Source organism: Vulpes lagopus, chromosome 13, assembly GCF_018345385.1.
Source record: "Vulpes lagopus strain Blue_001 chromosome 13, ASM1834538v1, whole genome shotgun sequence".
Classification (NCBI taxonomy): Eukaryota; Metazoa; Chordata; class Mammalia; order Carnivora; family Canidae; genus Vulpes; species Vulpes lagopus.
Window position 1 is genome coordinate 52,822,836 of NC_054836.1, and position 278,407 is coordinate 53,101,242.

The 278,407-nt window shown below is 35.3% G+C and overlaps 1 protein-coding gene, 2 long non-coding RNA genes and 2 pseudogenes across 10 annotated transcripts; 3 read left to right on the top strand and 2 right to left on the bottom strand.

The window, feature by feature from the left end:
- The first annotated feature begins 69,411 nt into the window (after window positions 1-69,411).
- On the top strand, window positions 69,412-132,228 carry LOC121474716. Of its 2 annotated transcripts, XR_005983491.1 has the most exons (4): window positions 69,412-69,472; window positions 91,684-91,765; window positions 129,351-129,555; window positions 131,872-132,228. It is a non-coding gene; the product is annotated as an uncharacterized LOC121474716 (long non-coding RNA). The 2 variants fall into 2 exon arrangements; XR_005983492.1 differs by lacking the exons at window positions 129,351-129,555; window positions 131,872-132,228 and adding an exon at window positions 93,348-93,574.
- LOC121474715 lies at window positions 101,354-187,360 on the bottom strand. Of its 2 annotated transcripts, XR_005983490.1 has the most exons (4): window positions 183,418-187,360; window positions 181,192-181,321; window positions 104,088-104,180; window positions 101,354-103,470 (listed from the first exon to the last, which is right to left on the bottom strand). It is a non-coding gene; the product is annotated as an uncharacterized LOC121474715 (long non-coding RNA). The 2 variants fall into 2 exon arrangements; XR_005983488.1 differs by lacking the exon at window positions 183,418-187,360 and having other exon boundaries at window positions 181,192-181,706.
- A 632-nt stretch (window positions 187,361-187,992) lies between these two features.
- On the bottom strand, window positions 187,993-235,412 carry PPP1R3A (protein phosphatase 1 regulatory subunit 3A). Of its 6 annotated transcripts, none has more exons than XM_041727852.1 (6): window positions 234,591-235,412; window positions 202,649-202,707; window positions 202,416-202,540; window positions 198,235-200,490; window positions 196,233-196,255; window positions 187,993-189,527 (listed from the first exon to the last, which is right to left on the bottom strand). In XM_041727852.1, the coding sequence occupies exons 1-5, from the start codon at window positions 235,376-235,378 to the stop codon at window positions 196,250-196,252; spliced, it is 3,234 nt and encodes a 1,077-aa protein (XP_041583786.1). In that variant the 5' UTR covers window positions 235,379-235,412; the 3' UTR covers window positions 187,993-189,527; window positions 196,233-196,249. The 6 variants fall into 6 exon arrangements, with proteins under 6 accessions (XP_041583786.1, XP_041583783.1, XP_041583784.1 ...); XM_041727849.1 differs by having other exon boundaries at window positions 198,230-200,490; window positions 234,591-235,411; XM_041727850.1 differs by lacking the exon at window positions 187,993-189,527 and adding an exon at window positions 192,470-194,429 and having other exon boundaries at window positions 198,230-200,490.
- Window positions 235,413-240,475: 5,063 nt separating this feature from the next.
- LOC121474582 lies at window positions 240,476-241,773 on the top strand (annotated as a pseudogene).
- A 21,772-nt stretch (window positions 241,774-263,545) lies between these two features.
- On the top strand, window positions 263,546-263,774 carry LOC121474532 (annotated as a pseudogene).
- Window positions 263,775-278,407: the final 14,633 nt, after the last annotated feature.

Consider the following 278,407-nt stretch of genomic DNA (forward strand, 5'->3'; position numbering starts at 1 on the left):
TAGATATTTATTTCCTTATATTAATCCATTTCTTTAAAATCCATCCTCTGTCAAATCCATTTATTGAGTATTAATTTTAGTTATTTTTAAATAAATTTTCCATTTGATTATATTTCAGATATTTCAGTCAGTTATCAGATGAAATTCTCCACCTTGTTCACTAGTTTATCAGATGTATTATTTCAATATATCATTTATGTTATATTTGGTATCTAATTAAATCCAGTATCTGAATCAAATGAGTTTTTTTTTTTTTTTTACATTATGCTTTTGTTTGTTTGCTTGTTTTGGTCATTTGGTCTTGTCATCTAGTATGCCAAAATTGTTTGCTGGAATGAAAAATACTGATTATGAATCCCTGTAAAGATAATTTGAGATTTGATGATGTCATAATTCTCCACATAAGATTTCCTTTTTGTTGGCAGAAAGTTAATAAAGGAATTGATACTCTTAAGGCAATGGGGTACTGACCTAATTCAAACAAAAACCTCAATATTTGTGAAGGCTGTTTTATTTCTGATTTGCCCTTACTCTCTCTATGGTGCAAATTCCCAGTGATGCCAGTGGAATCCAGAGCTGTGTACCATTGTCCCTCTTCCTTGTGATTTCCTATCTCTAATTTTTGTTCTTGTGCCCTCATAATATTTCTGAAAGCTTTCTTCAGCTTTTCAGCCTGTTAGCTACTCTTTTCTGCTCAACTTCTCCATTTCTCAGCTATGTTTATAGATTAGAAAATCCTACAAGGAGTAGAATATTGATTTTTTTGATCTGCATGTTCATTCTCTCTGGAACATTTAATTCTCTGGTCCTTGCTGGTTTCTTTTCTTTTCTAATGGCTTCAAACAGATTTCCAAATGTTTTACATAGATTTAGCAGTTATTCTTGGTGAGAGGGGTGGCTTAATATAACCCAGTCCACAAAAATGGCCAAAAACTTGAATAATAAATATATAGTAAAAAGTAGAAAAAAATTATTTTTTAATTAATTAATTTATTTTAGAGAGAGAGAAGGAGAGCTGAGTGGTGGGAGAAGGGACAGAGGGAGAGGGAGAGGAGAGAGTCGCAAGCAGACTCCCCACTGAGCACAGAGACAAAATCAAAAGTTGTTGCTTAACCAACTGAGCCACCTCGGTGCCCCAAAAGAATTATATTTTTAAAAATCTAAAGTGAATCACAAAATGAGAGATGCAAATATAAAATAATTAAAATAAAAATGAGAATTATAAGATTATAATCCAGCAAATTTTCTGGAGTTTCTAAAAATCTAAGAGAGCCAGTCCCATTTCCCAGTTTGGGCAGGAATACCTATTTTATCCCCAAGAGACCTATCTTGACTTTTTCTTTTTACTCTCCCATAGGATCTCTCAGCAGTTAAAGCTCAGATGGAACCCCCTTATGAAATATCCACAAGATGCTGCTGAGGTGCTCAAGAACTTGTCTGCAGTCCTTGCCTAAGCAGATAGGCCTCTTTTGTCACCAGAAGGCACTTTGAAGGAAAATAAATGATTCCAGGTTTGGGTCATGTAGGATACAAATAAATCTGGAGCATCTTATTGTGTTAGAAGGATAAAAGTCTTAAACGAATGATGGAGAGATGATCAAAGGCAAAGAAGCCAGCTTAAATATATCCCTTTGGACAAATCGGGGATTATTTAAGGATAAATTGAAATATTGATGCAAATGATTATAAAATAAAAATCCATTTGTCTATGCTTGTATAGGAATTCAAATAGGTAAATAAAGAGGTGGTGAAAGGAAGCTCTTCCTTTAACAGAGTGGCAACTAATAAATATAAAAGAAATAAGGCAATTAGAAAAATCACTAAAACTAGTGGCTGAAAGCTTGGTGAGAAACAGGATATTTATATAATATGTCCCCCCAAATAACTTATTAATAATATAAGAAGAAAGTAATCTTACAGTGAAGAAACCTAGTGGACACTTCTTAAGTATGTAAAATAACAACTTCAATATTAGAGCAAACCAACCTCATATTTCTCCTGTTGCTGAGGATGCATATTTTCTGTGGTATTCTTGCTAAACATACAGATGAATCTATAAAGGAAATGTCAGATACATTAAATAGAGGAAGATTGTATAAGGTAAATTGGCCTCCACTCTTCAAAAAACATTAAGATCAAGAAAAACAAAGAAAGACTGAAAAGCTGTACAAGACTACATGAGACTAAAGAGACATGACATCTAGCTGCCATTCACGATTCTGGACTAGATTCTGTAATGGGGGAAAAAGTATTAGGACAGTTGACAATGTTACATTTTCTGATTTTTTATAGCTGTAGTTACACAGAACAATGTCCTTGTTCTTAAGAAATATATGCTGAAGTGTGTGTATTTGTGTTTGTGTGTAGTTAGATATATGATGAGAAAGAGAGAGTGAACATGTCTATGGGTCAAAATATACCAGTTGATTATCTAGGTAAAGGTATATGGGAATTCATTGTGTTATTTTAGCAACTTTTCTATAAATATGAAATTATATCAAAATAAAAAGTTTACAAGCAAACAAATTAGATGACAAATCCCCAAAACTATAAGGTATAGCTATAAGGTATAGCTAGATGGAATCCAGCTACTGAGAGGGGCAAGAAGACAGTGATATTTATAACTATGTATGAGGACTCAGAGGGCAAGAAAATAAAGACAACATCCTGATAGAAAAATAGGCAACTAACAGTTCATAAGGAAAAGATACAAATGAACTTTGAACATATTAAAGTGAGTTCATTGGCACTCATAAGAGTGCCAAATACCCTGAGGTATTTGGTATATTTTACAATACTTGCCCAAAATATATGAAAACAAGTTTATCTCATATGTTGTTGGTAGAAACGTGATAGGCAATATCCAGAACAATAATATATGAGTTTACCTATTGACCTGCCAATCCCATTTCCAGGAATCTATCAAAATGACACACTATATAATATTGAAAGACAAAGCCAACTACTGCCAAAGGTACATGAACAAAAAAAATGGTTGAATAAATTAGAAAACACATAATGGAGTCTTAGACTCCTCTATGAGAGAGAGAGAGAGAGAGAGAGAGAGAGAGAGAGATCTTTACACACTGTATCCTACATAGTGGTATCCAGGACAGCTTTTTTAGGTGAAAAAAAATGCAAGTTGTAGAAAAGCATGTACAATATACTACAATCCATCCAAGAGAAGAGGGGAGGAAATAACAGTAAATTAATATATTTATTTATAGCTTAAAGGGGGAAGGAGAACAAAACTTGTTGCCTAAGTGGGGTGGAGGGAAGAAGAGACAAGAGAATTCTTTGAATATCCCTTTTTTTTTTAATATTTGACAAAATGTTCAATCCTTTTGTGTGCTGATATTCAGAGTTGGGGAAAAGTACAGAAATCAGTAAAGGAATTTTTGAGATAGAGGGAAAACCGGGAAATTAGGGTTTTCTTAAAAGAAGAAATGTTTCAGAAAATAGAAATAGTCTAAGTCAGAAAGATTGAGAACTGATCACCAGATTTATAAATATAGAGGTCACTGATAAGAAAGACTAGTTTCAGGTCGCTTATAAGAAAGACTAGTTTTATGGGGTGAAATTCATGTAGTTGAATTTGAGAGAGTAGGAGAGAATAGGAGAGGACTTGCAGATAGGCTGGAGAACTTTTGGGGGAGTTTTCGATAAAAAGGAGCAGTGAAATAGGGAAATAGCTAAAGGATGTTTGTGTCAAGAGAGCTTTTCTTTCTTTTTTTTTGAGAGCTTTTCTTTTAAGATGGGAAAAGATTGTATATACGTTAATGAAACTTTATTACTAGTAAGGGGAAAATTAATAATAAAAAGGTGAAGAAATTGCTGTAAAGTAGATGATTTCAAGAAGAGCCTAAATCAGTACATCTTGATAGAAAAAAATACAGGAGGATAATAGAGAAATAAGTGCTCATTTAGTGAAAACTTGCCAATAAACTTTCTGGTTTCAAAGTTAAGGACAAAGTCTATCTATGTAGCTACTTTGCAAGAGAAATTGGTAGCATGTGCATTCCAAGTCAAACAGTTGAAATACATTCTGGCCCTTGGTGTTTTGAGCTTTATTCTGTGTGTGTGTGTGTGTGTGTGTGTGTGTGTGTGTGTGTGTATTTGGTTTGATCTGGTTTTAATCACTACCTTTTTTCCCCTCATTTTTTTTTTTGTATTTCTCTCTATCTCTCTCTCCCTTTTTTTTTTTTGGTATTTTTTTAATTCTTTTTTTTTCCCCAAGGAAATAGAGCAGCATAACCAACCTGGTCAAATTTATTTGAGTGGAGAAGTTTTATTTGGCATCTTCTTTCTCTCTTGGTGATGTCATATCTCCTTTTGGCAGTATGAACAATACCTAGACTACCCAGGCTCTTCATTTTTGCAAGAGAATAAGTCAATCTGTTCTAATATCTTTCATGATCATTTATTAGTATTTCATAAGCATGATGCCTTATCTCAATAAAATAGAAATTTCAGGCTCTGTGACAGGAAATGGTTTTAGACCAAATCCAAATGTTACTATGTGACAGTTGTCTATTTCTCCTATTGGGCCTATTAAGGGTCTATTGGTGGGTCCTATTAAAAGCAATTTCACTTTTTGACTTTTTTTGTTTGGCAAAAGAAAGTGTATAATTTTCCCAAGCTCTAGAATGTAGTACTCTCTTTACAGAGGTTATCCATTTTCAGAGTTTTCATATTCTTAGAGTTCCATTAAAAAATACTTAGTGTTTTGATGCAGCAATGCTGCATTCTCTTCACCTAACCAGTGTAAAAGTTTCCTGCAAATGTTTGATGGAAGACATTCTTGAGTTAGCATAACTTTATTTATTCCCTGGTGCGTGGGATTTCATTGCTTTGGTCCATGTGGGATAGTCCTCAGAGTGATGGATGACTCATTGTGAAACAGCTGTGACCTGCCAGAGTTCTTGCTGGCAATGCATTTTATGTGTAAATTTGATTTTTAAAAAATCACCATTATGTCATTGCATTCTTCTGCTTCATTGTTGGTGGCTGTGCTCCATGGGGATGGAGTAACACCCTTGGATGGGGGGTGATGGAACAGATGGGCTGGTGTGGAGAGCATGAAGATGAGGGAAGAAAGATGACAATATATATAAGCATTTGCAGAACAAGCTGGCCTATTTACTATTAATGCTAGGACAGTCCCATATTGTGATGTTTTAAAATTCTTAGAAATGGTCCGCTGGGATTAGTAATCATCAGTGGATGCTGTGTAAGGCAGATCCCAGGCAAAACTACTTGATACTTCACCAGTGGCATCTCCTTCCTCTTATAGTGCTCTTCTGCCTCATAGTATATTCATCTATACTTTTCTGTCTTTCTAGAAAGCAGATCCTGAGCACATCTTCATCTGGTTTTATGTTTACCAGTAAAAAGAGATCAAAATAGTACCCATCTCTCAGGGTAGCTTTAAGTATTAATATGTGTAACACTTTTAGAACAGAAACTGGCATATATATATATATATAATTTTTATTAAGAAAAACCAAACAGAATGATTTGATATATAGCTCAAAACCTTGGCTCTGTTTTCCTTGAACAAAATTAGATGATCCAAATCTCTTACTAGCTCATATCCTCATCAAAATTTATTGGTCTTGTATACTCCCTCTTCCATAATAGTAAAAGTCTCAAACTAGCGACAACTGCTGAATCTGGCATATGGATGAGTTCTGTACCTGTACATTTAAAAATTTAATTAAATGCCAGTATTTATAATTTCAGATTCAGATATTTTTAATAAAAGTATGATTTCTGACTTCCTTGGAAAAAAATAAAATATCTGATAACTGCCCAACATGGAAACACTCAGTTGGAATTAAATAGTTGTAATCCCCTTTTGATTCTACATGTATCTTCCGACTTTCCAGTCTCCACTGTCCCTTATTTTTCCTTACAACCCAACCAGTTCATTTTTCATTGCTGCTGTGGGCCCTATGAATATGTGAGTTTGTAACCTAGGTACCACAGTTATCTTTCATGGTTGGGTTATTTGTAACTTTGACAGAAAATTCTAGAAAAGAAAAAAGAGTCGATCCAGACATGGAGAAAAATGCCATGTCCTATTTGTGTAGGAAGACATTTAATTCACATTCTCTGAGTCCTGCACATATGTCAAGCTCTGCTCTTTAGTGGCCAATATCTGTTAATTCATTTTACCTTTAACCCAGTCACATAAGGTGTTAGAATTTATTCAAACACAATTGGAAGTCACTTAGGGATTTTAAGTAGAAGAGAGACAATACACATACAGTGTGTATTTAAATCACTGTAGTTGCCATGCAGAGCTTAGAAAGGAATGAAAGTGAGGAAACAGGCGGACCAGATAAGTAATTATTATGGTAGTTAACAAAGAGAGAATAATGGTGATTTGGACTAGGTGATAGGAGTGATAAGAAAAGAAGCTATTAGGGCTACATTCCAATGTACTTTAAAAAAATATTGTTTCCTGTGGAAAATAAAGACATAATCTGGCCCCTTATCAGCCTGTGGCCACTCGCCTCCATTTGCTTATTCTATTCTATTTCCACCCACATTCCCCTTTCCTTAAAAGCCAAGATTATTTCAATCTCAGGACCTTTGCAATTACTGTAACACTGTCATCCTGGTATGTCACACTGTTGTCACTCCTACCATAGTTCAATGCCACTTTCTATTTCACACTGTATTATCACATCACTATGTTTTAAGTGGTGTCATTTATTGCCATTTAATATTTTCTTGTTTATTTGTTTTCTTCATTACTTGTACTTGATTTTGTACTGTTTCTCCTGATTATAAAGTTGTAAGTGCTGGGGACAGCTTGCCTTATTTCCTGCTGCCTAGAATAGTGTCTGGCACATTCAGTTGCTCAACTATTTGTTGTATGAATGAGAATATGTCACAGATCTTAGTTAAAATATGAATATGAGAGAGAAAGCAACATCAAGGATGAGTCTTATCGTGTTTAGTAAAGATAACTGGATGGTAGTAATGAACTGGGATTATGGAGAGTAACTGAGTTTTTGGAGTGGGAGATCTGTTTTGTATGTTCTATAAGTTTCCTAGGCCTATGATAGCAAGGTACAACAAACTGGGTAGCTTAAAACAACAGAATTTTTTTTTCTCTCACAGTTCTGCAGGCTAGAAGTCTGAAATCAAGTTGTTGACAGGATTGTTTAAATGGCTAGAGCTGGTGGGGGAGCGACATATCACGTCATTACTTGGACTATGAGATAGAGGGACTGGCCTCTTAGTACTCCAAGCCTTGGTGATGATTTAGATCAGGCCCAAATAATCAAGGTAAGAGGCAAACGAAGGTAGAAATGGGATCAAACAGATAAGTTGAGTAAACTTAAAGAAATATAGAAAGGAAAAAAAAAAGAAATATAGAAAGGAAAGATGGAACTAGATATGTGATCTAAAGAAAGGAAGAGAAAGGCATTAATTTCATCACTTCGAAGAATCAGATTGTCTTGGTATTTCAGAATAATGCAAACTGAATTCAATATGGCCCATTTTCCTTGGCATTAGTACATCAACTTTCCAATGTTCCAATATAGGGGTTGGCAACATTTCTTTCTTTTTTTTTTTTTTTTTTACTTTATTTTTATTGAGAGGGACAGAGAGAGAGGGAGAGAAAATCTCAAGTAGACTCCCCACTGAGCAAGGAACGTGACACGCAGCTCAGTCTCATCACCCTGGGATCATGACCTTAGTCAAAACCCAGAGTCGGATCCTCAGCCGACTGAGCCATCCACATGCTCCTGTTTGCCATAATTTCTCGTTACTGGTCTTAGAAGGATCTTGTGGGTATGATAAACAATGAGTTCTATATTTCATATCACACATAGGAGAGAACTTAGATGTTGAAAATATGTCTATAACCATAAGGGGAAATTTCACAGTAGTATTTCCACTCCAGATTCTCTCAGCAGGAAGACCTTATGGTCAACTAAATTAGGATGATTATACTGTTTCAGAATGTTCACCATTGCCATATAGACAAATAGATAAAAGCACTGACAGTCACAAAACCAAATGTTAATGCTAATGTTAATTTTTTTAAGCTGACCTCAGCAGGGAAAATGAATAAATTACTTCTTTTTATAAATGAATTTCAAGATGTTCTTTAAAAAATATTATGGAGAATTGTACAATGAAATGGGCCTAAATGTCCCATTTTAAAAAACTTATTTCTTAGCAATTAGGAACAAAAATTTAAAAAAGCCTGGTTGCATATATTTCCATTATAGTAGGGATAAGATATTTCCATTTTTTAAAGATTTTATTTATTTATTCATGAGACACAGAGAGAGAGAGTCAGAGACACAGGCAGAGGGAGAAGCAGGCTCCACGCAGGGAGCCCGATGTGGGACTCGATCCCAGGTCTCCAGGATCAGGCCCTGGACTAAACCACTGTGCTAAACCACTGAGCCACCTGGGCTGCCCAAGATATTTCCATTTTAACTACAAGTACCATATTTCTTCTTGTGGAATTGTGTAGAATTGTGATGAGAACAAATGGGAACATCCTGTTTGAAGCTTTGTACCTATATCATCTATGTGTAAAGAATATGTTCTTAACAGATGAAGATCACACTATTCAGTCACTAATACTTTGGGATTTTCTGTGTGTTGATAATTGATCAGCTAGTTGATTTACATATTCTCGCGGGATTCTCTACCTATATGAGTGATTCTCAAAATTTATCATGCATCAGTTTCACTTATGGGAGTTTATTCAAAGATTCTTGGGCATCCCTACTCCTGTGCTGAGGCCTGAGAATTTCATTTGTACTAAATTACTGGGTGATATTTAGGTTGTTGCTGTGGAGACCACATTTTGAACACTACTGCCCAATATAATTGATTCTTAAACTTTCCAACAAGAATATATCAACTATTTATTTTCATAATAAGAAAAAAATGAATGCAGACAATTTGGTTGCTGTGAATCAGCAGTTCTCTACATTTAGGCTGATTTCACATATCAATGAATCTTGATACAGCAGTCTAGATAAGCATTTTCCCTTATTGTTATAATCCTTGTGAATATTCTTATTTTTTTCCTTGTGAATATTTTTGAAAGAAGAAAAGGGAGATAATTAAACATTTATAATTGTCAGTTTAGAGATTTTGCTGAGATGGGCAAGCATATGGTGCTGAAGGTATCTGGCAAATCAAGAGCTACACTGTCCATTCTGAGCTCAGCCCAGGAAGATGGATCCACATTCTGGTATTGGGAGAAAGGAAACTGCCAATCAGTTTAAGCCATTCTCATTTTTGTTATTATCAGCCTAGAAAACAGGTCTTCAAAAATGGTCTCTGTACTCCAGATACACCATAATGTCTCTGACATCTCTCCCTGCCTTCTTTTGAAGTGATCTAGAGTAGGATGCTTTCAGTAACCTGTGGGAGTGAGGAATCTACTAGGTCAGAGACCTCCCAGACAGCCAGTCAGTTATTTGTTTGTTTATGTGTTTATTTTTATAATTTATTTTTAATTTTTAGATTAGAGGAGAAGCCACTTTCGTACTCAAGGACCAGTTATCATATAAGGAAAATGTTGTATCATAGTTGCCTACTACTACCTTCCATTTCTTACTACATTATGAAGCCTACAAGTTTCAGTATAGCAGACCTACATATAGCTAATCATACCTTCAACTTACATAATGTATTTTGAGACCCATTCTTTCATCCCATCATTAGCATAAGTTGCTTTCTTATATCAAATTTGGGCATTCATACATCAGCTAATGAACAGATATTTACACTATCCTTTAGTGGTTTTCATCTCTAAACAGTATAACAGTGATTTTAAAAAATACTTTTTAGAGAATGATGGACAAATTACTTAACCCTCAGGGCTTTGATTCAATAGCTAGAACACAAGGAAAATAACAGTACCCCATAGTAGGATTATAATGGCAATTAAATAAAGTAGTATTGAAGAGTAATTAGTCTGTGTCCTACACATCAAGAGTACTAAAATTGGTGCCCTCGACTACCTAGGTATGTGATTTATTAAGAAGAATTCACAACTTGGATTTCTTAAGGAATTTGTGCTATTTTCTCTAATACTTTATTGTATTTTGTCTTCTGTTTTCTAAAAATAAATGCAATACAGAAAAATTAAAGACCTGCTAGATCTATATTATATATTTACTTGTAGAGAAACAGTACCAAGAAAGTATACCAAATCCTAAATATATCTTCAAATATTTTGACTAAAAGGTGAGAACACTAAGGAGTAAGAACCAGTATCAAAATATTTAAGTGACACAAATCCAATTGCAATGAATATCCCTAGTATCCAGATTGTATTCATCCAATATATTTTTCTCATATAAGAAACTAGAGGTCCTTGGGGGAAATGACTAATTCTAGATTGAGGGCAAGAAGTATACAAGCTTCTTACAGTGGAACTTCTGGAACATCTTACTATGCCAAAAAACAAAGAAGTGAGATTGGTAGGTTTATGTCAAAGGATTCAAAAACCAACTTCAGGAGGCTCTGATTGGTTAAATATGGTTATCTTTGAACATCAGCAAGAATATCGATTACAATGTATTAAAACCCTTCCAATTAATCTTAAATCTATAAGTTTAAAATAATAGCAAAAAAGAAAATAAAAACTAGAAATTCATTGATCACCTTTGGAACATGGTGAAGAGTCAAATAATTATACTAGAAAATAAAACATGTAATCAATGCTTAATTTCTTATATGAACTGTATATTAGTATAATCAAATAATTGATAAAGTTTCTTTTTATAGAAATCTTCTAGGTAAAACATGAAAGCAGAAATTCTAGAATTAGAATAGCATAACTTTTAAACTTCTAGTGAATTAAATGATCTAGATAATGATCACCAATGGCTCCTGACATCACACACACTTGCACATACACACATATACACTCACACACACACCAGACATTATGTATCTCCTCATGGAAGTATAGAATGCCCTAAAACATCAAACCGGAGTCTCAACAATCTGCTAGATCTAACTCCATAAATATAGGCTATGCAGGAGCAGAGTGGCATGTTAATTTGATAGGATAAGGATGCATCAGCAAAATCTAGGGTATAGAAAAAAGTCCACAGAAAATGAACTGGATTCTTCGACAAATAAACATTAAGGGAAGAAAAATGGCGGGGAGACTGCAGATAAAAAGTGATTTAAAAGACATACCAACCAAATAAAATATGTGGGCTTTATATAGATTCCAATGTGAACACATTTTTAAAAATTAGAAAAGATAGCCAGTGAGATATTAATTACATTAAGAAATTACTTTTAATATTACAGGATATGAAAATAATAATATAGTAAAATGGAAATATGATTATACTGTTAAAAGATTTAGAGAACTTTTAGAATTATATGCTGGAATATTTATAAGTGAATAAACTACTCTTGGGGTGGTTAATGGGTAGGGTGTAATAAGAGTGTAATGGGTAGGTGAAATAAGAGAAGCTGAGTACATGAGAATCCATTAAACTGTTGTCTCTACTTTTGATTATGATTGACTTTTCTATAATAAAGTCATAAGAATTAATAGCCCTCTGTAAGATGAAAATGCATAGTTTCCTACCATTTTTGTGTGAATACTGGTTATGGCAGCACTTTTAGCTAGAATTTAATTAAATCTTCACTTGAAAAGTTTTGGGAAAAGTGATAAAATAGCATCAAAATCAGCATTATAATCTCCTTATTTATTCTTTTGTAAGAATTACCATCAGCCCACCCTTCTACTATGCTAAGGGTCTGTCTACTAAGGGTCTACTACGGGTCTACTAAGGGTCACTTTGAGGAAACCAGAAGGGTAGAATGTAAGGTAAAAATTATTTCAGAAAAATGAAACTTTTGAGATTTAATATTTAATCTACTTAATATTTTTGTAGCTATGTACTTATTTTTTTTAATTTTTAGGAATAAGAAAGTAAGCATTTACAAAAAATAGGAATATTATCTTTTTCTAATTATCTGAGAACATTATCTCCATTATACCATGTAAATTTATTGCTTGATTTTTGTGTGTTTTACTTCTGTATATATTTTCAGGAACATATAGTAAATGAGACTATTATACATATATAAAGAGCTGAATAAATGTAATCTTTGACAATTTCTTTTTAGGAAGCTGTTTGAAGAAACTAGAAATTCGGATGAATATGAGTGTTATATTTTATCATGATGTTATTACTAGTGAAATTTTGAAAGTAACATTGATTTCAGATAAAACAAAATCATTTAATTTGTAGCATTTTGTGGGGGAGTATTTTGTAGTGTTGGAGAAATCTAATTAAAAACAAATCTCCCAACCCACAAAACCACTCCACAAGGGTAGGAGAGAGAGAGAGAATACTTTTATTATTGTGTAAGCATTAGATCAGAATATGATGCATATCTCAGAAATCTACTGAGATTACGAAAACAGAAAGAAATCTCAACCTTTTATATAACCAGTTTCAATGCATTAACGTACATGTTGTCAAGATAAATGATACTCTTCAAGTAAGAAAACACCACTTATCACACATAGTTAATTTAGATTTACCTGGTAATTGAGATTAGCTAATTGGCTTTATCCAAAGGAGAAACAAAATTCTCATATCTTTATGATAGAAGGTAGTTTTATAACATAAAGCAAGGTGCCCACATATTTAAGCACCAACCATTTCACAGAAATCCAGAAATAGTGTCACTATCTCCTTGCTGCTTCCATTTCATAGAAAAGGTTCCCAAGTACTTAAGAAGAACATTCCTAGTTATAAAGCTGACAGAAGGCCTATTTGGTTTTCAAAAGTATTTATATACATTTAAAAGAGAGGAGAAAGTACTTACAATTACAAGTTTTCTAAAGTAAATGTTCTAAGAGAAAAGAGGGAAGGGAAACCCATTCTCTTATTTTTAAAAATGTATTAAAAACCTATTTTTTAAGATCAGTTTTAGGTTTATAACAAAATGAGAAGATACAGAGATTTCCAATATACTTCTTGGTCCCACACATTCACACCCTTCCCAGTTATCAACATCAATAACCACAATGGTACATTGTTTTTACCAAGGATGAATCTACATTGACATATCATCATCACCCCAAATCTAGAGTTTACATTAGGTTTCACTCTTGGTGTTGTACATTCTATGGGTTTGGACAAATGTATAATGAGTTACATCTATCATTATAACATCTTGTAGAGCATTTACAATGTCTTAAAAATCTTATGTTCACTGCCTTTTCACCTTCTCTCTCCTACCACAGTCAACCACTGATCTTTTTGTTGTCTCCATAATTTTGTGTTTTCCTGAATGTCATGTAGTTTGAATCATACAGTATGTAGCTTTTCCAGATTAGCTTCTTTCACTTAGTAATATGCATTTAAGGTTCTACTATGTCTTTTCATGGTTTGATAGTTCATTTCTTTTAAATACTTTCATTGTCTAGATGTACCATAGCTTATTCATCCATTGACCTACTGAAGGACATCTTGGTTGCTTTCAAGTTTTGGCAATTGTGAATAGAACTACTTTAAAAAGCCATATGCAGATTTTTGTTCAGATATTACATTTTCAGCTCCTGTAGGTAAATATCAAGGAGAAAGAATGTTACATCATATGATGAGAGTATGTTTAGTATTGTAAGAAATGACCAAACTGTCTTCCAAAGGGGCTGCAACATTTGCATTTCTACCAGCAGTGAATAAGAGCTCCTGTTGCTCTACATCCTTGCCAATATTTGGTGTTGACAGTGTTCTGGGTGATGGCCATTCTAATAGGTATGTAGTAGTATCTCATTGTTGTTTTAATTTGCATTTCCTTGATGACATAGGCTATGGAACATTTTTTCATGTGTTTATTTGCTATCTTTATATCTTTTTTGATGAGGTGTCTGCTAAAGTCTTTGACCCATTTTTAATTGTGTTGTTTGTTTTCTTATTGTTGAGTTTTAAGAGTTCTATTGTAATTTCTCCACAACCTACCTGGTCTAATTTCTCCACAACCTGGTCAATAATAACAATATTATTGCTTATTATTTATATTATACATTTTATATATATATATATCCCTACTGGCTATTCTTATTTCTTTTTTGGAGAAATGTCTACTGAGTCCTTTGCCCATTTTCATTTTATTTTTAAATTTATTTATTTATTTATTTACTTATTTATTCATGAGAGACATAGAGAGAGGCAGAGACATAGGTAGAGGGAGAAGCAGGCTCCTTGGAGGTAGCCTGATGAAGGACTCCATCTCAGGACCCTGGGATCATGACCCAGCCAAAGGCAGATGCTCAACCACAGAGTCACCTAGGTGCCTCCTTTTGCCCATTTTTTTAAATTGCTTTTGAAAAAAAATAAATAAATTGCTTTTGGACTATGGAATTATAGAAAAGTTCCCTATGTACTTTGGAAATTAACCTTTTATCAGATCTATGGTTTACTAATATTTTTGTCCCATTCCACTGGTTGCATTTTCATTATGTTGAGTGTTTACCTTGCTATGAAAAAGATTTTGAATTTGATGTGATTCCACTTGTTTTTTGCTTTTAGTGCCTGTTCTTTAGAAGTCATATCCATGAACTCATTGCCAAAACCAAGATCGTGAAGCTTTCCCCCTATGTTTACTTCTAGGAGTTTTGTAGTTTCAGGTCTTAATGTTATTTTTTTTTTAATTTTTTTTTTTTTTTTTATGATAGTCACAGAGAGAGAGAGAGAGGCAGAGACACAGGCAGAGGGAGAAGCAGGCTCCATGCACTGGGAGCCTGATGTGGGATTCGATCCCGGGTCTCCAGGATTGCGCCCCGGGCCAAAGGCAGGCGCCAAACCGCTGCGCCACCCAGGGATCCCCAGGTCTTAATGTTAAATTTTTAATCCATTTTGAGTTGACTTTTGTGTATGGTGTAATATAGGCATTCAGTTTCATTGTTTTGGGCGTAGATATCCAGTTTTCCCATCAGTACATGTTGAAAAAACTATTCTTTTTCCATTGTTTATGTTTGGCTCACTTGTTGATTTGTATATGTGTAGGTTTATTTCTGGACTTTATTCTGTTTTACTGTTCCATATGTCTGTCTGTATTAACCAAGTTTTAATTACTGTACCTTTGTAATATATTTTGAAATAAGAAAGGGTAATACCTCTAACTTTGTCACTGTGGCTCTTCTGGGCTTTTTTATAATCATAGAGAGGTCAAATGTTACAAATATAATATGTAAAAAATGTGCACAAAAATAAAGCCTCCATCCAATCCTGGTTTTAAAATGTCTCTGGTAAGAATTCAGACTACTTAAAATTTAAACTCCCTGTCAGTCCCGTTTAAATCTTTTCCCTGCCTCCATCTCAAGGGTCTTCTGAGGTCAGAAACAAGCTATATCAGATGGGTTTATCACTAGGAAACGAGGAGGCAAACTTTACATGCTTTACTGTCTGTTCATGAACTAATATTTGCATGGTAATTGATCATTGATGAACTTTGAAAAAAGTTATGTGATTGGTCATTGATCACAATGCACATCTGCTACAAGTGATGTGTGGACTGAAGAGCTAGTGGTTAAAGTATTTATTTTATGCCCTTACTCACAGTTAATATACCATGATCATCGAAAGTTAAACCATGTTGGTTTAGGTGCTGGTATTATTTAACTAAACTATGGTAACTGGAATTCCATCATATCAGAACTTGCCTGTGCTTATGCTTCCTGGGTGGCACTAGCTCTCCCATTTCCTGAGGTTGAAGGGGTGCACGGAAAGAAACTTGGCTACAGAGAAGGGGAAATTTTTAGGAGATAGTTAAAAATATTGACTTTATTATAGGAAATTTGCCATAGAAAACCATGTCTATATACAAGGATTCCTGTACCAAAACAGTAAAAAATGTAAAAGTCTACATATTCAACAAAAGGTACAGAGTGAATAAATAATATTGTAGTAGACTTCATTGTAGGAAATTATTCCTATAGTGTAGTAGAGCCTTCACTAGAGGAAATTATTCTGTCACTATAGGAAATTATTAGGAGGTAGTTCAAAGATACTGACTTATTATACTGAAATATTATATCACGTGTATTTATTTACTTAATATTCATAATTTTCACATTACTAATACTTAACAACATGATTTTATGACTTCATAATATTTCATCAGACAGAAATAGATAAATTTTACTGAGTGCTTCTATATGGTAGACACTGTTCAAAATGCTTATAGTATTATCTCATTAACCACCCTCTTAATATTTTGAGAAGGTACTATTATTCACATTTCATAGGTAAGAAATCCAAGGTAAAGAGAGATTAAATTAAAACTCAAAGATGAACAGTTCATAAGTGATAAACTGGGATTTGAATTTAAGCATTCTGATTCTAGTGCCCTTTCCTCTTTCCATAGGCTCTACCACAATATTATTTATTCATTCTGCACTTTTGGTTGAGTATTTAGAATTTTACATTTTTCTATTGTTTTTCTACAGAAATACTTGTATATAGTCATAGTTTTCTATAGCAAAGAAATCCATAAATTTGAATGTTTTATCAAATTTATGGATCTTTTTGAGATTTGTGTTGTATTTTGTAAATCACCTCTGAAAATATTTTTAAATTTATTTTCATAAACAATGCATTAGATTGCCCATTAAAAAAACCCTCACCAAGGGTTCATGGTTTAAGACATTTTTAGTGGCTTTATATTTTTCATCAATTAACTTTTATGATTCTTTGCCTATTTTTAGTTGGGCTTTTCAAATTATGAGTATTCTTTTTATATTTTAATGATAACCTATTATTTATATGGTGGTATATTTTAACCTTTTACATTTATATTTTAATTAGCTCTTCTGTTGCTTATAGGAAAATTGTGGATTTTGCATATTTATTTTATAACTGTCCTCTTTACTAGATGAGATAGAGATATTGTGAAAATAGCATAGAATTGAGAGAGTCTAAAGGGACAGCTATGATAATAAGGTTAGAATTTATGACAGTACTATATGGATTTTTAAAAATTCAATACACAAAATAGCACTGGATATATAATGCAAAAGTAGAATGATGCAAAATAGTTTCAAGATCCAAAGTTCTGAGCATATATGCAAAGAATAGGATGAAGAATCTATCATGGCAACCAAGGAAAAAAGAATAAAACTTGCAACAGAGCTGTGATTTAATGCTGGATAATAAAACTAGAAATATTTAGATTTCTCCTATTTAGGGGTCAGAGACTGAGGCAAATGTGGACTGGCAGGCTATGAGGGCCAGGGAACTGATGATTAAGCTGAATCCTACTTAATTTAATTACATCATATCCAAACAAATAGGTAGAAAAAGTAATAATAGCATTTATTTAGATTTTGCATGTTAGAAAACAAAATAAAGAAGTAGCACACTTATGGGACTTATTTATGTAATGCAAAGTAAGCCTTTAGACTAAAAATCTTGGAATTCATTATCTTTTGAGGACTTTGACATATCTACCTTCATGACAGAACCTCACTTGTATAAAACTAACCTTAGAAGCATTAATACTTGCTATCTGATTATGCAAATGTATTAACATGACCCTAACATTGCTTCAACTTTTTAAATTCTTGACTCTCTGTTAATGAATCATTTCAGACTTCAAATTTTGTTTTATATTAATGAGAACATGACTTTTTAAAATAATATTTATCGATATGGATAATATTTGAAATGTGTGAATGTCAGAAAAATTTAACTACTGACACAGAGAAATTAACAGAGAAGATAATTCCAACTTGGGAAGCAGTCAGTGATAGACTTGGTGGCCTTTATGGTTCCAAGAACCGATTGTGAATTTTTTAAAAAGATTTTATTTATTTATTAGTGAGACACACACACACACAGAGAGAGAGAGAGAGAGAGAGGCAGAGACACAGGCAGAGAGAGAAGCAGGCTCCATGCAGGGACCCTGATGTGGGACCCGATCCCAGGACCCCAGGATCATGACCTGAGCCAAAGGGAGGTGCTAAACCGCTGAGCCACCCAGGGATCCCCCCGATTATGAATTTCTAAAGTAATGCGTCACTTTTGATGGGTATAGGATAAAGGTAATGACCTGCACCCAAATAGGTGACTTCTACGCCAAATTATCACAGAATATATTTAGCTACTTCTTTCTCACCATAAAAGACATAGTTATAGAACTTAGATTAATTTTAGGATATTTTATGCATCAATTTTCTTTTCCTTCTCTGTCTTCCTAAATGGAATTCTCCTTCTTAAAAATTTTTCTTTGTTCCTTGTCTGCACATCTAAGATGACCAATATGACTAGAAAAGGAATTTCCAAAGTACTCTAAATTTCCTCATTGCACTATGCTATAAAGTTCACTTACCCACTTCCTTTAAGATCTATAACAGTGTCAGATTAAATGGTCCTTTTGTCAACCATTAAATGATATTTCATCTTTTACAAATTCTTGCCTACAAAATATCCTGAAGAGTGCTAACAAAAATTACTTTCATTTTGCAGTATCCAGTTGTCATAACTAATCTATAATAGCCAATGCAAGTGGTACCAATTTACATAGTTTATTCATGTAGTTACCAAAAGCTGAAGAGGCTTTTTAAAGCAAGTGTGTTGTCTTTAGACATTTCACTTTACCAGTTTTTAAGAAGTTTACCAGAACATCTCTCAGTTGGGGCACCTGGGTGGCTCAGTGGGTTAAGCATCTGTCTTCAGCTCAGATTGTGGTCCCAGGGTCCTGGGATTGAGCCCCATGTGAGGCTCTCTGCTCAGCAGGGAGCCTGCTTCTCCCTCTCCTCCTCATCATGCTTTCTCTCACTATCTCCATCTCTCAAATAAATAAATTAATTAAACCTCAGGAAAAAAGAACATCTCTCAATCAAATTGGAAATTATAATCAAATCAGCATAATCTGGGGGATTTTATAGCCTCTAAAAATGTGTTATTTACCATTAACTCCATTGAGCCATCCCTAATTCTCACTTTATACAGAAGAAAACATCTGGTCATTCATTCATTGCTGAAGATAATTAGCCTCCAATTTTCACAAATTGTATTTTCACCTATGCCCCCTGCAAAGCCCAGGGACTGAAGACTTGTCCAGTTACTCTGACCCGTCTCCCTAGGTGAATGAAAATGGGAAGCACTTCTTTCCTATAAGAAATTAACCCATCACCTGCTAACCTCTAAGGTTTTATCTCCATAGCTATTAGGCTGTCATTTGCAATTTATTTGCTTATAATAAACCCACAAATGCCCAGTTGGTCACTATTAATCTCAAGAAATATTGATACCTGTTATATAGTGTATTTGCATTGTTGAAGAATGTCAGAGCAAATTCCTTCTGAAATTGTACCTTACACTACTTTCATCTAAAACATGGGCAATGGCATAACTCCACTACTTCTGTAATTTATAGTTTCATTCCTAGTTTTATTCACAGGAAAAGAAAACGATTTTAACAAGTATAATTGAAGAAGGATTGGACTGTTACTTTATATTTTATGCATTCCAAGTACTTCTGCTTGACTGTGTATATATATATATTTGCTAACCCCTTCCACCTTCTCCTCATCCTCACACCCACTGACAGTGGAAAATACATTTATTTACATTATGTTTTGGTTTTGAAAGGCTTCATAATATAAAAAAAGCATCATTCCTGAACATAACAGAAACTTACAGTTTGGTCAGTGATAGAGAATGCTTCTCTATTTTTTGAGAAAATGTAAATTAGAGAATAGAAGATATGACAGCTGAACAATTGAAGATTAAGAAATTGGCCAGGAAGACTTCCCTAGAAGAAAAGTAATATATATTTGTGAGTATAACTCACACCATACAAATCAGCAAGTGAGAGCAGTCTGAGAGCAGCATTGATGATTCAGAAGTGTGAATAAATTGTTAGAGAACCTGCTTATGGTCTAAAAATCATCCTGATTAGTACAGCGCATGATTTTAGACTCTAAAATGTTTTTTTTCCCTTCTAGAAACTTCCTATATGTGACTTTTTAATAAATATCTATTTTCTGTAGCCTGATGTTGGAATAACTCTTCTACATGCCATTTTGATTCTGCCAAACAAACTACTTACCATTTCCCTCGCATTATCTCACACATATTCCCCGTGGCCTAACCACATTGTCCTGCCATGTAGGTACATTAGTGTCTATTGAAATGAATGATGGAAAGAATGTATAGAGTCCTGTTTTTCAGAGCTAGCAACAATATGAACATGTGACCTCATTTTTCTACATGTTATTTCCCACCATGCCTAAAACTGGCATTCCCTAAATATGCATGGACTGGTTTCTCTACCTCTCCACAAAAACACCTTTTTTGCACCTGTTTGATTTCTTGCTTGATAAACCATTGTTACTCTGCTTGCATAAATTCTATCCATTCCTTAAAGCCAATTTTAAGCCTTGCTTTCTTAATGAAGCCCTCTGGGATTTCTCTTGCCCTCACTAATTGTTCTTTTCAGTGTCTACACCTGTAATGCATAACATTCAACCTAAATATTGATATAGGGGTATCTGGCACTGTACACAGTTGTCCTTGTGTATTAGTTTTTACAAAATATTAAACAACTGAAGGATCAATGTCATTTCTTTAATTTTCTATGCACATACATATTACCTAGTGAACCACTGATAATATAATAATGTTAATTACATTAACATGTAGACAGAAAGGGATATGAAATCAGACATAAAACATATTTAGCAGTTACCATTTTTCTCAAAATTCTACATGTTTTTCTATAATTGGCAGGTGCTCATGGACACTTTCAACAATAAATTTAAACATTGCAGAAGGCACTGGAGGGAGACCAAGAGTTAGAGTGAAAATATCAGCAAGGTGCCCCTCAACCAACTGGCAGCATGTGATATTATCTTTTGGTGTTTTAAGGTTTTATACAGTGCAGTTAGAAGATGCTAGAATTTTGGATCATGAGTCATGAATCACAAATCATTTCAGTATGGCTCATGTTAAAGTTCAAAATGACTCTTTCTTGAACTAAGTAATGTGATATCCCAAAGAAAAGAATATGTACAGTGTGAAGAACAGAGTTCAGAGACTTTAAAACTATTCATATTTGAAGAAATATAGCTATAATGTAACTATAATGACTAAAGATTTTATTGACAGAGGTGATGATTAGAAAAGTCATAAACCAAGACCTATAAGATAATTTACTTCAGAAATATTGAAATCTTATTTCACGCTTGTTTGTTGTTATTGTTTGCTTGTTCATGCATGTTTTGCTTAGTCACTGTATTTTCCAAGATCTGCAAATTGCACCTAAAAATAATTCCAGAACCTGTTTCCTTTTAGTTGCCAAAGAAATAAAAAGAATAGGAGCTTCAGTGTGAGCTGTTTCCTTGCAAATAATAAAATTATAAATTTAATATCAAGCTTATATAATCACATTTGAAAAATAAAAAGATTTTGATTCCTTCTTTAATCAAATTTAAAATTCACAGTAAAAAATACTTATCTATGCTTGTATAAGTACATAATTCTAAATATTAATTTAAAGCTAGAGTGAAATAGTTAAGTTCATTGTTCACATTCATTGAAAATGAGCCATAGACATATCTTAACTTTTTTTTATATTGTCCCTAGAAGTCAAAAGGATCCTGAGCAACTAATGCGTGTAATCTGATCATATAACCTCTACAGTCTCTCTACAGACTAAGGAAATAACCTAAGTATCTCCAGCCTGAACTTGATCCCTCAATTTAACATAAGCTGAAGCATCTAGAGCTGAGGTGACAGGACCAGAGCCTGATTTTTTCATGAATGAAAGCATTCAGGCTCTAAGGGCCCTGAACTAAGGTCCACAATCTTTGTTTATTTAACTCATGGAGTCTCTAAAATGATACAGAGTGGCTACTGGTATTAAAGTCAAAACTTCAATAAAACATATTCTAGTGCCAGTGTTTGGATCAGAGTACAAACCTCTCTTCTCAGTGCCTCTTATCATCTTCCTTCCTTACATATCACAGACTTTCAGAGCATCATAGATCCTTTCTAGTAGATAACAAAACCTCAGACTACTGTGACCTGTCTCTGAGGTCTCTTCTGACAACATGACCATACCATATCTACAGTATGTAGAGCCCTGCCCACTCCCTTTCCCAGAAATATCTTGTTGTGCTGAAGAAAATCTAGTAGAGAATTTCATAAAAACTTGGTCATGACATAACTCTAGGTTTCATATCCTGGAAACTGGTTTAAACTTGATTACTTGATAGGTAATGGAAAGGACTAACAGAGAATCCACAGGGAAAATAATGCTCCCAAACAACTCCCTCTCAATTATACTTCCTTCCCAAATTATACTCTTTTTTTTTTCTCCAAGATCTTTTTTTTCTTCTTCTTAATCCTCTCAACAGAAGGATACTATTCTGTTGTGTCAAATTCTAGAGCACCATATGGCTGTATTTACAAGTGGAAGAAGTTACTATTTTAAAAATTTATGTGTGGCTTTCTCCTGATTTTTGTTGACTATGTGCTGTGGGATTAGTAAGGTAGAGCAGGGCCCCCTTAGCACCCTGCCTCCAAGCATTCTCTTATTTTCTCTAACTCCAGCTTGCCACTTTAGTTTTGGGTATTATTCTTCCAGCTATATGCCCAATTATATCCTTACTGCTTAATACTTAGATCAGATTCTCTTAATTTCTCAGCCAAATTATTGCTATGACCTCCTAAGTGGTCAATCTGCATCTGATATTTTCCCCAATTTTTTCATTGCAATCAGAGCAGCTCCCCTGCTGACAATCAATCTTTAAATGGCTCCTGTTGTCTTCGAGATAAAATCTGCATTCTTTAAATATGGGTTCCAATGCCTTCAGCTTCCAGTTGCTGTTCACTCATCTAGCCTTTTTTTTTTCTTTTCTTTTCTTTTTTTTGTAAATCCTTGCTCATATTCTTTTTACCACACTAGGAGGAAGGAGAAGCAGGTGGCTTACGATGCATTTATTCATTTTACTGTAGGAACACTGTCAGGGTAACAAAGAAGGTAGGTGGCCTAGTCTGTTCCTGTTAACTGGGCCCAAGTATCTGGAAATTCTCGAAAGTGAGATATTACATTGAAGAAGTACGTTTCCTACTCTTGCTTTTGCTGGTTGCTTCCCAGAAAAAAAAGAAGACGCTCGTTCACTGCCTGCTCTAACAGTAGCCAGTTTGTACAGTTAGGCTTTTCAATTGCATTTTCAATTTTCAATTAAATTGCAAAATTACATTTCACGGGAAGCCTTCATGGGGCTTTGAAGTCTAGGTTAGTACCCTTTGTGTATAACTGATTATGTAGAGCTGACATAGCTGACTTTACTTCAATAGCAGTTGCTGATCTTATTATAATTGGCCATTTAACCAGTTTATTGCATAGAGCAAACCTGTAAAGTACAATTATAAAATAGCTTTATTTCTACCTGTTTACTGCCTTCGGATGTCTTCTGCTAGATCCCTTTCACCACCCTTTGGCTATATCTCAGGCAGATCCTGTAGCTTTGCATTCATTCCCAGCTATAGGAATCACCCCAACTTCAGGTAACAAAAATTTTAGCCTCAACTAAATTAAAAGTTTAAACTTCATTTAATTCAGATCTGTTTTCCTCATGTCTCTCAGGTTGGAGGACATGGAGTGAAGAGTGGGGGCACATTCATCTTTTCACTTCTCCCCTCATTGTTCTTCCAGCTTTAGAGAGGGGGAGATTAATAAAGAAAAGAGACATGAGACTGGTGCTGTTGTCACTCGGCTGGTGGTACCTTCTGTTACGTCAGACACCCATATGCCAACTCTCTCTCTCAAGGGATGTTACTGTGTGGTCTGAGATTCCTTTTGCCAACTTCATGCTGTTCTGTGCCATTCCCTGACACACACGGATCACTCTTCTGACTTCGTACAACTCCTGTTCCCATCCCAGCTTTGTTCCAGTAGTTTGCCTTCAGTCTTTTTTTGTTAGGCTCCTCTCATCCATGCAGGCAGTCCTGAAGACAGCTCTTGGCCTTCTTCAGTGTCTACATGGCTCCCAGGAAATATCAAACACCCTGTGATAACCAGGGTTAGAAGTGCCAGCTACTCGCTGTGTGGCTCTCTCCTTCTCCTGCTTTTATAGGCAGTTCTAGTCAGACCTTTCCAGACTTCACTGAGTGACATGGAGCCATCATACTCTAAGAGCACACATTAACCTCTTCCAACTTCTCCTCACCATGATTCATAAAGACTGGGGCTGTGTAAGTCATAAACATGACTATTAGTACCTGACACATAATAGGCATTGAGTAAATCTATGTTGAATTAATAAATGAACGAATTGAACTTCATCTGGCAGAGGGAAGTCAAAAAGCCAATACTCAGGTGACACAGTCTCTGGAGAGTACTATGATCATTTTTATTGGAAACCTTTTTTAAAAAATTCCTATGTGGTGCTTGAGAGTCTCAGTCAGTTAAGCACCTGCCTTCAGCTCAGGTCATGACCTCAGGGTCCTGGGATAGAGCGCATCAGGCCCCCTGCTCAGCGGGGAGTCTGCTTCACCCTCTCTCAATAACTGGGCAAATGTTCATTTATATATGTACAAGGATAAGTAATGCCTAACATTAACAAAATGAAAATCATCTTCGTGCTCAATAATAGTGCCTGGTTAAATAAGTTTTGGTTTATTCAGACATTAAGAATATCATTCTCTCATTAACTTTTGTGAGTGTGTAGATGTATATTTATTGATATGGAAATGAGACTTGAAGAAGAAAATGACAACCTGTGAAAGAAAAACTGTGACTTGCAAACAGATAAACTGTAGTTAACCATTACCTGCAACACAATCTAAGTGCAAATACAATGTTGCGACATTTTAGGACTTACATACCAAGCTAAGGCAATAGCAGCACTAATAGCACACAGATCCTTATGTTTCAAAGACCACTGGCTATTCCAGCAAGTTACTTATTTATAAATCTGACAAATCTCTGCCTAGACAGTGCCTGCTAATTTCTGCCATAAAACCATCCATAACTAACTCCAGTTCCAGAAATCCTGTGAGTACCCTTCCCCCTAACTTCCCCATTTCAGACAGAAACTGTCAATTTTATGTTCTTTGTCCAGCTTTATAGTAAACCCAGTTTTGCATATTCAATGATTTAACTTGTAGGATCAACAAATAACTTAATTTGCTAATTCTTCCTCTTTTTTTTTACTATAATATAGAAAAATTTTAGCTTGAGTATTTTCATGTTTTTTTTTTGTCTCTGAATGGAGTATCTGTATAATAAATAGTCTTTAAATTATGAAATAAAAAATTATGAAATAAGTTGTATCAACTTGTGAATATTCTGAAATTTTCAGCAAATTTAGATTTGCAGAATTATAGACCTTATCAATTTTATTTCATTCCCAGAGAATATAGACATATCTGATTTTTTGTTTGTTTTTAAAATATATCTAATATTTTAAAAAGATTCTTTATCAAAATATTCTTCCCACAAATCAGAATAATTAATTATATTTCAAACATAAATCTTGTGTGCCATTAATGGTCACATTTCTTTAGGTACTGTATTGGTTTTACAAAGATGAGCTTGTTTGCAAGCTATGTTTTTACAAATTTTATTTGCCATAAATCATCAGAACCTGAGGTTTAGCATTCCCTTTGTGGAATACTTTGATTAAATATTTCCAAAGAATTCTGAATAAAATACAACCAAACTTTACAACACAATTTCATATTAAAGTTGAATGTATTTTTAAAACATCTAGTTTGATTTAAAAGTAGACATTCAAAGGCTCTAATACCTGTAAGATTCATTTTATGGTGGTTAACAAAGAGAAGCTATGTATTCACAGTCTGAAGTATCATTTATTTTTTAAAAAATATTTTATTTATTTGTTTTGGAGAGACAGAGACTGGGTGGAGCAGGAAGTGGGTAGGCAAGGAGGAGCAGAGGGAGGAGAGGGAAAGAATCTCAGACTCTGTGCTGAGCATGGAGCCCATCGCCAGGCTTCATCTCATGACCCCGAGATCATGACCTGAGACAAAATCAAGAGTTGGACGCTTAACCAAATGAGCCACCCATGCACCCCTGAAGCATCATTTTATTTCAATATTAATATCATCACATTTTTTGGTTCACTTACTCTTGTACTACAACTATAAATGTATTTTAATGTACTTTTATAAGCTTTTTTATTGTGGTAAGAACATTTATTATGGTATCTACCCAACCAATTTTTAAGTGCACAATTGGTATTGTTAAATATAGGCACTATGTTAAGATCTCTAGAATTTATTCATCTTGTGTACCTGAAACTTTATACCAGTTACACAGAACCTTCCCTTTTCCCCTTCCCTTTAGTCATTGGTAACCAGCATTCTGCTGTCTATGAGTTTGACTAATTTAGATACTTTATGTAAGTGGAAAGTGGAATCATGCAGTTTTGGTTTTGGGGTGTTTTGTTTTGTTTTTTGTTTGTTTTTCTTTTGTGTTGTTGTTTTTCTTTTGTGACTTTTGTGACTGGCTTATTTCACTTAGCATAGCGTCCTCCATGATCATCCATGCTATTGCATATGGCAGGATTTCTTTCCTTTTTAACCCTGAATGATATTACATTGTATGTACATATGACATTTTCTTCACCCATTCATCTGTTAATGGACATTTCAGTTGTTTCCATATCTTAGCTATTGTGACTAATGCTAAAGTGAACATAGGGCTGTGGATATTTTTTTGTTTGTATATCCATTACTTTCAGATAAATACTCAGAAACAGAATTGCTGAATCATATGGTAGCTTTATTTTTAATGTTTGAAGAACCTCCATACTGGTTTCCATAGAGGCTCACCCTTTTACATTCCCATTAACAATGTGCTTAATTTAGTAATGGCATTTTTTAACACTATTCTATGCTCCAGAAAAATTTGTATTCACATTATTATCACAAAATAAATACTGTTATATTAGCTGTTTATTATTTTAACTGAATTCATAATAGGAATAAAAATAAGATCTAATGCTTTGCATCAGGTAGAATGAATTTCTGAAAACTTCACTTTGATTTCACTAACAAGATGAAAAATTAAGATGTGACTCATACTGAATTTAGTGATCTTCTACTTAAAGCATTTGATAACACTGGAAGGAAAAAACTATCATTTAATTCTATAAAATCTTACGTCTGCCAATTAAAATAACACATCAACAGCTATTGATATACTTTTCAAACATAAGTGAAAAAACTTGGCTTAAAAATGAGTGAAATTAATTTAGATGAGTAGTCATTTGATCTAAGTGAAAAGTCAGTATTCACAGAGTAGACATCATCCACCTTCTGCATCTATGTATCTTAAATTATCATCTTTAGTCTTCTCTAATAAACCACTAGTTTTAAAGTAGGTACTGATACTTCTTCAGTAGATTATTTTCTGTTTTTCTTGTGGTTGATGTTATTAACTAGGAGCTCCATAGGGAATGGTGAATATTAACACATGATAACCTGCAAATTACATATGTCTTCATCAACTTTATTGAGAAATAGAAATTAATACTTTTTATTAAATAGGCACTTTTTATACTGAGCTCATTGATGAAAAAATGAGTTGTTCGAAAATTAAAAAGCATGGCCAAACAATAAACAAATATTTGTAGATTTATAGCATGCAACATATTATAAGGCCACTTAAACAAGGTAATTCAGACTATTCTCTATATACACCAAAGCAGGATTGCTCAACCTCTGTCTTCCATATGTATATTTTATAAGTTCCTATTATATAACATCCTGGAGACACTGCATCTCACAGGCCATGGCATAACTGGCTGCTATACCAAGGAGCTGGCAAAGATGTTAGAGTATAAATACTTCTACAGAACACCAGAAGGAATTAGTTGTTCCTGGTTCCTCATGTCTGAGAGCACTCATTGCATGTCATCCTTCAGAAGAAGTTGGTAAAATTGTACCTGGAAAAGGTTGGGAAAAGAGAGAAGAGTTATCATTGGTCATATCTTGGATTTAATTATGACTTAAAGTTTGAACTCCGTCAGTACACTAGAAGAGGCTTACCAGATAAGACACTGGCAGAAACTGGACATTTAAAGAGGAGGTCTGCCAAAGAAGTAATAGGTTATTGTAATGCAACTATTAACCACAATACTTCATTATACAGTGAAACATCTGGGATAAATTCTAAAACACTTGAGACCCTGGTTAGCAGAATGGGAAACATGGTTTCCCTAATTAAAGCACAAATTAAAAATTGTAGAAGAAAATGTAGAAAAATATTTATGACTTTTAGAACATGGACACATTTATTAAACAAGAGAGGGAAGCATGAGTTGCAAAGAGAATTCAGTAATAAATAAAACAGACACAAAAGAAATGGTAAAAATGTGGCACAGTGAGCAGAAAGATATTTTTAAAATATGTAACAGATAAATTTGGGATATTCATATAAAACATAGTTTTATAGTTTTATAGAACATATAAAAACTACTAAAAGCTATATTTGAAAAACAACAAAAAAATACCACTTTAAAATGTCTAATAATATATATAATAAAATAATAAAGATAATATATTATGTATATATAATAAAATAATAAAATATATAATAAAATAATAAATATACATATTATGTATATATAATAAAATAAAGAAGACATCTCAAACATATATAACAAAATCTTTTAATCAGGCTGGTAGGTACATGGATGTTTTGCTACCCTCTATGCTTTTCTGAATATTTGAAATAATTGTTTTTAAAATTCTTAAATATGAATATATATATTCTACATATGAATTATAGAAGAATGAACATCACTATAAACTAAACAGGTAAACATATGGAAAGATGTTTATCTTCACTAGAAGCGAGGGGGATGCAGTTTTTAAAATTCTGACAATGCAGAGTGTTAAGAGAATATGAGTAAATTCATACATAGGATTTCTCATATATAACTGGTGTAAACTAGAGCAGCATAATTTGAAAATACATATAAAAGTTGAAAATGTACATGATCAGTGTTTGAACATTTCTTTTATTAGCTATATACTCTAAAGAATCTTTCACATAATCACACAAAGATATATGTACAAAGATGTCCATTATATAATTACCTGTAATAGGAACTAGCTGGAAACAAGCTAAATATTCTTTAATAAAAAAAAAAACAGATGAATACATTGTGGTCTATTTATATATCAGAAAGACACACAGCTGCAAGAGTTATTAAATTTGATTTATATGTATCAACACTAGATTATTACAAAACCCAGCTTTTATACTGTATAATATGTTTTTAAGATTCATTTATGTTAGTACATATAAATCAAGTTCATTCATTTTAACTGCTGTAGGATTTCCATAATCCTGCAGTTTGCATTTTTCACTCAATATTGTTTTAAAATGATACGTAAATCATGATACATTCTGTAGAATTTTAAAACACATAAATCAGTTTTCCACTTTGGTGAAGGATGAAAACATGTTTGGTAACCATAGAAACAAAACAGGCAGGATACCCTTCAGGATTGTGGTGGAAACTAGAGATTGAATGGAGGGAGAGAGATATGAAGTGCCATGAGCCATTTCATGGTATTTTTTATTTAAAAATATAATAAAGAAGAGATCTGAAACATATGCAATAAAGTATTTTAATCAGGCTGGTAGGTACATGGATGTTTTGCTACCTTCTATGCTTTTCTGAATGTTTGAAATAATTGTTTTAAAATGCTTTGATATGAAAAAAATTAATTACCCAAATAAAAATAAAACTTTATCTTCTAATATTTCCTTATGTAGCAGGATATTAGTAGCCTTTTAAAATAAAATATCTGCACTCCCTCCATTTTCAATTTTAGTCTTTGTTATATAAAAACTGAATATTAGACTGGAATTACTCTTATTAAATGATACTTTTACATATTGAGATTTCCTTTCAAAAAAAAACTTTTTTAACATTTGCAATCTTGCATAAATGTTTAAATGGTTTTTAGTGACTGCTCTTAGCTGTTTGTACCACAAATCCCCATTGAATCTTCAGTTCTTAATCTTTGTATACTTCATGAATGGCTGGTAATTTTTTTTTTAATTTTTTTATTTATTTATGATAGTCACAGAGAGAGAGAGAGGGGCAGAGACACAGGCAGAGGAAGAAGCAGGCTCCATGCACCGGGAGCCCGATGTGGGATTCGATCCCGGGTCTCCAGGATCGCGCCCTGGGCCAAAGGCAGGCGCCAAACCGCTGCGCCACCCAGGGATCCCTGGCTGGTAATTTTTTGATGACATTATTTTCTGAAGGAATTTATGGCTGGTATATTTTTTAAGCCCTTACATTTTTGACAGTGTCTTACTCTGTTTTACATAGATGGCAGTTTGGCTAAAAATACCATTCATGGGTTAAGATTCTTTTGCTTCAAAATGCTATACATGTTGACTGTTGTTTACTAACAGGGTTAGAGAAAAGTAAGCCTGTCTGATTTTTGTTTCTTAGTCAGATCTCTTAGTTTATTTGCTCTCTGCAAACTTATAGTTTATGTTCTTTTATTTTACAATTAACTTTTTCTTTCAGAATTGTCATTAGTTACTATATTAATTTTGCCTAAACCATGGTGAACCTTTTTCATTGGTGCAATTCGCTCTGTTTCATTTCCAGGATGATTTCTTCAATTATATTTTAAATATTTATTCCATTTAAGTGTTTTGGCTTCTTCCTGAAGAACATAAATAATTAAGTTTGTGTTATATTACTATTCTATTGCCCTCCTATTACACTATTTTTTTATTACTGTTTAAAACTATTATCTTCTTCCCTCCATCTCCTGGTTAAGTTTCTTTTGTTTATATTCTACAACATTTGATTCTTTTTTTCCTATGTCAGACTGTTATTTATTACCTCCAAAGCAGGTTTTAATTTTGCCTATTTCAGTATGCTTCATATTCATCTTGGCCTTTGCATCTCAGCTCTGGTGTTTCCCAATAAACCTGTTTTATGTCAGTAAAACTCTTATTCCAGCTTTGTCTCCATTTGGTAGTTATTAACATCATTCTGCTAGATTCCCCACTTCAAAGATGGAATGAAGAGTGATTATTATTGTTAGATAGTAATCAAATTTTTTAGTGTCTAGTGGCATTCACTGCTATAACCTTACTAACTGGATGGAATCCTCTGGTGTCCACATGACAAGGTTCTTGGGCATTTTGAAGCAGTATAGTAAGTGATAATCTACCATTCTCATCATACTGTGTTGCTACCATATTTCTGTCTCTTCCCTCACTTAAGGTAACTACTCATATAAAAGTGTAGCATGCCATTTCTGGCAAATTCCCTCACCATTCATTCACAAACACAGCATCTGAGTAGAAATATGATGGTATAGTAATAATAAAGAGTAGGTGAGTGTAAGGGTAAATCCTTTCTTTCTGGAACCAGTATTCATGCAGTTTTAAGTAGGTGGCCCAATAATCTCCTTGGTATAAATCAGCCAAATGTATCTATTATAAGATGAAATCCAGAGAAAAAAGAAGGTCTGAAATTTCCATCTACCTACTTCTTGGCTAGCAGGTTGCTGCTATGTTTCAAAAAATTATATAAGCCAAATTTGTACTTTTAAATGAACTCTTTGGTATTTGTTAAATACAAGTTGCTTCTGGATTTTAGTACCAGATTGCTTTTCAAATCTTAGTTTTTGGTACATTTTAGTTTCACTTTTTTTTCTATAAATTCACAGGAAATATTGGGAGAGTCAGTGTCAGAAATTGCCAATTTGACTCCTTCTTAGACAAGGAAAAATTGTTAAATATTTAAGTAATTTTTGCAAGTTACTGGTCTGAAAATAGCATCTTAAAATAATTCCTACAAAGCAATCATCTCTTCTCTGCTTGTATATTTGAATCACGGTCAAACTATGCTTTTGTTACCATAATTATAGATATTCAAAATTGTAGAAAAAATCATTGGTGAAAATCAGTGAAAGGTGAAATTCACTACTTCATTAAGAAAAGGTCAAATTCACTTCTTCATTAAGATTATGTGTTTAAGAATGTTAGTAATAGGTATCGTCATAGTAATAGGTATGATGATATAATTCATATAGATATATGATATCAATATGGAAATATCTATACCATCTATACTCATATTCTCTATTAATTTCATATCCGTAAGCATTGTGCAATTCAACTCAACTTGCTAAATATGTTACACAATCACCTAATGTACTCCATCCAAGTACTAACCAGGCCCAACCCTGCTTAGCTTCCAAGATCAGATGAGATCGGGCACATTCAGGGTGGTATGGCCATAGACTCACCTAATGTACTCCAGATGCTCTGAGAGATAGAAAGATGAATGAGATAAAGTAAAAAAAAAACTAGATATTTTTATCTTTTTACTATTAAGAAAACAGTTAAAGAGGAGAAATGTAGCTTTCATTTACTGAATCATTCATTCACAAGTATTTAATGTCTATCCTGTGCCAAGTAATGTGCTAGGGCCTGGATTTACAAGAGGAAAAAAAATAGTCAATGTCATGACAAGTAAGGAGTGGACTGGAAAGGGGGAAAAGCAAATATTGAGAGTGGTCTGAGAGGAGTCACTTTTTTTTTTATTTTGAGAGGAATCACTTACAAGATGATATATAAAAGATGCAAAAATCTTGAAGAAGAGAAAGACTTGATTTAAAGAAAAGATTAGGGCAGCTACAGAGTCATATGCAGCATAAAGAGCAGGAGTTAGGGAGTGTCTTAATAGATGCAATTGAAGAATCTAACAGGAGTCAGACCACATATGGCCATCTAAGCCACGGGAAGAATACTGTTTTTTGTTTTGTTTTTAGTGTAATAGGAATCCATGAAGGATTTTAAGCGAGTAATGATTCAGAGATATATACTTCAAAATAACTATAGTTAATGCTTCCATTAACAAAAGTAAAAGGAAAGATGGAAGTTTGCACAAAAAAATTGGGAATTATAAAAAAACAGCCAGAAGATTCTAGAAGTGAAAAACATAAGAATTAAAAACCAATAGATATGTTCACCAGCAGATTATACAAATCACAAAGGGAAGTAGTGAACATAGGACAGGTCAGAAGAAAATACTTAGATGGAAACAGAGACAAAAGGATGAAAAATTGAGAAAGGGCATGTGATACACATAAGATATATTTGGAGTCTAGATAGAAGAAGGAGTTGGGAAAGTCCTTAAGAAGAAGCAATATTCGAAAAGATTAATGCAAGTAATTTTCCAAAAACATTAAGGACATCAAATACAGATACTAAAGCATCAAAGCTTTGTGAATATAAAGAATATCATACCTAGGCACATCACTGTGAATCTACTAAAAATAAAAGAAAAAAATCTATAAAGCAGCCAAATCTGGCAATAATGAATCATATTACTTGTAAATATGCAATGATAAGACTGACAGGCTATTTATCAATAGAAGAACCCAAATGAAGTCAATGGTAATACGATGGTATCTTTAAAGGTTGAAAAAAATAGCTAACCTAAAATTCAGTATTTAGGGAGAATAGCCTTTCAAATGAGAAAGAAGCAAAGACATTTTCAAAAATTAAAACTCAGACTATTCCCCATCAACAGATCCACAGAAAAAGATCTAAATGACATTTTTCAAGTAGAAGGAAAAGGACACCGGAAGGAAGCTCAGAGATATACAAAGGAATGAATGAAGAGGCATGAAAAGTATTAATTGGTAGGTATACACATAATAAATATGAATATCTAGGTAGTTGGAAAAATATTAATCATAGTGACTTCAATATATCCAGCATATGTAGGATAGTTTCTAGATAACCTATCATTAAGACTTTTTAAATGTAAGACTAGCAAACCAATAGAAGGGAAACTTGGAGTAATAAAAAGTGCTTAATTTATCCAAAAAAGGAAGTAAAGAAAAATGAAACAAACAACAAGGATTAATTGGAAAAATAGTAAAATGGTAAATGTAAAAATCAAAAGAATAGTAATAAGAAGATTGTAATATTGGATTAAAAGGAAGCCAATTATATTTTGGTTATAAGACACAATCTTAAATGTCAGAACATAGATTAAAGGAATAACTGTGGCATACAATAGAATATTATTCAGCTACAAAAAGATAATTATTGATACACAGATGAGTCTCAAAATAAGTATTCTGTGTGAAATAACCCAGACCAAAAAGACAACAACACAAAAGAAAACAACCATTCTGTATTATTTGATTTATATAATATTTAGAAAATGCAAGTAAATCTATATTAACAGAAACTAGAACAGTGGTTGCATGGGAGGGGGATGGAGGAAGAGATGGATCTTACAAAGGGCCCTGAGGAAACTTGAGATGAAGAAATGGTTATCTTGAATGTGGCAATTGTTTTATAGATGTATACATATACGAAAACTGATCAAATTGTACATTTTAAGTATGTTCGGTTTAGTGTACTTCAGTTGTATTTCATTACATTTGTAATAAAAAACAAAATAGAAAACAAATATGTAATAGAAAATTAACAAAGCCAAAATTTTCTCTTAGAAAAACTGGTACAATTTATAAATGCCGAGAAGGTAAAAGAAAAAATATATGAGAAGATGGTACAAATTCTTGGCATTGGAAATAAAAAAAGAGGATACCACTGTAGATATTATGTATATTTAAATGCTAATAAGAAGATATTATGAACCATTTCATGAAACTAAATTTGAGGTTTTAGAGGAAATGTATAAAAATCTTACTAGAACTGTGATGAGAAGAAATGCATAACTATACCCATGATTGGAGAAGCTACGGTCAACTCAATTTCACCAACACAAATGGGGAATCTAGAAAGAGTGCTGAGAAAACATTTTCTTTGGAGTTCTAAAATCTTTAGAAATGAAAGGAAAAAATGTGTGATAGACATAGCATTTCTGTATAAAAAATTTAATATCCAAAATTTTTATCTTAAGACAAACTGAGACCCTCATAAATAAGATACTGCTACTTGTAGTTTTGAAAATACCATTTAGCGACACATGGTTAAATATGTCTGATGAAATAACCTTAATTCACCTGAACAAATATTATTTGTTCATCAAATGGCTTTTAAGAGATGCATAAAACATTTTCTCCTTAATTTTATGATTTCCATTGTGATGATGAACATAAATTAAGACATAATTCAAGGTGAAGTTAGCTGATGTTCTTTCAACTTTATGGAGCAATATTTTAATTCATTTTTGTATAATTTATGTGAATAGAAAAATTTAGTAGCTTTATTGTTTATTGTTAATTTCTCTGTGGGTATTTGAAAACCACTTATACTTGTGATTTAAATTATAGTATGGTGTAAAACAAGTATAAGTAATTCATTTTTATTTTAAATATGCTTATGTCCTACAGATTTTGAATGGCAAACAAGAGAAATGAGAATGAGTAGCTTGGAGTCAGAGTATTTGTTCTATTTAGGTGGCACAGATATTGAATGTTCCTGAAGGACTTGGATGTAAGAATATAAAGTATATTCATCAGCAGATTGCTTCTTAGTTATTCTTAGAAGAAGCATATGTGCTACCAAAGCCTGCCAGGAAATAATTTACATAGTCCTCTATAGCACTGGGAGCTGCTGATTCTCAATTGCAAATCAATACAGTAAAAGAGAAAAATTAAATTAAAATGAACACAAATGTTTTAAAAAATGTTTTCTTTTGAAAATATATTGGTCAATATTTTCAACTTATGGTTGACACTTAGAAATGCAACAGAAAAAAAATAAAAAGAGAAAAAAAAAGAAATGCAACAGAAATTTAAAAATAAATGAACCTCCTTTGAATATTTTTGTAGTAGATTGTTAACCAAATAAATAAATATAAACTATGCCTTAACTAAAAAGTTAAAAATACTATAAGACATTTGCATATTTAATATAGAAAATTATAATAACTAGAAAAAATGAAAATTTTAATATTAACTTTTTAGCTTAAAATAATTGAAAATATTATTAAAAACTCCAATTTTTCAATAATTGTATATGGAAATTAGTTTGGTTATGACATTATTAAGTATTGTTGTGCTTGGGATTCACCTAATCCAAATGTGGTTAATACTAATGAGCACTTACCATGTAAGAAATAACACTACAAAGTACTTTTCCTCACAACAACTCTAAGAAATGAATAAAATGTCTAATTTTAGCAACGAGGAATCTGAAGTTCTGCCTGGCTAAATGACTTGACAAGGCAAAATGACTTCTCGTGACTCTGAAGTCAGAGCAAGAACTAGAACCACATTTTCAGATTTTAGTATACAATGCCTTCTGAAAGTTTAGTAAGTAACTAAAATTTTAATATTTTGATGAAACTATAAATGAAGATACATGCATGAGCAATTTTTGTAAACTTATACCTCTCCATCTTTAACACTTGGACAGATCCAACTGGCATTAATTAATTGAAATGAATAAACTTAACTACCAAAATGAGCTTTGTAAGCCAAATTAGGGTAAGTGTTCCAAAATCGTAGTACCTTGTACTTAAGAGAAAAATCAGTTAATAAAATAGAAAAATAAAGTAAAGAAAGTCAGAGTTTAGAAATAACAAAGAGTTTAAAACTGCCATTAGAACTATATTTAATTAATTAATAGAAAAGGTGGATGGGATGAAGAAACAGATATGTAGCACTGCTATACACAATAACCTCAATCATGGATGACACTTAAAGACAATGGTGACAAAAACACTCTCCTAATAAGCATAGTTTCAAGCAATGTATTTAGTCATCATCTTTATATGAATGTAGAAGTAGACTAAGGTAAGAAAAATGACTTGATATGTCTGTTTGGGTCTGGAAAGAAAAAGATTGAATGAGCTTAAAAAGCTTTTCAATAGAGCTGTGGGAGTAACAACAAAGTGTGTGGATTGTTGGGACTCCAGGCAAATAATGAACAACCAGTTGGATGGGATGACTCAAGGTTCATTAAGTAGAGGTCAGCTGGCCTCTGTCCTCAACCACCTAGTGTTTATGCAGTGATGTTGAGGATGGATACTGTGTGTAAAGCCCTGCAGCATGGGGTTATTTTCAGCAAGGCTGACCTAACTACATGATTACTAAACATCCAATTTATCTTCATTAGAGACCAAACTGTCCATAGGATACCATTTTTCAGTGAGATCATCCAGCCACTGGCTGATTATTCTGGACCCTGTCTATTCTTGAGAAGGCGGCAATTCACCCTTAGTGGTTTTTTATGTTTTCTGAGAATTGCTGTACCTTTCTTTCCCTAGCTATCACCACTGCCCAAGGTGTCTAATTTATCAGCATACAAACCCATATTACATAGCCTAGTACTAAGGGACCTCTTTTAAGGCAAAAGAGGTACAACAGTGGGCATATGATATTCATGATTTCTTTCATATAATATGTTGCCTTGAAACTGCTGGCTTAATAAGTATTTAAGTGATTTAAGTATCAGCCTAGAAATAATACTTTTGGGATGGAAAGGAAACTTCAGAAGGTAGTACATACTTTGAACCATTGCTGGTACTATGTCCCTAACTGATAAAATATACAGATCTGGAAACAAAAGGGTTGAAATGACAGTGGAATCTCCTATTATATTGCTCAGTGACCCACTTGAGGAATTTATACTTTCATCCCCTCAGATTTATGCTCTGCTGAGATAGATGTTCTGGTTTTCAGAGGAAGAACTGGGGAAAACTTCTACCAAGGGAAGAAATAAATTCCACCAAATCTAAAGTTACAGATGCCACTGGTCATTTTAGGCTCCTTATCCAAAAAGACTAACAGACAAAGAAAGAATTTATGATGCTGGAAAGAGGAGTTGACTCTGACTATTGTGAGTAGATAGGGTTACTACCGCATAATACGGGCAGGTAGGAGTATGTTTGGAACTCAGGGGATCCACCATTGGGCCTCTTGTTATGTCCATACCCAGTAATAACAGTAAATGGTCACCTATAGCAACCATGGCTCTGTTGGAGCATGAACTTTAAGGACCCCAAAACCTCAGAGATGAAGATTTTGGTTAACTTCCTGGATCAGTAGAAGTGCTAGGCAAGAATGAACAGGTTGTGAAATGGGTAGTTGAGGACAGAGATAATGAATATCAATTGTGGTCTCAGGTCCAATTGTAGTGGTGAGGGCTATAGATTGTGCTACTAACCTTCCCATTCATTCCTTATTCAAGAATAGTGACTGGTCACCAAATTAGAGAATCTGTGACAGGGTAGAATGAAATGAATGTGGCACATGAGTGGATCTAATATAGTGTGAGAAGTCGACTGTCACAGATGCTTTTGATACTCCACTTGTACCTTCTCACTGTTACCATTTAAGTACCCTCTGGCCTGACTTACTCATGCAGGACTACATTTCTTTGCCTCAGATCTTGCTTTGCTATGGAAGCCGTGATGTAGTTTGGAAAGGCCATGGAATTAATGAGTTACTCTTTCTGGGAATAGTCCTTCAGAGATGACCATCTGGATTTGGTATATGGATTCCTCTGCTCCCTCGGGTTAGATATCATTCTGGCCTGTTTCTACACTAACTTTCCAAGTGGAGAGGAATAGATTTTAGTTCCAGTGGACTATAGTAGTATTTAGTTTGCTACATGCCATTTATTAGGGCTCTTTTAAAAAAATATTTTATTTATTTATTCATGAGAGACAGAGAGAGAGAGAGAGAAAGAGAGAGGTAGAGACACAGGCAGAGGGAGAAGCAGGCTCCATGCAGGGAGCCCGACGGGGGACTCGATCCCAGGACTCCAGGATCATGACCTGGCCAAAGGCAGGCACTAAACCGCTGAGTCACCCAGGGATCCCAAGGGCTCTTACTTCCTGACTAAATTCCCACTGTGCTGCAATTCCCAGATGAATTAATTGCCCTCAGATCCAGAGTTTGCTTCTAGAGAAAACCAAAAGACATAACATATGGGGTATGGGATTTAGAAACAATCTAAATATCCCACATCAGTAATAAATTATCATCCAGTCATACAATTAAATGGCATACAAATGCCATTTTAAAGAAACAAAACATTAATGCTTATCTAAGTTGTATGTGTGTGTGTGTGTGTGTATTATATAACAAAATAACAAAATGTTAAGGGCAGTTATGAAGATTTTAGTTGATTTTTTTCCTTACCTAGAATTTTTTATTTTGCACAACAAATATGCGTCACCTGTGTTATGAGAAAACATTTAATGAAAATTTAGAAATTGGGCTTGTTAATCTGTTCATTTTTGTGTGTTTCTCCTTGTTTTAACCAGGGTATTAAGGAAATGAACTTTGATAGAGTAGTGCTTTAGGAGAGAATCTCCAAAATAAACTTTACATCCTCTTAATAATATATATAACCTGCAAAGGTATATATATCAGTTTACATGTGTTCATTACATGCCAATCTATCTCAAGAGTTCAGTGACTTGAGGGAATAATTCTGAGGAGACCTACTGGCAATCCTGAATTATCAGATTTGGCTAGCTAGAGAATAGTTGACTGATTACCAAGACCCCAGAATCCACCTAGAGGTGAGACTCTCTCCCTTGTTATCCTATTTCATTAGATTTACACTTCTGATGGGAAAAAACAAGTTCCTGACTTATCTTTTAGATTATCTGAAGATTTACTTAAATAATAGCTGTTTCTGACATCGCTTAAAAATACCTACATCAGTCTTGCTTTAGGGCCCTTTTCATTATACTTTTTAAAATTCACAAACAAAATTACACAATCTTGGAAAATATTTCTATTTTGAGTAAAAAGTCTTCACTGAAATCTCTTAACAAGGGAGAAACAAGAGGGAGTATAACCCAAAAATATAGCCCAAACTCCATGAAATACACTATACACATTTCTTTCCATCCAAATTCCAATTCCCTTGGCAGCTCAAGTTTCTTTTTTGCCGTCTTCCTTTCATGCTTGGAGTCATGTATACTATCTCTATTCCACCCATTCTTTGATGCCTGTCCTCCCACTGTCTTACTCCCCTCTCTCCTAAGTGGTACCTCTATGCCTTTTCTATTATAAAGCAATATCAGCTCTAGAATTCTTACAGTTTTCTTTCTACTGTATCCATGAAATCAGCAAAAGTAAGGCTTAACACTTGAGGGAGATGGTGCATTGGTGGCTCAGTCAGTTAAGTGTCTACCTTTGGCTCAGATCATGATCTCAGGGTCCTGGGATCCACCAGCTTAGGGCTCCCTTTTTGGTGGGGAGTCATCTTCTCCCTTTCCTTCTGCCTCTCCCTACTGCCCATGCTTGGTTGAGCATTCTTTCTCTCTCTCAAATAAATAAAAAAAATCTTTTTTTTTCTTTTTTATAAAGGACTTGAGCAGTGGGGTTCAAGGGGCTGGGAGTAGCAATGAGTTCTTGTGCTTTTTTTTTTTCTGTAGCTCTGTTATAGTTATTGATTTCCATGAGCTCTGTAATGCTGTATGTGTGGAATTTTATATTTCTAGGTACATGAATAATGATGTGTTGAATTCTCTTATGCATATTCTTGACACTCCTCCTTGTCTGCTTTTCAGGCAGTGGGAGGGCAGATGCTTGGTTACAGTGTAATTACATTGTGCACCCATCAGCAAGTCTCCTCTTGCAACCTTGGAACAACCCCAAGGAGTTTGGAAGCAATGGAGCAAACATGAATTGGGACTAAATATAAAAAGGAGAAAAGTGTTTGTTTTATTTATTTATGTTTTAAGGATAGAGTTATTTACATTCCACTGCACCATAAGAATTGTTAATTTCTTTAATAACTATGAATTGTTAGGTTGAAAAAAATTTAAGATTTAATTCTGATCCAAAGTAAGAATATTGTCACATAAAACTTTTGGGGAAAGATAAAAATATTAATTGCCAAGAACATTATACTTCTGTCTGGTTCAACTGTAATGTAGCTATTGTCAGAGATCATGGCCTTCAGGATAGATATTAAGGAAAATTTATTGAAACTCAGAGGGGAACGCCCGGGTGGCTCAGTGATTGAACATCTCCCTTCGGCTCACAGGTGATCCTGGGATCTGAGATCGAGTCCCACCCTGGGCTCCTTGCGGGGAGCCTGCTTCTCCCTCTGCCTGTGTCTCTGCCTCTGTCTCTCTGTGTCTCTCATGCAAGAGTAAATAAAATATTTTAAAAAAGAAACTCAGAGAGATGCTTAATGATTATGGTGTGAATACATGTAGTGGAATAGATTAAGGCAAATGTATTTCAGAATATATTATGGAAGATTGTTAAAATGGTAAAAACCTTACCCAGTGTTATGACTCTGTTAGATTAACACTTGTTGGGTGGAGCATAGGATGCTTCAAAGGGCCAATGGCGAAATCAAGGCAGAGTGCAGACTATGAATAGGACCTGGGGCACATGCCTTTACCAGGGTCTGTGGATAGAGTACTTGGTGTTACCAGTCTAAAAGAGAATTGGTCCGTTCAAAAGAGGGGTTTTGGTAACCCCACAGAGGTCTTATGCACAAGGGGAAGGCCCTGGGAGACAAAGAAGGCTGCTGATCACAATGGCTATTGAGAAAGTCAATCAAGAATTTACCTTTGCTTATGACTCTGGGGCTGTTACCTAGGGCATAGGGAGCTGGAATCAGTTTAAGTCCCCTGCAGGTCATTTGGCCAAACAAAATGGATACCAAGGCAGCAAACACCATGGAGTAGCTTGTTAAACTCTGAATACTTTGTTTAATACAATTTGTCTCAATTTCCAATCCTTCCTGCTCTTTAAACTTATGAAAAGTAAAGCTTATCACCAGTCACCTATTAAACACTACACTTAATTCTTTTAACATCTTCTCTTCACCATCAGTTCTTTCCTGGCTTCCCTATTTCTGTCAATTGCACTGTCGTTATCAGAATAAACCAATCAGGGATTTTTTATGTTGACCTCTCACTTGCTTTTGGACTCATAAACGAATTAGACCTTGTTAATAACAGCCCAAATATAAACATCCACAATTACAAGCCCTTCTCCCATATTCACGAAGAAAAGACTCAATAAATTTGTTTAAAATATTTTGTTAATTATGCAATACATACATTTTAAAAGTTATGTTAAGATTCATTATTTTAGCCTTAATCTTAAAATTTAACTCAGCAATATTTGTTCTTTCAATCCATAAGCATGGAATGTTTTTCCATTTGTGTCTTCAATTTCTTTCATAAGTGTTCTGCAGTTTTCAGACTACAGATCCTTTATCTCCTTGTTTAGGTTTATTCCTAGGTATCTTATGGTTTTTGGTGCAATTGTAAATGGGAGCAATTCCTTAATTTCTCTTTCTTCTCTCTCATTGTTAGTGGATAGAAATGCAACTTATTTCTATGCATTAGTTTTATATCCTGACACTTTACTGAATTCCTGAATGATATTTAGCAATTGTTAAAATATCTATGCTACCCAGAGAAATCCACACATTCAATGTATCAAAATACCATACTATACCTAACCAAAGAGGTAAAGGATCTGTACTCAGAAAACTGTGGAACACTCATGAAAGAAATTGAGGAAGACACAAAAAAATAGAAAAACATTCCATGCCAATGGATTGGAAGAACAAATATGTTAAAATGTCTATGCTTCTCAGAGCAATCTATACATTCAGTGCAATCCCTATCAAAATACCATCAACATTTTTCACAGAGCTGGAGCAAATAATCCTAAAAATTTGTATGGGACTAGAAAAGACCCCAAATAGAGGAATGTTGAAAGAGAAAACCAAAGCTGGTGACATCACAATTCCAGACATCAAGCTCTATTGCAAAGCTGTAATCTTCAAGACATCATGGGACTGGCACAAAAACACACGTAGATCAATGGAACAGAATAGACAACCCAGAAATGGGCCCTCAACTCTATGGTCAACTAATCTTCAACAAAGCAGGAAAGAATATCCAGTGGAAAAAAAAGACAGTCTCTTCAACAAATGGTGTTGGGAAAACTGGACAGTCACAGGTAGAAGAATGAACCTGGACCATTTTCTTAACACCTTACACAAAAATAAACTCAAATAGATGAAAGACATAAATGTAAGACAGAAATCCCTCAAATCATGGAGGGGAACACGAGCAGCAACCTCTTCAACCTTGGCCACAGCAACTTCTGGCTAGACATGTCTCCAAAGGCAGGGGAAACAAAAGCAAAAATGAACTTATTGGGGCTTCATCAAGATAAAAAGCTTCTTCACAGCAAAGGAAGCAATCGACAAAACTAAAAGGCAATCTATGGAATGGGAGAAGATATGACATATCTGATATAGGGTTAGTATCCAAAACTTATAAAGAACTTATCAAACTCAGCATCCAAAAAACAATTAATTCAGTCAAGAAATGGGCAGAAGGCATGAACAGACATTTCCCCAAAGAAGACATACAAATGGCCAACAGACATGTGAAAAAGTGCTCAACATCACTTGGCATCAGGGAAATACAAATCAAAACCGCAATGAGATACTACCTCACACCAGTCAGAATGGCTAAAACTAACAAGTCAGGAAACAACCAAAGTTGGCAAGTATGTGGAGAAAGGGGAACCCTCTTACACTGTTGATGGGAATGCAAGCTAGTAGAGTTACTCTGGAAAACAGTATGGAGGTTCCTCCAAAAGTTGAAAATCGAGCTACCCTGTGACCCAGCAATTGCAGTACTAGGTATTTACTTAAAGGATACAAATGAAGTGATGTGATCCCAAGGGGCACCTGCACCCCAGTGCTTATAGCAGCAATGTCTACAATAGCCAAAGTTTGGAAAGAGCCCAGATGTCCATAGACAGAGGAATGGATAAAGAAGATGTGATATCACACACACACACACACACACACACACACACACACACAGTACATATACACACACACAGTGGAATACTACTCAGCCATCAAAAATGAAATCTTGCCATTTGCAATGATGTAGATGGAAGATGGGACTAGAGGGTATAATGTTAAGTGAAATGTCAGTCAGAGAAAGACAATTATCATATGATTTCACTCATCTGTAAAATTTAAGAAACAAAACAGGAGCATAGAGGAAAATAAAAGAAGACATAATCAGTGAGAGACAAACCATAAGAGACTCTTAGCCATAGGGAACAAACTGAGGGTTGATGGAGGGGAGGTTGGCAGGGGACGGGGTAACTGGGTGATGGGCATTAAGGAGAGCACGTGGTGAAATGAGCACCGGGTGTTATATGCAACTGATGAATCACTGAAATCTACCTCTGAAGCTAATCATATGCTATATGTTAAGTAAATGAAAATAAAACAAAAGAATGTAACTGAGCAGATACAGAGTTTATCAATCAATTTTTCAATTTCCATTTTTATTTTATCAAGGCAAGAATTCAAAAATCTATATAGCATTAGTGTTACTATAAGATACTTGGAAATGCTCATCTCGAGAATTCTTGAAGGAGGAAAAAATATTGAAAATATCACATTGCTTAAGCTTTTTAAAGAACATTGAAAATATAATTTCTAAGATTAAGAGCCTCCCTCTTTGTTGTTTGCTTCAGTTTGATTTCCTGTGAACTTTTTTTAACCCCAACAATAATCATAGAGCAAAAAGTTGCTGTTTGAAGTTAACTGTGTTTGAAGTTAACTCTGATCTCAAACTTAGATTTTTTTGGAAAACATTCAGTGTTTTCTACAGCAGCAATTAGATATTTCCCCTAGAAGGTAAATAGTGCTGTTTTTTTTTTTTTCCGGTCTTCCAAAGCACTTCAGTTGTTTATTTAGAAACGGATCTTTAATGTACTATCTGGAACAAAATATTTTGTATTAGACATTTCAAATATTTACTTAATCAATACTTTTGTTTAAAAACTAATAGTGCCGCAGTCCTAGAAAATGTAATGGATTCAGTTGAGAAATGGATCTTGTTAAATTTTTTTAAACATACAAAATGAAAACAAAAGCAACAGAAAGTGAAAGAGACTAAAAGAGAGAAAGTGAAAAAGAACTAGATTCAGTCTTCAATATTGCAAATATGGAGCAAATATTTACAGCACAAACGGAACATTAAAGGTTTTCAGGAGGACAAAAATAGTTGGCAAAAAAAGTTTTAGTATTACAAACTTAAGTTTTGATAAAACGTTTTTATTTTTTTTAAAGATTTATGTATTTATTTTAGAAAGAAAGAGCATGAGTGGGAGTGGTAGAAGGAAAGTGGGAGAGAATCTCAAGTCAACTTTGCACTGCGGCCAGAGCCCAACATGGGGCTTGATCCCAGGACCCTGATCATGACCTGAGCCAAAACCAAGTGTTGGACACTGAACCAACTACACCACCCAGGCACCCCTGATAAAACTTTTAAAAAAATATAAAGCATGTTGCTGGGGTGCCTGAATGGCTCAGTCGGTTGTGCATCTGACTCTTGATTTCAGCTCAGGTCATGACCATAGGGTTATGGAATCGAGCCCTATGTGGTGCTTAGTGGAGAGTCTGCTTGAGATTCTCTCTCCATCTCCCTCTGCCCCTCACCCCTGTGCTTCCTCTCTAAAATAAATAAATCTTAAAAAAAAGGTTTTATCAAAACCTAAGTTTGTAATACTAAACCTTTTTTATAGTATATGTAATATATATTTATATGTATTATATATATAATAGTAGAAACCGACAGGACTGTCATGAGCAATATTTTCAAGGTCTTCCAACATTTGAATGTCTTTACTACTTGTACACTTACGTACCTCAAAAATAAATGTGTAGAAAAAAAAAATAAAAAAAAAAATAAATGTGTAGAAATAGAGAGCTATTGGGTGGGGGGGGGTGAGTGAAATAGGTGAAGGGGATTAAGAGTTCACTTATCTTGAGAACTGAGTAATGCATAGAATTGTTGAATCATTACAGTGTACACCTGAAACTAATATAACACTGTATGTTAACTGTACTGGAACTAAAAGTTCAAAAAATTAGAAGAAGAAATAGATTTCCATTAAGCAGTGTTACATTTGGGAAACAGCAAACACCTGTACTGTCCTTAATAGGAATCTAATATGAGAGCTTAAATAATTATATACAACAGTTCCCAATAGTTATCTCCCAAAACATTGATATTGGCTTGGAATTAGTGGTCTTTCAATTCTGTCTCTTAAGAAATGAGGACAAAGCTTTTATTTATAAACTACCTGATTTCCCCTGCTATATAAAAGTGATGTTATCAAACAAAACTAGCCCTCAGAAATTACTTCTTGCATTTTAATCAGGGCATACTATATCCATCAGTCAGAAATCTGAATAATTTATTTAAGACTCCATGTTATTAAATGCAAATCGGTTAGAAGTTTAATATAGTGGTTCAGCACAGAGAAATTAACACCCTAAGTTAGGTTAATGCTAAACTAAACTGATGAACCCAGGGGCAATGAACTTATTTTGATGCTGTGCCATTTTTCACAGTGACACAATTCAATGCACATGTCAAGATTTCTCTTTTAAAGACTGTACTTTAGAAGTCTGTTCATGTCTCAACTCATTAATCCACTTTGTGCTGACCCTCTTGAAATCTCAGAATAATTTTCCAGGGACTGAACACATTTCCTCTAGAAAAGACTACAGTCCTATTATCCTGGCATTTAAAAACACAAAATATTCTGTGAACACTAAAAGTAATAATAGTCAACATAGTAACAGTAACAATAGTACCTACTATGAGCCACATGCGTTACTTCATTTTTCTCATAGCTCAACAACCTTATGAGGTAGGTAATATTTTTCCAGTTTTACAGCTAAAGTAATGGAGAGTCTAAAATATTAATTGATAACTGATTTCATATTCATGTTCTAAAAATTATATTTATTACATGCAGGAGAATAAGAAAAAGAAACTATAGCAGCCAAGTGTAATGTCTATTCTATATGTTAAAATTTTTCTTTTTCTTCTATATTATAGGCAAGGACATTTTATTTATTATAGATTCTAACATAGCACCTTGCACATAGAAGGGGCTCAATTAATGCCTGATGAATAAATATGGAAACCTGATATTGATGCAGAACTGGGAACATAAAGTTTTAAATATAATTTTGAATAAAATAGTGTAATTTACTCTTTTAATTGACAAAATTAACAATATTGGGCTTATTTATTACATTAGTGAATAAAAAGATAAAATTCTTAACATCTTTTTTTTAGAACACACACCTTTCAATGTTAAAAAAATTTCATTGCTCAGAACACACTATATATGTTAATGACGGTATCTTTATGCATTAAACATGACCTGGGAACTTTGAAAAGTCAATTGACAATGTTTTAGTTATATAATGATAATAATTACAGAATTTCCACTGAACACTAAATTTAGTTATATGACCAAGATTGATGTTCTGTCTACATATACTTTCAATAACTGACATTTTCCCAAGTAATGCAATTAAATTATTATACTAAGATTTTTTTTCTCTCTGAAGATCACTAAATATTAATAAATAATTTGTCCATTATGCCTAAATTGTTTTTAATTATTTTTTATCATAAATCTGCTAATTGTTGGACTATGTATTCAGCTATGCAGGCGAATTAATCATACCATTTGTGGCATGCTATTATTAACATGTTACCGGATTTTTTTCCTTATTTGAGACATAGGTTTTATAGCAGGGTTTTTTTTCCCTTTTAATGTAATACCTTGAACTATTTGCATCAGAATCACCTGATATTCTTGTAAGCAAAATATGCAAATTTCCAGACCTTCTGTGGACCTACTAACTCAAAATAATTATGGAGTAGGATCTAGTACTCTAGTTTTTACCAAGTTCCTTGGGTGAAGCCTATATCGCTAAACCTTGATACACTGAAGTTTGACAACTGCTGCTTTGTAGCTCATATTTTTTCATTTACAGTATTTATCAATCATGTTGAATAATTTTGATTTATTTCACAGTACTAACCAACCTTGATTTATTTCATTCTGAAGACTTTGGAAACAGATTTGTGTTTAAGTCTCACCAATTCCCTTTTATAAGTCTGTTTCATGCACTTGCATTTTCAGAAGATATCAGTATCTCTTAACATCCATCCATTTGTGTGATTTAGCTTTTAGTGAAAATATATTATCAAAGTCAAGTCATCAGGTTTCTAAATTTTTTTTTCCTCTGGTAATGTTTTCTTCCAGAGAATTTTTTATGTATCAGGAACATAGCAGCACATAGAACAAGCTGCTATTTTAACAAGCTGCCTCATATTTTTCTCTCTTGTTTTAGTAGAAGCAGAATTTTATCTCTAGGACAATAATGTTCTTTCATTTTGGAAAGCACACACCTCACATTTTAATAGGATTTTTAGTCATGAAAAAGAAAAACAAATATTCTAGAAGGGAGAAATTTTAGCCAATAAGCAAATTAATTACTCCCCATAATAATGTGATATAGGCTACCCTTATTTTGAACTCAACAAGTTTTTTAAGCATTAATGAGGTTTCAATAATGGCTAAACATATTTAGTGAAGCAAGCTGTTTCTTGCAACAAAGGAAAGAAGGAAGATCTCATAAGATATTTAGGAAGGACCTCTCTATAGAGAATCAGGGCAAGTGACTCTAAACACAATGCTATCAAATACTCCAGATTGAAATTTCTTGTATGGCATTACATTTTTCCTCATATTCACAAGATTCCAATAAAAGTTTTTAATGCCATGGCTAGACATCAACACTGTTTTTGGTGTCCCATAAGACAAAGTGTCATTAGAGGAGGCACAGTCCTTGAGAAGCAGCCCTATGATGTATGTGAGGGCTAACACCATTAGGAAGATGGCAGGTGAGGTCCCTGGGTGGCACAGTTGGTTAAGCATCCAACTCTTGGCTCTTGGTTTCTGCTCAGGTCCTGATATCAGGTAGTGAAATTGAGCCCCTTGTAAGGTGGTTCCTGCTTGGGGCTGTCTCTCCCTCTCCCTCTATCCCACCTGCCGCCCCCCTCAAATCAATCAATCAATCAATCTTTAGAAAAGAAAAGAAAGATGACAAAGAATAGTCAGTACTAATTGACAGAGCATGTAATAACTCCCTGTGAATTTCTAAAAATAGTATATGTCTTTGAATTTAAGATGTCCACATTTTAAGGTACATCATTATTTTTTGTGCCACAAAGAAGAAGATACTGCCAATTAAACTACCCTATGATGTTTTCTTATAACTTAGATTTTTATTTTATACTTAAGGAAAAAGCCCTTCTAGATTGGCTTAAACATAGATTTTTATTACATATCACTCTTGCACCTGTGTAAAGATATGAGAACAAAATTAGTAAGGTAGTAATAAAGCTTCTTTATATCTTTATTTCTTTTCTTTGTAAGTTTGACTCTTCTGAGTCAGTTTTTTGAACTTAGAGTCATCTAACCTTGTTTTTTCCACTATCTTGGTGATGCAGCATATCTTCAAAGAGGACTCTACTATTGATTCTGGGATTTTATTTCCAGCCAATGATTATAGTTTTGAAGCTGGTGCTTTCTTCATCTTGTTATGGAACTCTTGAGAAAGATTTTGTATCAAAACAAAACTTCTATTGCCTCTTCAAAGTGTTCTTACATTGACATGTTCAGAATGTTAAGATGTTACATTGGCCAGTTTTGCCATTAGGAATATCTACCAAAGTCACATGGGTGATGACAATGACAGTGATCATTAACTGCTGTCTGGCTGATTGCAAGATTCCATTGACTGTAGGACACATCCTACTTCAATGATGTTAAAATGTGAACAAATAATAAAATATAGCACTGAGAAAGAGCATTGGACTTCTGGCAATCACACAGATGGAAACTTGGGGGTTTTAGTTGAGTACTAAAAGAAGAGTAACCCTTCCCTAATGCTACAGGGTTCGGGAATATACAAGTTATAACAGTATTCATTTGCAATTTTAAAAATTGCACTACTAATACATATATTTTTAAAATGTGGGTTATCCTTTCCCAAAAGATTTCATCATGATAAATGAAACATCTGCTTGTCACATTAAATTATAAATTATAAATTATAAATTACTGTATCCTTAGTCCTCTAAGTGTCCTTCACTCTCATTATGACACTGTCCTGCAGAAATAAGGAGCAGGACGATTTTAAACAGAACTTCAACTAAATAATTAGAGAAGGATGAGTTAATAAAAAATATGCAAAGACTGATTAAAATTATTCTTGTGCTTAAATTGTATGGGTTAAATGGAGGATGAAAACTTAAAAAAAAAAAAACTTAATCTAGAGGTGCCTGCGTGGTTTGGTTGGTTAAGCATCTGACTCTTGATATCAGCTCAGGTCTTGATCTCAGAGTTTTGAGTTAAAGCTCCACGTTGGGCTCCACACTGGGCACGGAGCCTATTTACAACAAACAAAAACCTTAATCTATTCTACTAATTTTAAGACATTAAATACTGAAGATTATGCAAAAATTATATTGTGATATATTTATTTTCTTGTATTTAGAACTGAAAATTAGAACACACTTCATAAATGGAGAGACCGTGGTGATGTGCTTTACAGTCCAACCAGAACACTCTTATTAGCATGCACACACACTTCTCTAACAAATATCTTACATGATTGTTGTTCAAAACATTGATGTAATATATTTGTCCTGGTTTGCCAGCTGGAATGGCTACAGAGATAATACATGTTGCTGACAATGACAGCTACTTCAAAACTGTTGCCTGGCTGACCTATTATAAATACTGTGATATACACAATCTAAATATATTTTCCTAAGGTAATTGGGAAGAAATAATAATGGTAACTTCAGGAAGTCTGACTTCCAAGGCACTGCCTGAATTCTTATATTCTTAGAGTATTCAGTGTAGTGAATGAGATGTCTAAGTGGTAAGTTTCTTATTCTTTGATCTACACAAAAATGGCTGACTCAGAGTTTTCTTCATTTCTGGTTGCATGCTGTCATTATATTCTCCTCCTTTGTTCTTCAATGTCCCTACAAAGCTCAAAGTATTAAATAATGTGTACATTAAGTAGTCCTCAGGATTGGGTTATATTTGGGTAGAGGGGAAAAAATACATGCGACATTTCTCTTTTTTACTGCTTGAAGTCTTAGACTGGATTGACTTTGCAAGAAAAATAACAGAACTAGAAATAAAGAATGCAAGCAATACGATCTTGTTTAGCAAATAAGTGATAAATAATAAAATATAATCACTTGGTGTTTATATGTCATTTAAGGAAAGTGAGAATTGCTAAAAATGTTTTTTATAAATCTTAAATTTTATCTGTACATAGCATTATTAAAGACTGAGTTTTAATAATTGAATATTCTTAGATTTAAAACTCTCAATCCAGTGAGTTTGCAACTAAAATAATTATTCCTTTCACTCCATTACTTATAAAGCCTGAGTATCATGAAAGGAAAAATTGAGAATCCAAAATAGTAAAACAAAGATCAATGGTGTTTTTCTCTAATCTTAAGTAACTTTCCAGTCATACTGGAAAATAATGGCAAGTGCAACTGTTGAAAAGGTATCCATATTTAATTACTTACAAATGCAAAGAGAATATTTATACACCTACACATATGTACTTTGAGTAACTAGACCACAGATGACACAGAAATTAGTATTCTTTAGATGGAAATATCAATATATAGTCAATATTTTATACTTGTGTCTTGATGTAATAAATACAAATCTGTTTAACTTCATGTTTATGCCACATTCAATTAAGAGTTATTTCTGAAAAAGTATTACTGAACCATTTACAACTAAACATTTCTCAGTATTTTCTAGCTAAAGCATAAAATGATTTCAAGACTATAACTGTAGAGTCCCTCATCTTAAGCCCTAATTTTTACATCCTGAATCATAGTGAAAATATATACTACTATATTTGCATTATTAGGCACCTTGGGAAAATAGATATTTGAATATACCAATGGCAAAGAGATTTTCAAGGATCTGTTATCATATCCCAAAATAAATATTGGGAAATTGCACACAAAAACCAGGACCAATGGGAGAGACTGGTTAAGGACACCAAAACAATGCAAACTGTGGATTTAAGTGGCATAACTTTGCAAATATTTAAAATCAAAGAAAACAAAAAAACAGTGCCAATGGAAGAGATTAATGCCACTAGGTTCAGACAAAGCAATTGTATAAACCAGAGGAAGTTGATTTTGGAGATTTCCCTCCTACCCTTCTTAGAGCCTTCCTTACCTTAATAGCCTAAGACATTCATCTTGTCAACGGACATTGAAAGACTTGGCTTCAGGTGACAGCTTAGGTTTCCCTTCCCCATGCCACATTTGAGGAACAGGGAGTTTAAGAGTTCTTGAGGCCCACTTTGCTACAAGATAGAGGTTTTTTTGTTTTTGATTTTTTTGCACTTATCTTTTTTTTTCTGGCTTCTCCTCATCTTTAACTTTCAGATCTAGTTGATTTTCTTTAGATTTTTAAAAACCTTATCGAGATATATATAAATTAATATGCCCTTTTTAATTTATACAGTTTGATAAATTTTGGCATTTGTGTGTATCTATGTAACCATTGTGTCATTCAAGATATGGAATATTTTTATCAACCCAAGTTTCCTTGTGTCCTTCCCAGTCATCCCTCCATTTCCACCACATGCTTTCTGCCTCAGGCATTCAGTGATATGGTGATATGCTTTTTGTTAACTCTAGATTAGTTCTGACTATCCTTTGTCTTTTTTAAAAGATCTTATTTATTTGAGAGAGAGAGAAAGAGAGAGAGGGAGGAGCAGAGGGAGAAGGACAAGCAGACTCCATGCTGGGTCTCAGTCCCCCAACCCCAAGATCATGCCCTGAGCTGAAATCAAGAGTAAGACACTTAACGGACTGAACCACTGAAGTGCCCCAGTTCTGACTATTCTAAAGCTTTAAAAATATGGAATCATGTACTGTGTATCCTTTTGTGTCTGGGTTCTTTCACATAGCAGAATGTTTTTTAGATATATCCATGTTGTTTTGTTTCCATAGATTATTTCCTTTTGTTGCTGATTAGTAGTCATTATATTAATACACAAAATGTGTTTAACCAGTCATCTGTTGCCAAATATCACTTAATATAACAAATGTTATTGAAGATGTAGAGTAATTGGAACACTGCACTGATGATGGGGTTAATTAAATGGTGCGAATGGTGTTTAGAAAACAGTTTGGCAGTATATTTTGAAGTTAAATGTATACTTACCATATCATCCAGCATCACCATTTCTAGATATTTATCTTAACAGGTTAAAATGTATATCCACAAAATTATTTGTACACAAATGTTCATTACATTTTCTTTACACTCACTTGCTAAGGTAGGTGAAATTAGAAATTAGACTAGAGCTACTTCCTATTTGGGAAGGGCTTCCTGTTTTGAGAAAACTATTCAAGATTCAGATTATCACTCAAGGAAAAGAAATCACCATCCAGGTCTTTTAGGCAAGAGTAAATGAACTGTGAGGTGGTATCTTGTGGTTTTGATTTGCTTTTCCTGATGCCAAGTGATGTGCTGCATTTTTTCATGTGTCTCTGGCCACTTGTATGCCTTCTTTGGAGAAATATCTGTTCATGTCTTCTGCAAAATAAGTCAGAGAAAGACAATTATCACATGGTTTCACTTATATGTAGAATATAAGAAACAGTGCAGAGTATCATAGGGGAAGGGAGGGAAAACTGAATGGGAAGTCATCAGAGAGAAAGAAAAACCATGAGACTCTTAACTATAGGGAAAAAACTGAGGATTGCTGGAGGGGTGGTGGGAGGTTGAATAGGGTAATTGAATGATGAGCATTAAGGAGGTCACGTGATGTGCTGAGTACTGGGTATTCTATGCGTCTGATAAATTATTGAATACTACATCTTAAATTAATGATGTACTATATGTTGGTTAATTGAAATTTTAAAAAAAGGAATAAATGAACTAAAACAAACATATCATTCAGTGTAAGCCAGGTATCTCTCACGTGATCTAACTCAGTTGTGGGAGGGTTCAGTAAAGCCTTTGTTAATAATAAAAAGATTTTCACTCACTCTTCTCTCTTCTGATTTTTCACAAAAACTTAGGTTTTGGCTTCAAGATCTTGGCCAAATATCTGGGCTGTCTCATTTTATCTATGAAGAATCTCTCCTTGTCTTCTAAGTAATCTCTTCCCTTGTCATTAAACTCCTGAAATGCTGAAGTAGCACCTTGATATAGCAGTAGAAAAACTACTATTGAACTGGTAGAAACTTGAGAAACCTTTCAAATCAAGTATGTGCAGACACACATTTGCATAAAGAGAGCTGGCTGTTAAACCTACTAGGGATCCTCTTGAGAGAAAATAAGGACATCTGCAATTCCTGAATTATCAAGATTGTAGCTCACAAGTATTCTTAATATAAAATTATTAGATCATAATGGAAATCTTCATTGCTGATCCACACTTGTTCTATTTTATCTGTTTGTGAAATCAGGTCATTTGCTGAAGGAGGAGGGAAGCATTTTATTGCATTTATTGAGTACATGAACAAATAGATTTTATATTGATTTGTTCTGCTTTCTGATAACAATTTATTGTAAAGAACCCTTATCTCCTTTAGTGAGTCCAACAACTTGACAGAGCATCTCTCTACAACATAAATTAGTCATTTAATGTGAAAATTATGCTCTTTTCAGGAATTACTTGTTTTATAAAATGATTAATAAAGATTGAAACAACAGCAAGCAAACACAGGTAGATGAGGGAAATTCTACCAATCTCAGACTTTTTCTTCTACATTCCTGAGAACAAAAAGAAGACTACTCAGGAAGCCTAATTTAATAAGTCTAATTATTTTGAGTTTTTTTCACCTATGAAGACATACTTTTTGGGGAGCGTTTGTTTGCTTGCTTGCTTGCTTCCCACCACCTCCAGTCTTTCTTCTGTTATGCCTTGCTTCTCATTATTACTGTTCATCCTTATTTTTATACTAAGATGTCCAGGATTCGTTGATTAAAGTGAGAACCAAATGAAGTAGAATTCTTTGTGCCATGGTTTTAAGTGGGCCAATATAAACATAGGAAGTTTGGCCCACAGGGTCCTCCTAATATACACAGCTGAAAGAAAACCAAAGAGCAGAATGTTTTCAAACTTAACCAGATAAGAATGGTTTCAAACTTAACCAATAGCAGCAAGTCTCTGCATACAATCTCAAGCATCTCTTCTCTCACTAAAGGCTTGAGCTTAACTTTCCCTAGTCTACCTATAATTGTCTTTATTTCCCTGAACACTCACTCTTTCCTCTTCAAAGTATTCTGTCCAGATCAGTAAGTTATAGGACTGGAAGATTCTAACTAGCCAATTGGCAATTTGAAAAGAGTGACTAATGGATTATCTTTTCAGCATATTAGTAGGAAACAAGATTATGTTGGCTTTTTAATCTGGATAATTTCAGTAGAGATGGGAAATACATAATATGACTTTCTAAGTTCCTTGTGATTCGATGGTTAGTAAAAGTATTTTTCCTTAGGCATATATTATTACATGGGCTATTTAAATTAATTATGTCAGGGCAGCCCAGGTGGCTCAGCAGTTTAGCACCGACTTTGGCCTGGGGTGTGGTCCTGGAGACCCTGGATCGAGTCCCACGTCGGGCTCCCTGCATGGAGCCTGCTTCTCCCTCTGCCTGTGTCTGTTCCTCTCTCTCTCTCTCTCTCTCTCTCTCTCTCTCTCTCTCTGTGTGTGTGTGTATGTGTGTATGTGTGAATAAAGAAATAAAATCTTTAAATTAAAAAAAGTTTATAAAAAATAAAAATAATAATGTCAGGTCATTAAGGCCCAATTTAAGGAAACTGGAATGTCTCTAAGAGATTATGGAACAGTTAAATGTCTACATACTTCTAAAGTAAAAGAAGAATGAAAAGAGTCCCACTTTTTGCTCATATTGTTTTGTTTTATTTTGGTGTGTTGCTTTTTTTTTTTCTGTTTGTTTTTGCATGGGATTAGAGGCCATACTGATAAACAATGTGCAACATCAAAACGTAATTAAGAGTTTTCCAGAGAGCTATGTCAGTACTGAAATACTGAATTAAAAAAAAATCATGCCTGATCTGTTTTAGGAAAATGGATATTTTGAATTGACAGCGGAATGGTATTTCCTAGTTGAATTTAATGAGATAGTAATTGGGAGCAGAAACAGAAGTGGCATACATTCTGTTAGTATCAAGGAATTAGGACTATGTTCATTCGTCAAGCTCTCCTAAATTATAATAATAGCCCTATTATTTGGAACAAGAATGAATCCCCTATTTTAAATTTAAATTATTTTTCATGAAGTCCCTTATAATTATAATAACTAGAAAAATACTAAGAAAAGCAAAGCTTTGAAATGGAGAAATCAGTTTTTTTGGTCCAAGATAGCAGGAGGGTGGGAGACTTTAGTTTTTTCTGGTCCCAGGAATTCATCTAGGTAGCTATCAAATCATTCTGAACACCTGCTAACTTAACCGAGGATCTAAGAAAAGAATAGCAGCAACTCTACAAATAGAAAAGTGAGTTACCATTATCCGCAAGAATGACAAGATGGAAAAACTCACATCAAAAAAGAGAACAAGTAGCAGTACTGATTGCCAGGAACCTAATCAGTATGGATATAGGTAAGATGTCAGAACTCGAGTTCAAAATAATAATTATCTTCTAATTGGGCTTGAAAAAAAAAAAGCATAAAAGACATTAGAGAATCCTTTTTCTGGAGAAATAAAGAATTAATGTCAATCAAGTCAAAATTTTAAAAAAGCTATTAATAAGATGCAATTACAAAATGCAGGCTCTAACTGCTAGGATAAATGAGGCAGAAGAGAAAATTAGTGATATAGAAGACAAAATTATGGACAACAAAAATGTTGAGAAAAAAAAGATAACTACTGGATCAAGAGGGGAGAATTTGAGAGATAAGTGATACCATAAGATAAAACAATATTAGAATAATTGGGATCCCAGTAGAGAAAAGAGAGAGACAGAGAGGGGCAGAAGATATATTGAAGCAAATTATAGTGGAGAACTTCCTAATATGGGAAAGGAAACAGGCATTCAAGTCCAGGAGGCACAGAGAATGCCCCTCACAGTCAATAGAAATAGGCCAACACCTTGGTATATAATAGTGAAACTTGCAAATCTCAAGACAAAGAGAAAATCCTCAAAGCAGCCCAGGACAAAAGGTCTGTAACCTACAAGGGTAGAAACATTAGACTAGCAGCAGACCTATCTTGTCAGGCCAGAAAGGACTGGCATCATATATTCAGGGTACTAAATGAGAAAATGCAGCCAACAATACTTTATCCAGTTAGGCTGTCACTCAAAATAGGAGAGATAAAAAGCTCCCAGGAAAAACAGAAAGTAAAAGAATTTGTGATCACTAAACCAGCCCTGCAAGAAATATTAAAGGGGATCCTTTAAGCAAAGAGAGAGTCGAAAATAACAGAGACAATATACAGAAATAGTGACTTTACAGGTAATACAATGGCACTAAATTCATGTTTCAGTAGTTACTCTGAATGTAAATGGGATAAATGCCCACAATGAAAAGACACAGGGTATCAACTTGAATAAAAGAACAAGATTCATCAATATGCTATCTGCAAAACATTCATTTTAGACCCAAAGACACCTCCAGATTGAAAATGAGTGAGTGGAAAGCCATTTATCATGCTAATGGACATCCAAAGAAAGCTGGGGTAGCAATCCTTATATCAGACAAGCTAGATTTTAAACCAAAGTCTATAATAAAAGACAAGGAAGGACACTATCTCATAATTAAAGGGCCTATCCAACAAAAACATCTAACAATTGTAAATACTTGTGTCCTAACATGGGAGTGGTCAATTATATAAACCAATTAATTATAAAATTTAAAAAACACATTGATAATAATATAATAATAGCAGGAGACTTTAACACCCCACTCATTGCAATGGACAGATCATCTAAGCAGAAGATGAACAAGGAAACAAGGCTTTGAATGACACACTGAACCAGATGGACTTCACAGATATATTCAGAGCATTCCATCCTCAAGCAACAGAATACACACTCTTCTCAAGGGCACATGGAAAATTCCTCATAATAGATCACATACTGGGTCACACAAATCAGTTCTCACCTGGTACAAAAAGATTGGGATCATTCCCTGCATACTTTTGGATCACAATGCTTTGAAACTTGAACTCAATCACAAGAGGAAATTTGGAAAGAACTCAAATACATGGAGGCTAAAGTGCATCCTACTCAACCAGGAGATTAAAGTTTATTAAAAAAATTCATGGAAAAAATGAAAATGAAAACATAACTGTTCAAAATCTTTTGGATGCAGCAAAGGCAGCCCTATGAGGGAATTATATAGCAATATAATCCTTTCTCATGAAGCAAGAAAGGTCTCAAATACACAACTAAACCTTAGAACTAAAGGAGCTGGAGAAAGAACAGCAAATAAAGCATAAGCCCAGCAGGAGAACAGAATTAATAAAGATTAGAGCAGAAATCAATGAAATAGAAACCAAAAGAACAGTAGAACAGATCAATGAAACTAGGAGCTGGTTCATTGAAAGAATTAATAAGATCGATAAACCCCTGGTCAGACTTATAAAAAGAAAAGAGAAAGGACCCAAATAAATAAAATCATAAATGAAAGAGGAGAAATCACAAACAACACCAAAGAAATACAAACAATTGTAAGAACATATTATGAGCAACTATATGCCAACAAATTAGGCAATCTGGAAGAAATGGATGCATTCCTAGAGACGTATAGACTACCCAAAACTGAAACAGGAAGAAATAAAAAACCTAAACAGACCCATAACCAGCAAGGAAATTAAAGCAGTAAGCAAAAATCTCCCAACAAACAGAAGTCCAGGGCTGGATGGCTTCCAGGGGAATTCTACCAAATGTTTAAAGAAGACCTAAAACCCATTCTCCCGAAGCTATTTCTAAAAAAAAAAAAAAAGAAAAGAAAAGAAATGGAAGGAAAACTTCCAAACTCTTTCTATGAAGCCAGAAACCTTGATCCTAAAACCAAAGACCTCACCAAAAAGGATGATTACAGACCAGTATCCCTGATGAACATGGATTCCAAAATTCGCACCAAGATACTAACCAATAGGATCCAATAGTACATTAAAATGATTATTCACCAGGACCAAATGGGATTTATTCCTGTGCTGCAAGAGTGTTTTAACATCCACAAATCAATCATTGTGATACACTACATTAATAAAAGAAAGGGCAAGAACCATAGGATCCTCTTAATAGATGCAGAAAAAGCATTTGACAAAATACAGCATTCTTTCTTGTTTAAAACTTTGCATAGTGAAGGGATAGAAGGAACATACCTCAATATCATAAAAGCCATAAACAAAAAAAATCCACAGCAAATATCATTCTCAAGGGGAAAGAACAGAGCTTTTTTTCCTAAGGTCAGGAACATAGCAGAGATGTCCACTCTCACCACTGTTGTTCAACATAATACTAGAAGTCCTAGCCTCAGTAATCAGACAACAAAAAAGGAAAAAAGGGCATCCAAATAGGCAAAGAAGAAGTCAATTCTCACTTGTCACAGATGACATGATACTCTATGTTGAATACCCAAAAGACTCCACCCCAAAATTGCTAGAACCCATATAGGAATTTAGCAAAGTGGAAGGATATAAAGTCAATGCACAGAAATCAGTTGCATTTCTACCCACTAACAGTGAGACAGAGGAAAGGGAAATTAAGGAGTGAATCCCATTTACAATTGCACCAAAATCCATAGGATACCTAGGAATCATAGGATACCTAGGAATGAACCTAACCAAAGAGGCAAAAGATCTATACTCAGAAAACTGTAGAACACCCATGAAAGAAATTAAGGAAGACACAAAGAAATAGAAAAACATTCCATGCTCATGGATTGGAAGAACAAATATTGTAAAAATGTCTATGCTTCCCAGAGTAATCTATACATTCAGTGCAATCCCTATCAAAATACCATTGACATTTTTCACAGAGCTGGAACAAATAATCCTAAAATTTGTATGGAACTAGAAAAGACCCAAATAGACAGAGGAATGTTGAAAAAGAAACCAAAGCCGGTGGCATCACAATTCCAGACTTCAAGCTCTATTACAAAGCTGTAATCTTCAAGACAGCATGGGACTGGTACAAAAACACATGTAGATCAATGGAACAGAATGGAGAACCCAGAAATGGACCCTCAACTCTATGGTCAACTAATCTTCCACAAAGCAGGAAAGAATATCCAGTGGAAAAAAAAGTATCTTCAAATGGTGTTGGGAAAACTGGACAGTCACAGGTAGAAGAATGAACCTGGACCATTTTCTTAACACCTTACACAAAAATAAACTCAAATAGATGAAAGACATAAATGTAAGACAGAAATCCCTCAAATTGTAGAGGGAAACACAAGCAGGAACCTCTTCAACCTTGGCCACAGCAACTTCTGGCTAGACATGTCTCCAAAGGCAGGAGAAACAAAAGCAAAAATGAACTTATTGGGGCTTCATCAAGATAAAAAGCTTCTTCACAGCAAAGGAAGCAATCGACAAAACTAAAAGGCAATCTATGGAATGGGAGAAGATATGACGTATCTGATATAGGGTTAGTATCCAAAACTTATAAAGAACTTATCAAACTCAGCATCCAAAAAACAATTAATTCAGTCAAGAAATGGGCAGAAGGCATGAACAGACATTTCCCCAAAGAAGACATACAAATGGCCAACAGACATGTGAAAAAGTGCTCAACATCACTTGGCATCAGGGAAATACAAATCAAAACCACAATGAGATACTACCTCACACCAGTCAGAATGGCTAAAACTAACAAGTCAGGAAACAACCGATGTTGGCAACTATGTGGAGAAAGGGGAACCCTCTTACACTGCTGATGGGAATGCAAGCTAGTAGAGTTACTCTGGAAAACAGTATGGAGGTTCCTCCAAAAGTTGAAAATTGAGCTACCCTGTGACCCAGCAATTGCAGTACTAGGTATTTACTTAATACCTAGTAGTGACATGATCCCAAGGGGCACCTGCACCCCAGTGCTTATAGCAGCAATGCCTATAATAGCCAAAGTATGGAAAGAGCCCAGATGTCCATAGACAGAGGAATGGATAAAGAAGATATGATATCACACACACACACAGTACATATACACACACACAGTGGTACATATACACACACACAGTGGAATACTACTCAGCCATCAAAAATGAAATCTTGCCATTTGCAATGATGTAGATGGAAGATGGGACTAGAGGGTATAATGTTAAGTGAAATAACTCAATCAGAGAAAGACAATTATCATATGGTTTCAGTCATGCGTAAAATTTAAGAAACAAAACAGTGGAGCATAGAGGAAAATAAAAGAAGACATAATCAGTGAGAGACAAACCATAAGAGACTCTTAACCATAGGAAGCAAACTGAGGATTACTAGAGGGGAGGATGGCAGGGGATGGGGTAACTGGGTGGTGGGCATTAAGGAGGGCATGTGATGTAATGAACACTGGGTATTTTTTTTTAAGATTTTATTTATTCATGAGAGATGGGTGTGGGGGGTCGGCAGAGTCATAGGCAGAGGGAGAAGCAGGCTCCATGCAAGGGAGCCCGACGTGGGACTCGATCCTGAGCTCCAGGATCATGCCCTGAGCTGAAGGCAGATGCTCAACCACTGAGCCACCCTGGTGTCCCAAGCACTGGGTATTATATAAGACTGATGAATCACTGACCTCTATCTCTGAGACTAATAATACATTATATGTTAATTAATTGAATTTAAATTTTAAAATATCTATATCTGAAGGAAAAAAGAAATGAAATAATCAAATGAGAAAAGTGAATGTGGCATTATTAGAGCAGTAGTTAAGTGTCTTAAAATTTTAATGAATAAATAAATTCCAATTTGATTTAATTTAAAAATGACTTGAGACTTATTTTTTTTTTTTTATAAATTCATGAATGCCAAGAATCAGGGAGGGAGGGATATGGTTGTGTATACTTAAAGCATAGATATTTTTGTTACATTTTATGTTTAAGAACTGAAGTTTTTTACATGTAGGGACTTGTATACTTTATTATGGATATGATTGAATTATAACATATAACCTCAAATATTTTAGAGGAAAAACTCTTTCTATTAAGAGCATAATAATCGTCTAAATTTTTCTATGTCTCAATTAAAAGAAATATTCCTTCAGAGCAAAGGAGGGTTAAAAATGTCCCTTTGACACATTACTTTTTGTTAACGTTAATGGAATAATATAGATCCTTGCTACTCAAAGTAGGGTCTATAGACCAGCAGCATCAGTGTCATCCAGTAGCTTGTTAGCAATTCAGAATCTCAGGTCCCACCCCAGACCTTCTTAATTAGAATTAACATTTGTACAAGATACCCAGGTAATTCTTATGCACATTAGAGTCTAAGATTATAAATCTTTGCACTGTAAATTAGTGCAGTCCACTAGAACTTTGTACAATGATGGTAATGCCCTTTGCCCTTCAATACAGTAACCAGTAAACACATAGAGCTATTAAGGACTTCAAATAGAGCAAGTGCCAATAAGAAACTGATCTTTTAAATGTAATTTTAATTAATTGAAATTTAAGTAAACACATGGCCAGTGGCTACCATATTATACATTACAGCTGTAACTTTTTATTCAAATGTATTTATGGAAATAACGTATGCCTTCTTAAGCTTTGGGATGTTTGTTATTTTTACCTCATTTGTCAAAGGCCATAGGGCCCTCATCATGCACTGATACTTCTAAGTGTTGTTTATTTACTTATTATCTGCACTATTCCTGGGATGTACTTATTGTATTCCACTACAGTTATTTATTTATGTTGGGGCTCAGGGCAAGCAGTCCCCAAATATGCCAACTTGGCATATTTAATCTTATATATTTTTAATCTCGATATTTTAATCTTATTTTGAATTAAGATTACTTAAGAAACAGCCAATGCAAAATAGACACTCTGATCCTCCTTTGTCCCCAGAAAGCAAGAAATCAATCTTACCTGTGAAAATTACCCACCCTGTACCGGGAGGTAGACAGTCATCCTTATCCTCAGAGGTAGGAAAACAGGGCCAAAGAAGCCTATAAAAGCAAACCTTGTTACTTTTCCTGATGTACTATGCCGGTCCAAATTCTGTTGAGAATTCCTTACTAATTGAAGCTCCTTTTAGGAGCTTCAAAAAGTTGTATTTGTCCTTGTTAATACCTCATAGAATTATTTTCTTTCTCTAATGTGTCTAAAAACTTCATGCTTTAGTAATTTTGGGGGTCTCAATTTTTTTATTGGGCCTCCATACACACATAAATAAGCTTCCTTTTCTCTGTTAATCTGTTTCATGCCAATTGAGTCTTAGACCAGTGAGAGAACATTGAAGGGGAGAGTAAAATTTTTCTTCCCCCACATTTACAGGGCTATTTTCTAACATGTCCCAGCATCAATCTGATCCCAAGAAGATGAATTATAAGTTTCTCAAGGGAGAGATTATATCTTAATGATCTTTGTATTTCTATTCACCTCGTACCATGTTTGGCATGTATGAGGTACTCAGTGCAGTACCACTGAATTGAATTGGCAAAGAAATAAACCTATGGGTTTTTATTTTATTTTAATTTAATTTAATTTTTATTTTATTTTCCAGAGCAGCCATTTTTAAAAGCAGTTTTATTGAGGTATAATTGATGTATTAAAAACTGCACAAATTTAACATGCAGACAATGATGAGTTTGGACATAGGCAAACTCCCGTGATACCAGTATACTCAAATTAATAAACATATCCAGCATGTTCCAAAGAATGTTTTGCTTGTGTTTTTTTGTCAATGGTAAGAATACTTAAGATGAGAACTAACCTCTTAACAAATTTTGAAGTATTTAATATTATATTGTTAACTATAGTCATTATGTAGTACAGAGACCTCTAGAAATTTTTCATCTACCATAATTGAAAATTTATTCCATTGAACAACTTCCTAACTTCTCCCACCCCATCTCTAGAGATGTCTTGCATTGCCATGTTCACTGCAGCATAGCCACAGTAGCCACTTATGGAAACTAACCATTCATTTACCAACAGAAGAATGGAAAAATAACATGGGATATATACTTGGAATGCAACATTGTTCAGACTTAAAATAGAAATAAATCTTGCCACTTGCAGTATGGATGATCCTGGAGGACACTATGTTAAGTGAAATAAGCCAGCCACAGAAGAGTAAATACTGCATGATTCCATGGCTATGATATATCTATAGTAGTTAAATTCATAGAAGCAATGCACATGGATATTTATTTTAAAAAGGCTTAGTAAAGCATGGAATCAAATTTAAAATAACACTATCTTGGACAATATCTATTAGCATTCATCCCACCAAAAGCAACTGTCAAGCAAACAGAAACAATAATAATTTTTAAAAAATATTTTATTTATTTATTTATTTATTTATTTATTTATTTATTTATTTATTTATGAGAGACACAGCGAGAGAGAGAGGCAGAGACACAGGCAGAGGGAGAAGCAGGCTCCATGCAGGGAGCCTGACGTGGCTGACCAGAAACAATAAAGAACAATAATTTTTGGGTACCTAGAATTAGTTTCAAATCTTTAAAGTCTGGCTTATATAAGGAAGCTGAAGCAGATCAGTAAACATATTAATGTCTTAGCTAAGTTATTTATGATAACATGCAAATCAACCTTTTGTACTCTCAGTTCTGAATTGGAAGAGGGTATGTCCCCATAAGGGGCTAGATGGATGAGACACTGAGACTGGATATTCTGGCTTCTCCAAGTTCCAAGTTGATAAAAGCTAAAAAGATATTAGCTATAGAAGACCAATAACCAGGGGGCTACTGTCACTAGCACCAGGTGGGTAGCCTGCCCCTCATGCCATGGTGGAAATATACAAATGCTCTTCTGACAAGCAAGGCAAACAGCCAGGTAAATGGCTTGGGACATGAACAGATCCCTTTATAATGCCATTTTTTTCCTTTTTTCTCCTCTTCTTCTTTTTCTTCTTCTTCAGAGAAGAAGCAGACTGCCTGTGATAATAATAGCTTCTAACTTTGAACTCAATAGTCTTTCTCATCAAGATTCTCAAATAGTGTGACTTGGAATAAACTATTACTAAAGCCAACTCCATGTATTTTGGTCATTTCCATTGTCTTGTGAACAAAGATGAGTTTGCTTTAAGTTTTGAATCAACAGCACCTTCATATTATTTGAATTCACTAGACATTAGGAATGGTATGTTATACTGAAAACATTTTGTTGATGAATTTCATACATATAGCACATTCTTCAGTAAGTCTGCAGTGTTAACAAAGAGTTCTGACAAGCAGAGGTCTTTGTTTATTTCTTTGGTTTAATCTTTAATTATGGAAATTTTCAAACATTCAAAAATAGATAATAAAAATCCACATACTTATCACTCAGCCTCAAAAATGATCAACATCCTTATTTTATCTCTCTTTATAGTTTGAATAGAGTATTTTAAGCCAAATCCCGTATACTATTATTTCATTTATAAGTACTTCAGTATGAATCTTTAACAGATAAAGATTTAAAAATTTAAAAAAAGAACAATTGGGATGCCTGGGTGGCTCAGCGGTTGAGCGTCTGCCTTTGGCTCAGGGCATGATCCCAGCGTCCTGGGATCGAGTTCTGCATCAGGCTCCCTACGAGGAGCCTGCTTCTCCCTCTGCCTATTTCTCTGCCTCTCTCTCTGTGTCTCTCATGAATACATAAAATCTTTAAAAATAGAACAATAATATCATTATCATAGTAATAATTTCTTATTATTTAATATTCAGTCCCTTTTCAATCTTTCCTGGTAATCTCCAAATTATCTTCTCAAGTAGGCTAGTTTGAATCAAAATTCAAGCAAGGTACAAACTGCATTTATTTGATGTGGCTATATATTTTTTTGTATTTTTAAAAGATTGAGTTGTGGACGCCTGGGTGGCTCAGAGGTTGAGCGTCTGCTTCAGCTCAGGTCATGATTCCGGAGTCCTGGGATTGAGTCTCGCATCGGGCTCCATGTAGGGAGCCTGCTTCTCTCTCTGCCTATGTCTCTGTCTCTGTCTCTCATGAATAAAATAAATAAAATCTTTTTTTAAAAAATTGAGTTGTGGTAAGAACACTTAAAATGAGATCTACCCATTTAACAAAATTTTAAGTGTATAATACAGTACTGTTAACTATAGGTACAGTGAACAGATCTCTACAATGTAATCATCTTGCATTACTGAAACTTTATATTTATTGAATAGTAACCCCCCCACCCCCCCACCCCCAGGTTCTGGTATTCACTATTTTACTCTCAGTATTTGACAATTTTAGTGTATGGAGAGGGAAAATAATTTTCCCTTTATCCTTCTGATTTCTTAGCTTACCCCTGTAATAAAAAGTTTAGCAATAAGAAAAATGATCATATATTTATTAACATGTGTACCTCATGTACACATGGGAGATACCCAGGGGGAAAAAAGTAACTTTCAGAGGTAGTCTAATCCATCATCTTAAATACTATCTTCAGCTAGACAAAAAGGAATACTTTGGGAAAGGAAGAACAGGAAGGCTGGAGGTTACCAGGAAAATTATATATACAAAACCTGGAGGTTACCAGGAAAATTATATATACAAAAGTAAGGTTTGTTATACAGATCTAAATTGATGTCTTCTCCATTAATAAGACTTTCTTGTAATTTAGAGTCTTTCTTTTCTTCCTGGTGAAGAAATGAGGCATGAGAAACTGTCTTTCTAATGAGTTCCCAGGATGCTGTGATCTGGGATGACACTTGGAGAAACACTGTTAAACACAAATTTCTCTGAACACAAATTGGTACGGTACATGTGACTCAATTACCTTCTGAGTGACATATCTTCATTAAACTTTATCTGAGTGGACTTACAAAAATTGGCTAGAGCATAGTATTAGTCATACCGTAATACTAGTCACTCCAAACTCAAGAGACAAAATAAAATAATGGTTAAAAACACAATATTTATTTGAAAAGATATATGCACCCCTATGTTTATTGCAGCATTATTTACAATATTGGAGATTTGGAGGCATGCTAAGTGTCCATCCATAGATGAATGGATAAAATACACACACACATGCACATACACACACACAGTGGAATATTACACAGCCATCCAAAAAAAGAATGAGATCTTGCCATTTGTGATAATATGGATAAACCGATGGTATTATGCTTAGTGAAATAAGTCAGACTGAGAAAGACAAATATCATATGATTTCACTCATATGTGGAATCTGAAAAGCAAAAGAAATGAATAAATAAATAAAAAGCAGAATCAGTCCTATGAATATAGGGACCAAACCTGATGGTTGCCAGAGGGAAGGAGGGTGAGGGTGGGGGTGGGCAAAATGGGTGAAGGGGAGTGAGAGATACAGGTTTCCAGTTATGGAATGAATAAGTCACTGATATAAAAGGCACAGCGTAGGGAATATTAGCCAATGATATTGTAATAGGGTTGTATGATGATAGATTGTACCTACACTTTGGTGAACATAGTATGATATACAGAGGAGTTGAATCACTATGTTGTACACCTGAAACTAATGTAACATAGTGTGTCAGCTAGACAAACAAAAACTGCTTGGCATTAGAAAGATCAGGATTTCCTTTCTAATTCTCCAGGAAATAGCTATGAAACATCAGCCATGTTGCTTAATTTTATGACTCATTTCCCTCACCTATAAAATGGGAACGTACTAGTACCCAATCATGGGATGTTTAAATGATTAAATAAAATAACATAATATAAGGCATATGGCAAGTATTTTAATTCTTTAGCATGGTATTAGAGCTTGGTTAATGTCCTTAGCTTGGATGGCTAGAGTTTGAAGTTTAAAATTACCTGGCATTTGTTAAATAGTACCCAACAGGAGTGCAAAGGTTTTAGGAGTTTTGCAAGAACTATCCTTGAGGGTATAAAAATTATGTTTGATTTTATAATTTGCAGTAAGTAGATTTAATTTTTAGTTTTGAAAAGGATTTTGGAGAGCCATAAGGAGGGAAAAGATAAATTCATAAAATAGAGTATGTGTATTCTATTGTGTGTGGGAATATAGAGAAGTAATGCTTTTTTAAGGAGCTCATACAAACTGAAACAAAGCCTTGCAGAGTCCCAGAACAATTTCTGTCAACAGTCTTCTTAAATAAAACCTAATGCCCTGTATCCTATCAATAGAAGATCAATTTATAAATAAATCTATTTTTTTTAAAACAATTTCCATTAAGGAAATTGAATTGATTGACAAAATAATTTGATAATTGGCAATATTTTCTATCTTCAGCCAGGAGTTTTGGCATTATAGAAAACCTAAGAATTTTGCCAAGTTGTCCTTACCACTAGAATAAAGTGAAATTGGTTAACATTGGAGTTTTAGGTTTAGTTTTGATTTTGGGTTTTTTCAATTCTGTATCCTCTGAGTTTGTACTGCACTGCCCTCTGGAGGACAGAATGCGTCATAACACATGCATTTTAATTTTAGGAAAGCCTGTATTCCTCCATAAAGACAAATTGTGCCTCAAGAATATGTGATTCATGATAATAGCACCAGGACATAATAGCAAAATTAAAAATATTATAATTTATGCTAATATTCCAATTGGCATTGATGAGTTGTGTTGCTTTTCATTCTAAGTATTAAATTTCAATTTCTATAAAAATGATTAATTTTTAAATCAATATTCCTTTAAAAAATTATGTATCCCTCTTAGCCGTCTTTTAAAATAAAGGCCCAAAAGTTTTCATATTTTAAATATTAATAGTTGAAATTTTAAGTGCATCAAATTTATTTTCCTGATAATCAGTTTGCTCTTTTTATTTTGAATATAGATAAAATTTCCTATTTGAAAAATAAATATGTCTTTTTATTAACTTACCATAGATTTTGGCATATAGTCAAAGTCTAATTCTTTAAAATGTATAAGTGCATGAAAACTGACTAGTTGAGTTATAAAAATAAGCTATTAAGATATTTCTGTGGAAAATAAGTCTGTTGAACTTGACTAATTAATAAAATCAATGAAACCAGGAAAGAAAGAGAATTATTTTAAGCAGATCTAAGTGATAACAAGATATTTCTTGAACTTTTAAAATCATTGCTTTAAAAAAATTACTATCACAGAAAGAAATTCCAGATGAACTTCATGGAACAAAATTTATGCAAATTGTCCATGATTATCCTGTATTATCGTCCATGATTATCCTGTATTATTTTCTAATTTTATTTGGTTTATATAAACTTAGTATAACAAGATAAGTTGCTTTGTGTTTTTCTTTTATACCTCAGACTAGAAATCCAGGATGTTTTTGGCTGTGATCTTTAGGCTGAGAACTGGACTAATTTTAGGATGAAAGAGGAAAAAAGAAAGTGGGAAACTTGAGGATATATTCTATTTTCATTTCTTATTCTTGTCTAGGTTTTCCAACCAAACAAAAACATCTGCATGCTGACTTCGAACTTAGTAAAGTCTCATATAGGTAAGTTCTTGCTTAAAACTGGCTAAGCTGCCAGTCCAAATTAGGATGGGTAACCAAAAAATGGAGCTATACAGTAAATATTACTTGTCTCTCGCAGCTATTTTCCAATTCTTGTCACCATAAGACTCTTCCACATTGTTCAGTGTCAGGATCTAAAAGCAAATAGGTTACTTTCTATTTGCTTTTTAACTGTAACGTTAGTCTAGGTCAAATAGTTAACAACAATTAATCAAAACATGAGAATCAATTTCCAAATGGCATCAGATGCAGGGGTTAAGATCTCAGAAAAAGAAGGGACTGAGGGAAGAAAAACTAAGAGGAGATATTAACTTTTTTTTTTCTTTTTGAAAAAGAGAGAGTAAGGGCAGAGAGAATCTTAAGCAGGTTCCATCACCAGCAAGGAGCCCAAAACACGGCTCGATCTCGCAACACTAAGATCATGACCTGAGTGAAAACCAAGAGTTGGGTGCTTAAGCGACCAAGCCACCCTGAGTTCATCTTTTTAATAATAATCTTACTGGGATAGCCAGATATTAAAAATTCATGTTAACTTTTCTGCCTTTAAATCCCTATTCATTGCTCCTATCTCTACTTCAAATGTTAATATACACTTAAAATGTGTATTTTAACATTTTAGTGGAAGTAACAAACTTAAATAAGCTAGAATCTGATGCAAGATTGCACCTCATTTTCATTTTTTTTACTTGTTATACAATTATTATTTATTTAGCAAACTATTGGAGTATGCTTACCTCTTTTCTTCTGGATGCAAGCCTTTTATAATAAACGCTCACTGTGCCTGACAGATTTCACTTCAATTGATTTATGATGTCAGGGAGTCCCTGTGTCACTATTTTATTATAATACATTTCCTTTCTAGTGCCTATAGCTTTTTCATGCTCATGATAAAGCTGATTCTGAACTCATTACTACCAATTGCATATTAGTTTGTATCCCAATCTGAATATAGAAATATTTTAATGTTTATGCCAATAATTTTATAACCTATTATTCATGTACTTTATCTGTTAATCACCACAACCTGCATTAATGTGGCTATGTATCTGATTTATTTGCTACTGTTTCATGATCCCAGAAGAGCTGCAGCATATTTCAGTCTTAAATATGTACATATTAAGCTTTCATGTTACTTAAAATTTTAGACTAAAATTTTGGCTCTCTGTGTTGTTTTAAAATCAAATTTAGGAGAAAAGTTTTGGGGTTTCTAAACATTTGCTTGGCATATAGTAATGCTGAATTCTAAATACATGCACACATGATTTATTTGCTGATTTCTCTCTATAATAGAAATTTTGTAAATATGGTCACTCTTAGCCCCAAAATGTATTTCAATCTTCATCCATGAGGAGTTTGACATACAAGTTTCAACTCTAATTTGCACTGTATAATTTTGAGTTTCTTCCTATATAAGATAGATTTTAAAAACCAGAATAGGTGAACTTTGCCCCATTTCTAACTATGGAACTTCTCATTTAATTGCAGAGTTAGATTCACACATATATCTGCCCCTCAGACTTCTTGCCTAAATGTATGTTTTATTAACTGTTTAAAGGATGATAGATTACTCTGAAATCATAAGCACAGGCCGATTGTATCAAAATGAACTTTGAGGATTTCTATGTAGGAACTTAGTGGATATGTTTTGAAAAAACGAAACAGCTGAAATAATGTGCACAATTTTAGGTCTCCATTTTTTTCACTTTCATTTCAAATACATTAGCATCAATAAGCATAAGAAAAGCAAAATACCTGTGATATCATTTATTTTCTTAACTATCATGGGACTCCATTTTTAACGGTATGGTAAGTCATTTTGTTCAGTGAGGATAAAATTATGGGTACAATCAAGCACATTTCAGTGTCTTTGAGCAGTTAAACCTGGTAATAAGACTAGCTGGGGGGGAAGAAAAACTAGATGAACTCCATATCCTAAAGTGATATTGAGATACAAATGTCTAAGGAATAAACTTAATTAATCTTAAGAAATCCTACACCTCTCCAATCCTCACATCTGGGGCGACTTCAACTTTTGACCAGTGGCTTTAATAAGCTTTTTACTAGAAGTAGTTATCATCAACATTAGAGAGCTTTTGTACATCTATCATTCATTGGAATTATCCATCTCCTAAGCTAATGATCTTTAGCATCTTCCTTACCTGCTCTGGGGAGGGAGTATAGCCCATTAATTCATTTTTGTAGATAATCTAAAGGTAAGTGTTTCAGTGTATGGCAGTTACATGAGAAAACGATTCTAATTGACCTTGAGAGGTTAAAAGAATGTTTTTGATGGAAAAAAAGATTAATGGGAAAAATAAGGTAGAAAAATATGACCATCTGAAACAACAAAAAGAACAGTTAGGAGTATTCACCTTGAGTACAAAATACAACAATAATTTAGGAAAACATACACAATATTATCTATAACTATTTTAGAACAAAACAAAAGTATAACATTCAGTATAAAATTGGTACTAATTTAAACTATAGATGTGATTGTTTTTGACTGAAGAAAGTAATTAAAAGCAAGTTTGTTTTCTGATATAATTGAGAAGTGGTATATTTTATCTATTAAAAATCGGTTCAACTTAGCCTCAGGTTAATTTTCTTGGTAAATTTTCTTCCTAAAACCTAAACCTGGGAAAGGAGAGTCTTCAAAAAATGGTACTGGGGAAACTGGATATCCACATAAAAAAGAATGAGTTTGAACCCTTAACTTATACCATATACAAAAATTAACTCAACGTGGATCAAAGATATCAACATATGACCCCAAAATACAAAACTCTGAGAAGGGTAAAGCATAAGGGAGAAGCTTCATGGAATTTTTAGATAAAAATGCCAAAGCACAGGTGACAAAAGAAAAACTAGGTAAAATTTAGACTTCATCAAAAAATAAAAACTTTCTGGGCTGAAGAACACTATCAAGAGAACAAGAAGACCCTCCACAAAACAGGAGAACATTTTAAATCATATATCTGATAAGGGATTAATATTCAGAATATTAAAGAACTACAGCTGAACAACAACAAAAGATAATCTGGTTAAAACATGGACAAAGAACTTGAATAGGCTTTTTTAAAAAAGATTTTATTTATTCATGAGAGACACAGAGAGAGAGGCAGAGACATAGGCAGAGGGAGAAGCAGGCTCCCCTGAGGGACCCTGAAGTGGAACTCAATTCCTGAACTCCAGGATCACGGCCTGAGCCGACAGCAGAGCTTAACCGCTGAACCATCCAGGCATCCCTGAGTAGACATTTCTCCAAAGATAAACAAATGGATAATAAGCAGAAAAAAGTTGCTCACCACCACTAACATTAGGAAAATGAAAATCAAAACCACAGTAAGATATTCCTGTGAAAGATGGCTATTAGAATGGCTATAGTAAAAAAAAAAAAAAAGGCAGAAAATGGCAAGTGTTGATGAAGATGCGTAGAAATTGGAACCCCTTTGTACTGCTGGTAGGAATATAAATTGGTGTAGCTGCTATGGAAAACAGTATGCCAGTTACTCAAAAACTTAAACAGAATTACTATATGATCCAGTTAATCCACTCCTGGGTTTACATCCAAAAATAATTGAAAGCAGGGATTCAAACAGGTATTTGTACACCTATGTTCATGGCAGCATTATTCACAACAGCCAAAAGGTTGAAAGCAAACAAATGTCCATCCACAGATGAGTGGGTGAACAAAATGTGGTACCTACTGTGATGGTTAATGTATCAACCTGGAGGAGGTATTTGGATGAGATTAATATTTAAATTGCTAAACGCTAAGTAAGCACAATACCCTCTTTAATGAGTGGGCCTCATCCAATCAGTTGAAGGCCCACTAGAACAAAAAGATTGGTTTCTCTGTGCATGAGGGAATTCTCCAACAGATTGCCTTTTGTCTTCACCTGCACCATCAACTCTGCTGAGTCTCTGCCTGCTGGCCTTTGGACTGGAACTGCACCACGGATTATCCCGTGTCCCGGCTGCTAGCATTCAGACTGTATTCACACCATTGTTTCTCCTGGGTCCCAAGCATGCTGACCGAAATGATGGATTTTGGACTTCCCAACCTCTATTAATCATTGACAGTCAATTCCTTATAGCAAATCTCTTTACGTAGAGATTGGTTCTACTTACCTGGAGAACCCTGCCTAGTGTATTTTGTTAAGTTTTATATTTACAATTGATATGTGTAAGTATCTATGTTTCCTTTTGCACTTATTTTTAGTTGTAAGATTTCTCACCCATAGAGTTCAGTTTCTGTTGCTAGTGTCTTATACTTCCAGATAAAGGCCTAATAGCTTCATCATACTGATAACTAATATTGATCTTCATCTAATTTATTTGCCTTTTTCAAATGTTTAACTGAATGATATTTTACTCCCAGATTTCTTTTCAAGCCTTATTACTTCATTCTATTTTGAAAGATAACACCAATGAATTTTCCTTGTCCCTTTCATTTTTGAGCTCCTCTGAGGGTTAATTGAGTAGTCCCACTGGCATTGCTAGGTAGTCACCTTCTGAATTCCTAATAAGTCTTGTTTGAGATTGTGTCATCTGAATTTTGTGTTCTCTGAATATTTTCTTCTCCAAAATTTAAGAAATTTGAATCTATAAAGTATATGTCAACCTTTGCCCATGTATTAGATGCTTTACATATATTCTCTCTTTTATTTCTCATAGAACCATAAAAAGCAAGTTTTATTATTTCTGACTTACAGATGAGGGGACAGAGATTCAATAAAATCAAGTGACTTGTCCAGGTCAAGACTTGAAGTAAAAGTAGAAGTGGTAGAAATGGAAGAGGCAAGCACAATGTGGAGGCTTGGTAACTGGATAAAATCCTAGCCTCAGAAACATCAGTGAGGGTGCAACCTCTGAGAGAAGGGGCAACCTCAGAGCATTCCAAAGGCCCACAAGAACTAGGGTAGGACCTTGATCTCACTACTAAGCCCCTGCCAGACTGCTCACCAGAGCTCATCTTAAAGCAGACTTTGAATAGGTCTTTGGCATTCAGAGATAAAATAAGAGCTTACAGACCCAACCATGGGTGAAACTAACCTGGGCTGTGGTTGCCAAATTATCTGGAATTTCTAAAAACTTAGAGTAGTTTTTATAAAACAGTAAATAAAACTTGAATTCTAAAAGAAAAATATAAATTTCACAAGATGCTTGAGGCAGTTTTAATTGTATTTTCTCTCATATACTGCCACAAATGATAGGATGGAATTCTAACATTAGAAAAGAATCTTAGAAGTCACCCAGTTCTTCTTTGTATGGCACATGGAAGTTTAGAGTGGTCAAATGACTCATCCAAAAATCACACTTGCAGCAAAGCAGCAAAGAGTCTAGAGCTAATCCAGTCTAATCCCTTTAATTAGACTATTTTCTCTCATATACTGCCACAAATGATAGGATGGAATTCTAACATTGGAAAAGAATCTTAGAAGTCACCTAGTTCTTCTTTGTATGGCACATGGAAGTTTAGAGTGGTCAAATGACTCATCCAAAAATCACACTTGTAGCAAAGCAGCAAAGAGTCTAGAGCTTCTCCAGTCTAATCCTTTTAATTAGACTATATTATTATTATTATTATTGATTTTAACTCTAAGTAGATAACATTTCATTCATATTTATTCTATTGACAGAATATCTCTGCCTGCCTATCTATCATCTATCTATCTATCTATCTATCTATCTATCTATCTATCTATCTATCATCACCATCTGTCTGTTAAGCCACTTGTCTTACAGTTACTTGTTTGATCGGTTGAGACACTTGCTCTTTGCAAATAGGCAACATGCCATCTGGTGGTAGGTAACCTGAATTACAGTCAGAAGTCCCACATTGCCTAATCGCTAAACCACTCAACCGAACACTAATCCGAGTGTCTCAGACACATAAGCTACCTATCTCATACTATACAAAAACCTGAATGTGGCTTTTCTTTTTGTTTTTAATTACAGATTTTTAAAACTATCTCAGTTTTCCAAACCAGGTAGTAGGGACCAAGTCCAATAAGCCAAAAAAGGAGGTTTTAAAAGGCTGAGAAGACATCCAAGTGTATCATAGTGCCTCATAGCAATGCTCTGCCTGGGTATAATTTGGTATAAAACAAAGTTTAAAAACAGAATGGCATTCCCTAAGATACTCTTCTGAAAGTTTTCTGAGAACCTCTCAGAGTAATCAGAAGTTGATAGCTTAGTAAGTTCAGTTACTAATTCTCTTCCAATGAATGTAAATATAGCTACTCAAGATAATTCAAGAGGCTAGTTATTCCAGGATCTAACTTAGCATTTATCTATTTGAAATAAACTTAGCAACACTAGCTTTCTTTGTTTAGTATTTTCTGGTATATTTTTTACTATCTTTTTCCTTCTGCCTTTCTATTTTGATGCTGAGATATTTTCATGGGCCAAAGCTAGATGAAACAAATCCAATGACATTTCTGTGGTTATTATGATATATATGGACTTATTTCCATCACCTTATTTTGTTTACTATTTTACATTATTTTTTTTCACTTAACTTTTCTGAAGTTTTTTAATTTGCTTTTTATTCCTTTACTAGCTTAGAAATGTCTTCCATTTTCATTACAAATACCAGTTGTCCTATTTTTAACATCCTCTCCTGACATAAAAATCTAGCATTAAAGAATATCTCTGCCCTCTCAAAAATATTAGAACAGTTTAATTTCTAGCACATCTCTCATTCTTTTATATTAGTTTTCTAGTATTTTAGAATCTGCTTTTTTAAAAAAAAACTCCTTCAAATAATGTATTTCTGTTTATTTTTGTTTGTTTTTGCATTTAAAGCTTATTTAGTTTTACCAAAATATTTAAAATTTATTTGGGGAGAATTGCTTTTGCATTATAGTTCTTTTTTCAGAATATTCTTTTTTTTTTTTTTTAGTATTGAAATGTATAATTTAGTATTTATTTCAGCAAAGTCCACAGATTGAAAAAGCTCTCAGACTTTGTCTGAAAAAAAAAAATGCTTTTCTTTACCTTCTCTATTTACCAATCATTTAGCTGGGTATAAAAGTCAATTTGTTCACTTATTTCTCTTGAATCTTTTGATTCCATTACCTTCTATAGCTTTTGATACTAATAAACGGTCTATTCATATTCTGATTACCTTTCCTTATTAGGTGATCTGTCTTTTCTTCCAAAATTTTTGATTATTTTACTTTTATTTTTTATGTTCTTCAGTTTCACAATAACATGACTAGTTGTAGATTTATTTCTTGCTCTGAATTTGTGTCACTTTAATGTAAAATCTCATGTTTTTATTTCAATTGTGACAAACTTTCAGGCAATATTTCTGTAAATATTGACTCATTCCTAGTCTCTATCTCTCTTTCTAGAATACTATTCAGACAGATATAGAGTTTTCTCATTTTATCTTCCACATCTCTTAATTGTATTCATTGTGATGGTTAATTTTATTTGTCAATGTGACTATGTGGTACTCATTTGTTTTGTTAAGTAGCAGTTTAGATGTTGCTATAGAGTATTTTTTAAATGTGATCATATCCAGATTTGGGGGAGCAAAGTTTGTGTTGCTCCTTGTCATAGTTTGATTATTCAGAAGAATGAGTTATTTTTCTGTTGGAGACTTGTGATTCTTAAGTTGTAAGAATGTCTCTACAAACTTTGCTTCTCCTGAATTCTTAGGAATTTCTGTGGTTCTCAGTTAAATGTCTCATCTTTGGACCTCCATGACCACTGGTTCTAATTAGTGCTCTTGATTACCTATCACTTCTCACCCCACTATTTAGATTAACTTTCTTCATTACAAGATTTCATAGAGTAATTTTTATTTGATGTCCTTATACTTTTATTAGTATGATCATTTGACAAAAATCTGTCACTGCCTTACTCTCAATGGACGCTTAGCTCCATTGGCACAATGCCAGATACATAGTGGTCATCCACTTAAATTGAATATTTATTTGTAGATCAAATGAATGAGCAAGTAAATACACCCTTTTATCCTGCTAACCATGAAAAAGTTTCTCTTGGATGTATTTCATTCAGATATTGAATGGATCAGATTTAATGAAACTTTTTTATTTTCTCCTGCATCAGCTATTATTGGTGTACTATGGCTAAAGCACTCATATACCTGAAACATCCAAATACAGATATATTACTAATTATAAAGTTTCTGAGTTTTTGACATTTTGAATTTGTAGTCATGTGAAAATACCAAAAGTTGCCTCTTATATAACTCTACAAAGTATATGAGTTTCTTTGATAGAAGAATTGCAAACGCCTCGCATGAAGAAATGTTAGATCAAAGTAAATGCCATGAAGTGGTTGCATACTGGAATGAGATTCTTAATTCATGATTTTAGGAAATTTGATCTTTATTTCAGGTTGGAAGACTGCAGTCCAGGACTTCCTTAATGCTTGGGTGAGATGTTTGGTGCCAGGAAGGCTTTGAGTTTTGGAGAAATAGCAGGAGAAATCTCTACTTTTTATAAAAAAAAAAAACATTATGAGACTGTTAATTTTAGAGTTTAAATGAAACTACTAGTACCTCTCTCTGGCATCATTCAAAATCTCTATGTACTATAAGAGTCATTAGGGATATAAATTTACATATCAAATTCTGAAATCAAAGAAGGATTCTCCTTGCTTGATTATTGGTTGTTGACCTCCTATACTGACCTCAGGTTCACATTGATAAGGGTGTGTATGTGTGTGAGAAAAAGAGAGACAAGCAGAGAGAGAGAGTATTCTGATGGCCCCAAACATTTTAGTCAGCTAGCTTTTATTTTTTATTTTATTTTTTTAAAGATTTTTACTTATTTATTTTGAGAAAGGGGGAAAGTGTAGGCGGGGAGATGGGCAAAGGGAGAGAGAATCTCAGTCATACTCCCTGCTGATCATGGAGCCCAACATGAGGCTTGATCTCATGACCCTGAGGTCATGACCTAAACTGATATCAAGAATCAGACACTTTTCTGACTGAGCTACCCAGGCCCCCCAATCAGCTAGCTTTTAATGGTATATTCTTTTTTGATTGTTTGGGTATTCCTTCTGAAGAATTGTCAAGGATGTCAATTGGCATCCTTGTCAAGTTAGTGGTTCAGTAACTTGATTACTTAATATTTTGACTTGTACATAAGTCATGTACATAAGCTTTGATGGAAGGATACATGGGAAAGGCACTTGTTGCATCAATCTTGCTTAATCAATCTATACATGGGTTCCGAACAATGAAATGAATTTCATAAATATTCGAACCTTGACTTTAAAAATAACTAGGCCTATAGGCCTTTGTTATATTGTCTCACATATAGGGAACTTGAATTAATTTTCATTTTATAACTGGCAACTGGCACAGTGCATAATTTAAGTGTTTTAATTTAACTATAAGTACAAAGCCAAACTTTTCATCAGATGTATAATCTAATTATTAAAAATTTAATGGCTGGCCAATTACAAATGGCCAGTAAATCTTTTTTTTTCCCCTTTGTCCTTTTTTTTTTTTATTTCAGCCTCATAAATAGTCATCTGGCATTAAATATTTGTGATCTAGGCCAGTAACCTTTTTCAATCTCACAGGACCTTTTTTAATTAAACTATATCTTTGTCCCATGTCTGTAATCCTCTCACTGACATTTTATATACAAGACACCTTGCTGAAAAAAGGTCAAGCCGTACAGTTATAAATGGAAAAGAGATTAGAAGAATTCTCAAGCCATGGTGTGATCTAAGAGCGAGTTAAATATGGAGCAGTACTTAGTAGGCATGCTCAGTAGACAAGGAGGAACCCTCTGGGTAGATTTTAATGATTGGAGCAGCAAAGCAAATGAAAATTATCTTTATGGAAAAAATGAAAATTACACATTTTTTACATAGTCTTCCATGATTAATGTGAAAGACCATGAGGCTATAAAAGCCATAGGATGTTCGGGAAAACCATTGTGAAATACAGTCATGGTGTTTGTGTGATTCTTGCCTACAAAGACACTTTTGTTGCTCCGTAAACCTTGCAAATGTCAGTCTCGTGTTAAGGTTAATTAACTCTAGAAGTAAAAGAAACATGTTGAGACTTATATGCATCAATGAAGAGTAAGAAAGGAATGAAAAAACTGAGTAAGGAAGAGGGAGAGAGCAAATGCCACATTACTGAAAAATCTATTTTAGTACGTATATATTGAAGAGAAGCTATGTGTTTGGAAGGTAAATACATTCACAGAAGAAGTGACTTACATTATTTTCACCAGAACATTAAGCAGAAATTGAAAACGGATTTTTCCCCCCTTAATATTCTCCAGCTGGCATGTTATGACTAAAACTTGCTGAATCCATGCCACACTGTGATGCATTTAATGGTGTACATGGGTACAACTAAACAATACATTACTTGTAATGTCTGAAATAACCTAGCAAAGCATGGTACTCAAGTGTTGAAATACCACTCTCTGTTTCTCAGAGGTTGCTTAGTTATACCCAAGAGGCTAACCTTCTCTGAAAAGCCTTTACTGCTAATTTCTTTGTCACTTTTATATAGTCCAGTGATAAAAGGGTACCCTTTCATTCCTATGTCATCAAAATGGTGTTATTTAGATGTTAATCCTTGAGGCATAGTAGTTGACACCGCACCTTTAATCATAGGACTTATGCTTTCAGGGATCTTTGTTTATAAATGGTCCACTTGGTCGCAAATATCTCTTAATTTTTAAAAGAGAGAAGAAGATCTAACATAAAACAAAATAAAATGAGATAAAATAAAATAAACTGGAACTAGAAATTTAACTTTAACCTGAGCTAAACCTCTTTTGGTGTCTTCCAGGCTTTGGGTTTCTGGACAGAATCTTTGTCGGTGCTAAATGAAAAGGTTACTGTGTGCAGTTTCCTTCAGCTATTATAAGACTTCTGGCAGTGACTGAACTGTCAGGTTCCAGGAGGCCAGTCCCTGTTCAAAGTAACCGGATGCTGTGTTTGAGAAATGTGATAGTTGACGGGCTGACATTATGATGCTTGTGACCCAGCCTGGGCCCTGAGCTTCAAATCAGCTATCAATCCAAACAATACAAACAGTTTCTAGGCATAAAAACTGTTTGTACATTTGCTAATAGAAAAATATTTTCACTTAGCAAAGCTAGTTATTTTTTTTAAAAAATAAGAACTCAAACAAGTTCACTGAGTTCTGATCATTTTCAACATGTTCTGTTGGAGTCAGCATCTTTTTCTTTCAAAATGACTTGTTAAAATAGATAAAACTTTAGACTCAGACCATTTGAAAAGATAGAAAAATTTAGTTAATCAAATAGTTGCTTTTTCTAAATAAAAACTTTCAACTAATTTTCAGAACTGACAAGGATGACTAATTATTTCGCCATTGGTTATGTTGGGCACTGATGTGCAAAATGTATTGAACTTTTGTCTGAGTTTATGCAAAATGACCCAGGCTAGTCAAGAGCAATTGGATATTTGATAAATGACATTTTTCACTTTGCTTCCTTAACAGATTAACCTGTCAAACAGTAAAAAAATTTACTGTGAGATAGATTATGAAAAATATATTCTGTACAAAGCACTTGCCAGTAGCTCTATTATTGTTTGTTACCATCGTTGGTGTGTTGAAGTTTAGGAAACTAAGATACAAAGAGGTTATATAATTTGCCTAGAGTCATAAAAGTAGTAAATTGGTTTATCTCTAACTTCGTGTTTTCCCAATACTCTCTTGCATTTACTCATCTGTCTGCAGTGTCATCAGGAATAGTGATATTTTCCCCTTGTTTATCATATAGCCCAGATATAATAGACAAGATTTTACTTTTATTTCATCTGCAGACCAACGAAATAAACAACTGAGAATATCAAATAATGGTATATGTTAAAATTATGTTCAAACATTTTTTAAAAAAGGAAAGCATGTAAATTTTATTCTAATGCACAGGCATATATATATATGTGTATATATATATATGATAGCATTTTAAAATGTAAATATGGAATATATTTCCTGTGATTTATCTTTGAGGTTTTTCTTTATTCCCCTGCTTCTTAAAAGCTGTAATTTTCCATGACTCAGCAGATATTCATAAAAATATGTTCACTGCTAGAAAAGGAACAAAATGTTTGTGATATGGTAAATACACTAGGACTTTGCTAGATGGTGCTGCAACATATATTGTCATATTCTACGAAAAGTGTAGTTTTGAATAGGAAATTTTCTTGCAATTAGAAATATTCACATCAATCTTGATATTTGGAGGCTTTTTTATTATACAGGCATTATTTTTTAGAAAACAAAATTATGCTACATCCTCAGCCCCTAATTAGATGTCAACCTCCCTTTTTATTAAATTTGGGCTATCTTTAACAAATTAGCCTTTTATATTTATAGACTATTTTAACATATAGACTAGGCTCAACAGGACACTGCACAAGAGCAAAGGTTAATCTGTAATACTGTTTCTTGGTTTCTTGAAATACAGATAATTTTTTCAGTCATCCTAGTAGGAGCTAAATATAGTTCAAAATCAGATGATTTAATTTTAAGTGTGCTAATTCAGAACAAAGCAAAATTACTTTAAAAGGTTCAATAATCTGAACTATCCATTATATGTGTCCTTTATATGTATCCATTATATGTAACTATCCATTATATGTAAGCTTTCTTCTCAAATAAATAAATATAAATTAGGTAAGTTAAGAGCAAGAGAAAAAGAAATGTTTCTCTCTTTTTTTTAAGCCAAATATCTTTTTAACATTGACAAGGTATTATCTGTACTATGGCTATTAGCCTTAATCATGTGTTTGTACTGTCTAGCTTACATTCTAGGCAGTGTCCTACAAAATCAAGTTACAATAATTGAGAAGTAGTGGCTACATATAACGGGAGAAATGGGTGACTGTGTATGTCAACATTAGCTAACTTGATCTCACTGCATATATCATAATTATAGTATCTTTTGAACTTCAAAGCCCTGGGGATGGATCTATCCGACCTTGAAAATAAAAAGAGAAACAATGAATTCCTTTTTCCCCCAAGCCTGAGGCTCTCAGGGTCAACCCTTCTTTAAAAAGATTCTCAAACCAGGTATAATGAAAAAACAACCAATTGTGCCAGAAGAGTAAATAAAATATTAATTAAATGTTAATAACTGTTTCCTTTGGAAAAAGGATACAGTCTCCAAACATTCTACTATATCTCATCTCATAAAAATATATTCATGATGCAATAATTTTAAACAATATGTATTTAATTGATAAGCAATGTAGTACTTTATAGTTGAACTATTTAGGGATGGCATCTCACAGGTAAATACTAAGATTATGTTGTAGAATTCCCAAAACTTCAAAACCTGCTCAGCATGAGACAAATTTCCACATATGAGGAAATTAAATTGCTACTCCAGAATTTCTGTATGGCAGACTAGTTGTTATAATTCTTTTACAAAGAACAATTAGAAATAAGTCTGTTTGAAGTCATTGGAAAGTTTGCAAAGCAGCAACAAAGGTTTTGAGGGACACAGAGATGAGACTGGCATTTGGCTTTTCTTTTTCCTTCAAGGCAGTACGCCAATTCCTAAATAGCTAAGAAGATGAGCAAAGCTTACAGAAGACAGAGTTATAGAGAGACAAAAACTGAAATACAGACCCTAGGAAGAAAGACGGGCCTAGATAATTACTCCAGGATTTTAGCTAAGAACTCCTGAAGGGTTAGGCTACTGGTGAAATAAAGACATGACAAGAGAAAAACCTAAGGAATAAGCATCTGCAAACCAGCACTAAATGAAATACTAAAAGGACTGAGAGAAGGGTGGGAAGAAAATTAAAAATCCAAATGGAAACAAATAAATTCAACAAAGAATGAAGAACAGGGGAGAGTATAAAAATGTGGTCAAATGACAATGAATATTGAATATACAAAATAATATATTGTAGGATTTTAAATACTTGTATAATTAAGACTGGGGACTATGTGTTTGTCAAAACTCATAGAACCTTATAACACAAAGCCCCAAACTTTAAAGAATGCAGTTTTAAAAATCAATTAGGATATTGTGGGCTTCAGGATGGAATGCAGACTGTGACAGAAGAATCTGTTACAGATTTATGACAACTTCATTGAAAGGAGTAGAGGAATAATTTACCTAATTTAGGAAGTGAATAGACATGCTAAAGACTAAAAGAACTATACATAAGCACTTTACTGTAGTTAATATATACCATGGGGATACAGGTTAACAATTCTAATACCACTATAAATGAATACTGGGATTAAGCAAATAAAATAAGCAAATAGATGATGGATAGTGAGAGCAAGGCTTCTTACTACTAGAGTGAGAGATTATAAGTGTAAGGAGAGACAAAAGGGGAAATGGGCAATTTAATATATGGGAACTCTATTAATATTATTGCAGCATTTGTATAAATTTAAATCTATTCCAAAATAAAAGCTTATTAAGTGTTCAAAAAATATGTAAACTACTGAGCAACAGCAAAAAGATGGTGAGGAAGGGCATCGTCAGAGTTTCCCAAGATGTCGCTTCATCTCACAAGTGGTAAATGTATTAATTTATATTAGACATTTAAAAGTTGAGAATGCATTTGTAATTTCTGGGTTAGCCATGAAAAGAAAAGTAAAAAATTGTGTAAGTAACAAATTCATATAGAGAAAAATTAAAAATAAAATAATTAAAATAGGGTAACCAAAACAAAGTAAAGATTCTAGAAATTAAAAAACATAAAACAGTTTATAAAAATAGAAAACAAAGGGACACCTGGATGGCTCAGTAGGTTAAGCAACCGACTCTTGTTTTTAGCTAAGGTTATAATCTCAGGATCTTTATTTTATTTTATTAAAGATTTTTATTTATTTATTCATAGGGACACAGAGAGAGAGAGGCAGAGACACAGGCAGAGGGAGAAGCAAGCTCCATGCAGGGAGCCCGACGTGGGATTCAATCCTGGGTCTTCAGGATCACACCCCAGACTGCAGGTGGCACTAAACCGCTGCACCACAGGGGCTGCCCTCTCAAGCCCCTCTTCAGGCTCCATGTAGTGGGGAATCTGCTTCAGATTCTCTTTCCCCTTCTGCTCCTCCCCTTATTGGCAAGCTCTCTCTTTCTCAAATAAATAAATAAAATCTTTTTAAAAAGTAGAAAACCAAAGATGGTAGATTTAAACCTAAGTACATTAGTAATCATTAGAGTTGGTCACATAAAATTGCATGTATTGTTTCTGTAAAGAGGGCAATTATATATGATTCAAACTAATGCATTAATTCTAAGACCTTCCTCAGTAAGTGAAAGAATATGTAGATTAAAAGTACTAAAAGTGATAAACAAACTTGACTATAATGGACATTAAGAGAACCCCAAGCATAGCTGTAGAGTATTTTTTGAGTGCATATGAGTCATTTAATAAAATTTACCTTTTTCTAAAACATCAATCCTCAAAGATTGAAAACACATAGTAAAATAAAATGGAACATCAATGACAAAAAAAGGCAAGTAGAAATAAATCCAAATGTTTTAATATTAAGCAATTATTTCTGGATAATCACAAGATAAAAGAAGAAATCATGGTGAAATTCAGAAAATATTTTGTAATGTAAATATCATCTCTCAAAATTTGTGGGATATATTTAAAATTATTTGCATACCAATTAATCTGAGATCTTTTGCAAGTTAGAAACTTCTGAAATAATATCATCTATGGAAACTGATACAGGAAGAAATAAGAAATCTGAATAGTTCTGGGTCCAATTAAGAAAACAAATACGTAAGTATTTATTCCTCAGTATTTCTTTCTCAAAAGAAAACCCTGGGCTATGTTGGTGTCAAGAGTGAATATTACTACATTTAAAAAGTAACACCAAATTTATAGAAATTCTTTCAGAACATAGAAAAAGAAACACTTCCCAACTCATGTTATATGTTAAATAACTTTGATGTGAAAAGCTGACAAAAGCACTCCAAGAACAAATAATTATAGATAGGCTAATCTCTTTCACAAACACAGATATAAAAATTCTGAAGAAATATGCAAACATAATCTAGAGCTTTATAAAAAGAAATTTATGCGATGACCAAATTGATTTACTCCAAGGATGGAAATACACACAAACACAACAACACATATATATTTTTTTATTTTTTATTTTTTTATATATACACGTTCACACACACATAAATACATGTCTGCTGGTTGCCTGTACATAATTATTTCAACATTTGCAGAAAAAAATTTGCTAAGTTTTAATACTCATTCATAATAAAACTCTAAGTTAACTAAGAATAGAAGGGAACTTTCCTAATCTGATAAAGAGACCTCTCATAAACCATAAATCTTACAGTAACACCAGACTTATCATACAATATTGTTTTCCCTCTGAGTTTCCACCTGAGAAGAGGATGCCTTCTCTCACCACCTATGTTTAATATTGTATCAGAGTTATTATCCAGTGGAGTAAGGCAAGATAAAGAAGTAAAACTGATAAAGATTGGAAAGGGAAGAAAATGCTATTATCATTCACAGTCGTATTCACTGTTATATATTCAAAATTTTTTAATTATTAAAGTAAGAGAATATGGCAAAGTCACTATAGTTAATCCTTACTATTTATGAATTCCATATTCATGAATTCTTCTGCTTGCTCAAATTGATTTGTGACTCCAAAACTAAGACCTATAAAACCTTCATAACCATTTGTGAACATGCACAAAGGGGTGAAAAATTGGAGTTGCCCAACATGCATGTTCCCAGCTGAGGTCAAATAAGGCTATTTTCTGCCTTCTGGTTCAGTTCTCACACTGTAAATGAGAGTCCATTTTTGTGCCACAGTTTTTACACATTTTTGTGGTGGTTGGTGATTTTGCTGTTTAAAATGAGCCTCACTGGGGTACCAGCTAACGTGGTGTCTTGCGTTCCTATGCTCGAGAAGGCTGTGATCTGCCTCACAGAGAAAATACATGTGTTAGGTCGACATTCAGTCATGAGTTCTAATGCTGCTGACTGTGAATTCAATGTTAATGAATCAACAATATATATTCAATAAGGCTTTTTAAAGCAGAAACATGAATAAAACAAGGTTACGTGTTAATCAGTTGATGAAAATGTGACCAGAGGCTCACAGAAATCTAACTGTATTTCCCAGGGGAGCTATGGTTTCAGTAGTCACTAATTCAATGTTGGTGGTGATTTTATGGAACATAACTACTGTGAATAATGAGAATTAATTCTATATGCAAGATCTATAGACAAATCTTTAGAGTTTTTATTTTTATCAGGAGCAAACAATTAGAAAATGAAAATGTTGAGGTATCGTATGTAATAGTTTTAAAAATAAGCAAACCTAGGAATAATTCTAACAAGGGTTAAATAAGACTCTAGACCCAAAAAAGTACAATATATTATTAGGAGAGATTATCTTTCCTGTATTCAACCTCATACAGACACATCTGTAACATGAGTGGAAATAAAATTTCGTAACTTCCTTCATGTTTTCTTTGTTGCCTGTAACTTTCAAGGTCAGATTTGCCTTAAATATCTGTAGTCAGATATGGTGACAAGTCTTCTGATTCAAACTTAAAGAACTTCCTTAGACAAATATGTAACCTACTCAGTTTTTTTTCAAAGCTCATTATTCCCAAATATTCTTTTGGCTGCTGAAGCATTTTCATTTCCAAGATTTCCACATCAAATGCAAAATCTCTTGAGTGGGTGGAATCTGAAGCTACTCGTTAGGGAAGATCCTACTGGAAAGGGAGAAGTGCAGAATGGGAAGATCACAGGAAGGGGAGACGTATGAAGACCAGCGTTGCATTAAAGTGCTTTATAAACCCTGCTCATGCTCACACTGTTCCGTTAAAATTTTATTAAGATTAAATCTCCATTTGACAAAACTCTATCTTCTTTCTGAACTCCTGGAAGAAATGGAGAAAAGTGATGCTTTACTAAGGCAAGTTTTCTTAGGGGAAGTCTGCTGTGAAGGTCTTGCTTCCTTTCACGTGGTCTAAATCTACCTCCGTTTGCCCCAGTGCCCCCCCTTTTTGACTCCCGAATCCGCTTTATTGCTTACTGAGCCTCTTCACTCACTGTACTTCTGAATCATTAATGAGGATCATTAATATAAAACTGTTGCTTCATCATTTTGGGGTTTTGCACTCTCTGAGACACACATTATGTCATAGACTATAGATTCCACAGCCCTGACATAGGGAGTAACATTTCTAAATGCCATGCATCGAGGGATGTTAGTGTTATAATGCGTAATGTCAAGTTCCAGGTGCTGAGGAAGCATGCCGTCTGGTCATATTGTTGAAACCCCTCAGTCACCTGCACCTCTGAATGTCAGAAGAGAAACTGAGTCTCTATCAAGCCCGACCATATCATATCCCAGATCAGGAAACTGAGCTTCCTCTCCAAAAAAAAAAAAAAAAAAGTTCAAAATGGTAAATGAAGAACATAGAATCTTGTCTCGCTGACAGTCCTTCAAGGGCTCTTTTGTGAGTAAGAATCATTCATTTCCCCCTGGTCGGAGCCAAACGACTGTCTCTGGGTTCAGCTGAGTGGACAGACCAGATGAAGGCGAAAGAGGCAATGCTCCAGAGCACAGTTACTGATAAATAATTACAACAAGGACATCATAATTATTTAATTAAAATCTGCGCACAGGGAGAGATTATGAGTCTTTGAGCTTGCTGCCTCATTTAGATGATACTAGTCATTAACCAACTGAGCTGGAGTCAGCGCCTAAGCGTCCACATGCTCCCCTTGGTCTTGGAGAGCTGAGCGCTCAGCAGCGGCTACAGGCCCAGTGGCACCACTGGGGAGCCCAAGCTCCTCCTGCAGAGCCCCGGGGTCACGGCCTGCGGCCCTGAAGGCTTTCCTGCAAAACGCAGTGGCCAGAAATTTTCGTGGCATTTACTCTTATTAAGAACACAGGGAAACTTCTGCCAAAGAATAGGAATCTATAGGATACAGGCTTGACGAAGCTCTCTTTAAAAAAGATTTCTTTTCTGATGTGTCAAAAACCAACTGTTTTAAAGGAGGAGGGGTTCATCTATATGACAGCCCTACACCATCTGCCCCAACGACCACTCTATGGTAAGACTGTAGGGCACTAACATTTCACTCTCCACCTAGAAATGAAACCCTGCTCCTTAAGAGTTTTCTTTTGAATATATATGTAAAGCAGAGGGGACTGACTGCTACACTGTTACTACGGAACAGACTGTTCGGACAAAGGAAATAGCAGCGAGAAGCACTGATCTTAATTTAATGGGGTCTCTCTCTCTCTCTCTCTCTCTCTCTCTCTCTCTCACACACACACACACACACACACACACACACACTTTCTCTATTTATTTTGGTTTTACTTTGATAAGTAATTTATTTTGCACTGCTGTGGCCCAGTTCTGCAGATTCACCTAGTTTCTAAAAATGTAGCAAATTACTCTATTTCTGAAATCAACCTGAAGTAGGACATCTTGGCAAATCAATACAGTCCCACAGGCCTCAGTACTTAAGAAAAATAAGTCAACCTAAACCATGGTCAAGTCAAATTTTCAATAAAAGTAAGATATGCGGTGCCTGGACTCTGGGCTACTTCCTTGAAAGTCTACTAAGATATAACCACCCAAACTGGTGTCATCTCTGAGAATTCAAGAACTACTGACAATTTTTGACATTTTCTGCAACCTAAAGAAGCTGTGTAAAACAGGCTCCTGGTCTTTCAATGCCTCCCCCAAAATATAAATTCAGAAGTACTAAATGATATTGCTATGGGCGAACACACAGAAAACCAAATACACAAACACCCTCTTGTGAGACTTCCTTTGCCTAGTCCACTTCTTTGACATAGGAGATGACTCTTCTACCCGGGAGTAGATGAGTCTGGACTAAGAAATGAGATCTGGACCAAGTAGAAAAGGGCAGACTAGACAACTTTAAGGATTAGTTTTATCTGTGTTAATAACTACTTATCGATATGTGGGCTCATATGTTTTTTCTTGTAAATTACTTCATATATATATATATATATATATATAACTACTTTCCCCTTTACTTAGCTTAACTATATACTCTACTATGTTAACTCTTCCTACTTTCAGGGACCAATCTAGTTTCTGTCTCGGGGCTTTAGCCATTGCTCTTCCCTCTACCTGGAATGTCCCCTTTTTTTATGGACCTTTAAACTTCTAGCTCCTGTAGCTTAAATAACACCTCCTCAGAGAGGTCTTCCCCTATCACTCTGTGAGAAGATCTCACAGAGTGAGAAGAGGCAGCCCCTTGGTATTCTTCATCCTAAAACCTACTTTTTGTTATCTTTGTAGTACTCATCAGTATTTTTTTTTCATCAGTATTTTTAATTACATAATATTCATCTGATTACTCATGTATTGACTCTTTCCCTCTGTAGACTATCAGGTCCGTGAATAGAGGTGCCATGTTGATCTTACCCACTCTTACAGTCCCATTGTCTGGCACAGTGCATGAATGAATGAACGTCCAATCAAGTTGGAAGCAGTAAATAGAAAATTTCATTTAAATAACTTTATTCCTTCTTCTATTTTCCCTTAATCTAAGCTGGTCAAATTATTGACTAGCGGTTGAATATGATTGACAAGTATTCTCTAGATCTTTGTGCATTACAATGTAATTTTTGCCTACCATGTAATTTTTACCTACAACAAAATTTATTTTGACTTTTTGGTATTTTTCTCTATTGAACACCATTCTGTTTATTTTTGATGACTTCTATAATTGAATAGTATTAAAATTTGAAATCTATCTCATAAAAATATTTAAAATATCCTATTTTAATTTTCCTTCATTTTTCTTATTTTTTATTTCATTGGGATCTTGGTTTCTATAATTTATAGTTTCCCCAAAGAAACCCTGAATTCATCTTCTAGTTCAAAATTAACAGGTCAATCACTATAGAATCAATCCATCCATACTTATTAGGTTACTATACTGATAAATAAAACTAAAACTATATTCTAGTAATTAGTCTGTTAATCAAGGAGTTTATCACTAAATTTCTCCCTTTGTTAAAGTAAGCATATATCATTTTATCTAATGATAAACATTAAAGTTTTTCTAAATTGTTTTGTTTGCCTATTATATAATAACCCTAAAATTATATCTGGGTATATAATAGAACATAGGCTTATAGGACATAGAACAAGGCTTGAACAATATTTTTGTTTAAGCTAGATTAAAGTTGCATGTCATTCTACCTGAAGCAAAATATTCTCAAGCATTAAATATGTGTTTGGCCAAATCATGGCAGTTCAAAATATATTGTTCCTGGGATTGAGATGACTAAGTTATTTCCAAGAAGAAGATTTTTTGTGTCACAGGGTCTGCTACAATTTTATTTTCCTTTTTATATTATTGTAATTTAAGTATGAGTATATTAGCGCTAGTCCCTGGCATTTATTTTCTTTCACTACTCCATGTAAACTATGGCTCAAACTTCTCAGAACTTTTTAAACCACAAAGTTGATCATATACTTCCACCTGCAATACTATGGATATCAAAGTTATTACTATTTTTATCAAGGAGTGAGGAGCAACTGGGTAAATTGAGACAGCAGGGAAACTTACCCAGTGTCTTATGGGTTGGGTATTGTGATGTGACTGTGAAATCATGTTTGGGGTTTCATCCATTCCTGGAGTGGGTATGAAGATTATTTATATATAAGAACAAGAATTTGGAGCCAAGCCAATAAATATATATATATGTATATATATATATATGTATATATATGTGTATATATATATATTTAAGATTTTATTTACTTATTCATGAGAGACAGAGAGAGAGAGAGAGGCAGATACACAGGCAGAGGGAGAAGCAGCTCCACTCAGGGAGCCCGACATGGGACTTGATCCCGGGACTCCAGGATCATGCCCTGAGCCAAAGGCAGGTGCTAAACTGCTGAGCCACCCAGGCATCCCATGGAGCCAAATATAAATGCTTTTCCAGTTCTCCTCTATTTTGAATTTCCCACATGTCTCCTAGTCTGAGACATAGATACTTATGTTTGCTTGAGTATCTTATTTTGTAATTTCCATTAAAGCATTAATGAAGATCTCTCCAAAATCGCTACAAAATAGTAAAACATATAAACCTTACTAGGTAGCCAAACATCCCAATTTTACCCTGTATGTAAGTATTTCTGCATTGTCTTATTTTCTTACCTCTGCAGATGGTGATCATCATGACAGAAGTGATTTTTTTCTCATTCCTTTTGTGTATCTCTGAAGTTCCTACTCTGGGCCTTTAACCTAGTAAGTATTCATCCAACAGTTGTGGAAAAAAATTGTATTAAAACTCCCTCTGTTATGAATGACCAACTTTAAAAATGCATAGGATATAAATAATCTGACATTACTTTTTTAAAAAGATTTTATTTATTTATTCATGAGAGATAAACAGAGAGAAGCAGAGACAGGCAGAGGGAGGAGTAGTCTCCTCGCAGGGAGCCCGATGTGGGACTCGATCCCAGGACTGGGATATGCCCTGAGCTAAAGGCAGATGCTCAACTGCTGAGCCACCCAGGTGTCCCATAATCTGACATTGTTTAGGTAACAACTCATTAAAGCCATTGAGACTCTGTAAGATAGCAGGACATATATCTGAATTTTGTTGAGTTTCCAATCTAAACCACTTGTTTAATAGAAAGAGTTTTTTTCCCTCCAGACAACCTATTCAGAACAGGTACCCATTACTGAAATAGCATCATTTTGAAAACCTGTGAGGTCAGACTCGACATCTTGTAAGAAATTAGCTAAGCCAGGGCAGCCCGGTGTCTCAGTGGTTTAGCACTGCCTTCAGCCCAGGGCATGATCCTGGAGACCCAGGATCGAGTCCCGCATTCGGCTCCCTGCATGGAGCCTGCTTCTCCCTCTGCCTTTGTCTCTGCCTTTCTCTCTTTTTCTGTATCTCTCGTGAATAAATCAATAAAATCTTTAAAAAAAAATTAGCTAAGCCAGAAAGAAAAGCCCACATCCTCTTAAAAACCTTTAGCACAAATAAGCAGCAGAAATAGTTGCAAAAAAATCTAGCTAATAACACAGTCATACTCTTACAGATGAACTACCATTACAGTTTCTGAAATATCACTGTGAAGTTTTGCTTCTCAACTGGAGGTTGACTCTCTTTATTAATGTAATCTCTTGGGGGATGATATTACATCACCTTGTACGTGCGATCTGCACACAGTTGTTAAAGACCTTTAAATCTAATGTGCAGTGACCTCTTAAACATTTGCTCTCACTGGTGGTTTCCAATTTCTTCTATATCAAATGGTGACCTTAACATTCTAACTCACGGATATAACTATTAGAATTGAGCTGACATGATAAATGACTTTCTTGCCGTCCTGGTCATATTTTTATTTTTCAGAGATTGAGTTGATAGTTTGGTCTTTTCAGTTTGCCTTTTACTTCTCCCGAATAATGGCCATTTCATTGTTAATTTGCATCCCTCTACAGAAGAAAAATAATACTCAAATGATTTCATTAGCAAATATAATCTCTGCAATTCATGGCTTGATATTATTGATCAACTTTGATTTTTTTTTTCAAAATTAATCCAGGAACAGTATATGCAACCATGTCTACTTATGATTATCTAAAAATTCTGTTATCTTCCACATTTCATCATTTTCCCTATCCTGCTTAGTCCTACAGGTCTCACAGTTATCTACAGTTATTTTAAAAAGCCTTTATGATTTAAGTGACTATCAAAGTTTTCTGTAGCCCTAACTCAGAGTAGGTTAGTTTCCACAGTTTACCCCTCACCTAGTTGATGTTTATCTTCCTGCTACCTGATACTAAATATGTCTGAACCCAAGTTTATTCTCTCCAGGCACTGTCATCACCAAACTGTCAGTCCTTGATTATCATCAATGGCGGAATAACCCTGCCCCAGCTTATGGAGCAACAGATTGAGACTCATTCTTCAGTTATGTCCACGTAAATTATCTATACTACCTGAAAGATTATTTTTTCACTTACCAAGGTTTTAGCAACTCTAATTAACATATAATGTTTAGTCTAGATATCCATCTAGATATCCATCAATTGACTTAACTGAATTTTAGCTATCCGATTGCCTAAATAAACTTGATATATAACTATCGTATAGTCAGATAAGAATTTTTAACATTAATGAAGAATTATTTAATGGACAATAACAGTCCCATTATTTAAACACTAAAAAGCTAAGTGCTACAGTCAAAAATTAAACTAAGCTATTTCTTGAATTATTAATCTATTTCCACTTAGATGTCCTCCTTAGAACATTTTATAATCTGAAACACTCGTGACTGTTTTATGATTGTTAAATTTTTACTGAAGGAGTTAAAGCATTTTCTGCCTAATACACCTCCAAAAATAACCTTATTTAACTTGACAAACACAGTCCAATACATATTTAAGCTATTTTGAAAATAATGGAAAAATCTTATTAATAACTGTTTTCTCTTGTGGGGTGTGGTGAATAGTAATTTAGGGCAGGTGAGAGCAAAGCAATTTAACTTTTCCCTTGTTAGTTCCTTTGACCTACAAGTTTGGAGGTCTCTGCAGTACCCTTGAGCTTTTTCCACAGAATAAAGTAATAGTTGCTAAGACTTTGCCAAAAAACAAAAAAACAAAACAAAACAAAAAAAAACAAAAAACCAACAACTATCTGTTTTGCTGTTAGTTCTGCCTCTATCTTGTTCAGGTATTTCTTGTATTATTTCTATCTCCAAGAGAGAGAGAAATGCATGTGTGTGCATGTGTACTTTGCTTATATATGTTATATATGGTATATACAGTTGACCCTTGAACAACACAGGTTTGAACTCCATACATCCACTATATGTGGACATTTTTCAATAAGTGCAGTACAGCAAAAAAGTGTATATTCCCTTTCTTATGATTTCCTTAATAACATTTTTATTTTCTCTAGCTTACTTTGTTATTGGAATACAGCATATGATACATATACAAACTATGTGTTAATTGACTGTTCATGTTATTTGTAAGGCTTCTGGTCAATAGTAGGCTATTAGTAGTTAATTATTGGTGAGTCAAATGATATGCAAGGATTTTCAACTGTGCTGGTGGTCATTGCTCATAACTCCTGCATTATTCAACTGTATTATATAATAGGAGAGCATATGTTTATATTATATATTTTTTCCACATAAATTGTCTCTTGGCTAAAGTTGATATTGGTCAACTTGATCTTGTATAATGAATCTATATGTCTGATGAGTTAGGAATATATATTGCCTTTATTTTAAACAGTATGGCCATTGCTTTAACCCATTTATGAAGTCACCTCTCACCATTATCTTCAATTTCTCTCTATCTTGGCTCTTCCATCACTTCAAGAGGATAAATTCATGCAAGTATATTTTTTAGGAAACAAAATAAATGACTAATAGAAATCACTTATTGAAGTAAACAACTTGATTACCTTTAGGGCTTCTCTGAATCCTTTTATGTTCTGGGTTTGTGGGTGACTGCATATTTTTGCAATTCAGATCAAATGCCAAATTAAAACATTGTCCAGTAAAACAGGCTCAGAGCTGTGAGTCAGCCAACCTGGAGTGCAGTTTTAATTCTACCATTACCTAATGGTGAATTTTGATAATCCCTGAAATTTTCTGTATTTCATTTTCTTTGTAACATGAAGTAGTTAGATTAAGTTATCTAAAATTTCCTGCTTTCCAAAAGTTCTGTGTTTAGAAAATTCTAAACAGAATTGAGGAATTGTAGGAATTCAGGAAAAAGTGAATTTCAGTAAATTTCCATTCTCAATATCACCTTTGGCCCCTCCAGAGGCGCCAGATGCACTCAAGCTGCCTAAGGCCTCCTCAACACCTAAATTGCCTGCCTGCCTCCTAACAAGTTTAAGTTGGTGACTTCTGAGCCTAGCCATTATCTGCTTTATTTCAAAATAGTGCTAACTACCAATAAATGCAGCCTGAGATGAAAGCAAAATCCTAATATCTTTTTTTGTCATCTCCTACTCCTTGATCTATCTCACCAGCTCAGGAGTGTTTTACAGTAATATTATTATCTACTAGTTTAGAAAACTGCCATTTTCTTATATTTCAATGGCAGTTTTAATTAGTACAGTCTTTGTACTTTGTACCAAGTAAATTGGTAATAAGCAACAAGAGGCTTTCCAATTTTTTCATAATCTTTCCCATAAACTCAACATCTAAGACTTTGTTTTCAAGAAATATTAGGAGGGATACATAAAGATATAGATACAACATTATTCCTATGGAGGTGGGGGTAAGTTAAAAACAACAGAAATCCTCAAAATATGACATCTATTAAATAAATTATGAGGACCTCTGTAATGGAATATTATATAGCCATAAAAATCATAGTTTGAAAGATAATGATATGGCAAAAAGGTGACTGATTAAACAGTATAATTTCTAATTGGGAAAATTCAAGAAATAATGTAAAAATACACAAAAATATCTGGATTCCCACTGTTTAAGGCTATTATTGTTTATACATTTGTGAACCTCTCCTGTCTCTTTAAAACCAAGTATTGCTTTATAACGTGAATAGCAAAAACAAACAAACAAAAGCCTCCTTTTAAAGGACTTTTCTTTACCAATGGCCACAAGTTAAGAAGAGACCAAGATTCATGTGTGTGTGTGTGTGTGTGTTGTGTGTGTGTGTGTGTGTTTTGAGGCACAAAACCCAGGGATATTGATTCACAGAGAAGGTTTGTATACATGTAAATGTACAAATCATATAGACCTATGGAGCCTTCGACAATATTGAAGCTTCTCCCTCTGAACAGGGTTTTTTCAATATCAGCAACAGATAATTACTTTTGGGAGGGATTTCTCTGTATATCGCAAGATGTTTAGTAGTATCTCTGACCTCTCTCCAATAGATATCACTACTCACTCCCCCTTCACCAATTTGTGACGACCAAGAATTTTCACCAGATTTCTCTTGTGAGGCAAGTATCATTCCTGCCTGAGAACCACTGCTCTAAAGCTACTTTCTCCCAGGCTGTGTCTTTTTAGCACCAAACAAGATATATCATTAGATTGTTTTTAATAGTTAGGAAAAGCAGATGATCCAGATAAAGTCACTATTAAGAAAAATTATTACATACTCCTGATCCTAAGTTCTGGTTTGGTGTTGTTGTCATTGTTGTTGTTGTTGTTGAAGTGTTCCCAAGTACTGGCACAGCCTTGTAAGGTATGGCTCCCTCTTGTAGCAGCTGTGACAGAAGCTTCTGATCCCTAGCGTTCTCTTTCAGTCTCTGACATCTGACAAATAGACATAGTCTCAAACATTATTTTTCTATCTCTGGGTCTACCCTGTCACCAGTTCATGAGAAATGGAACTGCCACAGCCTCATCAATATCTCTCTACCTGGGAGGGGTAGGAGTGCCTCCCTATAGCTCCCCATGACCTCTATTGACGACATGAGGGAAAGGAGGGACCTCATTACTGCTGGGCAATGGTGAAAAGCCTGACGCTCCATGAGGCTTCCTTTGATACACCCCAGGAAGGATGGAAGGGGCACCTAGTTATGCTGGTGGAGTCTCCACTAACTCCACAGGGATTGGCCTCATCCGTGACAGCAGTCAAATTATTGGCTCCCTTCCTGGCCTTCAACTGATACCAGTTGGGGAGGGGTTGGAACACTTCATTAAGGCTTGGCATGGGTGGAATTCTCAGCTCCCACACGGTCTATGCTAGTGTCAATGGAAATGGAGCTACCATTTTATAAGTGGTGCTTAGCTGGAGTAGAGCAGCTATTTTCTAAAAGCTTTCCATCTTGCCAGGCTGTCCCTTCCCTGGTCATTCGCCAGAGAGAGCAGACTTTCCTTGGGGCTATTTTGGTCTACATCTTTTGCAATTCCAGGTTGTCTGCTAATTCACCTCCAGATCTGGGATATATGAAGTAAAAATATATGTACTTATACAGTGTATAGTTTCCCCCAAATCATCTATTTCATTGACATTTTTGAAGTTATTAGCATAAGAAGGTACAAAGAAATATCCTGATTTTAATCTCCTACATATCTGAAAATTCTTAACTTTTAATTTGTGCTCTTGTATTTTCCTGAGTTCAAGAAAAAAATTTTGACTCCAGGCCACACCGAAGGTCTAGAATATTGTTTTCAATTATTGTATATTGTTGCTCCTTTTGGAACAGTATTTTAAAGAAAGGTAAGATTACAATTAGGCAGCTTGAGAATGGGACTGTTCATTAATACCATATGGGTCTTATTTCCATTCTCTCAAGTAGATATGATAGATATATCCTACAATTTTGCAATGAAGCTGAAATAAACAAATAAGCAATTAACCCAGCTTCTGGCTTCTAAGGGGTGCTTGATACATGCTCAATTTTAGCTGTTGCAGCAAGGAAAGAGTTTTCCTCAACCCTCTTAGGGTTCCTGGTTAGGTTTAAAAATTAAACTGACAAAGACCGATTACAAGGAAAAAAGAATGTACATATCATTATATGATACAGGAGCCTTCATAAGGAAACGAAGCCCCAAAGACACGGACCTGTATTTTTATACTAGATTTGATGGGGAGTGGAGTTGGGTAGGAATATGATAGGTAAGGAAGTATGAAGTCGTTGTAGTAAAATTTAGCAAGCCCTATCATTTAGATTCTTCTTGGTGTCCCTTTGTCTTTGGAGAAAAAAATGTTCCTTTCCTTTATATATACAAGGGCACCTGTCATGGGAGGATTTTATGGCCTGTTTCAGGGAAGAAGACAGTATAGGTAGGTCAGAGTGACTTTTTTACTTCTGCCATGTTCTCAATCTCCATCAGCTTAGTTTATTCAATATGCAAAGGTGTCATAATTTGGAGTAGCAAGTCCTATACCCCATCACTATTTTAGAGTGTAATGAATAATTACACTGATAGTGACATTATCTTTTCAAATTTATTAGTAAAATATTCTAATTTTAATTTGTGCTCTTAATAAATTTGTTTTGATTACTATATAACATTTAAATATTAATGCTAATTAGTAAGGAAGTTCTCCAGTAATTTCCCCCCAAAAAAATCGAGCCAAAGTAAAGAAATTCATGACATTCAGCTTAGTGAGAAGGTGTTCATTTTCTTATATGTCCATCTTCTTCTGTGTAAATTGGACCGTATTATGCTCTTGTTATCTTGATATATTCTATGCTTAATCGCCAGTTCTTCATGCTGTCTCTTGTGATCCTCTTCCCTAGGTCCATGCTTTGACAGGCTACATCCGTAAGAATTTTCAATTATAGAACACATAAGCAACATGGAAATTTTGGGCCTGGTAATTAGTGATGAAATAAGAGGTTCAGCTGTAATAAAGAGTCTGAAAATCACTTGACTCAGTATTTGGTTTTCTAGTCTAAGTCTTGCCCTGCTACCTAAGTGGTTGGACACAGAATCTGATTAGAAACAAAACAGACAACAGAGACAAGAAAATCCAAGAATTTCATAGGATTTGCTTGCCGGGGGAAAGAATAAATGGTAAATAAATTGGAATAAGAATGGGAAAATAAGTATATAAGGAGGATAGTTGGGAGGTACAAACTATAAACTTTGACCTGAGTATAGCATAAATTCAAAAAGTGCACCAATTATAAGTGCACAGCTTAATAGATTTTCACAATGTGAACACATTTATATAACTATCATCAAGATCAAGAGGCAGACCATTAGGAGAGCTCCTTTTCAGGCATGCCCCTATCTGTTCCAAGGGCAATCCTACTCTACAGTCATTATGAAGCTTCATAACACTGGCAAGACCTATCTGCCATGACTTTCGGTAGAAAGAGAGCATCTTATTTGAAATCCACCATAAGATTTTCTCATTTTATGAATGCTATGATGCTTTTCCTATTACATAGAAGCATTAAAATTCCCACCCTCCTTCTGTCAAAAATCCTAAGACTTAACCATTTTATAGCCACTATGAAGACACAGTTTTGACTAAGTTGCAAGTATGCTATGTAATCACAAAATGACCCAATAAAATAGGGACTATTTATAATTATTCCACATTTATTGTTGAGGAAACTGAGGATATATTAGTTGGCCAAAGTCTCAGTTGGGCAAAGTTGGGATTAGAGTGCAAATTAATGATTCTAGGTGTAAATTCTTAACCAGAAATTTATTCTCACATTCTCACACAGCTACCAATACTGTCTGTGATATTATTCAAACTCTGTCCTCTATTGTGCCTCAATTGTTTAATATCTGGTGACCTACTGTGAAAATTGCTTCCATCATTTGGTTCTTTTGGAATTTAAGTGTAGAACCAAAGATAAAGAAGAAAGCTGTTAGAAAAATCAAATATTCTGGAAGTTTTCTTGAAGACTTCCACCTTAGATGATGTACTACATCATTGTTTTTTAACTCTTAAGATCATATAAAAACGTCCTGCTAAATATAGTGTTTGGCTTCAGGAATAACCATCTCATGAGAAAGTCATGTATTGTAGCTTCTGGAATATTTTCAAGATTTGTAATTAATAAAGGTTATCTGGAATTAGATCATTAAGTCTTCATGGGATACTTTTTATTTAAAGGTATAAAATCAAAGTACTTTTCAAGTTTTTTTATTTATTCATTTGTGAGAGAGAGAGAAGGAGAAGGAGAAGCAGACTCCCCAATGAGCAGGGAATCTGATGCGGGGGCATGATCTCAGGACACAGGGATCATGACCTGAGCTGAAGACTTAACCATTTGGGCCACCAGGTGCCCCATCAAAATACTTTTAACATCTAACTATCTTTTAATCTGTGAAGGTGAGGAGCTTCAAAGATTAGGTTTCAATTATCAATGAGTTTATGACATAAACAATGTTCCATAATAGTAAATAAATTCACTTGAAGAAAAATTATTTAAGATTTCACTTTTTTTACTTTTTACCTAGTATTGCACTAGTAGGACACATATCATATGGTTACTCTAGTAAATAACCAAATGTCCTTGCAGTTCAAGTGTAAAGTAACAGGTTGATGATAAAATAGATTTATTCTACAAGATCAAACTCTCATATTATTCCTGATCCATTGACACACAGTTCTTTGTGCCTTAGTTTTACACAATCTTCAGGCAAGAAGAAAAGATTATTAAAATTAATTTTTCCCTTAGGACTTATTCTGGATTTTCACACACATTGCACAAGCAAAATGGCTTTTAAAACTCATGCTTTGTCATCCTAATTGTTTTACACATCTTGGCAACTTTTCACACCCTGCATAAAACAGGGGTTCATTAGGAGTCATTAAAAGAAAATATTTTTCTTGCAAATGCATTAGAGAATTTGCACATTATTTTATGCCATTTTCAGAAAAGATGTAAATTGTGACTAATCATGAAGCAAACAGGGTCACTTAACAATAATGCAGGAAAGAGTCTCTCAGCAACAGCATTTCAGAAATGAGAACTTGATGGGATTTGAAATTGAAACATTATTACCTGATGATAAATGTTTAGCATTATATTTTATTTGATGAGTTTTAGTTCTTAAGTGATTAGCGATATTTTTATATATTCTTATGTATTACAAGAAGAAAATAAATATAAAGAAAATGGATAATAAAATCAAAACCTAAGGTAAAAATTGTATTCTTAGTTTACTTTGACTAGATGATTTCTTACAGAAAGAACATAGGTATGAAGTGAGACAGACGGAGGGGGAGGTAAGGTAAATTTAGCAGATGTTTGCAGTTTAGACGGTGAGATGTTGTTGAAGGAAGAATAAAGGCCTATATTTCAATATTACCAACATATAATGAACTGTATGAATGAACAAATATGATTTTATAGCTACTTTATGGAGGATCCAGGAGTAGTGTTATTTTTAGATCCTTAGGAACAAGGAAAAAAAAATCATAGTCATTTAGATGAAGTACATAATATGAAGAACAAATAAAAAGCATTCTCTAACTTTGTTTCTCAGAGCAACTTGTATTTCCTGAGTCATACGCAATTGCACATGTGCATAGGTCCTGAACAAATAGGCTGTTAGAATCATGTGGTGAACTTTACATCCTAACTGTGCCTGCGTATCTCCAGGGTAAGCTAGGTAATAAACCTGATCCCAACATCTAAGAGAGCCAATGCAGACTCATCTCCCCTATTTTTTACATTCTTATAACCATCTTTCATTTATCAAACTACGAAGTTACCATTGATATAAAACTATTAACTCAATTACAGACTTCAGATTTCTCCCAGTTTTCCACTGGTGCATTTTTCTGTTGCAGAATCTGTTCAGGTACAATACCAAACTGTACTTAATCTCCTGTTAAGGAGTAATTGTCTAGTATTTATAGAATGTCTCTCAATTTGGATTTGTCTGACATTTTCTCATGATTAGATTAAGGTATTGGGGCTTGTAGGAAGAATAACATAGATGCGCCCTTCTCATTCAATCTTATGATGCCAACTCCTCCTTTTAAGATTTACTTTAATTTGGTTTCCATGGGAAGGTTATTTGTGTGGTGCAATCCGCTAGGTATGCAAGCAAACAGTAATGTGTTTGACCTTTCTTTGCCTAATATGAGTAACTGAAAAAGTTGGAAGGAGTCGAGACAATTTTGTGGATCAAAGAGAATATTAACAGGATCTAAGAAATTATGAAAATTGTTCTTAAGAAAACCAGAGTCATTTTATGGCTCTTGCATCAGAAAAAGTTAATGATTAATTCAACATTTGGTGAGGTTGGATAGATGGTTAGGATCATGTCCAAAGACACATTGTATTCTTCATTGGCTGAAAATCTGCTTTGTTACTTTTTGTTTACAAATCTGCCTTGGGTTTCACACAATTTAATTACACAGGAGTACTTTGGAGCCAGATTGCTTGAGTTCATAATCTTGGCCCTTCCCTTGTACTTGCCAAGTCACTGTCCCTTGCTCCATAATTTGAGTAAACAACAATACCTGGCACACAGTAAATATTCAATAAACATTAACTACTATCATTATTATTCAAAGCTACAAGACTTTATTAGTAAATATTTTATACATCACCTTTTAGTGTGGACAAATAAGGCATAGAACTTTTTAAGGGGGGAGGAGCATTATGCAAATAAGAGTACTCTTACATAGTTTGCTTAGCCTTTTTGTTTATATCATCTATTATATATATTTCTCTATTTCTAAAATTAAATGATTAGTTCCCTATTTAAAATTGAGTTCATATTTATTTTTCCAAATACATCTTTCTTTCAGTTCTCATTTATTTTACCAACATTCACATGTTTAGTTTTCAGATATCAGGCCTCTTGATATCTAAACTTTCCCTGTTAATATTGACTTTTTGATTCAAAAGTTGGCCTAAATATCTGGAGAGTTTTATATTTATTTCTGGTATGCCACAGCAGTTAAAACTGTTTATTTAGTACTCTTAAATAGTTGATTTAGTAATCTACACTGCTAATAAAGATAGGAAATCAAAATGTAATAAACTCACTAAGAGTTTGCAGAATAGAATGTGAAGCACTGTTTACATAAATAAACAAATAGCGATTGTGTAATGATTTCTTTATGATCTTATTTGCCTGGTTTTGTTTGTGCTCATAGGATGACCTTCTAGGTAACATCACTCTTTGCTTTTCTGAATCAAAGGATCCTAGAGGCTGAAATGAAATAACTCTACAACAAATGTATACTCCCATGAAAATTCAGTTTCACAATCTTCACTGTGATGAAGTTATATCTAGTATATGATATAAACACCTTTTCATAAAATGGAGGACTTTCTTGTCACTCGTGTGAATACTAGGACTCCTACTGACAGTGATCAGAGGAACAAAAATAAAGCTGTTTTTGAAGCTCTTGTAGAAGGTGGAAAAGGGTTTTCAAAGAAGTCTCTCCCAAATCCCTCATCAAGTCTCATTGGTTCAAATTGGATCACATGCCCTTTCCTTGCTCTCTGCTCAAAGGGATGCGTTGCCTAGAGCATTGAACCAGCTTGTCCTGACACAGGTCAGCTGAAAGACAGAAAACAAAAGATGAAACCTATAAGTACTGTTAGGAAGAAGGAAAGAGTATAGATGATAAATAGGCAATTAAAAATGTATATTATGGTAAAAAATTGAATATATGTCCATATTTCTATTTATTAGTGTGAGGAAGAGAAAGTTTCCAGCCTCATGATCTTATATTCATTGGCAAATACAAACAATCAAATTAATACAATTTTAATAGATGTGCAATGAAAAAACTGAAGCAGGGCAATGAGAGATGATCATTTTAGGTAGGTGGCCTCTCTGAGATGGTTTAGTTAAGACTGAATAGTCACAAGAGGCAGCCAAATGAAGACCTGTGGAAAGAATGTTCCATTTCAGAGAGAAAAGCAAGTTCAGATTCCCCAAGACAAGCTTGGCCTTTTCAAGTGAACGAAAAGAGTGGCAGAGCCAGAACATCATGAAGGAGGGAAGAGATTGGGACTGAGAAGTCACTGGGGCTAGCCCATGTGCAGGTCATAATGAAAAGTTTGGATTTTATTCTGTTTGAACTGGGAAGCCACAAGGGTTGGATTTCTGGGAGAAAACAGAGAGACGTCAAAGGAAAGTAAATCTTTCTGATGTCTGTCTCATAATTTCACCTGTATTCATTTGTATTTCCCAAATCAGCTGATCTCTTGGATCATGGAGTTTGAGACTATTCATTTGAATACCCCAAACATTTTTCTGATTTTCTGCAAAAAAAAAAAAAAAAGATTGGTTAGTTTTTCATATGCAGTTATTCTGTCTATAAAATTGGTGACTTTTTAGTTTTAGAAGACCCGTACAATTACCTTGAAAACATAATTTTACATTTGTCCTATCTGGAAGTTGGGCTTTAGGCTTCACTGCAGAATTACTGAGGTAGTCAAACTATCTGGACTGGCTGAGAAGCATTTTAAATGAGGAGATTTGTCAAGGTGTGTACCACAAGTCAGAAGTAACTGCTATTTACTCAATAGTCTAGACTGTCAACTTCATTCTCCTCCTGCATAAAAATAAACATTTTCTCCAAAACAAAGGCTTTTTATAAAAGCAATAAAACAACTCAAGGGAGCATTGTTATCTTGAGCTAATCACACCCTTGGGGAATTAGAGGCACGTTTGCAGCACCCAGTCCTCATAGCACCCCAGGGCTGTGATTATCTCCTGATAACCTCCCAGTCTGTCAGACCTTGTTGGTTAATTAGGTAATTTTCCACCTGGTCAGAGTGCATTTGAAGATTCTTTTGGAAGTTGCATAAACAAGCACAATTTATAAAACATATGCATACATGTACACACATATCAGCAAAAAAAATGGATAATTATCATTTACTCCAAATAAACCCCAGTTTTAAATATATGTATGTATTTATATACATACATATATTTTGTATATTTATAAAATAGAGTCCAAGAACTAAAAACCCTGAGGTGCTACTTTAACAATGAGTAATTCTGATGAGTTCAACCCAGGAAATCTTTTAGAGAAACGGCTAAAATTACATAATGTAGTTTATTTGCAACCAATAAATGGTTGTGACACTTCGATCCTTTTTATAGGATTCGGTTGCCCATTGTTTAATGAAGAATTGGGGCAGAATTATAAACAGATATTGCTAATAATAAACCCAGGCATAAATGTATAGGGTAATTTGGAAAAGTTTGTCATAATAAGACTTATGTTAGGGTGATGGAGAAAAGCTTAGAAATAAATTTGAATATTGACAGTTATTTGGCAAGTTCAAATGTTTTAATTAAATATTTAAAGAAAAATATTATTTCTTTCTTATTTATATTCCCAGCACAAGTTACTGTACGAAATAAATTTACCCAGTCATAACATGAGTATGATGTCTGTGAATCTCACAGATCATGGCATTACATTAATAAATGAGTGAACTTTTTAAATAAAAGATGCCATATAAGTGGAAATATTTTATAGCACTATCACTTTTAACAGCTACCAGAAAAGTAAGAAAAATGATTCAAAAGTTTAATTTTGCTTTATTTGGTTTCTTATATAATTAAATACAATTGAACTAGATGGGCCTGAATAATAATAATTCAGGATAGGGTTTAAGTTTTGGAAGCTTAATAAGTTTATAATGTGATATGCTAAGTAGTACACTAATAAAGGATGATGGAGCTTTAAGGGGGAACATCAGGAATCTAAGATTAGTCTAAATATGGATAGAAGAGAGAAATTAGAATTATGAGGGAGATTATAATTTTTTTTCCTCCTCGCATTGTCAAAATGCCAACAAACAAAGCAAGATTTATTGAGTCACCAGTATCTGCCAAGCACCATTAACACCTGATTGTATATAGGAGTCAAATTCAAATAAGGTAGATCCCCTGCTCTCAAAGAATTTATCTTTTTTGTTCTACACAAACTGTCTCATATGCCTGAACTTATTTATATGTCAATACAAATAATCAAATTGGTTCAAGATTCTAATACCCATCCATTAGAATCATCAGGAAGCATTTATTTTTAAACATAAATTCTTATGCCCTGAGAAATTCTTTTTTTTTTCCCTGAGAAATTCTAAGTCAGCAGATCTGTGGAAGGAATATGTTTTTAAGTCCCTCAGATGAGTCATATGCACAGCTCTATTTGGGAAACAGTGGAATATTGTAGGGGAAATAATATAATTGAAAGCGAAATCTTCCCACTTGAAAAAACTTCTCCACAGTGGTAGAAAAGAAAGAAAATAATTTTATTATCAAATAAGCATTAAACCAGAATGTGATGCACATCACAGGAAATCCACTAAGAGGTGCAAAGATAGAAAGAAACCTGGCCATTTTATATAGCCATGCAGCTACAACTCATTACATATGTTTTCAATATAAGTAAAAGTTAGTCCTCAAGTAAGAGAACTTGACAGCACCATTTGTCATACAGTTTATCCTAAATTTACCTGATAATTGGGTTTATACAAAGGAAAAAAATCTTTCTCACATTTTTATGACAGGTGATTAGTTTTGCACCTTGGAGCTGGACCCCTACCTCCCACCGAAATGAGGAGATGGTGCACTGTCGCTCTTGGTATTTAGATTCCAAAGGGATGGCTTTCAGGTCCTTGAGGAAGACATTCCTGGATTGTAAAACCGGAAAGAGGCTTTTTAATATTTACATACATTGGAAGGGGCAGAGAAAGAATTTACAATTACAAGTTTATAAAAATGCCCTAAGAAATGGGTAGGAAGGCATATTTTCCCTTAATTTCAACAGGGAAAATTTTTATTTTTAATTTGTCTTCGACCTTAAAATATACATACCATGATCCTATCATCCAGGATGGTTTTTGAACAGGACCACTTGTGAGATAATGATTATTTTTAATTACCCTTAAATTTAAAATTCTAAAGATGTATTAGACACTGTAAGATGGAACACTTAAATAAACGAATGAGTGACTAAAGGAATTGAGGAATGGATGAACAAATACCCCTTCCTATTAGGGGCATTCCATCGTAGGTGAGCTGTCACATTTCTCTGCCATGCACTTCAGTCTTGGATAGAGGAGATTTCTGTCTGATAGAAATTGCATTAGGTAGCCTCCAAGCCCCCTTCCACCAATGAGATTCTTAGAGTGATTTAGATGATGTCAGGGACACCTGGGTTTAAATAAAACAGGCATGTTAGAACTACTAGTGTAGTCTCTTGAAACAAGAGACTCCGGTCACTGAGACAAAGATATTTCACAGTTTGAGTTACAACTACTGGTGGAATGCAATATCTTTCAATTGGAAGTTGGCTATAGCCATTAAGGCCTTTCATATAAGCAGCAAAAATTCTAAGTGACTAGAAATACAAAAAATAAAATAATCTGACATCCTCTGAAATACAGTCATACAAGACTATGTAATTATGAAATTAACACAATGCTCCAGAAAGTGACAACCTACATCAGCTCTGTGTGGGCTCTTATTTAAAAAGAAGTAACACTAAATTAAAAATCTAACATTTTGACATACTTAAGAGAAACTACTCAATAAGGGGGTAAAACACATTTCTGAGGGCAATGTTTTGAGTCAACTGACAAGATGACAAAAATTTTAAGCCTTACCACATTTCTTTGATTATTCATGGATTATTTACTCCTATGTTTTGCTCCTCTACAATAATGTATCCACTCAATAAGATAGTTCAATAAATTACTTCCAGGGTTGTTCTGGGAATAGCCCTTCTGAATCCTCCTGAATCAAACTATGCCTTATGTTCTCTTATACAATATTCTGGATTGTTTTTCCACTGGTTAGCTATTTGCTTTATATGCAAAAAGAAAAAAATACTGTTTTATGAACAAATTAATAAATACTTTTAGGAGCAAGTAGATCTATTACTAGAATAGTGATGCAAAAATATGACATCAAGCTTTCCTCTGAATTGTAACAGGACAGTAATGTTAGCTATTGAATATAGTTTTTGAGCTAGTCTTCCTTTTTGCATAGATTGATGTAGCTAATGTAACTATTTTTTCAAAGTTTCAAAGAACTATTTTCCAAACTATTTAAATTTCAAATTAAAATTGATCAAACAAATTCATTGGAAATGTTAAAACATACACTGAGGCATATTAAACATTTAAGAGTTTATTTGAGCAAAAATTGATTCTAATCTGGCAGTGCCAAACAAATGATTAGGAGCACTCCATCCGCAGGAACTTCGGGAAAGATTTTTATAAAGAAAAGGTGGAAGCAAAGAAAGGAAACTGATTGGCTGTAGCACAAAACCTAGTTGTCTGTTTATAATTTATTATTCTTGGGTTTTTATTTCATAACCTTGAGGCATTTATTTACAGGCTTAGAGTTTGGTTTGCTTAATAGGTTGCCATGGCATTAGAGCCACCTCAGTCTAATGGTCTCCTTGTTTAATTATTTTAACAAAAATTAATTCATAAGGCTCTCTGGAACAAAAAGACCATCCTTAGTCTATCATTTCAAACATTATTTATATTGCTTTAATATTTTAATGAGGTTTTTCTTCAAGCTAGTGTGTATTTGGAATGTATTTCTTCAATGACCATAAAGCATATCTTAAGCCTAGTTCCTAGCAGAGGCTTTTGTCCATATATGCTCAGAAAACACTGAATAGATCAGAGTTATATAAGATTTTCAAGATTTTAGACTTTGAGGAATTCTTAGAAAGTCTGGGGAGTAATATATCTTTAAACATTACCATTCTTCTTTCACACTAACTGGTTTGTTTTCTCCAGTAATAATAAGCATAGATAAAAATCCCAGAAGGCAACCAAGAAATTTTCTACTAAAGTGATTGCATTTTCAGAAAAGTTATGTATCCCAAAATAGACTAGCTCTACTTGGTGAAACTCTTCCAGGCATAGGAAGAGAATCCCAATGACATTATTGAACATATTGCCTAGTACTTTCCCATTCTGGGTATTTGCTTATTTGCTTTATGTGGGTATGTATGATGCTTAAACTAGAAAGTTTCAATATATACAAATATCATTCCATTGAATTTGTGGTTGAAATAACTTCCAAAGAGAGATGCTCAAATCAGTCATTGTAGTTGCATTGAGCATTTTGATCAAAGAGGTGCATACACAGAGCTAATAATTCAACAATGACTAAATTGTTTATATTTACAAATATGTCAGTTTTCTACCCAGAGGTGGGAGATGAGAAAAAGGAGATGGTTGATCTAAGTTAAACAACCCGTTAAAGTCTGTCACTAGCACTCATAGCTCATTACTTAAAAACACAACTGGTTATATAGATGTTGCTTTAAATAACATTCTAAACCATTTTAAATCATTTCTACAATACCTAATGTTTTTGTTGCAAAAATACAATTTGCTTATTAAAGAGGTGATAAACAAGTAAAATTGCTATTTGACACCATATTTTTTTTCATGTCTTATTGTAATTGCAAAACATGCATATTAAAACTATGTCTAGAAAGTTTTTTAGTTTCTTGGAGAAAGCCAATTTATAAATACAAAGGTTTATTATTATTATACAGTGGGTGTTAGATAATAAAAAGCCCAAATGATTCAGTTATATTTGCATGGCACTTTATTAATTTATTTTTAGCTCAATTGTCTTCATGATAACATAAGGTGTCATTGTGGGAATAATGCTCTACTGAATCAGAGCCCACAAATATCTGTGTGAATAATGTATTTAGCACTCTAGATCACACCTGATTAATGCCAGTATAAATTTAATACAGTTTTACTGCTGTGAGAAATGTTGGCTCTACTTATTTATTATCATGTTTGTCTTTTTTTATGTTGGGACCAAAGGAATAAAAGGTTGGCTGTGCATGATTATGGAGATTTTTCTGGTCAATTATTTAAATTTCTATTCTCATCATTGCTATACTATCTGGCTAAGTGAGGAAACACATTGGTCCCTTTTCTCTGAGATGTCTTGTCTCATTTGAGAATAAAGAAATGAGGAACTCACTTAAATATCTACAAGTATGCTATGAAATATTACTAACTTTGTCTCTTTGGTATAAATCCTTCTAAAGTGGATTATACACATTCCGATATTCTTAAAATTAGGTAAGTATAATAACTTTTTCTGGAGACAAAGCAATATAAAGTAAGATTACTTTAGGTAGTTATTAGAAAGAGAAAACACATTCTGGGAAGTAAAAAAGAGGTACAATAAAATTGTTTAAAACAAAAGCAACATAGATAGTGGAAATATCTCCTAGGAAAAGAAGGGAAATGCCATGGAGCACAGGAATGGTAGTGGAAGAAAGGCAGGAAGTTTTGAAGAAAGACTTCTTCTTTTAAAAGTTTCCATAGGGGGACCCTTGGGTGGCTCAGCGGTTTGGTGCCTGCCTTTGGCCCAGGGTGTGATCCTGGTTCCACGATCAAGCCCTGCTTCAGGCTCCTGGCATGGAGCCTGCTTCTCTCTCTGCCTCTCTATGTCTATCATGAATAAATAAATAAAATTAAAAAAAAAATAAAAGTTTCCATAGTATTGTGCTCTACCCTCCTCTTTATATTTGGGGAACAGATAGAAAGTGTATTTTAAGGCTAGCATTAGGAAGATTTAAGTACGTTGGCTCCTCCCCTTTAAAAATTAAATTACAACATCTGCTTAAGCATAATAGACTGGGTTCTCATGTTTATCTCCTCTAACTACTTAAACTCCACTAAAATTAAAGAAATAATAAAGTGTTAGACAAAAAGGAAAAATAAAATTAGGGGAAGAGGTGAAAAATGAATGAAAGCTTTCAATACAACTTTGAAAGCTAGGTATCAGGAGGAATATTAGTAACTAACTTAAGTAGAATTGAGGCAGTCATAAGGTAAAGCAAAAAAGAGAGAAAGCAAAAATAGTAAGACAATTGCCCCAAGAGCCCCATGAAAAACATGGTGATTAGAAGCATGAGCTGTGACCTTGAAATGAGATGGTGGTCTTTTTTTTTTAAGATTTTATTTATTTATTCACGAGAGACACGGAGAGAGAGAGGGGCACAGACACAGGCAGAGGGAGAAGCAGGCTCCATGCAGGGAGCCCAACGTGGGACTTGATCCCGAGTCTCCAGGATCACACCCTGGGCTGAAGGCGGTGCTAAACCGCTGAGCCACCTGGGCTGCTGGAGATGGTGGTCTTATTCAGAGTAACTAGGTCCGTGTGGCTCCTAATTTTTCTTCTGAGGTTCTCTGTTATCCTTCCTTATCCATAGAGGTCACACTCCTCCTAATATGGTGAATGAAAGCAGATCCAGGACAAGGTACATAATTAAGACATTTCAGAAAACCATAAAGATTTTCTGAGTAAAGGAATAAAGAGAGGATCCAAAGAGTGATAGACACAAGACAAGTCACAAGTAATAACTGAAATCCAGAATGCAGTTCAAATTCTCTCAAAAGTAATGCTAGAAATTAGAAAATAATGAGGCAATATTTTCAAATCTCTGCAGGCAAGTAGTTTAATATTTGACAAATATAATCAGTCAAACTATCAATAACCAACAAAACTTTCTGATGGGCATGGACAAAAGAATATATTCCCAATATATCTTCTCTTAAAAACCGAATAAAGAGTAAATATTGGCAAAATACAAAAATAAACTTAAAATAGGTAAAACCTAGGATTTAGGTAATGGTGATCCAAAATAGAAAATTGGTAAAGGAAAGTCCAAGGATGGCAGTTCTATTCTAAGCCTAGACAGAATCAGTCCCAACCTGACAGGGATGAAGATAGAAGGGGAAGGCCTTTCCCAGGAAAGCAAATGGACCTAAGATGAATTTGAACATTTGAAAAAATATTGTTAGGCATTTGATAGATATATTGAAAGGTGGGGTAAAAAAGTTAGTGATAACTACATCACTCATCATTAAAATTAATAAGTAGCTATATAACTAAGCAAATGAAAAACATTAAATGTTCTTTGTGAAAAAGATAATCTAGTTCATTATTTTGGTAAGCTTGGCATGGAGAAGAGTTACATAGTCTTAACAATATTAACCCTGACTATTGTTTAACCAAATATACTGAAAGCAAGGAGAGAGCAGAAGGGGGGAGGGAGGGAGGTGTACAGTAGTTTATTTTTTTATGAGAGAGAGACAGAGGGAGACACACAGACAGAGAATCTTAAGCATAGAGTCCGACACAGGACTCACTCTCATGACCCTGAGATTGTGACCTGAGCAAAAACCAAGAATCAGATGCTTAACTGACTGTGCTATCCAGGTACTCCAGTGTACAGGAGTTTAAAAGAATTAATGATTAACTAGTCATATCCTGGGAAATTAAATTGTCACTGTATAATATTGATAAATTAAACATATCTATATAAATACATTATTTAGGAATATTTATACCTCCTAGATGGCTTATCTTGTGTCTTGAACCTGGAAAACAATTGGTGGTTCTTTAACTTAAAAAATTAAAATGGCACTATTTATTCCCCATTGTGTTTTCTGGGCTATGATGGGCATTGAAAAGGCCTAATATATTAGGGAGTCAAAGATCACTTTGATCATAGGTGGGCAACGATTTCATGTGTCACACTTATTAATCTCCATTACAATACCCACCTACCAATATTCTCTCTTTAGTTTTGGAATCATTAGTATTCAAGTCACCTCCATTGCACTCTCTAAAGTTAGCATTTGTTGTGTCCCACATCCTCCAAATCAACAAAACTACTGCTCCCACTGTTTGGCATGGCAAGAGTGCATCACTAATCCTAGTGATTAAGTGGACACAGCTAACGAAACATGAACTTGAATTATATTGTTTGGACCCAGCAACAAGAAGTTGAGAGTGAGCTTCTGGAACTACTGGAAGTAGGACAAGGCTAAGTCGGAGCAGCTGCAAGACTAAGTAAGACATTCCCTAGAGGAAGATGAGCATTGGTCACTTCCCAAATAGTGTTAACCAGTGATACTCCGGGAAGCAGCATCACCCAGCAGAGCACTTTAACCACATGCCCAGTTAAGGAAAAGTATTTTTGCCCTTTCTCCATAATCCTTTCTCCCTGACCTTTCTCCAAATTTAAGAAGCTAGAATCAGAGGCAGAATAAAGGGTAAAGTAGCAAAACCATATTCTTCCCCTTTCCCTGACTCAGGTTGGAAAGAAGATAAACTGAAGTGAGAGTGACTGAGATTTTTAATAATTGTAAATGACTGGAAAACTATGGGTTTGCTCAGATATTCTTAGGAGATGTGCTACCCATCAGGAAAAAAATAAGATTTTTTAAAATAATTTTACTTATTCATTCATGAGAGACACAGAGGGAAAGAGAGGTAGACACACAGGCAGAGGGAGAAGCAGGCTCCATGCAGGGAGCCTGATGCGGGACTCGATCCTGGGACTCCAGGATCACACCCCAGGCCGAAGGCAGGCGCCAAACCACTGAGCCACCCAGGGATCCTGGAAAATAAGATTTAACTTAGTTGTGGTTCGGGCAGTGACTGGTGAAAAAAGGTAAAATAATTTCATGTTATGTCCTACTGAGTTAAATATTTCAACATCCTAGTTACACAGATCTCTTCAATGCTTTAGATAGTGAGGCACAGTTCTAGTGATGGGTTACTGTATTCATTAGTATTTGATTTGTAAAACTCAGAGAAAGCTGTTAACTCATTATAATGGCATGAGTTGTGATCCAAAAGGATATTACACCAAACTACCACTGAATATAAATCTCTAACTGCTTACAGAAGAGCCTAGATAAGTAGATCCCAACCTTTTCAAATTATCAAATAAATTATTAAATACACCCTTAATTATTTTTCTATTTTGCATCTAGTCTCCTGTTCTCCAACCCATCTTGAGTTTATTTTTTACTCTCCGAAATTTTGTTATATTTATTTTTTATTTGTCTATCAAATATCTCTTCTAAATATTACTCCTAATTATTTTCCCCTTAAAAGTGATACCATTATCTACATTGTTCATAGATATATTCCTAGCTCTTTGCTTATAGTAGATATTCAATAAATATTTGCTGGTTGAATGTGACCTTTGCCCATACATTTTATGTGTAATTTCTACTAAGCAAATGACACTTCAGAGGTTCTAAGTATTTCATTTCTCATTAGCTCACCAGGATTGCTACATAGAAATGATGTCCTTCCAGGCCAGATCAGAGAACCTTAATAAATCTTTGCTTTATCGTGTTCTTAATGTAGAATTTCCCAAGTTGGAAATGACTGCTCAGTAAAAATGAGTGATAACTATTGCCAAAATAAAATGAATGTGTTAGGCCAAAACTATATAGTATATGAAAAAAAACTATATAGTATATGTATATAAATCCCGGATGTCAAGATGATGATAATGTTAATTTTCCTCAATTTTCACCTTTATCTGGTAAAATGAGCTATAATCTCATTTACTATATCTTTATAGATATTAGTTGTGATCTGAATAAGCATCAGTATCAAGTAGTACATCACCACACTATTATGTTTATCAAGGACATAACATTGGATATACTATAATTTATTAATCTTTCATTTCCAACAAGTTCTTGAAAATAGAATTCTTAACATTCACCAGAACTATATTTTGTGTACATTTCTCTTGAGTTTTAAATTTGGAAATTCTAAAATTGTAAGGAATTCCATGATAATTTGTACCTATATTCTGTATAAATCCAAAGATATTGACTTTTGACCATCAAGATGTACTAAATAGGAGAATTATCAATATCAGTCAAATCCTTCTGTTTGACCCTTAGCCTAGCTTTGTAGGGCATCCCCAATGTATACTCAACTTTAATTTTGGAAGGAAAAGGGAAACACAAATTTGAGACCTTTGGAAAACAATATAATCTCTAAGATTTATTTTAATTAGAATGTACTGGGGGTAATATCCTTTACACTAAAATAAAGTAAAACCTCTTGACACAGTTGATATGTTAAACCAGCCAAGATTCTAACCAGATTCCTACAAGATTAACTTGTAGGAATATAAACTTAAAGGATTCAAAACTTGATTGAAATGGATTATGTCATTCAGAAAGTGATGAATAAAACTCATCATGAAAAAAAGGGAAATAATCAGAATATTTTGGAGTGCTTCTTAACATTTGTCTTAACTCTCAATGGCCGCTAGATGGCACCTAGTATTTGGCAACCATAACACTCCTTTATTTCTAGAGCTTAAAATAACTATAGCACCAGGTCGGTTCTGACAGAGCAAAAATTAATCCAGCCATGGACATGCAACACTTCCTTGTCAGATATCTAAATTTAAAATGCATGTGATTTTCTAGTCATACGCGAAAATATATAATACCTTGTTATTGTTCCCAGGTGTTCTAACTTCTAAAGGAATTGTGAGATTTACATTTTCTTAAATAAGGTACTTGATTTATATCATTCTAAAGTAGGGATTGGGGCCATATTGCTCTAAATATGCTTCATTCTTTAGGCATTCATTTTATTTTTACAAGGCCAAATAGAGTTATCATTTAAGATTGATATTCTAAAATTAAGTCAATTGTGACCCTTAAAGGATTTAGAATAATAGACTCCTGTGTTAATTCATTTATTCATTAAAAAAAACATTTTTGAATAATATCTATGACAAAACCGTGTGCTATGCATAATAGCATCCGAATGTACTACTGTTTAGCTTTCTGGAACACTTAATTATGAAATAAGAAATAAAAATTAAAAACCAGGCATTTAAATGCCTATCAAATGCCTGTAGCTTACCTAAGAGAACGGCAACGTTCAAAGGACTGTAGCTTGCATCACTGAATCTAGACTAGCACGTTTTTAATTAAAATAAATTATTTTTAGGGTAAAGCAAGAACACAGGGTTTTTTGTTTGTTTTTAACTGTTAACTGTTACTACTGAGATGTTATCCTTTTTTTCACGTGGTTGTATGTTTTCTTTTTTGTTGTTGTTTGGGGGAGGTTTGTTGTTTTGTGGGTTTTTCTGGTTTTAATTTTTTTTAGTATAGTTGACACACAATGTTACATTCTTTGCAGGTATACAGCATAGTGACCCAACTTCTCTATGCATTATGCTATGTTCACCACAAGTGTAGCTACCATCTATCCTGATATACCATTATTACAATGTAGTTGATAGTATTCCTATGCTATGCCTTTTATTTCAGTGATTTATTCATTCCATAAGTGGAAGCATGGTTGCATATTTTCATACTGAGGGACAATTTAGTTGTGATATGGCCAATGGAAGAGAAATGTTCTCTTGACTTCAAAAACACCATTTTCTCTTGCTTCTTCATTTTTTATTTTATATTTTTTTACCTTTTCTTATCATTCTATTTTGCTGGCTTATTTCCTTTGCCATCTTCTTATCATTCACTACATTCTCTCCTATTATCCTGTGTTCCCACAAGGTGCTCTAATCTATTTCCATGGCTTTGGCTAAGAGATAGGGACCAATAGTATTTCTCTGTTCCTCCTATACAGCTTTCTCTTTTGAGCTCTAGAATATAAATTTGTTGATCATATCACCTGGGTATTTGATAGACAGCTCAAAATCACCATATCTAAAACTGAAATTTTCATTATCCCATAGAACCCATTGGTGCTTTTGAATGATCCACCTGTAAACCCAAGCCAAAAACCCGGAATTTCCTCAGCTTTGCCCCCACCCCCGCCTCATATATCACTAAGTTCTGTGACCCTTATCTTTTAAATATCTCCTACATATAATTCCTTCCTTTTATCCCATTCAAACTTAGTATTGCAAGTAACATTTCTTTCCTTTTTTGTCCATCTATCTGCCCCTCAGTACTCATCTTTACTCTCTATCTTGCCCCTAAACTTGCGATTGACTGAAATTTTCATAGTTGCTCTCCTTTTTATTCCTCCTGCCTTTTTACATTGAATGTTCCCTTTGCCTCTCCACTGCTTCTCCACTGCTTTGATTCTTTTCCTGGTGAACTTGTGTTCTTTTTTCAGGGTTTAGCACACCTGTGATGTTTCCCCTGTAATCACCAGATAGAACTGGCCATGATGCCAAGTCAATATGTTGATTCAATGGATATCTGAGTTTTAGTTTTGTCCTCAATAATGTGAGAAAATAATGCATTTACATTATTGCATTTTTAAGAGCAATAAAATGAATAAGTTGCTTGTGAAAGTGCCTGGTATATACTAAGTATTTAATAAACATCAGGCATTAATAATAATTGTACTAATACTAGTAGTAGTGATGCTACTTCTGTTACTATTAAATTGCCTTCTCGAGGCACCTGTTTCAGTCGTGATCGCAGGATGGAGCCCTGCATGGGGCCCCATGATCAATGTAGAATCTGCTTGAGATTCTCTCACTCCTTCTGCCCCTTCCCTTGCTCTCTCTCTCTCTCTCTCTCTCTCTCTCTCTAAAAATCAATCAATCAATCAATCTTTTTCTTTTTTAAATGTGCCTTCTGTATCCCGGGTTCTGAACCAGGTACTAGAAAAATATGAATGGATTATTTGCATGTCTGTCTGTATTCCAGATACTAAGATCTGTGAGACTGGGAACTGCATTTTACTTAATTTTGAATATCAAATGCCTGGCATAATCCCTAATACAGACTAGGATACTAAGTGAATAAGAAAAGTTTGGTGGCATGTCAAAATCAATGCACAAAAATCAGTTGCATTTCTATATACTAGCAATAAGACAGAAGAAAGTGAAATTAGGGAGTCAATCCCATTTACAATTGCACCAAAAATCATGAGATACCAAGGAATAAACATAACCAAAGAGGTAAAGGATTTGTACTCTGAAAACTGAAACATTCATGAGAGAAATTAAGAAGACACAAAGAAATGGAAAAGCATTCCATGCTCATGGGTTGGAGGAACAAATATTGTTAAAATGTCTATGCATCTCAGAGCAAGCTATACATTCAGTGCAATCCCTATCAAAATACCATCAACATTTTTCACAGAGCTGGAGAAAATAATCCTAAAATTCATATGGAACCAGAAAAGACCCCAAATTACAAAGGAAAGTTGAAAACTGAAACTAAATCTGGTAGCATCACAATTCTGGACTTCAAGCTCTATTTCAAAGCTGTAATCTTCAAGACAGTATGATACTGGCACAAAAACAGACACATAGATCGATGGAACAGAATAGAGAACCCAGAAATGGACCTTCAACTCTATGGTCAGCTAATCTATGGCAAAGCAGGAAAGAATGTCCAATGGAAAAAAGACAGTGGTGTATAGTATTATATATATAATACCATATATAGTGGTGTATTATATATATATAATATATAACAAATAACAATATAACAATATATATATAAATATATACATATATACATATATAAATATATATATATATATATATATATATATATATATAACACAAAAAATAAAGTGAATACCCTAAGGAGAGCAACTATATTTCTCTTCACCCTTCATTAAGATTCAACAAAATGACTCTAAGGCATCTGAGTGGGGTGAAAAAATCCATTAATGATTTGAGAATGAGAACTTTCCATTCACTTTTTTCATCAGATAAATTTCTAACAAGGATTCATTTTTTTGAGTTATATAATAATATATGTACCTTCTTTTAGTTCAACCTAATGACACTGTAACTTCATTTATTTATTTTTAAAGGTTTTATTTATTTATTTATTTGACAGAGAGAAAGAGAGCAAAAGCAGAGGGAGCTATGGGCAGAGGGAGAAACAGACTCCCTGCTGAGCAGAGAGCTTGACGTAGGACCCTGGGATCGTGACCTGAGTCAAAGGCAGACACTTAACCAACTGAGCCACCCAGATGTCCCTATTTATTTATTTTAATTTAACAACACTAAAGTAGGGATTTAAAAATCAATGAATTTATATGTGCTGGGTGCTCATAAAAAATATATGAGAAGTACAAATAAAATCATAATTTCACTCAAAGGGAAACATTTATTTACACTAATGATTTCAGACTTACGTCATAAAAAAGACATTATTACCATCAATAATGAAACTAGGAAAGGGAAAGGAAGGTAGGAGGAATTAATGACTAGTTTGTTTGAATGTTCTAATGTAAGAAATCAATGTTTTAGCCAGTTAATAATTGAAGTGTTAATAATTGAAATTGAGACAACCAGTATGACCTCATTATCTTAAGTAAGACAAAAAAGAATTTGAGTTGTTCTAGATTATTATGTGTAGATCAATCTAAGATAATTATTTTTCAATTAAATAAATTATTCATGAAAGTGTTATGATCATAGTTCTGAAATTTGGAATATGTAGAACAAATCTTTCAAATCACTCATAACCTGCGATGCATTATTGCCTTTATGAACTTAACTCCAGATTATTTTCTCTTGCTAATTGTGCCGGAGACTCTAAGTTGTCTCCCAAACTTACTTTCTTACAAGAAGAAACTGCTTTCCACAACCGAGGCCAAAAAATACCAACAGTTTCTTTTCCCAGACTTCCTTGCAGCAAGGCTATGTGACCCAGTCCTGCCCAATGAGGGCTGAGGAGTAGTCTGATTAAGGAAATGCAGTTATGTCTTCTGGGAAGTATTTTAATTCTTGTTAAAATAAAGATACGTGAAGATTTGAGATGAGAAATGTTCCACCGTCTTATGATCACAAGATGATGGCCAAGAGAAAGATGACAGAGCACTGACATTCTTGCGCCAACATTGAGATAAGCACACCTCTAATGAAGTACGTACTTCCTAGGCTGAGAAAAAGGAAGCACTGAGTTTATACCACTTTCATTTGGTTATTCTGTTACCCACTTGCCAAAAAACATTTATCTATGCAACTATGATCACAGTATGTATAAAATTTTGTATCTTCTTTTTGTTGCATAATATTTCATTATCATTTTTTAAGTTGATACATTCTCCTCAATACTATTACTTAATGGCCATATAATGTAACACTGTATGAATACATTATAATGAGAATTTCCACAAGACTCACAAATATTATGGTAAATGAGATCATATTAAGACTAATGCCTCCAGTTCCAGTATTTATGAACCCCCACTGCTTACATGACACTCTGTTTTGTAAAGCAGGAGCCTATGAATGGGCTTCAGGTTTCAGAAAATCCCCTGTAATTATCAGCAGTATTTAGGGTATATTTTGTGCCTGTGTGTATTCTTTCTAGGGAGGCTGTCCATAGGTTTTAGACTCCCAATCTCAAAGGGAAATAATAAGGCTAACAGTTTAAAAGTGAACTGTTCTCTTACTATCCAAGAGAATCTCCTTACAAGATAATGGACTATTTACAAAATTACAACAATATTGTGTGGAGGTTTAGAACATGTGTAAAAATGAAATGCATGGCAAAAGCACAAGACCAGGAGGAAGTACATAATTATGACGTTCATATAATATATATTAAGAGGTATAATATCACTTAAAGTTACTCTTTGAATAAAGATGTTTACTGTAAATTCTAATACAATAACCAAACAAAGCAAAAACCACCAAGAACACAAGCATAAAAAACACTCTATAATATAAAAGATAGCAGAAAAAGAAGAAAAGAGAAATGAACAATAGATGGGACACGGAAAGCAAATAGCAAGATAATAGACTTAAATCTGATCATATCAATATTCAGATAAAATGGAAATAACCTGCTCACCTCAATTCAGTAACAGAAGCTGTTAGAGTGATTAAAAAGGAAGATCCACAATATGCTGCCTATGAGAAATTTACTTTAAATATAAAGACATAAATAGATTAAAAATAAAAGCATGAGAAAAGTTATACCACGTTAACATTAGTTTAAAAAAGGTAGAATTACTCTAATATCAAACAAGGTAGATTTCAGAGTAAAAACTGGTAATGATGATTGTTATTCCATAATGACAAAATGGCAGAGCATCAAGAACACAAAACAATCCTAAACATTTATGCATTTAATACAGAGCTCCAAAATTCCTGGGGACAGGGGAAAACCAGTAGAACTGCAAGAAGACATAGACAAATCCATAATTAAGGACAGAGATTTAAATGCCATGGTTTCAATAACTGATAGAACAACTAGACAAAAAATCAGTCTGGATTTAGAAGACTTGAACAACTCCATTAACTGATTTGACCCGTTTGACATTTGTAGAACATTATATCCAACAATAGCAGAAAACACACTTTTTTTTCAAGTACACGAGACATTTACCAAAATAAACCATAATACAGATCATAAAACAAATTTTAATAAATTTAAAAGGATTTTATTCATACATAGTATATTCTCTAATTACAATAGTCAGAGACAATTGTTAGCAGAAATATTTTTTTTAAATCCCTAAAGACATAGAAACTAGTATGTTACTTCTAAATAACAAAGAAGAAAGCAAAAAGGAAATTGAGAGTATTTTGAATTAAATATAAAACACAACAGGCCAGAATTTGTGAGATTCTGCTAAAGCAGTAATTTATAGCACTAATGTTTGTTTATAGCACTAAACAACAAAGGCTAGAAAAGAAGAAAGGTCTCAAAGCAATAACTCCGCTTCCAGCTTAAGAAACTATGAAATTAAAACCAAAGGAAGCAAAAGAAAAAAAAAGATAAATAACAGAGCAGAAATCAATAGAATATAAAATAGGAAAATAGTAGAGAAAATCACTGTAAACAAACGATAGCCTTCTGACAGATCAGTAAAACTGGTAAACTTTTATCCAAATTGGTCACTGACAAAACAGAGATATCACAAATTACTGATAAGGGAATGAGAGAGATGACATTACTAAAGAATCTGTAGATATTTAAATGGTGAAAATAAATTATTATGAATATATTTATGCCAATTTATTAGACAACTTGAAGTAAACCAACCAATTCCTTAAAGGACACAACTACCAAAACTCATTCAAGAGGAAATATAAAACTAGAATAGCCTTATATCTATTAAAGAAACTTAAGTTGTAGTTAAAATACTTTACATAGAGAAAACTCCTGCTTCAGATGGTTTTAATCCATGAAGTCTAACAAATATTTGAGGAAAAAATGTTGCCAATTCTAAATAAATCCATCTAGAACATTGAAGAGAACATAACACTTCCCAAAGTATTCTACGGCTGTGGCATTTTCCAGATTCTAAAATTGAAAAAAAAAAAAAAAACTTTGTAAGAAGGGTAAAATTATAGCCACTATTCCTTGTGCAAATAGATTTAGAGTCCTCAACAAAATATTCACACATAAAATCCAGCAATATGTAAAAATGATAATGTATTCCAATGAGGTTTATCCCCGAAATGCATGGCAAATTGAAGTTGGCAGTGAACAATCTAGTGGGAAATATTAGTTTCACAATTAAGTTCATGATCAGGAATCACAAATCAGAAATATGTGAAGCATCAGTGCCATGAAGGATGGGGCAATAAAGCCAACAACCTGAATTTACACCTGAAGAAACAGAATTAATAGAATAACTAAAACAGAATTTTTAAATAAGTAAAATTACTATTCTCAGATTATTATAATATAAAAAAGGAGCACATAAAGAGAAACTACTTGATATTTTAAAAAACAGATTAGAAGCAAAAACTTTTGTATGTATATTTTATGTAAAGTATTTTATATTTTAAGCAAATATTGCCGGAAAATAACAAATATTTTCCTGAACTCAAAAGCAGCTGTACTTATTCGATTTTCTCTCTTTTATTACTTCACTGTTTTTTCTTTTTAAGACAACTTCAGCTTTGCAGATTAGGAAACGAAGAGGGGAAATTATGAGGATAGTAGAAGAAATAATAGAAATGAAGAACAAATCCAGCTATCTTAGCTTTAGTGAGAAAATTAAAACCAAGAGTAAATAATTTGTCCAAGGTCACATAGTCTCTCACCGGGAGCAAGTGTTGGGATTAAAAAAAGAGGGAGAGAGAAGAAAGAAAAGAAATGTAGTAGAGAACACCAATTGATCTCCTTCTCCTTTCTAAACCATCCCAGACCAAGTTTCTGAAACTGTATGGGAACCATTTCTGTGATTCTTAACTTAGCTGAGTTTTACCTGAGGGAGAGGTTGTGATTTCCAGTTTAAAAAAAAAAAAAAAAAAGATATTCTGGGCAGCCCGGGTGGCTCAGTGGTTTAGCGCCACCTTCAGCCCAGGGTGTGACCCTGGAGACCCAGGATCAAGTCCCACATCAGGCTCCCTGCATGGAGCCTGCTTCTCCCTCTGCCTGTGCCTCTGCCTTTATCTCTCTCTCTCTCTCTCTTTCTCTCTCTCTCTCTCTGTGCCTCTTATGAATAAATAAAAAAATCTTTTAAAAAATAAAAATAAAATAAAAAAGATACTCTGATCTTTTCCAGGTGACAGTTAAAGTGGTTCATTGGTTCCCAGCTTTAAGTGCCATTTCTTTACATTCAGCGATAAGTTCCCTATCACAGCTCAGAATTTTTCCCAGTTCTGCCACACATATTCTTACGGCCTACACCTTTCCAAGATGCATAATGTCATACACAGAAAATCTGAGGCAGTTAAAACATCATCAATGTTAAGCCTATCCATTAAGGATCCCTTTAATTCTTACTTTGCTTTTTCTCTTTGACAGATGATGATAAGAAATGATGTATTCAACACCATATTCATAATGAAGGCCTATGGCTTGCAATCAGACACCAGAGAAAAATCAGTTTATATTTGACAGCTTGGTGCCACTCCAGGGTCACAAATGATTATGAGGGTCAGAAGAAAGAGGCCAAAGCTATTTTCTAACTTAAGTCCAATTCTTTGTCTTTGTAAGATACAAGTGTCATTCTTTTCATATTTGCACTTCATAACTTGTATGTAACACATCTGCATGAAAAACCAAACAAAGATACCCCGTTTCCATTTTGTCTCATGTTTTATGGAGTTCTAAAATACTTCTGATACCATTTCTGACAAATCATAAACATTATTTTTCACTATAGCTCCAAATATATTTAGGAATTTGGGTTTTATTAAGCCTGGTCCATCATTTTTACAAGCCATTAGGTAAAATCTCCAACTTCCTGCCCGTCTAAGCCTGGGAGGTAACAATGAGCAATGGCAGGAGTAATTATTGGTCCTGAGCTTCTTCACGAAACCTCGTAGTTCATATCAGTCTTTTGAGACAGCAAATCTGGTTCTTCCATTTGTATCCATGTGATCTTGACCAAAACTTTAATTCGTTAAGCCAGGGTTCCGTAATTTGTGGAGTGGGCATATTGATAATAGTACCTACTTTGGAGTCGCTCTATAAGGATTAAGAAAATAATAATGTATATGTAACATTTAGCAAGGTTCCTGGCTCACAGAAGGGACTTTATAAGTTTAGATGCTACATTATCACCATCATCATCACTGTAACTGCCCTACCCCCAAGGTGATCCTTCCAATAACAGGATTATGGAGTGTTTAGATATCTTCATCTAGGCAGCCATTAAAAGCATTCTGCAAAAAGGTGTGCTCCTCTCTGTCTGCTTGACAGCCTCATGGGCTCAGCTATTATTGCATGACAGTTGCTGACGACACTGGGCCTCATGACTTTGCCAACTGCCACAGTTGGAGCCTGCCAACGGCACTCAGGTTACCATCGAGCTGCTGCCAACACCACTCACATTTATTTTGGCAGATCTCCTCCACGTCTCCACCAGTGTTCTCACTAAACGGCTTTCAGAAAAGTCTAGCTCTCCTGGTTTTTAAACAATGTTATAGTCCTATTAGAGTCTCCCTTTCTCTACTTCCCATAACAATGAGAAATGGGAAAACATCTCTTTTAAGCACATTGCTCAGAATCTAGCAAAGGAGATGGACGTATTAACAACTGGCTATAAAACAGTGTGATAAGTTTCCTTTGCTATAATCTTGCCTGCTCTTCTTTTCCCTCTTGTGTGATGTTTATGTTTCTGTCTTAGAGGAATAGCAGTTCCTCTGTCACAATCGTAGGCCAGATCATGGGCCTAACTGTCTAATTGGCCTTCCTATCTCTAGATTCTCCTCCTTTTCATTCAACATGTTAGATTAACCTTTCCAACGGACTACTTTAATCAAGAGTTCTTCTACCAGTTGCTAAGAAAAGAGGACTTTAAGAAACCAGGAAATTGGACTCCAAAGTTTTTTCAAAGTAGTAGATATGATTAAAAACCCCCTGGCATTTGAGAAAGTGCATTTCTTACCATCCCACCCTTACCTTTTTTTTTTTTTTTTTTTTGAAATTTATAAAAGCGTTAAGAAGATGGATTTCTCCATCTGCTGAATGGCGCTCCACAACTATCCTCCAGACCAGCTGGCTCATCAGGATGGACTGCTCACTGACCAATTAAAATGTAGGCTAGTGGGCAAACTCCTCAAGTCTCTGACAGTTGAAATTTGAAAGTTTCTCTCTTTAGAAAGCCCCTTCCTCCAAACACAGAGCCCAAGACCTTCCTATTTCCAATTATGCTGCTTATCAAACTATTGTCTCTTGGCTCTAAACCCACTATTCTATGCTGGGCTTTGTGATGCAAGTGCTCAGACCCCACAAAGAACATTTCTACATTTCCCCACCATGGTGAAGGCTCCTGGGCTCTGCCTTTAGGGGACACGGAGGGGATTCTGCTAGGTTATTTCAGGAAGAAGAGCCTTGCTGTCTTCTGTTTTGCTTCTTATTCCTCTGACTGTCAGCCTAGCAGTTATCTTTCCGAACAGCAGGGATTCCTTCCTGTAGAAGCGGCTGAATCTGCTTTGTACATGTTCACATACTTGCAAAACCAGATTCATCATGGCCCCTCTCCTCCACCATGAAAAACAATAGCAGCAGTATGATACCTCTTTTTCAGACTTTGGATTTCAGGATCATGGGGACGCTCTTTTGTAGTCTGAGTCTCAGCTCTGTGGAACCCTTCTTCTAAATTTTAATGATTGAAACCACTTCCCTTCTTCTCCTTTAGCAACTCATCCTGCAGTTGCTAACTCAATGACCCCCTAGAGTTCTCTATTAGCTTATAGATTATCTAGCTAATGAGTTTCTACTGAGTTAGCAATTCTTTATATTAAATTTCTCTGTTCAGATAACTGGTACAGTTTCTGTTGCCTGACTGGAGTCTGACTGGTATACCATAATTACTCTATGAGTCAGATGATCCTTTTTGCCTCCTCCCAATTTCTCCAGAAAAATGTAGAGGTGAGTATATTTAAAGTAGAAGCAGAAATGGCCAGGGGCATAGCATATTCAGGAGTGCCTCCACCATACACCCACCCAAGGACAACTTTTTGTTAGGTGGCGGTGAGACTTAGGGAGACTACATGTATTTATTATTGTCCCTCTGCCTATAAATCTCACCAGTGAACCTGCTTTACACCTGTACCATGTTTCATTTGTGGAGTCCTTTCCATCTCTGGCCTAACAGAAGTAGGTACGGTATAGGAATCATAGAAGATATCCAGAAAATGTTTAAAGAATGAGTAAATTAAAATCCATTAGTTGTTTTAAGGAGAAAAATTAAGATGTTAAATTGCTCAGAGGTGTTTCAGACAAACAGTGCAAGTTTCTGTTGCTATACCAGCTCCTTCTGAGAATCTTGATAAGATCAGCCCCAAAGGAAGGGACACCTTCCAATAGGCTCTGCACATGTAAGTCAATGTGTTATCAAATTGTTTTTTCCTCAGCCTCAAATATACCCTTTGACACTCAAGAACACTCTGCTTTTCTGCCTTTCTCTGCTCTTTTCCTCTTCTTTTTTTCTGCATCAGGGTTGGTATCAGCACCAGGAGTCCTGCTCCTATCTCTGCAGGGTACTTCCTCCAAGCTCCTGAGCTACCAATCCAGCCAGGCAATATCTCCTCAGCACTAGTATTTTGGCTCCCTGCTCTGCAAGTCCCTTCCTCCAAGTTTTTAGATCAGTAAACCTAGTCTCATTTCATTTTGTTTGAAAACCACATTTCTTCTTTGCCAGCTGGTTCCCTGTTAGGTTCTTTCAGCAGAGGCTACTTCAGAGAAACTAGAAACCAGAATGACAAGAGAAGACATTTCCTTATTCCTGTTTGCTTATTCCTAGGAGTCCACATCTCCACAACAAGAGTTCTTCACCCTGCTAGTGGCTGTTGGTTCTCATCTCTCTCACATTCCCTGAAATAGACTCATGTAATCCCGCTGAAATACTAGCATCAGTTGGCAGGCACCCTTCCTTAGAAGTCGGAATTCCAATTCCTTGGGCAACCTCTTACGATCTTAAGATACCAGCACCAGCTAGATGACCCTCCCTCTTTAGAGGTCTGAATTTTAGCTCTGTAGGATCTTTCTTCCATGTTGCTGAGGAACCATCACCAGTTAAGTAATCCACCCTGCTCAAAAGTCCTGCTTCTACCTCTGCAGGGTACTTCCTCCAAGCTCCTGAGCTACCAATCCAGCCAGGCAATATCTCCTCAGCATTTTGAGTCCCAGCTCTTTGGGGTCCCTTCCCTAAGTTTTATGATTCTAATAACTCAACCTCTGTATGTCTGATAACTCAACCATATCTCCCTTCGGTATTTTCCATCCTCCAATCCTGATTAGCCAACATTCTACATTAATATTTCTTTGTTAAATGAACTATGCTAAATAGTTTGTTTTTCCATATGGATACTGACGGATATAGTCACAAATAATGCCACCATTATTGTGACAGCTAACTGGCCAGAGGATGAATAGTGGTCCCAAGAACTCAGGCCACCAAGCCAGATTGCCTGTCTCCATATCCGAAGTATAACCCTTGCTAGCTGTGTCAAATTGAGCACGTTACTTAAGCTCTCTGTCCTTTTCTGAATTTATTTTAATAGGATAATAATAGCACCTTCATGAAGTTGTGACAATTAAATGAACTGATACATGTAAAATACTTAGAATAATGATTATCAATAAGTATTAGATATTATGTTACAGAGAAGGAAAAACAATTTTCCTTCTATCCTAGGTTCTTGGCTGAGATGCCCCTGTAATAAAGGATGGAATAACAGGAAAAAAATAGTAAAAATTTAATAACCGTATACCTCCTGTGTATCTCCCAAATGGTCCGACCTACCACCTTAAGCTAACGACAAAAGATCCTGGGGATGAGAGAGGAAAGCCAGTTATGGGAAATTACCAGAATAGGCACAGTAAACAAGGGTAACGTTATGTAGATTTAAATTCTTGCCTTCTCACTGAGAAGAGTTTCTAGAGATTTGGTCATGCTTCTCTTCTTAATCCAGAGAGAGAGACATCTTTACAGATGGATATTTCCCTTATCAATGTAAATGTCTTACAAAAGAGTAGCTTCTGATGGTTTTCTAAGCTTCTCTAGGGACTGCTGTTTTTAAAAAATAACCAGCTCAAAATAATCCTTATGCCAAGGAGACATATTTCTGCTCCTCCTTCATATATTATTCAAATATTTCTTTGTAAAAAAATGAGTTTTAATAAAGATCACTTAATGAGTACCAGTGTATATGAAAGAAGGAGAATGAGCAAACAGGAGAAACAAAGTTGGCAAATACTGTAGTGAGTGCTGGGTGTACAGATTGCTCTCAGACCACTAGACCCATAGCATCCTGAATGAAAAGGAAATCTGCTACCCACCCTCATGTCTCTGCGTTTTCCCGTCGTATCTGCAAAGGACTTATAACCAATTATACTGCACATGCTAACTGCTAGAATAGAAAAATGCAGAGACTTATAGCGTCACAGAAGAAAGGCCAGAGAATATTCCCTGGAGTGATGGTGTAGACAGGGAAACTCAATAAAGAAAGGGGGAAGAGCAAAAATGCAAAGTGAGAGCTCAAGAGAGCACAGTATTTTAGATAAGTGAAAACAGTTATCCTGCACCACAGGATATGTGTGGGATGTGAGAGAAAATAAAGCTGGAGATGTAGACAGATGCCAGACTACCCAGAGTCATGGTTACAAAGCTAAGGAGATTGAAAACTGTGGGGAGTCCTCAATTTAGTCCCTTTCCCATTATCATGGTAAGACTGAGACAGTGTTTACATGGTTACTACACTGTTTCCTTTTCCTCTTGTACACACAGGAAACTACATTTCCCAGCTTTCCCCTTTCCAAGTAGATGTGACTGGAGGGGTTCAGGCCAGTGGAATATAGGCAGAAGTAGTAAACACTACAGGTGACCCTTGAACAGCTATGGGTTTGAAATCTGAGGTTCTACTTACACGTGGATTTTTTTCAATAACGATATGTACAGTACTGTAATCTATTTTCCTTATGATTTATTAAATAGCCTTTTCTTTAGCTTACTTTATTATAAGGATATAGTATATGATATATATAATGTACAAAATGCGTGTTAGTCAAGGATTTATTATTACTTACAAGGATTCTGGTCAACTATTAGTAGTTAAGTTTTGGGGGAGTCAAAAGTTATATGTGGATTTTTGGCTGCATGGGGATCAGTGCCCCTGACCCCTCCATTGCTCAAAAGTCAATTATAGATAAAAACGCAGTGGTTACTGCTGGGCGGGGGCAGGAAAATCTCTTCACTCCCTGTTCCAGGAAAAATTCAACTGCAGCTGAGTGTGAGGAAGGTAGAAAATCTGAATCCTCTCCAGCCACCCTCCACTGATCCTAGGAAAAACCACCTTTTGCTGGTCGGGAAGCAGGAAATAAATTTATGCCCGTGATCCTGCACCAATACAAAGAAGAAATCTAAGGCTGCTGGGAAGTTTATGCTGTTCAATGCCCTCCTGATGGAATACAGGTAGGCTGTCACAGGTAAGAAGGAAACCTGCCTGGTATCTAGAACCTATGCTATGTGGAGGATGCTATCGCCTGAATGCTTGTGTCTCCTCAAAATTCCTATGCTGAAATCCTCATCCCCAGGGTGAGAGAATTTGGAGGTGGGGCCTATGGGAAATGGTTAGATCATGACAGTAGCGCCGTCATGAATGGAACTAGCACCCACATAGATGAGACCCCAGAGGGCTCCTCGCCTACACCCCTAGATGAGGACACAGTGGAAAGACAGCCATCTGTGAATCAGGGAGCAATTCCTGACCAGACACTGAATCTGCCAGCACCTTGGTCTTGGGCTTCCTAGCCCCTGAACTGAGAGATAAACATTTGTTTTTTTGTAAGTCACCTGCCCTATAGCATTCTGTTATAGCTGACTAAGAAGAGCGGAGTTGCCTGACACGGGATGAGGAACTAGAACACTAAAGTAGCTCCACCCTTGAGGCTTCTCGGGACAGTCCTGTGTAACACAGTGGAGGACAAGTAGAAACCACCCCTTCCTCCCTGGCAACAACAGTCTCTATCTTTGGAGGGCAAGAGCAAGGAGACACACAGGTGGCACAGGTGTGCAGGAAAATCCGACTATAGAGCAGGAACACAGATAAACTTTTGGGCAGCCACAGCCCCTACACTAAGCACAGGACGTAGATGTCTACCATTGGAATAATCTGAAGCCTGTGCAACAAAATCCACATTGAATCAAGGCCACGTTAACCGCCTGATGAAAGGACAGAATGAACGGTTTCTGAACATAAAGGTTCTTAGGTTGGTTTCTACTATGTTCTTTTATACATAACTAGTCTGGGATTCAATTTTAAGAAGTGATGCCCTCCAAAGCAGGAAAATATAAAACATTTCCAAGACATTAAGAAGTCAATAGACTCAGATGTGAGAACTCGCAGAGAAAAACTTTGAAGTGACTAAATTGTGATTACAGTGGGCCTGCCCAGCTAATCCAAGACAATCTCCCCATTTGAAAATCCTTGATTTAATCAAAGTCCCTTTTGCCAAATAAAGTAACGTATTTACGGGTTCCAGCGATTAGGATGGAACCTCTTGGGGCAGGGGAGGGAGGCATTATTCTGACTAATACACCTAGTTTTCAAAATGTCAAGCAAATTATTTCTTTAATAATTTCGAATTACGATTTCCCATCTTTCTTCTTGTTTGCAGCTCACTCTCCTTTATTCTCTCTTTCCTTCCCTCCCTCTCTTCCTCTAAAATCGCTCTCTTTTTCTTCCTCTCCTCTCTCTACTTCCTCTGCCCCTAGGCATCTGGTTTCTTTTTATGTGTAAGCTTCCCTACCCTCTCCTTCATGTCTTATTTTTAACTACATGAATTCTTTTCAATCACTGATCTCCTCACCTCTCTCTCACTCACATAAAATCCTTGACTGACTTCCTATTGCCTTCAAGATGAAGTTCCTTAGCAAAGTTCTTTTATCACCGACCCTTTCCCACCACGTTAGCCTCCTTTACTGGCCCTAATCACTCCTGTCCACGTGCACTTAATGTTGCAGCTAGTGGGATTCCTGAACGCACCACACTGCTTTGCATGTGGGTGTCTGCAATTTCTGTTTTTCTATTCGAGATTCACATCTCCTGGGCTATTCTTCAAAAGCCAGGGCTGACGTGACCTTTGACCAGGAGGCCCCTGGACTTCCTTACAGAGATAACCCTCTTTTCTGTGGTTATACCTCGTTTTATCATTTATGTATCTTCTTATCATATGTATAATCCCAAGTATTAATTTACTTATGTACATTTTTCTTTTTTACCCTTTGAGCAACTAGAGATCAGGAACCATATTTGTTACCAGTGTGTGGCCAGAACCCAGCACAGGGCCTAACACTTCACAGCTGCTCAACAAATATCTGCATCTATCATTAACATTTTCTCAAGATCCATTTTTTTCACCATCTCTCAGTATTTGAAATTTAGCCCTTAGCAAGTATCTCAGTGTGAATCTCTGTCTTTAGTTTTAGAGACTAAGATAATTCCATATAATTAAGACTTTCTTAAAAAAAATATTTCCCTTGATGGTAAAATGAATTTTCTTTACTCAGGAAAAATGTCCTATGATCTGAAAGCTGGAATTCTTGTAATAAGGGGACTGGATTGTTTTATATATCCTGGATTTCAGTCTACTTCTCTTGGTTAGGTAAACTGGCAAACAGATCAGAAGTTTGTAGACCAAATGATACACACTTTTTGCGGGAAGTTATAACCAGTATTTATTTGTCTGTTCTTTACAATGTAATTTTCTCTGCTGTTTCCTGCTTAAGGTATTTCTGGAAATTGGGAGACACTTCTCATGAAATCAGAAAGCCATCCCAGTATCATCAGATGGGAAAATATAGATGGAGCCTATGAAAGCATTCCAGTATTTTATGGCAAGTGAAATGTGGATAAAATGAACACCAAGAACAGCATTGAATAGACAATGAGTTCAGGACATGTAACAGAGGTAAACAGAGAATGTGTTGCAAAGTGGAAAGGAAAAGTCCTATTCTGGTAAAAGATAAAGGTTTATAAAGTAAGCATTATAGCCCCTTAAAGCACACAAACAAAAAAGAAAAGAATCGATAGAACTTTCTCAATATTTTCTTATACTGCTTCTTTCTTCCTGATTCATGTCCCAATCACAGGTACATAGTAAAAAAGAAAAAAAAAAAAAAACCACCTTTATTTTCCTTCCACTGCCCATTCAGACCCACTCTGTATGGTTATTTGCTCTGCTACTCAGATGAAATTGAGAGGAAATCCTGTGACTTTTTGGTCACATCTTAGGTAATAAAAAGTCCTCTGATCACCTCTTGTCACAAAAGGAAAGTCTCGTTTCAGCAATTAAAATGTCCAGTCTGTGTAAGATCAGACTTCATCTAAGTTAGAGCTTCTCCTCCGCCCCAGCTGGCCTGCTTTGGGTTGTTACCTGAAGGGAGGAAAGGGCCTTGTGGGTTCCTTGTCTATTTCCTGTGTTTCTTTGCAAGTCCTACATAGGTGGTCTAACTTTAGAATGTGGAATAGTTGGCAAATATTGTCTTGGGGCTTTAGCCAAAACAGAGTCAGAAATAGTTCAATTTTAACATCCTGTTGTATATCCTTGGTAGCACAACTAAAACACATGATTTTCATACAACTTTCAACTCCATATACTGCAAGCTGAGATGGAGAATCCAGGGGCAGGCACTAGAATAATACAGTAGGCACGTTTATGTGCTTTCCAGGAAATACCTGACCACACATGTCACAATCAACTGTACTGTTTGCTAAACTTGACTGCCAGCTTGCCCTGAATCACTGAAAGAAGACAGACCTCCGTAGGTTATGAGGTCTTAGTCTAGAGAGGCATTTTTATTTATGGTGTTTCTTAATATGTGTGTGTTTTACTAATTAAAGTGCACAAACTTCATATTCTATACCATAATGACTCTGCTTATTTTAGCATAAAAACTATTAGTTTCTTCTAACATTTTCTTAAAATTGTTTCACTAGGGATATATACCACATTTAACCCCTTATTCCAGTTAAATTCTAGCACAACGTCATATTCCCTAGTTTGATAATCATGAAATCTGTAAAATTAATGGTACTCGGGAAGTCGCGGTGGCTCAGTGGTTGAGTGTCTGCCTTCGGCTCAGGTTGTGATCCAGGGGTCCTGGGATTGAGTCCTGCATCAGGCTCCCCCGCAGGGAGCCTGCTTCTCCCTCTGCCTATGTCTCTGCCTCCCTCTCTGTGTCTCTCATGAATAAATAAATAAAATCTTTAAAAAAAATTAATGGGACTCATGTAATGCTAAAGGATGCTTTCAGACTTAGGTTGTCTTGTGCTTCCCCTTATTAATATTATTATTAATGACCATTCAAGCCGTCTTCAGCAGAAGACTGTAAATTCCAAGTCAGAGATGAGCAAATATTTGTTGACAGTAAACATATTACCCAAATAAATACCTGGACCCTTTTACAGACATTGTTGTTTTTTTTTTTTTTCCTTAACTTCTTCTCTTAACATATCGCATTACAGTCTTTGATTAGCATCCAGTTTCCAGAAGCACTCAACTTAAAATAGAAATAAGAATACCTTTGGAAAGGGAAAGGAACCTTAGAAATATAACTCTTTTACTGGTTCAAAAGAAAATTGGTCCCACAAGAGAACCAAGCTAAAAGTAGTACTGAGTTGAGAGACAAATACATTTCATCCCAGTTGTCCTGCTAGTCCTGTTGTGGATTCATTTACCTGTCAGTTATCTATAGTTTTTCTACCTATAACTCCAACTATCATGGGAATGGGGGATTCCCTGCACAACTCTATAAGCTCAAAGCCGATACTCTGGTGAGACAGATATTCAAAGATAAGTAGAAATTATTCAGCTCTATTTCAGTTCAAAAAAAGCTAATTCCTATCATAGAAAGATAAACATCCCTGAAGAATTATTGGTGGCTAACACACTAGGAAGTGAATGGCTAGATGACCTGGCTGCAAAAGCAGAGCTAGAGTCTAGCTGGTTCTATGTTTAAAAAACAATAAGCCTCAAAATCCATGAGATAAGGCCAGGGACTAGTGATATTAGTAATTTACCATAGTGAAAAGTGAATTCAAAGTCTAAAACAATATTTTCAGTTTGAATCTCAAAACTTTCTGTACCAGGATCACAGGTGAGGATGGGGTTGACCAGCTTGTTAAAATGCAGATTTCTAGGCCTTACACTAGACCTACAGAATAAAAATTTGAGAGCTGAAATCTACCCCCCAGGAGATCCTTATTGATGTTGAAGCTTGAGAACCATTAGATTAGGGTCTAATAGATGAATAACATAAAGAAGGGGAAATTATGAATCTGATAGTAAAGGAAACCATTAGTAAGAGTATGAAAGATAAATAAATAGTTCACAATTCTGAAATCTGAAAACCAAAAGCCTTTGCTTTATTTTTCTTTTGTTTTGTAATATATTTAGATTCCTGGCATGATCTAGACACATTTTTGGCATAAATTGACCTATAATTGTGAGGTCATGTAGCCTCTATTTATCCTACTTTGCATGCGTGTAGAGAGAAAGAGAGAACACACTGGCTTGCCAGCTGAAGAGCCAGGGAGGGACACAGGGAGAAGGAGAAAGAAAATGTTAAGCAGGCTCCGCACTCGATCTCACAACCCTGGGATCATGACCTAAGCTGAAATCGAGAGTTGGACACTTACCCCAACTAAGCTACCCAGGCACTGCAGGATGCATCATATTCTGAATTCAGAAACACATTTGGCCCAAAGAGTTTCAGATAAGGGAATGGATACCTCCAGTTATTCAAACACTTTTCAATTACAAGAAAATAATGCCACCAATATGATCCTGAACGTACAGCATTTTTTTTAAAGATTTTATTTATTTATTCATGAGAGACAGAGAGGGACAGAGACATAGGCAGAGGAAGAAGCAGGCTCCATGCAGGGAGCCCAATAAGGGACTCGATCCTGGGACTCCAGGATCATGCCCAGAGCCGAAGCCAGACGCTCAACCACTGGCCCACTCAGGCATCCCGAACTTACAGCAAGTATTTAGGGAACATTTGTGAAGCATCAAGGGGAGAAGGAGACATGAGGAGAGCCTTTGGGCTGCGGAGTAGTTCTGATACTTCTGAGCAGAGAATAGGAAGAAGGAGGAGGAAGAGGGGTGTGCTCCAGACTGCAGAGGATCTCGGAGAAGTCTCAGTAAAGGCAATGGTGGAGTCCCTGAACAAAATTTCCCACTAGAGGAGTCTTGTATTGGGCAGAAATGTCCTGGTTGTGGTGCCCCTGCCATGCTTATTCATTGACTGGGAGTAGCCTGGGCACTAGCCTGGCCCCAACAAGAATGTCTAGTCAAATCTGAAGGTTCAACAGCTAGTATCACAGCAGGTGTTCTTGAAGAAAATCTGAGTGGTCTACCTCAGTGGCCTCCGTAATTCCTGACTTACTACTTGGAGCAAAGCAGCCCAGCAGCTGGGGGCTTTACTTAGGATTGGAATATTGCAGCAAAATATACTTTGCTGTCCAATAAACTTCTGTTTTATTGGGTCTTTTTATCCCAGCGTCTAACCATACTCCAACCAATACAATTCACATTTCTAACTGTCTTTCCCCATATATATTTGCCAGACTATTTGTCTTCATTTAGGATTTAGAAAATATGATCACTATAGGTAATTTTTTTTTCCTTTTTTGGCCTATCGTAGTCAGCCATGAGGAAAAAAGCTATCAGAGGAACCGTTGGGCTCTTGGTCATTTGGAGAAACCTCAAGACATTTGGCTCTCTGATCTAATTCACATGCTGCCCGGTCCATTGCTATCGAGGGAAGAGAGAGGTCAATACCTACTCGGTTAATAAGGACCACAGCCAAATGGCCCCATCCTTCATCCCGCTTGGACACTGTGGTCTCTGCCTGTGTATCTCCTGACAAGAGCCTGAACTGAAAGAATCTACTTTTGGTTGTTACAAACCAAGATTAGTAAACAAAAGTAGACTTTATAAAGTTTGTTACTAACCAATATAGATATTGGTTACATAGCCTCAGAACACAGGTTGGTCTTTTTCTTCATAGCCAGATAATGTGGAATTTTCCAGATAAGTCTGATGAGGTACTGATAAAGGCCATTGCTTGACAAGAATAAGAGAGGGATAAATTGGGTGCTGTGCTGACCTCTGTTGATAAGATACATAGAAAATCTGATATGTTTTAATCGGATCCTTTCACAAAATAAACATTTTCAGGGCCAACTTTTAATTTTATTTTTTTAATAAACTATCTCATTAGTGACGTTTAGGTTCAGCCCTATTTTCTTGTTTCTTTGCTGTTTCAAAACAGTGGTTGTGTCTCGAAAATCAAATATTAAAAAAATTACTTAAGAACCGAAGTGTCTGTTCTCATCCTAGTTTTCATGGGGACTCTGTGGGTTTTAGGCGTAAGAAAAGATGGGGAAAAATGTTCACTAGTCGGTGCCCTTGCCTCAGAGTTCAATTCTAGTTGTTCTCGGAGATTTTTAGCATCGCACTCATTACTTATTTATATCTTCCCCCTTTTTTTCCACTTTGCAGATAATTGCTACTTAATTGATACTGCCTCTATGCAAACCTAGTCACAAGACGCACTGCTAAATAGAGGAATCAATCTGCGTGTATGTTGTAGATTTCCTTAAAAGGTTGGCTGGAATAAGCAAAGTCATTAGCAGTTTATTTGCAACAGTGCACTTATGAAAAGCTCTGTGGAGAACACATCAACAGTCAGTATGTAACTGAGCAATTAACACAGGACTCCTGTACTTTGGGGTGTTAGCATGGGAGTAAACAGAAGCAGATGTGAAGTGTTTGTACTGTTAGCATGCACGGTCTGTTCTGACATATGCAAATACCACTCATGCTTACAGAACCTGCAACCCCTATTGTACCGTGACCTTACTGATGAAGCCCTATGACAGAAGTACTTCATTTGCACTGGGTGCTATTAATTATTAACAGGCCAATACCACCTTTCCTTGTTATTAGAGCTTTGCAGAAAGCCAGGTAATAAAGCATCACAAACAAGTTGATAACACTCTGGTTCCCAGCTTGCCTTGACTACTGCTCTCTTGCCAGAAGAGAAAAATAGAGAAAATAAAGAACAATTAAGGCCAGAGAGCGCAGAAAGGGTCTCAAAAGACTGACAGATGGGATCACCTCTGCAATTCAGGCATGAGTTTGAATAGTTTTCTCTATGGGACTCAGGTAAACCCTGATGATGATCCAGTGGCTTCTTGTGAAGGCAGGAGAATTCTGGTCTTGGGACAGGTTTGTACATAAGAACTTAATTTGCCATTTTCCCCTTCCTTGACAGGGAGCTGGAAAATTGTTGCTGACTAGAACAATTAAAATTAGAGGGAAATGGCATGACTTTCTGTCCTTGCATCTTTAAAGGACATGTCAGAGGCCTCACCTTTCATATCACTTGCATTCTAGAAAAGAAAGCAACTTCTGTGGTGTAAAATGTAATTCCTTCCACCTCACTGTCAGTAAATGCTGAGATTTCTCATCGTTAAAGAAATAGGAAGTATTCCTAAAGTCATATATGCGTCTTAGAAATGGTAATACTTCATTACAAAGAAAACTGCAAAAAGATTATTCTAGAGCCTTGTTATTCTGTAAATGGGGATCCTATTCATGGGTTGTTTGACAAAAGACAACTGGTTGATAATAACTAGTTAGGATTTTTTTTTTAATTCTCTAAATTACAACATGATATACTTTTAGAAAAAAAAAACAATGTACTTTAGGATGATGAGGCGAAACTTACCCTCAACTCATTTTATAAAGAATTTTTTTGTGTGTGTGATCATGCATTGCTGGATATATTCATATATTCCAGATCTCTAATGTTTTTGGGTGACTGAGCTAGATGTAGTTTAGGTATATGCCATTGGAATGAATTAATTTGAACCATTAGTACATTCTGCTGTAGATATACTAGCATTTACTCTGACCTTATACCAAAACTCTGGTTTTCCATCATCTTTTTGTGTAAGCATCTTACATGGAACCTGATTAAAGCTATTAAGGTAAGAGGTTGAAACAACATATCTTACAGTTATTAAACTGAAATCCTATCTCCTCTATAAAACTTAATCAACTAAATGAAATATGAGGCAGATTGCTCACTCCTCAACTTCATCCTATAATGCAATTCTCATATTTGAGGGGAAATCACAAATACTAAATCCCATGCACTATGCACAGTGTAAATCTTCTTTTCTCATAACCTTAACAATATTGGCTCCATCTTTATTTAATTTGAGTACAGTCTATGTTTTTCTATGTTTTTAAATTGCTGTCCAGAATAAAGCAGATTTTTTTGCTAGTCATGTTCTAAACATACTTATTGTAATATTTAATAAAATAAAATCTACTTTATTAAAACAGTAATTTTAAGAATATAATCTATAAAGTGAAAAACGTTTTCATGAAAAGTATAAGAAGAGGAGTGCAAGGAAGTAGGAAAACTAGAAAAGTGAATATGGATTCATGTCGTACAACATACTTTGCTTTAAATGCCTTGATTTTTAAACTGGCGTCTGTCCTAATGGAACAGGCATTCTGAAAGGAAATGTTTATGATCTAAGTGATATATTAACTATGGTGAGAAGAGATAGATCTAAGCATTCTGAGTCCTGGAATTAGGTGCCTGGTTCCTGAGCTGTGGTGGAATGTGTAGAGAGGAAAGAGATAAGAAAAAATTCCCATGAGTCTTTCATGTTTTGCTGTGTCTTGGGAGCACAGCCTTTTGTTTTAGACTAAATCGTTAAGGATGTTTGTATGGAAACAAACTTGAAAGATAGAAAAGGCATCTCCATCCAGAGGAAGAGGCAGATTTGCTTGCAGTCCAGTATAATAAAGATAATGTCTCTCTCCAGGGCATAGTCAGTCATGCTTACTGCCCATTATAAGAGATTTGGGTCCCCAAGTTCAGAGTTCATCTCCTGGAGCACAACCCATTGCATGTGCAGTTATCTTCTAGCCCTCTTTGGTTTGCTCTGTGAGAACTTGGTCTCAGTGCCTCAGCACAATATGTTTATTTTCCTGCTGGTTGCTGGGCCATGAGTAATAAAGTTCTTTGACTTGGAAAAAGATGTCTGACATCTGTTATGAGCACCCATTAAACTGTGGCAGGCTAACCTGTTAGCTCCCAAGTAGAGTAAAATTTCAGACCTTCACAGTTCTCGACAGTTTGTTGGTAGGATACCAACAAAGACACACTTTCTAGAAGAGGAAAAGTTAGGGCCTCTTAGGGCAATTAATGGTATTTGAGGGAAAGCCATAGGAATCAATAGTAAACATAGCAACCAAATTATATGACCAGCCTGGCAGTAAATGATCCTTTATTTTATAATCTATTAATGAAGAAGTGTTAGGGAGTTGTTTATCGCCTAAGTACCAGGAATAGCACCAAGTACCAGGAAGTATGCTCATAGGCAGATGTATGAATTGTGGCCTAATTGTTGCTCACTCCTCCTCTAGGGTGGAGGGGGAGGATTCCTTGACAATAGGGTAGTCAGTCTTAGGTCTGCCCTACTATAATAGCTAGTAACTAATACTATGAGTCGTTCTGAGTAAATATGATGTTCCAACCCGTTTCAGAGAATAACTAAAGAATGTACACTACCCTGGGCTGAAAGAAAGAAAATCCATGAATAGCATGGGCAGGGCCTAAGTAAATTTTAGAATGTTATCTGGTTTACTAGAGAGATGAAGGGATGAGAAGTTGGTCATTTACTTCTTATTCAGAAGAAATGGCAATGACTGAGCAGTTTTGTGGCTCAGTCTCTCTATAGTCTAGCATGAGTAACTTAGATCTATTTGGAGATGACAGGAAAAGGTCGCAAGTTTTCTTTTTTTTTTTTTTTTTTAATTTATTTTGCTGTAGAACCCCTCAGGGAGATTTCCTAGACAGATAAATTCCCTTGAGAAACCACAGGTGAGACATTGACTAGATTTTGCCCTGGTTGGGCTAACAATACCAATGGAATTCACTCACTGGAGAATGAAAAACTGATGCAAAGAATTTTAGATAAATTATTGAGTCAGCCCTGACACCACAGGAAACTCCCTTAGCCCTTATATTGAACTAGATATGAACTTCGGCTATACTATTTTGGCAATGGAATAGCAAATGATGTAGATTAAGATGGATTCCATTTAAAAAGATGACTACTGTGCAAGTCAATCTCAAGTGAATCAAAGTGTACAGACCTGACAACAAACTCAAAGCAGTGTGTCTATGGCTACTAAATCAGAGGGTCCCCAAAGCTAAAATATTCATGTGTGGGATAATGAACTTGGTTGATAAAGGCCTTTGGTGGACCACTATCAATGGAATTTTGTTTGGCTGAGCCATAAACAGCCACCATGTCACTGGAAACCTAAAGTAAATGTGCCTTGCTTAATAGCACAACAATACTCTCATCTTCCACATTTCCTTTCCCTCCCTTCCTCTCTGGCCTGATCTTATCTGCTTTACAAAGAAAGATAATTAGGGAAAAAAAGCTAAAGTTTCCTTGCCCCCAAGGGGGGCTGAAGTCCATACCTATTATCCTATAACCTGCAGAATTTTAGCGAAGGTAAGCACTCAAATGTTTACAGCTCTGTTGGATACAGCTGGAATTATATTGTCTCTAAAACCCCATAGTGGGAAACGGATGCCCAAATTCAAGGTTTGCAGTAGGGAAAGGAAGTTAAAGTCAACTTGTAGGCAGGACCCTTTGGGTTAATTCAATGTACTGCTGTTGTGGCTTCCTTTGCTGAATGTATAATTGATATTAACGTTTCACATGCTTGTACTGTGAATGTTCATCAAGTCCTGGGGGACTTTTCTGATCAGTAAGAACCACATCTGGAAAAGTGCTACTGAGACACATAAAATACTTTCTATCATTTCTCTCTGTCATCTCTGCAGCCTAAAATACGACTACTAGCTATGTGTCCTGAGTGCCTTGAATTCACAGAGCTTTCCTTAAATATCTGGGCCTACTTCATTGATGAGTCAGATGAGCAGAAACCCAGCAGTGTCTACTAAGTACCTCTGGTGCCTCAACCTCAGTGCCAGCCATAAAGAAGCAAAAACGACTACGGTCGTTCCTCTTTGTGGGCAGAACATAAGACAGTTCTCATAACTATAGCCATTACTGCTCTTGATGAACCTAGTTATAGATTGAATGATTCTTGGACTGTTGCCTAGATGTTTGCTCTGCTACTTGGAAAACTATAATCTAGCAGATTGTAGAAATCTTTTCAGCAGATTGGCTACAACTGGCCCTTGACCCCCTCTCAGGGTTACTAATGGTACCTTACCACTATTGACACTTTTAAGATTATGCTGTTGCCTTTCCAGTTCAATCAGCCAACTCCGGCCACTAATAGGGGTCATGTTTTCAGCTTTCCAGTTCATTTGCAGTTTGACAATCATGTAGCTCTTGCCACAGAAGCCAGTGGAGAGGCTTGATAGCAAGGTTTTGCTGATCTTCCATGCACTTGACCATTAACAATCATCTGATCTTGTTGATTTTTAGAATAGCCTCATAAAATATTGACTTAAAAAAAAAAAAAAACTCTGACTTTCACTCCCTCACCTCAGCTTGGTCCCACAGTTAAAAAAGACAGTTTGGTCTCTGAATATGTCTTTCTACTAAATAGATCATCTTTCCTTGGCCACTTCTGGATAATTGTCATAACAATCAGGACAAAAGGGGAGGTTACATAAACCTATTTTGAAAATTCATATTTCTGAGCTATTCCTAGGCATAATGAATTTTTCTTGTCCCTAATAGCAACTCAGGATAGCCTGGTTGGTAAGTCTCTTGGTGGCAGCCCAGCAAAAAAAAAAAGGACCTAATGAATTTTAACTTAATTTTGGTCAGCAACTTGGCTTATCTTATTAAATTGACATGGTCTTAGAACATAAAGATACTAACTAGTATGCCTTGGTGGCTCAGCAGTTGAGCATCTGCCTTTGGCCCAGGGCGTGATCCTGGAGTCCTGGGATCGAGTCCCACATCAGGCTCCCTGCATGGAGCCTGCTTCCCCCTCTGCCTGTGTGTCTCTGCCTCTCTCTCTCTTATGAATAAATAAAAAAAAATCTTTTTTTTAAAATATAATAACTACTTAAGTACACTGCTTGGAGTATCCTCCTACAATGGCCAACACATGTAAAAGTGGGGGACCTAGGGTTTGGATAAGTTTTATAAAAATACCAATGACCTCCTTTCACCAGATCCTTCTGTATGAAAGGTCTGGGTATGAGTAGGAGATAATTAGAAAAACAGGTGAGGATATGGCTATACACAATTTTTTTTGGTGGTTGAGGGACAGCAACATCCCTGTTCTCTGGTGAAGGAATACTTCAGATAATCAACCCACAAGATATGAGTGAGTGTGAGCATTAATGAATTATGTCTTTCATAATCACCTCTGCCATTTTATTCATGAAGGAAAATGTCCTGATGTGGCTCTCCTAAGCTGTTGCAGACACCTTGAACAGAACTATTAGATCTGTCATGCCCTGTCATATGGGCCATATGATTTGATTGCTCTTATCTGGAACCTAGCTGAAAAATCTATGGGAAAGAGCAGATATGGTCCCAGCCCATCTACCAACCACACAAAACCTCTGTCAGCACTTTGGGGATACTTGCCTTTCTTCATTGCTATAGCTGTCAGTCATTCTATGGGGCAAATAAGTGCCGCCTGACTGGTGCTGTGCACAAATAGGGTGGGTTGGAAGAACTGCCTGAGAATTAGATTCAGAAACTCAAACACAACTGGTAATCATGAGGGTTACCAGCCAGCGGGAGGCCATATTTGATTATTGTCAGACTATGCTCCTAACTGATTAAGTCCTACTGAAGGAGACTGACAATTGGAGATAGCATGTTATTTCTACAAGCACCACACACATCTCCAGGACTATACTCTCTGTGTTGAAGCCAGACATTACCTTGCCTCCGTCTCTAAAATATGGTGACTTGTGCCTGAGGGGTGGTCATAAGAAGACCTTCCAGTGTTTGAAGAAACACCATCAATAGATCATTTTGCTTTTAGACAACTGTGAAGATCTCTCCAAAATTAACCATCCTTGATTACTTGGGGAAGCTTCTGGAGGAATTCCTGCTTCACTATTAATAGTGAAGACTGGAGATTTCTATAACAGTCATCATCTAATTAGGAAAAGCAGCATGAAATTTGTCCCTGGCATCAGCTGAAATGATTAATGACACCACTGGTCAGTGTTGTTACAGATGACAGATTTTCAGATGATCTAGATTTTCTCCATGCAACCAGATACCTGGATTAATGCCTCCAATTTGTGGGAAGGTCAAAATAGAGACTTAAGGAGAAAGCAACCTGGCTTTCTGAAGGTAGGTCATGACACTTTTATGGGACTTACTCAGCTGGTTGGGCATGGGATTTAGGGGGCCATGGTTGATGTCAGCCCTGCAAGTTAGCCTCATCCTGCTGCTTGAAGTCTTGCTGATATCAACCTTAACTAAGCTCTGTGTGAGAAAAATTGAAAGAATCTGGCCCCAGCCTCTGTTGGTCAGATCACAGTGGCTGATGCAGTCATGTACTCCTGGGAACATTTGGCAGAAGCCAAGATGGTTTAGAAGTAATAGATTGTAGGGAGACAGTTTTCCATGGGTCTCTCACATTTCTGTTTGTCTTGAAAAGTGAGCCATTGACTGTCTTTTTTCTCCAAACTATCATTTCAAAAATATTTGTCTACTATGAGATGAGCACTGGGTGTTTATTATTTGTTGGCAAGTTGAATTTAAATAAAATAAAATTTTAAAAGGAGAATGTTTGTCTAGTGAACAGCTTTGAAAGATAGAGATAATGTCTCCATCTGGAACAAAGAGCAAGCTTGCTCTTACAGACTTGGAAGATAGTGTCTTCAGAACAAAGGGCCAGCATCCTTGCTCCCCAGTATAACATCTCTGTCCAGGGTACAAAGCAGGCACATTTCTCATCCATTTTAAAATATCCAGATTCAAAAAATAAATAATAAAATAATAAAATAATAAAATAAAATAAAATAAAAAAATATCCAGATTCAAGAATCTCAGGGTTTCTTTCCTCCCATGCAATGCTTTACATGCTCAGGTGTTATCTGCACCTCTTGGCAGTTATCCTGTGGACTTGGGGCTCAGAATTTATCTTATGGAGATAATCACGTAGTATGAAAATATGAAAAGCTGTATGCACAAGGATGGTCTTTTCACCATTGTTTAGAGTAGTCAAGATTATAGATGTAATCAATAGAAAACTACTAAAATATATTGTAGTTCATATACACAATGCAAGCTTGGTAGCTATTAATATGAGCTGTTAAAATATGCAGGTATTTTTTTTTTAATTTTTATTTATTTATGATAGTCACACAGAGAGAGAGGCAGAGACACAGGCAGAGGGAGAAGCAGGCTCCATGCACCAAGAGCCCGATGTGGGATTCGATCCTAGGTCTCCAGGATCGCGCCCTGGGCCAAAGGCAGGCGCTAAACCGCTGCGCCACCCAGGGTTCCCAATATGCAGGTATTTTATTCAATAAGGAACTATGCCCAGAATAGTTAAGTGATGCACTAAGTGGTACAAGATGAAGCTGCATAGGCAGGCAGAGCTCAGATTTAGAAGGAATTTTAAAAGAACATATCAGGAAACTTAATTGAAGGGACTTTCATAAAAAGTATGAAAGTTTATACAGATTACATTGGAATGACAGATCATTTGGGATATCCTTACAACAGTTTAGGCAAGAGGTGGTAAGACCTCGTAATAGCACCTACCAGTGATAATAGCAATGATTGGGATGACTCCAAAAGACATATGAGAGGGAAAATTCATAGGATTTGATGAATCATTGGGTGCCGCTACATGAGGCAGTGAAAGAATGGAATGTGTTAAAAGTGACACGCAGGTCAATTGTGATATCCTGAGAGATGAAATCTGGGAGAGTGAGCTGGTCTAGATTCAGTACCAGGGAATAAAAGACTTCTTAGGAACATGTTGAATAAACGGGTGGATGTATCCTCTAGTATTAAAGCTGAAGAGTGAGTTCTGGGCTGGAGGTATACATCTGGGAGCTGTTGATACAAAGAAAGTATTGTATTTTTTAAAGATTTATTCATTTATTTTAGAGAGAGTGCAGGGTTAGGGCAGACAGAGGACGGAGAGAGGGAGAGGGAAAGAAAATCTTAAGCAGACTCCACACTGAGAGCAGAGCCTTACCTGGGGCTCCATCTCACTACCCTGACGTCATGACCCTGAGATCACAACCTGAGCCGAAATGAACAGTTGGACACTTAAGAGACTGCGTCACCCAGGTGCCCCACAAAGAAAACATTTTAAATTATGATACAGAATGATATTCCTCAGAGAGAACATATGAAATATGACAAAAGTGCCAAAGATGGCAATGTGCAAAACAACATTTTTTTGTGGTCAATGAGAGAAATTTAGACCATGAAAGCAGGGGTTTTGAATCTAGAAATGACTCTTAGAATGGATATATTTTACTCTGAATAACAGGGAAGATATTCCTTAAAGAAATGCAGCCTCTTTTTTTTTTTTTTAAATGCGGCCTCTCTCATTGGCACTCATTACTCTGTAATTAATATTAAATCATTGTTTCCATGGACATTTAGAAGAGCTCAATGAGAATACAAAGAGACTTCTGGTGAAAAAATTGTCAATGAGAAGTATAAATTATGTATGTTTTTAATTCTCAAAATACAACACATTTCTTTTGTAATAAAAATAGCAAAACAAAACTCTATGTAATCTTTTTGGCTGGAAGAAATGTATAGGAGACAGTGATATTCAAGATAAGTGACTGAAGGAAGATGTGATACATTTATCTTCCTAAAAAATGATGGCATCGATTTTTAAATGTCTTGAAACTTGTCTGACAGGAGGGGAAATCCACTGACTGTGCCCATCAAACCACAGATGAATGCTTTTTCCTCAGTGACTCTGGTTCGCCCAGCCAGCTGGGAAGAGAAGGCTAGGACTGCAGATGTATATAACCCATTCCTATGTCTGGGGCTGGGAGGGGGTCTCAAGATCTATTTTATTTCCCCTTTAAAAATAAGGGATTTTTTTTCCTTTAAAAATAATAATGGCCAGTAACAATGAATATTCTAGAGAAGTGGCAACTATCATGATGGTTACTTTTGCCAATTCTTCGCCCCACTAAGAAACTGGAAGACAGTATTAAAATTGGTGTAAGATTACAAAGACTGCTTCTTCAATTCAAGTATTTGGAAACACTGTGGAAAGGAATTCTTGAAACAATAAAACATCAAAGAATTAATTACAAAATATCAGCCCTCTCATACTTTCTGCTTTTCTATCCTCAGCCCCCTTCCACCACCACTAGCATCTTATAGAACTGTAAATCAGAACAAAGGGGTGAGAAGAGACCAACAAGAACATAAGACCTGACATGCTTGTGAAGAATGACAGGTAAAGGGGTTGCCTGTGTTATTTGGAAGAAGGTTCATTATAGGATGGTAATTAAAATTATCCCTCACACCAGTAAGTTAGAAGAAGCGGGGCATGCTATTTCTCTGAATTATTTCATAGTCTACTAAGACTGATCCCTCCTGTGCCCTCCTGACAATTTGTGCAATGTTCCCAGATTCTCTCCTCATCAATTTTCTTCTTGGTTTTTGAAAGAGAGAAGCCCAAGTCATTTTCCAGAGCTAGTTCTTTGTGCTTACTATTGCAGATTGCCTTAAAAGGTATGTGCCGGGAGACTGTACATATTAAGGACAAGGGAGGCTCACTGTATAATCTATGCATCACATGAAGGATTTATAAAATAAAAGGCTATTTATAGATTATGATCTAAACTCTCATCACGTTCTTTTCCCTCCCGGAGAATCCCACTTGGATTTCTCTCCTGTTCTCCTTCCTTGCTAATTGAATCTTCCTTTTTTTAATGCTTCTTTCCATTGTCTTTTCTTTGCTTCCTTTTGAAGAGAAAGTTAGGTTTTTATTCTCGTTTTACCTCTTTTCATCTTATTTTCTGTTGAATAGATGGTCTGTTGTTTTGTATCTCATCGCTAAGTTGGGAAATTCTCCACATCATTTATTTAATGAACTAATTACAATTCTTCTGACTTTAATTTGGTCAATTACAATTTATGTTTGGTTACCTCGAGTTCCTAGACTGACACAAATTGTGTCACTTCCAGCAGCTACAAATGCCATTGAAAATAAAAATTTGGTGTCGTTCCAATCAGTCAGCTCTCCCTTCTCCTTTTTAATTATTTATTTTATTTTTAAGGCTCAAACTTCTGTCATTATGAAGAGGGTTGTTCATTATTCCAAAAACTGCTAAGAACAGGATTGCTACCCAAGCAGAAGAGAATCTGTTTTAAGTGGTGAGACATTTGGGTTGATTGTGGAAGAAAAAGGTGCCTCATACTCTCCCTTCACTGGTAGAAATGCTTCTTTTTAGAATTCTGAGACCTGGTCCTTATTCACATTATTCTCAAAATAGAATGTAGTGACATTTATAAAAGGAAGAATGAATTCTACTTTGTTTCTTCACACCTAAATACTTCAAAATTTAAACACTTCATGAAAAAAGATTAAAAGTGTATCTATTAACACTAATATACTTAATTTAGTGGATTCAAGTCTGTAGAATGTTAAAACAATAAGATTAAGTGTTGAAAGAGACATTCTAAATATTTATCTAGCCCCATCTACCTATACCACTCTAATTGGTGTTTCTCTGAGATACAAAGAAAGCACAATTCAATTTGATTCAACAAATATTTATTAAATTACTATTATGGCCAAGACACTGTGCTAAGTACTGCATGGAATACAAATATCGGAAATGTGAAGTCTAGCAAAGGCTTAAGTTCAGTTCTGTTTATCTCTGACAAGATTTATTGAGCACCTAGGTACTACGCTAAGTATTGAAAAATATAACACATTTTCTGTAGGCAAAGAAATTTACAGTCTGATAAGTGGGGGTTGATGTATCTTTAAAATCACATGCAAAATTGTGTGTGTTGGTGGCATGTGTGTGTGTGCACATTTTTTTTCTCAGAAGAGAGGTACTATCTTCTAAATTCTTAGAAAGTTCAATGACCCTCAAAATATTAAATGTATGTGTGCAGTGCAGCGTAGACTCTCAGGGCTGTAAGAGGGATCCAAACAGGACTCTTCCTGAGCCTGGGCCTTCAATTGCCTACATGGTGCTTCGGCCTGGACAATGTGCTGAGGTGATCATTAGCTGCGCATTTTACGAGGAAAAGGAAGATGGTCTTCAGAATCCAAACAAAATTTTAAAGTTAGTGCTAGATATAGGGATGTTAAATGTTACAGGAGAGAAGGGAATAGTCAGTAAATCCGGGAATAGGGCAACACGCTTTTGGATCCTTGGAGGAATACAGCTCTGAGGAGCCTTGGAAGGCACGTAGGGCTTAAGTAATTAGAAACAGAAGACAGTGCATACCTGGTTTGTAATGACGGCCTGAAAAAAGCTACAGAGCAAGGAATAAGCAGAAACAGACAGTGACTCTTTCCCTGATGCTTTTGGATGCATCCTGAACTGATGGAGTCCTGGATCCAGACTCTTTGGAATCCAGTTGTCCTTCAACTCAGCTCTAAAAGTTGCCACACCTGCAATACCACTGCTGGCTAGGCCAGAGGCAGAGATATTGTGTGCATAAATTTATACACATAAACACACACAAGGCTTAGCAAAAGGCAAGCTCTTCATAAATAATATTAATTAATCAACAGTGATCAAAAGAGCTGTGTGATTATGTGTGTGTGTGTATATATATATATATATACAAACACACATGTGCAAAAGCTAATGAAGAAAATTAGTTCCCATGATCAAGGAGTGAAGAGGGAGAGGGGAAGTATTGCAATGAGAAAAGCAATAAATAAAGGCAGAGAGGTGGGTAACCTCATGCCCCTTCCTGGAAATGGTATTTCATTTGAACTGTTGTTGAAAGAGGAGTCCATCAAGGACTGAATTTGATGAAGTAAGAGCTCATGAAATACAATGTATATCATGTTCAGAAGCTTAGGTTTTAGATATCAGAGAAGCTTTAAAAGATTTTAAAGAGAGGAGCAATATAATTAGATTTAGATCTTAGTCTCTCTGGCAGTAGCCTGGTCAGTAAGGCTAAAGATCAGGACAGATTTGCACAGTATTACAACAGATTAAGCGATAGAAGATGTCACATAGACGAGGAAATAATACAAAGTAAAATCAGTAAGAATGGTCCTTTATGAGATGTGCGAAATGAAGGAAAGGGAGGGCATCTAGGATAACTACCAGGTTTATGGTGCAAGTGACTAAACAGAGATGGTTCTATTCAACAAAGCAGGAAACACAAAGGCAGGGAAAGCATTAGCCAAATTATGACCAAATTACTTGAGACAGGTTGAAACTGAGGAATCTGAGGAAGTAATGCAGTAGTCGACTTTGTAAAATGAAGCTTGAGAAAAACCTTTAGCTCAGGGGTTAGCAAACTATGCCCAGGAAGCCCAGTGTGGCCTATTACCCATTTTTGTACATCCTGTGAGCTAAGAATAGTTTTGCCATATTTAAATGGTTGAAAAATCAAAGGAAGAATAAAAGGTTGTGTCAATTTGGAGCAGCCATTAAAAAGTACCACAGACTAGCTGGTTTAAATAACAGAAATTTATTTTCTTATAGTTCCAGAGGCTAGAAGTCTGACATGTCTACAAGGCATTGGCAGGGTTGGTTTTCTCTGAGGCCTCTCAGATGGCTGTCTTCTCCCCGTGTCTTCACATGGTCTTCCTTCTGTATTTCTCTGTCCCAATTTCCTTTTTTTATAAGAGTACCAATCATAATGGATTAGGGCTCACCATAATTACCTCATTTTCATTTAATTACCTCTTTTAAAGACTCCATTTCAAAATACAGCTGCATTCTGAGGTACTAGGAGTTAGGACTTCAACATATGAATTCTTTTTTTTTGGGGGGGGGGACACAGTTCAGCTCCTAATATGTGATCGAACACATGTGGAAGTTGCATGAAATTCAGATTCCAGTGTTTTATTGGAACACAGCCATGCTCATTTGTTCCTGTTTTATCTATGGCTGCATTTGTGCTACAGCCACAAAGTTCGATAGTTGTGGCAGAGACCGTATGGTCTGCAGACTGAAAAGCCTAAATTATCTACTATTTGGCCCTTTCAGAAAAAGTTTGCTGTTCTCTACTCTAGATAAAAAATAGGTTGGTAGCCACAGTTTAGGTCTGGTAATAGGAGTGATGAGAATACTAAGGAGTGAGTTGTGTGGAAGGAAAGCACCCCTTAGGACACAAACAAGTCAAGAAGGAGGAGGAAAAGAAGCTGCCAAGATAATGGAGACAAAAATGAACAGAGCTGTCAGTGAAAAAGAGGATTTGAACTTGCATGTGTGTTTCCCAAAAGATGTAGGATGAACAGTGACAAAAAAATGCAAGGGTTCTAATGACATGGAAGCCAGCATTTCACATAGGAGGAGCTGCTAAATTAAAGCAAACACTATAAAGAGATGAAAATAATAAGCATTAAAAAATGGCTTTTGGGTTTATTAATGATCTATTTTCTTTGGAAAGATATATAGTTAGATCTATATTACTCTATTTTAGTGATATTACTATTTTAATATTTTTATATTTATTGAATAAAGTATTCAATATATTTTAAATTACATATAATGTAACATACATATTTAATTTTATAAATTAAATTTTATAAATATTTAAAAAATATATCTCTGAAGTTTTGCCTTTCCAGTGAAATGCAGAATATTCCTCAAGAAAATAATCAAGTGTCTCTATTATAAGAATTTATATTTTGAAGACACTTCCTGTGGAATTGTCTTCAAAATAATATTTCAGTGAGTAGAGTGAGAAAAGAATAATTTTAAATACATTCTGAAACTCTACTGAGTGCACATTTTACAGAGCAAGATTTGCAGATATCTCTGCCTTGTCACATTACCAGAAAAATACCAGATTTCCACTTCACTTTATGCTGAGAAAATCACTGTAGTTTGTAATATATTCCTTTAATGTTACTATCAAGTCCTTAACTATTCCTTCTTAAAACAAACCACTTTCATATAAAGAATGAATCTTACTATAAACTTCCACATTTTGTACGAGTTCATATTTTGTGCCTTGAACAAAGTTATTCAAAAGAATGTCACTGAGGAGTGTATTGCTAAAAGGGGGGGAGGGGCATTTGAATAGACAACTGAGCCTTATTCATGAGCTAATGGTTTCAAGATTGTGAGTAGATCAAAATGGATGCACTCTTTGTATGCATTAATTAATGAGACCAGGGCAGAGGACCTATCCATGTTTGCTTATAAGCATCACTTGCTATCAACAAGAAATTAACTCAGGCATAGATTCAGAACACAAAAGCATGGGCATTTTCAAAAGTACTAAAGAAGGAACTGTCACTAAAATTGAATACAGTAAGGACAAATGCATGATGAACACAGAGAATGCCTATTGGGGTTTTTTTTTTTTTCAGTATAATTTTATTCCTACTCAATTCCATATGCCTCTTATATTTACTCTTGAAAATTATTTTCCTCCTTTTTTCAAAATTATTTGGTTATTATCTTTAAATTCGGGTTTTTTTCTAAAAGATTTTCAATCCTTTCTATATTTCTTGGCACATTATTTATAAATCTTCTACCCAATGTTATTTATTTTCTAGCATTTTGCTTCTTAGGAAAGAAAAATATATTTGAAGGAAAAGACAGATAATATTCCAGAGATTTTTATTCCAGAAAAGACAGATTTCTATTCCAGAAAAGACAGAGAATACGTCCATCTGAAGTAAGTACTTTGATGTACATTCTAATATTTGTATTGGGCTGGATTTCTAATTACTCTATCATTTCAGTAGCAATGTAACAGAGTGGCCTGCACATGAAAAAAGTATTTCCATTTGGAAGACCCAGTGCTCTATTTAGAAAAGGCTCCTGCATATTAAAGTACTAGAAATAGATTTGTGATTAGATTATTTAAATAAATAAATGCAAATGATAATGTGCTTGGTGTTTGTAGCTAACATAAGAGCATAATTATGATTGCCAAGATAAACACTTCTTCAGCCATATTCTTGTTGTACTTAATGACTCTCTCTCCTTCATAGAAAAATACTTGATTTCAAAGAGTAAAAATTTCTTTTCAAAGAAAAAATTCTAGATTTTTCTGTCAAATCACAATAAATTTCCTATTTAACGTCTTAACACTAACTTTACCTTGTAGACCCGCTTTAGGTCTAATCTAAGGGATCAGTTCTTTAAAATGTATTCTTAAAGAAAACTATTTCCTAGAACCTGAGATCATCACCTCTTTGGTCCTGGACAATTTTGTTAAATGGATACAATGTTGATACAACTTTTAGTTGCATTTTACTTTCAGGGGGAAAATTACTCCTTGCTGTAGAGAGACCAAAAAATCTATATATACATGGTTAAAATATTCTTAATACGACCCTCTCACTCATTTAATTATTTAGGTGTTTTGAGTTTTGAAACCCTATACTTTGTTTTTCTTAGAATGTGGGTATGGATATTGAATCCAGCATATACACTACGATCACCAAAAGGAAAGCAAACATTTTATGAGAACATAGTGATTCTTCATCCAACCAAAATTCACACACGGGGTCCTCAGCTAAGAACAACTATGGGATAGTCAAGGCTGAACTCAAACTTCACTGTGGGAAGCGACTGCTAGTCTCTATCAATTTGTATTCCTGACTCATTAAGTAGAGGGGAGAATTTAAGCCTAACTTTTGCTCAAAGTGCAGAGGCAAGAACAGCTGCAGTCTTCAGCCTCCTTTCCAGTTCATCAAGAGTTAAGTCCAGAAACACTGGAAAATGACTGAGCAGTCTTACTTTTTAACAAGTATCTTTACTACTTGCCAGAGTTTTTCAGAAATAAAACTTGCTGGTTTTTGCATGTATCACTCATTTCTTTCCATATTCTTTTTGTGTAAGTCATAAACAATCTAGAATTCAACCAAGTCTTGTGAGTTATATATTTTTGGTTGATTTGTTTGCATGCTCGTTCTCCAGCCATACCATATCCCTCAACACTCCACACACACGTGCTACACTTAGACTTCCAGGTAGCCAAGCAGAAAAAAAAATCCCAGTCTCAGAAACTTGTTTCCTAAGTTAGGCAATATTTTCAACTTCCCTAAAGATGTTTTCTTTCATCGCTTCTTGATGAAAATACCATATGTCCCCATGGTTCACATAATAGAAAATGTAATCATATACATCTGGGCAAGGTGAAGAATGCCAAGGCTGACCCAGGAGCCAAATTATGTTACCTTAATCTTCCACACTTAGTTCAGGAAAAAAATGTTAAAACTTAAAATAATAGGGTCTAGAAGCACTAAAATGGCTCTATTTCATAGAATTTGGAATTGTAATTTTAAAACCTTTTACAGTTTTTAAAAAGCTACCAATTAAGCTGCTAAAATTCAGAGGGGTTTTGCTTCAATATACCCCCCCCCCAATATTTAATTTTCATTTGAGCAGTCAAGAAATATATACACAGGACCTGGACAAATTATGAGGCTTGTATTTTTTTTTTTTTCCATTTACAGCCTCCACACTTTACCTCTTCCCAACCCTATCCTTTGGCCTATTCCCTACATTCTCTTTTGCTGCTGATAATTTTTTCCATTTTGATATAATTACATAATAACGGAGTCTCCTAAAATTCTAAAGGCATTGCCACACAAAACTAAATATAAAGTACTTGACAGGCTGTGAACTAAGCTATTTGTCTCCCTAAGTACACTCAGGCTATCACCTTTATCTCTAAAATCAAGTTTCTGTCTGTATTGGTTATTGGATCACAGGAGAATGGATTTGGATGGTTTGGAAGGTGTGTTTGGGATAGTATAAACAAAATTCATCATGGAGTATTATGGCCAGTGGTAGTGATAAAGAGCATCTCAGAGAGAAGGCAGTCATCCACAGGTGACAGCTGAAAGCAGGGCCCTTAGGGCTGCTGTGCAAAAAAGAAAACAACATTGATTTCAAAGGTGAACCCCAAGAAACAGGGGCTGACTTGCAACTGGGTTGCTTCTCTTGTGGACATTCCCATAGGTGAGCAGTAACAGAGACTTTTATAATTAAAGATAGTTTTTGATCCTTCAAGAAATTTTGAAGTGGTATATGAACAGCTGGTATATGATAATACTATAACTTTATTTTCTAAAAAAATATTTATACTTTAATTTCTTAAAAAACTATGTTAACATGGTTTATTTTGCTATGTACAGTAGCTTGAAAGAAATAATTAAAATGTGGTCCTTGACTTCAAATAGCTAGCTGACAGTCTTATGAGGTAGAGGACTATATTTGCCTCCTGTAATGCACGATGGAGAAGAGGTTTAGACAGTGTACTGTGTCAACATTGAGCAAAGTTTACTAGTCTTGACTGGGCATATAGAAAGGCTTTATTAAGGTATCTGCTTTCATATATGAAATACTTCAATTTTAACTTTAAAAATCTTTTACAAAGCAGCCATTCATGCCACTAGTAGTTTGAAAATTTTTGGCAACACCAGACAACAGAAAAAATCTGAAATATATACCTTCAAATTCATTTTGTTTGGTCTAAAACATTAATCAATGAAGTTTTACACAGAGGCAATGTGATTTTACTATTTTTTGTGTCTTACTCCCATTTTTCATCTCCTCTCCTTTTTAATCTTTTCCAAAACCATCTAGGCTCCTATTCCCACAATTCCTTTGCACTTGGTCACCATCTCCCAAACTAAAGGAAAGGGCAGGACTCTCCAGGACTTTTCTCCAGGGAGAAGGTGGATACAATGGTATTTAGGGGTTGAGAACTACCCAAAAAAGTGACTTTGGATCCATAATGAAAAGACCCTGTCTGTCATATGCAGAGGTGTGAATCTGACTTTACTCTGCAGGTGTTTCAGTGAAGGGCTTTAAGCAAGACATTGATAAGACCAGATCTGCATTTCAGAAATATGATTGCAACAGCATAGAGATAGGAGAATAATTTCACAAACAAAGAGATAAAGGTCTGGAGGGCAGTTATAGAATGATTTCATTATCGCCTTTTGGCATTGAAGAAGCTGTATTAGTTTGCTGGAGCTGCTGTAAGAGAGTACCACAAACTGAGTGGCTTAAACAACAGAAATTTATTGTCTCAAAGTTCTGAAGACTAGAAGTCTGAAATCAAATTGTTCTCAGAGCCAGTTCCTTTTTAGGGTGATGAGGGAAAGATCTGATCCAGGCCTCTGTCCTGTTTTTATGTTCACATAGTTCTCTGTATGTCTGTATTTGAGTTTTCCCTCCTAAAATCATCCACCGTATTTGATTAGGGTCTACCCTAATGACCTCATTTTAACTTGATTATCTCTGTAAAGACTCTATCTCTATGAAGGTCATATTCTGAGGTATTAGGGTTTAGGACTTCAATATAAGAATTTTGAGGGGATACAGTTCAATCCATGACAGAGACCAACAGACAAGGAGTAAATAATTTGTTTGAAATCGTAGGGTTAGTCAGGATTAAAATCTAGATCTGTTAACTCCTAGTCCAGCATTCTGTCTACTACACTAGAGGTGATGCAAGAAAGCACTCCATTGCCAGCCATCATTGTGGTTTCAATAAGGTAACTTCTAAAGTGCTTATATTGCCCATAAAGAATCAGTTATTCGCAAAGGAATTGACTAATGTCTTGAAAAAATTTTAAATTAGAGTCCTGATTTTAGCAACCAAATTGATTTTTTAATAGAATTCAGAAAGCAGAGTTACTCTTCTTAAAGCAAACATCATTAGGTAATTCAAAGTACTACACCCAAGCCCTCACTCATGCAGCATTATTTAGCATCATCCAGTTGATGCTTTCAAACAAATCCCAGAAGCACAGTTTGTGAAAAAATTAGATGGGATAGCTTGTTTTTACTGGTTAAAACTAAACTTTTTTTTCTTTTATATGAAATAAGAAGATAGCATTTTTTTTTGTTTTCATAATAATGTTATAAAGCTTACAGCATAGTATTTAAAACAAACCAGGACAAAGGACTAGGTTGAGATAATATGGAGCCTAAGCTTGGGAAAAAGTCTCAAATTCTTTCCCTGATGTCATATGTCAGCTCATATGATGTTTATATAGGATTTATGTGGGTGGTGCTCAGATATTGTAGATCATTCAACAGATAGTTGCAACCACAGATAATTCAAATTATTCATTATAGTAAATCATTGCACCATCAAATGGAAATTTAACACTACTAAAAAGACTTCATTTGTTGAAGAAGTAGAACAGTTTTATCAATTGTTAGAATTTTGCTATGCCACATCATTTATTCTTTTTTTATATAAGAGAAAATGTATAATAACAATTAATTGGTATGAGGCTACACACAGATAGATATCCCTCAAAGATCTTGGAAATAAGTGAACTTGTCCATGGAAAAGCAAATTGTAAAAGCAACAAATAATGAATTAGTAAAGAGATAAGCAGTCACTGGAAAGAGACAGGATGACTGACAGGCCACACAATCAGGCTTAACTCCAGTCCAGTTATACACACACACACACATACACACACACACAAACACATTGCACGCACACACACATTCAAAAGAACTATGACTATCAGGAAAGCAATTGATCAGCGTAGAAATGGAAAGTCATATAGGCTGCTGTTACACACTCTGTATGGTAGAGAAAACTCACATCTTAGCCATCGGGTATTTCCAATCCGAATGTCAAGGCTGTTCCCCCAGTGGAGATGAATGGAGGTGATGATAGCTGATGGACTTTATTGATTTCTGGTGCCATTGGCAGACCCCTTACTTTTTGAGAGGGGTGTGTTAAGCCACCTTAGAATGTGGCGATTCCATATTTGATTCACTTAACTCCTTTCATTCAGATTCTACTCTGAAGTAGCATCTTCCTGATTTAGTTTTACCTACAGAGCTTGACTATAGAAAGAGAACACAATACTAGTACCATAGTAGAATCTAGTACCATATGATAGTCCCTCTTCTAATTGCAAATTAATACTTTGACAGCCTGGTATCAGTCCCTCAAACTTTTATGCATCCTAGTTAGCCTAAAGAATTCTCTTAAGGCTATCTTTAGGATAATATTTGACCTTCAGAGAAAACAGACAACTTAATTTGGACTTTATCCAGTTCTGTCTGGCTCCAGGAGGATTCCCCTTAGATGACACCATTATCACTTTCTGTTTTTTCCCTATTCATTTCTACTTTGAGCAGTAAGAAAATGTTCCCACCATTATGCTTCTATGAAGTTTTTTCTTCCTCTATTCTTAAGCAAAAGAAACATGTCTAATTGGCCTAATGTCAACCATATACATTATCTAAGTCAAAAAGTCATTCTCTTTAAAACACACACAAATTGTTACTTTTAAGAATTTAAAAGATTTCACTCAATTAACACTGGATCAGTTTCATCGTAGAACTAATATTGTACCCTATGAGAAATACAATTTGCATTCCATTAGTTCATATTCTTAAAATGCTTCAAATGGAAATGTCTTGAGTGTTAAGTATTTTAGCCTCCTGAAGGCTTGTTATTTATCATTAATGCTTCATCAAGAAAGGACCTTTTTTTATAACCTAGTTTTAGAATTCCATCAGTAAGTACAAAGCTTCACAATAGGTCCTTGAACCTCCATTCTCAATAATAAGTAACATTTATCTCTGTGTTTTATACACATTATATGGAATTAGAGCCCCCTGCAGAGACATTAGATTAGGAATTATAAAACCAATGTGGCATGCAGTCATTGTCCTGATATTTTCGAACCATCAACAAAGAATGGAAAAAGGGGCATCTGGGCCCTGACCTACCATGTGGGACCATATTATGCAGCAGGATATCTCTATGAGAGTCACTAACTAGACTGCCTGTGTAAAGTTAGATAAGGGGTAAGCTTAATGCTGAGAAACTCTATAAATAATTATGCAGTTCACCAAGCAAGGTAACACTGCACCCTGCAGGGTCTGAATCAGATGACTCAGTATGTGAAGAAAAATATTTGTATTTAACTGGAATTTAATTTAGTTTCACATCCTCACTATAGGTTAATCTTCCTTAAAAGTAGGTCACTAAATTGGTAGTGTTTTGAAGTGTTAATTTCTTTTGCCATGTCTGTCATGTCTAGAGACCAACTTTTGTAGTTTATAATGTAAATCCACACTGATCCAGACTAATTTGAGGGGTTAATTCCATGGTGATCAATGAAATGGCTAAAATGAAGACTACTGTTTAACTGTTAACAAGAGGATTTCAAGTAAAGGTCCTTCAAACCCTAATTTAATGAGAAGGGATTCATATGTGATTAGCTCCATCATTCTTAAATATGTGTTAATAACTGTCTCTAAATAAATATTTTCTGAAGTTAAATATATATCTATATTTAATATCTATAATATATATATACCTTCCTTCTTAATTTGTTTTATCAAAAAGAATTTTTCCTTATAGATAATTTCCAAGAAATCTTCAGATCAGCCTGGATCCAATTTTCTTAACTCATGAATGGTTTTTGAGCACACAGTGGATGGTGGGCATTTATATTATGTCTTCTTACAAGCAGACATTGTCACACAAAATCAGCGACAGCTTCTTGCAGCCTTGAAAGGTACATCAATTTTTTGCATCCATCAGAAGAGCAATCTTCATCATTATTTTTATCGTTACCTTATTAATTTCTCTCCATTACTCCTAGTAATCTCTATTTATAGAGACAGGTAATGCTATGATAAGTTCTGTTGGTTAGTAGAGATGTTTCTAATCCAACTGACAAACGTCCTCTGAAACACTTGAGCTCTTAAATTAACCTGGTAAGTCATGCTTCATAAGATCCAGTAAATATCCCAGTTCATTTTGGCAATCCAAGGAGATTTTTTATAATCTGGAAAAGGTTAAGAGATGCAGCTCAGGTTCCTAGGACAGTATTTGACATACACTGACCTTACCTGTGGAAAAGCTATTCTTCCTAGAATCTCAAGGCAAATTTATGATTCATTCTGTACCATTAGGTTGTGTACAGATAGTACAGAAAAAGGTGTTGTGAAGAGAGAACTAATATTTATTGAACAGTTGTTTTAACTGTTCAAGAGCTATAATAGCCAGCAAGTGATGGAGTTGTACACAGGTAGACTTATTTCATTCTCACAAAAATTCTACAAGGTTAAGAGGGTCAACATACCAAATTCATTCAATAAGTAAACATATGGCTGATAAAACTCTATTGTATAATGAAATTTGCTGAGAATAGACCTTAACTGTTCTCATACACAAAAAGAGAGAACTGTGTGAGACGATGGATGTGTTAATTAACTATATGGTAGAGGGGAATCCTTTCACATTGTACATGTATATCAGATCAGCATGATGCACGCCTTAAATATTTTACAATTTTATTTATTCACTATACCTCAATGAAGCTGAGATTTTAAAAAGAAAGGTAGAAAAACCTCAGAGATAATAATCAACTTGGCTGTAAGACAAGAGAGATTTGAGTCAGGCTCTTTATACTACGTAGGCTCCAACATAGTGGACTACATAAAAATAATTTTTCATTTGGTGTATCAAGACACACATAAATAGACATACAACCTCGACAGCAAAATAAAAAGACAAGTGACAGACTAGGACAAAAATTATTTGTAATTTATATCACAAAGAATATCCTTAATATACAAAAGGCTTCTGAAAATAAAGAAGAAAATAATCAACAACACACTGGAAAAGTAGACAAGAGATATGAATAGTAAGATCACAAAAAAAGAAATCAAGGCGTGTGGCTCTCAAATATATTAAAAGGTGCTCAATATCACACATAATAAGTTAAAATCCACTGAGATACAGTTTCACATCTAATAGATTGGTAAAATTCAAAATTTTGTTATTATTTGCTAGTGATTCAAAATCCAGATTCCAATGGACATAAAGCCTATTTTCATAAACATTTAAATTTACAGGAAAAAGAGATGGAAAGGAAAGCTTCGGAGTAAAAGTTTGAAAGACATTAAAAATATTTGAGACAATTAGGAAATTTTGAACACTAGGTAGATAATTATGCCAGTAATTTAATAATGTAATAATAATTTAAAATAAATTATTGTTAAAATTTTTGTGTGATAATGCTGTGGTGAGATTTTCTTAAGTCCTTATATTTTAAAGAAATACACTGAAACATTTATGAATAAAATTATATTTGGCATTTGCTTCAAAATAGGCCAGGGCAGGCAGGCAGTGGAGTTTATAAACCAAAATCAACTATGAGTTGATTGTTATTTAAGTCAGGTGATAATTCTATCAATCTCTACCTTTTTATGTTATTGAAATTTTCCATGATAAAAAAGTTTCCAGAGTGTCAAAGCAATATATGTTAAAAATATAGTTGTTCCTCTGAAACTCATTTGATGAAAGGACATATCAAAATATTTTTAATTGTGATTAAAAAATGATGATGTCTCTATCAAACTCTGAAATTCTGAGCACAAAGACAAGGTTTCTTTTTTCAGGATTGCATACCAGACAGCTTCTAGTTCAAGATGAGATTCCTTGTGTTTCACGTCCCCTAGCCATTTTCCTTCATTGAGATGCTCTCCCTAGGTCCTCTCTTCTTGTATACTGAGTGCTTCTCCTTCCTTACTCTGTTTACCTTACTCTGGGCCCTTCTCCTACCTCTTCTCTCTGGAAGCATCCTAGGAAACTAAAAAGTTGTTAATGCACAATAATTAAATTCTCTCTCTTTTTCTCTCCTTATTGAGGGACTGCCCTGACAATCATCTTTATCTACACGGAGTGACTGTGAAATTATTTCTTTATTTAAAAAATTTTTTTTTTAATTTTTTATTTATGATAGTCACAGAGAGAGAGAGAGATAGAGGCAGAGACGTAGGCAGAGGGAGAAGCAGGCTCCATGCACTGGGAGCCCGACATGGGATTCGATCCCGGGTCTCCAAGACCGGGCCCTGGGCCAAAGGCAGGCGCTAAACCGCTACGCCACCCAGGGATCCCTGAAATTATTTCTTTAAAGGAAATCTTTCCCCACATTTACATCACACTATAAATGTATTGCTGTATGTATTAAATGTATATTCTCAAAATGTATAATGTGTTATAAATGTATTGCTGTATGTATTAAATGTATATTCTCAAAATCTTGGTATTTTGATATAGTCATTGACCTATAGCACTCGTATTTCAGAGTATCAGTTTGTTAGGAATGAATTATATTGTTGTTATTTAGATTTTTTAATTTATAAAGACTCATTTTGTTTACTGTTAAAATATGTATTATATTGTTACTGAAAAATGTATTATATATTAAATATATATTATATATTTAATATATATATATTTATTATAATATAATATAATATATATGTATTATATATTAAATATATATTATATATATTTAAATATGTATATTATATATTTGATGTATACTTGATGTATGTCATCAAACAATTATCTTTAAGTAGTTCTGAATTGTAAAGTCATCACATAACATGTAATAAACTTATCTTCTATGCTTTAATTTTTAAAAACTCACTTTATATTATTCTCCCGATTTTATTTCCTCTATCTTCTTCCAAAATGTAATGTATTGAGATAACTACACAAGTTTCAACTTACTGGAAAACTCTTGTATCATTTTAAAGTTAACTTTAATTATCTGTAGCAATTTTGGTACTGTGCAGAATTATTCATAACTGCCATATCAAAAGTCATCCTTATTATTTCAACAGAAATTTATTGAGTTCCAGGCAATGTGTTAGTTCCTGACAATAAGAGGAATCAGTCCTTTCCCCCTCTTCCCCTGAGTATCTCCACGAGAGTCCCATCTCTCTCCCAAGGTGTTTAGCTACTGCAACTCCCACTTCCTCTGCAGCTTCTATAGTTCAGATCAAGAAGGTGCCGTTGATTCTTTTCTATGTTTATTTAGCGCATGAAACCTTTTACTCTTTTAGAATTCATGCATCTCAGAAGTATAGCATTTATTTCTGGGGAGCTATTCACTTGTTTTAGACTTGGGCAACTTTTTTTTTTTTTTTTTTTTGATATTGCTTCTGGAAACAAAAGTAAAATGTGTTTAAGGGAAGATCCTGAGGCCCAAATGCAAATGTATACATTAAACGATTGCTTGGTCTAAATGCAGGCAAGTGGCATCCTCGGAAAGGCTAACTATAGACAGGACAGCCATTTTTAGAAGAGGCTAGAAACAGCATCCTAACTTTTGGGAATGGCCAACAATGCATTTGCTTCCATGATGTCATGTGTCCAATATTAGGTCACCTGATAAGTGTTGGGGTACATTTTTGCTGCAGTACAAGAAGTTTCATCATATGCACCTTAGCTGATTAGTTATCAAATTCACTAGTGTAATTGAATGTGAAATGGGAAAACAAACCTAATTCCTTTTTCCTAGAAGCAAGTTCTTTTTGAGAAATAGCACACCATTAAGCTAGTTGGTTTGGAAAAGACTCAGTAACTTTTTATTTGAGCCCTCCCAAAGACAATAGCGACATTATTCCCCCATGGTTTAGGTTCTTTCCTAGTTCCTCTTACTCTGAAATTTCTGATTTAATGCAAAAGCTATGTCACACATTTTAGTCCTGAGGGAAATTACTGTGACCTGTTTTTTTTTTTTTTTTTTTTACTTTCTTCAGGGAGTTTATTTTTCTCCACTTTCCCCTTCCCCCAATTGTTGGCTATTTCTTACCAGCTACACTCCTCTAAATCTTTGTTCTGGCAGGGCATGCCAGCTGTCTACTGAGGATGCATCTAATCTTGGCCCCTGTCTGTCATTTGGCCTTTTTAAAATGGTCCCAGTTAAACATGTTGTGTAATAAAAATAAATAGGTTTGCCTCCCTGAGTGCTATGACTCACCCTCATTAAAGCCACTGCTGCCTTAAACGACACTGATTTTACCTTTCTCTTCAGAGTAGAAAAGCTAACACATGTGTACTTTTTAACAGAATGAGGGACAGAAGATTCTCGTGTTTTAGTTAATCCACATTTATGGATCACATACTATGTACATGGAGCAGGAACATGCAAAAAAAATTACATAAGGGGGAAAAAATCCACCAACTATTTCATCCCAGTGTATTTAGATTTAATATCAACAACCTGAAATCCACAAATCTTTCAGGAGTTGGTATCTCAGGAATTCCTTCAGCTGTGCATTTTTGGCTTTCACAATCCTGAACAGAATATAAATTTTAGTTGCCTTTGCTCTTTCCTGTGGTCACATTCTCCTCCTGCCCCACCTGCATACCTCTCACAGCTTCTGCTACTTCTCTGACAAAAAGTCCTAGGTTCTGGATACACTTCTGCAAATTCCCCCACCTTATGTCCAGATTTCTGTAAATAATATATGCATTATGCTTCTTTTAAATTATAAATTATTAATACTAGCTAGAAAGTATTAAGCAGCTATCTCTATTGTTTTGTTCAGAACCTGAGTAATTGATTTGTAAAAGAATGAATGTGAATCTGAGAGAGAAAAGTTCTATTAGGAATTTGACCATTTGTTTTATGTATTCCTATGATATGTTATATAGTTCATCCTAGTAAATTTTCAGATATATTATTTGTATGTTATACACAGAAGAGCCACAAAAAAAAATAAAAACAAACGCTACATTGATAAAAGTTAATACTAATTAAGACACAGATGGAACTTCTCTTTGAAGAAGCAGCTTTGAAAAATATTCATTATATTGGGGACACCTGGGTGGCTCAGTGGTTGAGCACCTCCCTTCAGCCCAGGGCTTGATCCTGGGATCCAGTCCCACATCAGGCTCCCTACAGGGAGCTTGCTTGTCCCTCTGCCTGTGTCTCTGCCTCTCTCTGTGTCTCTCATGAATAAATAAATAAAATCTTTTTAAAATAATAAATAAAAAAATAAAAATATTCATTATAAGCAAAATCAAACTTTTAGTAGTTTTTTTCCTAGTATTCAAGGACATATTTCTATCTTAAAACCATGGATTGCTGGGTCTATATAGGCAAATCATTTGTGTAAGTAGTATGCAGTAATCCCAGACAGTCATCTGCCAGTCATGACACATCAAGGCCATTTGATATAGACAGTCAGTCCTTTCTAAAAGGAGAGCAGAGAGGCTGATTAAAGTTTGCATCAATGGCCAAGTTCACACACTTAGAGGGCAAAATTATAGAGCTTTACATATGTGCATCAGAGAGTAAATAAATAAATGAATGAAATCCTAAATTTTAGCTTTACATGTTAAAGGTTAGGATTCTTTAATAGAAATTTTCTCTGTGGGTCAGTGATTCTCTGGTCCATTTTTTCTTTCTTTCTTTCTTTTCTTTTTTCTTTTTCTTTTTTTTTTTTTTTGGCTCTTAAAGCACTGTTTCTTTAAAATAGAAAATTAAAACATAATTCAAAATAGAAGGTTAAAATTCAAGGTGAGGGGCACTTGGGTGGCTCAGTCAGTTAAGCACCTGCCTTCTGCTCAGGTCAAGATCCTGGGGTCCTGGGATTGAGTCCGGCATCAGGCTCCTCACAGGGAGCCTGCTTCTCCCTTGGCTTGTGTCTCTGTGCCTCTCATGAATAAATAAATAAAATCTTTAAAAATAAATAAATAAATACAATCTTTAAAAAAAAACAAAAATAAAATAAAATTCAAGTGAGCTATTACCACCTATTTTGCATAAAAATAGTTATCTCACCAGGAAGAGAGTTGATCCTGACTCTAAGTAGTTTCTCAACCGTTTCCCCAGGATCTCTGGAAAACTTAAAAGGAGATAGGAGGGACAATCTCAAAGTCGAAATTTCCACAATAATATTTCAAATTTGTGTTTTTATCTTGATGACAATCTTTTGTCATCAAAAATTACCAGTTATAAACTTCTTTTTTGTGTATACATTTTAAATAAAAAGATGTTTCCATAGGTTTGGAGGTCTGCAAGAAGTTTATTTTCTTACCATGATACAAGTTTGATACTTGCTTTTGTAAAGGAAATGAACACATTGGTTCCTATTATGTTAAAGGACAACAGAAACTGAATGAGAATAAAGGCACAGGACAAGAACTATCAAAGGAAAATTGCACTAGAAAAAGTTAAGCTAAGAAGGTTGTATGTAAGGCTATTGTAAGGGATTGTAAGGGATCCCTATTGACAGGGATCATGACTCTTGCAATAAGGTAGCGAAATAGGACTCAGTTTAGGGGGAACTAGAGGGGAGCATTATCAGGCACTGGAGTGGGCTAGTGGGAAATCTTTTTCTTTTTTTAAGTCTGGACAGAAGAAAGAATAACAGAAAAGTCCTATTTTTGATATGGTGTTTAGAGAAGGTTTTTCTAAGAGGCAAGTTTTGAGCAGATTTTAGAATGAAGTAAGGAAACAAGTCATGCTAATATGTGAAGAAGAGCATTTCAAGCTGAGACAATAGCAAATGCAAAGGTCCTGCGACAGGAGCATATTTGGCATGTGTCAAAACATCGAGAGGGCCAGTGTAACCAGAACAGAGGGAGGAATAAGAAGACTAGAAGGAAATGAACTAAGAAAGCTAGCCAGTGGCCAAATCATATAAAATCTTGTAAAAATAATGGTAAGGACTCTGGATTTTATTCTAAGCATGATAGAATGCCAATAGTAGATTTCAAGCAGGAAATCAATATGATACTGTTTTATTTAAAGGATTTATTCTGGACTTGGGGATAGGGCTGGTGCATTAGATAGGGAAAGATGTCTGGCAATAGAAGAGTCTGCGTTTCCTCTGGAAAGACACATAAGAGTTAGCTAGGTAAATAAATTCAACTGGGTTTTAAGGAGTAGGGAATGGTGTAGAAAATTGCACAAGGAGCAGCATGTGTAAAGTAGTTTGGGGACAAGGAGTGATGATAGTATCTTAACTGGGCTACTTTACCCAGCACTGTGAGCTTTCAAAGGATGGCAAAAATGTCTGAGACCTAAAATAACTTTTTTTTCTTTGGTTCTGTAATATAAAAAGGGAGAACTTTTAAATTAAATCAATCATGAATTAATTATTGGAAAATACAGTTAAAAATAGAATACAGACTCCACAAAAGTAGGAACTTATCTATTTTGTTGACTGAAGGATTTCAGAACTTAAAATTACTTAAAATGTAGATTTCCAAAAGGAATTATTTCCAGGGCCTGTGAGTTGTCTTTAAAAGAGTCTGTGTCCTGGAAACCAGCAAGTAGCTGGAGTGTATTGCATGAGCTGATGGAATGAATAGTAAGAAACCAATCTAGAGGCATCAGCAGGAGCCAGGCTGTGGAGGGCTTTGTAGTGCCATAATGAGAAGCATCAAATTCATCCTGGAGGGAATATGGAGCCATTAAAAAAATATTAGGAATGGAAGCCAGAGTCACATGTGAAAACAGGCACTCTGGTTTTCCCTCTGACAATGGATTTGATTGAGATAAGACTGTAGTAATTGACTGGAGACAAGGTAAGAAGGTGGTTGTCTCAATCTGAGGGTAAATGAAGATAGATTGACCTATAAGGTCATGCCCCTGGGAATAATGAGAAAGGAACTGACTTAAGTCTATTAAGGAGATAATATTAGTAGGAGTTGGTAACTAGTTGTAGAACTAGAGAGATGGGAGCATTATGAATGGTTCTTAGGTAATAGCTGAGGCATTAGATGGATGGTAGTGCCTTTCCCAGAGAGGAGGAGTAATGAAGGAAATGTGTATTGAATTAATTGATTGATTGATTAATGAAGAGAAGTGTCTAGTCCTTCTCCAAAATTTACCATCAATTAGACCTTGGGTAAATTACTCAAATATCATTTCCTTCCTCTGTAAAACAAGGGCAGTTGTAATCTATTCAGCCTGCCTCACAGAGTTGGTTTGAAGAACAAATATAATAATATATTTTCTATTTTATAAATAGAAATTATAAATTATAAATAATATTTAAAATTTATATTATAAAATTATAAATATTTTATAAATATTATATTTATAGAAATATTAGATATTTCTATCTAATTTTGAAAAGATTTATACTTTATATAAAATATTACATAAGATATAAGGCATATTTTAAACAGGCACCCTCTTGAACTCAAAAATATTACGTAAGTTATAAAGCATATTTTAAAAAGGGATCTTCCTGAACTCACCATAAACATATTTTTAAAAGAATATTACAAATACTGAAAAGTCAGTGTGCTTCCCTCCATCTTATCCTCAGCAGTAATCACTTTCATTCATTTTATGTTTAACATTTTGTTACTCAAAATAATTTTCTTTATATATGCATATACCTCCAAACAGAATATCACAAAATTTTTCTTGTTTTTGAGCTTTATGCAAGTGGTATCATATAGTCTAATGCCCCTTGATTTTATCCCTTCAGTATTATGTTTTCATCATAATTATAGAAAAATTGTGTATAAAAACAAACAAAAAAATAAAATAAAATTAGAAACAACCCAAATGGGGGCAACTGTGTGGCTCAGTGGTTGAGTGTCTATCCAGTCCCACATCGGGCTCCCTGCAAGGAGCCTACTTCTCCCTCTGCCTGTGTTCCTGCCTCTCTCTCTCTCTGTGTCTCTCATGAATGAATAAATAAAATCTTAAAAAAAAAAAAAACCCAAATGTCTACCCACAATATGATAAAATTGTGATATAGTCTTCCAATAGAATATTATATAAAAGGAAAAATTATAGCTAGAGTAATAGAGAATATGTATTATTACTTTAGGAAATTGCAAGAAGGTATGCAAATAAAATAAATAATGCTTTTATGAATTTTATGTAGTTAAAAATAAATACATTTCTGAGGAAAGTCTATCTTATTAAAACAATACTTGATAAGAATTTAAACAACACTTGCTAATAATTTAGCAATTAAAAACCAAGGTGGAGATTCTTCATTGAGAGGAGTCCTAGACTGCTTTCCTTTTGAGCTTTCCTTTTGCTTTTATGTTTTCCTACTTGGAGTTGCTCAGTTTTCAACACCACTGGCTGCCAGGAATGCCTGCCTTCCTGAACTCTTAAGGCCTAACCATGTATTAAATATTTTTGTATATAGCAGGAGTTAGGAACTAGCCACTCTGTTTATTTCGTCCCATTGAGACAAAAGTCAATTTTATTAATAGTAAAACATTACCTGACTGAAATCATGGGAGACTTAGTGTTTTATTTTAATAAGGGAGGCTGCTCTATTTCTCTGAGGTTTTTTTTAAGACATCAAGAATTTTCATATGCCCTAAATTAGATTCAGAGCAGTAGAACTTATTTTTTAAGCTCTATAAATAGATCTAAGTGTTGTAGTGCTAGATAATAATTCCTATAGAATCTAGTTAATTAAAAATCTAAATGTCTGTGGCTGGAATTATTCTATTTGATTTACATCTTTCCTTCCTGTATCCTCAGTATTTATGGAGTATCACAGAGATTACTAAAATATGCCAGTCCAAGTCAACACAGCTTTGCTTCAACCCATAGCCATTATAAAAAGGTAAAGTTGTAATTTTTGGTGAGAAGACAAAGGAGGAAGTCTTGTTTTTGCTTCAATCTCAATACAAGCAGTATGAGCCTCATCTATGACCTAACTTTCAGTTTACTAGTCCTATGACACTAGTTCATTTGTCACCCCTGTGTTATCTCTACATCTATGCATGTAGATATCTATATAATATATATATATAATTATCATGTATCACATTATAATTACAATTATGGTTTATTTAAATGGTTTGTTTATCCTGGTATAGTTAACACTTCTATAATTTATACTGTGTCAGGCACTTTTCTGAGTGCTTTGCTGTGAAACCCTGCTGCTGCCTGTGAGGTGAGGTACTCTTATTATCTATATTTTGCAGATGAAGAAATGCCAACGAGGTTAAGTGATAAGATCAAGGTCACACTGTTCATAAGGATTAGACCTGGGATTCAAACCCACATGTCTGGCTCCAGGTTCCATGTTCCCAAACCTTACCCTATATTACCTTTACTAAACACCTACACGAAACGAAGCCATTTAAAACATCAGTTTAGAGAGTTAGGCTAGCAACCCAACCCAAAGAAGTTATTTTAAATTTGGTTAGTTACCTTGAAAATTAATCTGTAAAGTCTTTTTTGCCTTATTAAGAGGGTATACTTTTTCTTCCTGTTAGTACTGCTTATGAGGCTATGATCTTTTCCAGCATAAGGACCACTCTTAACTATTTCTACTCTCCTGAGCCTGATGTATTACCCACACACTCAAAACTGTTGAAGAGATAAATAAAGGAGTGACTGATACAGGTAATTTGCAAATTAAAGGAAAGGTTAGGTTAACTGGATGCTTCAGAATGAAATTTCATTCTTGGGAAACAATAAGATATTTTGGCCTGCATTATCAAAGGAATAGCCTGTATTAGTCTATTTCATTGGGTAAAAAAAAAAAAAAAAAAGATGATTACTGACTTAATTAGTTTGGTTTATCATTTGTGCCCTTTAGTCATAAACTATCAGAGATTATTCCTGTGATTATTTTAACAGGGCCCAAAAATTGAATTTGAAATTTGAGTACACAGCATTCTGGTGACAACTATTGTTGTCTAACCCTGCAAGCACAGAATTTTATTCAAATATGAACATTTTTTATCAGATATTTCAGTTTCTTAAAAATATTACATTTAAAAATCTGTTAAATTACTAATTCCTATTGAAACCAGTGTACTTATTGTGATGAGCACTAGGTGTTGTATGTAAGTGATGAATCACTAAATTCTATACCTGAAACTATTATTACACTGTATGTTAACTAACTTGAATTTAAATAAAAACTTGAAAAAAAAAAGAAAATCAGTTTAAAAGATACAAAATTTTCAAATGAAGAAATATTTAAAACATTTGCTACTGTATACAAAAAGGCCTTAGCATTGGTGAAATATTGTCAAATTTTAATTCTCAGATTATCTTAATGGAGAGAAATATGAGACAAGATTGGTGTGTTTCCCATGCTTATCACCCGGCACTTACAGATATAAAATACACGTAAGGGTGGTAAGTCAGACTCCTACCCCTCCAATCTCTGTATAACAAGGCTAATACAATAGTTAATACAGTTAATACAATGGTTCTGTTCGTTCGGTTAATATCTATTGACCACCCATTATATAAAAGGTACTAAATGCTCTACAATAACAAACTGCATGCATATGGCATTTTCAAGTCCTTCCAACATTTACAAGTATTATCGTGTTTTGAGCTATGAGGTACGGTAAACAGCACTGGTGTCCTGGTTATCAGATTACAAATGTGGAAACTGAGGCCCAGCAAGGTTAATTATACTACCCAAAGTCACAGCAGTGGTGGCGAATCAGGCTACAGAAGCAGTAATAGTAATAATATAAAGGAGAGAGGGAACAGAAATAGCCCATCAAAAGGTTCTGCTTCATAAAAGTCTTGATTTGAAAGCAGTGTTGAATGGCTTGGTCATACATGGAATACAGACCAAACACACTTTATCATTAAGGGCTAAGTTTCTTTTGATTAATATAGACCAAGTTCCAATAATAATACTGTTTTTGAGTATAGTTGGTATATTCTTAAATCATACTTTTCTCTCTTCTTGCTTAAACTTAATTGAAAAAATAAGCTTCAAAAAAGGCACCCTACGAATAAATAGGGTATGTAATGAGCAACCATTATACATGATTTCTTCACTCATGTGGAACTCCTATAACCCACTAATGAGTTCACCACTTGTGAGGTACTAAGGCCTTTTGTTTCAACTAGGTTAATCATATTTTATGACCAACCATTATGTCTCTTCTATTCATGTATACTACTATTTCATCGCTAGGTACAGTATTCATACTTTATGGTCCAATTTATTATTTGGCTGCATCTGAAAACCAAGTCTATATGAATATTTTATTTGATATGCAAAATACACTAAAGTTACTGTTACCTTTATAAACATATAATAAATCGTATAAAAAGGCATATTTTAGGAAAATAAGTAAATTGGATAGGAAGTTTTTAAGCTTTCCCATCCTCAATGTCCACATACTAAGCATGCAGAAATTTATTTGGCTCAATATTGATGGTAATAATGTCTGCTATTTATTGGGCATCTTCTCTGCACCGTACTCTTTATGTATATATTTATATATTCATTATTTCACCTAACTGAATCTTTAAATTCAACATAATACAATAGTTATCTTCATTTCACAACCGAGGAAAGTGACATTCGGCAAGGGTAAGTAACTTTTCCATGTCACAGAATGGCAAATTTGAGCTTTTATTCCATCCTGAACACATTGTCTACTACATCATAGTTTTTCCCTACCTCTAGGCCTTCCACCCTCTTGGACCAACAAGCTGACATTCTGTCTTAATTCCTATTCCACCACCACTGCAGCTCATTGGCTTAGTTATTCATTCAACATACATTTATTGAATACCTACCACAAGCCAGGCATGGTTTTAGGAACTGAGGACACAGTTAACAAGACAAAGTCTCTGCTCTCAAGCACTTAGAGACTCAGGGCAAAGGCAGGCAACAGGACATAAATAAACAAGATAATTTCAGAAAGTGATAAGTGCTAGGGAGGATAAACAAAGTGAAGAGGTAGAGAATGTGGGGAAGGGGGGGCTGGTGGCAGTGGAGAGTGTCTATTTTAAATTGGAAGACCTTTCTGGAGAGGTGATATCTGAGCTGGGCCATGAATGATGTGAAAAGACACCAGGTGATCTGGGGCTGGGCGTTCTTAGCAGAGGGAACACCAAGTGCAAAGGCCTAAGGCAAGAATAAGTTTAGCCTGTTCAAGAAATAGCTAGAATGCCCATGTGGCTGAAATTTAGTGAGCTGAGAAGAAAGTGGTGGTATGAGATGCGGCTGAAGAAATCAACAAATGCCGGATCCTGTAGAGCTTTATAGGTCCTGGTAAAGAGTTTGGATTTATTTTAACTGCTGTGGGAGGCCACTGGAGTGTGTGGAAATGTCCCAATCTTACCACAGCCAGTTTACCTCCTGTTTACCTCTAGCCACTGTCTGTTATCTTATGGTGATGAAGCAGCTGCCTCAACTGTCATTCGCCCTCTTAGGATGTCTTCTGTTTCCTGACAAATTTCACCTTTTGATACTGACACCAGAGCCACATTAACTTGCTGCACACTTTGGATGCCTTGGAACTGCCCAGAGCCTGTTCTACCATTCACTGAAATGATCTTTATTTTCTCTGACCCAACGCCGATAATCCTAGCTAGATGTTAGAGAAACAAACATTAAGAGGGTGGAAGTGGAGATAGTTATCTTTAAGGTGTGGCAGTCTGATAACACTTTAAACTCTCCAAGAAATTTTCTTTTCTTTTTTAAAAGAGAGATAGAGAGAGTGATTGGGGGAGGGGCAGAGAAAGAAGGAGAGAGAATCTTAAGCTTAGGGGGGCTTGATCTCATGACCTGTGAGATCATGACCTGAGCCAAAAATCACGAGTCACTTTACCGACTAAGCTACCCAGGCACCCCAGAAATGTTCATGTTTTTAAAAGTAATTCCTATTAACCCTAGTGGGTTTTTAATCTGTCGAGTGTCATAACTTTAAAAGGGTCATAATCCTAAAATTCTGGGATTGAACCCTGCATTGGGCTCTCTCTGTTCAGCAGGGAGTCTGCTTCTCCCTCTCCTCTGCCCCTACCCCTGCTTGTGCTCTCTTTCTCTCAAATAAAAAAATAATAATAAGATTTAAAAAAAAAAGAAAGAAAAAGAAAAGGCATATAACAGTGAGGAAGTCTGACATACACTATTTTAATTGAGTGAACGAAGTCATCATCATTAAAGGGACAAATTGAAATTGCATGCCTGGTAAGATGCAGTGAGGAAGTACAGACCCTCTTCTGTGATATTCCTGCAGAAAATGAGTAACTTGAATCAAATAATGAGGATTCATCGGACACTCAAATTGAGGAACAGTTAACAAAATAACTGGTCTATAATTTTTTATAGTGTCAAAGTCAAGAAGAACCATTCCTGAATGAAGAGCACCAAAAAGACTAGATGGAAAAAAAAAAAAAAAGACTAGATGGCAACATGTGGTTTTCTGAACTGGTTGTGTTTTCTGTAAAGAGTTTTGTCAAGACCATGAGAAAACTTGAATGGAGTTTGAAACTTACATGACAGTAATGTATCAATGTCGATTTTTAAATTTTGATATCGTATTATGGTTATGTTCGAAATGTTTTTATTTGTAGGAGACACACAGTAAAGAATTCACAAGGGGTGTCATATTAGCAGTGTACTCTCAAGTGGTTTAGGGAAAAATGTGTTTTTGTTGTTGTTGTTGCATACTTATGCTTTTTTGTAAGTGAGAGATTGTTCCAAATTATATTTTTAAAAATAACACAAGGCTTAGTACACATTGAGATTGCTTATTTATCTTACCTCGTGTATTTTATTCACAAACCTTCCAATTTTGAATATTACCTTATATTTCACTACTTCCCTAGAATAACCACGTGTTTTAGTTCCAGAGCTCGTCAAGCCTTCTCTCATCCTTTTACAGGAATACCAATACCTCTTTCTCCTCTGTTTCCTAAAAAATCTTTCCTTATTCTCTATGACCCATTATTCTCTGGGTATTGTCTGTAATATAGTATTTGTCACAAAGGAAAGACCTGTAATACATTCATCTTCCCATTCCTGGACTTGTCACAATCCCTAGAACATAAGAGAGGCTCAATGCATTGTATTGAATGAGTGAACACTAAATTAATGGATAAAGTGTTGGAACTGTTTGTTAATATTGTGTTTCGAAAGGATTTCTGTTGTAACTCTTAATCCTATATATAACAGAAAGTTGCAGACATGATGTCTTGGGGAGCTTGTAGTGGTTTTATTATACATATATTTCATTATATATATATTTATATATATTCAAATTTATATATATATTTCATTATATGCCCCTTCAAATCATTTTTTTTTTTTTTTGGAGTAGAATGGAAATAAAGGAAAAGAGAGAGAAGAGAGAACACGGAGGGAGGAAAGAGAAAATGGAGAGAGGGATTAGAAGGGAGAAGAATAATTTTGATTTTGGGAGATCAACGAGTTGGTGAGAGACTTGTCATCCCTCATATCTGGTCAGCACAGCTGCTTGGCGCAGCAGACAGCCCACTTACTTTAGGGTAGACAAACCTGCATGTGACCTGCAACTCTGCCGCTTTTCAATTATGTCATCTTGGACAAGTTAGTTAACTTTGATGATTTTCAGATACTTCATTTTTTTAATGAAAATAATACTGTGAACTCCATAGGTTCATTGTGATGTTGAGAGGGAACATTTTAAATAAAGAGCTTAGTACTATGCTTGGAGTATTATGAGTCCTTAGAAGGCAGTAGCTCTTATCTTTATTATCCCTAAGATTTTGATGCTCTGTACTCTCTGATAAACTATCACCTTGTTGTACTTTATCAATAAGTTAAAAAACACTAGAATAAATATTTGAAAGTATGAAGCAGCAAAATCCTACTTCTGAAAAACCTAATGGTTTTATGTTTTTATCTATAAAAGTGTCATGTTTACGATTACAGGTTTTGCTTTCAATATGGTTATGCTCCAAGTCAGATATATTTCCAAGTTAGTTGTGTATGAGAATAGACAATTGGACATTTTGCACATGTAAAGCATCTTCTTTGGTTTTGACAAGATGAGAGGTATATTGTGCTTAGTTCTTAAGATCATTTTCTTACTTTCCAGACAAAAGGTTTTTTTGCTGTGAATCTGTCAGTCTTCAATCTCATGGGATATGCTCTCTTCAACCCTCCACTCTCTTGTTTTTTGAGTAAATAATTATACGATGTTTTCCTCCTAATGCATACATTGCTCTAAATCAAAGCTCTCTACAAGAAAAATTTACATGGAAATGAATCACATATTATTAATGGTGTTTTGAAATAACAAACAGCAGCTATAATGGCTTTTAGGCAAGTCAAACTAAAAAAATAAAATAAAATAAAGTAGAGGTTACCGAGGTCAGGCTGATGTCATTTTTCACATCACTTCTCTTAGAGTTAGAAAATCCATGAAGAATAACAATAAAATCTCCCAAACTGGAGGCAATGAAAGATTTCAAAGAGTAAGCCCAAGATATCACACGTCTAGCTTTAAGGTCATGGAGAGTGAGAAACCTAAGCATACGGATCCATTCAGAGTCCGTATTTGTCTGTAACCCCCAGTATTACATGTGAATTTCTATGGTGTTGAGGTCCACATTCCTCACATGAATCGCGGAAGGAGTTTCTGCACACCAGCACACCATCTCCTTCAGTATTCAGTCGAAATAAGTCAGCAACCAATATTCACTCTTTTGAGTTTGAAAACTTTCTTTTTATGCGTTTGGAAAAGTGTTGTGTAAAATTGGGAATTTCCAGAGTGTTGCTTGTGTTCAAGGACAGGTTTAAACAATGGGGAGGCATCAGGCTTAGAAGAGTCTCTGAGAACAAAGACAACCTACAACCTACAACCTATATCCTCTATGAAGAAAAAATGTTTGGAAAAAGCTGTGAGTTTGATGCACCACAGAACACACGTACTCCAGTGTAATTATGCCTGGTAAGTCCCTCTTCTCATGCTCTACAGCTGTATTGCTGGGTCTTTAACAGTGCTCAAGAGCCACACGTTGCACTGTGGATTTAAGAGGGCACCTAACAAGCCACCCATATTTTGGAAGCAGTGAGCGGGAGGATTAATGAGTTGCTTAGCCCCCCCCCCTCCCCTTTGAATGAGTGTTTATTGATTCTGACAGAGGCACAGGGAAGTGAATGATAGCGAGTGAGTTGCCTACCTCACCTGGCTCTCTGCCTTAATTTGTTTGTGAAAATGAATTAAGACTGATGGCAAATAGGACTGTGCAGGAAAGACAGGACACAGAAAATGATAATGGTCACAGAGAGGGAGAGCAGCAACTAAAAAAAAAAAAAAAAATCCAGTTTTTAGCCGGGTGCTATTTTTATAATCTAGGATTTTAGGCACATAGAAGCTATTTTAATACCACGCATATGAATACATTCACAAAGTTATATGCAGTTTACAGCCTTAAAAACAAGGTTTTCCTAACTTGCAGCACTGTAAGCTCGATTTCATGTACCTGGGTCTGAAAAAAAAAAAAAAAAAGTCAGATTGTGTTCTTTTAGTGACGTACATCATCACCAATAAAAGAGATTTCTGGTGTTCAACCACAATGGCACCCTTGTTAAAGATGCATGAAGTCAAGGGAATAGACCTTATTTCTCCATGGCTCTGGAGGCCCTGGAGGTCTGGCAGGGATAAACATTTGTCTGTCACTTAATAAGGCACAAATGACTCAGAAGAGAAGATATAATTAATGTGTTTGGGGGGTGGGGAGGGGTTGGTTGTTTGCTTTTTTGTTGGATTTTGTTTGGTTTTTGATAAGGCATAGCTGTTGGCCGGATCAAAATTAAGGTTGGGAATGCAGGGCTGTTGGTAGCCCTCTCGTGCCACGTGGTCTTTAGCTTCTCTTGTGTCGATGGAGTAAAAATTAGAGTGAAGACTACAGTCAGCTGGGCCTCTGCGCCACCACACTCTTGTATTAGCTTCTTGTTCCAGTTGTAACAAAGTACTACAAACTGGGTGCCTTAAAATAACCCAAATTTATTGTCTCCTGGTTCTGGAGGCTAAAAGTTGGAAACTTGCGTGCCGGCCTGGCCATTCTTCCTCTGAAATCTGTGGGGGAAATCCTTCCTTGCCTCTTCTAGCAGCTGCCATTCGCTCGCAGGCCTTGGCGTGTAGACCCCTCACTCCCACCTCTGCCTCTGCTGTCACGTCGCCACCTTTGACCTGAGTGTCTGCCTCTGGATTCCCCTCTTCTTACAAGGACACTAGTCATACTGTATTGAGAGCCCACCGTGCTCCAGTATGATCGCATTTTAATAAAATGACCTCTGCAAAGACCCTCCCAAACGAGGTCACAGTCTGATGAACTAGAGGAGAAAACTTCAGTTCAAACTTTTCAATTTTCTATTGTTTTCTCCCTAAACCTGATATGTTTCGGATGATATATTTACATGGAAGAGAGGGTGAGAGGCACATCCCAGTAAGTAACAAAATTGCTTGGAGTACTTAAGGTCATGTTTGAATTTCATGGACTCTCTTACCTTCTCAGTCTAATTACTGCATTCTTCTCATTTCGTTAGACTTTAAAAGTTATAGACTGAAGAATGGAGTTTCCTAGTTTATGATTTGCCTGCTGAAGGTTTTTAAATAAGTTGAAATTAATTATTCTCTTTTATCAACTAACTGCTAATGAGTCAGCCAAGCTCCCATAAACCTCTTAACCTATCTGCCTATGATGCTGATTCTCGTCGGCTAGGCCCCCAACTCTGGTTATAAACCAAACGCTTACCATGTGCCAGGCTCTGGGCAGGAAACTTTTTATACAACTCCCCTTAAATCCCATTGCTTGCATTATTCTACCCATTTCACATATAAATGAACAGAGTAACTATAGTTATGTGAGGTCAGTTACTTCTTATAAAGTGTTAAATGCAGAAAACCCAAGCTTCTGAATTCTCCTGTAGCCATATAACTGGCTTACGTAATTCTTCCTCACTGACTTGACTGGTTGTTTGGCATTATGTACAGACTGTCTTGTTGCTATTTTATTTTGGCCTGTGCTTATTACGGGGCAGGGAGGATCACCCTGAATTTACCTCATGAAAGATTTTTTTCTCCACTAATCTTTTTGAAGACTGGTAAATTTTTTTCTGCCTTATTTTTTTTTTTAATTAAAAGGGACATAATTTTATTTTAGTTAATTGTAGAGCACAGACTCAGCATTTGTAGCCATTATCAGTATGACTATACATGTGTTTACCTGGTATAACCAATATTGAATTCAGTGTAATCTACAGAAATTGTTTATTTTAGCATTAATATGGCAACTGATATTTTAAGACAATGGAAGTCCTTGTCAATCTATAGGAATGTGAGGAGATAATTGACTTTGTTCTGATGGTGAGACTAGCTTTTATCCACTAAAATATCCTTTCTTGACTTCTCATTCTAATCATCTCTCTCTGTGATTTATCACTACATAGCAGCAAGAGAAGATTCTGTTACTCCCTACCTGAGGCCTATGACACATTAAATGAGACTCAGACTCCATCATGGTTCATAAGATGCATCCTGCTCTGAACTTAGTCCCTTTGTGCTGCTGCTCATTATACTCCACACCCCAATCACCCTAGCTTGCTTGGGATTAGTTTCTCAACACGAGCTGATTCTTTCCTTCCCAGGATCCTCCATTCATGCTGTTCCCTCTGCTTTTCCATGGATGTTCCTCCTATTTATTCAGGCCTCAGTTTATATTTGGAACTTTCCTTCATGGCTGCCTGCCTTGCTTACACTATTAGATTCCCCAATGTCATTCTCCTTCATGTCACCTTCTGCTCTGTTTATTTCCTTAGAAGCACTTGAAACCCTTCTTTATTTGTTTACCTGTTAATGCTAGGTCTTCCTCTAGACAGTTAAGCTCTGTGAATGCAGAGAATATGGCTGTTTTGTTGACCACCATATACCCAATTTCTGTCTCACAGCCTGGCACATATTAGGTGTTCATTAAATATTTATGGAAAAAATGAATAGTCATTAAATACTTGGTCTCCCTGTGAAGTCTTAGTACGTTTTTATTGTGCTTGGTTTGGGCAATCTGCGTACTATTACATGGAGTAAATCAAAATAATACAAAGTATGGGATGTTATGCTTTTATTTTTGCTTTTTGTTATATGTTTGAGTGACAAAGTTAAGACTTTAGAAGTTTTATTGCCAACTGAAAGCCCTTTTAAAGAAAATATTTTGGGGTGCCTGGGTGGCTCAATTGGTTAGGTATCTGACTCTTGATTTTGGCTTAGGTCAGGATCTCAGGGTCATGAGACTGAGCCCTGAGTCAGGTTCAGTGCTGGGCATGAAGCTTGCTTAAGATTCTCTCTCCCTCTCCCTCTGCCCTTCCCCTGCTCATGCACACACGCACTCTCTAGGGAAAAGAAAAAAAAAAGACAGTATTTGACCATAATATACCTCCAAGAGTAACAAAAACCATCATTCTCCTATTTGCACCTCACATTTTACATAGGTTAATTGGGAACATAAAAGGCAAAGATAGGAGCACCTGGGTGGCTCAGTCTGTTAACTGTCCAACTCTTGATTTCTGCTCAGGTCATGATCTCAGGGTCGTGAAATCAAGCCCCACATCGGGCTCTGCACTTAGCATAGAGTCTGGTTGAGATTTTCTTTTTCCTTCTGCCCCTTCCTCTGCTTGCTCTTTCTCTCAAAATGAATAAATAAAATATTTTTTAAAAAGGTGAAGATAAATTTAATACCGAATTCCAAAGCCCAAATTTAAAAAAATCTAACTCCCTATCCAACATAGGAGATCATGAAACATGTTTAGCTATAAAAAATTATTCGTACCTCTCATAGGTTTCTGGGGAATTGTAATGTTGATTTAAGCACTATAAATAATGACTCAATTATATATATGAAATGGTTGAATTGGTGGCTACTCTCTTTATTACCATTAGAGTGTTAAAACTGCATTTGTTTAAATCGTTAATGTGATACATTGTTCTTTTAAAAAATTCCCCAAGCTAATTGTTGGCTATTTTTCATATCTCTTCAGGACCCAGCCCGTAATGATATATTAAATAAGCACTCCATACATATGAAACAAATGAGTAAGCATTAAATATATGCCATTAAATTGAGATTGAAGTACATGTATCCGTTTTGTCAACTTTCCTAAACATTACCTACACCCTGTGGTATAGTGTCCAGGAGCAGGGGTTTGGGATATGTTTCCCAACTTTACCACTTATTGCCACTCAACTATCTTTTTCTATAATGTTACTTATCTCACTGGGAGTTCCTGAGACACCATGTGTAATACTTTGTACATCTTAAGCACCCAGTTAGCTGGTTATTGAAACTAATTATCAGGCAGGCTATAAAACAGATGGCCATTTGTGATCTCTTCTAGCTCCTTAATCAAATAACTTCAAATATCTTTAAAAAAGACCCTATCTGGACAGAGTTTTCTAGAAACTCTAGGTAATATGCATAAGGTAAATTTGTTCAATAATAGCTAAAATATGAAAATATATGCTTGATTTATTTTACGTATTGCAAAGTTTCCGATGGCAATTAGAAAATAATAACAAGTGTAATTGGGAGTTACTGATATGTGTTACGCTTTAGCATTAGTTAGCTACATTCTAATATGCAGTGGGTATCTTTTAGTCCAATTGCAATGTACTTCTTTTCTAATTTTACCTGTAGGGGTCACTGGTGTCACAGGGCAATCTTCCTCTCTGTTTAGGTTTTGATGGGTAATTACCTGCTGACAGGTAATGTATTATAGGAATAAGGTAATATATTCTTACGATTTACTATTCAGTAAGGAATTCATTAACATAAAGATTATGACCTAGAATATACCCTTGGGAAACTTTCATGTTGATATGCTTTTATTTGGAAGGTGAGTCACTATGTTTGCTAGTGGAAAATAGTTGACAGAAACTTCATTTTTAACTTACTTCTTATTGGATATAACTATGGGGTTCAGTCAAGTGACAATGAACCAAGAAAAAAAGTGAGTCATTCATTTAAAATTTATTAAATGGATATATCCTTGAATATCGTAAGAGGTATGATTGTCATAAGAAAAATGCATTATGTAAACCTAGTTAATGAAACTAACTTTACACATTTTATTAGGTATGTTAGTAAATTCTAAATTGTAGCCTTCATTCCATTCAGGTTGTTAATATGATAGAGATTATAAGAGATGCTTTGCATGAATTATATACTTAAGATGGTGACAATAAACCTTAGTATTTGATAATCTAATGCAAATTCAATTTTTGTATTCTTATAACTAATTCTTTTATATATGGTATTTTCCTAACTATAAAATAATTAATCTTAAATAGCAAGTTTTTTTAATTGGTGAAAATAGTCCAATTAGACTTACCATTGATCCGATTCTTCTCCTTGAACAAATGTGAAGATATGCAGTTGAGAGACAAATTGGACTAAATCCACACCATTTCCTTTTCTGATTTCCTTTTCCTTTTCTTTCATGATGTCAGCCAGGGAGACACCTTAAGTGTAAAAAATCTCCATGCAACTCCTGACTGGGGAAAGTGTATCATCCACAGGCAAACATACCTCTGCTGTGTTGGTCAGAGAACAGTATAGGGAATTCATTGCTGCTGTGTTTGTTTTTTGTGGGGAATAAACTACTGTAACCAAAAAATCAAGGAAATTTGGTAATTTTCCACTAAGGTTTATATTGGCAATAAAATCAATTTCAAGAGTTTATTTTTAAGAAACTGATTTTTTTTTTTTAAATTCAAAGCCAAAATTGGCAATGACCCCATTCCAAATCTGTAAGATAGTTGTGTAACTCTATGATTGTTAGAACTGGATCCATCAGATTTTTGCAAAATTAAAATAGGATTTTAAGAGTTAATTTTTTAATTCCCTGTAAACTTCTTCATAACCTTTCCCTATTTCACAATGAAAGGCAAACACTATCTTGAAGTTGAAATGCAAGTGAATTCTGAAGAAAAATAAATGTATTTGTACTAGAACTGCAAATGTTTGACAGAAATTGGAAAGTGGCTCTTAAAGAAACTCTCAGCATGAGAGCCATAATTAGTTTTAAGATTTACTTGTAGTGGCTTCTCAGACCAATAGGACTTTGTTTGCTGTAGCATCTTAAGATATCTAGGGGACATTCAGTCTTCAAATATCAAGGGATCTATGTTTTACTCTAGCCAAAGAGCTATGTGAAAATATATGTGAAAGTCACAACAAAAATTCCCAAATAGAAGCCATTTAACTTAAAGTCAGCTGTCTTTACATGGGATATATAGACTTTTCATAGTCTTAAAAATCATCTTTATAGAACTGCCCTATACTGTATGGATTTGTATATTTATTTTGAGAAAAAAATCCTCTTCTACTCTTTTGTGTAATATATATTCTGATTTTGAAGATACGGTATGAAAATACACATAATAAATTTTTTTAGTTTAAATAGCAGTGATAAAAAAGCAAATCATTTTAATTTTATATATCAAATTTGTCTAAAAACTGAATGTGATAAGTTTTAAAACTCACCGGAAAAGGATCATAAAAGCATAAAACTTCATATTGTCAGTTTGAACTAAATAAGTATTTTTGAGCCTATAAGATATACTAATTTTTGTTTAGATATAGAAGTATAAAATGTGGCCAATAGTCAAGAAGAACTGCAAATAAGGTAAAAATAATGATCAAAATGTAGTAAGTACTGTGTGTCAAATGAATGGAAATTTTAAAAATAATTTGCTAAGAAAGGAAAGATATATCTGTCAATCATCATCATGAACAAAAATTATTTGTGAGGATTTTAAATACAGAGTCAAGAACAGCGAATCCATGACTTCTAAAAGCTGGTGATCATATCCTTCAGGAATTTTTTAGATGAGGAAACAGAGGATCACAATAGTAAGGGACTTGTCCAGAGGCACACACAAAAATTAATGATGGAGTGTGCCACTAGAATTATGAAGGTACAATGAACTATGGCAACAAGCCTGAATTGGTTTTCATGCCTGTAGTAATAACTCTGCCCTCCTGCCCTCCACTTAATGCCCTGCTCCCAAAATAATCTTCCAAAAATGCCTTTGATCTATCACTGGCTTGTTTAAAGACCTCTTCAGAGCTCCATGAAATCTAAACTTAAGGCTGCTTTCTTGCCTTTTTTTTTTCTCACTGCCTTTCCCTCACTCTGTGCAAACTAAGTGCAAACCAAGCTATTCTTCAAGAACACTCTGAACGTTTTTAAAACGTTCCGCCTTTTGTGCATCCTGTCCTTTCACCCTGTGATGCCTTCCCTCTTATCTCTTCAACTGCAAGCTTATCCATCCTATGTTCTACTCAAAAACCACCTCTGGGGCCTTCCTTAATCTCTTGCAGTTGGAATTAATCTCTCCCATACTAAGCGTATTATACCTCTGGGGCATATATCTATTGCTTCTAAAAAACTGAAAGTTCATTGAGGACTGAGACCTTCAATCTATCATATTTGTATCATCTGCAGTACACTGAATATCTTGCACATAGCCACAGAGAAATAGCAATGACATAGCAATTTATTAGTAATAACAATAAACATAATTAAAATAAATAACATTTATTAGGCACTTACCCGGTGGCAGGCAGTAACCTAAGTGCTGTAGATGGAATCAGAATTTGAAGCCAGGCAGTTGACTCCAGGATCCTTGTTTTCAGCCGTGTAGGTCCAGGAGTCAGCAGCTGCTCTGGATTGAATCCTGATTCTGCCACTAACTAGCTGAGTGATCTCTCTGTGTCTCAGAGCTTCGTCTTTAAAATGAAAATAGTAAGAGTATCTACCTCGAGTTTTCAAATAGATTAATTTAGATAATTTGTGTTAAACATTTAGGGTAGTGCCTAACACCTAGCAGTGCTGATTAGTAGTTAACTCTACTTACTACAGTTTGTTCTAAGTATTTAATGAGTTAAATTAACTATCTTGGCTAAAAATGCTTCTTACTTTCTCACGTCCTATCAAAATTCTGTTCTGGCTTTAAGGACCTGCCCAAGAGCCAGCTCCTCAGGAAGTCATTCACGATGTCATCAGGGTAATCTTTCATAGTGTGTTACACTCCGAATTTTCTATAGCATCTAACTATAACATCTGTTAGCTTCAGGAAATAGTTACAGTCAGCTATGGTTGGCAACAATATCAGAAATAGCTATGGAGTTACCAACTTTTTCTCATGATAATAGGAAAATGATCGTCTAACCTTAAACATTTTGAATCTCATCTTTCCACTGACTCACCTAAACATGTAAAACTATTCTTATAGTAGACAAAATACTTTGAAAGTCCTGAGCAGGAATATTTAAAACAAAAACTCTATACTTGGTCACAACTCCAGCAGAATTCTAATTTATAAATTGGAAGGCAAAAACCTCTCAAGGTCCCCAGGTAGCGTTAACATATCAAAGATGAAGTGTTTACTCAATATGCTAGTAAAATCCCAATTTAATTCAGTCTTTCCCCATAGAAGAATTGTTTTGGTATCTGAGGAACCATACTCAATTTTCTAGGTTATATTAAAGCATGTTTTTGATGAGGTAATACATAAAGATGTATTTCCTATAATGAAAAGTAAATATATAGTAGGCATTTTCCCTGAATAAGATAAAAGGGGTTTTACACTTGTCAAGACTTGATAGCTTGTTAGGTCAGCCACATGCCACGATGTGGTTCAGGAGAGTGACACAAATAACCAGAGTGGTCCCAATGTATTTTGATGTTGCTGTGTTTTGGTCATGCCTTTTGGAACTGAAATATGACAGTAGTCCAAGTCAGTCACTGGCTAATTGGTTTTCAGCACTAAAATAACTTTTTATTTCTTTTCTCTAGTTATTTAATGAGAATAATCTATACCATATTAGGTACCATTTTATATTTTAGTATTAGGTATATTTTATATTTTGTAGCATCATATTTTAGTGGGATCATGGCAAACACTAACCTGCCTTGACTCAATCTTAAAATCTTGCAAGACGATATAAATGCCTATGTATGTATATATATTTAAGTATCTGAGATCATCTCAAAGCAGCAAAGATTATTATCATAGTGGCGAAGGTTAGGAAGGAAGAAAGAGTGTGATATAAAATGAAGTGGAAAAGAAAAAGCCTAGAAATCCAAAAGCTGAGTTTCAGGTTTCTCAGTGAGATTGTGATCTCTTATTCAGGCCACTTTCAGTTTTTCTGCTACAAGAGTGAGGAATATGAGAAAATATCAACTACTTCAAATATATGTACCTGGATTTCACAACAAAGAAGGTTGATTCCATCAGGAATTTGGACATAGACCTTTCAAGCCCCAGGGAATCCTTGGATTACAATGAAACAAACATTTTAGCAAATGTCTAGGAACGTCTATTTACAAATCATTTATTTCTCTTTAGCATAATCACATTCAAATATAAGCTCTACATATTTTGAATTCCATAAAAAGATATGTGGCAGTATAACTTATGGATAAATCATAAATATTTGAAAAATCAATTTCACAGCATCTCTGATCTAACTCTAGCTTTTTTTAAAAAAAAAGATTTTATTTATTTATTCATGAGAGACAGAGAGAGAGAGAGAGAGAGGCAGAGACACAAGCAGAGGGAGAAGCAGGCTCCATGCAGGGAGCCTGATGCAGAACTCAATCCCGGGACTCCAGGATCACGCCCTGGGCCAAAGGCAGGTGCTAAAATGCTGAAGCACCCAGTGATCCCCATAGCTTCTTTTTAAACATTTTTTTAATTTTATTTTTTTATTTTAATTTCAGTACAAACATAAAATTCTAAGTTCTTAATTAAATTTTTAGCACCTACCGAAGAAAATAAAATACAGCATCCGAACCAATATCTGTTGCTATTGTTCAAACTGGCATTGATGGATCAAGCCTTCTAAACAAAGCCTTTCTGAGGAGTAAACTATTTCATTAAATGACTGTGAGATAATCCTAAGTGGACATCATTAAAACAGAGATAGGCAGTACGCATATTTTTCCTTCCTCTTTAATACTCTTTCGTGCTAATATGCAGGACTGAATTTTTCTCCCTCCAGTTCCCACTCCTGCCATTTCCTGGGATGTGACACATACAAACAACATTTGATGACGTTCACAATTTGAATCCAACAATTGAAGGTGGGTTTCCCTTCTCAAGAGAAAACACAGACTAAAACCTAGAATGCAACTTTAACAAGCTGTAAGTCTAAGAAGAATAAAGATATAGACTCCCTGCTGACAGCACAAAAACAACCAACTGACTTTGGAATTGACAGACTCTGCAATGTTTCTATTATCCCCACAGTGCAGGAGCCTCCAAATCTAATGATATGATTAGGTTGTTCTGCATGTGAGTATCAACAAGTCAAGTGAAAACAGCTACAAATTAGGATCGAGACAGGGAGAAATAAACTCAGAGAAAAAAAGTGACAATAAGTTGACAAACAAAAATTCTAAAGCACGCAAAGAAACCAAACACCAAATGCAGGTAACCTAATCAAGAATTGGCACATTCATACCAACCTAAATTAATTTTATGAAGTATTCCAATAAAGACTTTGAATATCTACAATTATGGTTCTCAAATTGATAAAGAATACTTCTGTTTTTTAAATGTCAAGGAATTATTTTTAAAAAAGAAGAAAATTTAGAATGGCAAGGCATGAAAGAGAACAAATTCTATATGTTTAAATAAAAATCATAGTTATTAAAATTTGAAAAGTAATTTCCACATTAGAATAAAAGAGAAAACCAGTAAACTGGAAGAATAATTTAAGGAATTCATTAAGAATGCAGTATAGAGAGCTAGAAACTATATAATATAAACTCAAAACAGCATGGTACAAATAAATTCAAATATATTAGTTCATTAAAATACTGTTAATGGCTTGAACTCACCTATTAGAGGACAGATTACAGATTGGATTTTTTTAAAATATAGCTATAAGTTGCTAGTAAGAGTGATGAGGAATGCTATATTATATGAATACTAACCATAAGAAAACTAGCACAGCAATATTAATATAAGATGGCATAGAATTTAAGGCAAAATATTAATAAGGATACCATGTACAAGACGAAAGGGAAAACTCACTTAAGAAATGTTAACAATATTGAGCTTACTTGCAACTAAGAATTAAGAGACTTGAAATATTTACAGCAGAACAGGCACAATTACAAAAAGAAGATACCTCCATAATATTAGTACGATTTCAAGGAATGCTAGATGAAGCAGATTAACTATTAGTTAGAATATGGTTTTGAACAGCAAACTTAGGAAGCTCAACCTAATAAATATATACAGAATTCTGTACCCCAAAAATGAATGCATACATAGAATAATAATTAAATCGATAATGTAGTAGATCACAAAGGAAGTGTTATCATAGTTCAAATAATTGGAAGTGAAACATATTCTATGATAATAGCCTAATATAATTTGACACCAATAACCAGAGATCATAAAGAAATTAAATGTTTTGTTAAATAAGACATTCATGTGGGGCACCTGGGTGGCTCAGTGGTCGAGCATCTGCGTTTGGCCCAGGGCATGATCTTGGAATCCCGGGATCAAATCCCACATTGGGCTCCCTGCAAGGAGTCTGCTTCTGCCTCTGCCTATGTCTATGCCTCTCTCTCTGTGTCTCTCATAGATGAATAAATTAAAAAATCTTAAAAAAATAACATATTCATGTGTTAAATTACAGTGGTAATTATGAGAAACAGGAAATGATTAGAAAGTGAATGGAAAATTTTAATATATATATTTATATATATATATGTTTTGAGATATAATCATCTCAAAACCAGTTCAATGCAGTTAAAAATGCTAGCTTTATTTTATAGTATTATATGAACTTTTTTAAAGAAGAAGGATTAAAAATAAATGAGGTATACATTCACCACAAAAAAAAATAGAAAAGGGTTAAAAATAATACAAACTGGTTGTACTAATTAGTTTCTGCAAAATGTGTAAAAAGAACATGTAAAAATCAATAGTGTTCTTGTACACCTCTGGCATAACTACCAAAATATCAAACTAATAGCTAGTAGAACTAGTGATAGAGTTTGGCAAAGTAATTGGATAAGTGGCACATAAGAATAAGTCTTACAATATATTAATTTCCAAAAGAAATATAATAGGAAAAAAATAATTCATTCACAGAAGCACCAAAACCATGAAGTACATAGGAATAAATCTTTATTTTTTAGTATTTTATTTAATAGGAATAAATCTAATAGTAAATATGCAGTGTATTCATGGAGATTATTATAAATCATAGCTGAAAACAAAAATACACTATTCTTATAGATGGACTCAATATTTTTTAAATGTCAATTCTTCTGTAATGTACACATTCAGTAAAATTCCATTAACACAAGTTTTCCATGAAATTTGATAAGCTGATTCTATAATTCAGATGGATGAGCAAAGAGTCAAGAGTTGTAGAATTTTAAAGAACACAGTATAGGACAAAGTACAGTAACCTTACCCCACTGACATAAAGATTTCCTTTGCCCTACCTGATATCAAGACCTACTGTAAAGCTATAGAAATTAATACCTTATAGGAGAGTACTTGTGATGAACACTGGGTGTTGTGTCTAAGTGATGAATCACTAAATTCTATACCTGAAACTAATATTACACCGTATGTTAACTAACTGGAATTTAAATAAAAACTTAGAAAAAAAGAAATTAGGGCTCTATGGATCTACAAAAGGAAAAAGGCAGAAACATATCCACAAAAATATGAGAATTGGTGTATTACAGATACACATTACAAATATACCTACCTGCCCTTGAGAACTTGGCAACATTTCCTATACGGCAAGTCCTTATCACTCTCTGCCTCCAGTTACTGGGATACAATGGATTCCATCTGGAATGAACATCTTATTCAGATGGAACCAAATTAATTTCACTCTTCTAGGAGTTTAGAACCGATATCCAGAAAACTCTCAACCACTTAACTTTTAGACATTTATAATCAGGATATAATACTGCTGTTGGAGAATTCTATTTTAGGAACCATACATCTAGAAGAGTAAGTCAAAAGAGAAAACTCAGTAACAAAACAGAAAACTAAAGTGGACACACACACATACACAAAAATATGGGAAAACGTAAAAGCCAAGAGAAACTCGATTTCTGATGGCTTTTCATGTTCCTATTGATGCCTTTTTTCACTCTAGCCCTAGAGTACTTGTCTTATTTCCTTATGATATGTAGTTCTTTTTTTCCCTTTAAATACTTTGAGGGGTTTTGGTTATTTCCAGACAAACCACTTTGAGTGAATGAGATTTATTATCAAGTTTCCATAGGCCTTAACAATTAAAATGGAGATGTCAACTTTATAAAATACTGGGATCTCTACACCTTCAGTGATAGAACAGCTTTATCGATACATAAAATTGACCCCAGTGATATTTTACAAATGAGGAAAGAGCATACATAGAAAAGTCAGTATTCAAAAACTGCTCCTCTATGTCTTGTGTGGGTAAGGTTGGGTTGAAGTCAGTAAAGTCACAGCTAAAGGCTTTTAAGGCAACTGCGCTAGCCTTTTGTCATTCATTCAGTAGAAACATATTTTGTGATCTTAAATTATGACAGTAGTTCTTTGGGTAATATTGCCAACACACTTTTCTTAAGCAGAAGTGCAGGAAATTCTTCCATTTGAATCCATTGCCATTCACAGTCTTAGCACAACACACCTGTGAATTGAGGTCAAAAGTTAAGGTTATTGCAAAGGCCGAAACTAGGTGGAGGGACACTGGTTCTATCTTAAAAAGTCTTTGACTCTCAGGGCGCCTGAGTGGGTGGCTCAGTCAGTTAAGCATCTGCCTTCTGCTAAAGTCATGATCCCAGGGTCCTGGGATTGAGCCCAACAATCAGACTCCCTGCTCAATGGGGAGTCTGCTATTCCCTCTACTCATGCTCCCTCTCCCTTACTTGCGAGAAAAATGTATGTCTCTCACTGAATAATTTAGGTCATTTGTTTACATTTTAATTTATTTTTACTATTATAATGTTATTGGCTTACCTCATGTTTGTTAAATGCCAGTAATATGATCTAATTTCTTTCCAAAAAATGTTTGTTCCTCTTATAGATAATGAGCAGAATGTATACTCATAATATAGCTTCCAGCAACATAGACTCTTGTAATTTAAGTAACATGCAGTGGTCACCACAGCTTTTGCAAAAATTTCTTTTATCTGGATAGTTCCACTTTGGCTATCCTGTATAATAGAGTTAACACATCTTAAGCCCTCTGGATAGGGTGTAGGTTATAGTATCTGGTTGCACAGTGTTATAATTGTCTTTGTCAGTAATGTAAATGACTTCTTTCCAATGGTTTTGACCAGTGCATTCTTTAAATAAGTCCCTGCATTTGTTTTTTATGTTTGTTTTTATGCATATGTTTTTAATGTTTCAGCATTACTGAATCTGCAAAAAAAAGGTTGCAGTTCTTTACCTAGGTTGACCAGTGACTGGTATATCTGAATTATATTTGACAACCCTAAGGACAAGAATTTTGTCTGTAGGTTATAGAGGTATCCACATTAGAAGCTTCCCCTTTTTTTATTCATGTGACACAGAGTGATTTATACCTACTGGCTAGGATATCTTATTGGATTTTTAGGCTGACCTTACCATTTTTCATTCAAATCATGTAACTTTTGAAAGTGAAAAGAGTACTATTAATAATTAGAATGGGACATCAGGCAAAAATAAGCACTCTGCCAGCCACATCAAGGTGTATTTTCATTGTAGTTATTATGTTTGTAAAACTTAATTATAACGAGGTATTTGGAGGGTCTTATTGTGGTTTCCTTGCTGCCTAAAACTGTAGTGTTAAAAAGATGGTACATCTCTGAAATCTCAGAAATGAAGTATCTACAGGACCAAACAGTCCTTCCTTTGTGCCACTCCTCTTCCTGAATCTTACCTCTATTATTGAACTGTTCACAAGATATTGCAATTGCTGGTTTATGTCTCCATCTCCTTTGCTACACTCAAGCTAGGTAAGGTAAGACCTGGGACTGGCATATTTCTTGTGGCCTGGACAGGAATCAATGTATGTTTTTTTAATTGAGATCATCTGAATAAATTGAAAAGAACAGAATAGTTATGGAACTTTCTTTTTTAAGAGCACTAGTAAAGACTGGATTGTCTGTGGATGGTATGTTACATGTAATGTTTTTATATACTAGTATAACACCATGTAGCTGGTGTACAACTGTGATTCATAAGATAACTTGGTATATCTGAATTGAAGGAGCAACACAGTACAATAGTTAAGAGAGTCAACTCTGGAGAAAGTTTACTGGAGTCTGAATTTGGACTTGGCCACTTACTAGCTGTGTGTCCCTAGAAAAGCTAGATTCTCTGTGCATCCATTTCTCTCTGTAAAATGGGAAGGTAATAGTATGTACTTGCCTCATGGAGTTATAAATATAAATGAGTTGTTGCGCATAAAGGACTTAAAACAGTGCCCAATTATTGTAAATGCTTAAGAGTTGGCTATTGATAATAATTGTTATAATAATTGTAACTCTTGTTATAATAATTATAATAATAAATATTATTACTACTATTATTATTAAAGAATGAACCTCACATGCACACAATAGAGATACAGATGTAGATATTATACTCAAATATCCAGACTAACTGGGTACCTAGCAAGAATGATTTTTCATTCATGTAATGAAAAATCAACAAGTTGCACTTAAATTAAGAATGGGAATAAGTCCAGGTAAGCCAAATAATTCACATGGGAGAAGATAACTTATTAAATTGAAATCTATAGGATTTACACCAAATATTAAAGACTATGAAATAAATATGAAGGACATTTATAATCTCTTACCTTCACTTCCTATTTCCCTTTTCAACTTTCAAAGAATAGAAATGTATTTAAAATATTTCCACTTATATCTGTGAAAGTAGGAAATAAATTACCTTTTCTTTAACCTTTATTCCCTTCCTTATGCAGGACTCAGAACTTTTTCACTTGAACATGGGGATTTTACATACATAATGAAAATGATAATTAAACTTCCAAAAAATTCGTGGGTTGATTGGGAAAAGGCATTTGATGTGTAAAGACATGATATTAGTTTTAGAGTATATGTATAAACATTATTTAAATCTGTAATATTTTCACAAATGCTCCATGCTAAAAGTGTTTTATAAATTGAACATTAAAAGCCTCCCACATTGGGACACCTGGGTGGCTTGGTGGTTGAGCGTCTGCCTTCGGCTCAGGGTGTGATCCTGGGGTCCTGGGATCAAGTCCCAGTCCCACATAGGGCTCCCTGCAGGGAGCCTGCTTCTCCCTCTGCCTATGTCTCTGACTGTCTCTCTGTCTCTCATGAATAAATAAATAAAATCTTTTTTAAAAAATAAAAGCCTCCACATAAAATTATTAAAAGGAGATTATTGTTTATTTAAGTGTTTACAAAGTGAATGTCTAACCTCTTATGGTAACTGTTTTTTTTGTATATTTTTTTATTGGAGTTCGTTTTGCCAACATACAGTCTAACACCCAGTGCTCATCCCGTCCAGTGCCTCCCTCAGTGCACATCACCCAGTCACCCCATACCCCTGCCCACCTCCCCCTTCCACCACCCCTTGTTCGTTTCCCAGAGTTAGAGGAGTCTCTCATGTTCTGTCTCCCTTTCTGGTATTTCCCACTCATTTTCTCTCCTTTCCCCTTTAATCCCTTTCACTACTTTTTATATTCCTGGAATGAATGAAACCACATAATGGTAACTTTTAAGCACTACCTCTCTGCTGTTTGATATTATGTTTTATAGAATGTGTCTTTAGGAAATTTTAAATGTTTCCACTCAGAACCAAATCAAACAATACATGACACTGATGAATTCTACAATACAGAAGATGTGTATCTTACTTTAAGTCTTAAGAGACTAATTGCTAATGGTCTCAAGCTGTTATATGACACGATAGTACATTTCTAGGTAAGGGATATGCTGCTTTCCTTTAGACTCTGCCAAAAAAAATAGGCATATTTTTGTTGTTACCATTTTAATTTCATATCTAATGTGATAAAATGAGTGTCTTCAAGGAAAGGATAAACCTCTTACGTGTTATATCACCTGAGTCACTATACATTGTATTAGTAGTCTAAGTTCACTGCTTACTGTCATTTTCAGATGTTGGAATACCATGTATGTGTGTGTGCATGTGCCTGCATGCTTGTGTGAGTATATTTGTGAATATATATATATGTGTGTATATATATATATACATATATATATATATATATATACTCTTTTATATGTTAATAAGGTAAATGTTTCCTTTTTTTAAAAAAAAATCCAGTAACTATTTTTGCTGGTTGTGCTATTTGCTCAACTCGAAAACTTGACATGCAGAACAGGTGTGAAATTGACAGATCAGCCATTTTCAAAGGGCATGGCAGCAGTTGAGAAGATTGAGTTTCTTACACTTTATACCTTGTGATGTTTGTTGATTTTTAAGCTCCTGCATTACTTTATCTGAAAGCAGGTCTTGTTCTATCAATATTCACATTAGGGAATTAAGGTATGCATTACTATTCTTTTAGTGTAAAATATGTATATTATTTCCCATGAAACAGAATGAAGGGAATGTTATCTCACTAAGAAGAATGCATAAATATAGAAAATCAATTTAATTAGTAAGAGAAATGGAGAGAAAGAATATTTCCGTCTTCCCACATCCCAAACCCACTGCATTACACCGTTTTGTCATTCTCTTTATCCCTTTCTATGTGGTCTTTGGCAGTTAATGAAACCATCCTAACTTTTTGATTAGGTTCACTCATTTTAAAATCAGACCTCAGACTACCTTGTCTACATTTTAGAAGTAGGATAGGAAGGTGACATCACTGCAATTAAATTCTATCCATGGGTACTAAAGATTCCTACAAACTAGACCTTGTGAGTTGATGAGGCAAGAAGAAACCATGGTCCCTGTCCTGAACAAGCAGGCAGTCCAGTTAGGATAATTAGTCAAATGCCCACTGCATGCAGGAAGGTTAGTGTCAAAAGAGATCTGAAAACAGAGATCCCACAAACTGAACTAGGAGGAGACTTCAAAAGAATAGGAGCTTAAAGTGTACATAGAAAAGGTATGCAGAATTGGATAGGAAGAGTAAAGGTACCTGAAATGACCTAGACAAAAGGGTGTACATGAGCAGCCACAGAGGAACAGATGTGGATGGCATGTTCTAGGGATGATATGACTTGCTTGGCTGACAGAGGACTTACGGCTAATAACTTGATTAGACATTGAATGAAATGTGCTGCAAAATCAGATTGTGGAGGCATCTCAGCCAAATAAAAATGAGTTCTCTGTATTCCATTATTGATTTACCCATACCACTCTTTATTATCATGAATATAGAGAATTGAATGTTAGGAAAAAACTTAGGGAACTCTTCCTTAAAATTTCATGTAATATATTGTTTCACGTTGAAAAAATGAAGGTGTAGAGCCTGGGTGGCTCAGTCAGTTGAGTGTCCAACTCTTGATTTCAGTTCAAGTCTTGATCTCAGGGTCATGGGTTCGAGCCTCCACATTGGGCTCCATGCTGGGCGTGGAGCCTACTTAAGTTAAAAAAAATGAAGGTAATATATATGCATTTAACAAATATAGAAATGACACAAAACAAAAATGCTGAACTTTTTAAAGAGTTGTTTGTTTAATAAGTTTTTAGCATACTACAATGATGACATTTCTTGAAAACATATGATTGTCCAAAGCTAGGCTAGTGAAAATTTAATTTGCTGCTTAAAGAGGTTTGGATAAAGTTATGGAAATAGATTAATGACCAAATCTATTTTTAAAAGATGAAAAGTAGATTATATTGCTATGATTTTTATTGAACTATTTCTGAAAATAGAAAAATAGGCAAATTAATTTAATTAAATAAATAAAACTTTCTTAGCTGTTCTCTTCATACATGTGTACAACTGTGAAGACACTGGAAGAGCATGGCCCCCCATTTTTCTTTCATACCTTGTTGTAGAATCTAATTTTACCCTATTCCTCAGGTCCACAAGAACTGGCTAAGACAGGACTCAAATAACAAAAGACAGTGCATATTGCATAGTTCAATTTCTGTATTCACTCAGTGAAAATCTGAAAGAAAGGTCAGAGATCTTGATAACAGAAATCAGTGGATGAACTGGCCCTGGGGATGACAGTCCTCCTGCCTGCATTTTTACTAGTTCTCCTGCTAATTTTTTGTTGTTTTGGTTTGTATGCCTTTTGACGTACTTATATGCAAAAGTCAGCCTAATACAAAAGGCAACAAGCCTGGTGGTATGAAATAATATTCGTGACTGAAAAAAATTATTAAGAAAGTGCCATGAATGCTATTTGGGAAAAATAAAGTAGTTTATTCCCCCAAATTTGGTCTGGATATTTTTAAGTTTTCCAATTCCCCAGCAGACTGGTTTAAGATAGAAAGTAAAAGATGACCCTGTTTGTCTCAGAAAATGGTGACAATCACTATTACATTATCAAAATCCTAGAACTCAGCAGGGAAGTACAACTGCATTAACCCAAAGTTCTCAAATGCTGCAGGGTGAGTCATTTCACTGACTCATTTCCTTTTACATGGAAAGTCTATTGGGATATTGATGACTTATACAGATGTGATTTTTTTAAAGATAGTTGATTTTACTACCTGTACTTGCCAATTAATTTTCAGAATTTTGTTTCTAATGGTCAGAAGCCCAGCAAAATAAAAAGTAATAGTTATATCACATTTCTTAGCCACTATAGGAGGCAGATGTGCAATGCAGTTCTCTTTGCTTATTTTCATGCCACAGCCTCTTTTGGCCCTTAACCAATACTTGGGGGGACACGCTGAAGGCAGCTATGCTTATAAAGATTACCTTGTCATGATGATTCACAGCTGAACCTTTATTAGCCAAAGGCTCACAGTTCTTTCTGAGATCCATTTCTCTTGCTCATCATACTGCTGTGATCAAAATGGGTTGCAAAAATCTACCTCTCCACCTAGCAATACTTTCCTAAGTTTTTATGACTTTATTCCAAATTCTTCATAAGAAATGCTTGGGAAATCAGTTAAATCACCAATTATTTCTTCATTGCATGCAGAGAAGTACACAATTAAATATTTTAAATTCTTTGAAACGTCTCTTGTCATATTACAAATACACAAGGAGAAGGTTTAGTAAGTTAATGTTACCAAAAATCAAGTAAAAGAGATAAAAGAAATTACATTCTTTTATGTATAAGGGAATAATTATATTTCGGGCACCTGTGTTAATAAGGTAATGTAGTGTTCTTTGCATTAATAAGATATGGCATATTGACCGAAACTCTTAAAGGTAGAATGCAAAAACCAAGCCATTAAGATCTGAAGAAATACTAACCTTAACTCCGGTGTAATTTAGACCTGTCAACAAAATTATCAGGATAGCAATTTTAGAGATAGTATTCTAGGTATGGCCTATAGTATTCCACTTGTATTTAATGAAAATGTGCTTTCTTAAGCAATCAAATATTTGCCCTAAGTTCTACTTCAGGATGTTTGTGTTTGTTCAACTAAAAAGTTAAACTCAAGCATTCAATTTCAATGGGACTTGAGACAAGCATACAATTAGAAATTTAGAAATAGTTGTGTACCTAATGAAAATTAGGGAAATCATTTACCACATGAAAGTCAGTTTAAATGGTTCATTCTCATTTTTTCTTCCTATAAATGCATGTTTCTTAGAAGTATGGGATGATATATGCAAGTTTGACTCATTGAATTTACCTTTACAGGTAAATAGATTATCTTTTTTCTCTGAAGATCAATGTTACATGCTCCATGAAGGAAGTTCCTACAAAAAAGAAATCACCCAAATGGACTCCTTCAGTGTTACTCTCTTCCATATTCCTGGCCAAGTCAAAAGTATCGAACTACATACCTATGCCTCCTCCCTGAAAACTTGCCATTCGGGATATCAAAGGAAGTGCTGGGCCATAGACCAGAGCACATGATTTTTGCATCTAGCAGTCATTTAACAAATGGTTGTTGAAGTCTTGTTTAAAAATCTTTGTATTCCCCCTATGTGACCAAAATGATTAGTTGCCTTATTTCACATACTGAGCCATAGATGATAGAAGCAGCCAAAGTCACTGCTATACTGGAAATTCATTTTTCCATATCTACTTATTTCCCCACTAAAAACTTCAGTTATCATCTAACTACCTGATGATTATATAACAATCACTAATGATTACTTCATCTGTATAGGCATCTTGGGAAATAATTCATTATCTTATAACAAAAAAGATTAAAAATTTGTTGCAAGATAAAAAATACTACCAAGTAAAATAGTTTGGAAAAATTTTTAAATTATTATCATTATTTAATACTTGTTGCTTTATAGGTACAAATTCATTCTGAAGCAATGCTTGTGGAACGTTTAACTTAAATTTTCAACTGAATAGTTGACATTAAAATTGTTTGGCTGTTTTATACTTTCTCTTCTTATAAAAGAAGAACATTGTTTACAGAAGGCCACCTCCAAAATTTTGTAGATTGAAAGAATATCTCCCAATTGTTTCAGTCTTTGTCAGATTTGGCTTGCGAGTGCTCTGACTTTGTTGGCATAAAGCAGGTAAAAGATATCTGTGTGTAAAGTATTATTCAAGCAAACAAGGTCTTTAAGTTTATGCATTTCAATATAATGGGTATTGTTAAAAAATATGAAATCAAAGTTGAAAGATTTGATTTAGCAAAATGTGCTGGTAAGTGATAAATGCAAATTTCATGGTCAATACCAAAAGACACCCCCCCCCACCCAAAAAAAAGTCCTCTGCCATTGTTCGTGTTTTATCTATTTTTTTAAAAAACCATAGAAGGAAAAATACTCTCAGGGAAAAAAAAAATGAAGCTTTACTGCAAAAGAAATGAATGCAAGAAATGGCACTTTAAGTAGTGAAGAGACATGAAGCATTGCAACTTCATAGCCTGCTAAGGAGCAACAGCTGTACCTAATTTCAACTTGACGTGCTTCAGATCTCATATTCATATAGGTATTTAATGATCCAAACATAATGGTCCTATATAGAATAATTACTTATATGAAGGAGCAAACTTCATACGCATTCCTTTTTAAATGATCCTTCAAGAGAAAAACTGCACTGGCTCTTTGAACAATGAATAGCCTCTTTCACCAATCCAAATGTTTGGGGGCTAAAAAGCTTATCTTTTATGAGAAAATAATAATAGTGGTGAGGTTACTTCTTTTTGACAGACTCTTTTTGTCTCCCCCCTTCCCAGGATAGCCAGTACAATGACAAAAGGTAGAATGCCAGGCCAATCATTAAGTCATACTGGTAGATGGTTACAAGAAATATCAGAAACAAAAGGACATACGGTACTTTAGAGTTGGTGTATTTCGAAAGCAGAGATTCACTGCTTTCAGATTGACCTTCCTGGGCCGGGACACTAGCAGAAGCAGAGCTCTCAGATCCCTCGTCACCCGAAGAGCACAGTGATTGTCCAGAGGTCAATCCTTCATTTTCACGCCTTGCCTCTTCCACGTTCTCAGCAGCTTCACTGACGAAAATCTTGGGCCGTAGAGATTTTTCCACACCGAGTTCTTGTTGAGAAATCTGGCTTGTAAATCTTTCTCTGCTACTACCTGAGGTCTGTATCCCCAAACTTTTGGAAACTTCTTCAGGTACAGACCCAAGATGAGGGTGCTTCTCAACACCCTGGATTTCGCTTGTTGGATTACAATTATATTCTGATTTAGTAGAAATAGATTGGAGAGTCATGGTAGTAATTATATTCTCTACAGCAATTGCCTGTTCATGAGATGGCACTGAGGCTTTAGCATGGTGATTGGAAACGTGAGAGTCATTCTGAGAAGCTCTGTGAGTGTCTGAGTTTGAAGCAGAATGAATAATAGCATCTCTATCCATTTTCTTTGATGATTCTTGGACCTGTTTATGATCTCTATTTTCTGGAAATGCTTTTTTGTCTGCTGGTAACACTCCCAAGTGTAAATCCAGTTCGGAGGCTGCTCTTTGATTGCCTGTAATGACCTGTAAGGATTCTTCTACAGATGTGATATTTCCAATGCCACGTCTCCTCCTGTCATGCGTCTTCCCGGGATTGTACATAGATATGGTTTCTTCTCTCTCCATTTCATCTACATGTACATTACAAATACCTAAACGTGATTCCTTTTCAAAATCATTGTCATAGATTACACCTCCTGCATCTCGTTGACAAAGGGTGTAATGTGAATCATCATTTCCCCCTTCATGTGGATCAAACGCTGTTTCCTTTACCTCGATGGGCCTGTCACTTGGTGCTGTCTCTTGAGGTAGCTTAGCAATTATTGCTTTTTCTCTAGCAGACATGCTTTCTAGAGCACTTTCTGATGTTGTCTTAATTATATAAGCTGTACCTGCTTCTGCTTTCTCAGTAACACCATGATCAGCTAGAGAAGACAGTTCACAGCTCACTGTTTCTTGGCAGGTAAACAATTCTTCCTTAGGAGTAGCTTTCAAACTCCTTGTGTTATCTCTTTTCCCCCACACGTCCTCACAATCTGCTTGTTCCTTGATCTGTTCTGTTCTGTTTGTCTTACTCTCTCTTGCTTTTCTCTGACTTTCTAGAACATTCCAACTTTGTTTCTGTTGTGCGTTCTTATTCTGATCTTCAGGATTAATCCAATCTGATTTCTCTTCTTTAACTTGGAAAAGACAATCATTCCTCAAAACATTTCCATTTCTTGGTTGACAAACTTGACCAGGCATCCCTCCTGAAGCAGTGCCTTCACTAGTCAAGCGATCACGCTCTGGAGTAGTTAACACAGTTTCTTCCCAACTTAGACTTATCCTTGGTGAATGAAACGTATCTGCTGTGATTGCCTGGTTGCGAATTGCGGAATCTTTAAAATTCAGCAGAACAGTTACGTCTCTGTGACTAGTCCCTGTCTCTTCCGTACTGATTGCAGAGTGGCCCATCTTCCTTTCTTGGTCGTCTAAGATTGAATGAAAATTTTTGCTTTGTTTTTCATTAACACCTAAATGTATTCTTTGCTCCTCCTTCTCCTCAGCCTTACCATTGCCATAATCTTTCTTAGAAGATCCTTTTTCCATTGGTTCTTCTGAATGGAAATCCAAATGGAAATCTCTTCTTAAGCCTTCCAAGCCTTTTGTTTCCATTTTCTCAGCTCTTCTTTCACTTTTTTTATTAAGGTTGTCTGAGACTAGTTCATCTGAGGAGGGACAAGATATTTGTACTCTGCCTCTCCTTTGGGCTGGATTAGCATTATCATCCAGTACTTCTTTGCTGCCAATATGCAGTTGCACTAATTTGTCACTACTAGTATCTCCCAATGGTGGCTTGATTTCTCCTGTATCTGAAGTAATTTCCTCTGAAGGTTGATGACTACACTTATTTTCTGAGGAATATTTTTCATTGCAATAAAAATCTCCCTTTAAGAAGCTTTCTGCTGATGAACTTGGAGACAAAGGCCTTTTAAACAAGTCAGAGTGTACTTCACCACGGATTTGCTTCTTCTCTAACCCCTTAGCTTTATTTGGAAAATTGACCGGATCTATTGCAAATGTATTCTTTTCATCTCTGGAGGCAGTACTTCTTATTAAGCATTGATTTATCTTAAGGGATAAAAAACAAAACAAAACAAAACAGATAATGCTCAAATGATTGTAAATATACAAAACGAATTAGATAGATTTCGCTAACAGGGCTAGCAATTAACTGGTAGATTTTCTTGATTCACTTCATTTGTGGATTCTGTGTAAATTCTGGAAGCCGGATGTTTTGGGGGGATCCTTGTAGGCTATGACTTGGGAATGGGATTAATAAGAAAAGGGACCAAAATTAATCACTCTCCTTCCTAGCTTCCAAATATCACATTGTATTATTCAACTATTCTTGCTTGTCATTGCACTTTCTCCTCACTTAGGATATACACATTGATAGCTCCATGCTAATCAATTAGAGAGCAGCTTCCTGGGTGCCCCTTGCTGCATTTACACTTGCTGTAGGTGCCCCTATTACAGTTTCTCTTATTAATATGTTTTCTGCAAAGCCTCTGCAAACTATTAATAGCAAAACGTCACTCAAAGAAAAGTGAGGGAGTTAATGTCTCTGCAAATTCTGTTTTAATGACCCTCTGCCAACTGGTACTCAAATGTATTTGAGCTCTTCAGTGATGCCAACTGTCAGGATTTAACAGTGAGATGCCTGTGTTTTTTTTTTCTCCTCATAACTGACATTTGCATGATCTCAATAATTATATGCAAATCTTACGTTTTCCCCTTCTTCTCACATAAGGCTCATGTTACTTGTCAACTGCACAGCTGTCTTGTAAGCCAATGCCTGTGGGTTCCACAGATTTGGTTGTATTTCCATCTATTATAGAGCTTCATTGTTTTATGCATTAACGTCAGCATGGAGCAAATTAGCATCTAAATTATAGCTCCCTGTTCATTTATTGGATGTACAATCTCAGTAACTTCTAAACAAACTTTTATATTTGAGTCTTCTCATTGTAATGAGGTGTATTGGTGAAGTATGTGATTTTTCAGGCCCCTTTCATTATATTCTGTGGTTTGAAAAAAAAATGGCGATGTTAACTTTCAGCTGGTGAGAATTCTCACAATGGGTGACAACTTTGTAGTTTCTTAAAGTTGGAGCAAAGTAAATTGCATACTTTAGTGATGCAGCTTCCATATCACTATAGAAAAGGTAGAAAATGTGGGGGAAAAGATGAGCTCTATTTCTTTTCTGTTTCAGCACTGACACTTGAAGAGGCAAATGTCATTTTAATCTTGGATGATTATGAATCCATGTATCCTAATGATATGAGCTCCAACCAAATACAGTAGAGGATAAATTGCATTATGTGACTCATTTACTCCCATTTCTTCCTTTGTGATAAAAATGCTATCTAAACCATCCCCCCAAAAATTCCAAATAGATTGAATGTTCACCAAGTGTGAAATTTATGATAACAAATTTAATACTAAATTGTACAGTACTGAATTTGTTTCCTGTTTAAAAAATATAGCACAGGCTGTCTTTTCTCCTCATTTGGTAATTTAATACTTTCCAATGATATAGAACTGTGAGATTCTCACAAAGATGGAAGTACGTTAAAAAAAAATGCTGCTAAATGCAAGAATCAGACTTGAAAAGCTGGACAGACTCTAACAATCATCTAGTCCAGCCCTCTCATTTTACAGATGAGTTTATGCTAAGTGTACACTTGTCACAAAGATTAGAAATGCACATCAGGGTAGTGCTACCTCTTCTATAATTCCTACAAACTATTACTCAGAGCCGCTGGTAAAGAGATAAGAAATGAATGTCATTAATTTACCACTGCAGAGACCAGAAGCAACATACCGAAATCAAAGTGCCTTGTTGATCAAGCTAGAGATGCAAGGACAGAATAGGCTGTGCTTTCACATTTGCAAATTATATTAGTTGAAACTATTGAAAGGCAGGCATAGCAGCATCTTTGAAGCATAAATGGATTCATCGTCTGTAATGCCGTGGCAACCAGAACACTTACCATCAACTCTAATTCTTTTTCATTATGTTCATCATGTTCCCTGTTTACATCTTTTACATTTTGATTACTGGTTTCCAAGTCCTCCTTGTCTTCATGAGAACAAACAATCGTTGGGATATAGGTGTCTGCAAAGTTAATACAATTGTATCTTTGTAAGATTGTTATCATTGTGGGCTTTAACAAAAGACACAGATTTTAATGAAAATTAAATTGAAAAAATGAAAAAATATTACCTGTAATACTTGAATTCTCAAATTTATTCTCCTCTGATGTTGCTAATGATTCTTCCTTACTGTGAAATTTAAAACAAAATGTTGTAAATGTGTTCTGAGACTACCTCATCGAAATATTTTTGTACAGAGGAAAATTCAAATGAATAACAAGCCAAATAAATACTATTTAACCTTTAGTATTTTCTTGTATTACTTTGTATGGTTTTTAAATAAAATTTTATCTCTTAGAATAATTCAATGGTAAATATTAGTAGCAGAAAAATTTAAAAATACTTTCCACAATGCCACATTTCTAAATAAGATTATGTTTCCTATATTTAAAACTTACACAACCAAAGTAAAAATATATGTAAATGTCTATTATTCCATCATTCATGAATTTAATCTTTGCAAGTGAGAATATTTTTCTCTTGGTTTAAATGATAAAGTTTTATGAACTGACAGTCCATTTGTGGTCATAGAAATTGCTTTTTAACGTTCCAATTATTAATTTTTTTGTGTTCCATTTTACTCAGAATTCTTTCAGTTGGATGAATATAACATTAACTCTCTCTCTTCAGGAAAGGAGAAAAAAACAAACTTACTAAAAACTGAAAGGCAGCTAAATTTATACTCAGTTCAAAGACTTTATGTGTGTATTGCCACAGGCTAATTTTACACCCAAGACTTCAGATTGCTCATATGAAAGCATATATTTTCTTTCTTTAAAATGATTTGGGTTATAATTCCTTTATGATAATTTTCTGCATAGTGATTAAGAAAGTTAAGCATATTTTTCTTTCAAATGTACTATCTGTAGGTTTATTTGTGGAATCATTAGACTAGATTTGTCCATGACACTCAGCAAGAAAAATGTTAGTGAAAAAGTCCACTTTGTGTATAGTTATGTCATAAATCAATCTATCAGAAATGACTGGCCCAGTGTCCACATTTTCTTGTATTGTCTCAGCTGAATTTTCTTATAGTGACTTTTCTCAATGACTTCTTTTCCTCATTAAAATGCATCTAGAGAGTTAGCGATAGCTGATACAGTTGTGTAATAGAGTCTACTCTTTGTTCCATGGATAATGTTGATCCAAATCCCAGGAGAGACAATCTTTTTCAACAAGTCATGAGAAAACTGCAAATTCTTTCCTCTGGATTATAAAAGAAGGTAATTCAGTTTTGTATATATTTATATGCTTAATTTTAATTTTACCATAAATATTTGGTATTAATCAGTGGGTTCATGAAAGAAAATAATGTTTCTACATAAACATAATATCATTGGGGAAATATAGTATTTACATAATTGATACTGACTTAATCTATAAATCTGTATTGTTTAATGCCAAAAACTATGCAAAGATTTATTTTTGAGGAATCCAACTGCAAGTTGATGCTTCTTTTTTCTTTTCCACATACATGATATAAAGGAGTTTAAACAGATATAAACCATTAAATATCATTTAGCTGTTCCTGCTTCCTCTTTATTCCCATAACAGTGTTAAAAATCTCATTTATAGAGGGAAAATCATAGCCATTTAAAGCCTTCTGTTTTTGACTAGCCAAAATACTACCAATCACTTTTCTATTCTATCTAATTCTCTAAGGTACTTCAATTTTTTTAAAAAAATATTGCACCAAAAGGAAATAAACTTGCTCTTAACTAATTTGAGGGACAAATAATTAGGTACTAAACTGTGTATTATTATATTGGTGTCTTATAAAACATGTAAATACAGAAATATAGGAGGAAAATCTTAGATTCAGGGATAAATACCAGAAGGAGAAGCCAAAATACTTGAAATTTAAATATTATACCAAGTATCTATGAAGAAAACTAACAGAAGATGTGTAAGGCTCCTATAAGAACAGAATAAAATTGTGTCACGAAATACTAAAAATGTAGAAAAATTGAGATACATACCATGTTCATAGATAGGAAGAAGATATATGAAAGCATTCTCTCCCAAATTGATCTACAGATTCATCTCAATTCTAATCAAAATTCCACAACAGTTTTTTTTTTACAAAATTTAAAAATATGATCTTAAAGGGAAGACTAAAGGACTAAAGATAGATGAAATATTTCTGAAAAGTAGCTGTGAGGAGAAATCTGCTGTGCCTGATATCAAGATACCTTATGAAGTTTTAGTTATGAAAGATAGTTATATTGGTACAGAGACAGAGCTGAGTAATAGATTTGTACATATCTAGAACTTGGGTATATGGCAAACGTAGTATGTCACATAGCAAATAATAAGGGATTGTTCAATAAATGGAGATAGGGAAAACAGTTGATTCAATGAGAAAAGATGAAATTAGCACAACATATATTCAGAAATCAACTCCAGATGTATTAAAATCTGAAATATCAAAAATCTTAAAATTCTTTTTTTAAAAAAGATTTATTTATTTGAGAGAGAGAGAGAGCGCACAGTGGAAGGAGGGGCAGTGGGGAAGGGAAAGATATCCTCAAGCAGACTCCAGGCTAAGCAAGAAGCCCAGTGGGCTGTGTCTCACAATCCTGAGATCATGATCTGAGCCAAAACCAAGAGTCATATACTCAACAAACTGTGACACCCAGGCACCCCAAAACCTTGAATGGAAAATGTGTATAAATATCTTACAGACTTCAAAGTAGGAATTTTTTTCTTAAATAATAAGAAAAAAAACATTGTCAGTTTAACTATATTGAAATTTAAAATTTGTTCATTAAAAGACAGATTTATAAGAGAAAAATATAAATTACAAACTAGGAAAAATGCATGTGTTACACAAAATCAACACAAAAAATCAAGAATATATAAAGAACTCCTAGAAATCAATAAAAAAGCACAAACATTTTTGTAGAACCAGAGGGGCAGACATTTCATAGAAGAGAAGTTTCATCTAGCCTACCAGTAAGCACAAAAAGGGACAGACAGTATTGTTAGAGGACAGAAAAATGTGAATCGAGACTACAAGATGATATTATTTTAATATCTATTTAATTGATAAAAATTGCTATCAAGTATAGAAACTTGAAACAACTCAAGTGCCCATCAACAGAAGAGTAGACACAAAACCATAGCATATCACAAAAAGGAATATTACATAGCACTCAAAATTAATACACCACAGAGACATACATACATATGGATATCACAATATGGATAAATCTTAGTAACATAACATTAAATGAATAGTCCCAAAACATTATATCAGAGGATGTTCTTTTTATTATAAGTTAAAACTACTAAAATGATTTATATTTTTATATATATGTATATATTTTATATATACAATATACTGCATGTGTATACATACACACAGATACACGAGGAAAAAATATACTGAAAAACTATATAAACAAGAAAGTTTGATTTTCAAGATATGGTTACATCAGGTGGGGCAAGTTGGGGTAAGGGATGAGGAAAGGAAGTGGTTAGAAGTTGGTTGTTGTTTTCAATGGTAGTTTTGCAGATGCATATTACATTATTTAAAATATCTAGTTAAATCCGTAAGATAATTTATTAAGACAAATGAGTTGTTCTCTGTCTCAGATTAGAGGATGTCTTTAGATAAAGTCTCCTTCTGAAATTCAAAATGCCCGTCATATGACCAATTACCTCTAAAGAGTATAGTTGAAACAACTTTAGAAGAATTGAGGAAAAAGACAAAGCACTTGATGGCTGATGATGATAGGCCAAGAACTATACACAATTATCATAGAAATAAAAAGCATTATTGAATGTTTCTAGTCTCCCTTCTCCCTTTTATGTCACTTGATCCCTTTTTAAGCAAGGAAGTTTCTTATTTATTGTATTCCCAGTGGCTAACACAGTGCCTGACCCATACTAGTGGTCTAAAAAATGCTGTTGAATAAATGCACAGCATCCTTTCTACTTTTCCCTTCTCTTTGTCTCATAATGCTTAAAATTTCACCCCTTCCAAAGCTCAGGGCCGTGTTTTCAATTATGACTTCAAATAATTAAGCATTTTAAAATCTTATAAACTTCGAAATTAAAAAATAAAAAAGATATGTATTTTGTGGAGAAAGTTTATTTCCAGTGCATCTTAAATCACATAATAATGCCTTTCTTTTAGGAAGCTAAAAATATAATGATGGAAATAGACATGTCAATAGGCAATTATTATCATTATAAGTGATAAGTATTATAATAAATTATGGAATATGATACATATTCTTTAAGAAAAAAGAAAAGAGAACAGAAACAAGGAGGTTACTCTGTAGGGGACTCAGGGAACTTTTTACAGAGGAAGTAACATTTTGAGCTACTGAGTTATTGAGGAAAGTAGGAGTTTGGTAATTAGAGAAGAATGTCAAGGTCATTCCAGATAGAGGCAATAACGGTTGGTAAAAGATTTGAGGGTAAGAAAGCGCAAAAGAAAGAGCCATTCAGAAATGAGATGTTCAGATGGTTTGGATTGTATTGGGGGGAAAGAATGCCAAGGAACAGAACTGGAGTTAGTTTGAGTAGTTTTTTTAAAATAAGTTTTTATTTAAATTCCAGTTAATTAACATACAGTGTAATACTAATTTAAAGTATACAATTTTGGTGATTGAACACTTACATACAATACCCAGTGCTCATCACAAGAAGTGCCCTCCTTAATCCCCATCACCTATTTAACCCATCTGCCAGCCAACCTCCCCGTTAGAAACCATCGGTTTGGTTTTGAGTAGGTTTTAAAGGCCTTAGCATGCCAGGGAAAGTGGGGCTGAATTCTTAATGCACTTTTTGACCACTGTGGAGGGTGGTAAAGAAAGGGAGTTCAATGGAAGAGAGATACAGTCAGATAGCCACTTCAGAACCAGTCTCTGGAGGTATATTTAGGGTCTCTAAGGAGAACCTGGATAGGATGAGCCAGGTAGGGCCTGCACACTAGCCGTGAGATGACTGCAGTATTTCAGGCACAAAATAATGAAGCAATGTAGACAGAAGAGATCAAATAAAATGTGAGTTACAACTTTTAATGCAGTAACAATATAATTTATTGACCAATTCCCTGTAGATAAATTTTACAAATGACTTTCTCTGCCTGACCTTGATTGCATTCATGGGATTTAGAAATCTACTATTTTCCTTCTGAAGACCTAAGAAAGAAAGAGCTAAATCTGACAGTTAACTGGGGCCCCTGCACTACAAGTCAGTAAGGTGTTGAATTAGTCTGCCCATGGTTTCTGATCTTTTATGGGCTGGGTGATCTGCCTCTGAGGTGCTCATGAGAAGCACCTTCCTCCCTGATCTCACATGCTTGGACAGGGGATCGATCCACAAGTTATGCTTAGATTCCTGGGTTTTATTCTAATCTTCACTGGAGAAAAATAAAATGCCTTCCCATCCACACTGTTCACGTCATAACATTCTAAGTAGTTATGAGCCAGTCTGAAGGTAGTAGCCTACTGGTTTTGCTAGATTTGGACATTTTATCTAGACGATTTTCTAAGGAACTAGAGATCCAGCTCATAAAGGAACTTCAAGCATCTCAGTTGTTCAGGTGCCCTGCTACTTTGTCCCTCCTTATCACATGAATACTATGTTCTTGATATAACAACAGTTCCTCGAATCGCCTTTCATACCAGAAGCACCAGGTCCTATCTCTGCACGTTTAAAATTAATAGATCTGCACATGGGGGTGGGAAGGGAATGGAGAATGGTAGATCTGGGAATTTCCAAAGATGATTTTGTTGAGGCCAGATTTGCAAATCCCGATGTAGACGTGATGCATCTCAGTGCACTGAGTCCATTGGGTCTAGGTACGCAGATTGCCCCTTCCCTCAATGATAGGCAGTGGTAGGAGAGTCATTCTTCTGTTTTAGTTGGCCCTCCTGGCCCCAAACTCAGGTCCCCTACTTCTTGTTAGTTTGCTATAACTTTGTAACATGCTTTCCTACTACATAGTAGGAAATTTTAGAAAACATTTTTGAGTGGAGAGAAATAAGAGATAATGCAGAAGGTTCTAGTCTGAGAATTTAAAAAGATGGAAGTAGCATCACCTGAAATAGAGAATTCAGGAGGAGAAGCAAGGGTGAAGGGGAGCAATGAGTTTCCCTGAAGGAACTGTGTTAGGCTTAGAAGGCCTTTGGACTTTCGATCGAATGGGAAGTGAAAATTAGTGCTTATTGAATGAAAAATGCCCGGGTTTTATTGTTTTCTTTTCTCTCATAATATTATTGCAAAAAAGCTTGCATCATCTTTACAATTTAAGTATTCCCCCTCTTCAAAGAAATGGGACATAACATTGAAATTTTATGTGGTGGCCTCAAGTAGATCATAAGTGTTTTTGAATATATGAGGAAATTAATGGTTTCTAATTGATATGAACCTTATGAAATATAATAGTAACTTAAAATATATAGCAATCAATATTAATTCAATCAATCATCATTTAACAAATATTTGAGCACTTACAAATTTCCAAATATTGTGCTAGATCATCACAACGAATAAGAAAGAGTCCTTGCCCTCAAAAGGCTCACAAACTAGTGGAGAAGGCAGACAACTAAATAAAGCAATAACCCCACAGTGTAGTAAGTGCTCAGTGGGATGTAGGATGTAATAGGAAAAGTTCCCAGGAGGATCTGGCCTCTAACTTGAAACCTCAACAAGAAGCAACACTAGTTAGGGAAGAGAGGAGCAGCAATTCTAAGCTTAAGGCATCATGTACAAATGCCTTATCAGTAAAAACAGTTATTCTGAATATGTCAAGAAATTTAAGGTACAATTTTTAAAGAATGAAAGATTAAAATTCAAAGTATCGATTGGTGTCAGCCCGCTGAAGAGGCACAAACTTAAATCCTAACTGCTTCTTAAAATGACCTCCTAGAAAAAATGAGTGGGAAATATCAGAAAGGGAGACAGAACATGAGAGACTCCTAACTCTGGGAAACGAACAAGGGGTGGTAGAAAGGGAGGTTGGCAGGGGGTGGGGGTGACTGGGTGATGGGCACTGAGGGGGGCACTTGATGGGATGAGCACTGGGTGTTATGCTATATGTTGGCAAATTGAACTCCAATAAAAAAAAATGACCTCCTAAATGAAAATTACAAATGCTGCTTTGGAGGCCCAAAACCAGATCTGCATCAGCATGTCTGCTGGGGGAAGTAGGAATCTGCATTTTTAGTAGAACTTCAGAGATGCTCCAGTGTTTGAAAACATCTGATCTAACTGCTCATATCGGGGCTATAGGAAGACACTCTAAGAATCCAGGAAAGTGAATCCGGAAGTGCCACCTTAATGTCTCTGACTTTTCAGCAATTCACATTCAATTATGTGAGAATGGCTGCAGCTCCATGCACAAAAGAAAATAATTGTCTATGTATCGCATATACTTAAAAAATAAATACATGGAAGAACAGACCAGTCTACGTACTTTAGAGAATAAAATGATGAAACCTTGACAAGGTAGGAATTGAAAGGTATTTGCAACCTATCTAATAAATTAACAGGAAAGCCATGATGTGTGTTTCTGAGTTAGCAGTTTATCACTCAAGACTTGAGTCAGTTCTATAGACTCTAGCTCTGAGCCTCACGTAACTTCAGAGAGTTTCTCTCACTTTGTGTGCCACACTCCTCCGGTTCATAGGATCTCGGATCCATAAGAGGCCTCATACTTGGGTAGTCCTGTGCCATTTTTTTACAGAGAGAGAAACCAAAGCCCAGTTAAACTATGGGGCAGAAGTCACACACACACTACCTAGTAGCTAAACTGGAACTATATTCAAGTTTTTGGTCACCAGGTCAATGTCTTCTCAGAGAGTCAATCCAGAATGAAAAAGAGCAGAAAGACCCGGATGCAAATCTCATTCTTTCTGTTATTTACCACTTACTAAGCCACTTACTAGCCATGTAACCTCAGATGATACTCAACCTTTCTATGCCTCATTTTCTCTAAAATATTGCCTCCTTCCGATATAGGGCAATTATTTAGCGTAGTTCTCAATGTGTGGAAGTGTTTAATAAGTTTATTATTATCACAACTGTTATAATGTGGTAAACACATTCTATACTACCATGATACCCAAGTCCTATGTAGTTTTTAATGTTTATGTTATATTCTCTCATATACTTAATTCACGAGCTAATTTCAAGAGTCAAGTTTGTAGCCCATGATAGCATACTTGCTTGGTTGTTTTTCCGATGCCCTTTTCAGAGGACCATCCTCCAAAGAAAAGTCACTAGATCTCTAGTGAATATAACATTTTATTTAAGTGTCTTCTCCAAAAAAAAATAAAAATAAAAAATAAATAAATGAAAGTGTCTTCTCCAAGTACAGTGTGGATGGGAATGTTAATCCATACTTTCTTTTATTACCCAACTGATTTATTCAGTGTCAGGATTTAGGCGCCGTGCTAATACTACTGTACTACTGCAGTTTCTGGGTACGTGGCACTTCTGCTTTTGGAGTTAATTTTAACACCGTCAAATGTGGTCGTGTTTGTATAAGTAATAATATGGTTTTCCCAAGGTCCTGTAATGCCATTGTGCTAAAAGCTGATATGTCTCTTAAAATATGAGTGAAACCTCTCAGAGACCTGTTCCACACAACCTGAGTCTGATGTGATGGAATTACTCAACCACTCAGGGTAAATGTCAGGATTAGGTTGTCGGCAGCAAAAGTATGACTCTGTTCCAAGAGGAATAAAAAAGTTGGCATACGAAGGGATCATTGCCAAAGTGAGTCATGACTTGTATTTGTGTCTCCTTAACACTGCTTCAAAGTGCTCGGCATTGCTCAAAGAGAACCAAACTTGAAATTCTTGGAGATCACCTTTCACTCTGAGATAAACAGCTAAAAACTAAATAAATGTTGAACTCTTCAAGAAGTTGAGCCTATTCTCTTCGTTCAAAGCTTGTGGTCTCATTCTGTTTCCTCTATCCTCCTGCCTCAAAGAAAGTCAGGAAAATAAATGAATGGAGAGCTTTTAAATTTAAAAAAAAAATAAGCACCTCATTTGAGATTTTTTTAAGACACTTAAAAAGAATGCTAGCATTGGCATTGGCACTGATAAATGGTTACCCCTAGAAATACTGAAAAGGCTTTCCTCGGATAATAATTGCATATTGTGTACTATTTATTTTCATAATTTTATGGTGATATTTTCCTGAAATTTTACTTTTTAGAACTCTACTTTTTTTTTTTTAGCCACTTCTGAATTAGAGGAAGAAGGAAAGCAAAAGCTTGTACTTAATGAGAGGTAATGTTCATAATACATTAACTACTAGAGCTTAATATCTATTCCTTTGGTGTTACAATACCAGTAGTCTTCTCTTGATCAGGAGTAAAACCAAAAACGGAAGCAAAATATTTGATCAAAAGAGAACAAATTAAAGAGATAAATTTCTAATTGTGAACAGAAGTATCTAAGGAAAAGAAAAACTAAAGGCATGATGCAGAAGGAATTTAGATTGGGACGCCTGGGGGGCTCAGTGGTTGGGCATCTGCCTTTGACTCAGGGCGTGATCCCAAAGTCATGGGATCGAGTCCCACATCGGGCTCCCTGCGTGGAGCCTGCTTCTCCCTCTGCCTGTGTCTCTGCCCTCTCTTGTGTTTCTCATGAATAAATAAATAAAATATTTTTTTTAAAAAAGAAGGAATTTAGATTGAAGAGACAAATAACATTCAGTTCCTTGATAATAAAGAAAGGACAATAAAATGAAGACAACTCTGCATTATTAACAGAAGTTGAAAGAAACAAGTAATCTCAGAGAAAAAAAAACCTCAGGGCCGCCTGGGTGGCTCAGTCGTTAAGCTCCCTTTGGCTCAGGTCATGATCCCAGGGTCCTGGGATCAAGCCCACATCAGGCTCCCTGCTCAGTGGGTAGTCTGTGCTCCCTCTACCCTCCCTCTACTCATTCTCCTCATTCTCTCTCTCTCTCTCTCTCACATCCTCTTTTTCTCAAATAAATAAATAAAATATTTTTTAAAAAGGAAAAACATCAAAACATTTAAATGGCTTTATATTCCCTTCAATGCTGAATCTGAGACTAATAACTAATATGGTGAGGATCATGGTTTCTATGGGCATCACATTCCTGATCTTTAAAGCAAAAGCTCTGGATTAGATTAGGGATATCAAATATAATACCTTCATGCTGGCTTCTCTCTCTAGCACCCATGGCAAGCACTGATAACAGATCAAGGGATTTGCTTGCTGAGACCAGATTCAACTCTATGAACCTTTTCCACACAGCCTGGAGGCCACTACCACCCATCAACCTTTCTATTGCTCAAATTGGAATGAACTTGCCCTCCTCAGCTTTGCTATTAAATAATATGCCTTCCAGTTTTGGAGTTCTATATTTATATAACTAGTAGGAGTATCTATGAATATAATTTTGAAATGTTTAATTCAGAAATTTCTTAAAATATTTTTAAAAATAAAAATGCTAATAGAATCCATAGAAATAGCTACTAATTTAAAACTGCAATATTGTAAAAAAATAAGCTCTTGGTAAATTCTAATGGTCAGCATTATTGATTCAAATTAATAGAAATCCTATCTGCACAATTTGTAAGCTAATCTTATATTATTTGTAATAAAGATTACAGAATCATTCATTTCTAAATTATTTTACATATATCCAAGTAAAACTTTTCAAATAATGGAACATTACTTGTATCACAACTGGTTGGGATAAACAAATATATTGGATAATACCTATCATATAAGCTCATTTATTACTTATAAAATGTAATCAGAAACCATGGCACACCAGAAGCCCCTTGACTCAACTCTAGCGAACAGCTCAAGCATTCAAGAAACTAAGCACATGCCATGACATTAGGGGCCAGATGGTTTTATTGAGTCATTTTCCTGTTTTCCATAAAGCTGAATTACTACATTCCTAAAAAAATTTTCCTCTTTCTGGTTCTCAATTAGAGCATTGCCCATTGCCTCAGTGCTTGATCTTGAAAACAATGATATTATGCCTCCTTGATACAGAAATTTCAATCACTGGAAAACATACTTAAGTTGAGGAATCCTTTGGTAAGTTTCTTTTCCAAAGTTTCTTCATTTCATAACTTGGTTTTCTACTAAGGATTGCCCGTTCAAATCTGCCTTGCCATGTCAAACTGCTGGGTGCTATTTTTCTTACTCACCTCACCTTACAGGTATCAGGACAAAAAAGACAATTTAGATTTAATTCTGTGATTGAATCTGGGCAGCATGTGCCATTTTGTGGCAATGAGTATTTTCTAAAGAGGTACTACATTGTGAGCTTCTAGTGAAGAATTTAGACTCTTGGAGGTCTAAGTGTGAACCAAAATTTGTAGGTTGCTTTGGGACGAGATATAAGCAGAATCCATGAATTTTAAGTGAAGAGGACTAATAGGTGAACCTGGTTCAAAAGATGACTGCCGCAACCTGCCAGTTATATTCTATTGAAAGAGAAATGTGAATGTTTTTAAGCTATGAGTACTATGAAAACTAAAGAATACACATCTGAGAGATATCAGAAAAAGTTCTTAAACTTATTGGCCCAAAGGCCTTATTTTAGTTGAGTTCTTAAAGGAAGTAATTGTCACCCATGGAGTATGTGGATGACAAGAAACTAGTGATTGTTCAGCTGAGAGTCCTGCTGTTTCAGAAGTCTGGCATCCTTATTCTCCTGCAAAGTAATTGCTAAGAGTTTTATACCATCTCCATTTTCCAAAAATTATCAAAGTATTGCCATGCGTATTTTGTTCCTAAGGATACTAAGTTGCAGGCATTCTTTTTTTCATAATGATGTTGATTTATCTGTGGTTGTGTAAAAAGTCACTATCACAGAGTCATGACTAGTGAGCCACATAATTGCAATCACAGAAACTCTGATTTTCTTTGTAGAATCTACATGTAAGTAGATTGCCTAAGCTATTTGGTCTGTTAAATACTGAGCTTTGACATCCAAGCTCTAAAGCATTTGTGTTATATATTGTTTTGAAACTGTTTTAAGAAAAAAGTAATTTGAAATGTAAATTGATATATCCAGTGTATGTTTGGAAGGGTTAGGAGATGGGGTCAATACCAAGGACCATGAGACTTCCAGACTTTGAAAACATCATTCAAGAAATAGCACGTCTCAAAGGAATTATTGCTAAACTGAGGGAGACAAATATGAGGTCAGAGCACCAACCTGCAGTTGCTCACCTGAGCATCTTTACCTTCTGTTGTTTCTCAAGATAGCAATGTTTACAAGTGGTTGTTTGTGTTTTTATGGGGAACAAAATTCTAAGAAACTTCTGCAACTGTTTCCCTAGCCTCTGCCCATTCCTGTCTCTTGATAAAGAATTTCAAGTATGTGTCAATACTCTTTCCTTCATCTGGAGTAAATCAGGAGAGATCGGATTTAATTCAGTAGAAATACTGGAAGAACAATTCTTCAGGGTTTTTTTTTTTTTATAGAAGATCGTAGATTTTATGTTCGTAAAAAACCACCAGATATCTTAAATATAATTATTGGGACCAACAAAAGTCAAGGCATTTCAAAGCAAGTTAGAAAAGTTAAAATATTCAGCGCTTCCTGTGACTACCTTGAAGTGTTCAATTTAAAAGTTATAAAGTCATTTTTTAGCTCATTTCTTTATAACTATGAAATTAATATATAGCTGCTATTTCCTCTATATTTTTAATTTTTTATACTATCAGCTACTGCTTTTTAGATTTAATGAGTGTTTATGATCTGAAATCTGTTATAATTCATTTCCATTTTCAAGCAATTCAATTTCACAAACATATTTCCAAACTAGCTATTCTACTTATGCTAATCACAGCATAAATTGATATATCAGGGAAGAGAAATATGGTAAATTGGGTTGGATGGTTTATGTTAAAATCCAAATAAGAGCCCTATTATCCAACTGGATTTGTATTTAACTGCATTTGAAAAGTTTTCTAGGCAGAGGAGTAAGACTTAAAGCATTATTTCTAAATTTAATGCTTTTGTGAACTTACGTCACACACTAAAATCATCTTAATGCACCTTTTTGTCAATTCTTCACAATAGTGTTACAAAAGGAAGGGAGGAGAGGATACATTTAAAAAGCAAATGAAAAAGAACTCAATGGGAGCCTATTAGGCTACCTGTTGATGAGCATGTAAGAGAGTCATTAATATGCGGCTCATTGACATGATAGGCCATAATGACTCCTCCAGGGACGGTTCAGTCTATTGTGTCAGAGACTAGTTAGGGATTCATTAACGTGAAGACTCATGACTTCTTAATATGCAAATTATTAATGCAATGCACTGAGGCATCCCTCACAAATGTCCACATTTTGTGTTACATGTTTTCTTTGCCACCCTTCACCCACACCTTTTGTGAACTGTTTTCTTTCTTGCATCCTCTGTTGCAGATTTCTTCACAAAAGATTCTGTACTCCGTGGAATCTACCGTTTCACAAAGACCTCCTTCCCTTCAGCCCACGTTGCTTGGATTTACATATACAAACCACTTGAGCATTTTGAATAAATCAGTAAAAACTCAGCATAAAATCTGATTTGATATATTTCTCCAATGTCAAATTGGTTTTTGGCTAAAGGCAGGACAACGTGAACAAAGTGGTTGTTTTTAAGAAATGAGACTCTGAAACATGAATAGTATCATTTATACTGAAGGTGGGAGGGGACAGAAAAAAAGAGAGCCAAGAAAAGCCCGAGAGAGAAGACACCAGAAAACAAAACAAAACAAAACAAAAACAAAACAAAACAAAAAAACAACTTAATTAAACCAAGTAAGAAGAGTAAGTATTCATATCAATTTAATACACTAAATGAAGAAGAAATGAATTTAAACCACTCAATGTCTGGCATACAGCAAGCAATCCATAAGTATTAGCTGTTATTATTATGTTGGCATTTTGCACTCTGCAAAAAGATGAAGTTTACATCCATATTTCCTATTGAAACAATAAGAAAAATGTAATTGAGTGAAAGTTGTTCCGTTTTTAACATACCATAAAGAGGGGATCAAACTTTCTTTATTCCTACAGCAGAATTACCTACGGCATTCATGGAGTGGCACTCAAGTATCCTTTGAACCTAATCCACATTTCATGTATAAAAACTATGCTATTATATACCCTTTCATGTAGAACTTTATATACTACCTATATTCATTTTCTTGCCACTCTATTGTTCTAAACTGGTCTAGAACACAACATCTTCTCTACTAAATTTCAGGAGAATTTCTATTTCTATTTCTAAATTCCATATACCCTAATTCTGCAATAGGCCTACAGATTTATTTATCATTAAATCATTTCTCCATACAAAATCGGTAATGTTTTTTTGAAGCTAACAACTTTTTATCCACTTACATATACCATAAAATTCACCTGCTTTAAGTGTTCAACTCAATAATTTTTAGTATATTTAGTATATTTTCAGAATCGTGCAGCCATCACCAAAATCTAATCTTAAAAATTTCCAGTACCTGGAAAAGAAACCTCAGGTCCCTTAGGTTCACTCTTCATTTCTCACCCTCAGCCCTAGTGACACTAATCTGTCTCCATATATTTGCCTAATCTGGGCATTTCATACAAATGGAATTATGTAATATGTGTTCTTTCATGTCTGGCTTCTTTCACAGAGCATAATGTTTTGAGGTTCATCAATGTTGTAGCATGTATTAGTATTTTCTTTATATCTTTTAGTAGTATTCCATTACATAGATATACCACACTTTGTCCGTTCACCAGTTGTTGGGCATTTGGATTGTTCCACCTTTTGGTTCTTACATGTAGTACTTCTATAAACACTTACATTTGTGTGGACATATGTTTTCATTTCCCTTGGGTAGAAACCTAGGTGTGAAATTGCTGGGATATGGTGATTCCATATTTCACATATTGAGAAACTGTCATACTATTTTCCTGAAAAGTAGCTGTACCATTTTATAATTCCACCATTAGTACATGAGGTTTTTAATTTCTTCATTTCCTTGCCAACATTAAGGGAAATTACCTCTTATTGATCATAATCATTCTAGTGGGTGTGAAGTGATACCTCACTGTGGTTTTGATTTGCATGTTCCTAAATGACTGATGATGTTGAGCCCTGTTTTATGTGCTTATAGGTCATTAAAATAGCTTCTTTAGAGAAACGTCTATTCAGATCTTTAGCTTATTTTAAAATTGAGTTGTCTTTTCATTATTCATTTGTAAGAATTCTTCTGTATATAAATCACTTACTAGATACACAATTTGTAAATATTTTCTCCTGTTACGTGAGTTGTCTTTAAAAAAAAGATTCTATTTATTTATTTGAGAAAGGGGGGGGACATCCATGACTGGGGGGACAGAGAGGTATAGGGAGAGGGAGAAGCAGATTCCCCACTGAGCAGGAAGCCCACCACAGGGCTTGATCTCAGGACCCGAGATCATGAGCTGAGCCGAAGTCAGACAAAGCCACCAGGGTGGGTTGTATTTTCATTTTCTTAACTGTGTCATTTGAAGTGCAAAAGTTTTTAATTTGGATGATGTCCTAGAAATGTAATTCTTTTACTAGCTTTAAGGTCTTGGAGAGACCCTACATGGACTTTTTTTTTTTTTTGAGAGAGAGAGAGACAGAGAGACAGAGACACAGAGAGATAGAGCATGAGAAAGGGGAGGGGCAGAAGGAGAGGGACAAGTAGACTTCCTGCTGATCCCAGGACCCTGAGATCATGACCTGAGCCAAAGTCAGATGCTTAACTAACTAAGCCACCCAGGCACTTCCTACATAGACTTTATTTGATTTAATCTCTTTAAAAGGAGACAATATCATTTTTAACATAAATAGTCCTTATCAATGTAATTACCACAAGCAGCTAATTATACTTCATATTCTTGCTAACGTTAATTTCAGTACTAAATGCTAGAAAACATCCAACAGTTATGGGTCCTACCTAGGTTCTAGACTGACGTAGATGTAAGCAGATTGTGGATAATACTGATAATGTGTTTGAAGTTTTTCACGTGTGAGAGAATGTTTCATATAAAAATACCACAACCGTCTATATTCTGGTCTTCTTTTTTTCTGACCTGGTACATGAGGGTGCTTGCAGGATTGCACTTGCTATCTTTGAGGATCAGCATTTTACAGTGGATTGCTTCATTTATATGTATAAGGGGTTGATTTTATGAAAAAAATCTTTTTTTCATGTCTCACTTACATAATCTTATTCCATATCCTTAATACTAGTAGTCTATAGTCAGGATAACCAAACAACTTAAAATAAAAATTTTGATAGGTATAATTATTTAGTGCTTTTTTAACTCAAGTAACTCAAATGTTGAATTCCCTCTTTGATTAATTAACTATAGCACATCTCCATCTTCACTAAAATAAAACTGCAACTCGATGCGTCAGTGGAAAAGATAGACCTAGAAAGCTAGGAAATGAGAGTCTGGGCAGCCAGAGAGTAGCCAGAGAAGGGAGAAAGGGATACTGAAAAGCTTTGGTGTCAAAGAGAATCTGTTTTCATGCCTTTCTGGCATGAGACCCTGTGGCTAGGTAGTGACTGGTCCTGTGGAAAATATGCCCAAGAGTCTATAGGAGGCATAAAGGAGCATGAGAACCTCATGCAAACAGAAGGGAAAGGCCCATCACTTGAAATTGCTTCACGTATTGGCCTTGTGGCTTTGTTCAGCGTGGAACCCTGTTCCCCCAGATTTCTTCATGACTGACCGTTTTCAAGTCTCTGATCAGATGTGATTTTCTCAGTGATGTGCAATCTTTATTCGTCCCCTTATGTGGTTTTGCATTTTATACTCTCATTTGCCATTTTCTAACATAGCTTTATTACTCTTTATCTTATTAGTTTTCCCTCCCGTTATAATATAAGCTAACCGAGGAAAGACATTGTCATTTTTTCGCTAATGTATCCCCAGTGTTTAGAACAGTAAGTTATACATAGTATGTGCTCAATAACACTTGTTGAAAGCATGAAGATCCTTTATTCCTTTCTCCCATCATTGGTGGTGTTTGTTTATTCTCTATCAGTGCACAAGGTGAAGAGCACAGTAAGAACTTTGCTACTAATATTTTTATGATTTTTTTTCTTTCAAGTTAACCAAGACCCATACTCTTTCAATCTTGAGGTCACTGGTATTATAGACGGAATCATACTCGTGTACTTTCCATATACCCATCCATGAAAATAAACAGTGAAATGCCTGGACTAATCTTTCACTAAGTGAAAACATAAACCTTAGATTTTTTAAAGGAAGAATTTGGATCAACTGATTACAAAGAGAAATGTTCCCTGAGCATGACCACAGTAGTAAAATGAGTCACCCATGAAATAGATACAGGAATATCTAAAAATGCATGCCATCTTACATATCTGCTTCTTATATTAAAGATGATCTATACCAAAACAATTAAATAACCAATATTGATAATGAGAAAAGAATAAAACCTGTAGTTAACCATTGCAAATGTAGAAAGTGACAGTAAGTAAAAAAAAAAAAGATTCTATTTATTTATTTGAGAAAGGGGGGGACATCCATGACTGGGGGGACAGAGAGGTATAGGGAGAGGGAGAAGCAGATTCCCCACTGAGCAGGAAGCCCACCACAGGGCTTGATCTCAGGACCCGAGATCATGAGCTGAGCCGAAGTCAGACAAAGCCACCAGGGTGGGTTGTATTTTCATTTTCTTAACTGTGTCATTTGAAGTGCAAAAGTTTTTAATTTGGATGATGTCCTAGAAATGTAATTCTTTTACTAGCTTTAAGGTCTTGGAGAGACCCTACATGGACTTTTTTTTTTTTTGAGAGAGAGAGAGAGAGAGAGAGAGAGAGAGAGAGAGAGAGAGAGAGAGAGAGAGAGAGAGAGAGAGAGAGAGAGAGAGGCAGAGACACAGGCAGAGGGAGAGGCAGGCTCCATGCAGGGAGCCTGATGTGGGATTGGATCCTGGACTCCAGGATCATGCCCTGGTTGCAGTTGTTGTTTTTTTGTTTTGTTTTGTTTTGTTGTTGTTGTTGTTTTGTTTGTTTTGCAGTTGTTTTGTAGCAAATTATCCAAACAATTATTACAAATGCAAGCACCATAAAGTGTATTGCAAAGGACACTAGTAGCTTGGATCCTATACAAGAAATAGTCTTGAAGTAAAAATAATAGAAATGAGGTATTGAAAAAGGCAGAATTTGCCATGTAATAGTTTAAACATAAGTTTGTGGATAATACTGATAATGTGTTTGAAGTTTTTCACGTGTGAGAGAATGTTTCATATAAAAATACCACAACCGTCTATATTCTGGTCTTCTTTTTTTCTGACCTGGTACATGAGGGTGCTTGCAGGATTGCACTTGCTATCTTTGAGGATCAGCATTTTACAGTGGATTGCTTCATTTATATGTATAAGGGGTTGATTTTATGAAAAAAATCTTTTTTTCATGTCTCAACTTACATAATCTTATTCCATATCCTTAATACTAGTAGTCTATAGTCAGGATAACCAAACAACTTAAAATAAAAATTTTGATAGGTATAATTATTTAGTGCTTTTTTAACTCAAGTAACTCAAATGTTGAATTCCCTCTTTGATTAATTAACTATAGCACATCTCCATCTTCACTAAAATAAAACTGCAACTCGATGCGTCAGTGGAAAAGATAGACCTAGAAAGCTAGGAAATGAGAGTCTGGGCAGCCAGAGAGTAGCCAGAGAAGGGAGAAAGGGATACTGAAAAGCTTTGGTGTCAAAGAGAATCTGTTTTCATGCCTTTCTGGCATGAGACCCTGTGGCTAGGTAGTGACTGGTCCTGTGGAAAATATGCCCAAGAGTCTATAGGAGGCATAAGGAGCATGAGAACCTCATGCAAACAGAAGGGAAAGGCCCATCACTTGAAATTGCTTCACGTATTGGCCTTGTGGCTTTGTTCAGCGTGGAACCCTGTTCCCCCAGATTTCTTCATGACTGACCGTTTTCAAGTCTCTGATCAGATGTGATTTTCTCAGTGATGTGCAATCTTTATTCGTCCCCTTATGTGGTTTTGCATTTTATACTCTCATTTGCCATTTTCTAACATAGCTTAGTTACTCTTTATCTTATTAGTTTTCCCTCCCGTTATAATATAAGCTAACCGAGGAAAGACATTGTCATTTTTTCGCTAATGTATCCCCAGTGTTTAGAACAGTATGTTATACATAGTATGTGCTCAATAACACTTGTTGAAAGCATGAAGATCCTTTATTCCTTTCTCCCATCATTGGTGGTGTTTGTTTATTCTCTATCAGTGCACAAGGTGAAGAGCACAGTAAGAACTTTGCTACTAATATTTTTATGATTTTTTTTCTTTCAAGTTAACCAAGACCCATACTCTTTCAATCTTGAGGTCACTGGTATTATAGACGGAATCATACTCGTGTACTTTCCATATACCCATCCATGAAAATAAACAGTGAAATGCCTGGACTAATCTTTCACTAAGTGAAAACATAAACCTTAGATTTTTTAAAGGAAGAATTTGGATCAACTGATTACAAAGAGAAATGTTCCCTGAGCATGACCACAGTAGTAAAATGAGTCACCCATGAAATAGATACAGGAATATCTAAAAATGCATGCCATCTTACATATCTGCTTCTTATATTAAAGATGATCTATACCAAAACAATTAAATAACCAATATTGATAATGAGAAAAGAATAAAACCTGTAGTTAACCATTGCAAATGTAGAAAGTGACAGTAAGTAAAAAAAAAAAAAAAAAAAAAAAAAAACGGTTAAAAACATAGAAAAGATCTTTAAACCATGAGACTCCCAAAACACAAGCAGAAGTATGATGGTGTTCATAAGTGCCATAAGCAGTTTTTCAAGGCAGTAAAGAATCTTTCATAAAAAACGATTACTGGAAAGCATGTTAAGAGAAAAACATTGGGAAAATTAGTCTCACAACATTTACAATCACATCAATATCATTTCTTGTAGTTAGCAATCTAGTTCATAGCTTTCATTAATTTATTCTGAATACTTCCTGAATTAGTACAACTAAAATGCTATTTTATCCTCAAATGGGATGACTAAAGTTCAAATTTTCAGCCTAGCAATAGAATACAATTATTTTTCAACTTTGTTTTTCAAGTTTGACTTTCACAACTCTGTCCATCCAAGGCAGTCTGATTGACTAACAAAATCACCAAGTTGTCCTTTGCGCTGCCATTCCCACACATATTTTTTACTCTCTGTAAATACTTTCTTGCTTCTTTACCACTTACTCAAGTTTGACCATTTCAAGGTCAAGTTCAACTCCTCTGTGATGCTCTTCCTTCATAATAGTTCTTTCTTAAATGCCTGTTGCTTTGTATTTCTTACGATTTGCTCTGAATATATGTCATTCATTTGGCACATATCATGTTGATAGTTAACTTTTCATGTATATAAATATTATCCATTAATCAAATTAATGTTCGAAGATAGAAGCTACCTAGAAGTGTTCTACATAAAATAAGAACTCTGTTATTTCTTTATCAATAAGTGCCTTAGTGAGGCATTATGGCTCAGAGCCATAGGAGATTAGAGAATTTAAATTACAAGCCCAGTTTCTCCTCTTAAGTATTTTCTGGATCAAAGAAATCCCTTTTGCCTAAATTTCTTCTTATGTGAAATGGGGCTAGTGTTGCTTACTATGATGTATAAAAGTGATCTAATGGTTTATATCACTTAAGAAATGATAGATTTAAAACATGTATTCCTTAAGCTTATATAATTAGACATTTCTAAATAAAAGAACAAGGTAAACTATTAAAGTCATATATATCATAGAATTAAAGTTATCAATCAGGTATAGTTTATATACATAACATGAAAGTCCCATGTAGTTTTGTAGCTAAATTCTAAACAATGTTACAATGTTATAAGTAGCCAAAGAATTCTCTGGGAATTAGACAAATACACACACACACACACACACACACACACACACACAAGTGACCTTTACAATCATGTCAACATAATTTTGAAAAGGGTTTCCAAAAAAATTAATTTCCTTAGAGGTTACAATTCATCATAGACAAGTATATTCTATTGTACTAAAAAAGTAATAACTCCCCCCAATTTCTCAACAGCTAAGGCTTACCTAGAAATGTTTAATTCAGTCTTACAAATAACATTTTCAGTGGAAACCCATCTCCACTTGTGTATTGAAAGTGGAAAACAACAAATTTAACTGATAAAACTTTAATTTCCAGCCAACTGCATTTAAAAACTTCTTTGAAAGAAAAATGATAACTATTTACAAGTTATGCGTTGCCTACCTCAACAATACATTTTTACTTTGGGTTGCGACTTTAGGTTTTACACAATAAAGTTCTTTAGGATATTAGGAAAATTATAGTAAAACTCGTAATGAAACTATGAGATGTTAGTTGAGGGTGGTAATGTAGGAACTGATTGCTATTATCAGTATAGGGGAACATATTTTTTGCCATAAAGATATGATAAGTTATGCTAATTTCCTAAAATATATGTTTGTTTCCCAATCCTTCCTGTCATGAAAACAAAACTAATATATTTTTAAAGTTTTAAATGTTTAAAAAAATTAAACATTATAATGTCTGTCTGATGATGGCTACTATTTCACTGAGTTCGCTAACATTTTCACAAGATATATTTTTTTAAGATTTTATTTATTTATTCATGAGAGACACAGAGAGAGAGAGAGAGAGGCAGAGACACAGGCAGAGGGAGAGGCAGGCTCCATGCAGGGAGCCTGATGTGGGATTGGATCCTGGGACTCCAGGATCATGCCCTGGGTCAAAGGCAGGCGCTAATCTGCTGGGCCACCCAGGGATCCCTTTTATTTTCACAAGATATTTTTTTTTTAATTAATTAATTTATTTATTTATGATAGTCACAGAGAGAGAGAGAGAGAGGCAGAGACACAGGCGGAGGGAGAAGCAGGCTCCATGCACCGGGAGCCTGATGTGGGATTCGATCCTGGGTCTCCAGGATCGCGCCCTGAGCCAAAGGCAGGCGCCAAACCGCTGCGCCACCCAGGGATCCCCTCACAAGATATTTTAAATGTATTTTAGAATCTGCAAAATCAGCAATTAGCTACAAACTAAAAATTACCATTGCTTAATATTTTCAAAAGTTATTTTTTTATATTTGATTTAAATTCAATTTGCCAACTAAAGTTAAAGCTCTCACCTATAAGAATCAGTGCAACTGGACTCATCTGTTATATAGTTTTAAAACATATATATATAGGAATATGGGAAGTCTTCATCTTCTTCCTGCAACTTTTCTTTAAATCTAAAATCATATCCCCCCAAAATTGTAGATAGTCTTTAATAGAGTAGCAGATCCATCACACTATCTTCTTGTAGGTTTAAGGTTAAACATTTAGATGCATTGCATTACTCCTCTTAAATATTTTTGGTTTTTGGTTTCCTGTAGGGGAAGGAACACAATCTCAAGACAGAGCTGAGAGTTCTGTATGACTCAGTAAAGTTTAAGTTTAGATACACAGGGAGGAATCTGGTAAGGGCAAAAGGCTCAGTCAAGGGAAGATATTAAGGTAAAGTAAAGCAGATAAGCTAGCAGGCAGGCCCAGAATCCATAGGTATCAGAATCAGGGAGCACCATATGAGCAGCAGTAGCACTCTATGAATAAGGGCCCTGCCCCTGGCCCTAGCAAATAAAAAGAATGAATGACTCTGTTCTGACCAGTAGATGCACAATATCTGCCTTTGGTCTTTCATTATTCAGCTTGTTAGGTTTTTCTGGTTCTGGTCCCACTGGTTTGGACTGTGGTAGGAAGAAAGCCAAGGGCTAACCAGTGAATATTTATTTTATTCGATATGTTAAGATTACTTGACTTTACTTCAAAGTAATATGGTGACTCTATGAATCAGCTCTTTAGAAGACTTAGTATAGAAGGAAAGACAATAATGAGAGTATTCCCATGTAGACTATATTAATTTATTTCTTAATTGATCTCTTATTGATACCTTGATAACTGAAAGTAACCACCTAAATTTAGACTGTAAGATGTTATAATGGTTCATGTGTTCACTTCTATATTTAATTTTGAGTCAATTTAGACAATAAATAATGTAGTTATTGCAGAGCAAATTTCATTTTTTTATCTGTTTTTATGGTATATAAATATAGTCTTTCTATATTTTATCCTATTTTTAATTTTTAAAATAATTTTTATTTTTGATCAAATGAGCAATCATTACCTCATGGCCATAGAATATAATATGGGTATAGAATAAGTAAGAACCAACAAGAGAGAAATCAGTTATTATATTGAAGTTTTTTATTTGCATTGCAGGGATGATGACTAGGATTTTAAGCAAAATATAGAAAGAATAAAGGAAGAACAGTTAAGTTGTGAGGAGAAATGTAACTTTGGTGTGAGACATTAAGGGAATTGATTTGCCACCTGGATATCCAGATGGAGATGTCCAGAAGGCATCTGATTTTTAAAGCTTGTGAAAACAATAAAAGCACTCATCATTAAAACTGTAGCAAGTATAATTCATTCTTCAATTATTCAGAAGGTGCTTTTAGATTTTACTAGGCCTCAGGGTTATTGAAGAGAAAACCAGTTGCCTTTAATATTAATTTTAAGAGCTTTTTATATGCAAATCATTTTATTAGTTCTAGTGGGGAATAATGCATAGACAAACACATCATTCCTGGCCTCAAGGAACTTGCAGTCCAGTTGGGAAGAAGACACATACATAGGTTTTTTAAAAGTGCAGGAAAAGGCCCCCACAATAAATGCCACCTTTGTAAACATTTTGACTAAACAGGTATAGAGGGCCATATGATGGAAATCTTCTTCCTTCCAGACATCTGTGGAAGGAAGATATCTGATAAACAGTAAATCTTTTATTAAATGTTAATTTCTTGCCTATAAATAAATTGCATCAGATGCAAACATGAAAAACAGCAACCCTTTCATTTAAAGAAAGCTGTTCTTTTTGTATCCTTAAAGTAACTACTCCATGAAAAAAATACTAGCAGAAATATTATAATTTAAAGGAAGAATAACAAAGTAAATAAGAGCAAAAGCAATCCCATAATCTGGATAAATCAGGAATAGGACTAGGAGTCCTGTTGAACTATATGAGTTTAACGAGATTTGTAAACAATGTCTTGGATGTCCATATAACTAGCATTGCCTAAAAATTTAACTTGGTTTGCCAAAATTAGCTTTAGGTGAGATACTGCTGAGACAGAAAATATAAAATGTTAGAAAACATATGAACTATCTGAAGAATGACTTTATTATATGTCTTACACACACACACACACACACACACACACAAGATGAGGTATAAGTAAAAGCTCACATATACAGATGTGTGTGTGTAGTTTTCCACACAAAAAGGCAATACATTAAGAATAATTCAAGTATAGATGGGCCGTATTACTTAACTGCTCCCTGTGTCAAATTTACTAAATAAATTATGAACTGGATTGGCTGTCCCAGATCTCTGCACATACTCATTGATTAGAATACATAGTTTTTTGTTAAAACTGTACACACACACACACACACACACACACAGATTCAAGAAATTTAACATAGGTTCAGTGAATCTGCTTGTAGATACTGTATTCACCATTCTACAAAATAATATACTTAACAACCAGTGTAACTTTGAGCTGTTCTATATTACATTTGATTTTCACAAACCTATTCGAAATTTCTTTTCAGTGTCTTATATAGTTACATTCTTGAGTGAAATTGTATTTAAGAAATTAGATATCTAGAAAATAGTGTATATACAGCTATTGTAAATTATTCATTATTGGTCTAAGAGGGTTTCAAAAATTCTAACAGCTATCTTTTTTAGGTAGACTTGAGAAATAAACTAAGTAAGCTTCTGAAATATTTTTGATATTGTAACTTCCCGGGCCCCCATAGGAAGTACAGTAATCATAACAATCCCTCCAGTACTCAGAACTCCAAGCTAACGATGGCAGGATTGGGAGAGCTTGTTAGCTAGCCTGCTGTTCCCTGCAGCCCCGGAATGTTAGTGCCTGCAGTGCACAGTCCTTGTAACAGTGATATCAGCCATCCACCCCCTCAGATAATCTAGTTGGCAGTGAGTTTTTTTTCTTCTCTTACTTTTGCATTAAAATACTACAAACTAGTTTATTGGTTTGCTAGTTAGGACCTCAGGCACAATTCTAAAATTATTAGGTTAGTTGACATAAAAAATAGAAATCAATCACAGAAACAATATGATTCTGCTTAACTTTGTAAGAATAGGGACTCCAACATTTAATTCAACTGAGAATCAGAGTAAATAAGTGACAAGATTAAAGACACGGGACAGTATGAATGGCTACATAAAAGACATATTATTCCTTATAGAATGCATTGCTGAAGAACACCATCTTCCCAGAAGATGATTCAGAAGAGAATACATAACCATTTGGCTCCGGTACTTTTTGAAATAGTTCTGCCTCAAAGCAAAAAATAGAATTAAATGATCTTTTCTGCAACAATATGATTTATTGAAGATTATTCAGAAATCAAGCGTTCTATTAACATTGGAAACAATGATTGAACTTTTATTTACACCAAACACAACAGTCTTATACACCTATTAGAATATATGTGAAGATTACATTTTTTTCTGCACCTGAATGTGGCATCTAAAAAAATGTGTAATTTTTTATTGGTAAATACCCAGATGATTCAAGTTACAACAGTACATTACAAAATTATCTGTAAGTATTTATCCTCTGAAGGAGATATTAGTAAAATGTATTTTTCCCAGCTTCATTTCATTATATGGCTTATGAAGCTGAAATTTACCTGCACAATTCTATGTGATTCACAATTGTGTGAAGACATCCACAGTAATTTTTAAGAATGGAAATAAGCTTGGAGTTTTTCTTATAGAGTTAGAATCTATTTGATTTGTGTCATGGCTTAAATCTGTAAAACAAATCAGAATATCATCAGTGTTAAATGGGCTATAAAATCTGTTTCACATAATTAAGAAAAGGATCGACTATTTGGCATACTTGACATATATAAATTTGGGGAATATTTTGTCTTTTTTACTACTGCAGATTTCAAAAAGGGTAAGTAAAATTCAAAGGGTATGCTGTTTCTGTTATGCCTCACTGTTTATGGAATCCACCTTTTCCCCTAAATACACACACACACACACACACACACACACTCCAGGCCCCCAAAGTCCTCATGCCTCTTTGGAGCCTTTTCTACAACTTTGTACTCAGACCTGACTTGTATCCCATAGTACTCTCTGCTCTAAAATTCGTCATTTGATTGGATCAATCCAAATTTAAAGCCCCTGTGTGCAACAACCTTATTTGAGTATAGAATAAGGATAGCTCCTGCCATCCTAGATGTGTCTGCATTTAAGGAAGGGAAATGTATTTGTGTGTACATATATATAAAAATTTCCGTCATGGTTTCAAAGTGTCAGAGCATAGAAGATCCCTTAAGTTTGCCAGGTCACTAAGCAGTCAGGCCCACCTGGGGTGTCTTCTTTGGAGGTTATTTCTCCTGCGTTGTTCCTGTTGGGGTTTTGGGGTAAAAACTTAGGACAGTCAAAGTCAGCAAAGTTGCAAGAAGTTGAAAAAATAAGTATCCCAATTCATAATCCTTTTTTTTTTTTTTTTGCCTGGAGCCTTATTGGCTCAGAGTGCTTGGACCCTATGAGAATTTTTATGGGCTTGCAGATGGGCTTCAGCTGGGAAGTTAAAGCTTATGGAGATCCAGAGGATCCATACAAGAAATGGCATCCATAGTGATTCCTTTCAGCTAGAGCTTGAGAAATGCCCTGAATGATGAGACCCTCGTTTCCCCTCTTTTAGACAAGATTACAAAACTACTCCATGGAGTTTAGGCTTCTAGGGGTATGGATTTATAGAAAACCAGGAAGCCACAAAGCCCTGGTAGATCTCCAAGGAAACTAAGCTACTTGGCTCCTTGCTGTCAACCAGCTGGCAGCTTCCAAACGGTCCTCTTGACAGGTCCTGTGCAGCTGCGTTTTATGTTTCCATATGGCCTTGCCAGAGGTCCCCCCCTTAAAGCAGACCTGGCTTCCACAATTAGTACGGACTCACAACAAGTTAGTTATGGAATACATTAAGTCCTAAAGGCCTCATGGGGCTATTTACACCTCTTTGGACTATTTCCAGGATCCCAGATTATACTGTAAGTGTAAATTAAGGAAGTCTCACGATCCAATGGCTCTGACTGGAACATGCAACATTACCATATCTTATGCTCCATTTTCCAGTGCTTTTCTTGGCCTCGTTTTAACAATTTTGTACCACCCTGAAAGGTAAACTCTCTGTAATCTTAAAATCATGCTTTAGAAAGTATTTCTCTCTTTTCCCTTCTTGAATGTGCCTGGGTTCTATTCCTCAGGTACAAAAACTGAAGACCGATCAATTTTCTCCTTTAGCATTGAAGTCTTTCAGGAATTTATTTGCATTCACCTGGCCAAGTTATAAATACCATCCAACACCTATATCATGCCATTTCTTTACTTAAAATAATAAATTGGTTTCACTTAATAAAATACAAAACCAGATGAAGTCAGTCTGTGTACCCAATGGTTGGGAACATACATTTAGCAGCTGGTGAGAGAGAAAAAAGGCCACTCCCCTAGCCCGTGCACAAGTTATAGATCGCATATTCTAGAAAACCTGAAACATAATGTAAATGGTTCTTATTGTTTTATTCATGGTTTCCATGGTATAAAATAATTGAAGTTGATGTTCTTTCTCTGTCCCTTTCTCTGCTTTCAGTCCCTGTCAGGCCTTTTTCCTTTGGACCTCTCCTTGTCTTCACAGGGTCATGTTTCCAGCCATGTTTCTCATGGGTACTGGTGCCTAACAACACACATGTCCTTAATAAACACTTGAATGAGTTTTGGAACCTTGACTGAGCAAGGTAGACTATAATATCTGGAGAAATCATGGAAGTCCATGAATCGGAAATTAGTAAACATTAAACAAGGTTTGATAATGATGAAAGCAATTATAGTTGGCTTTTGAGGACTACTTTATATGTGCCCAACACTTTACTAAAGCTTTAAAAAATATCTAATTTTATGTTAATTGAATCATGATAACAGCAGGCATCATCACCCCTATTTTACAGATGAATAAACTGAGGCGCTAAGAAGTAAAGTAATATATCCACAGTCCCATAGCTATTAAGTATATATTTTACTGGGATTAATATGCATGTCTGTTCAGTGCCAAAATTTATGCCTTTTTTTACCCTTTCCCATCTGGTCCTCCATTTTTTCACTTAGTAAATGTGGAGATTTTAATGGTCATTAAGATAACCCAGTTTTAAGATGTTTCAGATATAAGATGACACAGATCTCAAGAAAATTTACAATTTAATTAGTTTTGCTTGTTGATTAAAGTTCTGCAAGAGGCCAAAAAATGGCTCTCCAAAGATGAAAACTTAGGAACCTTGAAAGGAATGAGGAAAGAGACTTTGAGCAGGTTGAGCTTTTCTAAGGATTTTGATATCCATCTAAATTAATTTTAATTAATTGTGCCTTTTTTACACTGGTTTAACATTTACTGATAATTGACTATGTTCCAGACACTGTGCCAAAAGTTTTTATGTATTATTTCACAGAAATCTCCAAATAACCCTATTAGGTAGTCCTATTGTTATTCCCAATTAACAGATGAAGAAACCAGGCCCAACTTGCCCACAGTCACACAGCTAGCATGGTGGAGCTTGGACTCAAAGCCAGATATGTCGAATTCTGAAGCCCATAATTGTAACTGCTTCTGCATGCTATTTTTTGCTTATTTATCTATGTACATTTAATGTCATTTATATCAATGTCATTTATCTCTTTTGGTCATTTATTTTGTAATAAAGCCCATGGGATGTAGATCAGAAATCTGCTTAGCTTGTTTGCTAGCACATACACCTGTGCCTTGTATGCAGTGACACTTATCAAGTATCTCATGATGCATGCCTTTCTGTGCAATTAAATACCTCTGGGTCATTCTCAGTCACATGCCTGCAAGTAACAGACTCTGCTTTCCTTTCCCTTTAGGCTTTTCTCTCTGTCAAAGTGGATAGATTAACAAACATCAAAGAAAATATACAACCACATCAATGTAGAGATTTACAAACTCTGACCTGAAAAAAGATCTCCATAGAAAAAGCATGGTGCCTAGAGTGATCCGCGTAATAGAAATTCTACCTCACTAAATGTGTTCCCACAGTCCGTCCTGTACTTATTAGAAGGGATTATTGACACTTTCAGAAGATAAAATCTCCAGAACCCTGATAGCAAATTAGCTTTGGTATTAAGACGAATTCAAGGTAAATGTTACTGTCTATATTTGGGCCATTTATTTCCACTTTAACTCTGAGTTATGTAACAGACTATTGTTAATTGCTTGCATGTATGAAGCAAAAATCCACATAAATTTCTCTTCTGTATTTATCTGTTGGAAGAAGTGACCTCCAAATTAAGCCACGGAGGAAGTGTGGAAATACTCAAAAAAGACCCATTTAAATTCTGTAAGTCTTTGGAGGGAGGAGGATATTTTAGAAACTATAATTTTTTGATCAAATAAGTATTAGTTCACTTTTATTTTAGCCAACTACACGTTTTGTAAAATAAAACTAATAAGGTGTGCTATTTTCCCTAACTAAATTCTTCACAATGAAATCCAACTGCAATATTCATTTAGAAATTTGATAATGCTCTCTTGTGTGAGTTTTAGGAATATTTGAAACCCCATTGCATATAAATTATATCATGGAAAAGCTGTATAAATATTCTATTACGGCACATGCTGTTCTAAGGATCTGTCAGGATTTCCTTTATACACTCCATTTTGAGTGGTATATAAATCAGATGTAAAAATTCATGTTGGACTGAAACTCAGCACAAAAGGCCTCCTCCAGAGGCAAATGCTTTTTTCAAAATGTGGTTTGAATTATGTTGGTCATTTTTAAGTTATAGAAGTGCAGAAAATGTATTTGTGGTTTTGAAGGAGAGAGATTTTTTCCATTTTTATAACTCATTAGGAAACTTTACAGGCCTTTAGACCATTTTGTGGTTTAGTTCTTCTCAGGTTTTTCCCCAAAGCAATATTAAAACTTGAATGGTGTCCGCTATGAATCCAATGATTACTATTCTGAATACAAATGTGTGTATGGATATATATAGTTATACATATCTTAGACTAGGAGAAGTTCCAATAATATCATGAGTGGGGTAGAAGATTAGGCCTATCAGTTGCCTGTTTTTGTTCTTGGTATCCAGTCAGGTTTGGTCTATCAAAGGAATCTCCTATCTTTACCATAGTTCGAAATGTATTGCTTGTAATTTTAAAGCTGCATCTTTAACTTCAGACAAATCCTCCTAGTTAAATACTCCTTCTTCTGTTAGCTCTTTAACAGTAAGGCTGTGACTTCTCTGAATTTTGCCTTTCTCTAACAGGAGAGCAAGTTGCAAATTGCAGCTCATATAATAGATATTCACTGATGATGATCTCTTTTTGTAAAGTATTTAACGTGTATGTTTGTGTATATAAATTAGTTTGTTAAATAGCACTGAGGTTGTCTATATAGCTAACATGTTGCTGAGTAGTTTCATGAACGTCTAAGTTATTATTTTAGCACATGTAGAGATTATGGTTATATTATTCCCTTAATAGCATCAGTTAGAATCTGAGAAAGTTTTATTTGAACTAAGAAAGTTGGCAAAATTCACAAGGGTGAGTGAGCCAATCTTTCAAAAGACTTTAAAGGATAATGAAAATAGAAATATTTTGCATGACTGAATTGCTTCCACCTATGTTATATTTAGTTCATTAATGCATTAGACTAATGCACTTAGTAGTTACTATTTACTTTCATATAACAGATCTAAGCATTAAAACATAAAGAGGCTAACATTTTTCCAGTGTCATTCCTTACATTTTTTATTAAATTCCACTTAGAATCTCAGTGTCTTGATTCCTAATCCAGTTCCCTCTTCATCCTATTACACCACTTCTGGTACAGTTGCTAGAATCTTTAGGTCCACTAATAGTTAGGATGGACCACCCAGAGGGCAATCCCAATCCCACTTGTGGAATAATGTGAACTTTCCCACTGAGACACTTTGAGGAGCAGAAGGGATTTATCTCCTCCTGGAAGTTTTATCTGCTAACCTAGTGTTATGGAAATTAGCCAACTTTACAATAGAGAGAGCGGAATGTAGTTTATTTTTTTATATTAACAAGAGAGCAGGGTTACTAATGAGGAATCATATCCCAAATCTCTAATCTATAAAGCTGAATATACTTACTTCTATTTGGGTCATTTTAAAAAATTTCTGCTCCATTTGCTTTCACTAATTTATACTACTTTGTGTTCTATAATGTTACATTTGGTTGTAATTATAATATTTTATGCATAATTTATGCATTACTCATGTACTTTTGTCTTTCTCTTAGTTTGTCATTAAAGTCCTAGCTCTTATGATTTACCTTAACATGGACTCCAGACACCTTTATATGACTCAATCATTAAGAAGTCTGGGGGAATGCCTACCAACTTCTGAGCACTAAGAGCATTTTGAAGCACAGTTTTATGTTCATCAGAAATGTTTTGAAGTACAGCAAAGACATTTAAAACCCACTGAAAATAAATATACTATAAATGTCAAGATGAAATTTTACATGTTAAGAATCTAGATTCCATGGTTTGAACTTAACAATTTGTAAGTCATTAGGCAAGCAGTATGCACATTGTGCTCCCCTGCTCCCCCATCTACTACATTATACCCATATTTTTCCTTGCATTTGGTGGACAGATAACGTGGTGCTATTATTTGAATAGCACTGACCTTGTTATAGCCTAGCACCATTGTCTTATATATAATGAGCAGCATATTTTTAAACAGCATGGTTATTTCTTACAACACATGAAATAAAGAATGACATAAAAAGACTTTAGGATTATGAAGAGTAAAGAATGTAAGATATATCCTCACCTTGATTTTACCTTTAAACAGCCTTTAATTTGTCTATTAGGAACTTCTTCCCGTGGTTTTACAGGTTCCGGCTCTTGTTCTTTCTTTTGACAAATCAATATATAATTTGTGCCATTATTATTTGACCAAAATGTACCAACAGAAGTTTCATAACGTATACAAAACTCAACTTTACTGCCATCTTTTTGATAAGGGGGAACCAATAAAATTTTAAAGGAGAACTGGTCAGTTTCACCATCACATGAATTTGGTACATATTCTGCTAAAATGTCATAATGTGTCTGCCAGTCATCCAAGGACATTCTCACATATACTAACTTCTCAAAAGAAACATTCAAAACTCGAATAATGCCCTTCATACTTGTAGACCCAGGAGGATACTCAGTTGACTCCAGTACTGCTTTCTGTACTTGAAGTTGCTGCATAAGATCTTCTTTTGAAGAAGGCAAATCAAATAGTGGAGATAAAACATATTCTTCTGTGTGAAAAATGTCCTTCGTTAAGTCAAAACTGATTGAAGAACTTGGTAAATCCCAGCAATCAAATTCTTTGACAGACACAAGATTGAATCCAAAGGTGTCAGCAAAAGAAACTCTTCTTGTACCTGATGATGAAGACTCCAGGTATAGATCTTCAGAAGAATCAGAACCTCGTCTACTAGGCTGAGGGGAGAAGCCAGGTTTGAAAGTAGCTTTAACTTCTTCATCTTCAGAAAGAGAATCAGATAAATTAGGAACTTCTAAAAAGTTATCTTTGCTAATCTGACTAGGTTCTTCTGAAGGCTCCATTGGGCTCTCTGATATCAAATAAAGGAGGACTGTACAACTAGTAGAGGCTGATATTTGAGATACTGAAGCTTAAAATAAGTATTATGTTACAGTTGACATTGCAGAAAGAAGTCAGCTCTATAAATAGGTTCAATGGCGTGTAAACTATGCTAGCTTGCCTCCAAAAGCCTTTAATATAGTATCCATGTTACTCTCACCAGTATGTTTCAGATTTAACTCTCAGTTTTTAAGGTTGCATGTGTTTATGAGCTGAATTCCAAAAAGACACTTTAAATCTTTTTTTTTTTGCTATGTTGAAAAATCTGAAACTTCAGAATTAAAAAAAAAAGTTTTAACCAGTTGATCTTAAAAATAAAAACATGGACCACTTATTTTAAAAGAAAATGAAAGTAGTATCACAATACTGATATGTAGTTTGAGGTAAATCAATCCATTGAAGCAGACAAGGGTGGACATGAGGGAAAAAAAAAAAAGAACATTTCTAGAGCTAGAAAAATCTCTTGCCTAATAATGATAGCTACTATTTAACAGGGATGTACAGTGTAAAATGTGAGCTATTAAGGGGTTAAATAGAGGTGCTGGGAGTCCTGAGGAAACATGATTTAGATGAAGAAGGTATCACTTGAAATAAACCATGAAGGGTAGGTAGGATATAGACATGCAGGGCTGGAGTGAGGTGGATTTTCCAGGTGGAAGAAATGGCCTGAGCCAAGGCCTAGAACAAATAATTAGTCAAATCCGTTATTTGAAACATTAGCAAGTTTCTTTTAATTAAGCTATGGAAAAATATACATAAGTAATGTGTTATTGACTTGAGAATATAAATGGGCAATGGTAAGTCTGGCTGAGGAGTGAAATATTTATGTAGAATAAAATGTTCATCTTTGGCAAATTGCCATTTTTATGCCCACAAAGCAGAAGTTAATACCATGATATCCTGGGAATTTGATGTGAGTTTTAAAGTGTGAGTAGCCTGTTTAGGCCACCATATTTTTTGTGTTAATGTAAAACCCACTGTAGAGATGACAATCAGATAAATGCCTATTAAAAAAATGTAAACATACATGTGCTTTGACCCTGAAATGTTCTAGCCAAAAATTTATTCTATCAGTATAAGTACACAAAGATAAATATATCTATATGTTCACAACAGAATTATTTTAAATACTCTAGAAACTATCCAAATATCCATCTACAGAAAACTGGGTAAATAATGGGACACCCATGCAATAAAACGCTTTATAGCCATTAAAAAGGCTATATTAACACTTTATATATTGATACAGAAAGATAACCAAGATAAATGCTAAGTGAGAAAAGAAAGTGTGCACAGATATCTATATAGAAAATTCCTGGAGAGACACGGAAGAAATGGTTAGCAGCAGTTATCTCTGATCATAGAAGCTGAGCGTCGTAGGGGAAAGGAGACTCCTATTCTTCAATTAATTAAGTTAAATTGAGAGGTGATGATCTTTTTAAGAAAAAGAGAGCTGCCTAACAGCCTTTCTTTAAAATTACAGCTTTGTAAATACATTATAACTTACTGGACAATTTTAATCACATAAAATAGTGGCTCAGGAAATTATTTTTTAAAATTAAAAACGAGTGGTGTCAAGAATAAGGAAATGAGATTATTTGGGCTTTACCTCATCCATGTAGCAAGAATGAGTGATGACCTTAGGGTTTTTTCAAGAATGGAAAATGGCTATCCCTTGCAAAATTAATGACCATGAACCTTGAGTAGCCATATTCCAAGGTACCTAAAATAAATCACTAGGTATTCAAGGAAATCAGTAACAAGATACTTCACAGGATTAGTCAATAATCCATATAGTTATGTAAATAATAGAAGAATGAAAATTTATAGATACAACGATGTACCAAAGTAATCTAACTATTTCAGTGTTATAAGCGGAGGCAGAGAGATAAAGACCCCCTCAGGTTGCATTCTGTCTTTGCCACTTACTAGCTAGTTGGCGCTATGAATTTTGCTCAAAATTTTTTACCCTCATTTTCTTTAATTGTTAAAATGCAATGTTAACAATTAAATGAGCTGCATGTTAAATGTCTAGCACAAAACTTATAGTAACAGGCATTATTTTTATTTCTAAATATGCTTGCAAACGGCTGATTTCTAAGCTGCATCAATAGATAATAAACTATGGAGAGTCCACATAGATATTAAAGTAATAATTTGTAATTTGAATTTTTTCAGACTCTAGTATGTAACACTTAACTTTATAAGACGCAAAATAGCTCTACATTAGAAAATGGTCCTGTTATTTGAACTGAGCTTTTCCCTTCCTAATTTGTCTCCTTACACAGAGCGCTGCCTTGATTTGTGGTAATCGCTGCCTCTCTTTTGAAGTTTATAACCTTTACATAATTGTAGACAGTTGAATGTTCCCCCTTAGTCACCATTTAGCTAAAGCCCAGTGATTTCATCTTTTTAATCTCTTCTCACACGTCGGTCCTCCAGCGCTTTTTATCATTTGGTTACTCCTCATGAACTCCTTCCAGTTTACCTATATTATTCTGTTAATGAGCTGCCCCCAGATGAATGCAATATCACAAATCAAGTGTCTCTGGAGCATATAAAGAAACACTACTGGTTTCAGCCTTGTGACTTGGTGTTTGTATTCAGTTAAAATTCACATCACCTTGTTCTTTTCTATATCATAGATCAGATCAACACCCCATTTTCTCATATTCACCAATACCTCAGTGTTAACATGACTTTTACCATAATACTCTTCTTCAATTGCTTAGGCGTACCTTTTTTTTAAAAACAGAACTAGGGCTTTTTTCTTAACAATGCTCAAGTTTTCACATATTCTACTTTCTTTGTATTAATCAAAGATTCTCAAATGTACCTTTAACATAAAGGGCTATATCAGTCAGGATCCCAGAAACTGGGAAATTAATTGATGTCAAGCTCAAAATAAGATAATTCCTTCCAGAAGGGCTTATTTACAAGGGTCTGTTTGTAAAGTATAAATGCAGAGAAGCCACAAGGGCTAGTGCAGTAGGCTGGGGGCCAGTTGCATCATTCTTGTTACCATCCTCCAAGGGATGAGGAAAGAGACAATCATCCAAACCTGAAAGCAAAGAGTGCCATGAACTCCCTACAGTGATCTTTGATCAAGGGACACAGCCAACCAAATAGGACTTTGCCAGGAGAGATCCAGGAACAAAAATACATTGAACTTATTTGTATTCTTCTCCTTTCCTGTGATGACTTAGAAGGGCTACGTGTTGGCCAGAGGCTACAGGGGCCATTACGATTCAGTCTCCTAACACAGACAGCAGGGTGGAAAAGGGTGAAAAAAATGGCAAGTGAATTTCGAGGAGCAAAGAAAGATACCAGAGGTTAAAAGTTCATTATTTGGTTATTGTTATGTGCTTATATATTATTTTTAAACATATAACTTAAAATATCCATATGTGTTCCTCTTGCTTAACACATATTCTATCTCGATGCCAACTGAGTTCCTATTACCTGATACTGTCACAGAAAAAAGTTAAAATATCTAGCATTTATAAACTCCGATCCATGGGATCCCTGGGTGGCGCAGCGGTTTGGCGCCTGCCTTTGGCCCAGGGCGCGATCCTGGAGACCCGGGATCGAATCCCACATCGGGCTCCCGGTGCATGGAGCCTGCTTCTCCCTCCGCCTGTGTCTCTGCCTCTCTCTCTCTCTCTGTAACTATCATAAATAAATAAAAAATTAAAAAAAAAAATTTAAAAAAATAAAAAAATAAAAAAAAAATAAACTCCGATCCAGTGGAAGTCATGAATCAGAAATATTGTGTTTAAAAAAAAAAAAGAAATATTGAGTTTATCTTCAGATGGCTAAGAAAGAAATAAACTTTTTTGAGCTTAATTATAACTTCACATTTGTTTCCCTTGTTGGCATAAGTCTTTGCAATCTAAAGCCAAGAAACATTTTGTCAAAAGAGAGCCTGGAAGAGTGATTTTTCAACCAAGGACACATATCAAAATCACTGAGAGGTGCTCTAACCACACAGGCTCAGTTGCACCATCAGATCTACTGAATAGAGCTTCCAGATTGATGATACTGCACAAGTGATTCTGGTAAAGATTGGTGAAGGTGCATGATCTGTGAGTCTGTTGGCTATAGGGCCAGGGAGTCGGGAACTTATGTCTAGTTAGAAAGAATCATAGTTATCATCCCTCAATTATTATGTGCTTTTTTTTTTTAAAGGAGAGAGAGAGAAAGAGAGGGAGAGCACACGCACAAGTGGCGGGGAGGGGCAGGGGGGAGAGGGAGAGAAAATCTTAAGCAGGCTCTACATTGAGCTGATGTGGGGCTCCGTCTCATGACCCTGAGATCATGACCCGAGCCACAATCAAGAATCAGATGCTTAACCAACTGAGCCACCCAGGCACCCCCAGGCTTTTCTTATACAGAGTCTATAAAATACTTTTATAAAAAATGATATAAAAATTTAGTAAATTCATAGACTAGTAGAACTTTAAAGTACTTAGTGATCATTTAGGCTGGTCCCTTCACTTTCACATAAGAAAACTGAAGTATGAGACAATGAAGGCCCCATCATTTAGTAACCGAGCTGGGACTTGAGCTCAGATCTCTCTTGTTTTCAGTCCATGTTCTCCATATTATCCCACCCATTCACCAACTTTTAGCTTTAGAATTAGAAATGAACAAAGTAATCATTTTTTAAAAAAAAAATAGTCATTAAAATTCATTTGTTCTAGATCCAGTTTATTTTTTTAAATCAATTAACTTTTGTGAACTTTCTTTTCTCCATTTGATGGAAGATCTCCAGAGTGTCCAGATAATTTTTCTTTATGACAGAGTCGCTCAACCTTTTTTAACCTTTGCTGCCTTTGATAAATATAATATCTTACACTGTCCTCTCTCTCCCTCCGAGATTCTGCTATACTCCTATTTGGGAATTATTAAGTTATAAAAATGAATTATATGATATTTTTAGAACTGATATTGATACTTAGTATTTTAAAGGACTATTAGTTAAAGGACACTACTTCAAACATAATTTGAGACACAGATTGGCTCATCAGAAGCCGATTACTTAAAAAAATGTTTTGCGAATGTGCACATCTACCAATAGAGGATGCACAGGTAAATCAGAAGAAAGTGGAAACCTTGCCAGGTGAAGATAAATTTTTAAAGGTATGTGTCATTTATCTCATGGAGAGATGAATGATTGATTCAGCGTAGGTAATTGATCATGTTACAGCCGAAGACTTTGTCACCAAAGGTAGCATCCTCATTCTTTAGCTTAATTCACAATAGAAAAACTAGTATAATATTTAAGTACCAAGTGTTTAATTTCTATGGATTAAATAATGTGCTTTAAACTCCTTTGATTGAAATAAAAACATATAAATACAGAGTTAGGTGGTCTCCGGGCACAGGTCTGCGAAGCTCAGCGGTCCTGGCCAGCCACCTCGTGCTGGGCAATGGCACCAAGGTGCCCATCATGGGCCTGGCCACCTGGAAGTCCCCTCCCGGCAAAGTGACTGAGGCTGTGAAGGTCGTGATGGACCTTGGGTACCACCACATCGACTGCACTCACAAGTTGCAGAACGAGCATGAAGTGGGCTTGGCCATCCAGGAGAAGCTCAAGGGGCAGGGGATGAAGCGTGAGGACCTCTCCATCCTCAGTGAGTTGCAGCGCACGTACCATGAGAAGAGCATGGTGAAGGGGGCCTGCACAAGATACTGGGTGACCTGGTGCTCGACCCCCTGGACCTCTACCTCATTCACTGCTCCACGGGCTTCAAGGCCGGGAAGGAATACTTCCCACTGGATGGGGAAGGCAATGTCATTCCCAGTGACACCATTTTTGTGGACACAAAAATGTCCTCCTCCTGGGGGAGGTGGATGAAGGGCTGGTGAAAGCCATCAGAGTCTCCAACCTCAACCATCTCCAAATCGAGAAGATCTTAACCAACTTTTCTTAAAATATAAGCCTGCTGTCAACCAGATGGAGCACCACCCAAACCTCCCCCAGGAGAAGTTAATCCAGTACTGCCAGGCCAAAGGCATCCTGGTGACCGTCTACAGTCCCCTCGGCCCCCCGACAGGCCTGGGCCAAGCTTGAGGACCCTTCCCTGTTGGAGGATCCCCAGATCAAAGCCATTGATTGTGCAGCCATTGTGCAGCCAAGCACAATAAAACCACAGCCCAGGTTCTGATCTGGTTCCCCATGCAGGGGAATTTGGTCATGATTCCCAAGTCCGTGACACCCGAGCACATTGCAGAGAACTTTCAGGTCTTTGACTTCGAGCTGAGCAGCATGGACATGACCACCTTACTCAACTACAATGGGAACTGGAGGGTCTATGCCTCCCACAAGGACTATCCCTTCACTGGGGAGTTCTGAAGCTGTGGGTGCCTGTCCCCCCAGGTGCCCCACATCCCTCCTCTCCTATGTAGCCTAGTGTGGCCTCTGCCCCTCGGTGGTGGGTCGGTGACCTGCTGACAGCCTGTGAGGGCTCGGCCCACAAGCTGTTGGGTCTCAAGAGCAGTCTCAGTAGGTTAGAACCTCTTCCAGTTTTGGCCTTCTTCTTGTCCAGCTGGGGAACGTAGGACCCCGGCACCCTTTTCTGACTAACTACAAAGTTGAAATAGTGCCACTAACACCTGGATTTTGGCTGCCGGGAACGGTAACCCTTTCATCCAGACTTCTTGCCTCAAATAAAGAGTTCTTTTGTGAACTTGAAGAAAAAAAATAGAGAGTTAAAGAAATCTAGAGTTCGAAGGTTGAAGGTTGTTAAGCAAGCATCAAGGCTAACCTCTCATCCTTCATATAGAACACTGAAATCTAAGTGGTCAATTAGATTCTTACCTTGGGGTGTGCATGAATCCAGCATTAGCCCTAGAAGGAAAATATAAGCTTCTCAAAGACAGGTATAACCTAATAATAGTAAATTTTTAATTGACCTTTCTGGGTCCTCTGCCATTTGGATTATTTAGCATAGGCAAAAATCTAGCATTAACTATGGATTTCTCCCAAAGTTCCAGAGATATATATTTGCTTTATGCAACGCTTGGCACAATTTTAGGTGAAGATGAATACTTAATGCCCTGGTTACAACTTAAAGAATCTCAAGCTGAATTTGCCTTGCAGGGCATGGTGACTAATAGTGTTTAATATCATAACAAAGCCAGCAAGACTGTCAGCATTACTTAGTTGTAGTTGTCTCAACTGTACATAGTAGTTTACCGGGCTAGGAGCTTGGAGCCTGTCGTATATTGACCTTGCAGGGTAAGTGGGTGGGAAAGGAGCTGAAAATTCTCTAAAATTATATGTTAAATTTGTGCATGGCTATATTTAATTGTGTTGAGTGTACGAAATTTACCTTCCAGGTTTCTGAACCAAATTTTTAAGAATGATTGCTATCTGCAAATGATTTGACAATCAGGAGAAGACAGTCCTGTGACTTAAAAGTAGACTCCGTCCCTTTCATGAACCTCAAATTCAGCACAAATTGAATCAGTATCCATTCTAGAGATCCCTTTGCTATGTAATACGAAATATACATGATGATGCTTATGTGAACACATACTTATGCTTATCTGATCTGACTATTTAGGTGAGAAATAAATAGAACTTTAATTTTTCATAAGGCATTCCTGGTACAGTGAATAAATATGTTTAGCATCATTTAAAATTTTCTTATGGCAAATCATCTTTTACCAGTAATGTAGTCAACTGTTCTGGATTTCTTTTAGATTTTTCTTAAGAATGAAAAAGAAGTCTAGGCATAATCTCTTGCTTAGCCTAGTAGCTTAGTCATCTATATTTTTAAATCATATAACAAAGAGTTATCTAATATATAAGGAAGTGAGAAATATATGGTTCTTTCAGGTGGAATCAGCTCGAAAGTTTAAATTATTTGCTCACTGATGAACAGTGTTTGGAAAATTATCTGTTAGAACACGTTTGGGAGCTTATGTTTATTCATTGTAAGGTGAAAATTATATCTCCTAGAGTAGGAAAGTTCCCTGGAAATCATTCTGTCCACCTCCACCCTGTAATGACTCCCTATTAAGATTTATTAATAGGAATGTTGCTATCTTTACCTTAGATTTAGTGATAGCAAACTCACTGCTTAATAAGATAGCACATTCCACTTTTGAAAAAAAATTAATAAAAAGTCAGAGACTTTTGTGCTACAATCAAATTTATATTAGTCTTTGTGTTCTAGTTTTAGTTTTATTTTGGAAGCAGCATTTGATGTTCTTATAAAAATGCACTGTGTTAATCAAAATTTTCATAAGAATTATGTCAACTGAAGCAAAACGTTTAAAGTATTGCATCCATGTAGAAAAGTTCACAAATCATTAGTGTACAGCTCATTAAATTTTCCCAAAAGTGAACTTAGTCATTTAACCACCGACTAATCCAAAAAATAAGATTACCAGTGCTCCAGCCAGAAATCCATTCTCATATCCATTCCCAATAGTTATTTCTTCTAACCATTATTGTGATTTCTCACACCACTGATTAGTTTTCTCATTTTTGAGCTTAACTTAAATGGAACCAAATTCTTTCATCACATCTAGTTAGTAGAGGATGGAATTAATCCCAAAGCTAGGACCCTTCATCTCCTCACCACTTTACTACAAATTCAATTCAGTAACATCCACTGGGGAGAAAGCACATCATGAAAAGAGCAATTGAGTCAAGAAAATTCTACTTAAAATATGGTTCATACATTGTCAGTCATGTGACCTTGGGTAAGTATTTGACTTTTCTAAAGGATCTTCATTTTCTTTATATACATGTACAGCACAAATAATAACAGTAACATTATGAATATTAAATGAGATGATATCTTTTTTAAAGGTCAAGCACAGTGCCTAGCAAACAGTAGTTTGTTGTTCGGTTCACAATAACATATACTAAAATGAAAAAAAAACAGTAATGTATCACTTTAAACTTGTGTAAAGTATCCCATTTTTCAAAGCACAAGTTCTTTAGATATTGCTTTTATAATAAATGCTCTCTTTTTGCTTTATAACTTCCTTTTCAAGACAGTAGCTTACAGTGTTTACTTTGTATTTGAATAGCCACAGAAGAGAAAGAGGAGTTGTAATTGCTGTGTCTTTTTCTGTTGAAGATGGCAACTCCTGGTATTTCTGTCTCTCACCCCCAAATCCCATCGACCCATCTGAAAAACACTCACCTATACCCCCCAAACCATACCAAACTAACCCAGCAGCACTCAACAGCACTCAAGATGTTCCTAGAGGCCCAGAGGGTAAGCAGGCAGGGATAGGAAGGATCTGATACTATCCTTTCCACATTTTTGGAATATAAACTTACTTTAATTTGGTAATTCCCTCAGAAAGGTTAAATATAAATTCTTTCACATCCCTAGCTCCCAAAGAATGAGAATGTGATTTCTAGTCATGTTCTCTCATTAAAATAAAAGCTCAATATCATAAAACAATTAGATGATCCCCAAGGTCTCTTTTTAATTTTCTAATTCTGACTCTTATGCCCCATGAAGTTTATTGTAATGTGCTTAAACTTGTGTGTTGAATTGTGCCTGTTTGTTCATCATGTGAGTAAATGTGTGTGTTGGGACAGGCACTATCGATTGACTCCCCAAACTTCCATTTGATAAGGTTCACTTCAGTAAATATTTATTAATACCTTTACCCTGTGCCAGGGTGGGTAAGATGGTGCCCTTGCCTCCAAGGGGACCACAATTTATCACAGAAAGTGTAACTTCTCCATTGTGAATTAGACAAAGATTTTTATAGATAAGGAGGAGTGTTCATCCTTTTACTTTCTTAAAAGTTTATCAGCCTGTGTCTTTTACTTGTAAAACTTTTATTGGATAGCTTCCCACACATTATTTAGGTAATTTGTGTACATCACACATCCATCTGGCTGAACCACACCAGACTGCTGTGGTGAATGGCATTTCACTCTTAACAGGCAATCTGTGTGCCCAAGAAACAGACCATGATCCCTGGGTGGCTCAGCAGTTTAGTGTCACCTTTGGCCCAGGGCATGATCCTGGAGACCCAGGATTGAGTCCCACATCAGGCTCCCTGCATGGAGCCTCCTTCTCCTTCGCCTGTGTCTCTGCCTCTCTCTCTCTCTCTCTCTCTGTGTGTGTGTGTGTGTGTGTGCGTGCGTGCGTGTGTGTGTCATGAATAAACAAATAAATCATAAAAAAAAAAAGAAAAGAAACAGACCATGAAGATGGAGTATCATAGTCTTCACCAAATTCATATCAGACAGCAGTATTGAGTCCTTTCATTACTTGCATACTATTGCAGGATTGGCCAAACATTCCAGCTTAACTTTCTATACTATTTTCATCAGATGAAGTAAAGGAGAGCTAGCTATTGAAGGGCTGGGAAAGAATTTATATGGTTTCATGTCTCCCACAGCTATAAGAGCACAGGCTTACCAGAAGATGTTTGCATACTAGAGCATATATAAGCTGGAAGGGATTGTAGAAAGTCTGTAGAACCTCTACAAGGAAGAAGGTAATGTTTTCCCCTCCTCTTATTAGAGCGCTAGCAGCATGGGCAAAGCTAACAGTCAGCTGGCTCACAATTCAGTGATCTTCCTCCTCAAACTCTTTAAGTAGATCTTGTTTGCTAATTAAAAGAAGTGCGTAAAATGTGTCCCTGTGCCACTCCTCCTGAACATAAGCGTCTGAACCCTTCTTTTCTAATTTTTTTTATTGCATCCATACTTAAGACTGGGATAGTATGTAGAATTTAACTCAGAGAATCAGTCAAGTCCCCTACAAGGAATTGGTATCTATCCTCTTTATCCAAGCAATCACACTGGGATCTTTATTACTCCATGGCAATGAGAAAGTCCAAAGGTGATTCCTCAATTGACAAAGGAGTCCTACATCAGTGATACATCATCATCCCTCTGCTTATTCTCACTTGGAGGTGATTTCTCCACCACCTATCTGGAGTCTAAAAAAGAGTGTTTTGTATCTTTCTGAATAACCTCTTTAAAAGAACAACTAAACAGGCTTTAATATATTAACAGTCACCATAAAAGTTCTCATATATATGAAGTTGCCAATATTCATTTATATAAGAAGCCCTATAGGATAAATTTGTATCATGCGTTATACAGACTCACTTGAAAAAAAAAAACCCTTAAAGAACAGTAGAGCACAAAAGAAAAGAGAGTTATGAATCCATGAACAAGTAGACTAACATTAGATCATATCCAAGTATAGTTTCACATAAAATATAAAGATGTGAGGGAAATGATCCATTAAAAACCGATATCAGGGAATTAGAACCATTAGAGGAGATGTGATAAATACATACTGTCACTACTTCCCCCTGGTTGCAAAAATTTTAAATTTAGGAATGGCCTATTTCATTTTCCCACAAGAGTCATCAGAATTTAAATTGGAGTGGGGAAGTGCCTCATAAGGTATCCTATCCAGAACATTCCCGACATGGAGAGAGGGGTCAAAAGATATGTGTTAGCCTACTTGGAAGGTGATATTTTCTTTTGCCCTTTAAACACTGAAAATTATGGCCACCGTAGTAAAGAATTAGGATTAACCATCTTATATAATTATAGGTTAAATCTTCTGAGCATAGGTGAGGTGAAAATAGAATATGAACAAAGTTCATCTGTCCAGTCTAAAATTCAGGAGTAGCATAGCAATCTGTTTCCAAGGCTTAAATTATTACAATTATCATAGCATACATGGTCTGTGGCCTGACACTGCAAATTTCAGAAAAGAAACCAGAATATACAGAGTAATTTTACTCTGCTCCATGTGTCCTGGTGTCACTCATTCACTCTCTACTGAAAGTTAGAGTTTGGAGGCCAGGTAGGTGAATTTACTTTCCGCACCATCCCTATAAGCTTTTGTCTAAATTATCTGGCTATACAAAAGATCAGCTTGAAACTTATTGCTCACCTCTTATCTATTCAATGGTTTGATGGAACAGCAAGGAATATCGTTAAAGACAATGAGGCATCAACTCCTTTAATTATTCTCTCTTAAGAATCTGCCATTTCAGACCATCTATTTCAGATTTGGAATCGTGACATTTTAACCTCTTCTTGATTAAAGGTTTCTATCTCCATCTCAAAGAATGCTTACTTATATGTGGTTTCTCACAAATGGCTTAACCTTTCTGCATCTCAGTTTCATCCCTTATAAAATAGAGATAATTACAGTGAGTTCTATTTGCCCAGCATGTGGCAGGCATGCTCCACGCATGGACTCCCTGTAAGGTCTTCATACGGAGTTCGAAATATGTCATAAGAACAAAGACAGAACCGAAAATAGAATTGGGACTTAAAGCAAGGCAGGGTGTCAGGCATAGGGGAGCGGAATGTTGATGTGCAAAAGTCGTTTGGTGTCCTTCGGTCTTTTATACATTTCATTCACCTACCTAAAGAATTATAAAAATATCATGCATAATTATCAAATAGAACTTTACAACTAGTATACATTAAAATTCCCAATGAGGGATCCCTGGGTGGCGCAGAGGTTTGGTGCCTGCCTTTGGCCCAGGGCGCGATCCTGGAGACCCGGGATCTAGTCCCAAATCGGGCTCCCGGTGCATGGAGCCTGCTTCTCCCTCTGCCTGTGTCTCTGCCTCTCCCTCTCTCTCTCTCTCTCTCTCTGTGACTATCATAAGTAAATAAAAATTAAAAAATAAAAAAATAAAATAAAATTCCCAATGTCTCATTAGGCTTAAAAGCAATGCAGTACTTTCCTTTTTCTTCTCAACAGTTACAGAAACACAAAGTTGGGAACTGCTGCGATTTTAGTTTTCAGTTATTTTTCTAAGGGAGATTAAAGACGTGAGATACTGATACTTTAATGAAATGAATTATTATCCCATGATTTCTCCATTAGGAACAAAAACAGCCTGCACTTGGAAAAGGGTTTGTATAAGTTTTTTTAGAAATTTCCATTTTGAATGGAATTTATGCTTCCAGTTTTTTAATTACACAATTTTTGTTTTGTCATTGTTAAGTGTAAAGTTTTAGGCAATTTTCTCCATCAATCATTAGTTAGTAATGGTTTTAATCCATATTGATAAATATTTTGGAAATGTTTCTCACACAAGATAGATAATAAATAGTAAGTCACCGTAATTACGAACACATCCTTGAAGCATTTTCTTGGTATTAGAACTATATAGATCTGTTACTAGTAACATGCTATCAAAATGTAACCCATAATCAGATATAAATTCAATACTATTGATAAACACTGAGGAACATTTGTATGACTTCAGGTTTTTTGATCACAGTATTCACTATTAACAAAATGTTGGCAGCCATAAAGTGTCCCTTTTATGACTTACCTCTAGTTGAATAGAAAGCCTTACAATTAATTTTAAAATACAGGTACTTAAATAAAAATATTTTCACATGATAATATCTCCTTGTTTTAGATTTAAAAAAGCAGGACTCAGGCAAAACAAGAGACATTGATTCTGTCAATAAATTATGACTTTCTCTTTCAATAAGTGGTTACATGGAATGTTTTCATTCATTTTATGTGAAGGAGGTTGCAGTGGAAAGAAGTTCACTAAATTATTATTGATTTACCTATTATTTTTAATAGGCTTAGAAAATCAGATCCTGATAGAATTTTGACAGGAAGAAACTATTTGCCAATAAATAAATCCTAGTATGAAGTTAATTTATTCTTTAGTTTGGTTGCTGAGACGAAATTCTAATATCTTTAAATTTCCTCCTAAATACAGTAGTTCTTTGTGATATTAGATATGTAGTTAATATAGTTCCACTGTGTAATATATCTTCTAAGAAAAATGGATAGAACTTTCTATGTAAGTTGCAGCTCTTTGAAGATATACTACTACTTTCAGATTTGATTATGAGCATTTATTTATTCTGGTTTCATTATTCTTTCTTGACCGGGTAATCTTTTGTCTTTCTTTCTTTCTTGTATCAAAGCAGTGGTAGCATTAGGGTCGACATGTGTAAAGGCATCACAGAATGCGGAAAGTAGCTGATCTTTTACGCAGCCTTCTCCACTTAACCCCAAACAGACTCTCCTGACTAGAATTTTAACAAGAGTAGTCTTCTTAACTCTGATCAAAAGAGAACGTAGAATCTAGTCACAAAGAGCTGCCTCCACTGTATGTCCTTGAGTGTGGCCAAGTGTTCATAACTCCCCTCACCATGCACACATGATCACAACTGTTTCCCCCAGGAAGCGATACGAGAAATAGATCTCCACGTACATAAAAGTAAGTTAACAAGATAAATATTGTCCAAACTTTTAAAAGAGTGAAATAATTTATTTTGAAGCAAAGGCCTATAGCTACTCTTAGAAACTGTATAACTGTATAACTGTATAACTGTATAGTGTCAAATGCTTCCAAAATTATTTTTATCTTTTTATAAAGATTTATTTGAGACAGAGTGCACACATGCATGGAGGGGGAGGGGTACAGAGAGAGGGAGTGAGAGAATCTCAAGCAGACTCCAGGTTGAGCATGGAGCCTGACATGGGGCTCAGTGTTATGACCCTGAAATCATGGCCTACGCCCAAACCAAGAGTTGGATGCTTAACCCACTGTGCCACCCACGTGCCCCCTTTTAAAATAATTTAAACTAAATAAAGACCAAAGGAAAACACCATTATCTTTAAAACAGTGGTCAATAAACTAATTTTTCCAGTGGGAGTGGTAGGGCAATATCTTGGAATTATATCACACTGAACTGAATAAAAACCATCAAAAACAAGGCTATTCCTACGTTTCACTATCAAAACAATTGATTTGACTTAAGGTGACTCAGAATACTTGATAGTAATTATTTCACACTTCTTAGTCACAACTATTGATAGGAACCGGTTGTTTTTCCCACGTTAAAATAGTGTTCCTGACCTCTTATCAGTACACATAGAATATAGGAGTTATTTTTTAACCACCAATGATAGCTTTGACCTCATTTTAGAACACCTCACTTCATTTATCCTTAATAAGGGCCTAGATGAATGACTACAATTCAAGGCAAAATCTTGGCTGGAAACTGAAGAGCCAAAATAGCAAAGATGTTTCGTTCTCATACCAAACATATCTGGCAGATAGTAGCTCACTGGAGCACTGTGCTGAAAAAAAAAATTGCAAGTCCAAGTTCAACTCAGTAGGAAAATGTTACAGTAGAATCTTGAATGAGAGCAAGAAGCAGGGAGTAAACTGAATACATGCTGGTTACGCTGGATTTCATTAATATTTATTCAGCACCTACTATGTGTAGGACTCTGACATCACTGCAGGAGATACAGAGATACGGCAGTTACCACCTTTGATCTCAAGAAAGGCAGCCGGGTGAGGGAGGAAGAAGAGGTAAAACAAACCAAATGCACTGAACGATAAAAGTAACGTGAGGAATACAGACAAAGTTCTAATCAGGAGTTTAGGGGAGAGAATTGTAGTTCAAAGGATTATTTTAAGATTCATGGAGGAATTCCACAAATGTTGTTCCATTAAGAATAAATCTTATACCATTTCCTGGGCATTCAAAAGGCTTGCAAGTTTACCAAATTAATCCAGGTATTAAAATAAAATAAAAATTTGGCTAATAATTATAGTTCAGTGTAATGGAAACTTGCCCAAACTTCCATTTATTTAACTATTCTATGATAGTCTAGATTTGATTTTTCATTTTTTGTTTTTGATTCCTCAACCATGTTTTCTTTCCTCCTCCCTCTAAACTGCCAGACTTCCATCAGATGACAAAGGGTTAAGGATTCAATTGATATTTTGAATCTGTCAAGAACCAGTCACTTGGACTCTTGAGCCTCTTGGTCCTATTTCGAGAGTAGCCTGCCCCATATAAGCCATAATACAGTTTGTAAATTGTCCAACTTAGCTGTTCAGCTGCCGTAGTCTAAAGTTTAAAAATATGTAAGTGGGTCAGTTCTAAAATTAATTCAGCCTAAGTTTGCCTGAAAACACTAAGAATATTACCCATCCCGAGGGCCAAAATATCACCCCCAAGCAGACAGAAACAATCCCTAGAGAACAAGTGCCTGGGATGATGTCTCTGTGACATGCTCACTTTCCTGCCATGCCTGCAGCCCTTGATGGTAACCCGGGGTGCTCTGACCCTGCTAGTCAGACAGGGGAGGTGTTGGCTTTAGCTGATATGCAAGTGCAAGCAGGTTGATCAAACGAAGCAGTTAAATGTCAACAATCATAATTGACATTTATGGAACATGTATAATTTACTAGACATGCATTTAGTCTTCTAATAATTAAAAAAGAGAGGTACTATTATGCCTATTTTACAGATTTAGAAACTGGGTCTGGATAAGAGGTATAGCTGGAACTTGAACACAAGTCTCAAAAGTCTGCCTTTATTCACCACATTATACTACACTGTGCACGTATTGCTTTCCTTTGCATCTACTACTCATCATTTATTAAGCACTGACTATTTGTCAGTCATCTTGCTAGGGATTAGGGATACAATGACAAGGTATCTGTTTTCAGATAACTGATACTGTGATAGAGACACCAGGGACTGAATTATGCCCCCTACAAATTTATATGTTGAAGCCCTTACGCTCAATGTGACTGTGTTTGGAGATAGGGTCTTTAAGGAGGCAATTAAAATTAGTTGAGGTCACAAGAGTGGTCCTAATCCAGTAATATTGGTGTCCTTATAAGAAGAGCAAAGGGCACTAAGAATGCACATGCAGAGAGAAAAGATCCTATGAAAATACAGTGAGAAACAGCCATCTAAAAACCAAAAAGAGGGGTCTCGGTAGACACCAACCCTGCTGACACCTTGATCTTGGACTTCCAGCCTCCATAACTGTACAAAAATAAATTTCTATTATTTAAGCCACCCAGTCTATAGTATCCTTTTAGGGCAGTTCTAGCAGACTAATTCAGAGACAGGTACATATATCATTGTCTATAAAAGAATTGAAAAGAACTAGTAGTGCACAAATATATGGGAGGAATAAATTTTTACTTTAATAAAGATATGAAGATGGGTCACAAAATTTAATTCCTAGAGAATATACAGTTTCTTTATTTTTGTCTATAGCTGATCTGGTTTTCAAGAGGCCCCATCTGTGGTTTATTGGGAGAAGCATTCAGTAATTGTCCAATCCATTTTAATACTTAGGCCAAAATGGCAATTGAAATAACATGTTTGGGTAATATTCAGCAAGCCTGAGAAACGTTTTAGTCTCTCAGATTTCTTACTCTCTGTACCACCTCCCAGGTTCTTCTCCAACATGATGTCTGTGTATAGAGCAGGGGTGGCAGGGTGGGGCATTCCTTTGGTAGGGTTGTCTGACTTCCCCAGCTCCTAGTGGTGCTCCTTAATTTCCTAGTTTCTGGATACTCTATGGTCCCCCCATGCTGAAATCTGAGCAAGAAACTGGTGAATCATTCTTTTGACTTCTCCAATGTGCAGATTGCTCCCCTAGCAGGTTCAGCCTCACTTTTGCTCATATTGCTGCTATAAACACTAAGCTGAGTATCCCATTCAGTACCAGCCTAGGTGGTCCACTCATAGAAATACATCACACTGCCAAGTGTTGGCAAGTTGCCAATCAGATTCTTAGCTACCCAGGGGGCCTATAATACACAGGAAAGGGTAAGAGTGAATTGGAAAAATAAAATTTCAGGCAATGCCTTCAAAATTACTCTATTATGGCTGAGCCCCAGGCAGGATGGTACAAGAAAAAGTATGAGAGGCCCTCTACCCAGAGTCTCAATCAGGCAAAGTCTTGCTCGACATAGTGATATCTTTACTCATAGAAGGGATATATCTGTTCATCATATTCTCCCATTCTCTCTTTTCTTGTCACATTTCTTTAGGATTAGAAAGGGGCTTTTTTTCTGCGTCCTCTTCCTATCTAGAAAATGTATGTAAAAATCTATGGACTAGGTCCCTAAGACTGTGCTAACAATAGACATAATGGAATTTGGAAAGTCCAATTCTCAATCACTGAAATCAAGGCTAGTGCCTTGATGTACGTCTACTCTTGAATACTAATTATTACTTCTGTCTTTTTCTTTTCATTCCTTTTGGAAGAAATCTTAACCTACATCGAAGCAGAAAGATCTCTTCAATGGACTAGAACTCACAAAGGCAAAAAGGGTAAGCCACATTAATAATATTCAACATATAGATCCCATTACACATTTGCCTAGTAGCTAAAGGTGAATGATTGATTCTGACTTAAAAATTATGCTTCCCAGAAGAGATAACATTTGAGCTGAATCTAAAAGGAAAAAGGAATATTCGTTAAAATATTCTTAGGGGTGGCTCAGTTTAAAAATGCATAGCCAGTGGTTCTTTTCTAAAGTGGGTACGTTTTTGTAACACCAGAGAATACAGAGCAACGGCAACAAGATAACTTGAGAATCATGAATCATACTCAATAAATATGGGGGAAAAAAACCTCTTCCACTAGTTCACACTTAAAATAAAGCTCCTGTTACACGCTAAGAATTGTACCAGGTGTTACCAAAAATGAAAAGATGAACTCCTTTCAGGCAAGCAACACACAAACATATTATTGAAAAAAAGATGTATAAGGGCAAATACATCTTAGAAGAGTTATAACCACTAAGTAGTGTAAAAATAATTTACCAAATGATGGAAGTCAAACATTTCATAGTAAAATCAGGACTAATCCTTATACTAGTGTCCCACCTGTCTGGCTGTGTAGAGGGTCCCATTGGCAGCATTCCATAAGAAGAAATATGCTGAAAGATTATGACCAAATATATGTACAGGAAAGTTTGTTGAAAGATTATAGGTAGAAAAGGATATTTTGGCACAATGCTTATTATTGAAATTACGCTTTCAGTGATCACTGAGACTTAATTGAATGTTCGATAGATATTTTGAAGTTTCTAAGAAAGAAGTTACATACTAATTATTCCTTAATTTCATAGCATTTTAGGAGAATTTTACAAAATACAATTCTGAAAATTTAATATATAATCATTCTCCACTCAGTCTCCTTTTTCTTAACCCCTGGTCTAATTTTTATTTGAAAGTCATCTTATTGAATAGAAAATAATGCAATATAAATGGAAATGAAGCAGATAGTAAAACTACCTTACTTAGTAAGCATGTCATGACTAAATACATAAATTGTATTTGATTAACTGGTAAATAAAATATTAAAATTATCATCTGTAGATATTTTAAAATTGACATTTTATAAATTCTAACATTACTGCAAATGGTGGACGTAAGATTGAGTTTCAGAAACACATAATGTTTTACTTCCCTTCTGTTCTATTGACCCTGTGATTTTAGGGCAAAATTAGTTATCATATACATAGTCCAACAGTAAATAAAAGTAGAACTTCCTCAGGGCACCTGGGTGGCTCAGTGGTTGAGAGTCCACCTTTGGCTCAGGTCATGACCTCAAGGATGGGATCAAGTCTCGCATCAGGCTTCCCACAGGGAGCCTGCTTCTCCCCCTGCCTATGTCTCTGCCTCTCTCACTGTGTCTCTCAGGAATAAATAAATAAAATCTCAAAAAAAAAAAACATTTAGAGTTTTTCCTTTTAAAACATACTGAATTTGTATCCAGCAAAGTCTTGAATATATTAATGAAGGTAGAGTCCAGAAATGTATACATTAGACATACAATGGTGGCTTCAAAATTCTACATATGTGGGGGCTTAGGGCAGAAATCTAGTTAAGCCAGGGCTCTTGTGTTGAAGCTACATTTACAAAGCAAATACACTGCTCTCTATTTTATTGACTATCCAGAGCAAATACACTGCTCTGTATTTTATGGACTATAAAATAGTTAATAAAATATCAATTTTAAAAAATATCAATATTTTATAAAATGTTATTTGGCCTTTATATAAATGTAAGAAAGTACAGACATTTCACATGAAAAATGATCATTCTTTTTATTTAAGATAGAATTTAAAATATGGTTAAAAATTAACACTTTTCTCTGCCCAAGCCATTCAGTGGCTCTGCCACTGTAGACACGTAAAATCATATTTGGATAAATCCTGTATCTTTCTAATGCTAACACTCTTCTAAACTCAAAAGTTGTATATTTACCTTCAATCTCAAAGGCATATTAAGCTTTCTGTGTCCAAATCTATGTTATGTTTATAACTTACTATGCTTTCCTCAAACATTTTTCCCTCCCAGATTTTTTATTTTAGTCGATGGCACCAGCAGCCAGCTAACCATCAGACTGGGTTCATTCTTAATTATTTTCATGGCCTCATCTTCAATTATTAATTCCTTCCATATCCCATATGGAGGCATCAGCGTTCTTTCAATGATTCAGGCCAGAAATGTACAGCAGGCTCATGTCCAATACCCCATCTATCTAGCTAGAGAGAAAATGATAGTAGCAATGTAGATAGTACTTCCTCACCCCTGATGCAATCAATTACCAGGGCCAGTAGATATTACCATCTGAAAAGTGTCTTGAACTTCGGCTTTCAGGTGGTAGAGTGGTAAATCAAGCTGAGCCATATGTGAATTCAAATACTTGGAAGATTCAACTATTCAAGTTCACACAGCTTGAATATTTAATTTCATAGCAGAATAGCATTCAGAAGACAGAATAGCATTCAGAAGGGGAATGCTACCCATGTGACCAAAGTGGAAATACAGCTGGATAAAAAGGTCCTGGGAGTGAATCACAAGGCAAAAGCTCAGTCCCTAAAATTAGGTATAACACTTGAATGAATCAAGAATAGACAACAACGTGAGACCCTGTGCTGTGAGCCTAGGATCCTAAAATTTCCCCCGAGTAGGGACAAGATTAGTTAAAGGATCCGAAGCAGAACTGAACAAGTATATATGCGTATATACATATGTATGTATATATTCACATCCACAGATACATACGTAAAACAAATTCACAATATACAACAATACACAACATTGCAGAAGCAACCAATTGTTCCTCTTCTTCAATGCATAAGCTCTGAAGTTCAAATTTCTAGGTTCCAATTTGATCTCGACTATATGATGTTGGAAGAGTAACGCTTGTACTGTGAATTTCATTTGTAAAATAAAGATTATGATACCATCTACCCCATGAGATTGTTGAGAGGTTTAAATAACTTCAGGGGAGTAAATATTTTTATTATTTTTTATTATTATTAATTTTTATTATTACTATTTTTACACATCAAAACTTCATGCAGTATAATCTTTACCTAGAACTAATTTCCTTTTTTTTTTTTTTAATTCTTATTTATTTATGATAGTCACAGAGAGATAGAGAGAGAGGCAGAGACACAGGCAGAGGGAGAAGCAGGCTCCATGCACCGGGAGGCCAACGTGGGATTCGATCCCGGGTCTCCAGGATCGCACCCTGGGCCAAAGGCAGGCGCCAAACCGCTGCGCCACCCAGGAATCCCAGAACTAATTTCCTTCAGGACATTCCTTCTACTTTTCTCTCATCACTGTAGAGATAATACCCTAATCTGCATTTCAAATCCAAAGAAATCACCCATGCCTCACTTATCTTTACTATTTATTTGAATGTTTCCACTTGAATGGACTTTCACATAGTTTATAACTCTGAAACTTAATACGTCATCTTCTTTTAGTTGCTGTACAGCCATAACCTCTGCAATACCTGGGAGTGTTGGCTAAAGACTCCAGAGAGATATCCTCCCCCTTTTTAAAAAAAAATATTTTCTTTATTTATTCATGAGAGACAGAGAGAGAGAGAGAGAGAGAGAGAGAGAGAGAGAAAGGTAGAGACACAGGCAGAAGGAGAAGGAGGCCCCATGCAGGAAGCCCAATGTGGGACTCGATCCCGGGACTCTAGGACCATGCCCCCGGCCAAAGGCAGGTGCTCAACTGCTGAGCCACCAGGGATCCCAGATATCCTCCCCCTTATGGTAAGTTAACCCTAGGCTTCTCAACTAGATTGTAAACTCCTTAAGAACTTAGGACAATTCTTATTTTTATTCTTGTGAGGCTGAGCACACTATGAGAGATGAAATTTGTATGTTTGGGTGGGAGAAGAGAGGATGCTTCTCTCACTTTCTCAACTGAGAGCTTTGCCACAGAATGCCCTTTGCATCCTTGAACAAGGCCGCCTACCTAGACTTCGCCTGGGAAGACAAATTACCATGGAATCCCTAAGGGCATTCTCCCTTGGTAAAGCAGGCAAACAAACCCACTATCTAGAGAAAAATATTTGAGAGTTTTAGAAAAAACTTTTAGAGTTTTTTTTCTAAAACTCTCAAATATTTAGAAAAGTTTTACCTACTTTCCTCTGAGGGGTTTGTACCCAGGTAGGTATCAGATTCTGGCACTAACCCTAACTCGACATTCCTGAGGTCAGCCAGCATGCTGGAAATGCGGACAAAGCTGAGAACAGAGTTCTAAACTTCCAGAAGAAAATGAGATTTCCTTCCCTGTAAGTCACTGAGTCCAAGATCTGGAGCAGCCTGGAGGATACTGTGCCGGAAAGAAACGTTACTTGGCCAGAGGAGGGCCAGGCCTGAGCGCAGCACCATGTGGCAACAGGAAGCAGTTCTGGGGTCCTGACCTGGTCCTCTACCCCACACACATACGAGCATATGCATCTAGTGCCCAGCGTGGGTACATGGGGAGGAGGGCTAGGGCCGGCTGTAGAGAGAATGGAAGTATGAGTCGGTATTTAGGAAACTACCATAAACCAGGTGATAGATGAAGACCTCATCTAAGGAGAAGGTGACAGGGCTGATCACGAAGCTGGCAGGTAGAGACTGATTCTGCTGGAAGAGTAAGGGATCTGGAAACCAAGAATGTTGGAGAAACAATAGTAGAGTCACAAGAGTTGATGGAGGAATCAACCTCCCAAGATAGAGAACTGAAGAGTCAATGATGATAGAGGGAGATGAAGATGTGGGCTGAGAAGAAACGAGATTTCTAGAAGATTGCCAGTAGGGAACGATACTTTGAGTAAAGCATGGAAGGGCTGGGTGACAAGTGAGTGGGAAGACAGACGGCACAGGGACTGATGTCTGTGTGCTCATTCGAAGAGGCAAGACTGACATTAAACAAAACAATTAAGGAAGCAATGTCAGTGTTTCATCTTTCCTTCTGGAATGTTTCCTTCCTTTTATCCCCATGAGCTTGTCCAGTGCCTTTGGCTATTTCTTCTGTTTGAAGGATCTTCTGCCCAGATATCTGATGGCTCATTCCCCAGCTTCCTCCTGAGCACATATCAACATTTAACACGCTACACATCCTTTTCACTTCTCACTGTTTATTGTCTGTGTTTCCCATTAGAATTTAAGGTCCTTGAGGACAGGGATTTTTGTCTTTTTATTAACTCTCTAGCCCCAGTACCAAGAACAGTGCCTGTCGCATTATTATATGGGCTCCATAAATATTTGTTGAATGAATAATCAATTTTTAGATGGGGCTTGTGTTGTCTCAATGGCTGACCTCCTTCACTAAGGGATCTGCATGTTCACAAGCCACCACCAGGGAATTGCTGCCAGTAACTATTGTCTTAAATGATTCTTGAGTCACCTTCCCAGTCTGTTGAAAATTATGTCCCATTTTCCATCTTCTTGGAGTTTTTCCAGATAATTGGGAATTATTTTTGAGAAAATTATCTAAGTGAATGTAAATGGTTAAAATTAATGTATGGTGCAATCCATATACTCTTTGCCGTTGCAGAGGTCCTCAGTGACTCCTCTCAAAGAGCCAGTAATGTGAAAATTTCAGGAAATGTGACAGCCCTTTGGGAGAAAATTTGAGGGCACAGGAGTATAAAGGATCCCATGTAGAAAGCTGACTTTGCCTTCTATGTGTATGTCTTCCAATGTAATTACCCTGGCTCCAAGTGTCATAGAAGTGAAACTTAGTAAATTCCATAGCTATTGACTAAAATGGGTAGCTCATTTAAGAAATACCTTTTTAGCACAGATATGAGCTTTTTTAGCCAAGACGTTTTTACTTGACTACAATTTAAACCAAATTCCTTTTGTTTAGTCCACAAGGAAGAGTGAACAGCTAGTTCTTGTTATTTATCTTTCTCACAGTAATATTGTGAAGGTTTAATAAAGGACAGTACAATACTTTTGCAGGTATAAACTGCAAGAGAAATCATGATCGCTTTATTCTTAAGTGGTTCCATGTCACCTTGCTATTTCACGCTTGTCATTCACTAATTAAATGTCAGTTCCCAACAGCTACATGGGGAAAAGTGTTATTTGACATAATCTAAAATAGAATCTAAGTACACCCAATTGTGCTTAGATACAGATACTGTTTGTCCTCCCATTCCTCACCTTCAGCCAGTCTCTCTGTTCTCCTTCATCGTTCTTTCCTTCCCTCCACTGCACGCACACCTGCTATTTCCCACCCCATTTCTCACCATCCCATAGAATAAGTGAATGCTCACCACCTTCCATCTGTTAGTATTTAATATCAACCAATTCCATATCCACCGTCCTACTATTGTACTCTGTGACCTACAGATTTCATGCTGCTTCTCTGTCCTGGTTTTTATTTATTTTCATATCAGGGACTGGGTAACTGAGGATGGCTTGGCTAGAATTAAGACCCAATGTTAAATAAACTCACTGTGACTAAAGTGTATGGTGAGGAGAATATGAGAGCTGAAGATTGGCAGGAAGAGGCATCCTCAGTCTGATTTGCCTACTCCCCCACCCCGGAAACAAATATGTGACTTGCCAATGGGAAGACAGGTTTTTACAGATAAGACTATTCTTAGAATTGGTAACTTGGGGCATTAACCAGCTTCTGTAGTCCCTTGTTTTATCTCAAATAGCATTAAAACCATGAGCAGTATTGTGAGAAAATGTAGCTGTCTCTTGAGAAAGATTCCATCAAATAAAAGAAGAAAATATATCATAGATGACATTTGTTTGATACCCTCCACAACATCACTGTAAGGCAGGAAACTAAGTTAAAGAGAATTCAAATGGCCTGCCCGGCCTCACAAAGAGAGTGGTACCCAGAATTTAAATCCAAGTCTTTGGAATCCGTACCCAGTGATCTTTCTCTTTTGTTATATTATATCCAAGCCTATACATTTTCTGACCTGTATGCCAGTAAAAGAAAGAAAGAAAAGAAAGAAAAAGAAAGAAAGAAAGAAAGAAAGAAAGAAAGAAAGAAAGAAAGAAAGAAAGAGAAAGAAAGAAAAAGCAGAAATTGTATTGAAGTTCATTCCTTCCCTGTTTAAATGAATATTTGCCTGGTATTTTATTAGGGTAGAAAATGTACCATTCAGGTCATCTGTGTTTCAGGTAAATTCCCATTGCGATAAAAACCATCACAAAGAGGAATCTTGACTAACTAAGCTTTTTCCTTAATACATCAGACAACCATGTTGGTCTGATCATGTTCAATTTTGCACAATGTTTAAATGCTTCCTCCAGCGCAACTCTTCTCAGTTGCCCCAGAGAACAAGTATCACACTGCACACTGTACGTACTGGATAGAGGAACAGACCCAGCCATGAACTGCAAGTACATTCCTTATACCCCTTGCGTTCTAAAAATCAAGTGTCAATTTATTATTGCGTTTCAAGAGTTCCTCTTCAAACACTTCAAGGAAATTCATCTAAATTCCCAAGTTTTAACAAAAACGCAATCCCACAAAGAATCCTAAGAACTCTGATTAATGAAAAGCGGAGAACTAGTTGTGCTGTGTCTTCTCCCATACTGTTTTCAAAATATGTGTTGCATTCCAGTGGACTTCAAAGGGCCTGTATGCCAGTTCTATTTATCCTCCGAATTCTGCACAACATGCCCTCAAAGGGAAAAGAGTTTTATTTTAACTATTTGTATATTCCAAAGCACTTGTTTTATGTACAAAGCAACCACATGCATTTTAAAAGGTTGAATTCTAAAAATAGTAGTAAATATATCTGAGGATTCTAATTCTTCAAGACATCTTACTAGTTTTGCTTACAGAGATTGTTTTATGCTTGATTACAGATTTTTTTTTTTTTTGGCTTCCAATAGAGAGTTTTTAGGGATACTGTATATGCCCAATATCCGCTGCCCCTTCCTAACAGCATTGCTATTACTTTTGGAAAATTACATCTTCCTCATCTTCTGTAATCTTGGTGGTCCATGAAATTCCTGGGCCTGCCTCCCACTAGGAAGCCTCGGGGGAGGATACTTTCTTACATTGCCTCCATACAATGAGAAGGAAGGTATATGACCTAAATTTGGCCGAAATAAGAAGCTGTAATCTTGGACAAGTGAAGGGAAAAAAAAAAAAAAAGAAATAAAGAACAACTAAAATTCCATTCCTCCCAGAGTGGTCTCAACTAGTCTGTTCTTTTCTGTAATTGAGGTAAAATCTTACAAGGGTCATATAAAGTTAACCATTAGCCATTTTTTAAAGTGTATAACCCATTGCTATTTGTACATTCACAATGTTGTACAACTGTCCCCTCTATCTTGTTCCAAGACATATTCATCACATTGAAGGTGTTTGGCATATCCATACCCATTTAGGCAGTTACTCCCCACTCTCCCGTCTCCCCAGCCCCTGGCAACCACTGGTCTGCTTTTTTGCCTCAATGGATTTACACATGATGGGTATGTCACATGTATGGAATCATGCAATCTGTGGCCTTTTGTGTATGACTTCTTTAAGTTGGCAAAATATTTTCAGGCTCCATCCCCGGTGTAGCCTTGATCAGTGCTGACCAGCCTATTCTTGCCCCCAACCCTCTCCTAGCTTTCTGTTTCTATTCCTCTGTTCCTGCCGGGTTTTTGGCATCTGACATGCCCAGTCCTCAGTCATCCCAGATATGTGGGTCGTGCTCTTCTTCCCAGTCTTTCACATTTCCTTTTTCCCAGTGGTGAGGTAGTCATTGGTTTGCATTTTGTTTTCTGTTTGTTTGTTTGTTTGTTTGTTTGGTTGGTTGGTTGGTTTGGTTTGGTTTGGTTTTGGTTTGGTTTTGAGAGAGAGAGAGAAGGAGAGGAGCAGAGGGAGAGGGGGAGAGAGAATCTTAAGCAGACTCCATGCCCAGTGCTAAGCCCTGTGCTGGGATTGGTTTTACAACCCTAAGATCATGACTTGAGCCAAAACCAAAAGTCAAATGCTTAACTGAATAAGCCACGCAGGCACTTGCATATGTTTGCATTTCTTACAATGGATGATGAATTGGCACACTTTCCACTGGGCACATGAATTATTAGTTTCTAACTAGATACAAAAGTTCAAAGATTTCTTTCCATTTTCTACTCTCTTCTTGTGCCAAATAAATATATGAATATGGTAGAGATCCATTTACCTTCTTTCTCTTTTATTACCACTGTTAGGGAGTACTTGTCTTCATGCCAAAGGCATTATGAGCATAAGAAGAAATAGAACTGAGTGTCTTGGTGATTCATTCCCTCCCTTAAAAAAATTTTTTTTATTTATATTCAATTTAATTAACATGTGCTCTATTATTAGTTTCAGAGGTAGAATTCAGTGATTCATCAGTTGTATATAACCCCCAGAGCTCATTACATTACATGCCCTCCTTAATGCCCATCACCCAGTTCCCCCCTCCCTCCAACAATCCTCAGTTTGCTCCCTAGAGTCAGTCTCTTATGGCTTACCTCCCTCTCTGTTTTCATCTTATTTTATTTTTCCTTCCCTTCCCCTATGTTCATCTGTCCCTCCCTTTTGATAACTTAGCAAGGAATTAGTTCAGTGAGAATAGGTTGATATTGGAGTCTGAGATCCAGAGGCTCCTCCTTTTCCTACTGAGGCCAATTCCTCTAGCAGGGAATTTACACTTGAACACTTCTATCCCCAAGGCCCCTTTAGCTGAGTCCATGCAGCCAAGCTAGGCCCAATCTAAAACCTACCTCTATTGGGATTGTGAAAATTTGGAGGATGATAGGCACTCTCCTTTTTTTGCTTGAAAGTTTTTCTTTTTTTAAAAAAAAATATTTTTATAGCTATACCATGTGGTACGTGTAACCATACCCCTTTTGCATAACAAAGCCAATCCAAAAAATATGACGAGAGGCACAAATATAAATAAGACCAAACAAGTCTGGTAGAAAAAACACCATGGGCAGAAACTAATATAAGATCAACGATGATGCTTGAATCATAAATCCTATAATATCCACAATCAAGGAGCATCCAGATTTTGCTTCAACACTTCCTTTGAGAAAAGAATTAGGGCATGAATAGCGTAGGGGAGGCCTGCACTGACGTGAAGCGCAACCAACCAGTGCTTCAATAGCTGGTTTGCCAAGAAGCTCCTTAAGGGGGATGGCTCTGGAGACCCCTGCACTGACCTCTTCAAATGCTACCGGCAGTGTATTCAGAAAGCAATAAAGGAGAAGGAGATTCCCATTGAAGGACTGGAATTCATGGCCCATGGCAAAGAAAAGCCTGAAAGCTCTTCTTGAACTTGACACCTTGTCACCTTGAAAATAGACTCCTCCAATCAGGAAATTGAGGACACTGGATTTCATCAATTAAAGTTGTGAAAATAGCCATCCATTTGATGAGGAGTTTAGGAGGGAATTTTCTTTTCTCCTTGATTTCCTCTCACTTGTAAAAGATGATGAACCATCACTCTTTGCTTTGAGACAACTTCTCACTTGTGCTGTGGCACCTTGCGGGAACCTCACCTGCTAAAACTGAATGATTTCTTGGGATTATGGTTCCAATACTTGGTCTAGGATCAGCTTTAAATATCCTTTGTGTGTAAATACTGATAATCTTGTCAGGATGATCAGGGTTGCCTGGCCTTTTGAGTTTGCTTCAAAGGGCATTAGGTAGATTGTACTAGGGTTATTACTATTCATGGAAGCAACTGGTTAGGATCTCTCTTCTCTCAGGGAGCTAAGGCTCTGAAAAGGGATTCCAGCACAATGGTTTTAATCAATGCTTGGGGTACGGTTTTATTTTTATACAACAATTTTTAAGATTGCTGGTGGACTGGGTTAGCCAAGAGGAAGACAGCCTTAAGAGTGCCTTGCCTTAAAAGGTGTCAGATTTCTGAGTAAGGTGTGAAAGCTTGAAGAATGTTGCAGCACACACCATTTCAGAGCTCATAGTATAGTTTAGGAATTAAGATCTTTGGAGTAACAATGGAATAAGATCCTAAATTGCAGAGATTTGCTGTTCCCAGCTTTCAGCCCAAGTCAATTAATTAGGTCTACCTATATTATCATAAAACTGCCAAAACGCTGCATCTGGTTAAATGGGACAAGAGTCTGTTTTATTTGCCTTGTGTACCCACCCTGCCCTGCAATGTCTGTAATCATGAAGACGGAATAAATTGTAACATTTAGTTTCAAAAAAAAAAAGAATTTACTCTTTCTTGAGGCTGATACTGAAGATGATACAACCTATTCCCCATCATGTATCTGCGTGTCTGTGTTCTTCCCTTTAGAGCTTCAGAGAGTAAGCTTATCCTTCTTCCAGTTGACCATCCTTCAAATATCTGAAGATAGTTTTCATATCAACATCCACTCTCGACATTCTTAATAACTCCAGTTGTCTTACAGCTACAAAGCGCCGTGGATACAGGAAGGAAAGACCTCTTTCCAGTGAAGACCTGAGCGATATTAATTGAATGAGCAGCATTTGCCTTCAAGTTGAAAAACATTTCTATAAATGAAGGCAAAAGGAGGGTTACTCCGGGTGGAGTGAGCGGAGAAAGCAAAGTTTATATTTGTAAAAGTGAAGATTAAACATGTCACCAGCTCAGCAGAGGGATTTGCAGGAGAACAGTGAGACAGGGTAGATTAAGAGCACAAACTCAAGTTTGTAGTACAGATCATTAGAAACCGTGAAACAGTTTTAAAGAGAAGAATGACATGATATAAGATATGCTTTGGGAACAGTATTTGGGTGTAGAATGGAACCTAGAGAGAGGAGAATAATTAAGAGGTTATTATGGAACTCTAAATGGGATGTAACAAATGCCTGAAATAGAAAAATGGTGGGAGGTATGATAAGAATAGGTGAAATTGCAAGATACGGTGCAGAAATAGAATCACCATTCATAGCACTATCATATCTGTCTCTTTTCTTTATGTTCATATTAAGAAATCACTGTATAAGAGCTGTAGCTTATAGACGTCTACAAGCGCAGGGTGGTGAAGCAGGAAGCAGCTGTAGAGTCACACAGGCTGTATTTCTCATTTCAGAACTGTTGCTATGCACAAATTATTTTGTAATTTGCCTAGTCTATAACACGAAGTAATAAAGTGTGGCGGTGCCTGGTACAATGACACTAACTGTTCTCTCCTGTCCTTTTTTTTTTTTTTTCCTGATTTCATTTCTCAAGAAATTTTGCCAAGTTGCGTTGGTTTGCTAGAAAATATATTGGTGATAAAAGCCACGGAACTTGAACACAGGGTACGCAGAGCCCACTGTGTGAGATACACAAGTGTGGTAGACTGTATAGCTCACAATTACTGCTTCTATAAAAAGGACCCTAGGACCCAACCATTGTCACATGACCTGCAGAGACTCTCTCTAGGAATCTTTTCCACCCCATCGACTTCGAGAATGTGAGCATACGTGATATGTGCCATCCCTGAAAAGTTTTAAGAAGCATTGCCTGGTTCGACTATGCCTTTTTCCTTTCTGCCATGAAAAAGACACGTCCCAGAAGTAGATTACCCCTGGAACAGAGGGAATTCATGAATCAGAGCCGCAGTTTTTCCTACTGTTGCTGCAACCAACATGGGATGCATGAGAAATAGACCACTAAAATTTAGGGAATTTTGTTGCTGCGGCATAACCTAGAAGATAATAATAACAATCACAAATATAAAAGTGTGTGATATAGATGAATAAAGAAGAGGGACAATCAACTCTTATCTGGGAGTAGAGGGGTCATCAGGGATAGACTGGGGGAGGGAATGATGCTGTAGCAGAATGTGGAATCAGAAGTAGAAATGGGCTGGGCAAAGAAAGGGCTCCCATAAAAATTGGATATTTTGTGTTAAACCAAAGTACTAACAAGTGACAGAACAAGGACTATTTGTGAAAAGGAAGAGAGTCAAGTATGGTGGGAAGTTAGAGTTTATGTGGCGGTGACACACACTCAAATCTAGTAAGGCTGACCCTGACCGTGCCATGGGTACGCAACCTGCCTCAGCCACTCCCAGAATTTCTGATCTACTTTTTTTCCTATAGCATCTATATCCTTCTAATATGTTGGGTAAGTCACTTACATATTATATTTATCATTTATTATCTCTCTCCTACCACCAGAATGTCATCTTCCTGAGGGCAGGGACCCTTCCCTGTTTTGTTCACTGATGTTTCTCAAGTACTAGGAACAGCAACTAGGCGCAGTAGGTGCTTAATAAGTACTGGTTGAATGAATGACTTCAAGGTCATTTCAAAGTCTCCAAAGTCATCCTAAGAAGCTTGAATTTATCCCAATATTGGTCGGGATAAAGTAATTTTGCATCTCAGAAATATTACTGAAAGCAGAAATGTGGATAAAGGATTAGGAGGAAAGCAACAAACTCTCTCTTACTGCTTCTTATGTGAGATCTGAAATAGCCAAACTGTGAAAGGTAAAAAAAAAAAAAAAAAAGACAAAAAACAAACAAACACAAAAAAAACAACCAAGAGTCTTTAGGGGCTTATTGAATGTTTCAAAGCACCCTGAGACAAAGTGGGATAGAAGTTGAGTGGAGCTTAGGAAGAATTGGGCAATTTTAGGATAGAATAAAAGAGTTAGAAAGCCAGGAAAATATGAGATTTTTAAAAGAAAGAAGGCACAGCATAGAGGGTGATAAGACTGTGGGGGCAAACAGAGCATATGAGTCACTTCCATGTTTAACAGTGGTCAAAATAGACACGGTTGAGAGAAATGATGGCATTAATTCCTTAAGATTGAAAAATGAAATTAACCTCCTGGACCTCTCATCTCTCTCTCTCTCTCTCTTTCTCTCCCCATGCTCCCACCCCCTCTCTGTCTCTCTCTCTGTTTCTCTCCCTCTCTCTGTCCATCTGTCTCTCTTTCTCCTGCTCCTCACATTCGTGTCCTGAAATGTTAAAACTCCAAAACCAAATACCACTTCAGTATATAAGGTTTGCAGTAGTTGTTTCTCGATTTCTCCAAGAAATTTTTGATACATACTACAATACTGCAGGTCACTTTGTAGATAATGTCTTCGGCACTAAGATAGTTGTACCTACAAGAAATGGGAATAACATCAATTATTCCTATATGTTTAATCAATACTTATTACAGACTTTCACAGAATTTTTTTTTCTTGTGACTTTTTTTTTAACTAAGTAAAACAAATGTGGATTTTTCTGCATGTTTATGTAGGGAAGAATACAGAAATGGAAACCATGGTTTTCATTTGTTCTACATGTCTGTGAAGGATACGATCCTTTTGCTATGTTATCCATCTACAATCCTTTTGTAATTAATAATGAGATTTTAATGGAGGATTTTTTTTTTTTTAGATTTTATTTATTTATTCATGAGAGACACACACAGAGAGGCAAGACACAGGCAGAGGGAGAACCAGGCTCCCTGCGGGGACCCCGATGCTAAACTTGATCCCAGGACTTCGGGATCACGACTTGAGCCAAAGGCAGACCCTCAGCCACTGAGCCACGCAAGCACCCCAATGGAAAATTCTGAAGTGTTCTTTCCAAGATAAAAAAAAATGTGAAAGACTAACATTATAAACTGTTTATCTTCAGGGGTTGCCTGAGTGGCTCAATCAGTTAAACATCAGACGTGATTTTGGTGCAGGTCATGATCTCAGGGTCCTGGGGTTGAGCCCCACATTGGCCTCCACACTGGGCTCTGCACTCTGCAGGGAGTCTTTTTCTCCCTCTACCCTCCCCCTGCTTGTTCTCTCTCTCTGTCTTTCAAATAAATGAATAAAATCTTTTTTAAAAAATTAAAAACCTAAAAAAAATTAAAAAACCTGTGTATCTTCATTCTTACTGTATTAGAATTTTTTAGTTCTGGTTAGTGTTTTTTTTTTTTTTTTTTTTTTAACATTAGCAGTTCTAACCATTTAGTACATTCACCTAACACTGTTATAAAGAGAGGATGACCTACTGCTCAAGCAGATCACTAGTATTCAAAATTAACTTCTACAATATTTTAGATTCAGTCTATTGACTGAGAAATTTATTTTATACTGTTAGAAAAACCAGTGTAATCAGATAATTTGTATCATATAACTGAAGATGTACTTCTAAATGATCAAAAGGCAGTCAGTGTTCTTGAGAAAGAGGAGTTTCAGGTGGCTTCTGGAGTCTCATTTATTGGTGTCACTTCTGAATTTTTTGCAAAGCAATGTTTTTCAAACAGTGCAAATGAAGAAGTTCTGTCAGAAAGTCATCTCTATCTCATTTTGGCCTTCATTCAAAAGCCATTTTCACATGATCTGCAAATAAAGGGAGTTTAGCTTCTATTTACATACATTAAGGACTACTTTCCCTTCCACCAGAACCAGAACCAGGGACAGAGACACGGGAGGCACAACATCTCCCTGCGTGTCTGCTTTATCAACGTGGGAGGAGGTGAAGATGGGACGAGGAATTACTGGAGTATATACTCAGGCACGTTGATGACTTTCTCTATAAGGATTTTTAGACAATAGACAAAATCAAGAACGTGGAGACAACAATGGGAGTGTGACATCTTTTCAGAAAATTTATTTGGTTCTCTAGGGAAATCTTGCTCTAGATATGCTAGGATATATTTCACCAAGTACACTCCTAATTCCTGGATCCTATGTGGAAAGTAACTTATTTTAATAGTGCATTAAGATTAAAATATTTTAAAATACATATTTCAAATGTAAAAACAACTATATTTCATCTGGCACAAAGTTATCATCATTAGCACTGAGCTATGAAGACTAAGAAAAACTACTTAAGTTTTTGCTGTGAAGGTTTTATTAACTATACAACCTAATACTAACCTTTTTGTGCCATAATTAATAGGAAATTTAATCATATAGGCAACTATAATTTTTATATCTTTTTTTACAATTTTTATATCTTATCTTAATTGTATTCCTTTTCTTTCTCCCTGTGTATAGATATATATCTTTTAAGATACAAACAGTATACAGCTCTTTGGAACATTTGTTATAAATGAGCTAGATAGATGAAAACCTTACTGTAGAGTACAATGCATTTAAATAGTTTTAATTAAAATGATTTCCTTCTAATTAAATAAGAATCAATAACCATAAGGATTTATTCCTCATAAATATTTTTACTTGTCATTTTTATTTGTCAGATAACACAAAATAAAAATATAAAGATAATTTTCTTGATTCTACACTTAGTTTTTAATTATCCTCAATATCTTCTATGCCGTTATTTATGGAATTAACAAGGGTCCAATTTAATGCATGCCTTAGGAGCATTAATACTAAATTTTAAATATTAATGCTTTCCAAGCACACACAAGCAAATAGATCCTCCTACATAGAACATGTGCTGTTAATTGTTTAATAAAATGCATAAAAATTATTTATAAATAAATATGTAGTAAACAGGGTGGTTATGCCATTAGATGGTAAGTTAGGTAAAATTTTAAAATCTTTCTTCATTATTATCTTGCCTTCAGTTGGTGATGTCAGTAAAAATTAATCTCAAACCTGGGCCAATTGTACCCACAAGCTGTTTAATAGACCACAACTGACTTAACAGTACCTAGGAATATTCACTACTGCCTTTAAGAGCAAATCAATGTGGTAAAATGTAATAAAATATAAAATATTTAAAACTTGCCTTGTGACAACTGTAACTTTTCTTTTAATGAGCGGGCAACTTTTTTGAGGTTGGTGAGAGGCTGATGAAACTGAACGTGTTAAAGAGGAGGGCACTTGGTCCAGCCGCACCTGCACACAGGGCCAGGCACCTTCTCGCAGCCTCCCCTGTACAAAATGTCCAAGAGGGAGACCAAGTGCTGTGTTTGAAATTCTCTGTGCTCAGATGAGCCAGCCCTGCAAACTGCCGTTTTTTTGTTTTTGTTTTTTTTAATTTCAGCAGTAATACTCCTAGTGATGCTGGATATGTATAATGAAATAGCACCATACATTTAAAACTAAGATAAACTGCTTCTGTAACATATATTTTCTTAAAAAATAATAATCCATAGTATCTTATTGAATATGAAGGAAACCAATTATAGAGTTTCTATATACTTATCTATTGATATTTTGTGTAATTCCTCAGTTCGTCTTTATGGTTTCTTTCTCGTCTTAGCCATTTATCCCACATGTGGAACTGGCCTCCTCTGCTGCAATGACAAACTGCAATGATCTACAATGAGAAAATCCTAGTTACATTTCAGTGAACTGAAGCCAAACGTCTTTGAGTAATGAAACAAGGAGCAGAAGGGTGGATATGGAGAAAAAGTATAGCAACTCATATAACGATGGGACTCTTCAGCTTAAAGTTTACAATCTGGTCAAAGAGATGGACTCCACATGAGGTGCTCGTACCGACCTAAAGAAAAGGTATGTGTATACAGCAACATTACGAGCTGCACCAGTTAACACAGTATAAGGTGAGCACATAGATTCCGACAGAAGGCTGAGCAGAAGCCAGAGTCACCAGAGGAGTCCACAGTTGTATGTTTTCTATAAAGCATAATGCAGCAATTGACAAGAAAACTGGATTCCTATAAAGTAGAAGGAATGTTTTCTAGGTGGAGTGCTTCTCTGAAGGAGCACAGAGTATGGACTAAGTGAAAATGTTGGTGGAAGGAAATGCCATTTACTTAAAAGAAAAATCTGTGACATACTGTTGTCAATGGAGAACAGCAAAATTTGGAAGAAAGTCTGTAAACCAGAGTTTAGTCTAGAGATGAAATAAAAATATATGTAACAGTCTTTTTTACCATAAACATACATGTGGTGCTGTTTATTAACACTATTATACATATTTTACAAAGGAAAGGAAAAGAATGAAATATTTTATATTCAAAATTATTAAATAACATTCCTATAGTTATTTCAAGATCCCTAAAAGAAAAAGCAACGTAGAGCAAGTTCGGGATCATAAAATATCACTTAGATCAAAGGAAGAAGAGAAGATATTTGAGTTTATGTTGCCAATATTTGTAAAGGTTTTTTTGTAAAGTTGTTTTAAAAAAGAAAAACAATGAACTTAGTAGCATCATGAGGAATTTAACATTAAATGTACTTTCTAATGATAGATGGTTATGTCTAAAAAAACAAAAGCAAAGGGAGATTCAGGGGATTGTGTGAAACAAACCAGGGAGGTTTTGTGAGGAAAAGATTAGAAAGAGTCAAAGCAGCATTTGTAATAGAACACTTGGCTAAGAAGCTGGAAACGGATTCTCAGGGTTGCCTCTAACAGTAAGTAGCTAACCCAGCTTGTCATCTATTAAAGTTTATGAACCTTTTGCAATCATTTCCAATTCCATTCTTTTGAGTCAATAAACTGAGTGTAATGTAAGAGGATGGATAATGTCCTCTGGATCTGGACTCCAGAAATCAATCAACTCTAAAGAGAGTTCTGAATATTAAAAATATCTTTACTAAAGAAGCATTCTTTTCTAAATTGTCCTCTGTGGTGTGATCTAAATTGCTATTTTCACTTTCTTTTCAAATCTACAAGGGGATGAAGAGTATACTCAAATAAGACAAGAGTGTAAGTTTGGCCTTTCTTTTACTGTTTGTGGATGGAAAATTCTCTTTGACATAACAGGTTTTGTTTTGTTTTAAGTAAAGCTTTTTTTTATCTAGCATGGAGACCAGTTTTTATCAAGTAATGATTTCTCACAGTAATATTCAGAGAACATTTCAGGGGTTAACAACCAATGTCACTGATCTCATTGAGTAAAACCAAGGATAATCATTGATGGCATGCTCAATTGCGGTCATACAGAAATGCTATTAGAGAACAAACTTCCCCAAAAATACTTTCTATTCCTAATCGCAATGATACTATAATTCTTTATCTAGTTCCTTCCTTCTTTAAGGGCATCTAACCACAACACTCAGATTGACCTCAAAGGAACTTGATTGAGTTACCTTCGAATTCTCAATTCAATGACAATCCAATAGGTAAAGAAAAGTAAACCATCAGATTTAGTCCAGATGGTCCCATAGTGAAGATTCACTGTAGATGATCTATTTAATGAAATTAAAGCAGAGTATGAAAATTCAAAAGAAACAAGGCCAATATTAAAATCGTGGTGAAGTGCAAATGACCTGAGGATATTCATAAGCATTATTTGCAGTCCTCAGATTGCCAGAACAAAAGAAACATTTTTAATTTGACTTCACCCTTATAAAATGACCAATAGAAAAGAGATACTTTGTTGGAGGAGATTTTAAGGTATTACCGAAAAAGGGGGGGGGGAGGGACTTGCAATAGAAATAAACATGAAGTGCAGTAAGTAAAAATATACTTCAAGAGTTTTCACAAATATTGTCATTTACATTTACAGAATTTACTAAGCAAAAGGGAATTTGAAGTCTTGTACGGTACTTTCTAGTTTTTAAATTATTTCCTGCTTTCATTGATTTACTTTATCAGGACATGTCCAAAAGGAAGAAATCTTAAGGTGATTATTACATTCTTTGGGCACTAGTTGAGAATATTTTTCTTATGCTGTAATTAAAAGATCTAACGCTGGTTAATCATAATGAATAACAAGGAAAATAAAAGTCAAATGGCCTAAGACTGCACCTCAGAAAACAGAGTAATGGAAAAGACAAATTGCTATTGTAAAACAAATGTCAAGAAAACTATAAATTCAAACAAAAGATTGAATAAGGTATTCTAATTTCCAAGGTAAAAAATAATAAAACAAGCTCCACTGCACCTATCAAAAATAATATTCAAATAGAATAACATTTATGAATAATACTAATTCACTAGTTTTCTATGCTTTAATTTACCTGAATGCACATTTAAAAAAAAAAAGCTTCTATTAGGAAATTTTTTTGTTAGTTGAGGTACAACCTCAAGTGCCCAAATTTAGTAAGAAATGTCAGAAATGCTGCAGCTGGTAATTGCAGAGTGAATCTAAATCAAATAATAGCTTTTTAATCATTAGAATGATCATAGTAATTTGAAAGGTGAACATAGCAAGAATGATGTTAACATAAAATTGTTGATACCAAAAACTGAAATTAATACTGGATCATTTCCATCATTAATCAGGAAATAAATCTCTCTTGCAAGAGAACTTTCCAAGAGCAGCTAATAACTGCTATCAGACTTTCTTGAATCCATAAACCAAATATAGATCGAAGAGTGACTGATATTAGGAGCCTGAAAGTGACAGTTCCCTCATGAATTTCACCAGACCACGTGACCTCTATGGTATTAAGACTTGAAGGAAAATTATCTTATCATGAAATAATTCAGCAGTCAGCTTGATGAGTATGCTGCACTGCAAAAGCATAGATACCTGTGTCAAGCTGGTTTTCTGCCATTATCTGCATGTTTAGAGGGTTACTTGAAAATAGAAAAAGATGGAATCAATAAGTTTTGTGTTAGTATACAATCACAACAAATACAATAAAAATAGGTTCCATAAGTGGGAAAGGGCTAAAATATGGCCTCTGAATCTTTGCTCATGATTGTTACCAGCATGCCCCAAATCACTTAGATGTTATCCATATCTATCAAATACTTTCCCATGACAGTAACATTTCTTTAGTCTTAGAAACACAGACAAGTGGAAAACAATTCCAGTAGAATACCTTTATTTTTGATGTTCCAAATCACTAAACCAAAGTTACCCCATTGTCCATGATTTTTTCACCAACATACTACTATTCCAAGAAAGGACATTTAAATACTTTTTCACCTAATGCAGTGTCCCTGACAAATATTTCAAAGCAAGAGGCAATGTCAGCTATGAATTCTACCCAAGGACTTTGGAGTTGCTATCAGAGTTAAATGGGGAATAGTTTAGCCAAAAATATCAAAATTTTGAATATCTGTATTATTGACCAAACAGATCCACCTGTAGGAATGTATTCAACAAATAAATTCATTTATTTATCCAACCAATACACTCACATTATTCCAAAGACACACACACACACACACATACACACGTATTTACATATGTGCTTGTATAAAAGATATTCATTGTAGCAATATTATAATAAAGTGGAAACAACCTAAGTAGCTATTAATTAGTGTTCTAGATATTTGTACAATAAATGCTATACAACCAAATAAAATAAATAAGATAATTTCTCATAATATCTTGCTACACAAAATATACATACAGCAGAATAAGTTACATGATTCCATTTTCTGGTTTTTAAAATAAATAGAAAACTTCATACATGGAAGTTAGGAAAATTCATATTTTAAAAGCTTACTACAGTTTGGACTTCTCTTTCCAGGCCCCAATATAATGAACTTGAATCAAAGGAGGATCTTCTTTTTAGTTTTTCAAAGGAGGATCTTAAATGACATTACAAAGTAGTCATTTTCCCAGTAGACTTTAAAAAGATAGCAGATTGGGACACTGAGCCCGAGAAAACCAAGGAGATAAAAAAAAGAGCTTTCTGAAAGAGGAAGTCAGTAGGTCCTAGATGCAGTCTACAGTGACTGTTTGGAAAGCCATAGTTTCTCGCAAAAAGTGACCAATAAGCTTTAAGTACATCTTTACTAACAGGTAGACTGAGATTGCTTGAGGTGATCAACAGTAAAATACAGAGAAAGTTTGGAGTGACTCCAGCAAGGGAACAGGCTTTCCCTACACTACGTACAATAAAGGTGAAGAATGTGAGCGTCTTTAGATTATATTTATTAAAATATAAGTGCATTTCCCCCCCTCCCTGAAATGTGTCTTATAATCAGTGTGGACATTTACTCTGGTAATGTCTCTTTTATTGATATATTTTTGCTAAAATAATTAATATTTGAATGGTGTCTTTTTATCATCTGTGACCTCTTAGAACCAAGGAATCAATAGTTCATACTTTTAAAAAGCATATACAATGTGAAGAAGCAAACATTGCTGAGGAACAGAGTAGAATGGTGGGGGAACATCGGATGAATGGGGTACTTTTAATTTTATTTTAATACACAACTGGGTACTTAATTAGAAGGGTTTTTTGTCCTTTTTTTTTTTTTTTACCAATTTGCCTAAACTATATTGTTTTTCCCAACTGACCATTTTGGGGGAATGCATACATAACACATAGCTCCATTTCCTGTGAGTATGTAAGTAAGCTCCGTGAGGTCAGGCATACTGGCCTGTTTTGCTCAGTGATGATGTATCCCAATCACCTAGAAATGATTTGCCCATATAATAAGTGTTCATGAATATAGAGATGAGTGAATTAATGAATAAATGAACAAACTTAATTGCTTTTTCAAATGAGCTTTGATATGTGCCCTATACTTGTATAGACATATAATCCTCATACTTTTCTCATGCTCCCAAAGGAGAAAAACTAAACAAAACAAAACCAAGAATCTGCCTACTGATGCATGAGGTTAAGATTTAGCCAGCAGAAATAATTTGAGCTCCAGAATTTCCCTTCATATATCATGGGCTCTCTCTTATTCTATATATCACTGTGTGTAACTATTTTGTGCCTCTCCAGGCATCACTGACACTAGCAGTACTCACTTTCCACTGGCCTTCTACAGTTTCCCAGCTTTGGACTTTTTTTCTGCCGTATAACTACCTACAACAGCAATAACATAGGATTTGATGTAATTATCATATGGCCCAGCAATTCCACTCCTAGGAACATACCTAGGAGAAGTGAAAACATATGTTCATTAAAAAAGTTTGTCCATGAATGTTCATAGCAGCATTATTCATAATGGCCAAAAACTAGAAAGAGCCACAATGTACATTAACTCGAATAGATAAATACAATGTGCTATAATCTATATAATGGAATCTTATTTGACAATAAAGAAGAATGAAGTTCTGACACATCCTTCAACATCAGTGAACCTTGCAAATAGTATGTATGCAGGAGAAAAGAAAGCAGTCTCAAAAGACTGTATTGTATGACACTAGTTATAGTAAATGTCCATAATAGACAAATCTATGAAGACAGAAAGTAGATCACTGGTGGCCTCTGGCTGGGAGAAGAGATCAGGGGAAGGGAGTGACTTCTAATGGGTATGAGTTTTGGAAGGAAGGATGGTGAAAATGTTTTAAAATTGATGGTAATGAAGATTGCACAACTTTGTGAATACTTCAAAAAAGCATTTAATTGTAAATTTTAAATAGGTGAACTTTATGGTATATGACCTATATCTCAATCCCGCTATTAAAACCAATAATAATTTAAAATTTTTAATGTATTTACAAACATTTGAATACCCTAAGGAACAAATTTCACTTTAATATTCTCCTCAAAAAGTTAGAAATGTAAAAAAAAAAAAGTTAGAGATGTTTAAAAGCTGTAAATATTTTTCTAACTAATTTGACCCAACTTATCAAACTTTTATTTAAGTTGGTTATTTTTTCTTATTAGCTCTTCAGATATTGCCTGTTGCTAATACATTTGCTTCTCTTTTCTGAAAATAGGAAAGAGTAATGACACCTTTGAATGTACATCTATATGGCATCTAGCTTCTAGATATTCCCAAAGGTGCCCCACATAGGAATACTCAATGCATGGGATGACAATGAGAGCTCTTCATTAAGGTTTGAAGCTTATTTCTGCTAGAGAAAGAAATGGGAAATCAGTTGAGTAAAACAGGGTGTGAAAGCCAAGGTATTTCCTATTTCATCGTTTTTATGGTTGGCCTCCTACTTCCTGCAGTCCCCACCTAGACCTTACAAATAAATTTATTTTTAAACTTCTCTGCTTTTGCCATATATGAAAAGATTTCTTAACCTATCTGCTCCCAATTCTCACTTTATTCCAAATACTTTGGAGAATAACCACTTGTCTCATAAACAGCCATTTCTTAACCACATTAATTTGACATATTCATAGCTAAAATGCTATTCCCATCCCCTCATACTGACAAAAATGTCTTTAACTCATCAGGATTAACAAAATAGAGAGGGTGTGGGAAAAGGAGTATATAGTTTAGTTACATTATTTTTTTCTTTCGACAGAAAAATGTGACAAGTAGGAATGTCCATTGAACAATTACGTATTTCATTTTGCAATCTTATCACAACATAAAGTTATGTGGGAATTTTGTAGCTTCCCATCAATTATAAAATACCAGAGCACTAGTCAGTTGACTACTGGAGCAATTATTGGCCTAATAAATCCAACAAATTTGTTCTTACATACCAAGAAGACATATCTCTAAAATATATATATATATGTGTGTGTGTGTATAATTCATCCAAAAAAAAAAAAAAGATATATTTGAGGCCATCCCATAGCTTAACTTTGAGTCTAAAGACATGAAGATAAATCAGTTTACAATTCCTAGTTCATCTTTTAAAAAAATAGTATATTTGCAGTAAATTCCCCACCAAACATTTCAGATTTCCCAATTCCCACATAAAAAGATAATGCAGCCATCATAATGTGCCAGATAATATACTGAACATTTAAAGGCTAATAACAAGTATAACTTTTTAAATAATGTTACTGAAAAGAAATTAATTTCTAAGTTAGTCAATTAAATAAATGAAATATCTGTTTGAGATTCACTTATAAAAATTGATCCCAAGATCTAATTCCTAAGCTTAAGAGTTATTATTCCAGATTTCATAACAAGGTGAAGGCAACTCAACGCATTACAATTCACATACTGTCTTAATCACTTAGTGGGTTCAGCCCTTCATATTGAACACTCCCATAATGCTTTGGCATTTATTTGATCAAAGTTTTAACTGAGATAAACATTTACAAACAGAGCTCTTATGCGTTTCTCAAGATGGTCAGCTGCTCACTTGCAACATGACCTTGCAAATCTGCCATCAGTGGGGGGATATCTCTTTACTCTTGAGGCTGAGGGGACACTGTAACTGTTTTGACCAATAGAATGAGGCAAAAGTGACCTTCTGAGAACTCCAAACGCAAGTCCAAACAGCAGTGGCAGCTTCGGGTCCCCACCTCTTGTCCACACAGTCTTAGGA

Coding starts and splice junctions, on each gene's coding strand:
- PPP1R3A (XM_041727848.1), bottom strand. CDS start 235,378: ATGGAGCCTTCAGAAGAACCTAGTCAGATTAGCAAAGATAACTTTTTA. Junction 202,708..234,590: donor TGTTTAAAGGTAAAATCAAG/GTGAGGATATAT, acceptor TAAATTTCACAG/TAAGGAAGAATCATTAGCAA. Junction 200,491..202,415: donor AAAAAGAATTAGAGTTGATG/GTAAGTGTTCTG, acceptor TTATCCCTTAAG/ATAAATCAATGCTTAATAAG.